Source organism: Erithacus rubecula (assembly GCF_903797595.1).
Source record: "Erithacus rubecula genome assembly, chromosome: 9".
Lineage (NCBI taxonomy): Eukaryota > Metazoa > Chordata > Aves > Passeriformes > Muscicapidae > Erithacus > Erithacus rubecula.
The window spans coordinates 25,469,870-25,746,919 of record NC_136660.1 but is presented as its reverse complement, the minus strand read 5'-3'; the positions used below and the strand labels follow the sequence as shown (position 1 = coordinate 25,746,919).

Genomic DNA, 277,050 nt, shown 5'->3' with positions numbered 1-277,050 from the left:
CTGACCCTCCAGAGCAAAAGCTTCTGCTTGAGGCAAGATGCCTTTGCAATACAAAGAAGGATGCAAAGAAGGGGAACCTCAAAATGTGGTTCTCTGCTGAAGGGCTATGGTACAGTAAGATGTTACTATTTTTACTGTCACTTCCTTTCATATATTCAGAACCAGGTCTGACAATAAGTTATTTTTGCTTTTATCTCCAATTGTTTTTACAAAGCAAAAAGCAAGCAGCCTGATTTAGGACTTCAGAACTACCATGTAAAAACTAATCCTGGGCCTTCCAGCTTCTACTTTCAATTCATTAGCCACCTATCCATGTCTGTTAGCAATTTATAAACAAGCTTCCTAGATCTTACAAGAGCTCTTCCAGGTGGAAAGACAGGACATATCAGCACTGAAGCAGCACATCCAGAATGTCATGCATGAAATTATTTTCTTATTTACCTGTATGCACAGAAACATTTTCCAGAGTGTGCTGTGCTCTAACTGCCCCAAGCCCAGCAGCTCTTCAATTTGTTTAGTGCAAGGGAAAACTGCAAATCCAGCAGGCTATCAAGCAAGCTAATCTTCAATTATACAAACGGAGGGTCAAATTTATTAAACAATTTATCTTTCAAAGTCAACACGACAAACAACAGAAACAAGCAAGAGCTTTCTCATTCACAGACAATAAACTGCATTTTTCTAGACAGGAGAGTAACATCTGTTAGAAACTCTTGGTTTTTTCTTCAGTGAAAGACAGGGCAAATTAAAGGCTTCAGTTGCCTGTACTTTGAAAGGGGAGAAAGGCCAGAATGAAAACCCAGTTAAAATGAAACAGATGCTGAATATTCCAGCCCCAGTCAGGACAACCATGAAGAAACCAACCTTTCTTGATTTAATTTTCTTTTCTGGTACTTGCAAATCCATTTCTGACATCCCAGGATAACTCAAAAAGACAAAGCAGGATCCAACAGGACAATCTATGCTCTGGTAGACAAGTTTCTTTTAGCTTTGGTCTGCAGCACCTGAATTTCAGTAGGTAGTGTGGCTTCCCAGGACTAACAACATCCAGGTCCAGTATAATTCCCACAGTTAAGGGGCAAGAGGGGATGAGTATTCTCAAAAGTGAGTTTAAATCTACAGAGGTTGAGCTTCCTTTGTAGTCAATAAGATAAGCCCTATGCTTAGGCACTCTGAATCATATTCTGAAGAAATCACTTTTTCCATTGACCTCATACAGACCCTGGGGAGTTGAGCTTTCCAAGGGAAAAGCCACTTCCTCCCCAGGAAAGAGCATTCAAGTCTAAAGTGGCCCTGGGTTCACCAGCTTTTCACTTGCCTCACGAGCTGCTCGAGTGCTGTAGGTCTGTGCCTGCAGGTGGTACAAGGCATCTTCTACCATTGTACCTGTTTCCCTTGGCTCTCATGGCAGTCTTCTAAAACTGGCTGGCACCAGAACTGTGGTGTGGTGTGGCTCAGGTTTCATTTGCTCTGCATGTTGTTTCATGCCTTCAGAGATCCGTGGAGATTAGTACCAGGCTGACTGGAATGGCACGGTGGGTAGGAATGCGAGTGCAGCCCAAGTTTTTCTCTGCTGAACTTCATACAAGGGCATATCCTGACTCCATTCCACAGAAAAGAGGGAGCAGGCTCCACTTCCCCATTGTCCTCTCTGATCTTCCCGTTCTCAGCCACAGCACAGTGGCAGTGTAGCCCCTCCTTCTGGGACAGAGCCTGATAAAAGTGTGAAGCCGAAGGAAGGAGGCTCCTGCAGCAGCCAAGAAAGGGGAAAGGTCTCTGGGAGTGGTGGCTCCAGGAAGGCAGAACAGCTTTGTTACAAGTTTTTTTGAGATTGCTGTAAACAACTCACCTGTGTCCTGAAAGCAGGTCCATGCTGAGCTGTGTGAAACAGCTGCCCCTGCCCAGGCACGTATCACTGCCAGCAGGTTAACCCGGGCCACAGGCACAAGCACTTTTCCTTGGGATTACAGCTTGTCACTGCTGCAAGCTCTGCTGCCTGAAATGTGAATAGGAGAGTCTCCAGGAAAACAAACAAACAAACAAACACAACCCTGCTTCGCATCCTCACAATCTGAAAAATATTCTTTAAGAGTGACCCAGGAAGAAGAAGTTGAGTTTGAATAAAATATTTGCTTGTTGGTCTTAATAGCTGTAGCTCTGCTATTTTCTCTTCCTCTTCAGTGTGCCAGCAGGGATTGAGTGCTGGAGCCAGGGATGTATTTCCTGAAGGGTGACAAATAAGAATAAAGCCTAAAGTCAATTCCACACTGAAATTCTTACACAAATTGCTTCTTCCTGAAGAAAACAGATGGATGAAAAAAAAAACTCAGAAAGTAGTATGAAATAAGTAATCCTACAGTTCAGTTACAGAAAGTGAAAAGAACAACTCCAAAAATTGGTCAGGGAGCCAGGCATTATAGGGAGAACACCTATAAAGGGAGGTTTCAGATGAGGAATTCTAAATGAAACCCTGAAAACGAAATCATTCAGGTGCATATAGATCTTCCAAAAGGACATCTTGAAATTCTTTCTGCCCAGAGCCATGAAAACTAGAGCAGAGTGAGTGCCAGCAACTTTAACATTTATTATTATTGTGGTAGTGCACCAGAGCCTTGAGCTTTTTGTGAGGGGCTCTAAAAGAAGAGTGTTCTAATTCAGAGGCTGAAAGCCAAGTGTAAGACCAGAAAAATGACACATATTTGTCACAGGCACAGGGAGCATGACAGAAGAAAAGCAGTCAGAGAGCTGCCAGGTTTTTTATAGGCCATACAGACAAGAAGAGTGTTGGAGAGAGCTCAGAAAGATTATTTTTCAACACACATTATTAAAAGCCTGGTTGCAGGGATGGGAGGAAGCACAGAGATGTTTGAAATATCAGCAGATAGAACTGGTCATCGTAAGCTGATGTTAGGAAAAGAGCTGATATCCCAGTAATATTCTGGAACAGATGAACAGGGATGGGCTAGGGAAAGACAGATCTTGAAGAGGAAGGAGTGACACAGGGCTGAGAACAGTCCTGCATTGTGAGGACAAGGGCTTGGTTATTCAAGAGTTTTCTTTCCCCCTCTTGTTTCTCAGGGGGAGGAGCGGTGTTTCAAGGGAGAATAATACAATCATTTGACTGTGTTGAGAGATTTATGGTTTGACTTTACCATGTGTTAAAATATTGATTCTCTTTCTAACATATGCTTGAGATACTGACAATAGGTTTTTTCTGTAAGGAAGACTGACTCCTGCAAACAAAAGGTGGGACTTCATGGTAGGATGCAGCGAGGATGGGTAAAAACAAAGTGATGTAGGAGAAGCACAAGTCTCGGATTTCTTCCACTCAATTAAATAAAGATAGCAAGAGAGACACTGAGCAGTGTGTGGTGGTGAGAAGCTGGAATAATTAAACAATAATCTGACAGACGGTGCACTTACGGGCAATTACAGCAAGCCTCTGCTGGCACTCCAGGGCAGGAGGCCAAAGGCTTAAGCGATTCAAACCACACAAGAAGAGCAGTAACCTCCCAGAAATGCCAGTGTAGAGCATTTGGCTTAGGAGCCCAGAATGGGACTTACATGAGCCAGGTCTCTGCATTCACCAGGTGTAAGCAGGAGGAGCAGCCTGTCAAAAAGCTGTTTCTGTGTCCCTTGGATAATGCATTTCCAGGCACGTCTCCTTGCCTTTTGCATACAGCTTGAGGATCCCACTGCATCAAACAACAAACTTAAAATAAGTATATTCAGAAAGCTCAACTAAAAAAACCAAAAAAAATCACTTGTCTGTCAACTCCCTTTCAAAAACAAAGACTGGGTTAAACACCAAGCTATCAAGCTTCAGGCTCTGAAGGCATTTGGGATTCCCACAGGGAGCCACGCCAGGCTTTCTGTTCCTTGCCTTACCCCACCCAGTAAACCCAAACCACCTTCCTCCTCTTGTCTCTGAAGCTGGTCTCTGTGTCCCATGGTACCACTCAGCGGCTTCAGGGACAATTGCATGAAATCTGCAGGTGTATTTCTGGAAGCACTGGGATGCACCATTCACCAAATGCTGCCACACTGCATTTCTGATCTCGTCAGCACATAGAGAGGTGAAACAAGTCTAGAAATTTAGAAAGGAAGAAAAAAGAGAGCGATCCAAGTGGAAAGCAAACACAGATCAGGTGCTGTTAAAAGCTTCTTAAACTGTCAACAAAGTATTTACTTAAACTCAGAACAGAAAGTCACCTTCAAGATGGGTAGTTCTCATCAAAGTGGCTTTATTTTTAAACAACTCATGTCTGGAGCTACATGATTATACAGGATTCTGAACCAAATTTTTGCTTTTTAAAGTAAGGACTTGATTCCAGACTTTCTTGTCATATGGAAAACATGAACTTGAAAGGCATAAAAAGCAGAAGGAAAATAAAAAGCATTTAAAATGTATAAAGACAAAAACCAAGCCTCATAAACAAATGGGACTGGCAACATTGCTTCACCTAAATGCTTTTTTCTTCTACTTAGTGGGAGATGTTTCTCAAGACTTGAAATAAGTGTTGTTTTGTATCTGCAGGGCTTTCAGCAAGTGGCTGCCAAATTACGAAACCCTCTGGATTCCAGCAATGCACATCTCTGCTGTCTGCTGCACTCGGAGTATCTGGGAACAGGGGGAGGAAAACAAGCTTATCATTTATAAAATTATTGCTGGTTTTGTGGTTGTGAGGCTCTCTGCAGTGCACAAGAATAACTTGTTTGTGACATCAGTAAAATAAGGATGTGCAACCTAGAGCACGTTGTCCTCTCCATGGATACCACACTTACACTTTCTCAAATAACACTGAGTTTCATCCTGAGGTCGAGTCTCAGGACTTTGGGAAGCTTCATGCCATGGGGACACAACTTGAGACCTGGGCACAAGGACAGTCTTGTTCTGACTGCTTCAGTTCTGTGGAATGACACCCAGATAATGCACTGACTCAGCACAGCCCCAGTGCAAGTGCACGGTGCTTTTCCCAGATGGAAGGGTTTTGGCAAACAGCTTCCTAGATATTCCTGGCAACTGGAAAGGCCTGTGGGAGAAATGAATGGGTATTTGAGCACATGTCGACCCCAGAGGCCAAAAAGATCAAAAAAAGGGGTATAACTATTCTTTCTTTAGCAGAAGAGATTGGATCCCTCATCTGAAACTGGAAAATTTACTTTTTTTCTTGTTGTTTCTCTGCCAAAAAGACAAGGGGAATTAGGTCCTCTATTAAATGTTTTTCCCCTCCTCTTAACTATAGACAACAACGTTCTAATGAATAAGTACCAGCCTTACTCAAAACGAAACCTAGTCCTGTTTTTAAGGCACTTTGAAAAATAGGATATTAAGCTGCATGTCCATGTCTTCCTCCTCTCTCTCATCCAGATCTCCCATGAAGGTGGTAACTATGATTTTTTTCCCCCAGGAAAAGAAAAAAAAGGAAGGAGGTGTCTTAAAAACAGACTTACTAGAAACTGTTGAAAACAACCTCCACAATCACGCCTGTCCCAGTGCTATCAGCTTCCTAGATAGGCTGCCAAGCTGGCATTTGAGTAGCTAAGAAAATGGATCCAGTACAGGATGCCAGACTCCTCAGTCACTAAAATGCTCAAGTAACAAACTGACTTGACCATTGTTTCTTATCACCAAGCAAACAAACGCTGTTGGCAGGAAAACTGCTTTTGGAAAGTGATTCCCTGCATGACTGAGATGGGCTCCAAAGGCAAGTGTTCACATAATGCTGGACTCCAGGTGGCCATTGGCACTGTGAAGGACACTGGCAAAAAACCTGGCCTACAATTTGATTTCAACATCGTGCTTTCAGCTCATTTGTGTTGCTCTGCAGCCATATTTGCTACCACAAGAATAACTCCTGCTTTCACAGTGCAAAATTTCCAGTCACAACTGGGTCATTTATGTTCATTTTTAGCCATAGCCATATCTAAGATGCTGAAACAAACTGACAAACAACTACAAATTACTGATCTGCAAATTGCATGTATCATTTAAAATACCCTGGTCTAAAAACATCCTTCATAAAGCAGTGCCTTGTTCTTTCCCTTCCAGTCAGCACAAAATACAGATTGCCACAAGGAAAAGCACATCAGACAAAGGAGCTTTTCCCACTGAAATCAGTGGGAATGCTTCTGAGCATTCAAAGAGTAGAGAAGGATGTCCCCAGCAAGCATATCCATTTTACAGCCTCATCAACAGCAATCTTCTGACCTGCAAGTAGAATACATGAGTAAGGACAAAAAGGGCCCGTTTCTGTGCTGCCCAGGAGTGTTGTCTTTGGCCAGCTCCACAAAAGTCGGGAAGGAGGAGCCCTGCTCTGACCCTCTAGACTCTGCTGGCCCCCAACCCAGCATCAGGCGAGGCTTCAGTGAGGTGGAACTGGGCTACCTGAGGGATTGGCAGCTTCCTACTCTAGGTTGCTTAGAGGAAAAAGGAAATCGTTCTGGAACAATGCAGACAGAGGCTTTACATAACTATCAGAGAGGTGCCACTTACTGGAAGTTAAAAGTTTTACCATTGCACTCCTAGCAAACCTTGGGTCCCACAGCTGACACCTGAGCCAGCAGAGGGAAGGAAGCACGCAGACAGCCACCACCAAGGCAGAATGGAAAAGAATTATTAGCAAGGATAATTTTCTCCCTCATTTTACTCATCCGCGGCCATCTCTGTGCATAGCAAGAAGCCAGATCTCAGTCCCAGGACACTGAAAGGAGCTGTCCCCAGGTTAGCAGGATTACCAGCCTGGACTGCCAATCCCCAGCACGCAGGGTGTGCAGGGCGCTCAGGCAAGCTCATTAGCAAACTCTAAAATTACAACACATCCCGGAACCGGGGCTCGCTGGGGCACGGCCAAGGCACCGGGCAGGTGAATCCCTGTGCGCCCATCCCGGGGCGCGCCCGCGGGGGTTTCCCAGGGAAGCTGCTCCCGGTGCAAGGATCCTCCAAAAGGCGGACCCTGTGGGGGATCCCGGTGCGCTGGCCCATCAGGTTCGGCGACATTTAAGCTCCCAGTGTTTAGAAAGCGGCTTTTACTGCTGTTTACATGCCAAACAGCAGCATGATTCACATCGCGAATCCCGAGGCGCTGCCTGGAAACGAAAACCGGGACGCGTACGCCCCGGCCACGCCCGTCTGCTGGCCGGTGTCTGTTGGGGATTTTATTTACAGAATCAGAAAATAAACCATAAAAGCGCCTCAAAGCCTGAGTTCCGCGGCGGGCCCCGGCGGGCAGGCAGGCAGCTGCTCGCCGGGGCCGGGCAGGCCCGCGCAGGTGGGACGGCTCCGCCCCAGAGCAGAGCCCGACGCAGCTGAGGCGGGGAGCGGCGTCCCGGAACCCCGGGCCCGGGAGAGCCCCGGGGAGCCGCTCCCGCCGCGCCCGGGGCTGCCCCGCGCAGCGCCACGCTAAGGACTACAATTCCCAATGCGCATTGGGGCAGCCGGAGCCCCGTTAGGCCTACCACTCCCAGCATGCTCTGGGGGACACGCCCGGGTTGCGTGGGCGTGGCACCACGCGGCGCGCGCTGGGAGCTGTAGTTGGCCCCGGGGGCGGTGCCGCGCCGGAGCCGCCATGCCGGAGGGAGCGGGAGCGCTGCGGGAGGTGCTGCCCAAGCAAGGTACCGGCGGCGAGCACCGCCCGGCCCGGCCCGGCCCTGCCCGCCGCTCGCTCACAGCCCTTTTCTCCCATTGCAGGGCAGCTGTCGGTGGAGGACACGGTCGCCCTGGTGCTGTGCAAGCCCAAGATTCTGCCCCTCAAGTCGGTGTCGCTGGAGAAGCTGGAGAAGCTGCAGAGGGCGGCGCTGGAGGCGGCCCAGCCGCCCGAGGCGGCCCCGCCGCCGTCCGCGGGGGCCGCGCCGCCCCGGCAGTAGCGCGGGGAGGGTCGCGCTCGGGCCCCGCGATCGGAGGTACCGCCGTGTAACGGGGCTGCCGTTAAAGCGCGGCCTGACCGAGGCGGTGCTGGGCGGGGAGGCCGCGCGTCGGGCGCTGTTGGTGTAGGAGTTGTGCGGGTCGCTGCCCGGGCCGTGTTTTAAACGCGTCCTTAGAGGTACCGAAGCCCTCGGAAAGCGGGAGGAGGCGAGTTCCAACCCTCCTGCTCCAAGCCGGCCTTACCAGACCCGCTCCAGCACTGAAGCGCTTGGCTCCTAGAGCACAGCGTCTTCATGGCTCTGGAATGGCTATTCCCAGCATTTCAGAACACCTGAAATCTTGACATGAGACTGAAAAACAAAGGAGAGGCTTTACCGTGTTCCTGTAAGCGAGTCTTCCCTTAGAGCCGTCTTGTTCTTGAGCAAGGGCTTGGCGAAGCTCTGCTGCAAAGAGACATCACAGTATCTGTGCCAGCCTGGACACTCCTACGCAAGTCAGTTGTGTTTTCCAAAACAGATCTGGTAAATACTTAGCATGAGCTTAATTATTCTGTGCTCTCCTCCTGATTGCAATACCAAAGGCAGTGCTAGATGTACCGCTTAATTTATTCTGTTTAAAATAAATAAAAAGGAAGCAGAAACAAGAGCTTCACAAAAAATATTTTTAATATGTTTTACCAGAACTTTTCACTTTTCCAGTTACATAGAAAAAAAGACAAGTTTGGTACATGGGGGCTGAAACCAACCAGTGTTCTCCCCTGAAACAGATGAATTAAATCTTGTGACCCACCTGCATTTTCTTGGGCTCTTTAAAACAAAGAAACTGCTATTTGTTTTTAACTCCCAAAGCACAGTATTTCTTTAGCAGCAATGGAAATGGGATCACAGCAGCTTAACCTGACCCTTCTATAATAAAGCTTTGTATAAACCAGTGATTTTATGATGACAGCACTGTCCTGGAAAGAGCGAGCGGCAGTCAGACATCGATGCACACATGGAATGATTAGGTCATAAACATGGCACATACAGAGATAGCTTATTTCAAGGCACCACCACAGCAGAGTGGCCAGTTGTTCTACTATATGCCCAAAGAAAGAACACTTCTTCCTGAAATTTACAAAACTATAAAAAAAAAACCAACAAACAAACAAAAAAACAAAAACAATTTGTACCCAAAACATGTGCTCTTAAAAAAATACGAACTGTGCTAAGCAACTCTTAAATTTGGTATGTCCTAGATGTGTGTACATACACACATACACACACCAGAGGAGCACGCGTGCTGTATATATCGATAGCGAGCTATGTTCCCTTTCAACTTGTAAGGCTTCAGGAGGCAGCTCTCACATTCAGTAGCTTTCTAGCTTCAGACGACCCCCATCTCCTTCACTCACAAAACGCTTCCTGCCCCTGTAAGAAAGGAGAAAGTATCTTTTCAGTAATTTACAGTAGCATTGCTTGTTTTTCTCGCTGAGAGGAATCTCCTCTTGTGTCTTGGTAGTCAAATGTAAAGTGTGAGTTCAGCAGGGTTAGCAGTGATCACAGTGTCAGCTCAGCTGCATAAAAATGCTAGTTTGGAAACCTAGGGATGGTGGTTTTCTACTTAAAACTGAAGTACACAAACCAGAAATGCCTCTCAACATATAACTGGTAACCAAAGTATAATCAAGCTTTTGATGCAATGATGACTCTCAACTCTCCCACACACCCAAACCTGCAAAACATTTGATACCAACACACACACAGTTTTAAGTGTAAAGTCCACAAATGGAGGCTGTTCTTGATAAAGATGCTAACATTCAAAGATCCTAATTTATCACAAGCTGTCGAGATGGTTTGAGAACTCTAACAAAACACCCAAAATAGAAAAGACCTGTCAAATAAACGCATAAAACTGTGAATAATAGTTTTAACGTCCTATTTTAAAACTTACATATATTCCCCAGAGGAAATGAAACTTCCTAACAGTTTTGTGACCAGTAAGGAGATAACAGCATACTGATTACATACAGTTCACATAGCATTATTTATGCTATGAGTAACAAAGCCATAACAAACCAAATTCATTATACGAATCCCAGGATAGCTACAAGGAATGGGGTGTACAGAGCTTATCCCATATTTGTCTCCTGTTCCTTTTTATATAAATATTAGGACTGCTTGTCTCATCTTGGAACTCTACTCACGCTGCTTGGTAAGTTCAAACCATTTTTAAAGGATTTTTTTCTTTTTCATTTCCCCAGGATAGCTGACAGTTTTCCACTGTCGCCTACATGGAACCATTGTGACACCTGGATCTTCCAGCTTGGTTCTGTGCTGATTTCTACTGAGGAGAGGCAGCCTTTATCCTCTGGGAATAAAGCACTGAGGGGTGCTGCCTGGGATTCACAGGAGGCTCAAATATTTATCTCAGCCTCAACAGTGCAGCTTCTTAATGCACATTTTACCAGTCCAACTGTTTGTCCATCCTCCAGCTTCCACTTCCAATCAGTAACACTTTGGTGTAAGATGCTACTCTCTGTAACCTATGATAGGAATGAAGAGCAGTGCCTTTGCCTATCTACAATGAACCAAGTACCTTGAAGGGCAGAGGTCTCTCAGTGGTTTGGAGATGATTCCAGCCTGAAAGCATTCCTCTACAAAGCGCTCGAGCACAGAATAGGAGTGTGGCACATCCAGGTTAATGTCTGGGATTTCACAGTAAACCCGTTCATAGCCCTGCAGTGTAAGGATGCAAATAATCATCAAGTTATTCTGTGATTTTATTGCAATGTTTTTAAATACTCTTTTCATTCCAGAGGATTTTTTTTAATATGGTTTCACTAACCTAAAGCATTGTAGCTGCAAGTCAGTAGAGAAACAAGGTATATAATATCATCCCATACCATGGCAGTATACAAGTATCTATCTACATAAAAACACAACCTGAACTTCTAACTTCATTAGAAGTCAGAAATACAGTATGAAATCTCTATGTTAGCCTGCCTGTTATTACATGGGTACTAACATGGGAAGAAAATTAATAAGTCTTCCATGTAAGTGAACAAAACGTGGCCACAAATGACCAACACAAGTTCATGCAGCAGGGGAGAGACTGGGAGCAACCAGAGATGACTTCATCACTTCCCACCAGCAACACAGCTGGGTCAATTTTTACATAAGTGTTTGTGTGATCCCCAGTCTGCCCTGGGACAGAACTGCTGTCTTATACTCTCACCCTGAGAAGTAAAGTCACAGATGATTCCAACTGTGCAAAATACTGGTTTCTATACTGCTCTACTTGACATTTGTGATTAGTAGGCCTTTATTGTACTACTTCAGTCACAAAGAACTACCGGATAAAAAGAAATTTAAAAGACAAAGCAATATTGCAGCATTTTAGATTATTAGTTTGAACCATTTAATTGCATAAAGGCAGCTGGAAATTTTGGAAGACCTTATGAAAAGTTCTCTAAATGCCATACTTACTCTTTTCATTTGGTCCACAGTAATGACAGAAGATTTCCACAGAGTTTTCAACAAATCCAGTATCATTTTAAAGGTCTTTTCTCCAGTAGACTCCAAAACCAATACAATGGCCTAAAAGAAATTATGCAAGTATTTTGACTAAAATGAAAACACTGCTTCAGGTACAAGATGTGTGACCACATGAAGTACAAAGAAGAGTGAATGTGTTATTATGACTTTTCTGGGGAAAAAAAATCCCACTGTGCTACAAGCACTCACAATTTCAGATTATTATTATTATTATTAATATTATTATTATTATTATTATTATAGAAAAACGGATGAAAAGTTCTTTGGATAAGATAAAAGGTAGGAAAATCCAGAAAGGACTAGACAAGAGTGAAAAGCATTTCCTTTTTCTCTCTGGTTTCAGCACTATGGCTATATCCATATGGCTGCTGCAGTACAGATGGCAATTAATTAATTTTGTGAAATTAATTTTGTATCCATGGGGTTTTAATTTTGTATCCATGGGGGTTTCTTATCTGTGATTTTAGAAGGACTCAAACGCTTAAAATCTACAATATTTCACAATCCCCATCAACTGAAAAGATTCTGTAGTTCTGTTGTGAAGGCATTTTCAATAACAAGTCAATTTACTGAAAATGGAAGTTTGTAGATTGTGGGTGTTCAGCCTTATTGATAAACAACCATTTCCCAATTTGGCAGATAAAAGAGTACAAATGGGAACAGTCTCCCATATAGGCTGGGTCTCAAATATGTAAGCTTTTACAAATAGGCTGGGTGCAACAATCCCACCCTGAAAAAGGAAGCTCTATAAACTTAACAAAAACAGGTAACACCCATTAGAATACCCAGATATCTGAAACTAGGAGGAAATAAACACCAAAACAAAGCATGGGAGGGTTTTTTTTGTTGTTGCTATTCCTCAGCAGAAAACAAACAGAAATCTTAGGAATTTATAATAATCTGAATTCAACTATTCAGCCCCTCAAAATTACTTCTGGATTTTCCCAAAGTCAGCAGCAACTTACTTTTTGCACAATGCACACACAAATGAGCACACAAACCATTAACTTTACATGAAACAATTTAGTTATTCAAATAACAGAGCAAGAAACCTAAGCTTCAGATGCCAGTTATATTATTTGCATGCCCACATCAAAATACCAACAATTATTAAAGTGACTCTGATTTCTCCTTACTTCATATACAAGTTCATGGTGAAAATGGGGTACTTCCAGTTCCTGAAGGCAGCGTTCTGCTTCCAATACATCTCCAGAAAGCAAATACTCTTTCAGCAACATGTCAATCTATAGAATTTTAAAATGAAAACCCAACACTAATTAGATACAAAATTTAAAAGCTGTCAACTATTTCGATAATCCACTGTCAACCCAGCAGTAAGTTAGTTCCTCAAATGTGCTGCCAATGCTTTTATAAATGTAATTAAATTCAGGCATCAATTAAGTGGAGACGTTATCAGTAGCCTGAAACACAGTGTAAGCCAAATACCTATCCACAGTGTTGATACAGAAGCACCAAAATCATGGTTTTATAAGCTGTATCACCATAAAAGGTGCATATGGGTGTCATTAAGTTTATCCTCTCCCTTTAATGCCTCCTCCTATCTATGATCTGTTACACTGCCTACCTAGAAATTATATCATCACCTTTTCCTTTAGGCCTGCTTACTTTATAGCATGGATCTCTAAACATTCCTGTTTCTTCCTCTCTCTTTTTTCAGTAAGTACTGTGGTTTTGATCAGCAATGCCAAAAAAATATTAGTTTATCTAGTTTAGCCAGTTTCATCTTGGCTTTTTTAATTACTTCATCACTTTATACTGCGAGGTCTTAAAAAGCTGAATATACTTGCAATACAGAATGTTGTACTAGCATGCTCCCACCAGTGACAAATACTACAAAACCAACGAAATTATCTTCATCAGTTCTACTACTTTATCTAAATTAATTATATAAAAAAGAAAGTCCAAACAACAAAACAAAACCAACACTCATGACATAAGGCATGATTTTTTTGCCATTACCTCTTTGACCAGGTGTTTGACAGACTGCTGGCCCCCTCCTGCCCCCCAGACGCTGTCGATGCGCTTCCCTCCCTTGCTCATGCTCAGCAGCACCGTCGCTCGGTCCAGCGCAGCTCTAGAGGCAAAGTCAGTGCTTAAAACCTCATGACAGAACTTCACTAAATGCATTCTCACAAAAAACAGCTGAATATTTTCTTATGGAGAAATGGGTTGTATCCAGACTCTTCCAAGAATGCAGCTTGGCAGGTGGATCTCAAACTAAAAAGGCCTGAGTTGCTGCCACACTCAAGAACAGTTTTCTACTGAAATACTATTTTCCATTTGGGTCTGAAAAATTATGAAACCTTTAGAATTTAAGCCAAAGAAAACACTTCAGAAGGTAAATATGTAGTTGGAAAAACAGCACAAGCTAGAGATGCCTGCCAGTTTATTGAAAAGAGAATTAAAAAGGGAAGTAAGGTAAAAAAAAAAAGAAGTTGGGGATACAGTATGTACCATCCGTGTAAAGGCGGAACAGTTCTCCCAGTCCTCATGCTGGGGACAAGCCAATAACAATAACTCTATTCACCAAGATTTAATGAGCAGGAAAGACTGGCCAAGAAATAACAAAGGCAGCAAAGCATCCCAGATGTGCACAATGCAGGCTACAATCCTTCAAATCACAGGAGACATTTATATAAGTGACAGACAGTTTTCTCAATTTGAGCCCCCAAGGTAGAGAGCCAAGAACTGCTCTTCCTTCTGAAAGTGCCCAACTATAATCATTGCCAATGCAACTTCTGGAAGAAACAGGAGTTCAGCACCTCCATATTAAGCCTGAAATGTACACTTGTGGGGGTAAGAAAAATAAAACATGACTCATTATTAAAACATCCCTCTTTGACAGAGATTGCTCCTTCAAACTTCTCACACTGACATGGAAAACAATTGTACTTCTTGACAAACAGAGCATTACAGAGAAAGTCTCAGAAATCACTGCACAAGCTTCAAACCTTTGTAAGGCAAAACAGTTAATCCCTTGTGTATTTCACAACATATTTACAGCAGCTGTCCCGATGCTATATTTACCCATTAATCACATTAAAGCTTTTTCTAAGGCAAAACCTTCCATAACCACTTCTTTCAGCTCATTTTTCACCTTCAAACATAAGCTGGACAACTAACTTGACAAACTGAACTCAAATGTAATACATTTTTCACAACTCACTATTTCTCCTCTGACTTAAGTCATTCTGGATTTTGTTGGTTTTGTTGCAGATTTTGTGGTTTGTTTTTTTTTTCATTTCAAATTGAGAAAAAAAAAAAAGGAAGTTAAAGAACTGCATGATTTATTCTGAAGCTGGAAATTCCTGATCATCATCTTTGGCATAGAAAACTATCTCAATATAGAAAGCAAGGAAATTACCGAGCTTGGACACAATCCACTGTGCCTTTGTAGCCATCTATGTAGGTACTGCTTAGGATCCCATCTCCAACAGCTCTGGCAATGAACTGGCCCACCAACTGCAAAAAAACAGAAGCATTTTTAATTAAATGCTGAATTTCAAAGAAGTTCTAAGTAGATAATTATAATGTGCCTGGTTTTCTGATTTTATTTAAATGAGCTGTTTCAAAGTAAAAACACAGCCTGGGTAATTGAGAGAGGATTACAGACAGTAGGAAAATCAATAGATATTTTTCAAAACACAGAGTCTATTTAGTTTATTTGATCTATTTTAGCCACAAAAAGCTTTTGACTACTGGCATAAAGATTTACAAATAATACCTGTGGTGCCCTGGGAGAATCCAACACCAATTCAGGTAGTTCTTTGAGCAGTCTATCAAAGGATTTTTCCACATCAGTTTTGCTTACTACTGTCCCACAAAGGTCGGAGATAAGCTTAGATGTCATTTCCCTGTGACTAGCCTTCCCCTCTAATGCCAAGGAAACAGCCAGCACTGGCACACTGTATTTCATTTCACCAAGGTTTAAATTCTTCAGCATCTCCTAGATAAGATTTGGAAAACAAAACAATGAGATTTCATAATTTTTATTATTTAAATATATAAATAGACCTCAAATATTTATGTGCTTATACAATTACATATATGCTTCTGCTCCTGTAATTAATATAACTGCTTGTGTATTCTTATAGTACATTTCTTGCCAACTTCTCTATAAACTCATTCATAGCTGGCAATTGCATTACCCTGTATGCTACAGGTTTGACCCCCAAAACAAAGAAATAAAGACACATAACATACCGAAACTTCGTTAGTATCTCCATGTTCAAAATACTCCTGGATGATTGGTGTTAAAGTTTTTTCAAATGCTCTTTCATCGAGAGGTAAAACTACTGTTTCATAGACACAGTTCTCCTGTTTTAAAAGACGGCAAAAGCAGATACCCTTACTATCTTTTCTTGCAACTTATGTAGCACTAATAGTATCAAAATAGTGGTTTTTTTAATCCTTAATGCTCTGTTCTTGGTAGTCAATATTCTGCCAAAACACATTAGACTCTGTCTCTACTATTGAATGTGGACAATGCTGGCTAATTGTCATACTTCTTCATATTTTGAATTTACTGTTAGCTGAATTCAACTGAAAGGCTGAATTTACTGTTAAACAATGGTAAACACACTGAACTCTGTTCCTAGGACTTAACTGATACCACAGGAGCAGAAGTCAAGTGCTTCCATACTGAAGGGAGAGCAAAAGAAGCTCCTGCCCCAGCCCAGCAGAGCTGGCTGTACCACAGCACCTTCCCCTGCAAGTGGCACTCCTGTCCCTGGCAGGAACCTGCCTTGCTCCCTCTTCCCTGGTGACTGTGTGACCAGACAGGTGGTGCCATGCACAAATCACAGAAAAGGCATTTTCACAGTATTTGTGAGCAAAGGCATTCCCTGAGGAAAAAAAGAGGCATGTAGGAACTCCCTATGTATCACCTGTCCTGCAGAGTTCCAGCAGCACCATCTCTCCCTGCTCTAATTCAGTTCCCTGCTCTGCACCTATAGAAGCAACATTCAGAGCAATACTACACAGATGACTAAAAACATCTGATCAAAGATGTTTTTCAACCAATGTTCAATGGAAAGAAACTTTTCATGATCAAGAAGTATAGTAGAAATCAAAAAAACCTATCATTCCATCACACCTAAGTTACACAGAATGTTCATTCTTTATTAAACTTTGTTCTATGCACTTGTCAGCTCCATTTTTAATGGCTATTTCTGTTAATATAAAGTGCCAAATTTTATGGAAAATTGATCCTGGAAGAAGGCTTTGATATTCTCAGATACCATTCTTTCAGCAGCTATGGCTACAGCAAACAGCCTCTACTCAAAGGACACCACCACTGTTCTGCTTATGTCATACAGAATGTACTTCTGGTCAGTCTTGCAATTGTATTGATCTCAGAGACTTTAGCAATCTCTGTTTGTAATCACCATTTCCCTTTCAATTACAGAAAGCCCCTCTGCCCAATAAGCTTTGCTTTCTTTCCCCTTCCCCCAGTAACATGGCTGTAACATACAATCTTCCAAAACATATTTTAAATAAACACATGTCAGAAAAATATCCAAGCTATCAACTTCCTTAAGTGCTTATACCAAGCAGACAAGACATTGGGCAGGCTGGGAATACAGGGAAGAGAAAAATCTATAAAGGATACTGTCCCCACTAAATTCCCAACTTGAGCAAGTCTGTGTTGCATTTTTAACACAGTGTCTGTGTGCAATATAGAGCAGCACTGCAACATCCACCTCTCTGGGAACCAGCAGTGGAGAACATCAGGGAAAGGGATGCTGCTTACTCAGGCAGAGAAAGAGGGCTTGGGGATAAGATTTGTGAGTGTTACACTCTGACTTGTACATTCACTGACTTTTTACTAGCCAATCATCTATTCTTGAGCATTAAAATGAGCATTTCAGTGTAGCCAGGCTGACTTTCATGCTAACTCATAAGGCCACTGAAATCAATAAATGGAAATTTAAACCAACACTGCAAAGAAACTTTGCATACCTGGTCATCGTCATAATTAGGATCCTTAATATCTACTTCTTCCACGTCATACACTTGACCTGGTGTGCCCCAAACTCCTTTACCACCTGCTCCACCTGGCAAAATATGGGAGAGTAAGGACCACCAGTTTACAAACAACACTTCTGATTTCAACACAACATTCTTTCACTCAAAAGTGATCTATCACTGACAAACAATATATGCTGAAGAGGGTGTGTTCGTCTGAAAAGTTCCCACTTCCTCAGCCACTTTTCATCACTTTCCAGTAAGACACTAGAAGTAGTATGGGCTGCACATGAATTACTGCTGAAATTGTGCTTTCAAATACAGCCATGATTTAAACTTGCATTAGTAACAGTCCCATGAACCACCAAGAGTTCAGATTTGTGTATTAAACCTGCTAAGGAAATTAACTTCCCTTGAAGACAGATGTTGATTGATCACAGACATATTATATTTGCTGCTACCTACTAACTAACACAAAGGGCCAAATGCCTGCACAGAGACTGAGATTTATAAAAACAATTCCCAGCAGAAAGAAAATGTACTGTGCTTTGAACAAATCTTTATCTTTCTCATTCTACTCTCTTCACTAAGCTACACCAACCTTTCTTTGGTAGACCTCTTCCCTTTCCAGACCGTGATCGCCTGTCCAGGAGTTTCCCCTTTGGGCTGGTTGGTACAACTCCAATCTTCAGTGTCTCTCCATTCTCACTGACAGAGTCTCCTCTCCCAGAATCTCTAGAAGAATTTTTCCTCAATCGTCTCTTTGCTTTAGCATTTATTTTGGCTTCAGTAATTGAAGTTGCAGGAATCCAATTTCCATTGATTTCAGTTTTTCGTTCCTCAGACCCGCCATTTTCTTCATCACCAGAAAATGGAGCATCATTTAGATTCTCAAGTTCTTAAAAAGAAGATAGAAAAAATTTTTTTTAATTTTAAACCATTTTATGTTAGAATACCAAAACACACTGCATTTAGAAAGGATTATTACATCATACAGAACTCTTGTTTTCAACAGTGTAAAGGCAAACATTGTTTTTAAGGTATGTCTACATATTGCAGTAATAAGGAGTTCCTTATACCCCTGCACAAAATATCCGTAATCTAAACAGAGCAGATGTCAAGAGATGGAAAGCAAATTAATAAAACCATACATAAATATATAAACCACAGAAAACCCCACCCTTGTTAAACAAAAACCATCCAAACTCCTAAGTGCATTAGATCTAAGCGCCTCATTCTCACTCCACCCACTCTTCTCTTGATTTAGAAACAAATGAAACTGCCAATACAGTAAATTCTGTAGGAACTCACCAATGTTACAAGACTCTTTTCCAAAGTGAAATTAACTCCCTAAATCATCAACAAACATTCCCCTTATTCAATTCAAGGCATTTCAAACACAGCTCACTAGCAAGAAAAGCAACAATTTAGGCATAGAAGAATATAAAAACATCACTACTTTTATGTTTCTAAGGTTATGTTGGGGGGGAAATGCTGTTCAATACAAAGCTTGGAGAGCTTGGTAATGAAGACTCCTACAATACACAGTTCTTGGAATCAGTGGGATCTCTCTTCTCTATGGATTATCCCTCACTGTAGCTTCTGTCAAGACTGCTTCTAAACACAACACAATCAAATATAATAGGTTTGTTTTGTACCCAACAAAAAACTCTCATAACTTAAGGATCTGTAACTATCTCAGAGCACTGAGAAGCACAATAACTTCACTCTGTGGAAGCTAATGCACATTCAATGCTTAGGTCTAAAGTCTTGTTGCACAAAGTTAAATTGTCCCCCACTTGAGCTGTGTGGTTCAGCAGAATGCCTGATTTAGAACATTATAAACAAAAACTTTCACAAAGTATTCTTCCCCTTCTTAACTAACCAAGATTGAAAAAAAAAAAAAAAAAAAAAAAAAAAAAAAAAAAAAAAAAAAAAAAAAAAAGCACCTGAGAATCTATTTACTTTCCAGTGAGTACTCCGGGCATCCTTACAAACTAGAAGACACACACAGACAGAGAACAGCCTCACTTCTCTGTTACAAAGTTCTCTGTTCCTTCAGAACTGAGTAGAGTCTTTAGAGAGACAACCCACAGCCCCAGCACTAGGAGGGCATTAAGAGGGCACTCAGAAGAAACTGTTTTTCCAATGCTTTACAGAAAGCCTCACTGCCATAAACCTAGAATATGAAGAGTACTCAAAATTTGCATTTTTTCTTAGCTAGTGCATTAATTCACCCTTCCACTACCTTCTCATCAGAAACATGCATTTTGCAGTATTTCTCAGAATTACGTTTTTTACTTCAAACAAAAAAATTCCATTAAAAATTGTTTTTAAAGAGTGGACTAATAGAATATTTGGCAATCTCCAAGTGTTTACCCATATCAAAGAGTATATTAAACTGAGCAAACTTTGATGGAACTGCCTCTTTTGTGCTCAAAGAATTTAGATACTGGTGTTCATAGATGGGAATGCTACAGTTCAGTAATAATGCCGCCATTCCAGGCTAAGCTTCATCTTTCCACTCATTACTCCCACAAAAGCATTCCTTTTATGCTTGCAGCAAGCTAAAAAAGAAAAGTATGCATCACATCCAGGAAAAGATTTCTCACAAGCAGCTTTCTCTGTTTGTCTAACATTTTAATAAAACAATGAGAGATTTGCATAAAGCTAGCAGAGGGGAAAAAAAGAGCAAACCCAAACAGGTTTCCTTCCTCTCATTGCCCAGGAGACTCCATCAGCAACAACCAGCTCCTCTCAGTCAAATGAACTCAAATTCTTCTTCATGCTCAGTCTCCCATGAATTTCTCCACTTCACACCTGAGACCTGGCTGTCCAGAAACTCCTCTCTTCAACGACCACTTACTTTCTCCAAAGAAAATGGCCAACAATTAACACAAGTCAGTCCTGACTCTGACAGCTTTAAGGGAGGCTACAGTCCAACCTCCCTACACAATCCTCATCTCAGGTTCAAGACTAAAGGAAATCCTCCACAGGAAACACCTAACCCATAAGAATTAATATTTTTCACTGCACTACTACACAGTTTTTTATATAACACTGTCACTTCCAGCTGCAGCCTCTTTCTCCATAATATGTTAACCAACTGGCCCTCCACTATTAGTTACCCAGTTAGGCTTGAAAAAACAGACTGAACACATATACTGCTTTCCAAAAAAACTTAAACTAAAATAAAGTAATATAAAATAAAATAAACCTATGCAACGGTGCAGATCTTCCTTCCAGCTTCTCATTTTCACATCATATAACATATAGGCAGTAACAATTTTCAATCAACTTAGATACTTTGCTTACTATATATTAAGAAGTTATCCAAATAGATCTCATTACCCTGCCACTAAGCCTAGCAGACTCACTTAAAATCTGTGCTTCTATGGGCTACCCTCATTAACAAAGCCTTCTACCAATTTAAACTGCACAAACTCTGTCAAACCAACTCCCCTGCAGCTTTCCACCTATTATCCAAATATAATTCTAAAATGTTGAGTACCAAGGTGTCTTCTGCATTAACCTAATCCTGTTTAAATATCAGAAATCATATGGAGTATATTTCCACCTCAACTGCATTACCCACCACCTTAACATATACATGTGTTATTCTGAAAAAACATTTAAAACCTCTTTGACATGAAAGAGTCAGTGCAGACCATCATAATCTTTGGAAGATACAGAAAACAACAAGAATCTGTGTTACCCTGACTAAGCATCATAAAATAAATGGACAAAGCAGTCCATTTCATGGCAGTCTCTAACATGTACTTCCTAAAGTTTTCCCATGCCAGCCCACTTCCAGTCAAGCCCTTCAACATTCATTTCCCCTAATTTTAAGTTAAATTGTTGCATAAAAGCAGAATTTGTACCTCTTACACACCTCTACACATTTTTAAGTTTATTTTTTTTTCACACCAGCACTACTTGAACACAGATGATAAGGAGACAAGTGCCAACTACTATCCAGTAACCTACAGAAATGCTAACTTTATTATTTTAATAAATTTTAAATAACCACAATAGAGCAGAATTCTATGATATATAATTGAAAGAACTATTTTGTACGTTTTTATTATTTTTTAACCACTATTGTTAAAAAGCTATCAGGTAATACATTTCTTTCTAAAGAGAACACTTCTGGTCAGCTAAATTTTAAGAAAAAAATTTAAGAAATTTTAAGGAAAAACCCCAAAACAACTGAATATATTACTTACCTGTTGGGGTAATATAAATGTGTTCCTTTTCTATTTCCATAGCTGCTTAACAGAGCTGACTGTGAAATGTAAAGTCTTAATGTTTTCCCTCCAAGGCCTAAACAGAAACAGAAAAGCTTAGAGAACAAAAAACACTAGATCAAAGTAAAACGCAAAAGCTTCACTCACAAAATATAAAAATGGGGGGGCTTAAGCTATAAGTAACTATTAGTCACAGCTGAAGGTAAATGGCGTAGCAAGAGAGGAACACCACCCTCCAAGGGATCTAAGCCTGGATGCCTTAGCAGCTGTCAGTTCTGTTGCTTATAAAGGGGACAAAAGCCGTTATTTTAAGGCTAAAAGCTCCATGTACACAGCTTTTTTAGCTGATAAAAGCCACCTCTATCAACCTAGACTGTCCTGTTCTGCCAAGTGCTTATCTGTATGAGTGTACAATATCAATGTTATAATTGCACCCACGAGAGAAACGTTCTTCGTGTGAGTGATGCTGATAAAATGGTACCAATGTATCGAGTTCAGCCCAGCCCTTAGAAAACAAGTTAATTTTTGATCCTCCCCTCAAGGACACAGTCTTTGTTTTACTGTATGTGTACATATAGCTATCAAGCTTTCACATCTGTGCTTCTGCACCCATCAAACACTCCTTGCAACCAGCAATCTGCAAGGGATAAAGTTCTCCTCGTTTTAACACTCCTCTTTCTCCCCCTTTCCTAGTACCTGCTGTTCTCCAAACCACCTCATGTCACTCTGAACATGGCACCATCCATCTTTCCTTTCTGTGTACAAAAAATTAGGCACTCCCAGAATTTCCTTGTACACATTTTCACAAATCCCTTCACAGGCCTGGGAACATTACTGGTATTTGTGTCTGCCCCATAAGAATTCTGTAGTCTTTTTTTCCCCATCTCATCCTTTCCTGCCCTGAAAACTGTTCACCGTTGAGTGGCAAGATTGTGACACCAAACAACTGCATTCCCTTCCCCTTTTCTTCTCTTCCCTGTTTTTCCCCTTTCATGCCCACTTGCCTGCCACAGACCCATTAATGGCAAATGATTCATCATGGACCGTTAGCAATAAAGAAACTCTGGTTTGGGGCACAGCTGTCATGGTCTTGTATTTCCTAATGCCAAACCAAACAGTTGCCAGCCCTGTGGAATAAGAGTCTTCCCTGCCCCACACATTTTTTAAAATAAATATTTTTCATTAGTTACCTCAAGCAATCATTCAGGAGTTCTCAAGTGTTCCCAGTAACTGTTGGTTGAGATACTTTTCCGTGTGGGTCTCAGTCTAATCTGCTCAAACTACCTTGTAAGAACAGTTTTATCCTTCCTAGTGGAATGTTCCATCAGTTGTCCACCTCTTGGGAAAAGACAAACAAGGACAAAACCCGTGTTAAATAATAATCACAGCTTTCATCATTTGTAACCAAGTTCTAAATTTCAAGCAGATAAATACTCTTCCTGTACAGGACCCTCATTGAAAACCCCCATCTCGCACGTGGCAACAAAATAAACAATAACCCATTTTCCAAGTGATACCATTCTGAGATTCAGCACCCTACTTTGCTTATAACAAGGATGATGGAATATCCAAGCCTTACAAGTGCTGCTGTCATACTGATCAGGAGATAGGAGAGACACTCTCAGCTTAGCAATGCACCTTCTCACTGACTCAAACCAGCTGGAGCTTCAGGATACTGGGATTTATCACTGTATCCAAAACCCATCATTTCCTGATTTGCAGATTTACATCACACAGCACTACCGATATAACCACAGAACACAACTTGCAAAACTGCCTTAAAAACATTAGAATCCACGTTGAAAGAGATAATACAGAAACAAAATGGACAGAAGCCACTTAAGGCAGAACACAAATGCCATGGAAATTTTTAAGATGAATCAGTGATATGAACGGTACTTTTAAAGTAGTTCATAAGACAAGGGTATTTTTATAAGCCACTGAAATCCACCAATAAAACACGCTCGGTGCTCTGCACCCACTACCATTTCTTGCACTTCATCTAAACAGGCAATTCTACCTCAGCAGGCACATTAACCTTTAGAAAAACCACACGCAGGAGGACAAAGCTTCCAAAAGTTATCAAGACCTCCTGTAGGTGCAAAGCATCCCTGAATAACTTCCAAATAGCATACGCTTTTTCCCCCTTCTCCCTAACTTTCGACAAACACCCCCCATCACCGAAGCTTTGGAGACGTGCCAAGACCAGCTGCCGTTCTGCAGCCGCACACACAAAAGCCACGGGAAGATTCGGTACTCCTACCAACCCCGTGCCGCCGGCCGGGACCAACGGCGGCGCAGCGCCGGCGATGAGGAGCGGGCGGGACTGACGGCTCAGGCCGCCGGACCGCGGGCTGCAGGCCGCTGGCAGCGGGACCGAGGGCTCAGGCCGCCGGGCGCGGCTGGCGCACAGGCACGGGCCCGACAGTGCTGCCTCGGCCCGGGAGCGCCCGCAGCGCCCGGGATTTGCCCGCAGCTCCGCCGCTCCCTCAGGGCCGCCGGGGCCGGGCCGAGTCCCCCTCAGCCGCCGCCGCGCGCGCTCCCGCTGCCGGCCGTGCGCGCGCGCCCGCCCCCATCCCCGGCCCCGCCCCCGGCCCCACGCGCGTGCCCGCCCCCTGCCTGCCCGTGTTTTCTGCCCCAGCGACACGGCCACCCGCGGCACGGCCATTGGCTGCCTGCCGCCCGCCCCGCAGCCAATCGGCGAGCGGCGCTGGGCGCGCGCTCGGCTCCCAGGGTAGGCCGGCGGAGAGCGGGGAGGGCGAGACCATCGCGGGTGGGGCGGGGGGGTGGGGGGAGCGGGAAGGAGCCATTGGTGGGGGGAGGGGGCGGGGGGTGAGGCGCACCTGAGCTGCGCCCTCCATTTCCCTCTGGGACACCGCCCGGAGCGCCCACACCGGACAGCATCGCCTGAGCCCGTCCGTGGAGGGGCCGGTGTGGAGCGGCACCCCCCGCGATGTGGGAGAGCGGCTCCTCCCATCCTGCCTGGGGGTGCTCGCTGTTAGCACGGGGCAGCCGCGGAAACGCGGCAGCTGTGCCTGGTTACTCCTCCACGTGCTGTCCTACTTCTTTAATTAAAAGTCTGGTTTTTTTCCCTTTTCTGAAGCGAAGCCATCAGTACAAATAATCTATTACGTCTTATCTGTGTGTGTTTGTCTCTGCTAATAAGGGCCTGCCTCTCCACACCAGCCCTTCCCTCAGCACGGGGACAGGGTTGGGCATGTCGGCGGCGCGCTCCGAGCTGCCCAGGGCCGGGATCCGGGCGGGATTCCTGCTGCCCAGGGCCGGGATCCGGGCGGGATTCCTGCTGCCCCAGGGCCGGGATCCAGACTGGATTCCTGCTGCCCCAGGGCCGGGATCCGGGCGGGATTCCTGCTGCCCAGGGCCGGGATCCGGGCGGGATTCCTGCTGCCCAGGGCCGGGATCCGGGCGGGATTCCTGCTGCCCCAGGGCCGGGATCCGGGCGGGATTCCTGCTGCCCAGGGCCGGGATCCGGGCGGGATTCCTGCTGCCCCAGGGCCGGGATCCGGGCGGGATTCCTGCTGCCCCAGGGCCGGGATCCAGACTGGATTCCTGCTGCCCCAGGGCCGGGATCCAGACTGGATTCCTGCTGCCCCAGGGCCGGGATCCGGGCGGGATTCCTGCTGCCCAGGGCCGGGATCCAGACTGGATTCCTGCTGCCCAGCCCAGGGAGGAAGAGCTGCTGCCGCCGCCTTCTTTTCTATTTTCCCCTGCCGAAATGCTGCAGGTTTGGGATGGACAGCCAAACCCTGCATGTCCGTCCACAGCCTTCCGAACTTCCCACCTCGTTTTAGTTTACATTTACCCTGTTTACTCTGTACGAGCTGCCTGAGGGCACACACCTAATTAGAGATGACAGTCTCCTCTCATTGTCATGTGCCTTGCATCCATTCAGGTCTCTCCTCAAAACTCAGCTCACCCTTTGTTTTCTCTCCCTGATTTGTCACTCCAGAGAGCCCAAGCAATGAGGGAAGCAAATACAGATCCTTTCTGCTTTGGTACTTGTGCATTGCAGGACTTTCCAGCTGCTAGCAAGAGAAACTTCCCCACTAACGAGATCATTACTTGACTTTCGTAGTATTAATACATATTTTTTTCCATATAATTCTACTCCAGATTGGTGTACTTCTGATTGAAATAGCCAGATGAGCCGAAGTTCCCTTGTATAAGAGCCTCTGAATTAATTTACTGGCCTAGCTTTGCATGAATCATCCAAAAGAGGTTTAAGATTTAAAACAACATTATCTGTTAAAAGAATGTGCAGCACAATTGCCATGTTTTCATGATACTTTCCTCATCAATCAAACGACAGAAAGAAAGCCTTTCTTGCTCATGAAGACACTAAATTGCAGATTTTTCAAGTCAGAACAGTCCAACGTGTTCACACAAGATTTTTTTCACACACGACCTAGAGGCAGCTTTAAAAGATGTTGTTTCCCTATTAATCAAAAAATAGTTCCTAGTTTGCTCTTTGCACCTCTGCTGACTCGTATGTACCAAGCAAACTACCACAGTGTCATCACCGAAATTTGTAAAATTCATTCTACCTATTAACATTGGTCGTGGAATTCAGCTTCCCCTGCAGGGTTGAGTGGGGCTTTAAAGAGATTTTTCAGTAAAGAGGAAAGAAGTTACAGAAAGACTGAAACAGTAATCAGAGCCTACACAAGAGGAGATGGCACAAAATACTGCATCATGCCTATCACACCTTTTAAAGCACCACAGAAAATTGCTAGAGGATTTTCTGCTAAAATTTAAGACCGGATCACTTCCAAGAGGCCTAAAAGCTGGGTCAGTAGTCAAAAACCCCCAAACCATCCAGCACACCTCCAGACAAGAAAATTGTGTTTTTTCTTCCTTCTGCTGAAAGTCTCTATTAGCAGCTGGGTTATCAAGCACTGAAAACCTCATCTGCACGTATTTTCTGATCTCTAAAGCACTGTGACCTGAAAAAGAGCTGAGGCGCATGAAAGATAATTTGTATTTCTCCATTGTATCAACCAGTCTACTAAAAGACATCACCTCCTTTTCCCTTTCTAACCTCAAAGCTGCCTGCATTAACTACAAAACAGCTGATCACATGCTAACCGCTGAGCTGTAGAGCCCTACTCGCTCCCTCCTGCCCTCCCTCCCCCAGACATATTAACATCAAACACACCACCAAATCCCCATAAAAACAAGACAGCAAAATTTCTCCTCCCATGGCAAAAAAAAAAAAAAAAAAAAAAATTAAAACCCCCAACTCTTTGGGCCTTTTCTGGTGGATTTGCAGCTCGGGGCAGCCAGGGAGGGGTGTTCAGCTGGACCCCGCTGCTCGACACCTGCATCCCGGGTTACCTGTGCCGTGCCCCGGCCCCTCCTGCGCTTCCACCCCTGCAGCCGCCGATCACCTGGAGCAAATGCTCGCACGGAGGCGAGCAGGTCACTTTCTAGCAGCCTTCCTTCCTTAGAGCCTGCTGGGTTGTTTTCAAACTCTCCCCTCCCTTTCTCACAAGCAGGCCAAGCCCTCCCGTAACACCCAGGGGAGGAATCCATTGGCTGGAGCTCCCCAAAACGCGTGGAGCAGCCCTTCCCCCCGTGCGATGTTTGGTCACAACAGCCCCGGTGTGTCCGCGCTGCCCCGGCCGGGCTCTGCCTTCGCTTCTCACCGAGCTCAGCCCGGGCTGGCGCTGGGCTGACTCACGCACGGCTTCCGACCTCCCGCACCGCGCGGCAGTGAAAGGCAGAGAGAAATCGCCTTGGCTTAGAAACACCACCGAGCGTTTCCCCTGCGCTCCCCACTGCGGATTTTTCAAAGTTTTACTTTCTGTTTTAGATATTTTCGATAGGTAGCATCTGTGCTCCTGACACCTCAGCAGCGCTGTTTGATTACAGTCGAGTCTGTTACTGTGTCACTTGGAATAAAAATTTCCACACATAATGCAGACAGCAAAAATGTATCATATCTGTTAAATCAATCTGCTCTGTTCAGTTGCCTGTCTCTTGGCCTTCTGCTTTCTTTCCCTTCAGACTACTTTTATTTTTGCATCTTCGGCTAAGGTGCCTTCATGAAATGAACTGCAAACACAGCAAACCCATTCTTCTTCATCAGGCACCGTCAGCTCCAGGTTGAAAGGGTACTAAAACACGCCTTCGCTTTTTTAATGCTCAGTAATCAGAGCTGCTTTTGAACATCCTGGTGCAGCTCCCTCCGAGAGCTGGGAGCGGGGCCGTGCTGCAGAGCGGGGCGAGCAGCGCCCGCCGGGCCGGGCGCGCTTTGCGGGCCGCGGAGGGATCGCGTTTGCCCGAGCGCGGAGGCTGGAGTGTCACCCACTGCCATGGCTTTGCACAAACACTGCCCCGAGCCACTGCCTTCCTGCCTCTCATGGCTTCCCAGGACTTGCCCCTCACATTGCATAAGAAGCCGCCCCTGTTGAGGGTTCTGAGTACACCCTGCTGGCAGCGGCAGCGCCGGGTTTGCTCCGTAAAACTGTTCCAGGCATGTCTCCTCCGTGCTGCCGTTGTCATCTGTTCATTCTTGCCTTAACAAAGGGCAATCACGCATCTGAAAAGACGCTTGACTGGAAAGGGCTGAACTTGTGAAATGTGCAGAAAAATGGGAGTATTTGATTTAAGAGTTCCAGACAGTGGGTTCATTTAAAAGCTAAGAGTCAGAAACAAAATGCCACCTCAACCTCAAAATAATTGTCCCTTTTTACTGGTTTACTGTGGGAGAAAATCTTAGGGAGCCATTTATTAAAACAAGGTGTGTTATTGCCTTGTAATTATTATTTGACAAGATGAGGTCCTGTGATTAATAAATCATGTGCCTGCTTTTTGTGTGTATATAATCACATGCTCTATATTTATATAGGCAGAGGGTTAGAGAACATTTACCTTTGTGCTTAGGACTGGCAGGAACTTCTGTGCTATCAGGTCTCCTATCAAAGGCAGCATGTGATATAATCCTTATCGTGACCTTGCCAAGTTCCATCCTCAAAGCGATTCAATATTTTGCATGCACGACTGCAGTGGGGAGGCCATTCCATAACCACATTGTCAAATGGTTGGTAACAATCTTCTGATCAAAATGTCTGATACCTCCTTTTGATCATTTATTCTGTACCAGCACTGGCCCTTAGCACCATCAGCTCTTCTCTCTTCCCCTTCCTGGGAGTATTTATGCAGAGAAAGCCTCATGCTCGCAGTATTTGCTTTGCAAAATGAAGTGAGATAGCCTTTCCTCAAGCTCACCCCAGCCCTCAGTGCAGCCTGGGCTGCATCTCCCCTGCTGCCTTCCAGGACTGCATCTCTCACTTTCTATTTCCACTGTTGACAGGTCAGTTCCTTGGTGATCAAAGTGTGAGCTACCAGGGAGCTTATAGGAAAGGCTTTGGTCATTTGTGCCTACGACCACCACTTTCTGCTACCTACCTTTCTCTGTGTAATATTTCAAGCCTCCTTTCTCCTGAGGTTGCTTCATACTTTCTGTCATCAGCAAATTCACCAGTTCTCCAGTAATATTAGTGCCAAGCTCATTTACAAAACACTTTGTCGGATCTGCAGAGTGATGCTTAACACTCTCCTGGTAACTGCCCTCCAGCCTGACAGTCCTGCTGCTCTTACACCAGGGGTGTAAGATGCTCTTACTCTTTAAGGGGTTTACACCTTGTGCAAAACCATCTCTCCCTTTTCTTAAGAGCTTTCCACATGGCGCTGTATGAAATGTGCAATGTAAGTCCAGAGAGGTGAGATTCACCCCATTTCCTTCACTAAGCAAATGGCTTGCAGCTTGCCTTACCCAAGAAAGATAAATGGGTTTGATAAACCCATTTCATCTCATGCCATTTACCTCCCTCTTTTTTGCTAGCCTTTCCTTCACCATTTTTTCTGAACCTGTCCTTATGCTATTAAGCTGAAACCTTCATGCCTCTTCTTGCCCAAAACTGTTCACTTCTGTACAGGTTTGCTGTGCTCCTGTCACTGACTGAGGGACCTGTTAGACATCGGGCCAGTTCTTCCAGAGCTCTGGCATGTGGATTAGCTCGTTCCTCTGCCTTCAGCACAGGAAGAAGCCCTGAGATTTGCTTCTATCCTGGCCACAAACATTTCCATACCCCCATCCTATTATCCCTCACATCTGCAGCCACATGATTAACATCCTCAGCAAAAGTTAAAGCAAGTATGAGTTCAGGTTTTGCACATACCCAATGCATACTAACCTCTATTCCCTATATAATTTCTTCTTCCTCCTGTTTTCTTCAGCCATATGCAATGTGGAAAAAATTTTCCCCATTTTTTATTAATGTTCCTTAAAAGACAAAACTCTGACTCCCTTTTGAGACATAGCTTTTATACCCAATCAGTTATTTTGCTTTTAAAAAACGTATCTTTTGATGACTGTTCATTCTAAGTAGCATTTCTGAGGTATAAATTTATTCAACTGCAGCATCTGTCTACAAGCTTTTCCCCTTGCCTGGGTTTTATCTCCAGTGAAGTAACTAGAGTTTTATCCCCTATCCTGGAGTCTCATTGCAGTGAAATTTAGACATGTAAATCCCCAGGCTCCTAAGGAAAGCTGGCTATATGGATTAGTTCCTGTTACTTATTTAAATATACCCCTTGGAACTCTCTAGCTGTATCAGTCACGCCTGTCTTCATAAATGGAATATAATATTTTGAACAGGGTACTGTTTATGACTAAAAAACCTGCAGCATCTCAAATCTCCAAAAAAAATTGACCAAAGTGGATTTTCCATATAATTCTAGGGTAAAAATAAGTAGCTCAGTGGTGGAACAGAAGTAGTTGGTCCTTAAAGACTTTTTTTTTAACCTTATAAATATAACTGTGCAGTCACCTTTTGTGGTAAACACTAACAAGGTATTTTACCTCACTGGGGCCAAGAGACTCAGCCAAGGTCTTTTCCTGACCACTGAGGTCTAAATGTCTAAATACTTCTCTTCACCCCATTTCACATCTGCTTTTTTCTCCATGTCTCCTCTCCCTCCTTTTGACTTCCCTCCCAGAAAACAGGATACTGTCCGCAAGTCCTGCCACTGGACTGAAGCCAGAGAAGTGTCAGCATACAAGGACTTGACATTTTCAGCTCTGCTGCTGCAAGGCACAAAGGTTTGGCTCCCAGTGCCTCCCACAGCCCAGCCCACTGAGCTGGCCAAAGAGCTTAACATCTCCTGACCTCCTGGCAGGTATCTGAATGTATATCTGAATGTATATCTGAATGTATATCTGAATGTATGTCCAGGCTCCTTGGCAGGCTGCACCACCTGGTCTGGAGGGAGCCAGTGCTTCTGCAGCTTCACTGTAGCCAGAGCTAGTGAAGAGCAGCTGCAGTGGCTGATACAGGGGAAACCACCTCCAGTGCTCAGTAGTGTCCCTTAGGGTGTTGAATTGTCCCCTGTGGAGGAAGGTCCTCGTGGTCTCGCTGTGTGGTACAGCCAGTGGGCTGGAGGGATGTGCTGGAGGTGGGGCTGCAGTGCTGTGCTCAGCCCAGGGCCAGCACACCTTGCCCTCCAGGCACTCACCAGCCCACACCATGCCAAGGCGAGCTGGACTGCAGCCTCAGGCACAGGAGACCCGTGAGACCCTCAGCCATGTGCAGGGGCTCCTGGGGAGTGGAGCAGAGCTTGGCAAAGGTGGGCGCTGCTCCCAGCCAGGTGTCTCCAGGGCGCTGCCCAGGCTGTGCTGATGTTCCGGGTGGGCTGGGTGCTTCCCCATCTCTGCCCACCCCAAGGAGCTGGCCTGGCACTCTCTCTGCAGAAGATGGGGTGTGTCCTCTGGCTGGGGCATGAGCCACAGAGTCAGCACTTCGGGGCTGGGTTCCCACCTCTGACGCCGACTCACTGCATGACCTAAGGCAAGTCACTTAGCTGCTTTCCTGCGTTTCCTGACTCTGCTAAACGCCAGGGATAATAAGTAACTTTGTGTGAGTGCTACGAAGCTTTGAAATCTTTAGATGAAAAGGTGCTGCATAATTGCAAAGCATTTTTAATAATGCTAATCATTCGCTTGGTTCTGCATTGGCAGTCTCAGGCTGCAGGAGCCTGCAGCAGGCAGCCAGGCAGCATCAGGCTTTGCTCAAGCGCGGCGTTTTCCTGACTTTGTTTCCGTTTTTGCCTCATGCTGGTCCAAACAGGAATCTGAGCTCTGCCCAGGACCTGACAGAAATCTGCAAACTCAGAACAGCTCCTGGGCCTTGCAGGCAGAAGCCTTCTGGAAAGCAGGGGTATTTGGGGGAAGGGATTTGAACAGCTGTGTTGACAGCACAGACAATAGGGATCTGACTCAGACTCAGGGGGGCTACGTGAAAGGCGGCACGACGCTGAAATTAGAGCAACAGTCAAGAGCAGTGAGGGGGAAGAAAGGAGGATTACTTGGGTTGAAATGCTCCTGGTTTGGAATCAGCCACAGCCATGTGTCCCAGGAGATGCCTGGCTGGCACCAGCCTTCTCTGCATCCCAGAGAGCCTTTATCCTTTTAAATGCACTCTGCCAGGGATGCAGAGCCTTCTGGGGCAGAGTGCTTGAGTGTGAACATTAATCCAGAGGATTACAAAGGCAGAGCTTTTGTGAAGCACTGCAGATAGAAGAAGATGAGGTTATCTTCTTTAGTTAGGCCTGAAGAGCTCATGTTTAACCACAATATTATTTTTATTTGACTCACTAAAATGACAGTAGCTGGTGATGCCTGCAGCTCACTGCAGTCCAATATCTCCTCTTCCAAACAGGAGACTGCACTGCTGGAAACTCCTGTGATTTTATCACAGTTTATATGCTTTGGAGATTATATCCTAAAATCCCAGCTCCTTGAAACAAGGGAATTTTAGCTTTCATTTATAAACAAAGTATGGCCCTAGCCCTCAAGGTTTTGTGGATGAAAGATCTGAAACCATGAAACTAGTGCAACCTAAAAGCTAAAAAAACCTGGGAGGTGAATTAAGAGATCCTAAAGTTTGTGGGCTAATAAAAAAAAAAAAAAATTAAGAAAAGAAATAGTCAGCAAACAACTTTGTCTTGGGAAACGGGGCAGGGCTTGGGCTGACTCCTGGCTTTTTGGGACTTGGGGTTGCCAATATGCCTTTGAACTTTGCAGCCATTCATAAATCCTTACATAACAACAGCAGCCACAACGCACTGGAGGTCTAGAAATGCTGACATGAGTAAAGTGGTGGGAAAAGATTATTTTAGCAACGTATGACAACTCACCTTGAAGCATTACCTGAAGCCTCAAAAACCCATATCCCCTTGGAAAAGGAGCATCTTTCTGCTCTGGGAACTCATTTTGCACTGTAGTAAACCTTTTGTAGGTAAAGAAGAATTCAAAGGCTCCAGAAGATCACAGAAGGGCATTGAAGGAGGTTGAATTCATGACTCGGTTCTTTCCATTTCAGGAAAGTGATTTTCCTTTGTTTCAGTGGGTGGTCTTTGCTGAAAGCCTCCAGGACCAAACAAGGGCAAATGTGAGCATCACTGTGCTTTATCCTGTCTGCATCTTCAGGCTGTTCACACAATCACAAGCAATCAAGACACCACAGTGGCTCTAGTTCGGGTACCAGCTGACCCACCCCAACTCCCTGCTCCTGCTGAGCCAACATCCACTCTCTTAGACCACCTGCATGGTGCTTTCAGCAAACAGAATTTGCTTCCCACTTTGCCTGGCTGACAAGAAGTGATTAATGAAACTGAGCTCATGCCATTGCTCGCTATGGTCTGAACATGCACCAAGTGCAGAGAGGAGGAGCAGCTCCTGGAAGGAGCATACCCAAACAATATTTCTGAGGGGTTTCTTCTGGTTTTTTTCCTCCATTGACCAGGCTGGCAGAGTTCAGTGCTCCCTCACACTTCTCACATCTGCTACTGTTTTAAACAGGTATTTAACTTACCTTAGTGCTCAAGGAGTTTTAAATTGAACCACACTCTCACTACTGGTTTTAATATCAGATTTAAAACCCCACAGAAGGATTTTGGGAAGAGATGTGTTGATGGCTGAACTGCAGCAGCAGCTTGTGAATCAGCACCTGCCTCTGCAGGAAAAGAAAAGCTGAGGAGCATGTAACTCACAGTCTGTGAACATGCAGTCACAGGGACATCAGCCTGCTGATATTTTGGCAGACTGATATCTAACATATCCATCCTGCCTGCCTGAGTTAATTTTCCCCAATTGGAATCAGGCACTGGAATAGCTCAGCTGGAGTGGTGCTGATCCCCATTAGCATCAAGGCAGAGCTGGGCTGCTCTTGCTGTTTGTCTCAGTGTTCCTTCTTCTCACTCTGCTATTGAGCACACCTGTTTGAATTCTCCTTTCTTTCCAGAGACCCTGCAGATTGTGGCCAGGGCACCGTGGGGAACACTGACACTAATCCCTGTGAAGGTCTCGGTGCAGCCATGTCTTGGCAAGCTCGTCACCACAGCTTCCACCTACAGACAGTGTTGTGGGAGGTGACAGTGAACAGGGTAGATAAGTAGGTTAGAAACTCAACTTGGGCACACCAAAACAACTCTACTTGTGATTGTAGTGGTGAAGCATGTCCTGTTGCCAGCTGCTCAGTGCTAAAGTCCATGCGAGGCAGCTCAAGCCTTGCTCATGCACACACATGCACTCACCCTCCAACGTGTCCATGCCTTGAGAGCCAGAACCTCTACAATGCACTAATAGTACACCTGTGAAACTCCTTTTTACATCTCAGCAGTGACAGGCAAAGTTTTCCTAGTTCTCCATCACAGGTGTGCAAAACACAGTGTGGCTACACCCTGTGAGCTCAAGGTGAAAATGTGCTGCCAAGAACACATTGTTATCTGCCAAAGATAAACCAGCTGCAATGCAAAAGCAGCCCAGGCAGAGAAGAAACCCACAAACAAAACAGGCTTCCTGTGTTCTCTAAAGACACCAAGGCAGTGTTTAAGGAAGGTGGAACTAATATGCTGTCCTCAAACAAGGCCCAGGAACAAGGGGAGGACAGCTTTTAAACAAGAGCCTTTGTTTCTAAGGCACAGGGAAGAAATTAGGCTGAGAAAGCTGCCTCCTGACCCAAGGCTGTGCTGCTGATACTTACTGTGTTACCTTGAGGAATAGTGTCCAAAGCTCTGCCTGGCAATTATTTAAACATTTAATAGGCTGAATTCAGCATGCCCTATGCAGCTCTCTAGTTCACAAAAAGCTTTTGGATGTGCCCACTCATTCAGATGATCCAGTTAATTAAAAATTGATGTATGCTCCTGTTTCAGTTTAAAGAGAGCTAGTTCAGGTAGCTGAGTGCTGCTCCTGACAGACAGCCCTTTAGCCAGAACAGGCCTGATGTGAACTGAGAGAGCTGCTGGCTTTGGGTATCTGATTAGAAATCTCACCCCACAGAAGGCTGATGCAATTGTGTGCAGATCAGCCCTAAGATGGAGAAAACCATCTTCACAGTGTGGAAGATGGATTCTGGTGGCCCTACTGCTCCTCTGCCTGCTTCCACACCCCCCATGACACCAGGACCCTACTGAACCTCACAAAGGCAGTAAAAAGGCACAGGTAGGAAGCAATAAATGGAAACTACTTCTGCATCTGGGGAGTGAGGTTCCCATGGTGCCATGAGTATGTCAGGTTAGTACAAGACTGTTCCATAAAGATAGGGACTGGATTGCCCCATCTTTATCTTTACATTACAGTGCTGTAACGCACTATAGCTCTGCTGAAGGCAAGGAAAGGGGAGGTGGGGCATGGCAAGAGAGCTGGGAAGAATTGCTGACCAGGTCAGTAAGACCAGCTCAGGCTCTGCAATGACAATCACAGAATCACAGAGTATTCTGAGTTGGAAGGGATCCACAAGGATCATTGAGTCCAACTCCAGGATAGTCCCAAAATTCACACCATGTGCCATTTGTCTAAATGCTGCTTGAACTTTTTCAGGCTTGATGCTGTGACCAATTCCCTGGGCAGCTGTTCCAGAGCCCAACCACCCTCTGGATGAAGAATCTTTTTCTAATACCCAACCTAAACTTCCCCTGACACAACTTCAGGGCATTGAATGCTGATCTTTGTGGATATTTCTTTGTGTTTCACTGCTGCATTACCCAGTTCCACTAAGATGTTTTAGGGAGAATCCCTGTCTCTCGTCCCCCACCAGGGGAGTTTTCCCTCCACAGATACATCCCACATGCTCCCAGGGCCTCGTGCTGCAGCATTGCATCAGTGAGCGAAGCACGTGAGGAGAGCCCGACCTATTGACACAGATCCGTGCAGACTGCTGGAGCTGGATGTAGGAAAGTAAGCCAAGGCAAACCTGTTCTCTGGGACTGCCCTCACTGCCACCTGCACAAACACAGCACAGTCCCAGGGCACTGAAAAAGCAGGAGGGGGGAGCTGCTCCACACAGTGCCTGCCAGCCCAGCTGATGTGCCAGGGCACATCCCCAGCCTGGCCCAAAGCAGGAGCACCATCCCCAGCTCCCTGCACGCCCCTGTCCTCCCTCCTGGCCACCTTCCCACAGATGGCTCCTGTTTAGGGACAGCCTTGACCTGCTCTGTGGGGCAGGCTGGACAGCCCTGCTGTTTTACAGCCTGGCTATCCAAGTGAGGTCAGACACAGCCTTGTGTCAAAAGGCCAAGCTGATGTTTGGTTCACCTGTGAAGTTTTCCAGACCTGAGTTCCCTTTTCCACCAAGAATATTAACCATGACTAAACCTGGCCTTGAATCATTGTGTTTGAACACCACAGTTTGGATTTTTTTTCTTTGGTTATGGATGTATGATTTCATTTGCCTGATATCTAGAGTGAGAGATTCACAGTTCCACTGAGAAGGTATCACATGAACAAAGGTTTCAACACAACCAGGACAGAAGAACTGAAACCATTTGTGCTTAAAATATACAACGTGTGCCTCACTTGTGAAACAGTTACTTAAAAGACGTTGATTTAATGAGCTTCAGAGCCAGAAGACTGGCTGCCAGCCTTTCTGCCCATTTCCCCAGCCATTCAGTGGGGCAGACAGGACCCATTTCCCTCCCAGAGATGGGGGTGGGAGGTGTAGCTCGTGCTTTGACAGTGCCCCATGCCCTGCCTTGCACATGGACCAGATACTGCCTTGTGTCAGTTTTCCTCACAGTGTTTTCCACTGTATTAATTCATCAACTCTGATGGTAAAGTCTCCCCTCAGCTTTTGTCTTCATTGCATTCTTTAAATGTTTAGTACAATAATGTCTTTACATCACCCTGGGTGAGGCTGAGTATTTCCTCCCAGGAACTCTGGTTGGTGGCAGTGGTGGTGAGCCAAGGAGAAGGCCAGAGTGGGAAAGGTCCTTGTATAGCTGGGGTGGCACTGGGGAGGACACTGCTGGAAAGAAGAAAAATCAGGAAAGGCAGAGGGAGAGCATAAGGAAAACACAGTAACTGGGCAAACTTAAGGGACTTAGGCTGAGATGGCATGGAGAAAGTTCCTGGTTGGGGAAGATTTTATGTGATGCTTTCAGAAGGCTGAGAAGACAACTTGGATAGAGACAGCAAAAAGGCAGTGGAAACAGACAGGTTGCCCAGTTCATTTGGAAATAAAGAGAAAAAGGGGAGTAAGGACATATCTAGAGGGGACAATATCTAGAGGGACTCTTGGGTTATTTCCCAAGAGTGGGTAATAACAATTAATAATAATTACAGAGTGAACTGCTTGTGATGTGCTTACTCCAACTTCAGCACCAGTTGATGGCAATCTCTCACAGTCTGCACAGCAGGAGCTCCCTGGTAACAACCACGAACCACAGCTTGTAAAAATTATATTCAAAATCAAACCTTTTGTGCCTGCCTCTGCTTCATTCTTACTCCTTAAACTATCTTTCATTCATTTTGATTTTTAATAGATCCCCTGAGAAACTAGAAGCACGTTGCTTCTGGGACAATTGCCCACCAATGTATATGCTTTATAATTCTCTTTATTAAAATCTTTCTTCTTAAGAAACACAAATTGAAACACTTTGCAATCAGTTACACAGATCAGTTAATATTATTGGTGACAGTTCCTACATAATTAAACAAGTACTAACAAATTTCAACTGTTTACAAACCAAAACTTAAATTAACAAGATTATATAAGCTCAATAAATAGTACATCTGGTCCAGTTCAAGTATAATTCAACAAATCACAGCCTTAATCCTTAGAGAATAGAAAAAAAAAACCCCTGAATACAACCAGCCTAACACTAATTTAGTGTTAAAGCCAATGTGAAACTTTGTCTGATCTAATGGGGAAAATATTTAATTCTTTCATTGTTTTTCTTCAAAGAAAGTAGGTTGCAGATTGACATTAAAGACTATTTGAGATCAATACAGATTACACAGAGATGAAAAACATAGTCCCTATTTTAAAAGTGCAATCTTTGGTTGAGATGTATTGAAATGGTTTTGTTATATTAAGGAAGCTCTCTTAAATATCAATATTTGTTTGGCTAGACCTGAGCCTGCTTTGTGCTATATATATATATATATACACATATAAATAAACAGCGTGGATTATAGTGACAAATTTTGCCAACTAAAAAAAGTCAAGATTTTAAATATAATAAACCAAAAGAAACAACATATTTTTACACAAGCTGAGGAAGGTAAGAGGCTGCCTACAGCAGAATTCTTCCTCAGCAGAATAGGTAGTAGAGAGAAGTTGAGGAGTGCCTGTCAGCATTGCATGATGGCCTGTTGCAAAGGGGAGGAGATTATCTCTGAGTTCTCAAAGTGCATTGGGTTGAAAACTGATCATGGGCATCATTAGGAGCTAATTGAGACTTGGGATTGCTTTCAACTGTTGAGGTTTGGGGGAAAAGGACCTTCTCAGAAGGGGAAGTGCCCATTTGGCTGTTACAGGATTTTGCAGATTGCTGTTTTGTCAGGACAGAGCCCAAAGGGATGGGATCCAAACCACTTCTGCAAATGTCTGGCTCTGCTCACATCTGTGGGGCTGGGCTCTGCACCTGCATTGCTCACCTGAGTCATCTCCCTCCAGAAGAGGAAATGCACAGGGCACAGATGCCATCTAGAGCCATCTCCTGCCTCACTGGCAAGCAGGGGCCTGCAACTGTGACCCAAACAAGGTATCTGGAGCAGGACATTTCCTACTGAGCCTCAGTCAAGACTCCATCTCTGGAGACTGAAACTTAAATGGCTGGGGACCAAAGGATGCCAAGACCCGCTGTATCAAGAAGGGATTTTGCATTCCTAATGCAACTGTCTAGAAAAATAAAATAAAAAGGTTAAATGCAAGCTGTGAATAAAGGCAGTGAACCTGGTTCAGAACCAGAGGAGGGGGAAAGTAGTTAGAATCATCTCCCATAAATCCAAAAATAAGCCCCTGGGTAAACACTCATTTTAATTATTTTTCTGCTGCCAGTCAAAATCTCATGGTTACCTGCTGCTTTCCCTGCCTGCCTGTATCCACCTGTTGTCTGTTTTCAGAAAGTGTGATTTAAAGCTCTTTGGCCTGGGAAAGTCTTTGTTGTGGATTTGTGCCTTGCCTATAATAAAGGCAGTGGACCTGTAGCTTCTGCTGCACTACAAATAAAGAATAATAACAGTGATACTTTTCTCATTTGAGGTTACCTGGGGATAAAGTTGCTGGAGGCATATGACTTTGATATACAGTCAGCTATGTCTCACATCCAATTAAGCTTAACCACATGGTCTAACAAGCTCCCATTAGGCTGGTGAGAGCCCCAGTTTGATAGCAGGGTTAGCTTCAAAGATTTGATGCTTGCATTTGTAGTGATTTCCTTCTCTTGTGCTCAGTTTGTGCTGAAGGGCATGAAGGGAACTTCATATTCAGATGATATATGACCAGCTAGAGAGCTGCACTTTAGAAGACAATTGCACAATCTTTACTGCCATTTTCATCATCTTACAGCCTGCAATACAAGCTCTTGTCCTAATAGCCCCGTGCTCAAGTTTCACTGCAATGTGAAAAACAAACAGTCAAAGGAAAACCCAACCCTTGAAGGAAAAATACCTGGTTTTCAATATTGGTGTGTTTTTTTTCTTCTCCCATAGTGGGAAAAAAACCCCACAAAAACAACCAAAAAAAAAAAAAAAAAAGGAAACAAACACAACAAAAACACCAACCAAAAAAAAAAACAACAAAAAAAAAAAACCCAAACAAAAAACTACAAAAAACCCAAAACAAACAAAAAAAATCAACAACAAAAAACCCCACTCAAACAATCAAACAAAACCCCCAAAACTAGCTGTTTTAAATGACAGATGGACACAAGTCTTAACATACTTCAAGCCTGGACAAAGGAGGATTTAGGCTGTAATATTTTCATTTCCCCTTGTTGTTTGGTAGGCTTTGTCTGAATCTGGGATGCAAAGACTCCCTCAGTTTGCAAGAAGGAGGAATTCCAACTATGAAATCTGAACCTACCTCTGGTAAAAATGAGTGTAAAGCACAGGCCATGGAATGGAACAGGGCTTCAGGCAACACCACCAGGCACCTCTGAGAAACACTGCCTGGCTACAGGGTACTTCAGAGAACGAGCACAGCTGCTGGCACAAGATATAATGGAACAAATACTTTGGTGGAAGCAGTTTTGGCAATTTAGCCACTTTGCAATATTGTGCAACATCCCTGTCATTCTTAGGGATAGCTAGAACCTTCTGGGAAACTGTTTCCTCTGCACAACATCTAAACAGGACGTCCAATACCAGTAATTTTTACATAATGTGATAAATATTAGAGTCAGGCAAGAATGGAAATGCCTGCAAATCCCCATCTGCCCAGATTGCACGGGCATTTTATAAACTCTGGGATCAATCCTGGCAATGGTTTGCATGCGTATTCACTTTAGTACACAAAGCCCTATTGAAATGAACCAGAAACTTGTACAGTGCATTTCAAAGGGACTTTGCAAAACACTAAGCAACAACTGTGCAGAAACAATAGGTCATAATAATGCCAGAGCTGCTGGTGCATCCTGTGTTCTCAGTGCAGCACTCCATGAGCCATCAGTTGTTGTATTCACCTTAAAAAATTCAGGGAAATAAAATACAAAAACAATATTAGAAATCTGGCATCTTTCCATAAAAACCAGGAAAATTCAACATTGCCAAGCTGAGGAAAAGCAAGCTTTAAAGAAAACAAAAAGACCCCAAAAGCAAGGATCTTGAATAAAATGTCTAAAAGAGACATGGTCCAAACATGTGGCACTTAAAAAAGCCTCTCATGAGAGTTTCAAGTCTGTAAGACTCAAAGTTGGCACCCTTTAGAATTATCAAAAAGAAGAGTTTCAAACACAACGGTCCCTGGAGAACACCCTGATCACACCATGGAAAATGCTGAAACCAGAGCAGGCTGGCTGTCAGCACGTGCATTTGAGCTGCTCTTGCTGTGCTGGGTTCAGGCTCTGAGGTCCCTGGGACAGACTGTGGCTCCCCCAGAATTCACACAGCACCAGCAGTGTACAGTCAGTGCTTGACAACACAAACATTTTGTCATTTCACCAAGCTCCAAGACACGGAGGTGGGTGCTGATGGGGTTTACATTATGCCATCTACTCACTAGTTCTAGCCAAATGCTTTAGATATCCTATGCAAATCCTACTTCTCACTGGGGCAATGAGTGAAATGGCTGAAGATATTTTAAGCAACATTAAAGTCTATAAATAGTCACATCTCCTTTCCTTCCAGCGTCCACTGGAGGATGCTGAGTGCTTCTAAGTACTCCACCTGACCTGACATGTTACATCAGAACTAAAACTTTAAGAATCCCTGAGAATTCTGATTTAATCTAGGAAACCACTCCCAGCACGCAGAGTGTGAGAAAGAATTGCTCCACTTCTAACAGATATGCCAGCATTGCTTCACCGTGGGAAACAGTTTCAGGCATTTTGGTTTTTAATGGCACTCTGGGCATAGATGCATGGAACATGCTCTTTATTTCCCCTCCTCTGTACAGTGCAAATTGACAGTTATATCATAGAAATTAAAAATTTTAAAAAAAAGTATCAGCATTCACTCATTACAGCTCTTTCAGTTCATCTGCATCATAATTTTTTCTTTGCGAAGTGAGGAACAATGCCAGTGTCATCCTGAGCCAGAGGGCTGCCTTCTTCCTTCATTTTCAGGCTCTCTTCTGCAAGCTGGGATAGGTACTTCTGCAATCACACAAAAAAACCCCAAAAGCATTGTTATCAAACCTGAAAATATACAACACAGAATTTTTTATGCCTCTTCAGAGCTCTAACTCTTCCAACACCTCAAAAGGAAAGAGCACACAGCAGTGCCATTTTGGTGAAGACTCAAGCCAGAAAATATGGCTGTGTCAGGAAAACTACCTGAGTGCATGCAGAGCCTCAGAAGTTCAGAGGTTTACTGTGTGCCACGGGGGGAATTGGTGGAGAACCAGGACTCCACTCTCCATCAGTCTGTGTAACCAGACCTCAGCTTTTCTCTGCTGCCCTGTGCTACAGGGCAGGAACTAACTCCACTCAGGCAACTGAATTCTTCTAGGAAAGTACTGGTGTGCCAGAACATAAATGTGATTTCAGAGTCTCAATTTAAAGTTTATATATTATATTTTCAGCATGTACAGTTCAGAGATATTTCTTTTGCACAGAACATTTTGTTTCAAGGGAATAATCACACTCAGTAATAATTAACACAATTTAGCAGTTTGGCTAGACTATTTACCTTTATTGTGTTCCTCTAAGATAAAGCCTTTCACTGCTTTGGGTACTCAGTGAGATTTAAAAGAACATACATGGCCAGTGAGGCTTTCAGCCTTTTGGCAGTGCTCTTAGTTGGCAGAGCTGCACACAAAATGGATGATGAATGGGTATGGGTCTCAAAATAGTGCTCAAACTATTTATTCAAGGTCAGCAGACATAGAAATGGATGGAAAGAAGCTTTTTCAGCAGCACCAAGTGCAGAGAGACCTGAGAAATTCCAACATAATAATGTAGAGGTATTCTTATTAATGATTTACACGCATCACATACATCACACACAAGAATAACTGACTTACACATTATTAGGATCATAAAACTCCCTTTCTAGCTATTTACTCATTCTGATTTATTTTGAAAAGACCCTTTTCACATCACCGCAAAATTTTCTCTACTTGCAGGATTTCCCCTGTACTCTGGTACAGTTTACTCTTTGACATCCATGGGGAAGAAATTAAATAAGACATGGATGTAAAAATACTAAGGTCTGTAAATTCTCTCAGGTAAGTATAACTTTTCAATATAAGAGGTTCATGTGAAAGGGACTCAGCAGTGGTAATGAATGGACATACCCGTGACAAAGTGACAACTACACACTTGTTACTCTGAATAGAGAATCTGGACTGTAGAAATTACACAACTCTCAGTCTAGATCTCTGGGTGCAAAATTCCATGTGGCAAAAAGCCAGAGTAAATGTTGCAGTAGTATACAGAGATATAGGGACCATAAAGGCTGGGAGACGTGTTCTGTACATTGTGAACTGTAAGAAATCACTAACAGTTGTCCCTGGATCAGACAACCAAAGCTTTTGGGGCTTTTAATGAGCACCGACCAAAATGAGACTTTTATCCACTACCTTTAAATGATGTTGCCAGCTATCATGAGTACCACAAACATCAGATTTGAAGTCTGCAGATTCAGATTAATATATAGCAAAATGGCAGTCAAGCAAAAAATGCGTGTTTTTTCCATTTAAATGCAAGTTTTGACAAATACTGCATAAAGCCAGTGGAAAACAGGATGAAATACTTCACTGAGTTGCCAAAGTAGCTTCCACCAGATGAATGGTGACAGCTTTTTGTAGCTGGAGGAAGTGGAGGAAGGGATGGCAAAAATATAGATTTTTTTGAATGTGTGAATTGCAGTGTATCTGTAAATACAAATATCACCTGGGAAAATAATTTATTATGATGAAGAGAATTAAAAATTACAAAAAGTCTGTGAGGCTGACAAATGAGCTGATTTTTTAAAATCAGTCATTGATGTTATTCGAGGGGCATCATAATTAGATGAAGTTGACTATTTTACTTCAAAACTGTCATTATCTAAACAAGGCTTTTGGGAGAAAATTGGCAAACAAGCTGTTTAGTTTTGCATTCAAATCCAAACACTGAACATATATTTTGGATGTGGCTCAAGGAGATCACATGATAGACTACAAGTAACAAATCAGCTATAAAAGACTCAAAGCCTTGACATAATTTGGGACACTGTTGTTGTCACTGGATGGTGGCATTTAGGAAGGAGAACAGGAGCACTGCAGCAACACTCCCATAGCTCCACTACAGTCAGAGTCCCTGGCTCCTACATTGGTGGACACACTTGTTAACTTTCATCATCACAGAGAAGACTCATATTCCTTGCAGAAAGCATAAATGAGCATTATGGCAACTAAAAGAATTCTAGCAACACAGAACAGTGATTTGAAATTTGCTAAGTTTCCACTTGAACAGGCAAAAGTTGGACGAGACATTTACTTCCTGTATTTAGAAAGATAAGAGGCATAGCTCGACAGAACAGCCTGTTTTTATTGCTGCATTTGGCAGATTTAATTTTAACAGCTTTTATAATCTTTGTTCTTTTATCTCAAGTCAGTGTTAGATATCCACCACAGTACTCATGGGAAATGTCTTAATAGGGAGAAAATTACTTTATTTTCACAATAAGTCAGTTTTAGTTGGGTCTGTTTCTTATGACTTTAACAAAATAATTTAGAAAATGAAAAAAAAAATATATCCCTCTTCTTCCCATGGAACCAGTTTCCAGGGTGAGGGGCAGGAGCTGAAATCTTTCTTTAGTATGAGTTTCTTAGGGACAGACTTGCATGAGGTACACAGCCTATACTGAGCAGTGCCACCTCTGGTGAATCCCTCTGGATTTTTTTGTATGAAGCAAAAAAATGAATGCTAACTGGGCACCTGTTTTTCAAGCTTGTACTTGGAGGGTCCATTATGAGCAAGCATCAGAGTTCTGTAGGAAGCTTTTGGAAGGTAGAGGCCTTTTTATGATTATAGCTATGGAACTTCAGGAATGCCAAAAAGAAAATTCTCGCAGAGAAATTACTTGACTGTGAGTGTCACTAGAAAAATCGATGCCTGCTAGCCAGCTAAGGAAAGAGAGCTATTACTTGAACAGAATCAGAGTTACAGCATTTACAGTGAGCAGAGGGAAAAAACAGAGAAAGGAGGAGGAACTCTGCTTTGTTCTGCCATGACTTTTGCAAAGAGCATGAAAATACCAGCACAAGCGTGTGTGTAGTGTACACACCCTGCTCATGGGCAGGGACTGGGGGTGGGAGCCAAGGCCATCTCCTCTGAGGAGCCCTGAGCATGGGACAGGTAATGCTCAGGCTGTTGTGACTGATTCCATCAGTGGTGCATCTCAAAAGCAACAAAGGCAGGTCTTTGAACTGCAGGCACACGTGGTCTGTGCACTGTTATCAGCTGCTGACATGTTTTTGTTACGTTCTTATGGAGCAACAAGCACTGACATGCTCCTGCATATCCCGATGGAAATTACTCAGCAGTGGAGCTCTGCACACAGGGAGGGGATTTCAGTGGGCCACAGGAAATGCCCGGCAGAGCCTGCCTGTCACAGAGAGCTGGGAGCTGAAACACAGAGAAACCCAAACACAGAAATGGGGCTGGCTACATTATCAGAGAAATGCCATGTTTAATGCTCCTGCCATTAAGATGTACAAAAGTGCTGCTGGGGTCACTCCCAGCGACAGAAACATCTGGGACCCTCTGAAAAAGAGCATCAAAGATCTGAACTGCATGCTGTGCTAGTGACAAGGACCACATGTAGATGAGAAGATCAAATTATCACCTGGCCTCATTTTACCTATGATCCAAAAGTCGATTTCAAGGATCTGAGAGTGAGAAATTAGCATGTTAATGATTTGAACTACTGAAAAGTTTGTTTACCGGAATTTCACCTCATCTGAATTCTGTCCACACAACAAAAAATAATTTTTATTGCATCATCTACCTTAACACAAATCACCCTGTGAGCTTGTTGTTAGGCAGCTTCAGGTGTGTTTTTACCTGGAGATTTTTGTAGTGAACAGTACTCCTGCAGTGACTTGTCTTTGCTGTTTCTTCATTTGTGTAGAAGAGTCCACAGAGCTTGCAGTAAAACCCAGTTCTAGGCACCACGAATTCCACTCCTGTTGAGAAATTCTGAATCACATTAAAATGTCAGTTTAAATCCTACCCCTCCCATAATAAACTTGTTTTCAAAGAAAAAAATGTGCTATTTAGTTTAATATTAGGAATAGAAAGACTGAATCCCTGATTCATTCTCTGATTTCCTTAATTTTGCAATTTTGAACTGCACTTTAAAATCCTTGTGCATTGAAAACACACCTTTTCTCTCTTAGATGTACATGCTTTAAAATCTATCTTCTCATAATATTGACTGGAAACTTCACTCTGTAGCCTCAAGGGCAGGAAAAGCAAAAATACTTTTTAGCAGTAAACTCATGTTTAAGTTGCACAGATTGCTTTTGAGGATGTACTTCTTCCAAGCGTTTTGCTCATCAACAGCATTTTCACAGTAAAGCCAATACTTCTGCTTACACTTTTATGTCAAAGGCTTTTAAATTACTAAGTATTATTTCATATTTATTTTATATATAGTCCAAGGCAACTTATTTCATCTCATCAGCTGCCTTCTGCCATTCATTCAGAATGAATTAGCAATGATCTAGAATCAAAAACCTGTTTGTTTCAACAGCTCCCCGTCTGTCCTACACCCTGCTCCTTCTCTCCACACATCTGTTCTGAAAAATAAATATAGCAAGTAGCCTTAAAGTGACATCTTGCTGTACGGCTGGGTATTGCAGTGGGCGGCCCAACGTACCCAGGGGGATGCTGAGCTCGGTGAAGACGTCCTCCTGTTCCCAGCCTGCTGCAGAGGGCCTTTGTTTAGACTCTACCTCCGGGTACTCCAGAGATCTCATTTCCAAGTACCTAGAATTTGCTTAACAAATGAATAAATGTATTGAATGAAAACAGTTTAATAATGAGGCGTTTGTAAACTTCTTGGGAACACTTTCTGGGCAGATCTATAAATGAAGTAAAATCAGTAAAAAAAAAAAAAAAGCTTTTCTATTCAAATCAGAGGCTTGTTTACTACAGCTTTACTATGGCACAGTCACTTTGATTTCTCTCAGTAGAACATTTTTCTATTTCTAATTTAATATTATGTTTGGAGGGGTTTTTTGTATTTTAATCTCTAAATAGAGTTATAACATTAAGCATCTAGCAGAAGCACACTCTGCAGCTTTGTAACCACATATATTAATTACTGTATGACCAATGGTGCAGCTGGGCTGACACAGGCATTGCTGAGATGGTGGGAGCAGCAGGACCTGATGAATACAACTTCCCAAACCTGCCTTTTGCAGGATCCCTGCAGCACCACTGGCATCTTCTCCCTGGAGCCACTCTTCTCCCATCCTTAGGATAGTTCCTGCTTCCTGACTCCCAGCCACTAAAAGATTTTGGTTTCTGAATAGTAGGGATGGGATGGTTGGTCCCTGCTGGCTGACACTAATGGACACAGCAGGAGAGTCAGGATGTGGAAACACTGGATTGATGTGCTGAAGCAGATATAGCCAGTCAAAAGAATAGCTGTCCCTTCCTGTGATTCCTATAATATTAATTACTTTTATTTAAAAATAGAGAAATTTGCTATCACAGAGCTACAGAATTACAGATAAACTGGTCTGATTCCTCTTCTTCAGTCCCTACATCAAAGAACTACCTCACTTACCCTGACAAAGTTTCTATTGCATTGCAAATTTTGCATAGATAAGGGATATATTTTCTTATAAAAGAAACATATTTTGCCAAACCAAACCCTTCCTGTCTTTCAAGTCTGTAGTTCAAAGATCTGCAGTTTCTGGCTATGAGAATGAATTTTTCTTCATTTTTAAATAATGTCTATTGCATAATTTAAAACAAAATAATATAAAATCCTAACTGGTTGGCTTTCAAATTAACTTTAACCCTACCCCAGCATTTCAATACTCCAGCAGAGAACCTGGAAAACCCCCAGTAAGCTGGTAAGCTTTTCTTAAGACACCCAGGGCCTTTGCAGCAACTTAAGTCCCACTTAAGTAGATTTCTGCACTTCTGAGCTGGCAGCTGCATTAGTAGAGGCCTAGAGCCTTGGACTGCAGATCCCAGATAACAAGGCCATGTCAGAAACCTGGGAAGCATGAGAGGCCCTGGAGCTTCCAGGCTCCCTGCTGACAAGCTGGAAGCTGAGATGCTGGAAACACTAGTAAATATGTTCTTGAGACACCCAACTCTTTCATCAGCTGGCTGCCCAGGAAGCCCAGGAGAGCCAACTTTGCCATGCCCAGTCCCACGGCAATGTTATCTCCAAATATGCAAGTCAGGCAAGGTGTCTTCAGGCCAATCAGCAAAGTATTTAAAACCACTGAGTTTCAAATCTGTCCTGGAAGAAGTTAGCTCAAAATCAGTTGTTCACATGAAATGTTTCCTCAAAAATCTTCCATCAGCTTCTTTTCACAAGCCCTTGTCATAGGCTCTGGCAGCAATTAAAAAAGAGCATTTCTGACCAACATATTCAATGTTGTTTTTCACTTCATCTCACTATGCACAGCCCATTTGCTCAAGTATCATTTTGACAAGGAGCTGAACTGGCTTTCAGACCCTCAAGATCCCTCTTTTCCTGACAGCTAAAATATAAATAGGTAGCTATGGTTACACTTATTGACATTATCTCACAGCATATCCTATCAGTTATTTTAAAGGCAGCATACAGTAGATAACAGGACATGATAAGGCAAGTCCTGGTAAAAGGCATGTATTCACATGAACAGGGACACAGAAGTAACAATCTGTGTGTGATATCCATGTTAATAATGCTTCAGTACAGTGTGTAAGAATACCCACCTTGTCCAGGAGCCAGCCAGACATTACAGATACTTTTCTGTTGACCTTCAGAGACTGTCACTCATTTCATTGACAATTCAAAATAAATTTAGCAAGGCACTGAAAGACTTCAGCTAAACTCATGTGAACCTTGACATGACAATTATAGCAGCTTATGCCTTTCAGAAAGCTTGCAAGCTGCTTATCATATTTCCTTTACACTATTCATCTAAGAGGCTCTAATGGTTTAGCTTGGCCAAAGGCACTGGGGTTCTTTTACTTAGCTGCTCCAAGGACAAGCCTTGATACTATTAACAACACTTATTCTCGTTAGCAATAAATTTCAGCCTATCCTCAGAGAAAACATGCAAGGCTCTCTGCAGGCTGAAAGGGAAAAAAGCAGTAGTTACCCTTGGCCTCTGGACACTCTTGGCTTCCATGTCTTGTTTCTTCACTAGCGTTTTTAATGAGCATTTCCGTAACTTCTCTGCTCTCAGCTCCTTGTGATCCCATCTGTTTGTAATCATCTATAAATGTATCAGGGAGCTGGAGACTCTCTTCTTTCAGATGAACAGAAGGTATATTGTGATCTTCAGGCTCTAAATGAGTGTTAGAGCTCTCATCAATTTTTCCTTCCTTCTGCTGGCAATCAGAATCCTTAGCAGATTGGTCTTCTTTCAATTCCTCTGGCTTCTGTTCAGGGTCCAGATTTAGGCTTGATGCTTCAGTTACAGCATCATCATTATCATCATCCTCATCATCTTCCTGACAGCCACTAGAAGCTGCACTGCCTTTTGCTGTTCTGAAGTTTGTTTCTAAAGCTTTATGGGCAAATTTGTCTTCACTCCTGGTTAAGTGGCTGTGATTGTTTTTCAGTTCTAACACAGTTGATATACAGTGACACATTTCTGAAGCAGCTTTATTTTTTTGATCAACTGGGACTATTTCTTCAAGCTCAGTTATATCAGGCTCCATAATTAAATCATCTTCTCCCACTTCATCTACTGTCACTAATTCCTCCATGTTAGCAGGATACCAGGTCTCACCTTCAATTTCACTTCCACTCTCCCAGTCTCGGTCCTGTTACAAAGATGTGAAACATTTGAGAGATTGGTGATTATAGACCATCACTGTTAAAAGGTGGGCCTTAAAACTGGAAAGAACCTTGGTATGGCCATGCCTAACTCCTCTTGTGTTTTAGTTTCAAAGAGTGATATGCCTTGGTGTTGTAATTTTAAACCTTATGTACAAGGACAAAAAATATCTTTTGAATTATCATATGAATTTCCCTTTGTGAAGATTCTGTAACACCCTTGGGGATTGCAGTCTCACCAGTCCCCTGCTTCTTGCTTTTTGAGCAGTAGTGCAAGGCACAATGTGTTATACTTTGTTATACAATTGATGCTACTATGTGAACCCTTTCCTCTACTTTGATCTCAGTGCAATGAAAATATACTGAACCCCATTCGAGCCATTATGGCTTTCACTTTGCTGGACTAGGTTCTTTAAATTCATGGTGTCTGAGAAAACATAGCTTCCTTCTTCAGTCATTTCCTTCCACCAGCAAGATCCTTCTACCAGGGACTATGCTGGGAGCCACTGGCCTAAACCTTAGGAAAAAGCAGGTTTACAGTTATTCTCCAAGGTACATATTCTGAAATACCTCATACATGCAGTTACAGACTCACAGGACTCAGGCACTAATACTGGACTTGAGAAGTCTTAGAATTAAAAGGCATATCTTACTTTTAAGACACTTGCATCTTAGATTTCAACTCCCAGACTCCTTGTGTACACATAATCTATTAATAATCTGTATTCTCCTCCTGTTTGGCCATTCCCACACTTCCCCTCCTAGAATCCTAAAACAGCATGAAAACTCTGTGAGCTGGCACTGCTCTTGCCAGGAGATCAGTTTTCTGCAGCAACAGATATCAATATCTTCCATATTTGACCATCCACCCATGACCCTACAGATATGAAGCTGGAGGAATTCCAGGGACATTGCTCTCCCCTGTTGCAATGCAGCAGTAGGGGTGCTTTAAAGGCATTATTTAATTAAAACCAGAAACAATCAGTAAACTGCTATCTACAGTTCATAAGACCAGTGTTCTAAAAAGTATTCATCATAGTCCTCACTTTCCCCACAAACTGACCACATCTCCTATTTTTGGGCATGGTTTGTGAAGTTACCCAGCTCACTTGGGCATACATTCCTTACAGCTGCCACTGCCAAGCACTATGTATGTGAAGCAATGGACATGAAAAAGAGTAACTAAAAAAAGAGTTCTGGAGACTTCAGGAAAAGCTGTCCCTTAAAGCAGAGGTCAAGATAAGGCAAGTTAATTTAGATAACCTCCTTCTCCATCCCCTTTATGTGTTTTTTCATGAGGGGGTTAATATTCAATTTGGGAGAACATGCTGCCAAACCTGGGGTTTCAATCATTTTCTCAAAGAAGCTACAACAACAATGTGTCACCAACCTTCTCTTTTCTTGTGTTTTCCAGAATCTCTCCAGATTCTTTTCCTTGTTTATTATTTGAAGGTGAGCTCTTCACTGGAACTTGCTCCTCTTTTTCAAGCTAAAATAAATACATATATACGTATAGCAACACACAGTGGTGCTCTAGTATGTTTCTATTCTGGGTTTAGAGAACCAAAGTCACTCACAAGGTCACATTCTTTATTTCTAAAGTTTTTGCAAGTCAACTAGGCTGTGGGAAAAGACTCAACAATAAATTCCATTTGCAGAACTGCATAAATAAGAATTAAGAAAAAGAATTTTAAACAAAATTAGAGTTGTAATTTATATCATAGAATTGGCTAAAAGACAGGTGGGGGAGAATGTCAATTCATTAAAATTTCCAACCTCCACTCCTCTGTTCTCTACCCACATTTGTTATGTTGGCTCAGCTGTGGTAAGGAGAGCAGCAGTGTTAAAACTCTGCAGAAGACCTCGACTATTTTGTTTATTGACATAGGATCAGTTGAAAATGGAATTGGTCGTAGGGTTCATACTTTGAAAGAACAAAACCACAATTCTACCTGGTATTTAGTAAAAGGGGAACAAAGCAAAAGTGAGTTCAAGACATACAAAACTTTTCTTCCTTTTAAAATAAATTACTAGCAATAGTCTTCAGAGTGGTATGTCTTTAGCAAAGCCACAGTAAAATAACTTGGAAAACATGCAGAGGAGTGTGATTTAGGATGCTGTCTGACATTTCTCTCTGACATCTCCTCCCAAGGAACCATGTATCATAGTAAAATACCAGCCAAAGGAGGAAAATGATAAAAAGTGGTACAAACATGCTTATCTAAGGCATGAGACAGTGTTGCTGCTGGTTACACATTAGTGAGTTACAAATCTAGGAAATTCCACCGACTTAGCCCCAAATGAGAAGGTCTGGAAAGAAGAAGAACTGGAAACAACCAACAATGGCCCCAGCAGCACAAAGGCAGAAGCAAGAGCTGGAGCCCTGATCAGCCAAGCAGCTCTGCAGCCTCCCATGCCAACAGCCCTGGGGGTGGATGGCAGCAGCCATCCCTGGGGGCCTTCAGGGGTGGCAAGGTGGCCAAGAGCCAGTAACCAGATCCCCAAGGGGTGGGGATGTGAGTATGGCCTGTGCTGAGACTGAGCAAATGAGGCACCTAGATGTGTTCCCTCTCCTAGTTTTTCCCAGCGGAGAATCAAACCCACAAACATTGCCACTTTACCACAGGAAGCACTTCTCCAGAGATTGCATAATTTTATAGGTGAGCTGATTCAGTGGCTTCTGTCATGGGAAAGATTTCTGCCAGAACATTGAAGGGAGTGGTGTGTACTATCCCTGCCACAGTTGAGAGTAGGGACACATGATTAATAGAAACAATTGCTCTGTTGAGTTATCCAGAAAGAAATGATTCTCACTCAAAGTTCATTCCCCATTTTAACAGTACAGCAACCACTTCCCCGTATAAATACTGTGTATCTCTGTAAAATTTCACTTTATTTCCAGATAAGCCAATCCTCCTCGCTGGCAGTGGAAGCAGTGATGGATGCAGAAAGAGCAACTATGGGGCATTCTGCACAGAATTAGCAGGGCTATTGCCTCTTCACACACATCCTGCATGCAAATAGCAGACTGCCACTTGGTTTTGTTTTCAGCTGTCTGTCCCCATCCCCATAGCTGTTACCCAAAGGTTCTATGCTAGATACAGGATGATAATGTCTGTAAATCCAACACCACAAGAATGTAATAGATCTGCATGATCTGGACAAAAGTATGGATGACCACATTCCTTGATTTTATAATGGAAAAACATTTCATATTGCTGGCATCACACCCACAACAAAGGCTCTAAGATATTTCAGAAAGTATATTACTTCAGCATTCACACTTCTTCTTACATATACTTCTAGATTTCTATTTACCTCATTCTCAGGAGGTTTGGTTTCCTTCACATCACTGTCTTCAGCAGTAGCCTCTTCTTGGTCTTTTTCAGCTTTCTTCACCTTATTCTTTTCACTTTGTTTTTGCCTGGAGCCCTCAGATGCTTTGCTGTGCTTCTGTTCAGCTGCCTCCTCCTTGGCAGTGTCCTCACTGTAAGAATGCCTGCGTTCCCTTAACTTTGCCTCTTCCTTTCTCTTAGATCTCCCAGGTAAATCCTGCAGTTGCCTCTGAAACTTGTCAGATTTCGACTTGGAGGATTTTCGGTAATAGTCATCTTCCCTGTTCTTGTAGCCAGGGTGAAGGGACCCAGGGGAACCAGTCCTTAAGTATTTTTCTCGGTGTCCTCTGCCTCCTTCAAGCCGTTCATCCAAATCAAACTTGTCCAGTTGTCGTGAATAATGTTTCCTCTCGTGTACCCACGTGTCAGTCCTGTCCCTCTTCTCCTCCCCATTCTCTCGCCATTCTCTGCTATCTCTTTCCTCGTCCCGTCGAGAGTAGGGGGACTGATCCCACGCCTCTCTCCCATTTCCCCAGTCGGTCCTGCTGGTCCCCAGCGGGCTGTGTGGTGAACTGCAGGAGGTGAAGCTGGGCGTGTGGGATCGAGGTGACAGTGAGCGGCTTATGGGGCTGCGGGAGCGGGGCCTCTCAGCGCCATACCTGCTGCAGGGGGAAAGGCAGCTGTAACTGGCTGACCCACTGCTGTCTACCAACTCTTGTACACTGCAAGCTCATGGGGACTGCCCTGGGGACTGCGAACCTGAGACCCCAGGCCTTTCACAGACATGCACTGCACAGCTGCAAACTGTGAACAGGAGAAAAGGCAGTGTCACAGCCACAGAGCTTAACTAAATCCCCACAGAACTGTCAAGAATATATTCATTCATTCTTAAAAGCATCACACAGGGGTTTAGCATTAAAAGCTTATAATATGCTAATACCTTTACAATGACCCTAATGTGTGCACCCTCAATACTCAATCAGCTAAAGCATCTTTGACACAAAAATGACAAAGGCCACCTGCTCAAAAGAAAGTTTTAGGGCTGTGATTCCTGTCCAATTTTGCTGAAAGTTCCAGAAGTCAGAGAGATCAGAAATGTACCCAAATACATTTTAATCTGAACTGCTTCCTTTCCACTTGGTCCCAAAGCACCCCAGCCTTCATGCTTTTCACTTAACAGGGAGGCGAATGGAATAGCTTCATTTTTCTGACCTTCACATACCAGACATATTTTCTGAGACATAATCAGTAGGAAAGAGTTATTTTCATAACATGCACAGTTTCAATTGGATCTCACTATACAGGCCCTGTACCAACTATTGAACTGTGTAAAAATATATATGATTTTATAAGTGAAATCCAAATTAGGAAAGCCAATGAAACAAGAGAGGGAAGCACACAGATAATGCTTCTTCTACCTGTGAGTTTACAGACTTCCAACTCCAAACTTGGGACAAACTTTACCTGTCCACTTCACGCAGCAGGTCCCTCTCCCTCTGTGAGTGGATGTCCTGGATTATAGCAGCCACATTCTTACCTGGTTTCTAATAAAAAAAAAAAAGACACTGTTTAGCAAGCTGCTCTACTCTCCAAACTGATACAGGTGATTTTCCTTCAAGAAACAGTATCCGTGCTTCATTCAATTACACTATAACTAGAAATATTTAGTTTCAGTGTTGTGGTTACACTGTCTTTTGCAGTTGGCTTCTCAACAGCACGATCAAAGCAGTAAAATGATACAAATGGAAAATCTGCTCCATTACGTTGTAGCACTCTCTCCTCACGCTTGGCTGCTCTAACTGGCTTTGAAAACGAGCTTGTTCTCAAACTTTGTTACACAATCACTACAGAGCATTTTCTATGAACTGGATCGAGGAGGAAACAAAACAGACAACTTTTCTGATATAGAATCAAATACATATGGAAGCCTATCTCTGATGCTCTAGGTATGAACAGCCTTCTCTTGATCTCAGTTACTAATTCTGCAGTAGCTCTAAAGGACTATGTTTAGACAAGGAGAGCTTCAGAAAAGCTAAGTGCAAGACATACACTGGGGGTCTGATTACTCCTAGGTAGGATGCCCTACACAGGCATGTGTACAAACACTTGGAGCACACACAGATGAGCAACATAATAATGCAGGAACTCAGAAGTTTGTGGCAGTATATAACTCATTATATTTCCCTCTTTGTCTTTTTCTTTGCTTTCTTTCTTGTGCAAAGAAAGTAATTCCATGACCTGAAAAACTGTCATTGGAAAACCAGAAAAATATTCCCGGAATCTAGGCAAACTATCACATTCTCCTGGGTAACTCCTGCCTCTCTGTCAAGACGCACAATCTTCACCACACAACATCTGAACCCCTCCCTGAACCACGTTAGAAAAGTCTGCCCTGATTTATGAACTTTTGGCAATTCTTTTAAAGTCTCCTTAAATTAGTATGGGCATATGGGAGAGAAAGAGGCTTTTCCAAAGGGCAAGCCAAACCATCCGAGTTCCCTTATTTTTTTTCTCCAACACTCATAAAAGAACCCTTAACATTAAATTGGAACATTACAGAGCTGTTCTATAAAACAACTTTGTGCTGTGTTGAGTAATACAATATGGAGCTTTTAAGCTCTGCATTGCCAGTTCTGGTCCAAGCCACCATGAAATAAAATTACTCTCTTAGCATTACATTGCAGTATATAAGTCTCTATAAACACTTTCACAAGAGCAGTGATTTTTGGACATCACACAAGTGTCTGCAACAGAAGTGTCATACACTTTACAGAAAGTCTAAAGAATATTGCTCTGGTTTGACTCTATGTTAAAAGAAAAAAAAAACAAACAAAACACCTTTACAACTTAGGTCATTCATAAGAAACAAAAAGAAAACATGCTGTTTAGTCCTGTTACCACTGCTTGGTGTCAAGACTGTGCTATGGTTCAAGCACAGAAGCAGTGAAAAAAGCATTGTTCTGGGCTTAATGCCTGGCTAAAAGGATAGAACCATCTTATTTTTGCTGGCATGTATCTTACACATGGCTGTGTGTTAGACCAAGCAATATAGGGAGCCTGCTCACAAAAAAGCTCAAAAGGGATTTTTGAAATAATGGTATGAAGAGATCAGAGAAAATGGGGTCTCTTCCAAGAGCTACAATTTAGAATAAGAGCAAGCAGCTAAGTGTAAAAGATCGATAATATACATTCATTAATTTATCTTTATTTCTTTTTCCATAATATTAAAGCATTAATTAGAAATCAATAATCAGCAAGAATCTTTTAAAATGTATTTTCCAGATGTGCCATGGAAGTTCACATAATTTGATCAGGAATGACCATCTTACCTTCAGCTGCAATTCCTTGTATCTTTTAGACATCCTAATAAGTAACTTGTCGTCATTTATCATAGCAGGTTTTTCTTTGTAGTACTGTACCATGGCTTGGGCTGCTTCACTGTAAGCCATTTCCAGAAAGGCCTAGCACAAATGGAGAGAACTTTACAATCTATTACACAATGAAAAATACGAAGTATAAGAGAGAAAAGGTAGCACAATAAATTTTCTCTGGATTCTTCTCATGTAAAATGTCTTGATAGTATGAAATTGGGTAGCTTTCCAGGCCTGAAGCTGAAATAACACTCAGTCTATTTCTCAGTCTTTCTTTAACTGCTAATAATGGTTTCAAATCAGCTATTAAAGCCAATATGTGATCTTAGAGGCTGGTTCAGTTAAAAACTAAATTATTAAAAACTAAATTTTCCTGACTGGCAGTGTTCAAGGCCAGGCTGGATGGGGCTCTGAGTAACCTGTTCTAGTGGAAGGTGCCCCTGCCCATGGCAGGGGGTTAGAACTAGATGGTCTCTAAGGTCCCTTCCAACCCAAACCATTCCATGATTCTGTGATTTTTGAACATTACAATCTCAAACATTTACCACTGGCATGGATTCTGCATTCTTCATTTTTTCTGCTGCAGGAATGTGAAAGAAGGTATTCTATTATTACCAGCTTACACCACTAATACACTTCAGCAATTTAGGGTAGACTTAAGCTACTATAAAGAACAAGACAAGTCTGAAAGTAACCCTAACAAATGGCTGAGAGAAGGCAGGTAGTAATCAGCTTTTAAAAAATAGTAAAATAGTCTTACTTTTTCGTAGAGATTGCCAGGATTTTTAAATGAGAACTTGTTTAGATGTAGCCAATTTTATATCCTCATCTAATTCAGTGACCACCAACTTTCTTTTTTCACTTTGAGAGCAGGCTTCATACAGTTAAGTTTCTATTGCTAAATAAGAGTTTTCCCCCCTGTCTTCATGTTTATATCTTCGTATCTTTATGTCTTTGTACCTATAGATGCTAACACTGGTAACCTCAAATGTACAGTACCTGATTAGTAGATTTCATGAGGATATAGTTGGTGACCTTTCCAAATGGGAGGCCCAGGTTAATGACATCATTCTCTGTGCAGCTTCCCTCGGGGAGGTTGCAAATATGAACAACTCGACCCAGTGTAGATTTCCTCTGGGGAAACTGGAGAAAAAAACCCAATTCAAACCAATGTTTTCATGTTAGATATTTTCTCTACTACATAACATCTTACATTTCTGCAAAAATGAAATGCTCTGCTCACCTGCTATTAAGAAAAAATATTCTTTAAAAACATCCTGGCTTAGAAGTAAAAATGGAAAGGGAAATATTTAGCTGCAATGCAGGCTGCAATGGAGTCTCTATCCCCGGATTTTCTAAGTCCAGAGAGGATTTGTGGAAGGAAGACTGTCCTTCAAACAGGATCAATAATATTCCTGAAAAAACTAACTGCTCACTGCAGTCCTTGCTGAATTTATGGATATTGGAAATCAATTTAGGTGACTACATTGGTGTTCAGGACAGCAGGGATTAAATTCAAATCCTTCTTTGTGGAACAGACTGGGCCAGGAGTAAAAGTGATACCACTTAACTTGTGAGAGGACACACAGCTGTACCCGGGGTTAGAAAACCTGCTACTTTCCTCTGTCAATGCAACAACACACAGGAGGAGGGACTTCCCCCTGGGAGGACAGTGAGCACTGGCCATGCAGAGAGGCAGAGCTCCTGAACTGGGCTGGCACAGGCACAGAGCACTGGAGTGGTGATTGCTTCCCAAGGATGGAAGTCTATTTTGGAGTGCTGCGGCAGTTCCGAAAGAGCTGCCCATCTCTCTGGCATGGAAAGCAGGCTCTACACTCCCTGCAAAAGGCATCAGGGTACAGCCAGAGAGAAGGTTAATTTACCATAGCAAATGACAAGCAAAACATTACTCACATGGGATTAAATCTTTCCAGACTACCTCCATGTTTATGACCTCTGCATTATGATTTTACTGAAGAAGTAACTCTACCTTCAGTTAAAATTGTGCCATTCAAGGAAAGATGCAAATCATGTAATCTTGTGGGATCAAGTTCACCAGAGCCATCACAAATGTTTGGCTTGTCAGCAAGTTCACAAGTTACAGAGCTAATGTTATCTTATTTACACCTCCATCCTGCTGCCTTCCCTCCAGACTTCACCACTTAACCATTTGTGTATTTTTGCTGCATTAGGACCTGCATTACATAGCGATCTGCCATTTAGCTTGCATCTCCCAGAGCCTACCCAGGTGTATAAGGTAAGTAAAAGAAGTACAAAAGTCCAGAAGTAAGGCACTTTACTAGCAGAAAAATAACAAAGACCTGATCCTGAAAATAAAAACGATGAAGCACTCAACTCCAATTGAATGGAAAATGTAGTGATGCCTGCATACATCTGGCAAGGCAGCATGTAGCACAGAAGAACACTACTACAGCTAGAGGAAAAGGAAAAATTAAATGCAGTCTCAGTGTAAGAATACCCCAGGTCATCAGTCACCTTCTGTTTGTTTTGTTAGATCTGTCAAAAGATGATATGTAAGAGTCTATCGGACTAGAAAGGCTCAGCTCTTCTCTGCCTTGGCTCCAGAGCCCACGTTCCCACACACAACCCTCAGTACTTTAAATCAAACAACTCCAGGATGTTGCCTCTTCCCCACAATTGCCAATGGCTTAAATTAAAATGTTATGCCATAAACCTGCTGTAGTTCTTGATTAAGAAGTGGTCACATACTCATGCCAGAAGTCAACAGGCTGTACCACGCAATAATCTTGTCAGCTGATTGCAGTTAAACTAGATCCATTCATTAAACAGAGCTGTAAATCATGGCCAGAAAAGGAATATACACCTTCCATATCTACAATCAGGAAGTCAGAGGAGCTGTTGCATGCCAGGTGTTGAATGTAATTTTCAGTAAGACTCAAAGTTAACTTTCTTGGCAACTGATGTTGACTACGGGTTACCAATGCAGCTACATGGCTATTACAAAAAAAAAATCTAAAAACTATGCACAGCAGCAAAATGCACTTCATATTATTTACAATATTATTTCACCCATCCAATTTGGTGATTTTTTATTACAGCTGTTTTCTTACATTTTTGTTGTTATAATTGTTTCTTGCTTTTCAAATTCTTGAGCTTCACATGAAATTTTTTCTAAAGAGAGTAAGAAACTGCCAATCTCATCCCTCCAGTGCTAATGGCTCTCCCTGCCCAAGTGAAGACTGGTAGCACTTGCCTTTTAAAGAGGGATAGAGTTATTTGCAGATGGACAGCACAGAGCAGGCTCTCCCAGAAATCTGAACACTTTGTTTATGATTACATGCAGGGTCAAGTGTAATCTCCTACTGCTCAGTTAAATGGCAGCAGCTTAGCTGAAAGTGAATACTACCATGCAAAGGTGTAATAAATTATAAGCCACCTGGGTTGCAGAGTGAATGACAGCTGGCAAACTCAGTCTTAACACCTCTAATATAGCTCCCTGTTCATCCAATGGGATTCTGAAGAGAAAAGGGATTTACAGCGTCCAGGGAAAATCAAAGTTATTGTTTCTTTTATGTCTCAAAATACTGCAGGTCATTCAGAAGGAGGACTTCTTCAGGCAGCTTAAATGATAAATAGTGACAGATTCTAAAGAGAAATGACACTGGTATTAGCAGTGATTTCATTTGTTGCGAAGTTGACAGACATGATGAAAAGGAACATTCCTCTGCACCCACTACTAGTCCACCTCTGACCTTGGAGGCAGCTGTCATGAGCAGCTCTGCTCTTTGCTGGCCTGCACTCACAGTGTCTGTGACAGGCAGAAGTTGAAACCCCTTCAAATAACCTCTTGCACAGTAAAACTGCATGGTAGAAAATTGGTTGGATTAAGGAACTCTGGGTGAACTTTCTGCAAGCAGTGCCTGATATGAACTAGAGTGTCACAGGGGCACAATTCAGCTTGGCTTTTCAGAGTGTCTGAGACTATATCAGGAGAGATATATACATAAAAGTTAACAAGGTGAAAACTTGAACCCCTGGATTACTGCTGCTATTCCATGAACGCCCTAACATAAGTCTTTGGTGTGTCCAGCTCTAGTTGTAGCTTTCTGATATGTGTTGAGTTTCATTTTAACCCCAACAACTTTGTACTTTCATTATTAATATGCTTTGCTTTTATTTGCCTTTTTTCCCTTTTAAAATGTTTCTGCTTTGTCATTGTAAGAGCTCCTTTTAGTGTTGGGTTTTTTTCTGGCATTTTTTGATTATAAAGCTAGGAATTCAAGTGTGCATTAGGGCAAAATAACTGGGGACCTGTCCTGAATGCAGGGCAGGGACTAATAAACCTAAACCATGGAAGGCTGCACACCAAAGCAAACTTGCTGAAAGGCTACCAGTGATGACAACAGAGAATATAAACACTACATTAAAATAAACTAAGGAAGAGTTAATCTAGTATAATGAACAGATCTGGGACCTCTAGCTGAGTAACACTGAAGCTGCAGCCATTGTCTTTGTCTGGGAGAAGGATCTCTGAGTGAGGGAGGCAGAGAGCAATTGCTGCAAATAAATAACCAGAGAAATAGAAGGTTGTTTGATGGAGTCAATATTGAAGGTAACTAAAACTAATCTAAATCTTCATTCCAAGCTGAAGCTGAACCTTCTGGGTCAAAAAGACTCAGACAATGGGGGAAGAAAAGTCAATGGGAAACACACACAAACCAATTTACCTACCTCCCCAAATAACTCTGACAAGCAAATAACTGTTAGCACTGGAAAACAACAAAACAAAACAAAAACTACAATCAAGTTCATATTAGCTCAATAACAAAAGCATGGAAGAACTGCAGGGAAGCTGAAATAACAGTATGAATATTCAGATTACTGTCTAAAAGAAAGCCTTCAGGTTTTTAATTCCAATAAGTAGAAGTGGCTTCTACAAGAATCTCAACACAGGCATCAATTTGTTTAGGTACTCACTCTTACCCCAGATGGAGGAGAAGAAAATGTAGGACCTGGCTGGCCAAAGGGTCTTGCTGGTGTAGCAATAAAAGATGCGCCAACATTTGGTGGATAATCTGAACAATGGATTACACACATTTCATTAAAATCTTGGCTCATATTAATTGCATTAATGTGCTCAGTAAGCAAAGCCCCATTTACACAGTAAATAATTTCATAGTCTCTACAACCAAATTATACACTGTTTTGTTGTACTGTGAAAACAAGTTATTGTTTGAAAGAAAAATAAATTCATATTTCAAAAGGCACAGTATTGACTTTCATTCGTTTTTGTGCACAACTTCTCAAAATTTTTCCTTGCAAGCTTTTATCCCATTTCATTTAAAAAAATACAGTTCTCCTTAGAGACTGATTTCCCTTTCAATTAAAAAAAGTGGTTTTAACTGTTACACATACAACCATTTACCTTCGATACTAGACGGATTGAAAACTGCTGCATTATTTGGTGATAAATGCAATGTTCCATCTGCTGAGCTTAACACACACCGGATACCAGTGCTGGAAAAGAAAGAAAAGAACTTTAGGAACAATCATGATGTGCCAAAAATATTAAAGCTGAATTGTTAGGCAGCAAATTCCCAGTGGAAAACCACTGAAGTAATGGATACTCTGTTAGCAATTCAGTTTGAAGAATGCATTTTAAAATAATACTTACTTATCTGAAAAAGCCATACATTTTTGGATGTGAAGACTTCCTTTAATGTGCTGATCCCAGTCCTATGTTGAAACAAATAGATGATGAACACAGGAAAAATCCTGAGACAAATTTACAGATTTTTACTGAGATTATTCCTCCATTCAGTTTACCTTATTCTAAAAACAATACTGAGATGCTGAAGATCAAACTCTGTGATGTCAGAGCCAAGCACACCTTCTACCAATGATTTTACTGATTTGTTATTTGAATGTTAAATTATCAGTTACTTTACAACAGGAAACCTCTGTATTAGTTTTAAATTGAGCATGTTTCTAGTAATGAAGTTATTTCACTCTTGCTGAGGACCTCATCCTGCAAGGTGCTTAGCACCCTCAACTCCTGCAGCATCCATAAAGGTGTTCAGTATTCAGTGCAGCCAGGACAATGTTTACTATTTCACTAGATCAGCAACATTTATCAAGTGCATTTAGATATTTACATTTCTATGATCCAATTGAGACAGTGCATTAAACACTAACTAACAGATCCCCTGAAACTCACTTCAATGGCATTCCCCCTGCCCTCTTTAAGTGCTTACTGAAAACAAGAAATGCCCAGCATGCCCTAGATGGGTGAGTTCAGCCCAGCCCCGCAAGCTGCAGCAAAACCTTTTGCAAGAAGTTGCTAAAAGTGTAAAAGGTAAACACAAAAGCAAATATATCCCAAATCCCCAGGGTGTGTAGGGATCAGGTACTATTTAATTTGCTGGCTATTTTCCTCCCTGCATACATGCTGCTATAATTTTATTGTCAGGCCACCTTCAGCATGAGAATACATACATGACTTTGTGGCTAGGTGCTGGTCCTGTGAAGTGACAGAAAAGGTCAGGAGAACTTGCTGGCCAGGGCTCACCAGGAGGCCAGAACAACCACGGATGGCTGTGGACCTCAGATGGCCACTTAAGTGGCCTTCTCCAGACCTGACCTATATAACGTGACTTATAACACGCTGCCTGAGAAACTGGGAAGTTGTTTCTTGAGGGTGAGGTTGAATTTGGAGCTCCCTTGGCAGTATGAACAGAGAAGTGAGACAGAGCACAGCCTGTACTACATGTGCTGAGCTGCTTCTTGCTTTCAGGTCAAAGTCCTTGGGGACCTTGAGCCCTAAATTTTCCTGTGAGACACAAGAAAGAAAAAAATCCTACAGAGGAATGGTTAAAATAATTTTATAAACAAAATGAGCTGGTTTTTTAAGCAAGTTGCTTCCATGAGGCTGTTAGGGGGAAGCCTTTGGGATGAGAAAAGGAGAAGCAGATGAAACTACAGATGTGGGGTTGCAACACTGGCTTGAGTATCGGGGGATCAGCTTCAAGCTCCTCCCCGCTTCGCTCCCAGCCCTTGAGGTGAGCTATGACCTCGGCTCAGACCTCACATTTCTCACATCACTGCTGTAATCTCACAATCTTTCAGAGCAGATGTGGAACAAAACTGGATCTCAAAGCCCTGGTAACTGCCATGAAACAGATGTACCATGCCCTCAGAACACTATGGCCCTTTGTTTCTGCATCTCTCAGGTGGTGATGGACACTGCACTGAGGGTTGGCAGGGGCTGGTGGCCAGATCAGTCACCTGGAAGCCTGTTCAAGGGTCTGAACGCTGCCCAGGGACACCCTCAAACCACTCACCTTCAGATCGAAGATCTTCTTGTCGCACAGGGCGCAGATGTGGGGGAAGTGGAGAGGGGCCACGCCGCGGAGGTCGCCAAGCTGGTGTGGTGGCAGGGGGCGGGTGGGCAGTTCGGGCGTGCCGCCGCCGCGCTCCTCCTTCTGCCTCATGCGAGGGCTGCCGAAGCTCTGCGCGCTGTGGTTGAGGCGGCCAAAGGCAGGGGGGGCGGCCGTGCTAAACTTTGTGTCAGGTGTCGGCTCTTCGGGGTTGTACAGCTCGTTTCTTATTTCATACTGCTGCTGACTCGCTGACGGCCACAGGCTGTCGCCGGGCATGAGGTCAGGCTTGTTTTGGCTGGGGAAATTAGGGATATTTTCCCACTGGTTGCTTGTACTGCTGCCATGCAAGACAGGGCCGGGATCTCCTTTGGGATGGGAGCCCGTGTGTGGGTCGCTGGGGAAGGCCCGCGCTGCCCCGTGCTGTGCTGCCGCCCCGTAGGACTCCTTGGGAAATGTCGCTGCCGCCTCGTGCTGCAGCTGGCCGGGAGCCCCAAAGTGACTCTCGTAGCGCGGCCCTGCTGCTGAGGCGGCAGCGTGGCTGCCACCAGCCAGGAAGCCGTGCTGGCTGGACTGCTCCCCCTCCGAGGAGAATGCCTGAGAGGCAGCACTGATGTTTTGCTTGTACTCATAAAAGCCCCCTGCAGCAGTAGATGTGGAAGCACCTGCCTTGTTGAGACCCACCACCACGGGTTGCTGGCCCGAGGTCGGAGCCATGACACTTCCAAAGGGATTCATGACAATTGCGTTGGGGGCCTGGGCCTGCACGGCTCCCAGCGCTCCCCCCGGGGTGGCTAAAGCCGGGCTCTGGGCAGGAAAGGCAATGCTGCCAGAGGGGAACCTCGTGCCGGCGATGCCGGGCCCCTGGGGCGGGCCTGCGGTGTGGCCCTGCGGGGCGCTCATCACCGTGGGGTGCCTCAGCTGGTTGAAGAGTGGCTGGGACATGGCCACTTTGGAGAGCACCTGGTTGAGGACGGTGGCGGCGGCCGGGTTGTTGGTGACGGCGGTCTGAGCCAACTTCAGCCTGTGGAGCGTGAGCTGCGCCTGGAGCTGCGCCAGCTGCAGGCTCGCCGGCGAGGGGAGCAGGGGGCTCGGGGCGCCGACAGAGAACGGACTCTTCTCCAGGAGCTTGGCAGCACTGCAAAGGATCAGCATCTGAGTTAGCCAAATTCACCCCATGCCTCCTATGCTCACCTCCTGTTAAAGCCCAGCATGGGATGCACAGCTGCTTCCAGAGATTTGGTGTATCCAGATCAGGGAGAGCAAAGCGGTGATTGAGAATGCATCCATAACAGGCCATCTTCCCTTCCTCATCTGCTGACATCTCTTTCAATCAAAAAGTTAATTGGTAGGCAACTATGCCAAAGATCTTGCTTTAAAACCCTAATTTCATCCCCCATCAGCCTCTGGATCAGACCTTCAATACTCATTTTAAGCACTCATAGGACTTACACTTCTAATGAAGACCAGGAATGGAGGCCATACAGGCCTTCCCACACCATCCCCAAATCAGCAATTTCTCCCCTTTTCTGCACTTCATGAAACCTCCAGCCTCTCGGCTGAAACATCACTGGTCCTGACTGATTTTGTGATATCACCGTTATTCCCTTTTCCCACAAAGGGGAATGTGAAGAAAAGGACATCAAATGGTATTTTAAAGCCAGCCCCACATGCATTTCCCACCTAGCACTCCTGGCTGCACAAAGCAACATGAAATATTCCAAAATATTTATTTTAATTGTTTACAGTTCTTGTGTCATTAATCTGAACAGTAACAAAGCCTGTAGCTCCCTGTTGGGCAAATGCAAATATAGAGGAGGAAAAAGATCTGAATGAGAAGCAACTACAAACAGGCTGTCCTGAAGAGTTTTCCCTATTCAACTGGAATGTAAGACAAAATTTCTGCAGTGCCAGTTGATGAAAACCAATGTCTTCATACTTCCCAGAAGTAAGAGGTACACTGAGTATTGTCCTTCAAGTCTCATAATGGGATGAATAAATGACTGAATTGCCTGCTTGAATTTCAGAGCTGGGAAAACAGGAGATAAATTTTACAGGTATATGGTGGTTCCTTGCTCTGAGAAACACCTTTGAGACATCTCACCAGCTCACAGCACCACCACCAAATCGTCATTTTCATGCTCCTACTGGAAAAATGTTATCCTTCATTTTCCATCACCTCTGCTCACAGACAGCACAGCTACTCAGTGCATTACAAATGACTGTTCATTCTGACAGCGAGAGCAGAAAGCACTCACACAACAGTGATGTGGTCCAAAGCTCAATTAATTTATATTGTAAAACTGTATTGAGTTTCAATTGAGGCCTTTCAAAATAGCAGGAACCATGCATCAACCACCACACAACCCTCACTGTTAATAATTGGCCAATTTGCTAAACTGCATGGATGAAGCTGTAGTTAATGATAAATGTCTTGTCAGCATGCTACATTTGAAAACCACAAATTAGGAAAACATCTGCTTAAATCCAAAGTATGACTAAGAGAAAATGAATGGGTTTCATATTTAACATTTAACTTCCACTAGCAACTGCAAGGCACATCTGTCTCCTAAAACACAAAACACCGTTTGGATAAATGCATCATTATGTAATGACACGACTCCCTGCCAGCACAGGCTGACACCAGTGCTCAGCTTCAGAGCTGAGGTGCCTTTTGTTTGCCCATGTGGTTTTTATCACTTTCTGATTTGCACTTACAACCCAGTTTGCTGTAAATTTGGTTATGGGTGAGAATCAGGGCACAAGTTCAGACAAAATAACATGGAGGGCCTCACAAACCCCAGCCCAGGAGACTCTGAGGACTCTCAAAAGCTGCTGAGGAGTGGATGTGGTGAGAGGGGCTCAACAAGCAGGGGATACCACAATGACACAAGCATTGTCTTTGCCACTGGGGGACATGGCACAGCCCTGTGCCTAGGTTGATTGTGCCATCAGCATCTGGTGTGTCTTGACTCATGAGTCTTTTCTGTAGTTTACCAGTCCTGACAACTGTTTCATTTTATAGCTAGTTACACCCTTCATTCTTTAAGTAGCTGCAAAACTCTTTTAAAAACTTTTGCAAAGCATGCAAATAAGATCTGCCCAGTGGTCTCAAAAAGAAAAGCCAGCAGCACATAATATTTTCAGCCCAGGAGCCACTGATGACTCCTGTTCCCAGCAATCTAATTCCACTGTGCTGCAAGCCTACGCAGCAGTGTGCTTATCCAACAGCTGCAGCCACTTCCCAGCTCTGGTAGCTACCTGCTGCACACAGGCACGGGCTCCCTCTCCAGAGAAACCATCTCACTTGACACTGCCATAAGCCCTGAAGCTGCCTCAGCCTCCTCATGTTTTGCCCAAGTTTGGAGCACTGTTTCCAAGAACCTGCACCCCCAGTTAGGCATGCCCTGGGTGCTGGCTCTCCCCAGCTCTGTGCTCGCTCATGGGATCTGCTGCTGGGTATGGGGAAGGCGAGCCCAGGAGTGCCCTGTAGAGCTGCACTGGAAATGCTCTGGCCCCTTCAGACCAACAGCCTTTGGCCCTTGCTGTGGAGCAGGGCTGCACCAGCTCCCTGTGCCTGCCTACTTCATCCCTGGATTGCAAGCCAGCAGTCCAAACCAGGGAAAGACTTGGGCTGCGGGAAACCTCACCAAAAATGAATGTCATATGAAGAAGCCACAGCCTCCAATCCAGTTAGAGAGGGACAGGATAAGAGGGAACAGTTGTTCCCATGCACCAATAGGTTTGGGAATGGCCAAGCCTTCAAAATCCATGTCTGTTATGAATTTCCAGATTTCAGGGCGTTTCGGGTTGCAAAGTTTATCCTCCCACAGCAGAAACAGAATATTTTATCATCTAACCAAAGCAAAGAAGGAAGTTGTTGTTCTTGGGTCAGTGGGAAAGCAGATATGCAGATAGAAGGTTGGAGAAGAGCTGTATATAAAGCATTTTTAAGAGACACACACAGATTTAACAACTTCTGTTCTGCTATGAAATACACAGCACAAGAGATACACTAGGCCAGCGTGCACAGCTTCAAAAGTTTCTTTCTTTCTATTCTACTACCACAATGCTTATGTATTTAACAACATAATTGCGTAAATAATCTTGTTACAGATCACTAACCTACTGGAAAGTGCAAACACAAGGTAAGGATCACACTCAGCTAAGGTATTTTGTGGGTGCCATTCTCCATTTGGACACACACACACCTCCCACCCCCATCTCATCCTCACATTACCAAAAGGCAGCCCCCACCTGCTCGTGGGGGGTCTCTGCCACAAGATGATTGAAAGCAGCTGAATGAAGCTCTCATTCTCCATCAAGCACTCAGGGAATTGGCCTACGTCAGACAGAGTTAGCTCTATCCCGTGCAAAACATTCCCGATTATAAGGTCAGCAATGTAAAAAGTAAACAGAAGTTGTCCTGTGCAATTATTTATTTAACACCCGCTGTACAGCTGGCCTACACCAGCACCATTAGGAGCACCAGAAATGGTCATTCTTTGCTGAAATAATGCCAGGCAGGAGTGCTGCAGCACAATTTCAACAAAGAAATCCATAGCCCAGACAAGTTTTCACACAGCTGAGAGATAGGAGTTGAAACTGTACATTGATATCGCAGCATTCACAATAGAATTGCAAGCACTGGCAAGGTCATATCATCATAAATCAATTCAGCCCACCTGCTATCCCTGTAATCTTTATTATGCTTTTAGCATCCAGGAACAGTGTCAGAGGTAAAGCATCTAGATGGCTGGATTATTTGAGCAATCCTGTCTACAAGAGTGATGAAAAGGTTGACCACAAAACATGTCTATTAGAACAGACCAAAACCATGGAGCGTGATTTTCAACTCACAAAACTAAGGGTTTTAAAATGCTGACCAGCACTTTTCAAAAATAAGAAAGAAATAAAAAAATCTGGACTAATAAATTGATGATCTGAGTCACAACTATTTATACACTCACAAGTATCTGAAGTGCTGCATAAGGTGTGAATTTGAATACTTTAACAAAATAAAAAACTAATTCATAGCAGTGCAGAATTTTTTCAATGAATCTTGCATATCTTCTAAGATTTTTGCATTCCCTCCCCTGAGATGTCTTTACATATAATTATACCTACCTGTCAAAATATTTGCATGAAAAATTTATAATAATTTTTAGGTTCCAAAATGTGCCCCTTTTTTCCCAAGCAGTCTGCATTACTGTGTCAAAAATTCAGAATTAAAAAGACAAGGACATTAATGTACCCACGTATCCTAAACATATCATCACTCTGCACTAGTACAGTATTTGAATAGATTTGAATGTGTGCAGTAGCATGCTGGCTTTTCTAAAGCTGCTTCTGCATCAATTTTTCTAACAGTTAGCAAACCTTAAATTTATGATCCAGGATTTTTGAATACATCACAAAGAACCATTTCCTAATTATGCAAGCACAAAATCATTCTGTTATGGAGAAATGTGAACATCCCTTCCCTGTAATGTATAATTTATGCAAAACATATTGGGCTGCCTTCTCTAAGCTCATCCAAAACAATTGCCACTATGCTAAAAAAGCAAATAAAAATGCCTTAAAATATACAAATTAACTGTTCAATGATGAAGTTGGAAAGATATTAGGGTTAGACACAATTTTGAAATTAAAATGCATCATTTGCCAGCACTTCATTAAAATTATCCATTTGTATGTAAGGACAGAATCCAGCATCTTGAACACAAGGGAACTACAATGTTGTATTTCAAACACTGGTAGGAGTAAAGACTAAGTTCAGTGAGCTACACAACATATATTATTTATAATTAAAATTAATTATTATAATTGCATTTAATATAATGCTGTTTTGCTATTCCTATTAAGAATACAGGGTCTATATTCACTTTTGCTTGTTGAATAAATCCAGCATTTATACCAACAAAGACTGGATCACTGGTTAAAAAATGAGCTCTGGAACTTTTAGATTGTTTCTGGCTGATACTAAGTAACTGTTCACTTTCCCTCCGGCTCCGCCAGTAGTTTTTGTTTTGGTTTGTGGTTCTTTTTGTTTTCTTTCTGGTTTTGTTTTAAGTAAAATGAGTTTCTTGATCAGAAAAGCCTGGGAAGACTGCTGAAAGGAGAACACTCTTCACCTTTATAATTTAAGATCTGAAATCATCTATCACCAAACATTTTTCCTGAATTCTGGTTAGAATGATAAAAAAAAAAGATCATGTTTCCCAGCAAGTTTAGCTAATGATGGGGAGCACTAAAAACCTTAAGCTACTTTAATACAAGTATAAGCTGCAAGTAAAACCCTTCTTATCCCAAATAATGATTTCTAAAGCCTTCCATTACACTACTAAGAGAGGAAAATAAAACATCAGCCAATGTATACATGTGCTTTGCCAAGTGAGTTTGGCAATGCTAAACTCTACTATCCAGACAATTATCCAAGCAAACAGTTATCTGGAAGATGAAATGTAAAATGTTATCACAGAGCTGCTAACCCTGACGTTTACAAAGCTAATGGGAGTTAAGTGCTTGCCTCCTACCAAGAGTCCTTCTGTTCGTGTGAAACTTTCAAGCCAAAAGGTTCTCTTGCCAGGCAATTTTCACTGAGAAAGGAACAAGATAAAGGGGAAAAACACAGTAACTTTGTCTTGGATAACAGTTCTTTGTTGTGATTACAGAAATAAATTGAAAGTGATCTTAGGAGGATGGTTACACCATTTCCTGAAGCGGGATCAAGCTGAACTCAAGCACTTGGGACATATTTGTTAATTCTGCTTTTAGGAAGCTTCTTTGGTGAATATTTCATTACCTCCAGGGATAATTAATTGCTCAAATCCCCTTAATTCTATAAAACTCTTCAAAAGCCTATGGTGGCTGTCTGCTGACACCCTAAGCCCTTCTTCCCATGCACACAGAGAAGGGCTTCTCTTCCTTTCCTGTAGCTGCTGCTATCCTATCTTCTCTGCAATAAGGACTAGCTCAGTCCTTGCTTCTTTTGGACTGTCCAGTGGATTAATTGCATTACCATTTCAGTTTATCCTCATCAATATTGCATCCACATTACATCAGACCTGGTTTGTCAGGATTATTCTGAATTCCCATGGTGCCTCCAGAGCACTTGCAAACCTTCTCCTCTTGGCACCACAGATTCAATGGATACCTTGCACACCCAAGTTGTCAATGAAGATGTTGAATAAACTAAGGACTGTTCCAAATAAAGGAACTATGGTGCACTTTCCATTTGCTCTCCAAACACTACTAATTCAAGGACATGTTATCCACTTTGAAGCTCTGCTTTCAATGGTTAGAAGACCATGTTTTTTCCTCCTTGACAGTAACATCTGCTAAAAAAAACCCCCAAACAATTTATATTTCCATTTGCAAGAATAAAAGGGTAGATCACCTCTGGTGAGACTGATTTCTTATTAAGAACTCTTGCTTTACATTTCTGGGGAAGTTGTCTCAGATCGTTGTTTAACATCAACTACTACATGTTCTGCCTTCTTAGCAACAATTGCTTTTATTTCATTCTAGCTGATTTCAGTTGCTGAATCCAGTGCCATAGAAAACAGTTGACACTTACAACACAAGAATAATACCAAGTACCACTGAGGTCTGCCCTGGCCATCACATTTCCTGTATATATTACTCAGTAAATGTTCTATCCTGAAAGTATAGTTAGGTACAGTTCAGTTATTTTCAAGTAAGGCACAGTCTAGCAAAGGTACTACCTAAACCCAAAGCTCTAAGTCATTATTTCCAAAAGCTGGAAAAGTTATCATATTGTTTCATTATATTTAACTTGGTGATGTGCCACAGTACATCAAATATGTCTCTGAGCATTAGTGTGCACACATGAACATTGGTCTATATTTTAAATTTCACTAGGCAGCCATACTTATTCCTCTAGCTATACTGCAAGCATCTAGCTGCAACTGCTTTCCAAGGAAACGTAATCCTTTCTTTACTGAAATTAAAGAACTATATTTTTAAAAGAGAATTTTAAATGTACACTTAAACCTATCAGAAATAGCTATAGCACCTGATCAGTGCCCTCAGTAACATGTTGCAAAGTTCTAAATTAGCAGAGAAATCGTGCCACAGTTTTGTGGAGCTTTCAGGGCTTGCTGTGACAGTCTGGCAGCACCATGCTGCCTGTGCCTGCCTCCCTAGCACCCTTCATGCAACACCTCTTACCACCTAGGCTTCAAATACCCTTTACTGACCCAAAGTCCTGGTTGGTTGGATGATCCCTGCAAACTGGCATCCCAGCCATACCTTCCTGTAAGGAAGGGTGTTGGGGGATCCCAATAGTTTGGGACCCCAACAGCCATGGGCCCTGTGGTGTATTGAGGTGCTACGTGCCCATGTCCCAAAGCCCTCCTGCCCAAGCTGCCACCAAAACAGCCTTGGGGACTTGTCTGGGGCCAAGGAGCACAGAAGGTCTTTTGGGAAAAGCAGGAGAAAAGGTGATATGGACCATAGTGCAAATGCACAGGGTGAGCAAAAAGGCAGGGACAAGGGTTGGCATTGGTGGAGCCAGGTCACTGTGCTGGGATTGGGGCAGGTGCAGCCCTGCTCCAGGGCGCTGCTGCTCCGCCACATGGCTCCTGCTCAACCCTCTGAAAGAACAGAACTCTGGGGGGATAGCATCTGCAAACTCATTGTAATGTAATGAAGAAAACGCAGACTTTAACAAAGAAAACAAAAACAAGTCACAAACCCTTTAAAGGTTTTACATAAGCACATAGAAAAATGCCCAATGAAAAAATAATCCTCTTCATATAGTATTTACTACAAGATATATTGCAGTAATATTTCACCACACCTCCTGCTAATGTGTTCTCTGCATGGCATTGTTAACTACTACAATAATATTAAGTTTGAATATATCAGTATATTGCAGTACCTGGAGGCACAGCTGTTTTCATTTGTATGTTGAAAGTAGGAGCCATGACGTGTTAGGTGAATAACTCCTCATTTGAATACGCCATTTCTATTTCACAGTAGTGTAAGATAATATAAAAGCCCTTTTGCCAAGGTAATATCTTCAGTTTGTCGACAAGAAAATGACATATAACTGTGGAAAGGGTAGAGTACAAAGAAGGAAGTTTATTTCTAAAGTAACTTCATTTGTATTCAAATAAAGGATTGCCATTTGTGCGGGGAAAATATTTAAACTCTCCTTTAAATATTTGTGTCAACAATATATTTGCAAAGTTTAATGAAAAAGCATATTAGTTAACTAAATCTCTGGCAGAACACTACTGACACAGGCTGCAGAAATCACATGCAAACCCAAGCTCTTCTGTTTGTACCCTAGGTCAGCCGAAAAGTGACAACTTGTGACTACAAATCACTCAGGAGTTATCACAATCATTTCAGAATTAATCTAGTATCATCATCTCCCCTAAAAGCTGTTTACATGTTGTGTGCTACTAACCAACATAGCACATAAGTGCATGAGCAGAAATGCTGGAATAGCTCCTATCTGCAGTGGCCGAGATGATTTACTTTCTCTTTACTGCTAATGTTGAAATGTTTGCAATTTAAAGTAATGCACTTTTTAAAAACCCAACCAAAGCCCCCAAAGCTTCAGTTATTTTTCAATCAGATTTATGACTAGAAAACTAGAACTTCTCTGGATTTCCTAAGATAAATATATTACACAACTATATACTTCGGCTTATTTTTTTGTTTTCCTTTTACGCATATTTTAAACAACATAAGTGTTATAAATTCCTATTGTTTAGGTACTCACACACACCACTGGTGTACATAAATTATACATGAACCTTGTGAAGCCCCAGTCTAATTCAGCTGTTACTGAAGCATGCTGCAAAGCCTTTCCTGATTTCACTGTAGCAAGAGCAATGCTCCTGTATCCCCTTTTGGTTATATTTAATTTAAGCATAAAACATCAAAGTTTGCTCTCTTTCCATGATCTCTTTGAAATCAGCCTTTAATACTAAGCCAAAATATTCACACTGTTACACAGAGGTAATAGGCAGTGTATTTTAGCCTAGAAGCTTTCATTATCTGTTGTGCAATGAATGTTGCTCACTGCTTTCTTTAATGCATTACAATTTCTATGCTAAAGAAATTTAATGCGAATCTTAAAAGATATATAGGAGGTTTTCTTTAATTTTCTTATGTTAGAGGGCAACAGTTGTATGAATCAGACCTGAGCATGTTTCTTCTGGCAGAAAACAGCCTGTGCCAGAACTGTTGCAACTCTTTGGCTTTGAGAAGTTTAATTTATTGGCTTGAATAATAAACTGCCATTCAATCAACCTTGTGAAACAAAATATAAAACAGGACTGTGCTTAAATCTTGAACAGGAACCAAAAGAGTTTTCCACAAAGGAAACAAAATTGGAAGAGGCACTTTGTATTAAATAACATCAATTATTTTGTTCTCTCTTTCTGTCTGCCTTCAGTATTAATTAGGAGGAACTGACAGTTAATATGCTCCAAGCTCTGCACGGTAAAATTGATTAGTATACTAATACAGAAAATAAGAATCAGTTTTTGATGAAAAATATCAGATTTCAGAGCACTGCATGTGGCAGCTGTGAGGAAGGAAAAAGTGTGAAGATATAAACCTATCCCCAACACTGAGCTGGGCATTTGCCCAGTCTGACAGAACTGTCAATGGAGACGGCGGGCCACTACTTTTTGATTAAGCACTGCCTTATTTCTTCCTAACTTTTGCTTGGTAGTTTGTCCATTTTTACTGGAATGTGCATGCTCTGCTCAATAGCTACTGCCTACATGTTTAAGAAGCTTACATGACCGAAGAAAAATAAGTTTATACTTATCCCGCTGGCCTGCACAGTGGATGTTACACCTTGTGTTGTTGATTTATCTTTTAACTGCAAAACACCCTAGGATCCAAATTCATCTGTGAAAAGATGTCTAATTTCTGCTAGTGCTTTTAATAAAAATTATTTAGTATTATTGCATTTATTTACCAGGCATTACTTCTGAAAACAAAAAGCTCTCTTGAAGTATAAAGTATAACTTATTAGAAAGACCCCGAACAATCAAATGACAAAACAAACAAAAAATAATAATGCTTTAATTCTTCTTTTTTCTTTCTTTTATTCCAAAGAACTCTATTCATAGCCTAATGAAGGCATTTCCAAAAGTCTTTGAAATATTTTGGTATTCTGAGTTCTTTCCCATTTTGCAAAAAATTCTTTGCCCACTGGTCATAAGAAGCATTCATATAATTCTGCTTTGTGCCTACTAACATACACTATGAGACTTATTACCAGGTGGTTAACCATGGCAAATCAATAGGATACAATTGGGTGTGGAATGTCTTTTAAAGTCTAAAAGCCTTTTATTACAAAAACCTAAGCACGATAAGAAGCTAGTGCCCAAAGCAGATCGTATCTTTAATCTGAAATCCCAGTTAGCTGTTGCCGCCAGAGCTGCACTTCCCTGTCTTTTCCCTTCGTTACGGAAAGAGCCGCACTTCAGAATTAAATTTTAAAGATCGCTAAGATACTCCACTTGGCCTGTTAGTGTCCCTGCTCGCTGAGAGGACAGGGACACAGGCATTTCGGCACGGCGGTGGGTGGACACGGGTGACACGACATGATCTTACCTTCTTGCAACATGAAGGGCTGCCGGGAGCAGCGGGCTGGTGCGGAGGGAGCGCGGCCAGGAGCCGATGTCAGCGGTGCGCACATGCCTCCTGGTAACATCCCACTGACATTCTACCTGCTCTCTGCACCCCGATTATTTACAAGCTTCCTTCCAGAAAGTCACAACTTTAGGAACGAAGAAAACCCACCCCAAATGGAGGACTGGAAGGCGGATCACGTGGCCACCAAGAGCCGGTCCTGTTGCATTACACGCAGCAAGTGTGGATGGCAAACAATATCGGTTGATGTTTATGCCATATGTTCTCGATCTCTTCATGTATCAGCACCAAAATCCTGTTTCTGTACAGTGTAATACCACGGGATCCTACTGGGAAGAGGGTCACAGTCTAATTAGGCAAACTGCGGAAAAAACACGGTTCACTAATGAAGACTGAGAGAGACTGAATTTCACAAAGCAAGCCCTTGCTCTGGAAGGCAACAAGTATTACCCAGCTGAAGCTTTAAGAGTTTCTTAAAGCACTCAAATACATCACATTTTGTCCCCTAAGCAATTTGCCCATGTGTGGGCTGGCTGTTTCCTAAGGACAATTGAGGTGTTGAGGAAAGACACTGCTGATATTTGTTAGCTCGAGCAGGATTATCGCTCAAATCAGCCCTCTGCCCGTTCAGAAACATTCTGCGAAAGGAAAAGTTGTCATCCAGGACTAACCCACTGTTTCACAAGTATACAGCACCCAAGAGCGCTGACCTGTGCCACAGCTTCTGCTGGGACCCAGGAGCGAGAGGTAACGCAGAGCCTGCACACCCGCACGTCGCCTTCGGCAAGTTATCTCAGCAGACATCTTTTCATTGCTGATCCACCTTCTCCTTGAAAACCAAAGCTTTCCAAGAAAAAATTTTGCACTTTCATAAACCCATATACATTAAGCCTTACATCTGGGTGGCAAAATCAAGGAACTTTTACCATATTAAAATTAAAAAATTAACATAGATAGAAAAACTTCCATTTTGCTGCCTCTGCTTCTAACATGACATAGTATATATGTCAATTACTAAATAAATTCTATTTTTAAGAAAAAAATGAGCTGTTCTCTCACATCCAAGGATCAAAATAAGGCAAATATTCCTATTCTGCCACAGGAATGTGAGCCTCTTCAGCCCATCAGACAATGTTCCTTGCAGCAAGAGTTTATTAAGCTTCCTTTTTCCAGCATTAGTCTGGAAACCTTTCGCAATAGCATTGGCACCCTGTATGTGACATGATCCTTCTATGGAAGATGCCATTTCCAAAATTACCATGTAGTAAGGCAAACCACAAATTAAATCAGCCTGCAAGTACACACCTCTTACCTTTAAAAAAATGAAAAAATAATACTGCCATACTTCACACTCACTCAAAGTGGAGACTGGAGGGTTCTCCATCCATATTTTCTAATTTTTCCTTGACTTATTTCTTCCTTCAAGCACTGCATCAGAGAGCTCTCCCCACCCCTCAAAAGGAGAAAACTATTGTTCAAATTTTTGGCTTTTCTCCAAATTACAAAACCCCTCATATTTAAGAGATGGCAAAGACCATGACTGAAAGGGGAAAGGCACCTAACAGGTGGTCCAAGTGGGTTCCTTCACACATACAACTCTCATCAGGAAACAGCGTAAAATTCAGGGGAAGGAGAAGGAATTAGTAAAAGCTACAGGGCTTTTCTACAGCCTGTCACATCTCCCCCCGGCACAGGCACCCTCACGCTCAGCTCTGCATCTGCATTACATTAAACGGGGACAAGAAACACAAACCAACTTTCACTCCGATCTGAACTCTCCACTTCATGTCACCCTCAGGACAATCATGTGAAGCCCATATGGCGAGCTCAGCCTGGGAACGGGCCGGGACCTTTCCGGCCAGGAGCAGCGCTAATCCCAGCGCTGCCCGCGCACGGCTCATGTGACTGAGCGCTGCAGGTTCCCCTGCCCGCAGCTGCCGGCCCTGCTGGGCTGGACAACTGCACCCTGTCAGCAGCCAGACTGGCATTTTTTCCACCGAGTCAGAGCAGGCAATGGTGAAGGAAAGAAGGAGAGCAACATGGGCAGTTTGATTTCAGAAAATACTGCCTAACACACAGGCTGCGTAGCTGCTGATCGCTCCGAGGATGGAAAAAAATTCACTCTCTTGGTTATACAGTTTTCCCCAACCTTCATTTTCATCTGTCATCAGATGCTTGAGTTTCCCTTCACAGCCAGGGAAAGAACGTGCCCCAAAACCACGGTGTTCCAGGCAGTCTGGCAAAGTCTCATCCCTGTGGCATGTCCTCACCTCATCTATCTGCTATGCTAAGAGGAAAGAAGAAAAAGAAAGAAAAGCTAGTCCTTTCCTTACTTGCCCACAAGGAAAGATCTGCCATTCAGAGTAAATTAGTTAACAGTTACTATTATGTGCCTTTTTAGCTTTTCTTGCAACTTTACAAGTGATCAAAAGGGATCAAAAATAAACACTAATTTTGAAGGTGGATGCACTTCAGACAGAGACTGTGAAGTCTCTCAGCTGGTTCAGTTTCAGCTGGGAGCATCTGCATTGTTTTCAGGTAGTGTCAATATCCAACTTTTTGGCCCATGCAAGGTCTCCTGACTGCCTGATGCCCTCTGGTAAGGTAATATGATGCTCTCAGGGGCTGGTGAGATGAGAAAGGCTCACTGGTAGTCTTTAAATACTAGTGGGAGTAAGGAAAAAAAACATTCAGATCACTTGGAACAAAAAATGAAAAAGCATAGATGAAGTAATGCAGCAGAGAACAGAAGAGCAGCTGGCACACAAGGAGATACCAAGTCAAAGGCAAGAATTTATTTGATGAGGAGCTGTAAGTCCTGTGATGTGGCTTTTCAGGAAATTTTGCTCTCTAACATCTAATTTGGGATTTTTTAGGCTTAACTTTGTAATTTAGTGGTCAATCTTTTTATATAAATGACCTAAGCATAATTTCTGGGCTCTGATGTCTCTTCACATGCTTAAAAATCTTTTTATTGCAGCAATCACAAAAAAAAAAAAAAAAAAAAAAAATTCTTTCCCTATCTCCAGAATTTCTGGATCACAGTATTACTGCTATGAAAAACATCAGTACATCATTTGGAAAAAATCCTGAGAAGTCAGATGCATCAATGCAAGCCAAGAAGGAATGTGACGGATCAATTTGAATATTTATACAGCAGAATTTAGAAAAAGAATTGGACCAGAATCTCCAGATGTGGGAGCATCCCCACTCAGAGAAGATTACTGAATAAAGAGCACATCCTGATACTTGGATGGAACATGAGCCTAAAAGTCTCTTGGGATAAACCAACTTCTACAGAGTGGGGTTTGGAAGAAGCCTATCACCATATTCCACAAAATTGCACTTTAGAGTCATGCTTCTATAATGCCCAAGAAATGAGATGCTGGCAGACAGAATTGTGGTTTGATCTTCTGCAAGAATTCCCATATTTCTACAACAATCAAAAAAGTTTTTTTAAGTGGAGTGTATTTCATCCATCTCAACCTCTACAATGTAATGCACAGTAAAACAGAGATCATCTTCTTCACCCAAGAAAAAACTCAAAAAGCTGTCTTCACAGTGCATGCAGAAAATTTACATCTATTTTCTCTGCTTTTACTCACAGCAAGTCACTCCTCCTGAGTTCCCATCCTGCTCCATATAGCAATATTCAAACAAATTATTTTAAAAAGGGAAGCTACAGTTCTTGTAGTAGCCACTACAGCATTACAACCTGACATGACCAGGAGAGGAAACCACCTTCCTTACTAGCACTGGAATCAGACAACTTCATTTACAACTTCTTTATGATAGACAGGAAAACTGAACATAGATCTTGAATGCCTATATCTAAACTAGTAAGTTGAAGATCAGAAACATTTGACACAGCCGTGATTCCAAAATGTTTGAGTATTTGGGAGCTCACATTTTTGAACAACCACTAGTAAGACCATTCAAACTTCATAAATACTTTTAAACACAATATAAAGAAACAACGACAGACCTTAACATAGTCTTCTGGGATTATAAGTGCAACTACTGTAAGATACCAAAACAGCCCCACATCAATATTTCCTTTTTTTTTTTTTTTTTTTGGATGCTCAACTGTCTGTAGAGATTAAGGCTTCGAAGATTGGCAGCATCAAATCTAACTGTCAACATATACTAATGAAATCACAGTGTAGTGTTGCTGCCAGGGTCCAGGTCAATTCTAGTCCCCATTATAATAGGGGATGAGTTGTAAAACTAGGTTTGGGATGATAAAGGAACCTCTGGATCACACAGCATGAAATATCTGTGTTACACCTGAGGTCACACTCAACTGTTAAGTGATCCTTTCTAGCTAAGAAAACCTCTACCAAGCTGAGATTTGATCATGTGTCCAGCATTCATACTTCTTCTGCACCTGGTTCAAGGACTGTGCTAATCAAATACTCTAACACAAGTATGTTTCCTGCACATAAACCACAATTTAGCAGAGGAAATAGTTATACTTTAAGCAGGACCAATAAATCCCCAGTCACACATATGTGTAATGCAGGCTGAAGCCTTCTCACTGCAGGGAAATGCTGGCCTCCTGCTGGCTGCTTCCATCATTACCTGCTTAAATGATGTTTTTCCTACTTTTCTGTTATTCCTACTAGGTTTTGTAATGTACTCCACAGTGAATGGAGTGGTTCATTATCACACAGAGAAATAATCTGGCCAATGGGACAGCAGTTGAAGATAGTGTTCAGTGTTCAGCACCATTATAAAAAGATCCTGAGCAGCTTCCATAGGTGCATTGGTTTTCAGTTACTTAACTGGATTACCCAAAATTGTCCTGCACAACGGATCAGTCTCAAAATCTCTTGTCAGATTTAGTAAGCCCTCAGTCAGGTCTTAACAGCTGTGATCCAGCCTGTGGTCTCTGTGTTGGTAATACTTTCAGACACTTTCACCCTTTGACTTGTCTACCGAAAGCAAAGCCTTTGTTCATCACTGGAGCTTCACAGAGAATAATACACACAATAAGCTTGGCTGCCCACTTCAGCCTTATCATGTAGATAGCTTAGAGGGCTACCTAGATGCCATTGATGAAAACTCAGTAACAAACCATTCAGTTGAGTTTTGTCCCATTTGGCCATACATTTGGATAAGGACATGGTTAGGTAGGCTTTCACCAATACAGGATGGTGTTTCCTGCAAGACATCTGCTACTGCTCCGTTATTTTCACCTAATACAATGCACTGATGTTGTAAAAATTAAAACTATTGCAGAACTTCCATTAATTTCCAGCACAGGAAAGATTCATTAATTTTTTCCTCTAGGAATGAGTGTGGCTCAGTACATGGAGCTAGACATCCCAGTCCTTCAGCAGCTTTGTCAGGAGCATGCAGAGGTACGCAAAAAAGCTCCTTCCCTGTCTTATATGTCGGTCCTGAGGGGTGTGATGGAGACAGCCAGTCCCAAGTGCCATCTGCCACGCTACATGTGAGCATCACACTCTGCTGCCCCTTCACATGCCTGCCTGGATTAACCAGTGTCAACAAGATAGTTACACCCTTCCCTATATGGGCACATGTGGGGCATCCAACTCCATGTGCATCACGGGGGAGGGACTGACACGGGAGAGGACAGACAAAACACAGGCTTGAAGCCTTAGGAAGCAATGCCAATCTACTCCTGACTCTTGAAACAGGATCAGAGACCCTGGGAACAGAGCCCTGGAGCAGAGTCGAACACACTGAGCAGATTTTGTCCTGGAGACAAGTCACCTGATGGCGAGGCATAAGACAACCCAGCACTTTGGTGCTGCCAGCCTTTTTGGTTCCTCAGCTTTCACCCTCTCTGGGTTTTGCACAGCTGGTGTGGTGAGTACAGCAGCCCTTGAGCATCTGGAAGTGATGCTCAAGGGGAAAGGCTCAAAGATCTCACCTGTCTGGAGTATCTCCAGGCAGGGTGCATTTATCACCAGGGCTGCAAAGGCAGGAGGGAACAAACCCAGGTTTTACTGGGTGTTTCCCCTGTCTGTCACATGCTGTGTTTGTTCAGGAGAAGGTTGTTGACCAGGAGCATGAGCAAGGACATGCTAGTGGCCCTTTTGGCTTCCTGGTCTCCAAGGAGGGAAAGAGGACGAGCAACACTGGGTCTATAAACAGATCATGGAAAGGATACACATGTTTAAAACTAAGCCAGAAGTCAGCTTGAAGTTGCCCTAAGGTGGTAAATCTGGGGGTTGAGCAGAAAACAAAATTTTCAGCAAGAACACAAAGAGAGTGGTTAGTTAGAATGTATGTTCTTCCATTTGAGGCATATAACTTAATGAAAAAAAGTATTTTCACATAAATAAGCTGAATATAAATGTGAAATATTGCATGAAAAATCACAGGAATAAGCATGAGATTTAATATCAATACTAACATCTAGGACGAGCCATTTTAATAACATCTCCACTCTGCTTCTACCCAGGAAAACATGCTGATCCAGGCTGGGAAATCTGAGGAGCAGCTCATGTGATGCAGACTCCTGACATTCCCCCAGACATGACTAAGCTTAAACAAGTGGCATTATCTGGTGCATTTGAAAGCAAGATGTGAACAACATGATCATGGGGGCTTTTTTTGGTACCTCTCAAAATGTTCCTGTTCAGGAACAGGATGGGGTTTGTGAAGTGAAGGATATTATGAACAAGTCACAATTTGCTTGCAGCTTTCATAGTCTTGCCAGCCTTGAACTTAGGAGAGAGTGCCAAGAGCTAACAGCATGAATGTATGAAACAGTAATTCTATGAAAATGCTTATAATGGAACTGACATCATAGCCCATGACAAAAATAACTACAACTATTTTCACAGAAAACACAGGCTTAGCCAGAAATAGAGCCTAAAAGCAGAAACTCTTAGTCAGCTTTGCAAGTTTTACATCATCACAAATAAATTGGTATTTTAAGTCTGCTGTTTCCAAATGTAGAATTAAATAGTAGATTACCACAAATGCTATTTTCCAGTCATGAAGCTGAACACACAAGGGAGCTTTGTATTAACAAAAAAATGGAATAAAATGAAAATAAATGTATGATGTGAATCCCAGATGCTATTACCCTGGTGTTTGTGCCCAACTCAGGAACACCAAACTCAAACAGCACCTAAGCCCCTGTGCAGGCACACACCCTAATCCTAAAGGCACACACCCACCAGAAGGCTGGCACATCAGTTTCCCTTATTCTTAGTATGGGATTATTTTTATTCTACATTCATAGCTGCTTCTAAAAAAAAAAAAATATTGATATTAGAAATAGACTTCTGCTTTTGAAGAAAGCAGAGCAAAGGGATTATACTTCATTTTAAAAGGTTTTCAAAACATATATGGTGTGGAGTTAAACACAGCCTCTTCAAATACAAACCAATGTATGTTTTCCATCTTAAACTTGTCATTTCTCATCTTCCCTACCTAGACTTTTGCATTTAGCTCAGCAGCTATTGGAAGTGCTCACTGGCTGATACTGCCACCCAACGGCTCCTTAGTCATAAACAGATTACAAAAAATAAAATTAAAGCAGATGTAATGCAGAACCAGTTCTGCTTCTGCTGTGGGAACAGAAAGCACCTTCAATAGTAGGACATTTCCACTAAAGAGTTCTTCTGAAAAATGACCACAGAAAATACATGTTAAAAATACTCATTAGAAGATGGTGGGAAAGGAGTCAATTTTCAGAATTTCAGCTGAATATTCTCACTACTATCTCCAGCAATAAACATGGGTAAGTTATTCAGCTGACACAGACACCAGCTTCTACAGCCAGTCCTCAGCCAGGCACTTCTGAGGATGTTCCCCCACTGCAGGAGAAGAGATGAACAGCCTCTTTCTCCTTCTCCTTTCTGGCTTTGTAACTCTGGCTACACTTTAGCCCTTCCTGACATAAAGCAAATCCAACTCAAGACTTTTAAATTCAGGGCACGGAGAGGGATCCAACAAATATCTTGTGATCTCTGAATGTATATGTATGTACATAGAAAAAGTAAAAGGGCCTTCAAGAAGAGGAGCAAAATGAATTAAAGATTGAAAAGAAATAGAAAACTGTTTCCATTCCTGCAGTCAAGTCCATAAGAGATTTCTCTGCCCGTAGATGGAGGAGACCCCATGGTGGAGAAAGCAATATGAACCTTCCTGTGAGGAAGAAGAGGGGGGTTTACACCTGGTGCACACCTTGACTTTGCCTGTGAATTACACAGGGATTGCCTTCTTTCTCCCATCCCAAGTGGTGCTGGAAGCATCTGCCCATCCCAGGTTGTGAGAGCCTGACTGTGGGCAGCATTTCCTCACAGCCAAGGAGAGTCAGGCAGCTGCACTACAGCCCCAGCCTGGGCAGCTCTCAGACAAAGAGCAGCCCTGGACCACTCCTGACTCACAGCCACCACCAAACCCATCAGCCACACACAGGGAGTTATGGTGAAGCCTTCAGGAAGCAGGACTCCAACAAATAAACAAGTGATTGTGTTTTTCTCTGAAAGGCTACAAAGGGTTTAATGCAGAGAAATATTATTCTGCAATAATTTATGTGCTACAGGGTCCCAACAATTTTACTTTAATGCAATAATTTGATTCACAAAGCAATGTCCAGTAATTATTTTTTTCATCTTCTTGTTAACAAACAAGACTGATCCTGCTTTACTTTCTTCATACAGTTATGACAACAAATATCTTCATGTGTATTTGCTGTGTCATAAGCAGTAGTAAAATAATTCCCTTCCATATATCAGCAATTTTTTTTTCCCACATGCAAATTATACGTACTAAAAATAATTTCCTTTGGGGAAAAAATAAAGTACTTTGTTCTGGACTCACAGCAGTTTAAGACCCTGCAAGGAAGGCACTGAAGTAACAGAGGGGCTACAGCACAGCTGGTCTTCCTGCTCTGTGTATGTGTGCAGGGCATCCTTCTTCCCAAAGTGGTACTCAGTGAGTGAAGGTGGAATAACCACTAGATGGGGATGTCTGGCTTCAGAATGTTAAAGAGCCAAGAGTTAAAAACAGTGTAACAAATTCTGCAATAAAGCTTTTTCAGAGTATTAAGTGGAAAGGGAAAAAAAGGAAAAAGAGGAACAGAGAACACATGCACTTGCCTTCTCCATGTCTTTTGCTCTATTGAGTGAAGACCATGAACTGATTCATATTATGCAAGGGATAAACAGTACATAAGAAAACAAGTAGAAAACAGTATCAGATCAATGTGCCTATTTTCAAACTGACCTGAAATAGATCCAGCAAATATCCAGACCTGAGCAACCTGCTGGTGTATCTACCTGATCTTCTAGCAGGTTCTCCCACTTCTGATCATCTCTCTTCTGTGGCAAAGGATCTTTTGCAGTTCCACTGGCTTGACTTTTATCCACCCTGCTATCCACATGGATCTTCTCCTCTTCCCTCCAGCATCTGCTGGTGAAATCCTGCCACTCCTCTATCCATGTCTTTTCATCAGGTTACAGCTAGAACTGCAATATGCATCTCCTGTCTAAATTAATGGGACTCACACCTTCATAACATGTGCATGGCCTTCACCCCTTCCACCATGACAAAGTGCTTCAAGTGGTTCTGTATGTCCCAAGGCTTGAAGTGTTTTGTATAAATCCTCACCCTCAAACTCTTCACAGCACTGGTAACGATTTTTCTTTACCCCTTTATCAGTTTGGGCGCCCACATGCTTCACTTGTCCCTCTTTCTCCCTGTGAGTGGAATGCCTTCTGCACTAAAATCCAATCTTTTCATTGACTGCTTTTTCTTGTCCCAAGGTAAAAGACTGCAAACAAAACATCACTGTTTAATGCCTTAAAAGTAGCTAGCCATCTCCTTTTAAAACACTGCTGTATAATAGTGAAAAATGACACAAAACAAATAAAAAAAAAAGTTATTAAAAAAGCTTCCTTTAACTTAAGGTATAAAATCTTGGATTTATTTCAAAAGCTGTGTTTCAGAGATGACACTTATTTAGTCAGGCTTTCAAAATCTTGAGTAAACAAACAAAAGAAATAGTCAATGTCCAGTATGCTTTGCCATAGCTTTCAACTACTAGAAAGCAAAGGTAAATATAAAAAGTACTGCAGGCTATCTACTACCATTCTTTTCACCCAAATATAAAATATTTATTGATCTCAGCAGTACAGACTCAGCCTCCTCTGGGCATTTGCTGTAACATATTTGAGATCTGAGAAGATGCTGTTTATGGTCACATGGGAGCCTCAGTGCATTTACAATGCAATTCTCTGTCACATCACAGTAACAGAATTAGTGACAGAATTAATTTTTTCAGTGTAATTCTACAACTTCCATACCTTTGTACTGATAAACATTCAATCAGGCTCATTACAGACTGTAACACGCTCTGCATCTGACTGTAAAGGAATATTTTTTCATTAGCAAGATAGTATTCCCCAGGCTCTGGTCCTGCTCAGTGCTCTGTGCAGCCAATTAGGCTGTGGAATTCCTTCCCATCAGGCATGAAGAAAGTAATTCTTTGCATTATGCTTGAGCATACCAGTATCTGGGTGGGCAGTTCTATTTACTAAAAGAATAACTATATGTGTGCATCAGAAAAGTCTTTAACTACAGCTCCATGAAAGATCCTGCGCAGAGACCTCTTGAGGAGCTGCAGACAATACTCCCAAAAGGAAACCTGATTCTATCCTCGGAATTACAACATCATCCACTACAGCAAGGAAGCATAAAACAGCTCATTAGCAGCCCTATCGAGTGACAGACCTAAAGCCAGCTCCAAAGTCATCCACACCTGTCTGCCCATAGTGTCTGCCAAAAAGCCAAATTCCTTTGGGATTAGAATCCTTGTCCCTTTTCTACATCTGGGTCTTACAACCCCAATTTGCTCCAGGGAACCACGGGTTTTAGAGCAGCAGGGTGCACAGCAAGGGTGAAAAGATATGCAGATGCTGTAGATCCCTCCCCACAAATTACCAAATTCCACACTGCTGTTTTAAATGTGAAAGCCCAAAATGCCCATCAGTTTTGAGTAGCACAATATTAAGTCATCTAGCAAAAAACACACATTGGCACTTCTAGTACACCTGGTTAATTTCTAGTTATAAATGAAAATGCTCAAGCTCTACCATAATCTTAAGTCTCATTCATAGTAGGCACCCTGAGGTGTTTTTTGATGGAGCAAGAGCAAACAGTGTTAATAATATACTAGCTATTGTGTAGTTTCACACTGAACTCCAACAGCACAGTGAAAAGCCTTAATTATGAAAAAGCTGAGCAGAATTCTCAAAAGCAATCCAGAAAAATCTCTTTTTCTACATCGCAATTCACAATGATCTGAATGTGTCATCAGTCTCCCAGGATCTGTTTTCTTTAAGCAATGGGATGTTTCTAACATACTTTACATACAGGCCTCAGGGGTGATCTACAAAGAAGTTTGATAGTGAGTTCAGAGAAATTAAACCAACAACTGACAGGCAGATGTATCCATCAGAGATTCAGCAACAGGACTACAAATATCACATCTACATCATTCAACTCGCTATAGGAAGATGGGAACAGCCTCAGTTAGAACAGATACTTTTATCCTTCTGGAAATCTTCCCTAATTTAGCAAACTGCTAGAAAACTTACAATTAATAGATAATATAACATGGTAGAAAGGGTGAGAGGAGAGAGATGCAATTTTTTCAGACATTTTAATAAGAAATTTTAGATGATTGTAATGATGCCTTGAAAGTGTGAAAAAGGATTCCTGACTAATGCCAGGCCTGTTTTCTTTCCTGACATAATTAGCATTGTTAATACCAGAATTTACTGCACTGATACAGTGAAGGACATAAAACTAGATGCAATAGTGTTGTGGTTGTACACAGCTGTAATAAGAGCAGCACCACTGATCCTATAGTAGAATAAAATTATACAGCAGAAAATTAAAAATCCTCACACTGCCAAAACACTGCAAGGTACAGCAATGAGGTACAGCTCATTTGCAAGCCCACATGTAAGAATTTCTGAGAAAAAATTGCAATCTTGTAAGAAGCAAAAGGTAGAAGAAGTCTTCTGAGTATTTCCCTAAATGATTCCTTCTACTACAGGAATATAAACGTACATTTTTTTTTCTTCTATGTATTAAATTCAGTGTAAAGTTTTCATCCTAAATAACATTGAATCTAAATAGGTGAAGACATGAAAAGAAGACCTGGGACTTTTCTGCTTGGGAGAGAAAAGGATTTAACAACAGCCTGAGTTTCTTGATCAGCTCACTACAGCTTCCTCATTGTCTAGAACTGCATTAAATTGCAATTCTAATTGTAGGCTTAATTAATTCTTAAAATAAATGGATGGTTTTGATGTAAGGAAAAGATGGACTAATGCTCGAGGACCATTTAATCTCTCTCTCACCTAAAGTCTGAAGTACAATAATGATCCTGAAAGGAAAATCTGAATGGCAGCATCCACATCTAAACATCTAATGGCTTCCCTCCACTGCCAAGCTGGTATGGATTCAGCAGCTGACACAGACACCTAATCAGCATCTTCCAAATTTTGGAACAGGCCTGCATGAACAGAAGGGAGGGCAGAACCTGAAGCAGTTTTAAGGAGGCAGACAGCTGGCCTGAGAGTGGCACAGAAATCCAGTTATCTGAAGGGCTGCATTTGTGGCCCACATGAAGGGACCTACAGCTCCAGCTGAAGGATGCAAGTGCTCAGAAGTCTGTTCAGTTTAGAGATTTACCCTGGAGCAAAAAGTCACATATCATGCCAAAACATTTGTGAGAGAAGCTCAACAACTCCTTATTATAGATGTGAGGACAGTAACTAACAAGAATCTACTTACTAGGTTTCCCCTCCCTACCAGAGCATTGAGACACTTCAACTATTTCTCACTTAGCATTTTGCCTTTTACCTTCACAAAACATGCAGAAATTTTAAGGAATTTAACCACCCACCTGTGGTTTAAAAAAATCCCTGTCTCTGGCTAAGAGTCTGTTTGGTATAGATATGCTAAGAGGCATCACCTTCAGGAGGGTTTTTAGGAATAAGTACCTACCTTATGAAGATTATAAAAGTCAGATCCATTGGAAACAGCTGCAGGTTCTTCTAACACTTGAAGGGCATCTTTAAAGAAATTCCTGGGATTTATACCTGGTGGGAGAGCCCAGGGTTCTGCCTGGCCACTTGGTCACACACACAGTCTGAAAGCTGATGCACTGGATTCTGCTCGGCACCACCGCCCTGCGCCTGCTCAGGCAGAACTTCAAACCCCACAATCTGGGATAATAGCTTAAATCCTAACCCGTGTCCCCCTTCCAAAAATGCACACTAACCAATTCATTCCTTTTGTTTTAGCTGTTACACATAAACGTTGTTCAACTCCACAGTAGATGGCAGTAAATCTTCACTTGCCATGTTAGAAACCCTCTGGCCTCCCCTAAGAATTTAAACAATTTGTGAATACATTTATGACATTTTTCAACATACTGTAAAAGTGAACTCCCATTCAGCTGCACGACTTCAGCTTTCTCACCAACCTCTTCCCTACGTGTACACACATGATTCTATTATTTCACACATGGTTCATTCTCAAGAGTTCTTTTATTTTGGAAAAGCAATGGGATATACATGCAGTTTAGTGCTCTCAGATGAAGACTGGCTTATTTCAGTGTAAGGTAATCCAAAAATTTATGAAACATTAAACAGAGGATTCTTAATCACAGCTGCAAATGTGTTGACACACACAGAGTGAGGAAGGGGAAAAAACATACTTGGTGTTGCTGACAATATGTCAAACAGCATTACCAGAAAGAGACAAGCTGCAGCATGTGATTTGGATAACACTTTGGGACACAGAAACACATCTCTGTTTGGATTTTCTACCATAGAAGAGCATCCTCTTCCTGCAAAGCTCTGAATCTACCTTAAGTTCTCTAATGTTCACCATTTAACCTCTTCTACCAAAGATGGTGTATCAAGTTTTAAAACACTTTATGTCCCAGTTCACAAAAGGCATATTTGCTAAATAATTTTACAGCTACTCGGATATATCTGAGTAATTTATAGGGCATAAAGGCATAAAAATTGAACCAAGAAATGGTTTTCATAAAGGGTTTTACCCAGAACATGAATTGGTAGAGGTATTTCCAGTTCCCTGTCTTGCCTCTTGGATCACCATCAAAATGAATGAAGATTTGCTAGACAAGAATTTAGATCAAGTTCACAGTCAGTTAAGTGGCCATTTTTCCAGTGAAATTGTAAAATTAACACTAGTGAGGAAAGCAGCCCTGTAAGTTCCCTATTTTCCAGTGTAAATTCAGCTCATCTCCAAAACATATTTTTACGCCTTGCTGTGTTTCAGAGATTTCCACAAAAATCAGTGAGAAACCATAAAACAATCTCTCTTTACAAATTAATGGTGATATTAATTCAACCAGATTAATATTGTACTAACTTGTAACAGTGCACAGAAATCTGGTTTATATCACATCTTTCTAACGGACTGCATTCCAAAATAATTTTGGTGCCAGCTCTCACATTCCCAAAAGTGTTTTAAAAAACCACCTTGCAACCATCTGTAGAGGTTTCTTAGCTTGCATCCAGCACTTGAACACTGACTCTCTGGAATTCTGGGACAGTATTCAAGATCAGTACCCTGGCATCTGCACAGGGCAGTGCAGAAGTGTGAAATCTTTGGGACTCTAAACATCACCAGAAATGTCTTCTGATCACGCTTCATTTATATGAAAGTCAGTCAAACAGCTCCTGCAGCTCTGTTTCTCATGAGCAGCAGCTGAATTGCTTGCACAAAGCAATTTGCCTGCTGCACTAAAGCAATTGCCTCTGCATTGCTCCAGTGTGCTGGGGCAGCAAGGACAGAGATGTATGCCAGGACTCACAAACAATACTGCCCTTGTACCCCTCTGTTCCAGCGTGGGACCTCCTTGCAGGGAGTGGGGAGTGCTTACCAACAATACAACTTTTCTTCAACACAATAATGTTATAGATTCATTTCTCTTGTAATTTTGAAGTACTCTGTACACATATTTGATCTTTTCTACTTTTTTTTTAAAGACCCCATCAGGGAAGCCTAGCAACTGTTTGCTGCAGAAACAGAAGGCAAAGAGAAAGCTGCCTATGAACACCAGTCACCATACAGATGAGCTGGATGCAATGCAGTATCTGCTCAGGCTGAAACTGCTTGAACCCAGGAAAACAGTTAAAAGGAAATTTCCCTTTAGATATTCACAGCATTGTTAGAAGAAGAAAGAGAAAGAACCTGCTTTAAATCTACCAATTGACTGAGAAATACGAAAAATCTTAGTGTTTTCAAGAAGCCTAACAAGAACATGGAGGTTGTACCTGTGAAAGGTCTCAAAGCTCTGAATTAAAATTTAAGTCTTTGGTCGATCAACAGCAAATGCTTCATCTCCCAGCCCCAGGGCAAAGCCTACTGGCTTCACACTATTTCACAAAATCTACATCCTCAGCAAAAGCACAGGATCCTCTATAACACCAGAGCAATTTCAGCCCAAGACTCGAATTCAGCTCAATGTAACTTGATTTAGGTGAAGCACAGAGGAACCTTATCAGCTGCAATCTCATGTTTCACAGCTTATGAACATCTCCCGTCTCAAATGCTGAACTGGACACCTAATAGGGCCACAAACTTAAGATTTCCTTGTCAAATTCTTATAAAACCCCCTCATAAGACAATCTAATATCTTCAAAGTGGTATTATCACTCATGATTAGAGCTGAAAGCTTGCTGAATAAAAGGCTGTAATACACTATAATAAATAAAAAAAAGTCACTCTTTTCTTACCCAATAATTATTCCAGGCCACTGAAGGATATGTCTAACTTTCAGTGGCTTATTAAGGGATTTAAGGCAGTGGAATAAATCAATCAACCATTTCTGCTGCTTCCAGTATAAGCAGTACCAGAATTCTTTGGTCAGTTTAGGCCCCAGACACTACCTATCACTGAAGTTCTGTAGTTTAAAATTATATTTACACATCCACTGCAAAGAAACACTTTCTTTACCCTCACCATAGGATAAAGTATCCAGGAAAAGAAAACAAAAGTCCTTGTGGTGACATGTACACACTCACTTTGGAGAAGATAATCTTTCAGTACGAACAAAATGAGCTAGATAAACATCTCGTCACACTCTAGTAAGTTATAAACCTCCTCCATATCAAAGACAACATACAACAGTTGAGTCATACGCAGTATTTACAGGATGTCCACTTGTCCAGTGGACAATGCCCTACAGAGCCTAAATATCTTCAGCCTAAGAGAGAACTATAGACAATCCTCTGACACTGCCACAGTGAACACAGAAGATGCAGACACTCACAGACTTGTCACCTTTATCACAGCCCATCACAGGCTGCTCACCAGCATGTGGACACCCTATTTATGGCACCCTCAAACCACTGCAAGTTATCCCCTGTCTGAGAGCTTGGAGACCAGCATACCTGCACCATGAAAATCTCAGCATTCCTCACATGGTGCTCAGTCTGCTGACAGACAAATCAGGGTTATCCTCAGCCTGAGGATTGGTTTTAGTTCTGGCACAGGTATGGGCAACACAAAAGGAAATTATGCTGTGGTGTGAGGAGCCAGTACTCACAGCTGACTCCTGGTGATCAGATTAAAAAGTATTTTAGCAAAAATGTTTGCTTATGAGCCAGAAATCAAAGTGGAGGAGGGAGCAAAGCAGTTGTGAATGATGAGAGATTTTGCTTTTTGCCAATTCTCCCTTTTTAATCCTTTCATTGTCTTCCTACTGGATAAATGCAACTTGAGTTCCTGTCTTTACCTGAAAATTACTTCTTCAATCTTCCTCTTTCGCAAATTTTGGTACAATACTGACACTGCCTTTTCCACTCCTCCTCTTTTTTTGCTGCATAAAGTCACAGATTTGCAAAATTCAAGTCTGGACATGCCACTGCTCACCCCACATTACCCTCTATGCCACAGCCTGGGAGGCTTCACCTTGTTAATCCAGTAACACGTATTTGCATGGAAGCAAGACTTTCAGCACTCTGATTCAATTTCCCTTATTATTGCAATGGAATTTTATCTCAATATTATTTTTTGAATTTACTACTTTGGATTTGGCTTTAGAACATATTGTGTTAACAAGGGCCCAGCTTGCTGCACAAACTGAGGTTACAATCTTACTGTTATTCAAAACTGGAGGAAATTTTTTGCTTCTAGTGAAAGCATCAAGGTTTCCTCCAAACAGCTGAATAATTCAGCTGAATTGCTGAATAAGATTGTTTCCAAGTCTCTATGAAAAGATCCCTATTTGAAGGAAATTCACTACTGCCAATGGTTGTCAGACATTCCAAAGTTTGGGGCTTTTAATACAGTAAGAAGTTGCTGTATAGATAATATTCTTCCCTAAAACTAAAAGCCCTGGGAGATATGAAGCAAAATAGGTGGCAAACATGAAACCTCACTGTATATACAAACCTTTATAAAACAAAACTAAAAATCTTTGGGGGGAAAAGAAGTCAGCTAACTCCTTTTAACAGAAGATTACACTGACTGAAGCAACTATACTTCTAACCTCCTCAGTCTTTATCAATTGTATTCACCTTAAAAATTCTTGTAATGTTGTTCCTTGCTTGTACCAGACTAACCACACTAGAGCTACACAGATCATTCCAGTCATCATTTTCCAATGCTTATCCCGTCTTCCTCAGTTTGAAATTATTGCCACATTCCATGATTTTTAAATTGAATTCCCAGGGCAAAAATGTCTGGGAATTTCTGGATCCAACTCTTCAGATTCGTTGGTGCTGGTAAGCAGATGGGTTGATTTTTAGTGCAGCTCTACCAGGAAAAACATTACCATATTCTCACTAAATATTGACTTCAGTGTACTGCATCCTTCTGATTTGATACAATGAGGTCATCCTGCTATTTTTCAAAGAGAAATGAAGTATTTATTGGAAAGCAAGATATTTCTGGAACAGTTCTGCTTTTTTGGCATTAATTCTAACTCCTTTACAGTCTTTATCTGGTACTTCATCTCAGTCCTTTTTAGTGTCGTTCTCCTGAAACAACTAAATTCTTCCATCAGCCATAGATTTTATTTCAAACTTCCAGAGAGAAGATCCCTCTTTGATTTTCCTGTGATCTGGTATGAGGAGTACAGTAAATATTCTGCAAGGTTTCTTTACAAAACCACAATTGAATTTATTCGCTTCTAACTTTTTTTCTCTCAATCAAGTTTGCTCAGAAGATTTTTCCCTGGAGTGATGAAATTCAGCATTTCTGAAATGCCACATCAGCATGTTAGCCCTCCAAACCAGCACATGCCTCTTCTCTGGGAAGTAGGTCAGGCTCACTTGTCCCTAGGCAACCACCAAATCTCACTCTCTTGATCAATGCATCTGCATCCCTGTTCATGACGTCTGAAATGGGTTCAGCTGGTATTGTGTGCTGTGGTTTTTGCATTAAAAGATTATTATCTGTTTTTAGCAATGCTAAGTGAGTTATTATTGGCTACATCAGATCTCTAGCACATTGAATGGCCCATTTTTAAATATCCCATATCTGCTTTCCTTCTCCTCCCACATAATGCCTATGGAGCTTCACACTGTCAATGAGTACCAAGGAGCTATGACTAGCTCCTATTGGTCTCTGGGTTTATTTAATGGATTCTTTTCCAGACCTTGATTATCAAATTCATCCTTATGTAGCAAAAACTCAGTGGATATGAGTTACTCATCAATTCTTTAATACTATAACATCCAGCTTCATTTCTTTTTTTCTGTGTTCATCCTTTCTAAGAGTCTGGATGAGTACATGAGCAGAGAGGGAAGTCACAGAGCACACCCCCAGCAAACTGCACTGCAATACCAGTTTTCCATTGCACTACAACAGCACACATGCACTACCAGGGCATTTGAAAATATGATAAGTGAGCAGGAACCATGTAGCAAGGCAGGGACCAGAAAGCACAATGACAGAGCTCTATAAACTGCTTCTACTGAGATCTCTTGCAAAAGTTGCATTGAGTGCTCAAAGCTGCTGCTCCATCACAGTAGCCTGGCCTGGCACTGGTTCAGCCACTGAAGTATCCCATGAGTTTTGTGACCCTCACCACACAAGTAGTTCCCTGAGAGTCTAGCAATACACATTTCTTAAAATCACTGAGAATATCAGTTCCCTCTTGCTGGTCTCCCACAGCCCATCAGAGCTATGTGAACAATTCCTTCTCACATATTTTGTATTAGAGGATCAATCTGTTTTCTGCAAGCTGAGCTCAGTTGGTACATTTGACTTAACAATAACAGCCAATGCAGTAAATTAAATGTTAATTCAATGCCTTTATATGTGCTTCTTGAATGTCAGACATACTTTGCCTTCCAGTTTGTGAGGTACAGGCTGCTGCGTGCAGAGAGCTCTGCAGCTCCCTGGAGCACAGCCCAGGCTTCTGCTTGGGCTCTACTATTAGGAGTTCTATTTGTTTATAAGGAAACACCTCTTAAGGTTGTGCATATTTTTCTTTCTTTCTCCTGACAATTATGTTCTGATTATAGCTCCGAACTAAAACAAAAACCAGGACTGCTTTTCTTAACTACATCTAAAGACATTTTGTACAGGTATGAATAAAAAGCTAAGGAAATCCAAACTGCAAACCTAAAATGATGATGGAGAGACTAAAACCAGCTACCAAAACATGGATATTATTGTGTGAAGGTAATAATTCACAGTATCACACGCTTTCGTACTTACTGCAACTACACCTGTATGATAAAAAAGAAAAAAAGATACAACATAAAGAAATTAAACACATATTTTCTATTGACATACTTGGCATTAAAACTGATGAAAAGGAAACAATAAAAACAAAATATGTGAAATGAAAAGGAAAATGAGAACAATGTATTATTCTAAATGTTCTTGCAGATAAGTGATGGGCATGAAACTATTTTTTTTCTATATTTGGTTGAAAAAATGTGTTACTTCTGGTTACCTGTAATAAAAGATACAGAGAATGAAAAGAAAATTTTTTCATAATGATTAAAACTGGCATTTAGATCCCAGCACCCCAGAAGAGACAACCACAATACAAGACCCAATCCAACCACTGACCAACCTTTTTGCCTGCCCTGGCCCAGCTCATGGATGGAGGGAACAGTCATTCCACACAAGCAATGTCAAGTGACAGCAGTTTTACCTGACATAAACTCAGCAAATGCATCAACAACACAAGTGAAGGAGATGCTGCTTAGAACTTCACTGGGGAAAGCATGAGAAATACACCTAGATTAACTCTTCACCTCCATGGGATTGCTGCACTCATCATGGCTTGTCTTAAACTCAGCATCAGCTCTCCAAAGCAGCAAGCCAAGAAGCTTAACAACAAAAGGCATTTGGGGAAAGCTGTTTTCATTCCTCCATATCACACCAGTTGCAGGGACCAGGGCTTTGGGTTTTTGGCTTTGCTATGTGCCTGGTGTTCACATAGCTGCAGCCTTAAGACTTGCTGGGCATGACAGCCTGCAGACACAGCAGATTTCCATCTGTCTCCATCATCAAGCTGTGGCTGTCAATCCCACCAGCTTCACGGGAAACCTTGGTGTTACCAATCAGCTTAGCCTACTGTACACACGCCACACAGCCACAAACCATAAAATTGTTGTTTTTACAAGGGCAGTGGATTTAAAATTGCATAAGCCCTTCAACTGAAGAAATGGGAGACTATTGCACAGATTTAAATACACATGTAAATGGAAGAAACCATATGCACCAAGGTCTTTGGATGTATTTGAACCTTTTAGCTACAATATATATATTTATGCACAAAAGAGAAAAGGTGTTCTGAATTATTTATGCAGGAACTGTCCTTGGAGCAGCAGCTCACCACATGATCTCTGAAGCCAGCAAGGGCAGCAGCATCTTCTATAGATACAGAAAAATGACAGGTGGGAGAAGCAGACGAGACAAGATTTCTTTTAGGTGTACAAAGTTTGTATTTCATTCATGCTATTTCTGAAATGGAATAACATCAGCAAGTAGTCATGAGGCCACAAGTTAGGAAATTACATCATATATTTGGCAAGGACTGCGGGATATAAATAAACATGAACATCAAACCTTTCACAGAAACAGACGCAAAAATGGATCCATTTGCCCCTGTGCAATTTGCAGTTTGTGACATTTTCGTGTGGATGTGCAAATTGTTTCTTGTATCCCAGGAGTCAAGACAGATCTGGCAGAACTGGGCTGCACATTCCTACATGAAGGGCAGTGTGTGATTGTTACAAGATGCAGAGCATAGCACAGAACCTGAGTACATCAAAAAAGCATAAATCCAAGAATGTATGCAAGTAACCTAATTCTCTCTTTCCATTTCCCCATTCAGAGTAGTTATAGAAAGAGAAAATACTCTGTGTGCCACAATTTAGTTGAGTAATCCTTAAAAAAATTCTCTGTAGCCAACCTCATAATAGAAATGCTCTACTTCCCTTCTTCCCTTTGGGTTATTTTAAACACATTTGTAAGTAGTTCAATACCTAGAGCCAGACCCTGCAAAGATAAAAGGACAGGAATAATTTTATTACCACAACCTGTCTTATAGGTCCTTCCTAGAGCAGATGTGCACACGTGCTTTCAGAAAAAGGCATTGTGAATCATATCTGACTTAAATTAACTCTATATAAACTTCTATTCTTCTTCTGCTTTTCTAAAATAATGACTTAGCTCCCTGGATGAAGGTAGGCACAGATTACTGAGGTCCACAGGACACTGGACCACATTTGTCCAAAACTACTGTCATCCTATGCCATTAATTAAAAGGGACAGCATGGATTCACTTCTACTGGGCACTGGAATGAATGAATGAATGAATAAATAAATAAATAAATAAATAAAATGTCAGTTTAGTAGCTACACAGTTTTCAGAATAAGGCACTGTGAGTAGACAAACCTACCTGTCAGGCCAAACAATTTGATAAATATTAATTCATAATAATGAAATTAAAAAAACCCACAAAAACCAAAACAAAACAAAGCAAAAAACAAAACAAAACAAACAAAAAAAAAAACCAAAAAACCAAAACAACAACAAACCAAAACAAAAAAAACCTCTTTGGAAATACTCTTAGCACTTTTCCATGCTGATCTTTAGTAACTTTCCTTCTTCCTTCCCACTCCCACCAGGGGATAAGCAGCAGCCTCGAGATGTTTCTGAAGAATGATGCAAGTGAATCCCATCCCTTCCACTAACATCCCTGCTTGCATGGGGACAGCACTTTCCAGTGACATTATAAAACAGATTCCAGGCAAAATATTTCATCATATCTTACTGCCTGGCAACAGCAAAATGCAGAGTTTCTGGTATGCACTATGCAAAAGTATACAGAATCAATTCTTGCTATTCAGCTCTCTCCCATCTTGCAACACTGTAAGAGCTTGGGAAATCAACTCAATCTGAATTTGCCACACTGAAGATTTCTATTGCTGGTCTTGCCTCTCTGTAGTTTTCTTAAATAAATCAGATTAGCATGCATGCTTAACTAGCAGGAGGTGTACACACATGACTTCAGTAAGCCTTCCACAAGTTAAATCAATAGTGCTCTCCTGCAGAGAGGTTCATTGCTCCCTGAAGCTTAGGTAACTACTGCTTGAAACAATGCACAGGTTAAAGAACTGCAAATTCCACAAATGTGCCAGGAAAGATAGACAGCCTATCTATTATAAGATTTGTTGCATTTCTTTGTCTTGCAGCTACAAATCATAACTATATGCAGAAGTCCTGATTTCTAATCATTAAATTGGAATAATGATAATATAAAAATCACTATGCTGCGACATAAAATTAATATAAACACAGAGAAACAATTTCAAGCAAATGGCAGTCTTGCTGATTGAGATTTTACAGATGTTGCAAGAATATTGCTTCCTTGCTTCTAGCACTGCCATAATTTTGAAACACAATTCTAAACACATCCTTATAATTTTGGCCTTCAGCCTTCACACATGGCTGCTGTAATCACTCCTCTCCTAAATTTTTCTTATTTTTCCATAAGGATTTTACTTATTTTGACCACAGCCTCTTACTCATTCTCTCTTGCAGTGCAGATAGTAAAACACAAATGTTATTTACGCACAGAAATCCTTAAAGTAGATTTCACTGGGGTTAGGGGCTATTTTTAGCCCAACTAGCACAGAGATGCACTGAAGTGTTTACTAGCTTGAACATAGGTCATAAAGTCTGCATTTGTCGTTACCAAAGACCACCTGCAGTTTGGGATATTTATGATCAGTGACAACTGTGTATTGCTCTCCAACAGGCAAATACATTTAACCCTTCTCTATCAGCCATAAAGCTCCTGAATGCACACTGCTGCAGTGACCTCTGTGGTGTCTCCCAAGTGTGGCTTTCCATCCTCAGGAAACTTACAGGGGACTTGCTGCCCTCAGATTTAACAGGCTTTTCATGCTGCTCAGATCATCAAAAGGGAGCCCCAGTTGGACATGCAGGGCCAAAATCCCTCAGGAAACCTCCCAGAAACATCAGGTAAATTGTCTGGAAAGCAAAACAAGCCCATCTGCAGAAGATAGTGGAAAGAACTTGAGAACTCAGACCTGAGAACTGCACGTTACTGTATATCCACCACTTCATGTTTTCAGCATTATTTCATCTCAAATTAATCTTGCATGTAATTCTAAGTCCATGTGAAATATGCAGATATGAAATGTAAAACCCCTTACTCTGCACAGTATTGTCAATTATCTCCTCTACTGCCTTATTACCTATCATATTTGTATTAGTTTCCTGTTGTCTGCCATTGTCACTTCATGTCCCTATGGCAAATTTATGAAGATGTTTGCAAAAGAGTCTCCTGGCCCACCTCTCCCTTACTGACTGCTCAGGGTAGGAGGCTGAAGGAAGTTGCAAAAGGCAACAAGATCTTAATTGATCAGGTTTGGGCAAATACAAGAATTTGATCAGAGGTAGTGATTTACAGGATCAGGACTCAGCTGCTCTATGGTGGCTCTTTTCTGCTCCAATAAACAGTGACTGCAGAAAAGCTGCTCTACAGTTCAGCTCTGTAATAATACAAAGGATGCAAAAATGAATTAAGGTTTTTTCAAATCAAGGAAGTTCTCCCTGGGAATACTGCATTATTGTATTTGCCAACTGCAATGCAAATATGATAAGCTTAGATTTGTAACACTCCTGGTTTCCTCTACAGTCAACAGATAAAACTGGTGGTCAACAAAGAAAGTCACATGATGCTTATAATTTGGATTGCCTAGATGGGGAACAGTGTAACATTTCTCTATGACTTCTTACCACAAGAAACAAAAAAGAGTTCAGTACTTTTTTTTTTGTAAGCTTAATGAATAGAATAGAGCTTTTGAAGTCACAGCAGATTCCCTTTTTTCTCCTCTTTATAATCAATTAATGAAAAATAATATATAGATCATCTTGCATCTAAACCAGGTGCACAGCATCACCTGGAATCCACTCTCTAAGCACAGAAAACAAATCCAAAATCTGACTTTCAAAACAGAATGATCACTCCATTACTCACAAACTCCAGTTCACCATACAAGTTATTCTGGATGAATTCTCATTTGTTATTTGGGTGAACACAAGTCTTCTTGCAATTAATGTCCATGAGAACTCAAGTTTAGTCTGTGTCACTTGTCATGCCTACATAAATACTAACACTAATAATTTTACACAGTGAATTATTAGCTATCATGTAAATAACTACCATGACCTCCTCAATGTCAGTCCTTAGTACACTCAGAGCAATTAAAAACAACTATCCTGATGTTATTCCAAACGTTGATGAAGCCAAGAGAAAGATTTCTGTTAATTTCCAAAAATAAGAAACTCTTTTAACTATATACTCATGACTTTAAAAATGTTGCCTCTAAGTCCTTAATTTACAATCAAAATATTCTTTGCAAAAGTACTGGGCAAGACAAGCCTGGCAGGTCTCCTGGGGTTTCCTGCCATACCTCTACAGTCTGCAAGGTTGGGCTTCTGCTTCACCACCATCCACCACCAACCTGGCAAGCTCTGGGAGAGCTGGCTGTGGACAGGGCTTTTGGGGGCAGCCTGCTGCATCTTGGTGCTGGGCAGTGCATGACTGTTTGCATTTGTGGAATCAGGAACCTGAAGCACTGGCTCCACTCCTGGCTCCATCCCAGGACAGATCTCAGGCACAAGCTGCTGAAACTGCTAGGAACTCCTGATTCTCTGTAAAGAGCTCCTCCAGCTCAGCCTCCTGAGGAAAAGGCCAAAGCAACTCAAAGACCTCAGTTGCAATGCAGCAACAGATACAGAGCCAGTGCCCTCTCAAAGAGGAAGCTCCTACTTGGTTAATTTGATAATTAAAAAATAACCAGTCAGAAATTTTATATCTTAAATGCTTACAAGAAGCAGCTCATTAGTTAAGATCACAAAATACTTGCTGTGTTTTTTCATAGAGGGACACTGATTAAACAAGCAAGCTGACACATTCTGCACTGGCTTTATTTTCTACATGATTTCACATTCAGTGCCAAAGTCAGCACATTATAATAATCTTGCCCTGGAATGGAATGTGGGAGAAATTATTTATCACAAATATTCACATACATATGTACTTCTCAAAATAATCTGGTGTTTGCTCATAGTAGTAGCTGGAACAATAAATAGATTAACAATTTATCATCTCTCTCTTCTGTGAAGATTATAGCTCTCTGCTCCCTGGCAAACACTTTGGATTTTGTGCAACAACATTACATTTCATTCTGCATCACTGTCACATACTTTGCTGCTATGAAGCTTTTGTGTGGGATGTCAAATTTGTTACAAAAATCTTTAAAGAAAATTAAATTTTAAGCCATTTCATTCAATTGCTTGTTGATGCCATTAAGTATCTTCAAAATCCATATTCCTGACAATGCAGCTTGAACTGTAGATGACTTTGAAAAGTAACATTTTTCAATAATTAATGAATTAGTTTACACTGCTGAGCCATATGCAGCCCAAACTTCAGCCTGGCTGCACAAGCGATTTAGAAAAATACACACAACTGAAATTAAGGATGCCAGATTTACCACTGGGATATTCTGCTGCATTTCCACTGATCTCCATAGCATTGGTTAATAGCAAAGGTCACTTTGCATTCCAGCACGCTCGAGCAATCCCCTGAAGAGTAATGTCTGGGGCTCTGGAGAGCTCCTATAGACTAACAGAGAAGAGGGGAGGTGAACAAGGACAAGATGTCACTGATGTCTTGAGTACACCTCCATAAACAATCAGGGAAACTCTTTGGAAAGAGACTGAATTGTAACTGATTGAGTTTTCAGAGATCTGATTCATCAAGAGAAAAAACAGGGCACTTTGTGCTAATTTTGTTAGAACTTACTGATTGCCACTACTATTTAATCAGCATACTTAATGTCATTCATTACCATGAATATTCACTTACTGATGAACAAACCTCTGTTGCATTTGTCAGCAATAATTTTTCAGTTCTTTAGAGGAAGGCTGAAAGCCTCACAGCCCTCTGATGAACATGCTAAAATACACCAAGATAACCAACAGTAAGAAACTGAAATTGGCTGTTTGAAGATTATGTTCAACTGGCTGATGTACATCTTGGACTCTCATGATATCTGAGAGATTAAAGGCCCTTTTGGGAATGTGACCTTTGCATGTGTAGGGTACTCTATATGTCCTGAACATCAGATCCCTGCCTCTTTTGTCCCCCCAAGCTTATTTTCAAGCTTCCAGTTTTGCTCGGCTAAAGATAAAGGGGGTTTAATGCTATGCAGGTGAACATGCACAGCTCCTGCATCTTTTGGGGTAGGATCAGAAAAATAGTGCTACTCCCACATGTTCTTTTTATTTAATTTTTTTTTTTTTAAAGCACTAAAACTTGAATTAAAACTATAGTAAAGGAATGAGGTGTTTTGGGAAACAAAACAGCAGATGACTCCCAAATTTACAAGGTTTATTCCCTCATGCAATGAGGCCACAATTTTCAGGACAGCCCTAGAAAAGCTGCTACAAGCCCAGGAGAATGGAGCTCTCCAGCTCAAGTGCAGCAGACCTAGGGCTCTGATATAATGTACAGGGATTAAGCAGTGGTTTTACAATACTTTCTGAAGATTAGTGTAAGATTTTTTTTTTTTAGATAGCATAATTATGTCAAGAGTCAGTCCTATTCTTCTAGTCATCAATATCTTTATGCACTGTCATTAATATATTTCTAATTTTCTTATTCCCAGGGAAGAGATCCCATTAGGATTAGCTGTAACGCCTTTTTCTCACACAATCTTATTTCATAACTTGCTGGAAAATGTATCCACCAGGGAACAAAACACAGAATTTGTCTGAGGCTCCTATGTTACTGCCCTGGAACAGATGCTTCAGCACAGATTTTCGGATTATCAAGATGGGGTAAGAGGAATGTCACAGCCTCTGGTAGTCTGTGTAGGGACATGTATCAGAAAGAGGATCATCCTCTGATGCAACAAAAAGTACTTTAAAAATGTTTTAAAGTAATTAAATAGAAAGTTATTTCTAAAATACAACAGACTGAGGAATTTGTTCCCCCAGCTGAGAAGTTTGTTTCCTTGATGCTGAAATAGACTCAGTAACATGGTATAATTCTTCCTTTCAGTCTCCACATATGCCAGTGGATATTTCCATTAGGGGAATGGATGACAAGGAACTCAGACAAGAGGCTGGAAAACACGGTTTACTGCTGAACAAAACATTAGGCTGTTCATCAGTCTGTTTTCCTGAGATCAAGAAAACTTCTTCCCTACTCCAGTAGAATGGAACCATCTGGGATAATTCACATTGACAAGTCACAAAACAATTAAACACTTAAGAAGAAAAGCAATCCGTTAGCTTATGGCATAAAAGAGATTCCCATTTTGTATCTCAAAATCCAACGGTGGCAGAAAGTTGTGCAAACATTAATGAAACTCCAGATTGCAATTCTGTGGTTGTGAACAAAAAACTACCTTTTATCTAACAACAAATAAATGCAACTCGTGCAAGAAAAGAAAGATCTTACATGAGAAAACAAGCAGCAAGGGAAATTAGTCTGTAAAACTTAATTCCTAAGATACTTCTGTGTCTGGCATGGGTCAAGCACTAGAAAAGATGAATGAAGGAGAAAGGTTGTGATGCAGATCTATGTTGCCAGAGCTCTGGAATGCTGCAGCGTATGTTTAAAGAAAGACTCGGTGAGAACTGCAGGATCCACATGACACAGTGCACACATGGTGCATAGTATGGCATTAACTGAGGGGATCTGAACAAGGAAAACATCTGCATCTTCTCCTTTTTACATGGCTACAATGTCTCCTTCACAAGGGAATTAGGTGCCCCATCTGCGTCAGAGCTAGTGCTGGCCAATACAAAATTTTCCTCTGGAAAGGATATTTTTCTAAGGACAAAATCTGCTTGGAGAGTTGAATTTGAAGCTATTCTGCTCACAATGTACTGCATTAAGATTTTTTAAAAATCTTTTTAAAGATTTTAAAAGATTTTTAAAGATTCTTTTTTTGATTTTTAGCTTATGAATGTAATATTTGCATCTTTTCAATGCGCTTTCAGTGTTGAAAAGCCGTAAGTAGGCGAACAAAACTGATCATATAAGTATGAAGAAAGGGTACCAGAGACCTGACAAAAATAACATTTAACCAGTGAGGAGGCGCCCACAGGCCATATGCATGTGGGTTTACCCATTTCACTGTGCATGACTTGGCTGTGTAATACATATTTCACATCAGCTCCTGCCCTGGCGTTGTTCACATCAAACCCTTGTAAGAAGATCGACAAGCTCTTAGGAGGGTATGAAATTACTGACACAACAGAACATACATAAGCCAGGGCTTAATTCAGCAGTGTCCTTAGGTGGCCACCTTTTCCTAGAGTATTTCCAGTTTCCACACATGTTTCTGGAAAGCAAGAGAGCAATATTTAAAAGTCAGCAACAGTTTAACTTAGAGTCTTACACTATTTACATCTATTTATCTTTTTTCCTTGTAAGGTTTCCATGTGACAGGAGAGTAATTTGCAACTGATAGCACTGAAATGCATGACTTTGCATACATTACCCACTATGGTGCAGCATAGAGATATTTCCAGATAGCTTAAAATAAACTGGCTTGAGCACAAGAAATGGGTTGAGATGTAACAACACAGAGCTCTGCCCACAGCTTCATCCATCCCAACAAGGACCAAAAGCAACTGGCACAGCTTGCAGATACATTAGGCTTGGATCAGTGCCCATTTCTGCTGCTCCTACCCCATTTTGAGCAGGCATTTTATTCCATTTCAACAGCATTTCTGCAGAGAAAGCTTAGGCTCCTGCTACCCATGTCCTCAGTGCACAGCCACTTGTCACCAGCCCTTGCAGGAACACCCACATCAACATCAAACAGGCAAACTAGCTGTGCCACATGCCACAACAGCAGCTGTGGCATCTGCAGAGAGCAGAGCCTAAACCCCTCCCTCAGAACCCCACAGAGACACTGGAGACCCTTAACTGGAACAACCACCATGGTATCCTGCACTGCTGCCACACTGGGCAGGAGTCAATGTAAAAGTAAGAAATAAAGATTTCATATCCCTCAAAGGTGATTTACAACAAATGGAGAAGAGGAAATTGGACAGGAAAATATATTTTCCTCCAAATTTGTATGGAACATGAAATTTCCTTCTTGGCATACCAGGTCCTTTCAGGACATAGAAATTGTTATGAGTTAAAAAGTAACAGGATGATGACATAAGAATGAAAACAAATATTAGTCGTCTGAGTCACAAAACTATATTTATACCTTTGCATTAAAAAAAAAAAAAAAAAAAAGCTTTGCAAATTTTCAATATCTTCTCCTTTTTGGCCTGAGCAATTACATGCTAAATGTTCTTAAAACTGCAAATATTAAAGAAAGAGAATCAGATTCACTTTAAGTGAAATTCCTGATTATGTAGGAAGGATGTATCAAAACCCCAAAGAGTTAAAAGACAGAACATTTAGTATGCTTTCAAATATCAAGTTCACACTCGATCATTCATCAAGTTTCTCTCTTCCCAGATTCAGGGATGTGACCTTTTCTGGCTTTAAAGCACTTCCTAAACATCACTTCCACAACACTACCTTAACAAAAAATGCACTTTTCTGCAGAGTGCATGTTTTATGATCTGCTACACCAAGATTTCCTGAAGAGTGTTCAAGAAAAAGGCCACATGGAAGAGGACTTCTTTCCACCAACACAACCTAATTAATTTTCAGTTGCTTCTGGATTTTGGGAGGTTTTTAATGCCTCAGTTCAATTTTTATTCTACTCCCTCCTCCAATCAAGAAAGGAATCTAGAAATGTAAAGGGTAAGTCTCACAATTTATTACAGAGGCTTACATAAAAGCAAAAACAGCCGCAGCGGATTAATGTATTTCCTTTCCCACAGCTTTTTCCCTTAAACCATAACTGTGCGTATTTACTGCAACTCTCCCATCTGCCAGCGGCATTGTGCTGACACATCCGGCACACAGGCTGAGGACTGATGGCAAGGAGACAGGTCCCACCACTGCTCTCAAACTTTGTGATTAACATAGCATGAAAACTGGTGAAAAACCACACTTACAGACATTGCTGACTATCAACAGTGACCCAAATCCTAGTTATTTCAGCTCTTTATCCTTAACGTGAGGCAAGTCTTTAACAATATAAAATGCTTATAAAAAAAACCTAAAATATAAAATAGATTGTCATCAAAAGCTTAAGGGTTATAATCAGACTTGCTTCTTTTTCTTACAAGTCCTGCATAGCTTGTGTACGGGAAGAAGAAATGACTCATGCAGACATTTGATTTTTCTTTTATTAAAAGCATTACAACCAAAGAGGAGGTACTTACCTTCTGACAAGGTCAAATAGAGTCCACATCACTGTCAGTGTTTATCCTTTGAACCCAATCCTTTCAGCAGGCATATATATAAACACAAACACTTGACAATATGGGAAGTGTTACTGATAGATAAGTTATGTAAATGATACAGAGTACTATAATCACCTCTAAACTTATTCTCGGAGTTCAGAGGTTTCTGGAAGAGATCAACCAGCCTCAATGCCACTCCAGTGCTCCAACATGACAAACCCACTAACTGCAGCAATGTCACAGCAATTCTTCCAACAGCTTGGTGACCTCTTTGCAAACCTCTCTCCAGCCTAACACTGGCCTGAAAAAACCTAGCTCCTCCCCAAATCGAAAAGCGAGTATAAAAGCCTATATGTTGCTTCCATGTAGTGAACTTCAATAAAAATTATTTTCTTTTCTTTTTTGTGACAGCAAGTCTATTTTGGGGGGAAGGTAATTTCTGAAGTGTCATTCTTAATTACTAATAAACACATTGATTGCAATTCTGACACCAACTTCAGAGGTCAGTGGTGCTTTGTCCCTCTTTCACATTTTCTTTCTGTCCAACAGTTTCTACATAACCAAGATGGACCACCTCACAGCAAAATGTGGCCATTGTAGCAGCTTGAGAAGGACACCAAAAGCCATATATAATCCCAGTTGTCAAGAAAGCTGAAATCCACAGGTGTTCAGACTACTGGAAAATACAGCCATCCTGACCACCAGCATCCTACTGATGCACCAAGCAACTTCAACAGAGCCAGAACCCATAAAGGCAACCCATGTAGCCCCCACCATTGTAACATTGACTTCTTCCAGAGGTAAAAGTAATGCAGTCTCCCTTTGCTGAGAACTATAGGCAGGCTTGGTGATGTAGATGTTTATTCACTGGGAATACAAATCAGACATATCAGCTTGCCGTGCAGAAGTCAACATCCAACCTCAGATATTTCCAACTGGGCTTTACACTAAAAACCATGATGTGAACACAGACAGTCTTTCCCTGTCCCATGAAGTTTCCTGGCAGGTGCTTTTTCCTTAGAGATGACTATTACCATTGATGACGCACATCAATGCTTTTCATGCCCATTTAAAAGAAAAAGCTGCAAGCTTTCTTAACTCTGCTATAAAACTTAACCATTTACATCTTAGCCCAAATAATAATTCCATGTGCCACACTAGTCTCATCTGATACCAAGCTGTGAAAAAAGAATCACCTACTGATCTTGACAGGCTTAAAGGTAATAAAATGACTTTTGGTCAAGAGTGTCAGTTAAGACAGCAGTCCCATAAAGGAACCTTGTAAGAAATACCACCCATTGCTGGTCATAAACACAAGCCTGGTTTGGCTATATTCAATTACAAGCAAAGAAGAATAATTAAACAGTTCATGATATGGAATGGCTAAAACATGTGCAATCTTATTTATGTTCTCTGCACCTGTGTTTTCTATGGCTTAAATTATAATACTGATCTTTTAAACCGCACTCAGAGAGTATCCCAGTTCATTCACATGGGAATGATATGTACTATTTTTAATTAATATGTAAATTTAAAAGGATGCAGGGTATTGCAGAGCCTTGTCACTAGCCAAATATATACTGGAAAATAACTATTAAGATATTTACTCTTGTGTCAAGGCAATCCAAGTACTTCCAGTAGTCTGTGCGCCCAGTTTATCTGTGTTATTCTTCTCCTTTGTTCTGTCCACCTCTACTTTATTATTTTTGGTGCTTCAATTCACATTATTTAATCCAGAGCATAATGGAGACCTCCTGTAGCTCATTTTCCAAAACGGATTGTAACCTCTACCCGTGTAAGATGCAACTGCATTTTCCAACGCTCGCAGCAATGCAACCACAGAACCCCTGCTAAAGCCCTCTAATCCTCAACAAAGTCTTTGAGGTGGAGGCACCCAGCGCTGTCAGAAGCCGCAGGGGACGGGCACAGGCAGCTCTCGGTGCCTGGTGGCAGCCGGGGGACAGCATAGCATCCCCCTGCTTTTACTCAGTTACTACATTTTTAATTAATTTTTCAATATCATGGTAGATTACTGCGATGTCTGGAATTTCATCTGCCCTATATTCCAGTCATTACTTTTTACAGATTTACAGGCGTTAGAAAATAATTTGCAGGTATTTTAAAATTGCATGTTCCTTGAAAAAAAAAACACTGATAATTGGTTTTGATATAAAAATGGAAAGAAATCTAATATAAACTTTATTTTTTAAAAAAGCAAGCCTCCTAAACTCAAAGAAAAAGAAAGAAGAGACTGTACAATATGAATTCTCTGTCTAGAAACAGGGAATTCATAACATATGTGACAGCTCTTTATTTCCAAGTCGTTTTCAAGTGAGCGGGTAATACACTATGATATTTTTAATTTGTGAACATTTTCCCCTAGGGTAGAAGTACCAAAATGGCTCAATAAGGGAATTACACAACTGAAAGAAAACTAAACTACTTTCAAGATATTTAAACACATGCAAAGGAAAACAAATTTACGTCCTTTAAAATCTTAAAATACAACAGTAAACCCACTGTAATCGTTAAGCATAACCATTAGCTGACTTCTGTATTATAATGTGGACTACTGATAATTAAAAATATTTATGTAATGATCTATTTTATAGATATCTCTGACAAAAAGCTAATGCTAAACACGTCAAATAATTTTCTGACACGAAAAGCTTATATTATTCAATCTTTATAGTACACTGACATTTAACTACAACATTAAAATGTTTTTGCATTTGTTTCCTGTACATTCTGGACAGCACAGAACTTTCTGAGCTCAGTGAGGATTTCAAGAAAATCTTTTCACTGCAGTATTAACAATGCATATATTAACTTCTGAGAAACAGAAGTTATGTAAAATTTTTACTACTCTCACATATTGATGAAATGTCTTGTTCAAAAGATTATTTTTCCCTTATTGCCAATCAACCATCCTTCATATTTCCTATACTTTCTTTATACTGTCCTTCTTAGAAATATACGTAAAATTTACTTTAAAAACCCGTTTGAAAATACTTAACTGAAAAAGATAGCAAACATCAATTCAAGCCAGGTATTACTATTTTTTAAAAACAAATTTCTAACATAAGAAAAATTATTTCTGGAGCATTCACAAAGAATGAGACGTTCTAAATAAGATTTTCGTACTATGACAGCCAACACCTAGAATTATTTTCAATGCACTTTATTTCAACAAGCCAACAGCATAGCAGCCTCTAGCTGTATGTGCAACTCAATCCACTCAGAACAGCAACAGAAAAACAAATTGCCTAAATGTTGAATAGATTGCCAGCAGCATAGTAATGGCAAATTATTCTAAAAGTTATAGCAACTGCAATACTTTCTCCCAAGTAATTAGAAAAACATCTGTTATTTACATTGGAGTTTTTGTTTAAAACTGTTACTCTTTCTTTTCTTTTTACCTCTAGGTGATATTTTATTTCACAGTAAAAGGAAGTACATAGCCAGTTTTAGATTATGAAGGATTACATGGCATTAAGACTGTCAAGAAAAGAGTGAAGGCAAACTGTGAACCAGCGAGATTAACACCAATGCTGTCGCCAGGATTTTCCTTCCAGCACAAAACTTTTTACATGTAACGTATTCCCTATTTTTTTAGATTTAAAACAAATCCTTCAAACATTATCATTACCTTTATTTGAATTTATGATACGTCCAGTGCTATAGTTTCAGTAATTTGCAGACTTCTCTGTGGGGAAGGATGTAAAAACCCATCTGAGACATTAACTCTTGTAATGTGTGGCATCTTAAAGATTTTTTTAAAGATGACAATTATACAGCAGATGAAATTGAACATTCATTTTTAGTAACAAAAGTTGAGTACAAATAAATTTTAATACTCTGAGCACACCACTGAGACTTGTACTCAAGAAAACCTGCAGAAACTCAGATGACTGAAATACTCATGAGTATTCTTAATTTTTGGGATTTACTATAAAAATGAAACAGCAAGAATAAACACGCTCAATTGCCCCTCAACAAGTAGTGCATCACCCCCCTAATTGCAGGGGTTTTCCAACATTAAAAACATCAAAAACAAGTTCATATACATTTAAGATTATATGTTATCATAAACGATGAGAAATGAATACAAAAAGTAGTCATTAACATGCCTACTAGTTTCAATAACACCTCATTTCAATTACGGTTGTTGACCCTTTGCTTTCAAAGCTTTCTGACAAACTTTAAAACTCCAGAAATAATGACTATAACCACATTTATTTATTACAACTGTTTTATAAAATTTACTGCAACATATATTCTGAAACAGATTCTTTATTTTTATATGAAGTAATTCTACACTACTTCGTATGCAGGCAATTAGGCAACTGATTAAAAAACCAAAAAATCTTTGAAATAAAAGGAAAGCTTTTATAAGTTTCCAAACAAGTTTTGCAACCTCTGTTCCTTAAATCTAGTTAAGAGTCAGGTCATAGTAGCTCATTTATGGTTTCCCCACTGCCAATGAAACAAACAAAGTAATACATACCAAACAAATCTTTTTGACATGACACACAAAAACCAAATCCAAATTAAATGAAACTAAACAGCACAACTTTCATAAAATTTTTACAGAATTCTCTGACAGCATATTTAGCTGGAAACAGAGACAGATGAATTAATATGAAAAAGTATAGAAACGCATTGTCTACAAAAATATTTCTTCCTTTTATTAACTACCCGTTTATCTTAGAAACTGTTGAAATACATTCTGCTAAAAGGTGTCTGCTAATATGACATTCTTGAGCCTTTTTCACTGCACATCGTTCAAAGGAAACAATTTCATGCTCTACTGAAAATATATGGGAATTTTTTAGCACTCTTTCAAGCATAGAAAGAACTTCCTTAAACAACCTGATTTGTTGTGTTACGTGTTTGTGATATGTTTAATGTTCTCTGCTTCATTGAACATTCAAACAGATTAAATCAACTAAATCAGAAAACAATCAACAAAAATAAAGGCATAAATTTGATGTGTTTGCTTACAAAATTATAAGTGGACAATGAAATGCAGTAAAAACTAGTAAAAATTTTTGCTCATTTATTATTTTATCAATTGTTTTGGGGTTTGTTTTTTGTTGTTTTGGTTTTTTTAATAAAAGCTAGAACCAGGCTAAACAGCCTCTCAGAAGTTATTTATTGAAATTATTTTAGTTTGTCAAGAGAGGGCTGAGTTCGGAGTTTAGGGTTCAGGAGCTTCAGTGGAAAATCTGCCCAAACTCCAATCTCCCACATAACACAGAAACTTGGCCTCTGAAGGGATTTAATCTATTAGAAACCAGCTCCAGAGCTAAGATTCGAATGCAGGGTCCAGTAATTCCAGGTGTTCTCATAGCCATGTTAGCGTCACGAATGGAGAGGATTTTACTGTTCCTCACATCCTGCTTAAAAAGCAGATGTGGGGGCTCCCTGGACCCTGACAGAAAACCCTTTGTTCCCGTTGACTGGAGGGCATCCAAGTGTTCCCACTAAAGAAAACGGGATTTCTCTGTCCCAGTTGTTTATAAAGGAAACAAAATTGTTAATTCCATTGGCTCTTTAGGGGACACTTCTCAATCAGAGCGATCAAGGTTACCAACACCTCCACAAGTTTGACAGTTGGTTTATTTAAGGTGCTTTTTGCTTTGTTTTTCTATCAAGCTCAAAAATTAAAGTGAACAAGTTTTCATGAATAACATTTGTAGGATTGAAAATCTATTGATGAAAATTAATTTGGCTTGGGCACTAAATTGTCTCATGTCCTCTCCTCATAAAGGAGTATTTGAAATCCCTAACTGAAGGCAATAAGATAATTTTTCTATGCAACAAAGCAAACATTCCCCATTCTTTCTTTAGCCATTTTATTGAGAAATACAGCACTTACTCCTTCTGCTGGTTCTTTAATAAATCTTAATCCTGAATATTAACACCTATTTTGCTTAGATACAAGAGAGCATGCAGAGGACTCTCTGGGAGGTTTTCTGAATCTTTGATTCAGGAAAAGAATTGCTATTTCTAAAATAAAAATTTTCAAGCTCCAGAGGGACTAATGAACAGAAGACCTCAAGCCAACTGATTTTGGAAACTTTGCATGAAATTAAAATTCTGAGAGAGTTGAACAAGAGTCTCTAAAATATTAATTTTTTTAACAATCTTACTGAGAGATATGCTGAAGATACTACAAGGAATAAAAAATGTATTTTCATGTTCCTGAAATGGAAAGGTTCATGTTACTTCCTGCTCTTTGAGGGTAATAAGACAGGATATATTTATTGGTATAACTTATAAAATAATTTGGTAATTTATTTGAGTTCTTAACCAGCATGATTTTATTAGTTATATGCCTATAATATTTATGCATTGAGTAAAAAGGCATATGTAAAGAACTGTTATAGAACTAATTATTCCTAAGGAATGCAATTCCATTCTGGTTTTATTAAGTATACTTTAACAATGGCTTTGGAGTATTTTTAAAAGATAAACAAATCTCATGTCCTATCAACGTGGTATTTGATATATTGTGCAAATGAATAATTTGAGATATATTATATATATTATATAATTTGATATATTGTGCAAATGAGAATTCCTTCACAGGTTTGCTCTCAGTGCTGTACACAGCAGGTCACTGCCAGTACTGGAAAGTTTTGCTGCAGTTTAGCAACTCCAGTTTTCAGTCACACATCGCTGCAACAGCGACAAGATTATGAGTTTTCTTTGCTATTCCATTTACCGGGAAACATTTTACTCAAACCATATTGAAGACCAGCAGTAAAAACTGATAAAAAATGTAACCTCTTTAGCTTTCACTCCAGCTAAAATGAAAACACACGGGTCATTGCTTTAGAAAGCAAACTCTAAGTGAAGGACTGCAAAACACCACAGAAGGAATCTGCTACATTCAGCATGGTTCTTATACTCTGCTGACTTGTATTACCTGTTTGATACACCAAGAGCCTGAAAGCTGGGGTTTAGAAAATTTAAAAAGTCACCATGACAAATTTTAACACAAAAAACATGAATGTGTTGCAGATGTTAAGCCATTTCTACTGCTCAAGCAGAATATTTTAGCTGTTTAAATCCTTCAAGATAGGTGGCTTAAAGAAATAACTCCAATTCTCCAACTGCAGAGGTGGAAAGGACCTGGCTGGGACCAGAATAGCTTATTCTTTACCACAGTTTCTTTTTTCTGTTTTTTTTTGTTGTTTTTTTTTTCTTCTAAGCTTTTTGTTTTTTGTTTTTTTTCCTTTTTTGACAGTTGCAAAACGGGTGAATGACACTAAAGAACATTGACACTTTCATTCGGAAACTCCACAGATCTCTAACCAGGAACCACGTACAATCCACTGAAAAAACCAACAGTACACTTTTCAACAGGTAAATACTTTTTTTATCTACTCATCTAATCCTAGGAGTCACTGGGGATTAATCTAAATTTACAACCCATAGGAAGTGCTTCAGAGCAGCCTACGCTGCTAAATTTGTAATTTTTATAAGGGCATTTCACAATTAGTCAGAATTATCAACTCCCAGGACAAGGAGTGACCACATTGTCTAATTTGGATTTTTTAGTTAATAACTAGGACTGTTAGTAGTTAATACACAAGTATCATTTGAGGGGATGACTGCAACAGAAACCATTTATTTTAATAGTAATTAATAAGAAACACCAACAAATTTCTCCTGAAGGATATGAAGATGTTTGCTGCTTCAGGAAAAACAGGGCATAATTAGACTACGATTTATTTTGTGGTTTTTCACGTGACATTGAGAAATATCTATAGCGATATAAGTAAGAAGTATGATATCAAGGAAATACCTGTTCAGCTCTTCTAATTACTTTTTAAACTTAATACCAGCTTTTAGCACTTTTGTTTTCCATTTGGTACAAAAATACTCTGAGTTAGACTTCATAAAACTCATTCTAACCATTTAAAAACAGTTTGCCCAGTTCCATGAGATTAATATTGCAGATAAATAACATTTAGACATAAAGCAGTTAATACACTGAAGCTGTTCAGAGAAGACCTTATACATGCACTACTGGAATGTGTAAACTGCCTCTATGATAATTATGTTTTTTCATATTAAAAACTCGTTTAGAAAGAATTTCAGCTTTCCTTTCACAGCAATACTTTTCCCCCCATACAAAAATTTTCACCCATTGCCTAAAAAAATTACATAGATGCGGGTGTCATATAGTAGTTTCTGCATGAATTCACTAACAAAAGGTTAAATATATTATCACCTTAATTTTCTTTTTCAGGTATAATTTACCACTACTGCCAATCACACAATTGCTCATATTGGTAGGCATGTCAACAACTGGCATAAAATAACCTCCATAACCCCTGAAAAGAGTATTCGGAATTTACCATGAGGAAAATATTCCTGTAATGTATTTTCCATGGTATGATTAAGTTGAAGAGGCAGAGGCAACTTAGTGATTACTAATAATTACATTTTTAAATAGTCTCACACACAAAGAACATTTCATTTTTTCTATTAACACCGAAGTTCATGAATTGTCACTTCTGCCTTCAAAATTCTGCTAAAATTTTGCAAATGTATCTTTAGATAGGGAACAACTTGCCAATTAAATGCCTGTATTAATAAATTGTTTCTTCTCTTTGCCTCATCCCTTCCAGTAAAGGAAGGTGCTATAATATGCCAGAGGCTGAAAACAGAGGAAAAACTCCCACTTTGCCAAAACCATTTATCAGTCTCTTATAGAATTTTCTTCTTGTGCATTATAACTAGAAAAAATAAATTCACCATTACAGTTTATTTACATTATTTTATTCTATTTTTAAAATGCCAACATAAATAAAGCCAATCAAAACACAGTTTCTCAGTTATATAGTTCTTTATTATTAACCCACAAATAGAAACAGAGTAACTGCAGTTAAACTGCTTTGCTCTTTAAACACTGCAGGGTCAAAGAATTTGGGGCAGGGGGCAGTGTCAAGCCAAAACACTTAATGGTTAAACAAAATCCATCATTTAACAATGTGAGTGAATCGCCCCACTGCCATACTACAGCACAGAAAAAACACTTTTTTATGCATTCTAGCAGTTTGCACAGAACTTGATGTGTTCCTTCTAAAGCTTCTTTCACTGCCTTACCTTTATGAGGGGCTATATCAAGATTTTACCACTTCTCTAACAAAAAAATCTTTTAAATAATGCACATAAAATAACTTTTCCTAATCAAAACATTATGTAATTGCAGTGGCCCTTCTTAAAAAAGAATTAAGATGAATTAACTGCTTAATTTTAAAAAATCTCAAATGCATCAGAAAAATACAATTTGAAAGTACACCTCTTGAACAAAATCAATTAATAAAGAAGTAAAGATGCCTATAAATTTTTTGTTTACTTCCAAATTGTTTATTGTATTCATGCTTTTAGCAGATTTGTTTAAGGAAGCCTGATTTCCTATCTCTTCCTGGTCTCACCAGCAGTGTTCTCCCACAGCCCTGTAGCTCACTGAGCCTTGCTAGAGACTTTAATGAGAACCCTTAAAAATAGAAAAAAGTTTGTGACTTCTCCTATCTGAGTCTTTTAAATGCCAGCACTATCAAGCAGTCACCCCAGGACCCAGGAAGGATAAGGGTATGTTGTCAACAAAGGAAAAGAGAGATAAGGCCTTCAGTGCCCACCCCCCTGACCTAACAAAAACCCAAGACTTGATATTGGTCTCCAGGTCAAAAATAGACTGTCTGCATCTGAAAGCAGCAGAGAACATTTCCACAGTTATCTTATTCTCAGTCGTTTTGCAAATCACATTAAGCACTTCAGAAAAACAGCACCCATATCTGCTGTGGAATCATTGGGGAACAACAATTCTGAATGATATTTGAGAAAATGAGTATTTTATAAGAGCAATAGAAGCAATAAAGAAAAATAAATCCTACCCTGAAGTCCTTTCTCTTGTACATTATGCTTTCAAGAAACGTCTTCACAAAACCACCAATAACCTGTTCCACTGAAAATTAAAACCAAAACACATAGACCTCCCTCTGCCTTTTTCACTGAACACATCCCACACTGAAGGCACAAATACGTAACAAAGATCGGATGGCCACACACAGCAGTGAGATACACTGTGTTCTCCTTCTCCTTATCTATCCAGGAAAAAACAGCATTAACTACCAAATGTTATTATAAGCAATTTTAACAAACCAATAGCATCAAGTCAAATGAATACGCTACCTTTTCTGATTCATTATCTTTGTTTTTGTGTTTCTCCTCTTATAAAATTTTGTCTGCTTTCCTCTGACAAAACTCAGTAATTCCCCATGCTCTTGCTGAGCACTCATGTGAGTTCAAATGGTTCAACTGCTTGTGTTGTCCAAGCCAGTATAGCTTAAATCCCAGTCAGCCAGGAAGCCAGGCAGATAAGCACTGGCCTATGGAAAATCTATCTTTTGAAAGGGAACAGGGTGCTTGAAACAGAACTTAAGGTCAGGACAATCTGTAAGTTAATGTAAATGAGAGTTTGTAGATCAAGGACCTAGTAAATGCATTGAACAAGATTATCTGCCACGTTCTACTAGGTGTTTCCAAATTACAAATCAATTCATTTTATCTAATTTGAATAGGCAGGTTTTGGATCCATACTTTTGCCACTACAGAATATCATAATTTAATAAAACAATTAAATAAACCAGATTCTGAGATATGCAGTTTGATTCATAAAAATGTGGTTTTAGCTGAGACACGCAGATTTCCTTGCAAACCAACAGAACAAAAATATTTTCCAGTGGAAGGCTCTCTTGCATAAGAATCTTTTATTCTTTTTTAAGGGAAATCTTTGCTTTTATTTTAAAATCATATATTCTAAAATCATCCGTTCTATAAACTGAGCACTGGCGGGAGGTTTTCCAAGACTACATATAAACATAAATTTCATAATGTGTTTTAAATTCAAGATCAGAAAGCTTTAGAAAATAATTACTATTTGCCTTTCAAAATCTTCAGGTATAATGGGATTCTAAGGCATTGAATAGCTGCAGAGAGAACAAAAATTTCATTAAGTCAAGGGGGAAAATCACATGCAAATAGTAAGCGAAAGCACAGGTATTATTAAGTAGTATTTTCCTAATCACATTTGACAAACTATAGCGTATAGAACAGAACAAAAATACCCACTAAACCAATGAAATTCACGTTATTCAATTACATTTTTTTCTTGAATGTGACTTCCTCTTATTTAAAATATTTGTACTCACAAATTTGAACTAAATTAAATTAATGAGTTATATCCAAGCCTAAGCTAAATAAAGTAGTTGTTTAATTAAAAAAATTTCAAGGTTTTTCCTCTATATGCTCTGAAAAATAATTCAAATTACCACTGAAGATATTCAGACATGCCTAAATAGCTTTCATTATATAAATTAAACTAAATTCTAACCTAAATATTATATATGTTCAGTTTAGAAGTGATAAAGAATTTGACCTGCCTGTCTCCAATCTGAGATTTTAACCTGACAAGGAATTTCTTTAGTCAGAAAAATTAATTCCTGCTTTTGGAAGAGGTTTTTTTTAGTGACATGCCATCTTCTTGATGGGAGACAAATAAATAGCATGTGTTCTCCTTCTGCACTACATACATATCCAATAATGGGAAACAATTTCAAATTTACTCCAAGTATCAGCTTCTTAAGATAACGATTTCACCTTCTGAGCTCAATGTATCTAGAGAGCAAGCATAAAAACAGGACATTTCTGCAGCTGTCTTGGAGGGAAGAAATACACTGAGAGCAAGCAAGAATTAAGTGCAATATGAACAAATGTAAGATATTATTTTGCTAAATCTATCTAAATAGAAAATACTCAATTACAGTCAAATTGTCTGATGTGCCACAGTGTGTTACTGTTGACGGATGGATAAACTTAAGTGATTTTCCATTTTGCGTCTCCCATTCACACGGCAGTTCCACATCACTTCCCACTAACCTACTCAAAAGAGTCCCTTTACAGGACAAGACTTCTGGATGGTTATGGGTTTGATGTCATCTATTATCAATGGGAAATAAACAATAACGTTTGATATCCTGTCCTATGATTTCTGCAAATAAAAAAAAATTCTGTAAGTAGAACGAAAGATCATGTACTGTGACTGCTTCATAAAAGCCACCTCCTTTAAACAGAAAAAGGGAACAGTTAATATGCACAACCTGATGTTTTATGACTCAAGTGGCTTATGTAGTAGAAATTATTTATAGTTTGCTCTCTAGCTTTTTTTTACAAGTTACAAGTTTGACATGGCGGATTTAGATAAACATCTCCTAAGAAACAACAACAAAATATGGTACCACACTAATGATTAACAAAAATTGCCTAATTGGGATTAAATAGAAATTGAGAGCTGAGGTGGGGAGAAGAATGTAGTTAAGAATGTTAAAGGAACACTTGCATCATTTAAAAAAAAAATTCCCTCTTGTATCTGAATAAATTTTTAACCTATTTATACTAAAATGATCCTGTATTACTGCTGCAACTGAATAGATGCATGAAAGCATTTTAACCATATTTCATCTAAATAATTTACTTCTAGATAGACAGCTTTTACACTTTTTTCTTTTAAAATTAGAAGATGATGATAAATTCCCAAAAAGCAGAAGAGAAGTAAAATATTTTAAAAACACTGTCTTTCGATCAACTGATTTTTCTACTGGCAGTACCACTTTAAGCTGCGATGGAATTTTAAAAACTGTCCTGAGATATCTAAATCAAACTCAGGGTATCTAACAAATTTCTCAAGTTTCTATGACTAATAGTGGATCACAGAGTTGGTAGTTATGAGCTAAATGCGATCCTGACCTTTTGCGCTTACGGCTGCGAGCCCGGCAGTCTGTGCGCTGAGCCAACACAAAATCTGTGCTTACAGAGCACTCTGCACACCAGCCATCCTCCCAGGCAGGATCCACACTCGGTTTATAGCCTCTTTAAAATACAGGAAAGGCTTCTTAGAATAGCAGAAGGTTCCCTACTCCTCCTCAGGAAGGTAATGTCGTTTACAGTTGCTCCCTCCTTGATCAAGAAAGCAGATTTTTTCTTGAGGTGAGATCCTGTAATGCTAGAGAGCCACTGTTAATAGAGCATTTTCAGGCTTTAGATAAATATTACACTTCCAGAACATAAAGTTTTCTCTTTCTACCAAGTCTGAAAATCTCTGGTCTCTCTCAGTCAAACAAATGTTGAATTTCTATTTCTACCATCTAAAACCAAGTCAGTGGGCTGGATTTCTGAGCAAAAACCCTTCCAGGTGTCCAATCTGGTGTGATTCTTTATGGCATTTCTTACAAACAGGAAGAAGAAATGGATATTTCTACTTTGTGCTTTACACACAAGTTTCAGCTGTTGAGAAAGAAGCAGCCAATTATTACACACACCCAAAAAAAAAAAAAATCAATCAAAAATCAAAAAAGGCTTGGTAAAGGAGAAGAAACTAGGAATATTGAAGACCCAAACATGAAAGGACATCAGGAAGACTAAAAAGATTTCATGTGGGAGTAAATCTGATTAAAAAGTTGCTGAGGGGCAGAGGAGGAAAGGGAGAAGATATGTAGGAGAAGGGCATGAAAACAGCACCCTTTCAGGACTGTTTCTCCATCTCTGTCCCCTTTCTCAGCCCTTAAATCACTGGTGAGCCCATTCTCCACAAACTTTTTGCAAAAAGAAGTAAAGAGTTTACACGAAACTGAGCATCACAGCTCTTACCCTGGGCTCAAAGGAATATTTAATGAAAAATGTAATTAGGTCACTGCTACTCTTCAATTTCCAAAAGCCATTGTCATTAATTTTGTTTCAGATGACAAGTCGTAGCAATCAGAATGGCAAAGCACTTCAATCACCAGCAGCACTGCAGTAAGCAAAGACAACCTAAGTCAATAAACAAGCCTGGCTGAGTGACTATGAACAACAAATGCTTCTGACAAGCAGCCAAACTGAAGAACATCAGGAAACTGTAAAATGAGACATGTACATCATGCAAACATCTCCTCTTTCTATCCTTCCCTACAAGGGGTTGATCTGACACTGAACTGTGGAATTCCCCAGAGACGTGATAAAGGAAAAATAAAAACAGCTACCAGTTAAGCAATGCCATGCATGATAAAAAACAGATGAGAGAGTCACTGGATAAAACAATCACAGAACCATTAAAAAAAAACCCCAAAAACTGTGTTGAAAACTGCTCTTCTTTCCAGTGTTTCTCAGCTCCTGTTCCAACCCTCCTTGCCTAAAAGCCTACAGACAGGGTGGAAAGCACTATGCCAGATCAACCAACCCGATGATCTGAACCTGCCAACGGCAACCTATGGCAGATGGTCCATGGATAATTAGACAACCACAAGATACTAAACCATGTATTTATGTCTCTTTTGCTATTCTTCTCTCCATCACATTTTTCTGGATTTAACCAAAGGCTAGGATAGCCTAGAGAAGTGCCTACAAAATCCACTCTAAAGGATAACTACCAGCAGGCTGAAACCTCCCACCCCAGCCCTAATCTCCCTTGAACACTTCTTGTATGTAGGTTCAAGTGAGAAACTCTACACAGACGAATGTCAGGATGCACAGTGAGTTTTTCTTCCCCATGTACTCCTCAAATCCTCCCTCTTCACAGCAAAACTGCACCTGTCCCAACACAGTACCCCTGGCGCCTTCAATTAATGCTGAGAAAATCCTGAGTTAAGTGCCTACTTAAATTTGATGGGTTTGCCATTCAAATGATGCTCTGTCAGCCTAATAAAAGCACCAGTTAGTAAACAACATTACTGCACGAACACGGGCAGAATTATGAGCAACTGCAAGCTGCAATTAATTTGACCTTAGCCACCATGCCCACACAACCAGTGATGCTAATGCTGTGATTTTATTTCAGATCAATGTAAACAGCAACAAATCAACATTCCTGCCATATCTCCAAAGACGAATCAAAACTACCCAGCGCAGCTAGGGGAATTTGCAATTGAACAGATGTAAACTACTTCATAGCCCTGAGGAAAATGGAATTCATTCACCAATGTGTAGCTTGAGCTAAGCTAATCCGAGTTGCATATCCAGTTCTCGAAGAGCTTTGAGTAGCAATCAATCTTCCTGCATTCACCAAGTGATTTGTTAAGCTGCAGTTTTCATAACGTAATAAAGAACATATGGATTAACCAGCTATTGTTCATAACAGCCTGATGAGCTTCTTAGAGTCTCTTGGTTACTTACTGAGTATAACAGTATCCAGTGCAGTGAAACAAACTGGGCAATATGGATTACATCATGTTCTACCATCTGGAAAGCATTACAATATAATCACTAATACTGTGAAGCCTCCTGAATCCGTTCTTCATTTATAACGCGACTGTTTGAGCTCCAGAAAGAGCATCTGAAGAGTGATTTGTAAAATATGTTACTGAAATCCTAAGTAGGATATTGTTCTTAATAGAAACCATACCTAAGTACAAACTCGATTTTCAGCTTATATCCTTAACCAATTAGGTACCAATGCAAATCTCCACTGCTAAGTTTTCTTGCTAAATCCATTCTTGCAGTAGATTAGTTAGCTCAGAGAAACCATACTGGGATAGAGCTTTCCAGGACTAGCAAGGTGATTTGAACATTCCCCAGTGCCTGGTTAGCACCCTCTATGAGGTGTACAGAGAGACTCAAAAGAGTGATGGCATTAAACAATAACACAGAAAGCTGTGTCACAGCTCAGGGAGTGGGTGGGACAGGCTTGCAGTGGGCAGAGCCACTGCAGGCACAGGGGCTATAGCTTATTCCTGGTCTATCCACTACTCCTGCGCTGATGAGTAGAAAAAACTGCTCATGGTCAGCTGCTGAAAAGAAATGCTGCCCTAAGAATGCACCACAGAGCAACTCGGCAGACAAACATTGTGTTTCATATAGTCACAGTTGTCTTAGTGTCACCTCTTTCCCCACAATGAATGTCCAGCATCCCAGCTTATTTCTGGCCCAGGACACACGTGCTGCAGGGCTCGCTCTCACTATAAGAGAAGCCAGCCTTGGTCCTTGCCAGCAAGGGACTAGCACGACTTCTGACATGTGAAGCAAAGTCTGTACAACAGCCTTAGATCCATTTCTGTGAAACTTGTTCCACGGCTGAAAGCCAACAAGGGTCACAAACACACAGCAGTTTAGTTTCACAGTGAATCCCCTTTACAAATAGCCCTGGGCTGACAAATGCCACCATGCTCCTTAAGATATTTTTTCCAGTAAGACAAAGCCAAGCCCTTAATAGGGCAACCTGCAGAGAGCTCAGTAAATGAAACCTCTGGATTGGCTTTCCCAGGCAGCCATTCCCATTTTAATTCCAAGACTTCAGTATCCCTAAGGAGATATGCAACAGTGTGATTATCCACAGTTCAAGAAAATATATCTACATCTGTGTGTATATATAAACACACACATCCTCCATACAAAGCCACATTGATACAATAATCTCAACTCCTCCACGATCTCCAGCTCTCCGAACAATCAGGTCATGCTAACCTTGTCACAAATTTATACAAATATAAATTTATAAATATAGGTAAAACCTATTAAAGGAGTACTTTCTAGACATTTCTGTAAAAGTTAGGTCATGTCACAGGACATGCAATAATCTGAAATCTCTACTGGAGAAAAAGGCAAAGCATTTGTTTCTAAAATTGTGCCCTGAAAATATAAAGTCAGTTTCCACCATATCAATGCTTTGACCCAGGCAGTCCCAGAAATGGGGTAAGAAAACAAGACACATTTTGGACAATACAGCTTATCATATACATCATTGTTCCAACACTGATTTTACACAATTTCCTGGTGGAAGGAGCACAGGCCTTTTTGGATGACACAGCAGCTGTGTGGGAGACCAGATTGGAGTATTTATACATTGGGAAAGGTTACTGATATTAATAGCTAAAATTGTGCATAATCTCTAAAACAGAAGCCCCCTGCATAAATAAAACTGTATATAAGTGCACAAACACACACACCCCAAAAAACACACACACACAAAAATGTAGATGTATTATACACATCTCTATTACTAACACTGAGATAGACGTTTTCTATTTCCACCTGCACAATATACTACACAAAAAAGTTATTTTGTCTGCTTTCATAATCAGATCACATTACAGGAATTTTGCCATTATTTTTACTCATTTCAGTGAAAAGCACTTTATGACCTGGCTCTTTAGTTTTACTACCTACCTAAACAAATACATTCCATGTGTCATTTTTGTAATAAAATGGAGGATGCTCCAGGGTCTTCAAATAAAGTCAACTACTGCAACTATTTAAAGCCCAAATATGAAGAAAATAATTTTTAGAATCTTTTTAAAACCACATGCTTAGCTCAGCTAATAAATCCATTCATGTAAACTCTGCAGCATTCAAACCAATGGGTAAATGCTCAAGCTGCTAAAAAGCCAATTCAGTTTCCAATTCTCCAGTTATTTAACCCCATCTATAGAAAATGACATTAGAGAACTCAGTGTCTGCTTTAAAATAAGATAAAGCTGGTAAGATATTTTTAAACAGGTGTAGACATTACAAAAATAGTTCTTTTTACCACCTTGAGAAGTACACTTTTAAGATTATTTAGAAGGACAATCAGCAATTTTTCTAGACTTGCATGCACAATATTCTTCTTTCCCTTTCAGTAGTCTTCAACCAGTATGGAGGGTAATTGCTGTCCTGATAGCCAGCTCATATTGAACAGATGAGCACTAGTAAATCAAAAGCTGTCCAGATCTCCCACTGTGGATCAACATATACATAATGGCTGCTTGCCCATGACTGGAAATCCTTCTGATAGCTTAATGCTGTCAGGTGCTCATTCCCAGTGGCCAAAACATAATGTAACATTCCAGAGGACAATTTTTTTCGGGCTTCATTTCAAGCACAGAAATATGTGAACACCATTAAAACCCACTAATTTTGCCAAGATGCTTTTGTCAAGCATGTGTTTCACTAATTCATTTACTAATATAAACACACAAAAATAACCAGTTTAGAAAGCTAAACAGCAGCAGAAGATGCAGACAAAGATGACAGAAGCAGAAATTCTGCAGGTACTCTCAGTTTGGCATTTTTAACATTGGACTACAGTCTCAGTTGAAGGAAAGAACGTATTAATGTAATTAGCTTTTTTTTAAAAAATTGTCTAGGTGAACATCGTATCTGTATTTAAGTCTGAAAATCAAATTTTACATTTTTGAAGAATAAGAGGCCAGTGCATTTCTTTTCAGGATGTAATACACTCACATAAATTTTTATGCTGATGAATTTTCAATCTGAAGTAAAAAATGGGCAGCAGTACAGGAGAGCATAAACACAGAGACAGCAGCCAGCCAAGGCAGGACGATTTGCAGAAGAGATGGTTTGCCAAGGGTTTTCTGGAGAGGGCAGGGAGGGGGTGGAAGCTTGGAACAAATTAATGGGCAAACTGTTCCAGGCACCAAGATTGGCATGGGAAGACATATCCAAAAGACTGTGACTCCTGGTTTGTGTTACTTAACATCACTGTCTGGCTATCTAACTATATTGACACTAACCACTGTGAATAGCAACATGTTTCTCACCATTGATACAAATGCACTGTCATCCAATACCCAAATCTATGAAATCTCTGGTATTTCTGGTAAGCAGAAGATGTGTGAAAGTCCAGCAGTCATAACAGCATGTGGGATTTGCCTGGGCAGATGCAATCACACTTACTGCCATGCCCAGGTACCAGTTTGTAGCAGGCCATTTATGCATTTAGCTGTCAAGGGTAGGAGTGCAGACAGACTCCCATAGGCACACTGCAGGAGTATGTGGATGTGCCTTTCAAAACTGATCACCTCACCCAGCTTCATCTACCTGACACCTCACAAAGGACCCTGCATAGTGGAGCCTCATCACCACTTAGCCAGCCATGAGAAACTGCAGGGAAAACTTCCCAAAATCTCTATTGCCACAGCTACTCCCCACCAACAAAAGCAAAGGAACCAGGAAAACACTGGGGAGGTTTTTCCCATCTTGCACTATGGTTAGGCTCAAGAGCCAGTCACACGAGTATGCAAAAAAGTGCTGTACTCTCTTAGGAGTGTCCTTTCCAGTGACAGGGGTCAGTTGGGAATAAGTTGCACAGCCTGTGCTTCAAACAGCTGAAAGTCAAAGAAGTCAAGGGACAAATGCCACAGGGAACAGAGACACCCTTTTCCCTTGGTACCTCTGGGTTCCAAACACGGCGTTCATGGACGGGGTGTTATGAGCTGGGAGAGGAGGCTCTGCAGGAGGAAGCACACCCTCTGCAGGCTGAGCCTGTGCCTCTGGAAAACAGCAGAGCTCTAGGCAAGCAAAGGCACCTCAGCTTGAAAGGAAGTTGCATGATTTTTTCTCAGACTCACTGAAGTGCAGGATGAATAATTCAGTTCAAATAAGTCAGCAGCAAAATGGTACAAATCTATGGTATATAAGCAGTTCCATTGTGTCTCCTGTTCTGGGATCACATCACCTCTTTCACACAAACAAAAGAAAATACATAAACCCAAAATAAAATAGGAATAACCCTGCACAAAACGAAAGATGTGAAGAAATTAAGGAATAAAAAGACATTTACTTTAATTTAATTTGAATACCTATTTTTAAAGTGCATTTTCTCATTGTATTTTCCAGAAGAACACATGAAACAGATATACAAAAACCTTATCTACTTGCTAATTTTTTAACACATCAAAACAGATTTTAAACATTCACCATGAGGTTTCCATCACTGTAAATAATAACAGAACTGCAGATTAAGCATAAAACTACTTAAACAAACATCAAGTAGCTACAGTTGTATCTACAGAAAAGATTAATATAATTATAGCTCAGCAATTTGAGAAGAGAATATTTTGAATAAGTAGGTAATTAAGTTAAGAGAGGCCTAAAGAAAGATTTCACACTCACATTCATATGCTGAAGCAGTTTAAAAATAGAGAGCAAGAACTGCCTGACTTCATGTTTTAATTTTAGCTGGGTGATGAGCTGGTCCCAAAGACAGAAAGGGACAGCAGGATTTTTTCTCAGCAAAGTGCCCTTCGTATTTTTATGTGAAGGAAATGCAGCATGTTCTATTAATATCCTGTTGTGGCCCTACATAAGCCTAGGCACCCTTTCAATGAGGAAAAAGTTCTGGTTTACTTCTTCAGATCACTTCACTTTCAAAGACATACACAGAAGTTAGAGAGTGCCCCAACTGCTCTGGCCACTTCACAGGTAAATAACATCCACACTGGAATAGACACTTTGTTTTCCCATCAATCATCTACTGCAACTACTAAAGCTGTAGTTTTCTATCATGAGGAGGGAAAAGCAAATAATAGAGACTGCACCTTAACTTCAAGCTTATTTTAATTAAGAGTTGGGGGAAAAATGTCAAAACCAACCAGAAAGGTGGGTGGGTGCAGGAGTGAAGAAATGTTGCTTATCTTGATGCTGGCATGATGCCTAGGCTCTCCCAAAGAAGCTGGGAAAATACACACACCTTTCCCACATAAAGAGTCTTCCTCTGAGTATGGCTCCCTCATACACTTCACCTTTCTGACATCTTTCTGATTAACCTAATCCAAGCAAAACTCCCCCACAGCAGGTCCCTGCCTATTCAACACTGTTTCAGGCTGGCAGATTTTGACAGTGGGGCAGGACTGAAGTTCTTATTCAAGAGCACCACATCGAAAATTTTTCTGTCCTTCAGGGAATGGTGGAAATGAAGGCTAACCAGCTTGTAGACTATTTTTCAGTCATACTCTTCCCAAAGTGCCAGCTATGCAATTGATGGTCTGATTCTCTCCCAAATCCTCAGGTATCACAAAAGCACATTTTTAACTAAGACTAATTTTCTTGATAGATGACAATGGTTAAAACCTAGGCAAGAGTCCAAGTTAATCCTGCAGTGAAAACAAGCCTGCTAAAGTCCCCTGTCCTCTTCCACAGCTACATTCCCTTTCTTGTATTCTACAGCAACAACTAGCAGTAAGACTTCAGAAACATCTCCATTCTTACATTTGGCATTTATTGACAGATTCATCTGAGGCTTCACCTGTAAAATTCCACATGCATTAATACTGGTAATTGAACCACTCCAGCTCCTTCTGTGAATAAGCATTTGCAAACTTTATTTGCCAGGGAAGTGAAATGCAAGTGAGTCAAAGTTCACTTTAACACCCTTCTGGTCAGCACTTCCTAGGTGAGGATGCCCTGCCATCACAATCTTTAGTGCACTTAGTGAACTGTGTGTCCAAAAGCACAGAAGGACCATGCCATCCCTTTCAGGGAGCTACTTCCCATCCATTCAGCTCTTGAGGAAATAAAGCAGAGCACAACACTCAGGCAGGTCAGCCTAGGAAGATGCATGTAGTTTGTTTACACCCATATAACTGATACAAATTGGTTTTAATCTCAACACAGTTTTGCATTTTTAATTACCACAGTATGCTTTTTCCCACAATCCCATCTAACCCAATCCCAATATATGTCAGAAGTTCCATACAGTTCTGAAAACTTTTTCCATTATGCTATTCAGCAGAAGGTCACTGTCTTTTCTCCCAGCAGGAGCATGCTCTGTGTTTCATTTCTACACATGAAATGAGCTCATTTACTCTTATCACTCCTAGCATTTCTAGTTTTAAGTGTCAGATATCAAAACAGGCCCAGGCATCAAGAGCACTCTATCCCCACCTTTGGAATGACAACTTCCACTTGACTTTTTGCATCAAATGAAGTTAGAGTACTTGTAACTAAAGACTGGAAAGATCACCAAGCCCTTTTGTTTCACTGAAAACCCCTCTATTTTAGAGATGCTCCCTTGCAAGAAGGTTGCTGGCTGATATTTTTACTTTCTCCTGCTTAAGTTCAACACAAAGTTTATAGGAAGAGATCATCACTCACCATATCACTATTTATAGTGACTTACTCTATCGCTATCCTAACAAGACCCTAATCAACAAAGCTTCTGATCCTCCCAAATTAAAATTGTAAAATTAAGGCATTTTTGTTTGAAAGAGCTTTTAATATAAATGAAATTTCTGTTTCTCTTGCTCTAAATTAAAAAAAAAAATTGAAAATTCAAGGACCAATTCTTCATTTCTATTCCTAAATCATTCAGACAATGCTTCTCTTTCACCCTCCTCTGTAAACAAATTGTTCATGGGTTCTATGTATGAGTGGTTGGTTTTCTGTGGCAGGAGACATTCAATTTATTTTTCTATCTTCTGAAAAAGGAAAAATACCCTTTGAAAAAGTTTACCATGCAGACACACCCTCCTTCTACACAGCCCTCTTGCCCTTTCAGTAAGATGATACACCAGACTCCAACAAGGGGTAAGTGCATCTTTGGCAAAACATTTTCAATTTCAGAAGGAAACATACAAAATAATCATTGCTTGCTCAAAGAAGCTGTCAAGGCTGAGTTTGTCTCAGAGCCTGCCCAGTAGGATCTAAAAGCAGGGGAATGATAGGAACCTCTCTGGCTTTATTAGGCTGTCTGGCAGTACTATATAAGAAGCATTCTCCAGGACATACTGAAGATGCAATGCAGTCCCTACAGCACTGGCTTTCCTGCATGTCAGAGGGATGTGGGGATGCAGGCCAGGCTTCCAGGTGATGCAGCAATACTCTCACCATCACCGCCTGCTGCCCCCGCCGCTGCCACCCCTGCGGTCGTGCTGACTCCTAAAAGCTGGTCACCCTGCCAGCTTCACTACAGATAAATAAGTACAATTACCTCAGGGAACTTAAATTAAGAGCTGCCTCTCTGTCTCACACAGTTAGATACAACTCTGTCATGTTCAAGCTTAAAGATGCATTTTTCCTGCTCCCTTGATGATTTTACTATTTCTTAAGAACAGGAGCTGGAGAGGTAAAAATGATGTACTCTAAGTGTCCTCAAATTCCTGAAATGTCTAGCTCCAGATCTGGGGTCCATTTGTCATGAGTCACACTCTTGGTCAGTCTCTGCTTTGTCCACCAGGAACCAACCAGCAAGCCCTCCTCCCACGCTGTGCTATTTGTGCAAACTGCTAGCTTGGAGAAAAAAAGTAGATACAGAGCTGGTTTACTTCTAGTGAGGTCCCCCTGCTATCCAGCTAAGAGGTGAGAAAACTAAATATAACAAACTTAAAACTACAATTATTGTAGGGGAGTTTGCCAGAGCCGCTCTGAAGCTCCTAATGGTCTGTTGGGGATTTATGGATCAGCTGTGAAAATTTACTCACAGCTAAAACTTGCCAATCAAGTCCTTGGCTTTGAACACTGCTACCAACTTCTACATAATACAGTTTGAAATTACAGAAATGTCAAAACAGAACAGTAGGTTTTAATGTTTCAGAGAAGGATACAAGAAAAATCCATCATACTAAACAGACCAATGAGACAAGCGTGCGGAGGCTCCCTTCTGTGTGTTTGTATCTTTGTATAAAAGGCTCTTACATTTTTACAGAGCAAGAGGAGATTACAAGTGCTGCCAAAATACACAGTAAGAGACAGCATGTTGTACAGAAAAAACTACAAACTGCTGTCTTGCAGTTTAAGAGCAGATTCCCTCCATAAATTTTGCCAGTGATCCAGAAAATAATATTATTTGCTGATATTTTATGGTCTTTCCACACAGATGGGGATATAAAATTTATAAAAGCTTCTCTGAAATTGTATCTGTTATTTCCATCTAAAAAGGGCAGAAAAAATAACAAACAAAAAAAATTGTGAGATTTTACACAAAAGCAAAGATTAGATTAGAGATACAAGACCATGCTTTATTTCTCCCAAATCATCAGCACAAATGGGAAGGGCAGGGCTGTGCAGAGGAGCTGATGGGCTCTTTGCACACCCCACTCCACCTCCAACTCTACAAATCCCTGCAGCTGGTGAGGCTTCAACACTCCAGAGTACTGGTTTGAAAACATGTCAGACCTCTAATACGCTATTAAGCACCACAAAGGAGCATGGATCCATACTCCTCCCTGAACAGATCCATACTCTTTTTTAAAAGGGAAGTCTTAATGCTGCAACATAAGGCAACTTTCTATTATTTACTTTGGCTTCTATTACATTAGCTCTCTTCCATCAGTAATCACCCAAAAAACAAACAGTAAAAAGTCATGAAGCCTTGCAAACTTAATGATAGGATCTGATCCTTTAAAGCCTTATACAAATAAATAATCCTCATATGCATGAATAAGGCTTTACAAGATCATAGCATATAAACTACATCCATAGAGGAATTCAAGTCTTATTTACCACTGACAAGCAAGCTTTCAGCCACCTAACATTATTTATGTTATGCTACAAATTATGTTATATATTTATAAAATAAAGACATATTGCTTTACTCTGCACAGATATACTTTAACCATCTGCACAAAGCCATTCTAGCCCTTGCAAATTTTGATTTAACTCTTTCTTTTTTATTTGGAAGGACATTCAATCTTTTAGTGCTTTGCAATGCACAAACTCCAGGTTGAATAATAATGATCCCATGTCTTTTAGAAGTCTGACCCACCAAAGATAATGTGATTAATTTAAATTTCATTGTCAAATTTGGAGTATTTAATTAGCACTTTTTTATTTGCTGGAAGCTGGGAAAGAGGAGGTATGCTCAAGTGCAGAAAATTAGTTAGCTTGGATTCAAGTACCACAGAACCTCAATTATTTTATTACAACACTTGACCCATGAACCTGCTTGCCCATGCCACCCACAGATGTACCTATATCACCATCCCAGTCACTATTCTTCTGTAGTTCTTACAAACATGTTCCCCTCTAAATGCAGCAATGACACTTTGCTAAGTGCAATGCATGTCAGGGTACCCTGAGGGAGACCTCTTGGTTCATCTCAGAGTCAACAGAAGATGCCAACAAAAGGGTCAGCCCTGTCTGCACCATGAGAAGGTGCTGCTACACAACACAACAGTGACCTTGAATGAAGCAGTAAATAAAGAGAACAAGCCAATGTTTGGTTGTGAGTTGGCAGGATGGTGGAATATTGTAGATGACCTTGAAAGAATGTGCCATGAGAGGAACACAAATGGATGGTGCAGAGTACATGGATAGCAAGGGTGTGAACGTTAAGACGTGTTAATGGAAGACTTTGGAAGATAAGAGGAGCCTAGGGCTGAAAAAAAAAAAAAAATCTCATCCTAGTTTGTTACTATTTCTCTCTATGGTTTCAGGAGATGATATCTGTCTTTTCTCCAAATGCCATCCTTAGTCTGAATTGTGCATAATCTTTGACAGAATTTTATGTGGAGGAGGAGAGGAAACCTCTGACAATCACTGGAAAGAATCCAAACTGCAAACCACGCAAATAGCCATAGCTGTGCCCAGCTCTGCAGGGACTGGAGCATCTTTCTCTGTACCAGATGTTATTCTGCTCTCACACTGTTTCCAAGAAGAACAGAAAGAAGGGTGAGAAAGACATTATTAAAATTATTTTTTTTTAAATGAGGCCAAAAATAGAACAGTAAAAGTTGGTTAGTGTAAGGAAATGTGTCACCAACTTAACAAAACTACTTAGCACATCTTCCCTTAGGGAAAAACATGTTAATCAGCAGACACAGAAATAAGATTTCTTTCTGCAGAAACAGACTGTATTTGCTATCTCACTAAAGACAATGCCAGCCATCCACCCACTTATTGAAGAGGTACTTAGAGTCTGTTTCCTATTTGTATTTAATACAAATATTAAAATATAAGTAAAAATGCACAGCAATTCCTGCACATTTCCAAAGAAGTGGCCCTAACTCACCATCACACCATCAACTCACACACCTCTGCACATCCAGGAAAAAAGCAAAGCCATGACACATAAAACTGTAGATTTTGACACTACCATATTCAAGACATTTACATTGCTTGAATTCTAAAATTCTGCATCCTAATCTACAGAAAATCACAAATTTATGGCAAGTTAAAGATGGTTAAAACTAGATAACACCAGATGCTTTTGTCATCTCAAAAGCTGGTAAGTCAGAGAAGGTGATCAGGGAGCTTGCTCATAACCTGCCCAATATGCCATTTTCTCTGTTCATCCTTGCCAGCAGAAGACATTACTCAAGGGAATGTGAGTTAAAGACTTCCTTATCCCATCCCTGTCTTTTCTTTGGAAGAAGTAATCCAGAAGTGGAATCTCTCTCCAAGGAGTGATCGTCATTAAGATTTCACCTATCACAGACTTTAAAGTTAAAACCACAGAGGAGTTAGACTGCTCCTCACAACCAGCATAGCTACAGATCCCTGTCACCCCCAAAGTCAGGCAGTGCTCATGGCACCTTTGGAGCACTCTGCAAAGGCTGGTGGCACAGCTGCACATGTTTAAACAACAGAGACGACAAAGAACCAATCTGAACTGCATCATTGATGCAACAGCCACAAAGAACAACAACCTGGTCCTGCTCATTGCTTGTTCAGCTCATCTCCCAATACACACATGGAAAAAACCAACAAATACATCCTACTTGTAGTACTTAAGTTCACAAGATAATTATACCACAAGCTGCATATTCAATATCAGTTAAATTCCCATTTCACAAGTTTGCAACCCAGAAATGCAGTTAGCCTGATACAAACTAACTGCTTGTGCACTCATACCTACTGATCCTTTAAGAAAACAAGCCCTTGCCTCCTTCCTGCAACAGAATACCCAATGCTTTTATTCAGCATTTCTTCTAAATAGGCAAGAGGCATTTGTAAAACGGGCTAGGCTTGAGCTGTCAGAACAGGACAGATATTAAATGTTTCTAAAGCCCAAAGGGAGATGTTTTCTGGCTTCCCCCTCTGTGTCAAGTGACAGCTCCACTGTGATGGGTCATTAGCGTGACAAAGGGAAAGCAGCTGGACACAGAGAGGGGCAGAGGCTAACAGAGCGATTACATCCTTAAATCAACTATAAAATGTTACAAAGGATGAAGAGGAGGAAAAAAGGGAGGAATATATTCAGGGGAATAAAGTCAGTTTGATAAAGTGTCCAGCTGCAAATCATGTGAAATTAATTCATTTAAATAAAAGAAAAATCAAGACAACTTATTCTTCTGAAAAAGCAGATTCTATTTGAAGTATTTTAAAGTGATTGAAATTATTATTTCAGGCAAATAAACAATTTTTCCTTCCTAAATAAATTTCTACAACCTCTATGAAGTAAAAATATATCTTTGATGATCTAGCTCCTCCTCCCATTTTGATAGCCACCAGAAAGGATTAGAACTGGTTAGTGGGGTTTTCCCATCTCCATTTTCCTTTCCTCTAAAGAGATCAGAAAGATTTTAGCATCACAACACAGCACTATCTCAGCAGGTTACACAACTCTTACTGTTAAATGCACACAGCTCTGAAAGGACAAGTGGTGAATTAAGATGAAAATTGAAGGAGCATATTTTCCAGTCTTCCCATTGATGGGAACAGTATATTAAATTTCCAGTAAAAAGCAACATCCAGGCAACTGAGTTTTACTAAAGAGGACTCCATTGCCATGTGTTGTACTCCAGAAGTCACTTCATATATTGCTTCTTATAAATTGCACATTATTTAAGTTTTCGCTAAAGTTGCCATCACAGCTGTTACGTCTTTCTCCACTAAAATTTGACATTTCTAGGCAACTAAGAATTGATTGATAACTGATAATAAAAGTCAGATTATTTGGAAATGTTTGCATGCAACACATTCCTTCTAAATTCTTTTGTTCTGACCCCTTTCTGCTTTTGTACCTCTGTGCTCTCTCTTCAATCTGTTTATTTTGTCTTTCTGCCAGTAAGTTGTTGTGTTTCAAATCAGATATTAAAGAAAAAAAAACAACCAAACAGAAGAAACCTAAGTCTCAAACTCCACACTTTCAATCATTTTTAAAACAGAGAACATCCCTATGATTAAGTCATCTTTAGCGTTTGGATCACAGCTGATATAGAGGAGAGGTCATTGTTTTCTATCAAAAAAAGAAAATAATTTTTAAAATACATTTTAAAAATTTAATAATGTGACTTGAAGATAATTATAATCATTGATGCTACTTTTGGAAAACAACTAAACTTAAAAGTGAATACCAGCCATTTGTCCCTGACCCCTCCACGCACACACACATTTGGTATTTTAAGTCCTGATTCTAATCTCAGGTGAGGTGTAAGAACAATCTCAATAATTACATAACAAGAAGACAGATGATTCCAGAAAAACTGCATTTTACCTCCACTTTGTGTTTCATAATATACAGAGACAATAAATGGCAAACACAAGGAGGAGCTGAACAATGTGGATTTACTTCCCACATTCCCTGGCAGGTCCCACACCATGCTGCTTTTGCTCCTGTCCCTTGTTTTGGTAAAGCTGCTCAGCTAAGACAACTACAGCCCCCTCTGTTTTGTTTTCATCTCCAGTCAGGGCTATTAGATTTGTTTCAACACAAACTCCATGAGTTTTTAGACCCCTATCAGATAGAGAAGAAACTCAGATTTCGGAGATGTACTTTAACAAAGGCAAATAAGTATGGAAAGCCTGTATCAGTAACAGTAAGAAGAGAAACAGTAAAACCAGTGTTTCTCCTTGTTAAGTATCAGCTTAGCCTTTGCCATATATGCCAAAATATTTGCCATGACTAATGTATATAATGGGAGTACATTTCATATTTTATCTCTCCTGAGAGACTTTGAGTTGGGAAGGGGAAAAAAAAGAAAGGAAAAGGAAAAAGAAAATATCACACTACACAAAATGAACAGATAATTAAGCAAATAAAAACTCCACATGTTTAACATAATGGGTTTAAAAGAAAAATAAACTGGAGGTAATTTTTCCCAATAAGTTTTCTCATTGCTCCTATAGGAAATAGAGGACTCAAAGCACTCAGCACCAGCCTGCTTCCTCCTCTGCCCCCAGAACTGGCACAAACTGATGACAACTTGGGCACAGATGTTGGAAATTCCATCTTCCTTCCAGAGGAGCTCAAAACCTCCAGGGCACAATCCCTTAGAAAAAAAAAAATAGTAACTTTGTTTTTCCCCCCATTGTTTTTAGGTGCCTTTTATTCAATTTCAACAAACCAAAAACCAAATTCAAAACCAAACATATATTTTTATATCAACACACTGAGTTAAAAACTGCTCCATTTCCACTGCACAGATATGACCCATGACAAATCATTAGAACCAAAAGCAAACAAAGAGATGGATTTCAATACAATGAGGTCTCCTATAATCACAGAGTTTACTTGTGGCAAATGTTTCAGCAAGAACTCTCACTGAAAGCACTCTTCATGCAAAATCTCTATAGTTAGCCCACAGCCATCACTCAGTCCTTTCTCTCAGTTATTCCCAGATATTGCTCTGTCAGACTGCAATGAATCACACACCTGGAATTATTAATAGGAGTCTCCACTCCCTCATGCTGCTGCTTAGCCCCTCCAGTTGGTACTAAACAGCAGGTACTAAAATTTGTCAGACAGTAACCTGCCATCTAAAAATTACATTTTGCAATGCAACTGCAAATTATAAACAAAACTTTCACAACATGTAAATTTTCTCATAAGAGCAGACTTACCAAGAGAGGGGGGAAAAAACCCAAGCCAACAGTTCCAAACACACATTGGTCTTTTCAGAGACATTCAATACGTGTTTCACTTGCTGACACTACAGACCCTACCCTGCATTTCCACTCCTTCCACACAACTGCAGCAGAAACCAGTTATGAACACTGGACAACACCATCACAACTGTTCTTCTCAGTCTTCTGCTTCATTTCGTACAGAAGGGTATGTTTTTGTAAGTCATCCTCTGAAGCACGTAAATTCAGATTTCTCTTTCCCAGAAAGTTCTCTACAGCTTGAGGGGTTTGACTGCAATAAGGCTTTTAGTTTGGAAAATAAGGAGTATTTTTCCACCAAATATCACAACCTGCATAGATAGAATGCTTTAACTCTGTAAATCTTATCATTGGACCCTTACTATCAACGCAATTGACGCTGTCACTCAGGGGGAAAAAGTACAACATGTAGAGAGCATATTTCAATTTATATCTTATTGCAATTGGATACTATCAGCAGGGAATTTCAAACTAGAGGTTTAATAATACTTCCCCTTCAAAATAACATTATAAATGTTAAAACAGAAGGACATTCAAAGAATATAGTACATGCTACCTGTTGCATGAGTTCAGCCAATGTAGCTGCTAAGACATTTCAGATCTCCAGTTTCACTAAATTTCAATCCTTATTCAAAGCTTGGCACTCGAAGCTTTATCAGCTGCCCATGTAGGAAGCCATTTTTTAAAATTATGTTGCTCTTCACCTAACATCTGTAAACCCTCCCAAGAAAATTATTGAGGGGGGAGAAAGAAGGAATCCAGAGAGCTTTCAAAGTTTAAATGGCATAATGATAAGGTATATTTTATATTATATTATAATGAAAGACTTGAAACAGGGAGGAGTTTTGTTAAACAGCACAGAATATTCTGAACTACTTGACTCTGAATTAACATTCTGCAACTGCACATTTGTTTACTGCAGCTTGCAAAGCAAAAAGATGGCAGTTGTTGAAAAAAAGTCAAGAAAAACAAAATGCTTAGAAAACAAGATCAGTGCTTCTTTCCTATAATGAAACCATGACTTTATTTTGTAGAAGAATCGCTGCTTTCCTTTCCATTTTATTTTACCAGTTGTGATATCTGTTCTAGAGTGTTAGAAATTAATTTGGAAGAGCAATTTTGGATATTCCCTCACATTTTTCTTCTAATCATTCACTAAACATTTAGTTTACATTATAAAATATCAAGTTATTATCAGCAAAACAAAGTGTAATTTTCCTGCATTTCCAATTCAGTGCATTTTTAATTGCCAGGTAAACAGGCGCACACCAAATTGCGCCACGCGGTTACAAAACTGCACGATCAAGTTGCAGGACCTTAGATGGAGATGTTCAATGTTTGCTCCCTGCGTCACATTAACATGACAAAGAACACTCAGAACATGGCAGCTCTCTCAAATCTTTCCATAAAAGGTAGGGTCAAAAGGAAACCATTTCAAATTTCCTTACCTATAATTTGCTAGGAAGCATGACTAGCAAGAATGTGACGCCCTCGTATGTAACACACACCACATCAGAAATCCGATCGTGAAGTATTCTCAACAGATCTACCTATCTGACTTGCAATACGCAGCCACAAAGTCTTGGTGATTGTGGGGAAATAAGGGTCATCTTTAGAGACCGTAGTTTAAATTTTAAGACTGATTTTGAGTAAGTGTAAATTACTCCGTGATTGCACAATAATTCACATGTACCACAGCAACAGCCCAGTGGACTTAGGAAGAGACCGTTAGTGGTTTTGTTTCAGTGCAAATCTCCAAGTCTATACCTCCAATGAGGAAAAAAAAAGGAAGGTAACAAGAACCTTGAACGTTTTCACTATTAAGCTACAAACCATGACTTAAAAGCAAACAGATCAAAAGAAAATCAAGCATCCAATTTACGGACCACATTCTGCAGGAAGTTTGAAAGTCCAGCTATGTACATATTTATAAAAGCTGATGTGACTCCCAACTTAAAACAACGTTCATACTTCAAATTTGCGGTAACATCAAAACATACATTGCACATAAGCATTTCTATGCACGTGTGTATTTTGCAAATGTGACAAAATTGAAAGCATTTCCTCCATTAGCTACATAGTTGGGTTTTGTTAACAACGTGACAATGGAGATGCCTAAGGCAGCGCCTTTTTCTGAAGGGGTTGTTGCAGGAGCGCAGCTCAAGCCCAGCGAAAAGGCCGTGGCAGCTCCTCAGTGCTTTGTCACACTCGCGATTTGCTTGAGGGCCGCACACGGGCTCAGTCCCTTGGGCAGTCTGGGACATGATATCGAAAGCGGTTCTCAGCCTTCACCACTGCGCAGCACCCAGTGTCCTGCTCGTCAACTCAAGCAGCAAATCTTAAAGTAATAGAAGGCGATTCTAATAGCTCCATAGCCGGGGATTTGTTAGCAGATTAAAAGCCACTACCTCTTTAATACGTTATGACTTGGGGAAAAACCAGATATCGTGCACGCAACTACCTTGAATCAGCACAGATCATCAGCTTAGGCCTTGCTCATGCTTCATCTATTAACTACAGAGCATTTGGTTTGTCTTCAAGCTTCTCATTTAGCCTGGTAAGTATCAATGGCACCACTGCATCTGTGTAGCAGAAGTGCTTTTTCCCCTTTTTCTAGGTGGGAAACGAAACAGCAAAATGCCATTCGCATCACTGCATTCGTTAGCAAGAACTTTCACACACGCACAGGTTACTTTCTCCGCAATTTTGCAGAGATGCGATCGCCTCTGGCACCCCAGGAGCCCCTCGCTGCAGGCCTGCCCGGGGAGACCGCAGCAGCGGAACGGCGGCCGGGCAGGCGGCACACACCGCCGCGGGCAAGCGACGGAAACTTCCCGGCCCAGCTCCCGGGCGCGGAAGGCGCGGTGCCGGGGCGAATCCTCGGGAAACTGACACGAGCGGCTTTTCGGGCAGAAAACTTCTGAGGGCAGCGAGGCTACTGCCGGTCTTTAGGGGAGTCGGTGCCCCTAACAGCGGGGACGGGCCCGCCGCCACCCGCAGGGCGAAGCGAGGCTCAGCCCCGCGGGGCACCGCTTGGGCACGGCCAGGGCCGGTGCCGGGCCGACCCTCCGCCCGCCCGGCTGTCAGTCTGGGCGCGGGGGGAGGGAAGGGGGGCACCGCCACCGGGGAGGGAGAACGACCCGCGCCTGCCCGCCCGCCCTCCCGGCGCGGCGGAACGCGGGGCGGCTCTTACTTGTGAAGGAGCTGGGGCAGGCTGGGCGGCGGCGGCGGCATCCCTCGGCTGGGGGCCCCGCTGCGGGCATCGCTCTCCGGCGGGTCAGCGCCGCGGGGAGCCGGGGCCTGGCTCATGGCAGCGGCGGGGACCATACGGGGCGGCCCCTGCGGCGGGAGGCGCGGGTGGCCGCGCAGCCCTCGGCCGCGGCGGCAGGAGGGAGGGTGGCAGAGAGAAGGGAGGGAGGGGGCAGAGGACCGGCCCTGGAGACAACCGCGTTCCCCCCGCCGCCCCCCCGCCGGGCTGGCGACGGCGGGACAGGCAACCCCCTGCGACTGAGCCCGCCCTGCCGGAGGGCTGCGGCCACCGGCGGGGGCGGCCGGCGCTGCGCGGAGCCCCAGAGGCGCTGGCGGGGCCGGAGGGAGGGGCGGGCGGAGCCCCCGGCCCGGCCCCACCTGGGCGCCGGGCCCGTTCCCTCCCTCCTCCGCCCGCACCTGCCCGACGGGAGGGACCCACGCCCGGCGGCTCTGCCCTGTGTCCTGGCCGGAGCAGGGTGGCTCGGGTGCACCTGTTGGAGCAGGGTGGTTGGGGCGCACCTGGCCCTGCCCGGGATGGTCCCGGGTACCGCGCGTGGCAAAGGACCGGCTGTAGAGCAAAGAGTGAGCAGCGCCGAGCCTCTTCACACCCCGGCAATAGTTTACAATCATCAAACGCCGAGGGCAAGAGGAAAAGCGTGTGTACTGTTCTAATCCCTCGCTGGTAGCACCTCTGAAGAAATGTTATCAGTCATTTATCATACATAGGCTCTGTCGCCTATTATAAAACGGGAGAGGAGAGTGTATCCCAGTCAATTAATAAACCTTCTCGGGTAACAAGTCATCTCTATAGCAGCCCTCTCCCCCCGTCTAGGCCCAACCACGATGGGCTTTTAGTGAAGGATGTCGATCCTGGGCTCCCCGCTTCCAAACACGTACGTTAGCGTGATCAAGACCTACTTAGGAAGGCTTTACCTGCAGCTGCTATAGCCCAGGACTAAGGAGAGGAATTGCTTCCTGATTATACAATGTGACGAAAAATGTTTTACCTGCACACGTTTTGGGAGAAAAGTTTAGATGACTGATGGATCAGAAGCTGCACTCTTCCATTATACAAGTAACACTGAAAATGTTTCTTCTAGCTCTTGCTCCCTTTGTAATGTGCTGTTTTTATTGGAGCGAGACAGGTCAAAGACCATTTCAATACTTGCTCTTGCACTACCTCTGCTTGCCACACACCCTCCCCCAGCACACACACACAAACAGCCCGAGGAAAGCAGAAACATCCTGCTTCCTTTGAAAAATTAATCCTAATTCAGGATAGAGACGAATTTTGAAGGGGTCAGGTTCTCCTCCCCTGCACCTGGCACAGTCATTTACAAGTATGTTGCCTTCTAAATGGGAACAAAATATGCCACCTCCGGTGACTGGAAAATTTTAAGTTAGTTGCATTAATCACGTACTTTACACTCTGCAGATGGAGAGCACCAACCAGGTTCAGGGCAGTGGAGAATTGGGCTGGATTTCAGTTGCACAGTGACTTAATGGTAATGTAACACCAAAAGCACCTTCTGAAAACAAGCAGCCATCAATACTTGTTCAGACACATTGACTTACACTATATTCTGAGAAATAAAAAAAAAATGGAGCTTCACATCCTTTTCCACAATGAAAAAAAAATGCAAATTATGTGTTTTCTGGTTCAGCGAGGGTCAAGGGGTGGTCAGCACTGTGTAGCTACAAGATGCCTGATCTTCCAGCAAAGGAAGAGTAAGGTCTGGCAGACAGGTGAGGCAACTCATGAGGAAAAAAAGTTAACATGTGGGACCATCTCTGCCCAAAGTTTAATGCAAATCCCAGGTGTTCACTGATCATCCACAGAAAATTGGCTTTGTGTGAATTTTTTGAGTAGCAGTGAAAGCCCTTGAGACCAAGCAACAGCCACTGCTGCCTGTAATTATTTGAGGAAGTGAAAGATGGTGACTCATGGCTCAGAGGGCAGCAGGAGCACAGCTATGACACTAATGCATGGCCCTGGATTAGGAGGTGGATAGTCACAAGAATGTGTTACTTCACACAGACATATTACATCACTTGTAATAATGGATCAAGTGTGTTTTACTAGGCACTACTATTTCTGCACTTGATATATCCACTGTACAACTTGGCATTCAATCTCAGCATGGGGTCCTAAAACTCTGCAAAGATTTTCTCCATTCATTTTAACCGGTCTCATCCCTATGTCTGCTTCTTGTCAAGGGGGTTTTTTTTCTGTCATATCCCAGTGTTTGGTTTGGCATGATCTGGTGAGGCAAAAGCACTGACCCCTCAGCACCAGCTGGTCCTTGCCTTACCACAAGGCACTAGCAAAGGTTCACTCAGAGGCTGTTCTACAGAGAAATTAGTGGGTGGGTGTGAGCAATCACAGACTGACCGATGTTCCTGGACTCTCTTTTGCAAGTACTCAATATAAGCACTTTTCTGGCCAACCTTTCAGCATTTCTGGAGCACTGCCATAAGAGAGAAACAACAGTGGCTGGTCCAAAAACCACAGTTCTGGGTCTGTGTTTGGCAGGAGAACTGAACAGTGCTAACAGCAAGTTATACAAGTTCCTATTCTCCTAATATGGAACATAGTTATGCACATGGAGAAATCAGAGCTGGAGGTTTTTTCCCCTTGGATAGAGACATACTCTGTGTTTGTGTAACTGTCAGCTAATAGAGATTTTGTTAAAAATATTAATAAAACACTGACTTTCCTCTTGCTGACTTCAAATATCTATGATTTTAGATTTAAAATGTTGATGGTTTTTTTTTAAGTATCTATACTATGGGTATTAAGGAAAGCTCATGCAAATAACATTTCTGGCTAGCAATTTCAGCTGAGATTAATATGCTCACTGCATCTCTCAGTACAGTTAAACGATCCCCACCTCTTTACAATGCCTTTTTGGAATTTCCAGTTGTAGCAGTCTGCATCCTAAAACTGAAATCCTGATCTAACTGCTGTTCCAACTTGCATGAGGATAAATCAGAAGCATCTCTCTGATGTAAAAGAACTCACACCAAAACATTCCATTTTTAGGAGCAGATCAAGAAAGTCAGAACCTGGAAAAAAAACAAAGTGATCATAAAGTAGGAAAAAGAGCAAGGCACACACAGCATACTGTGTTCCCAAATACTTCAACATCAAATAACAAAAACAATAATTTCATTGCTTTAAGAGCTTATTTAACCATAGAGTTTCACAGTAGCAAGGAAACACATCTAGGAATAAAAGACGTCAATCCGCCTATTAGTCTGACTAAGGCCTTTCATTGGTTTGTGCCTGAACCTGTTATTCTGTGACCTGAAATTTAAACCTTGGAGAATTAATTGCCTTAATTGTAATCTTCTGAAAATTAATATACAATCAACTCTTCATTAGCAGGGAAAAGAAGCAGTTGGAAAAAAAATGAAAGATGGAAAACCTAGATAACACAAGTACCTCAGGGCCAGGGCTGGCCCAGCCCTACATGTTGTGTCCAGGTATAAATGTCCTGCTCACTTAAGCTGCAATGAGCAGCACCAGTTTAGGTACCACTGTGTGTCTAAAATGGTTTATTCCTGAAGTGGGTAAGGCACCCAGACACAATGGAGAATAAACTCTGCTTTTTACTGTTACCACTGGCACAGGTACTTTAATTCATATTTATAAAGAGTGATCTAGATAGCATTGTGATGGTTCTGCAGCAGCAATAGTCATTAAAATACAAACATGATTTCATGTAGAATGAGATGTCATCTCTGAAATAGGACTGAAGTAACATAAGTATCCAGTTGCAGGAATAAAAGACTTCATCTAGGAAGAATGGCAACATCGTCCTCCTTAACAGACTGCGGAGAGAGGCAGGAAAGAACTCTCTTACTCAACTTCTAAAACGAATGAAGGAAAATTCAGGGGAAAAAAAATGCAAAACACTTCAATCCAGTCAGTTTATGGTTATCAAAATATTAGGTTTTCCCAGGTTGCACTGAACCCAGTTTCTGGAGCTTGCTGTACACGTTTTCTTCCTCTCTCTGATCATTGTTTGGATAGAGAAGCTGAAGACTGAAGCTGAAATTTCCAGTGCCTGGGTATGGTAAATCTGCCTTTTGGGTAAGTCTCTATTTGCTTCTATCAGCTTCTCCTAAAAAAATATTTCATCAGCACTACTTTTGACTTTTTCCTTTTCAGTGATTTTCTTTTCACTGGATGTGAAAGGCAACAGGTGGCCACAACTGGTAGGTTCTTTTGCAGTTACTCTGGCTTTGCATTTTCCTGCACCTGTGTGGGATCTGCTGCTCATGACTACATGCCATTGAAATGGTGGTGTTCAGAAATATTCAGGGTACATTTACAAAGGACCAGGTAAAATTCAGCTCAAGCCTGCAAGTTGCTTTATAAGTGAACAAAATTTTCTGACATTTGAAAGCAGAAAGTTTCCCAATAGTTTGAAAGGAAAATACAGGGGAGATCTAGTCCTTTAGAATTAGTTGATTATAGAGCAGATGTTTTTATAGGAGAACAGAATCACCTGAAGAATTTAACTAAACACATTAGGTTAGAAGCAAAATAATCACCCCATGAATAACCAGAAAATGAAGCTTATGAGTGATTCAACAAGAGATACAGTCTGGTTCCAGACCTCTGAAAGGTGAAAACCAAAACTCAGTTGGACTGACTGCTTCAATGTGCAGATCATGTGCTTTCAAGAGTCAAGCAGATCAAAATGCAAAAGGATAACTTTTGGTTATAAGCTATCAGACACTCAACCATGGATAGCTGAGACTTTCAAACATGCTGGGACAGCCAGCTAATGAGAGACAAACACTACAGAATTTTAAGCCTGATGCAGAACAGTGTGGAAGAAACTAATGATGTCTTTTTGCAGGTACTGTGAGAAGATGTGTACTCCCTCAGCACCTTGAGCCAGTGACAATATAATCCTCAATTCACATATTATAAATTTAGAAAATATTGGAATGTGCAACTGATCCTGCCTAGGAGGTATACATACTCTTTGATCTCAGAATACTGGCTGGCTTATGTCATTAATGGTTTGTATCATGCTCTTTTCTAGCTGCAGAAATGGCAAATATTTACCATTTCAACTATATTACCCAACTTCTTAAAGAACAGCAGACTGTAATTAAAGAAAACATAATGGCAACAGTAAAAAATGAATGTTAAACTACTCTGAGAAAAAAACAGGCTTTAAAAAAATCCTTGATGTTACTCTCAGCTCTTTAGATAACTGAAATATGCATGTTAATAACCTGAATTATCTTTCCATGCCTTCACTATTACATACTTCCATTCATATCATGGTGTAACTGGTCTGCTTCCAGTCATCCTCACTTCTGTTTCTCATCCTTCATGGCCCCATAAGCACAAGAGAATTAACAATATCTGCTTATTTAATGTTTACACCACTCCTTTCTAATGTATGAGTGGGGAGGCTTTCCTCTCATCGCCCAAATGGTAGGTAATAACTACTATATTTTCACTATTAATAAAAATAGACATAATTAATATATTTAGCACTGATTTTACTTCAGTAATCTTTAATTTTAAAGATACTATATTAGAAGTAATATCTAGCCTTCAAAAAGCTTAATTTGTCAAACCTTTAAATACTAATTCTTCTTTATGTGCATGCAAGCTCTAAGGATATATGCATAGCTGAAGGCAAAGTCTAAACTTAATGGTTTCTTCACCAATGGTAAAACACTGATTTTTGCATAAATGCTGAGCGTTTGATAAATACTACAGACACCAAGGACAAACTGGGCATAAATTAGATTACAAAGTAGGGTCTTTTAATATTTTATATGAAGACAAGCAATTTCTGGAAGTCTGCCTAAGTAGAACAGCACCAAAGACTGCACAATTATGCCCCTATAAATGATGTTTGGTTATACCGACGACACAGTGATGTGGTCTGGGGCAAACAGATCCATTCCCGGATCCATTCCTCTCCCTTGGGAAGATGTTGTGCCGGGCTGGGTTTTTGGCAGGCACTTGTGCGAGCCCCGTGTGCTGGCTGAGCCGCCGAGGTGCCCGGCTGGGGCAGGCTGGAGCCAAGGCCGGAGCTGCAGTGCCTCCTGACGGAGCCAGGCAGGGCTCCTTCCCCTCGCCCGCTGACAAATTGCACAGCTGTGGTGTTACATGTCAGCACTTGCAGCGCGGATCTCCGGAGACAAACCAGGAATGTTCTGCATGCCAGACAGTGGCACTGAGCCATTACATTGAGACAACCTTCTTGAGGGAACCGTGGGCCCTGAGTGAACAGGAGTGGGGAATCCACTGGCATTCTGACCTGCAGCCATGTAACCAGAGGCAGTCTAGTGCAGCAAGGTCAGCTCTGCAGTTGAAAGAAAAGAAGTCTTGCAAAAGTGTGCCAAATCCATGTAGCATTTGCTGCATAGATACTACAGTGATTTCAAACAACTCTCATGGCATTTAGATAAGGTAGGTGAGACTATGTGTCCCTGAAGTCCGAGATATGCTTTCATCAACCTTCATGGTGAGCCCAAAGTTATTTGATGATGTTTATCATCATCTGGAATACTTCCAGTGGAAAACATGATCTTGCCGATCTGGAATCTAACTCAGCTCCTGCAATCTATATATTTGGGGCAACAGTCAACAGAGAAATGCACACTGATACTAAATGCAGAGAAGCAAAGGACTCTGAAGTTACCTGAAATGTTCTGCTCACCTGTTGATGTCATCTTCTAAAATTAGCCTTTCTGTTTAGAACCTACAGTTTTTGCTTGTTTCACCAAACAACCACAGCAGCTAACCTTTCACCTGCTCCTTCCCCTTAGAAAATCTACAAGTACTTTTAAAGTAATTTCCCTATTGGGAAGCTGAAGAATATACAATATATAGGATTATAAAATAAATTTTGTAAATAATTATTCTAGGAAATGAAAAATGAATCATCAGTATTGAAAGACATTTATGGAGGGACAAAACCCAAAAATGTTATTGTAACCATGGAGGAAAAAATGTAATTGTTATTACTGTGATGTCAAATTAGTTTATTTAAATGTGTCACCTAGGATAGAAAATTAATAAGAATAAAAAACATTTTGACTTGAGCTCTGGAGGGCTTCTCCTTTGTTATTTCCCACTTTAATAGTTTACCTCTTTATCAGCATCTTGTGAGGAAGGGCATAGAAATAGAAAACAAACAGCAAAGATAAATATTGGTGTAAAAAGAAACATTAATTAAAGAGCAATAACTCATGGTCACAGGAAACACAGCAAAAGCTCCACCATCACAGAAAATAATCTTAAAAGAGGACTAGTAGCATACTGTAGATGAAGCTACGAAAAGATGAATTCATAGCTTCTTGGAAACCTTCCCTCACAGCTGGTATGAGTAGTCTGCTGTCAAACTAGAAAGGCGTATAATTTGGAAATCTGGAAGGGTTAATTCCTTTTCCTATACTGTTATTCAGTGATCTGGGTAACAGAACAGATCACACGTCTGAAATGTGCATGTGGGGTAAAGTGCTATAGGCAAATTGGAGCAGAGAAAGAGTTTTCAGAACGATTTGGAGAGATCAGAGAAACTGTGAAAAACACAGGATTCAGCTGAGGAAGGACAGGTGTTAAGTCCTGTATTTAGGAAGGGAAAATATTGTCTGGAAGAAGTACAGGATGGGGAATGACTAGACAGAAAACAGTTGTTCTGAATAGAACTTGGGGAGTATTACAGAGGATCACAGCTGAACATGAGTCAACAATATCATGCAAGGAAGGCATCCATCCACCTAAGCTATATAAATAGGAGTTTTGTCTGACGTAATTCCCTTATTTTTCTTGGTGGTGATAAGGCCTCAGTAAGAACACTACATCCACTCTGGCAGTGGTACTTTCACTAGAAAATGGATTGAAAAATTCAGAAGAAAGGATAGGACTAAGCAAAAGCCTACAAAAGAAGAACCACCAAAAAAAAAAAAAAAAAAGGATGATGGAAAGAGCATTGTCCAGTCTAGAAATTAAAAGACTGAAAGCAGAAAATAACCTTTAAAGAGAATAGAATAAGTTGGTTTTGATCTCCAGGGTGAAGAAGATAGAGGAAAGTGGACTTTAATCGCAGCAAGAGAAGTTCAGATTAAACCTGCTAATCTCAAAGGAGAGAAAACATCAAATTATGAACCCCCTGCCACAGCAGTTTTAAAAATAGGTTGCACAAAACATCTGACAGGAATGGGTTAAACATGATCCAACTTTGGGGCAAGAGGAAGGATTAGATATTCCTAGATGTCCCATTATCCATGATTATTGGAGCAAGCAAACTCTGGAATGCAATGAAAAATCAAAAACCCATTGGAAAGAAAGAAGCACAAAAGGTTATATAATTTATGTAGTTTGCAGGTCCAGTAAGTCTTCACAGTCCTTACAGCTCCATGTTTCAGGTGGCTTGAAGATGGCCAACAATTCATATTAATAAAAGGCATGACCATGCATCTAAGGAGGATCTTGAGAGTGATACAGTCAAAGTAGGGAAGAAGAAAAGGCTGTTTACTTTGGGAAAGAGACAGAAGCAGAGATCACACAAACATTTTGAATGTTTGTATTTGTACCTAGTAAGAAGGGAAGTCATACAGTGTCTCTAAGGAATGCATCACTCTCCCAGACACAGAAGCCATTGCAAACACATGCCCTGAACAGAAAATAAGGTTTCACACATGGAGTGTGCCTTAAATTCAGCCCCATCCAGGAAACTTTGAACCAGAGCCTAAGGAAATCTTAGTTTAACTGATGCTTGTTTAAATCCAAGTTATTAACTATTTTGGCTGGCTAATAGGCAGATCAAGTAAGAGTCTTGAAGAAGACATGTCTCTATATACAAAATATAAAATAAATATGATCATATCAGGATACTTTGCACTTAAAAAATCCTGTCTGAAAAGTCAGATGCTTTAACCCACACATAAACGCCGCTCGTTTTTCCTCCACTGTCAAAAAAAGCTGTGTGATCAGTCTGTGGCTAGCAATCCCAGGGTGAAAGAGTGGCATAAACCCTACCCATCAGTCACAGTCCACATAGCTCTTACTTGGACAGCCCTTGGCTGTGATAACACATCATTACTAATCTTCTGAACATTACACACACACAAGCTGGAATGCAAGGATTACCATGCAGCCTGCAAACAGACCAAAGCAAAGCCATTTGATTACTTCATGCCCAGGATACAAGGAAAAACAAAAACAGCCTTCAGCCAGGAAAAGGCTAAAGCCTGAATCTGCCTAAAATCCCATATGAAATGCATTCTGATTTCTGGAAATGCTTCTTTCTGGAAACCTCACAGTGGTGCCCTTGAACCAAAGAACACGTAATCCACCTTAGGCAATGAAAGGTCCCTTACCTTTCATAGTTCACAGAGAAATCAATTAGGTTGTAGTTACAACATATGGACTATTCAATTTATTTTTTTCTTTAACAGGGCACTTTCAGAACAAAAAACTATAAAAAGAAAAAGAAGCTTTTAAAATCACACCTTTCCTCTTCCATTTTTTTCCCTTTCCACTTGCTTTTTTCATAAGAACTTGACATGTCATCATTTTTTCCAGTAAGCTGATCAATTGCCAAAAGATATGTAGCCTCAGGAAAACTTTATCAATCAGCTCATGCTGAATTCAGCCCACAAGAAATGTAATACTCCTGAAAGAATTATATCATTTGTCTCAATTTTTCTCACAAGCACAGTTGTATCCTTACCCTTTCAGGTTCAAGAGACACTAAAATTGTAAGCAGAGTCACAGACATTACAAGTGAGGTCACACGCCTAAAAGAAGCAAGAAAACTTCTCAGGACACTCATGATTAAAAAACAAAACTAAACCAAAACAAAACAACAACAAAAACACAAAAAAACCAAAAGAAAAAACAAAACAAGAAAAAAGCCCATTCTTAAGGACAGGCAGCAGGAAGGTAAGACAGAATTCAAAGGGAGAAATTAAACCTAAATAGTTCTAATTCAATACAATTCTAAGTAATTGAAAATAAATTTTTAGTAAAGAGAAATGTCAGGAAAGTTCAAATTCCTGTGCCTTCCTCAGAGAGTGAGGTTGAACTGCATGTTCCCATCTCTCCAAAGTTACCTTAATTTCCAGTCTTCTGAGTTTCTGGGACTGGTCTCTTCCTTCTGTATTGAAGCTACTTTAGCTAATAAAAATATATAAGCAGCAAAGCAGCAGGAATTCATTTCAAATGCAAATTACCTCTCCTAACTCTGGTGAAGCTTTCACAAGATCAGTGATTATTTTTCTCTCTTTTTTTTTTTTTTTGCAGTGAACATGCAAACATAATACAAGTTCCTTCAATTCTCAAAATACTCATAAAAAAGTTTGTTTGGGTTAAGCTCAAACAAAATGGAAAGCAGTTATTTAGCTGAAATGTTTGCTTCAGATAGCTTTTACAGCATCTCCAGAAAAACTGTTTGTCCTTTCCCAGGACGTGATTAGAGGGCACAGTATTAAAGTCCAACTCTTAAGTGAATGGTCCATACAGGGATTGAATCCACAACATTGGTGTTATTAACAACAAGCTGTGACCATCTGAACTGACCTCATTTCAGATGGCTAAGGCTCCATCCCACAAAGTACTGCCCAGCCTCTCTTTCAGAGATTTCTTGACTGCACCAAAAACATTGCTAGAGCTTGAGAGGGGCTAGAGCAGCCAGAAGAACCCAGCCCATTGGGTTTGAAGGGTGCAGCACTCACCAGGACTCTCCATCACCTCAAGGGAATGGCCCCAGTTACACAAGTTACACACAACTCTGCCATTCCATCCACATAAAGGCTGGATAACAAAATACATAAAAGATATAATAAATTACTTAACAGTAACATATTCTTCCTTTGAGGTATCTGCTTCGTTATTCTAGCTGGTGGTGAATTTATGCTGGGAAACATGAGGATTGGTGGCCTGTCACATTTTATCAAAACTAATATGACTACAGATGCTGGTTTTTAAATCCTAAATGCCTAATCCTAATATTTTAAATGTTTTTAAATTGTCTTGGCAGCATCCTACAACTGTAAGTACCACAGGTTAAATACAAATCACTATTTGTTTTACATTAGAAGCTCCTATCACATTTCTGAAGAGTGTGAGGCTAGTGTGAGGCTGCACAGAGAACCTTTCATACTTTCTTCTGTTGGAGCAACCCCATTACAATATCTGGCCCTCTTTCTGGATAAGGGTCTGAATGACTTGAGCCATTCAAAAAAATTGTGGAAGACCTGGGTGTTGAAAGTAGCTCTCACAAGGTCTGAACCAGAGCTTATTTAAGTCAACAGAAGTCTTTCCAATTGATTTCAATTAACTTCTGAGCAGGTTCCGAGTCTCAGGGCACTGCTCTTGCTGTGGCAGCATGCTTTTTATACTGCTCATTTTATACACCTATCATATTTCTTCCAACAATTCTTTCCAAATTAAATTGCCTTAGGGTGCAAGGGAACATTTCAGAGAGATGAGGGGTTGTAAGCTATCTTATTCCCATTGAAATCAATGTGACTTGGATACCTATCTGCAATGTGTGCCATTTAAAATTTTCCACTTATTCAAGCCAGACCTTCATGCAATGCCTTTTCCCATTTTTATGTCTTTTCTTTTCTGTGTCTTTTCAGATGCATAATGGGAAGATGACAGGAGATCTTAGCACAGATAGACATTAGACATCCCTGAGAGATTGAAACATGAGAAATGTATCTGAAAAAGAACAGTTACCAAAAAAAAAAAAAATTAAAAATTAATGAAATTGATTATTAGTTCAGTTAAGATGTGATCCTCCAGTTTTATCCTCTGATTCCAGTAGCTCACCAAACAAAAAAAGGCTGGCCTGGTGCCATGATAAAAGAGGCCTATCATTTTACAGTGGTTTAAATATGGGTCAAAACATTTAATCAGACAATATTAATTTATTTTAGTATTCCCTGGGGAAACCCAGGGTGACTTTAACAGAGAATTTCTTCTAGCTCTTGAAACAAAAAAGAAATGGAAGGACATCCACTGTGATTTATTTTCTCTGGATGATCAGTAGAGAAATTGGATATGCATGACACATTCATTTAGTCCTCACTTCCCTTTGATGATTAGGGCTGAATTTTCATTCTGGTATATGGGGATTTGTGTGTGTCACTCCAAACAACAAGTGTCATACATCTAAGTCCAAATGTAACTTTCTAAGAGTGAAGTTAAGAGACAAGAATCTCCAGTGGCCAAAATAGAATATTGCAATAGCATGCAAGTAATACTTATGCTCTAACATTGGAGCTTGAGCCTCACAGAGGCTTGACTGAATTTGTAATTAAGATCCTTTCCCTAGCTTTGGTGAAAAAGCACATTTGAAATACATGCAGCCATCAACCTAATTAAATCTATAAAAATTGATTAGCCATTTCAAAACATCTGTTATTTGGTCCTTTGCACACTATTGCAAATAACCTCAATAATGAGGTGTGACCAATTGCTTTATAGTGAGAGCATTGCAGCCTCAGGCAAGGGAGACTGAAGAGCCCTTGCTGTAGCTCCAACTGACTGCAGTGAAATTGCAGTGAAATGTCTGTGTACTTAGGTGCTGGAATTTCATTTATTTATAGCAATCATTTGTTTATTAATATAACACTTTTACAGAACATCAGAATTAGGTAGAAATGTGAGCAAGAGTTTTTCCAACAAAATCCTTTACCCTTTTGGATTACTTGACATTCACCAAAAGAAAGAAATTCTATGGAACTAAGCTAGTGGAATGAAGAAAAGAAAGCTACATAATAGATTATAAAGGTTTGTTAATTGCTTCTTGCAAATCCAGAGGCAATTTGAAAGGCTACTGCCGTGGCATAATACTTTCCAGTTTTCATTCAGTCCCAATGCCAAGTGATACAAGCAATAAAACTCTCCCTTACCTTCTCCTGTAAGACTATTCCATACATCACATTGTGAGCAAGTTTTATTTTTGGACTGTGATGAACACCTCACAAGACCATGCCAGTAGCAAGGCACCAAGCACGTGGTGGTGATGCATCACATGGATTCAAGAACACTGCCTTCCACCACTGCAGCACCAGCTGCACTCACTGAAATGAACACATAATTAAAAATACAGCACAATCGCATTACTGCTTACAACTTAAAGAAATATAATCCTCACTAAATAATCACACTGTACTACTGGTATATACTAAACATCCAGTGGATCTATTTTAAGATTAGAGATGTAACACCCCTGGACAGGTCTCAGCACTAGAGGAATCAGATGCAAGTGCTCACAAGCACACATGAGCACCATGAGAATGAGAAAGGCTGACCTTGAATGTGCCAAGCTGTACCTAGCAAAAGAGAAGTGACAACAGAAACTCCACTTTGAGGATGCAGCAGCTGTGCAGCTGCCTCAGTGTCATTTGCAGGTAACCATCCCTGACTCAGCTCAGGAGAGGAAGCTGATACACTCAGTACCTGAAACACCTCAAGTCTTCTGTGTACATATATTTTATGTGTAAAGCTGGAGAAGGGAAAATAAAAACAGCATTAAAAAAATATAACTTTTTGGTATCCAAGGCTTATGTCTTTATATTTAAGAAAGCAGAGCAATTTTACTCAGGTGGAGAAATGCCATGGCTTTGTTTCATCTAGGAAGCTTAAAAGAAATTGCTTGAGAGAAGTGAGAGAAGGGCAAAAGTTTTTAATAGTCATTGTCATGCCAAAGGAGTGAAACAGAGAAAATATTCTCTTCTGTTATTCCTCCTTTTGTAATTCCAGGCATTAATGTTTGAAAACCTTGGCAGTGGAAGCTCCTGTGCCAGCAGAAAGCCCAGACTGCAGTACACTGAGAAAACTTAAGTCAGATAATCTTCACACAAAATTTCTGTGCTGGGCATTTAATGTTGTAATTTCCAGGCCACACAGATAAACCTTTGCTGGAAGAATGACATAAAACAAACCCATTCCCACTGAATGGGCTGTTTCAGCTCTAATTCTGCATAACAGATTGCATAATACACTCAGAGAATCTGTTTTTCTCAGCATCTTCACCATGTATTCCACTACAGTGGAAACTGCAGTACTAGCAACAGCCTATGCTCAACAGCAAGGGATGGGCTGACCTGCAAACTGATGACAAACACATTGTGTGGCTGCAGGCCTTCCCCCAGGCTGCTCTCAATCTGTATTTATCCTCTCACAACCCAGACTATTTTCCTGACAGCCTTAGCAGTGGGTGAGTAATCTTCTCCTCTAACCAGTCCAGTTCAAGGCTACAGGCAGAACTTTTGCTGCTATAAATGGGACTCCTTTAAATGACCAACAAATAACTGGCCTTAATTTTTTTTAATGATCCTGATAAGATTTTTCATAAGGGCATAGTTTGTGGTGCTGTTATAAGGATGTCAATTTTGGTGGAAGGAAGGTTAAAGCAAACAGAACCTGCAAGTCCCAAACCCAGAAAAGCCATCTTAGAAGCTGCAATTTGGATCCCATCAATGAATATGATTAATAGCCCATGGGTATTGTTAAACTCTTGATGCAGGAATTGTTAGCCCCCTTAAGTTTTATTTGGCTTTAACTATGTTTTTTTTAAGGAATTGGGTTTTTAGGTCAGAGCACATATGCAAATTTGGAAATAATTTTGCTTTTCACACCTGCTATTAATACACTCTACAGAGTTTTATTTTGCATTTTATTAATTTCCCTGAAAATTCTGCAGTTAGATGGTAAAATGTCACATTTTGTATAAATTATTACACTGATAGTGGCTGAAAGCACTTGGTCCACAGGCCTGTATCTCACTATATACCCAAGGCCTCTGATAATCCTTCAGATGTATACTGTGCATCAAATGTTGCTTCATTAGAAACATACTTTCTCAGTCTGCCTACCAAAAATCTTTCAAGGCAGCCAATAGCTGTGTGGTAAGCCACACCAATCAGAGGTGGCAGAGGACCAATAAACCACTCTGAAGTAGACTTCATTGGCCAAACTCATTCATGTTTGCCTGCTGATTTTTACTGCAACTACCTTCCCTCTTTGGTTCCTTCCCTAAAAATATATAACCCAGACCAATGTGTAAGAAATTACAGAAGGGTTGAGCTCCCCATAGAGGTATTTTCATCATCTTATAAAAACAATGAAAAACTAGATATTTTTCCAACTCCTTTTTAGGACAGGATTGTTTTTTGTATATTCCATTTGATTGGTTTTGAAGTAAAATTATTTATCTAAATTTAAGAATTAATTTAATTCATTTTAACATTTAACTAATAAAAAACCTCCAAAACAAACAAAAGAAAACTTAACAAAACACTTAACAGGTGCAGGACAGACAGCAGTTACCTGACTGTGCATCCCAGAAAGTTCAACTTATATCTTTATCACAGTTCATACTTCATCTTCTATATCCTTATCCAGGCATAATCCAGGCTGCTCTCTTTTTACAGTAAAGTGACATAAAAACAGCTGTTAGCATTACAACCACATATGACAATTTCCAATTAATTTTGAAATTAAATAAATTCTTTTCCAGTAATTCTTTGATGTCATCTAATTTTCTGCCAGTTAGTAGAGTCAGAGAGAGACAGAAGTCCCAAAGTAATCTGAATTTTATGGTCCTGAAATTTTTTCCCTTACAAGGAGCAAACCATTTTTTGCTTTGGTGTTTGAGGGATTATTAGTGCAGAGGAAATATTATAACAACAATGAAGGGAATGTTTGATTTGTGTTTCAATTCGTAAGTCCAGCTCTATTCATGAAACTATGATCCCTTATGTGTAGACACTGAGAAGTGATCAAAAATTGTCTCATTTACATTTAAACACTAAAAAAAAGCACGAGGAAAAGACATTAAACTTTTTATCAGTCACACCACCATCAAATCCCCATTTCCTCACACTGAGGTTACACACAGTGGATTAATTTTCTCTTCCTCTAGGTCACTCCATAATAACTCCCAGTAAAGTCATAGAGAGGCTTAAGGGGTTCCTTTTAAGCTAAATTCCAGCAGAAAAACCAAGGCTATGTCTGTGCTGCCTGTTACAGAAGGTTCAAGGCTCCCTCATGGCAGATCTACTAATTCTCTATAGCGTGGTCCAACAAGTGCCTGTGAATGTACACTCTGGGCCATGTGTGAGGGGGTGGCACAGCATCCCCCTCTGTGTGCCAGGGCAGGCAGTCATGTGCCTTCACATACCTGTGACTGCTCTAAGACCAACCTTTTAGTGCAGCATAAGCAGGACCTCATCTCAGAGCAGCAATCTCATCTATTAATAGACAACCACAGCTGAGTCTGGGCAGGCTCTGATATTTAGAAGAGGCTGGACTCTTCTCAAGGGGTGAGAACACCTATTTGCATTTGAAATTATCAGCCTTCAGCATCAACCTCTTCAGCTGCCTCACATCCAGACAGGACTACTTGGACACACAAGACAAATCTCTGAACAACGCAGTCAAAACAGATGCAAAAACATGTAGTCAAGTTAACAAACAAAACAAAACAAAACAAAAAAATTAAAAAAAGAGAGCTGAAAATTAACAACTCTTTGGAGTTACTGGGTTAAATTATATTGTGCATAGAATTGGCATAGCACTACACATAATTATTCCTTGTCAGAGGTAATCCTGATCTAGAACATCACAAGAGTTACTTGTTTTCCAGGCATGCTACGTCTGTTCTATCATCTACTTTCTACATGTAGGAATTTTCTCCTCTTCCTCATTGCTGGTCAACTTCATTAAATCTCATTCCACCAATCCCTCTGCTAGCTCAGTATCACCTCTTCCCAAGGTGTTCATGTAAATCCATGTACCATCTGTAAATCTGTACCATCTTTTAGTCATATTACAGCATGGCAATTCCAGGTTCTGATTGGGAAGTTGTTCCTGGCTCTTTTGGATACATACAACTGCTCTGAAATATGGTTTGCAGGCACCTTTAAAGGTCAAAGGGGAAGCATCAAACAAAAAAGAACTTACAGCCTTCTATTTAAAAACAAAGCCCCATCATTTCCATACACTCTCGCTTTTTTTTTGAATACTTGACTCATCATCTTATAACAGCACTGGCAATACTACAAAAGTCACTTCCCTGAGGAGCTGCCCAGGCACTTGTATATCCCAGCGATGGCTGCCAACAGCAGTAAATAAACTTTCCAGTCTTACACTCATGCTAAAGAACTAGCTATTTACAGGAAAGCTTCCAAAAGATTCCCCAAGTGCTTGCAGATATTTTACTGTTACGTAAAGTGTTTTGCATCTATACACTTAATCTAAAGCACAATTAAACTCCATAGAAAAATTCCCATTAATCTCAGAAATCTTCGGATCAAGTTCTAGGGTTACTAGTGCTAGCCCACCATATAAGGGTTGAACATCCTACCACCTATTTGGCTGCTGATACTTATGTCACTATCACATATTTTTATTTCATAAAATTGAGCACAATGGAATAAACAAAGACAATTTTACTTAGCTTTATATCTTTATTTCATCAAAGCTTTCCACTGTCTCAGCAGTGTCTAAGTGCATCTGTATTTAACGTTTTCAGACCTATGTTCAGTTCATTTGGTCAAGTGTCCTCTACTGTTTTAGGTGCAAACCAGGAAGAGTCTCATTTATGATTTGAAAAACTAGTCCTCTTGTTAACTTTGGGCTTAAAGTAGTCTGCAAGCACTGGCTCTGAGCATGAAGGAAGTTCCTATTATCGCATTCTTAATGTTACTGTAAACAGATCCCTTCTCCTTGCATGGCATCTCAGGCTAGTGGGTGCATAACATACTGGAGAATTACCCTGGGAAACTGAGGCCTGAGCCCTCGAGGGCTCAGCAGCGAAGGTCACAGACCCAGCCTCCAGACCTTGACCTTGGCTGACTGTGTGACACTGCCAACATACCAGGCAAGAGGAGAGTGGGGGAGAAGGGTCAGCAGACATTGGAGACAGATGGCCTAATTCATCATACACCAGAAATAAATAAATAAAAAAAAGCTGTAAGCTTTACACGCACAGCAATGGTTGTAAATTCCACGACTGTGGAGAACTGCCAAGCCATTATACACATACCCATACTGCAGTCACTGGGTATAGCTCCTGAAAGGTGAGCACAGGAGAAACTACAAAGCATGAAGGGTGCTGCAATCTCAGGAAATTGGTTCATAAAATGATCATCGAAGCCCTAGTGGAAAAACAGCATGCAGAAGTTAAGGACTGATGTGATATTACAGGTTATTTATAAACAATGCACTTACACAATGCATAAGCTGTCAGTGGATGTGATATAAGGTATTTTATACCTAATAAGCTTCTTTCAATATTTTTTTTTTCTCTTAATAGTTTCCTAGTTAGAGCTATTTGATGGCATGTCCTGCTAAATAAAGTTCACTTGTCACTAAGCAGAGTACCTCAGAAAGAACTGGCAAGGCTAGTGATGCCACTTGGGGAGTATGAAATGCAAACCAAACAGAGCTTCTTCCAGACCATGTATTTTGGTTTCCCTGCAGAAAGAGCAATAGAGCATCCTGGATGCTGTATTTCAGTTTTTGGCATCTAGAAATCCACAGAGAAGGAAACAGAGTGACATCAGTAATAGTGTTTGTTGCACAGGCTGAGTGCTCAAAGTGGTTTTGTGAGCACAGCTTCCCTACAAGGACAACAGCAGCCATTGAGTTACTGAATGTCACAAAGCAAGTGTCAGAGATTAATCATGGCCTTCATTCAGCCCTTTTGCTCTCCTTCTACACAGGTCAACATCTATGTTCTACATAACAGAGTTATTAATACAACCTCCACAATCAGCCAGTGTAAAAACCCACACATACATGTAAGGGGTCCATTCAGTAGTTCCTTAGGAACACATGGTATGGATAACTCTGGAAATTCTTGTCACTAATCTGAAACTGCAACCCACAGAGCAGCCTTTCCTTTTGCTGCCAGGTGACCTTGGAGGGATCAGACAGGAGAAGGAACTCCTTCCTTTACATGTAGGTTCAACAAGCAAATGCATTTGACAATTCAAGTATCCTATCTGACAGCCAGTCTCCAAGTTTGTGATTCTGGTTGGTCTCCTAGAATCTGGTGCTGTGTCAGAGAACCAGCACAACATACCCCTCACTACCTCAGAGCCACCACACTTCTGAACTGTCACATAGACAAGATAAAAATCACCCTGAAAACCTGACTGTCCTCCTTGTATCACAACAGCTGTATGCATCCATGCTTTTCCCTTGTCTTATTGCACGTTCCAGAAACAAGCCTCAAGCTGCATCACTCAGCAACTCAGAGGAATTAGACAATGAAGCCCAAGTCTACTATGTTGAACATCACCAGCTGATCCCATTCTGACACATTTTATTCACTGAAGTTCACTGAAGAACTGCTCTACATCCACAAAGCACCCCAGCCTCCTGAGGAAGAGCAAGGAGAAACTACAAGACACAAAGCAGGTAAATATTCTCCATTTTCCCTCTTACTCTAGCTATCCACAAGATTATTTATTCGTGAAAACAAATCCTCCTCCTCCATTCACTTTGTGGTCTCTGTTTTAGCATTCAGATCAACCTTGACATTTAATTTAGGAATGGATCTCTCATAGCTTGGACCCTTGATGTCTTATGTAGCAGATGCAGCTGTCTTCATAGGAGACAACACCAAATGGGCCATTTTGGATTCATGTGCCTCACACTAATACAACTCCAGTTGTTTTATTTCCCCCCCCCTCTTTTGAAGGAGCACAATTGCAGGGGGTCCCTTCTCTTTTTCACCCTCAGATTTGCAAGACATCTCTCACCTAGATACATGAACCATTGTGCTTGAAAGCTTTGAGATATATTCTGAAAGTACAGATGTGAACACACCATTTAGAGTGTTCCTTATTAAACAAGGGATTAAAATGTTGCCACCCTTCCAAGTTGTGCATGCATGTACCCAGGTACCCATCTGAATCCTTGAGCATCAGAGACATCTTACAGAATTCAGCATAAATATCTGTGGGGTAAGAGAGGATTCATGAAGGCAACTAGACTGAGTAATTTAAAAGTTAGCCTCAAACACTGCCTGGCCCTCCAGAGTATTTTTCTGCTGGAAATTTGTTCTCTGAATGAACCAGAGAACAAATCCAACAATGCCCAGAATCCTGCACCAATCACAGATGATCAGCTTGAGACTCATCCTCAGCCTGCGTTTGGTATGGCTCATGCAAAATTACTGGGGACCAAAAATACTGGAGCACTGACTGAAAGGTGGTTAAGGAATTGTCATGCATAAAAGAACCAGACTTGACAAAAGACTGTTTGAAAGGGGCTGTAGCCATAACAATTATGAGTTTCTTGGTATCCTTTAAAGATGAATAATCCACACTATAACTCATCAAATATCCCCAAAGTTGTTATTTATAATCAAATATACATGATAGTATTGTAGACAAGCACAACTGGGAAAGAGATGTTCAAACCCAGGACTGATATGGCACATGTCTTTTTGAGCCTTCTTAAATAAAATGTGGTTTTTAAAGTAGGTCATAGATATCACCACTGTGCATTGCAAGAACTGTGTGAATGCCTCCTCTGCATTACAGTGCTTTTATCATCTAAGCAAGAAAATCCTATGCTGTCCAGTCCCAATTCAGACAAAAATTTGAATATGGTTATTTCCTTAATATGTCTTTATATGTTCTAGATGTTTTTATATATATTACATATTTATACCATTTAATATTACATTTTTATAATATATATATTCTAAAATTTAGAAATCCCTCTTATCTGTCTTTGAACCAACACAGAGTAACCCCAGCACAGTTTTTGGTATCTGTACTGTCAGATTGAATGCAATTACAAAGCAGTGGGAAATGCAATTTATTCCCAAGTAACCAGTGCTGCAAAATACAGCTGTACTTGAGAGATCCCAGCTACTCAGTATTTACAAGTGTGAATTCTAAAACTGGCCAGAAATTCATTCACAAGCTGACTTCCCCCAGTTTAAGCAAGGGGGTATTTTCCTCTGCACTATGAGGGCCTGCATCCAGCTGGCCAGATGCTATTTGAGTGATCTGAACACTGAAGGTCACAGATGCATTTTTATCCTTCAAAATTAAGCAGAAAAACCTGTGAAGGAACAGAGGCTGATTTTCATTGTGCTCAAAGCTCCAGCAGCATATGCCTACAACCTTTAATGATACCAACAGCAATTAGATGTACTTCTGACTCAAACACATGCTCTGTCTGGAATGCCTCCTATTTAAAGCCCAGTACACGCAGATTCTATATCATTGACATCCCGTAACCCAACAAACATCTAATAGGCATAGCTGCAGAAGTGAGGTCTAAATGCTCATCCCACCCGATGTAAATCTCATTTCTAGAATGGTGGGAACTGTCAGGCATTAGAACCTGAGAACCTGCATGTCATTTCTCATCATTACTTTTCCCCACAGAGGAATTAAGCCATCCCAAATGCATGCCATGACTACAGTAAGAAATTATAAGCTCTTATCTGCATTAGCAAACAGAAGTTTGAGGAACTTAATAAATACGTAAAAATAATGTCAGGAATGACTGAACAATGATTTTTGTTCATCACTTTTGCTGCATTATATAAGAAACGTTTGCCTGAGACAAAGTATATAGGCAGAAAACTAAAATCAAAGAGCTGAACTCTAGGGAAGCAAGGTGACCAAACCCAAGAAGTGTCCTCTTGTGGCCACAGCCAAAAGATGGGGAACTAAAGAGATTGAGAAGGAAAGAGTAAAAATGACACTAAAGGAGGAGAAAAACAGGGTAACCAGAAATAAGGATCTCAGCCTAACTGGTTTCTCTCTACACTTCAGCTGACTGTAAGAGGGAGAAGAGGGATGCAATGCCAGGACCGAGGTGAGAAATACTTCCAACTAAAATAGTCTCCAAATATATTTATATATTTATAATTGCTGTAGAAGGAAGTGGCTACATATTCGCTTTTCTGTAAAACCAAACTCCCTCCTTCATAACCCTCCTGGAAGTTAAAATGCTATCACAGTGAAATGAACTTTAGCACACATATGAAAAGATTTTCATTTTGTTACTGGAAATGCTTTTATTGGCTATTAGGAACACTGTAAAAGCATCCATTGTGTCCAAGGAATAAAGAAAGCAGATGCTGGAAATAAGGATCAATGTCTGAAGACTCTCAGCTTGCAAAATCAGCAGCTATTTCCCCCCAGATGAACTGTTGATCCATCAGAACCTGGTGCTCCAAGCAAAGAGCAGCTGTTCTTTGGCAATGCTCGTGTGCCTATGGAAAAATACACTCAAATAGGAGCAGTTGAGAAGATCCCAGCAGTTACTGACTTCAACAGTCAGGGAAACTCACTTCATACCTCCAATTTGACAGGAAGAACTTCAACAGGAGCAGCCCATCCCCTCTGATTATCACTGCCTTGAGAATCATCACCTCCCACACCCACAAGTTCATCTGCACAAAGAGAACAAGGATCTCATTCACTAGAAAGAATTATTAGTAATTTCTCATAGAGGAACCAGAATCATGTATCTTTGTGATTTTTTTTCTTTACAATTTTTACTTTATTTGAACAATCTTTATTTTTACATAAATTTATACATTTTTCTAGATTGGCAAAGTTCTATTCAATAGGAACATTTTAGCAAATTATTAAAATCTTAAAGGCTTTTATAAATTTTTAAAACAAAAACTGTGAATTATATCCATTTACTTACATTCACATCCATGTCAAACTATCTATAACTAGTATTTCTCCATTTGTTCAGGATCCTCACAACAAATGTAAGAGTCTCTGGAACCCCAAAAAATCTCACAGAAAAGCTTTGATTTAATCCTCAACTTTAACAATAAAGCAAACCATTTAGTCCAGTTTGGCTCCATCTCCTGCTCAAAGTGACAAATTACATATGGTAACATTTAGATAAGCTTAAAAATATGAACCTCAAAGGTGTTAATCTTACAAAGTACTTGAAGAATGTTTGCTAGAGATGAAAACTATCCTAAGATATTAGAAGTGATCAGTGACTCAGGTGTGAAGTTTTGCATATTGATAATTAAGAGAAAGAACAACTGAACACCTATATTGGTGAAAGCAGTGGCATTCTGGATATCTACAACTTCTGGGATGTCCTACATTTCAAAACAAGTGTGCAGTTTCACTGAATTCTGCCTTAAAAATTACAGGTAGAAAAAACAGGATACTGAAGAAACTCAAGGACACAGTACCTCTCAACAAAGCTTATTTTTAAGACTCTAGGAAGAATTTAAAGCACAGACAGAATGAAAGGGCAACTTCTAAATTCTGATGTTGTATGGAGCAGATATGAACCATCACAAAGAGAACAAAAGATCATCTACCTTGGAAACACTACTTCAATCACTGCATTCTGTAGCAATCTGAAGCATCAGCAAGAAAAACTTCCTTGCTACTCCTGACCTCAACAACAGACTAGGGTGAAAAACCTCCTTTGTTATAAATACTGGTATTTTTTTTACAACAATATTTTCACCTCTGTGTAAGGACTTTCCTTAAAAAAAAAATCAGCAACAAATGAGGTTCTATGTTTCCTGCTTTCATGCAGTTCTCTCCCACGGAAATAATTTTTCAATACAGTGGGCTGGTATAGATTTTGCTACATAATCTGCCTGACTTCATCCCTGTTTGAAGCCCTCTTTAATTCTAACCATAGCTTTTAATTTAGCAACCCAAGCTCACGGCAGGGCATCCATAGCACTTTAGAGGCTGTACTTTGACATCTTGAAGAGGTGCTGTTATTTCAGCCTTTCCCATCCCAGTCCCATGTGTACCAACATTACTACAACACACTCAGTACACCAGATAACTGGTGCCATTATGTTTTTTAACACTGGCTACACAACAGAGAGACAGCACAGCATTAAGGAGGAGCATGTAGGAAGGAATATCTTCACAGGGCAACAAAATATCAACTTAGTAAGTAACTTGTCTAAAAATGCCTTTTCAAGGACAGCATCAAGTTTAGCAGCAAGTAAGCAAAACAAAAAAAAATCACCACCCCCTCTAAACTTACCTTAAAGAGAGATTATGAAAGTTTTGATAAATCTCCATCTCCAAATGTTGTGCAAGTTTTCTAAACCTCATTCTTTAGCAGATGAAAAAGCAAAAGGCCTGCCTACTCTTCCTCTGCATTGTTACCAACAGAGTGGTCAGTTGTTTCCACCCAATTGCTGGTTACCCACTTTCCTACTGTGCTTAACCCAGCTTAATGCTACTCAACCCAGAAATTTCCTAACACAGCTGCAGTTGTGTTCAGATGTATTTAGGCTTCCAAAAATCACCAAACAAAACCCCTTGCTCTAATCTATTTCCACTTTCATGACATTGTGATAAAATTTATGATCAGTGTTAGATGGATTTAGTATGACACTTCTTAAAAAGTACAGTAATTAGCTTCATGGCCTGTGAACTACTGCTCTCTTCCAGAATTCAAACTAACAACTAGCACGATGATATCCTAGCACTAGCAAGCCTAATGAGTTAGCTGAGAGCAGAGCCTGCTAATACCACAAGTTATATATCTGGTGGTCCTAACACACACTGGACCAAATTGCACCAAATCAGTAACCTAAGGTGTCAACCTGTGGCCACATTCTTTGGGTCCTTCTCTGAACTGACTGGTTTCACCTGTAATTCAGAACACACTGGTCTGCAGCAGCCACTCTAAGCACATATTCACAGCTGTGCATGAAGAGGACACATTTCAAATTCTTCAGATACAAATATAGTGTATTTCCATGCTAGAAATTTTGGGGGCTTTTGGGACACTTTGTTTCACATTTTGTGCTCCTCTCTTCACTGTGAGGAATCTTCTCTGCAGCTAGTGAGTCCCTGGAACCATAGAAAGCTTTATGTCACAACATCCTCCTCCTTCTGGCTTAGTGCAGACTTAGTGCAGGCAGTCATTTCCCACATGTCTATCACTACCTGGGAAAGCTGCTCCATATCAGCTTCAGCACTCTTCTCTCATCCTGCCTTGTGATGCAAGGATAAGCACTCCTGAGCCCAGATATGAGTTCATGCTCTCCTTTCCTGCACTTCTGAAGTTCTCAGTAGGGAAGAAAGGTGTGTGCAGAACAAAACCTATCAGAGAGCTTTACTCTTCTGCTTTGCTGAACGTACCCTACACAGAATAAATGCAACATACAAATTCACTGTTTCTCACTGTACTACTGAAAGTCACATAAGGTATTCTTTAAGATTATTATGTTTTTATAAATGCACTATTTTAACACCAGTGGATTCTCCTTCTACAATGGCTTTGCTACTTATGGAATTTATGGTTTGTGGTAAATCCTTAAGTGTTCCAGAAGAACACATCAAACTATTCAATATCCCTTTGCCAAAATCCTAGACAGCAGGAAAATATTTAACCTTTTGACTTGGCTCAAGTTTTGCTAGTCTTTCAGGCTGAAGGGATGTAATGGAGGAGTTGTTACACAGGACAATGTGCAGGAAAAAGAAGGGGCTGTGATTTATTTTGACACAGTTTTAGGGTCTTTCTCGGACTTTTCAAGATTCTCTGATACTTACCTTTTTTCAATTCAATAACCAGAACACTATGGATTTGGACAAGCATAGATTCGGGGCAATTTTTTTCTGGCACTGGCAATGTGCAGGAGAGGGAAAAAAGAAGAGGGGTTTGGGAGAATTGCTTTGTCTCATATTCTGGAATATGCCACTCCAGTATGACCAAAGTGTTTACTTCATCTCAGTGGATTCCTCTTCAGAAAGACAATATAACCCAAAAACTTAATATGTACAAGTTACAGCCATAAAACCAACCATTTTAATTGAAGCCATTAAAAAAAACATATGAGGCAATATAAATGATAAAACTATACTTAAGAAGAAATAGCTAGCACTTTCTGAAAAGCTTTAAAACAGCAACAAACACTTTACAAAAGATTTAAAGGAAGAGAATAAAATTTCCAAACTACAGGTTTTGTATAAAGGTAACATTAACAATTATCTTATAAAATACAGCAACGGAGACAAAATGGATACTCAAGCTCATTTGAAACTAAGCCTTCTGGGGTCTTGGTTAAAACGTGTGTTCAAAAACTATTTTAAACAAGGACTAAATACTTCATTTTTTAAATGTACAGGTCCCTGGCATAAACAGCACTATACACATCTTCCAAAAAAGCAGTAATTACAAGCTCCTTTAACCATGCGTGGTGTCATCTTCTACGAAGTCTTTGGCCATTTCTGCTGTGATCACATCAATATGACTGACCTGGTGGAACAAAAAAACATTCAGTTATTACAGTACCTCCTGCAGAATAAGAGACATTTCTGAAGGCTCCAGGAATCAGCAACAGTCTGTGATCGATTTCTAATTTCCTTTAAAGAATGTGACATAGGATATCTGCAGATATTTAAATTCTCTTTCAAGAATGAGAGAACTCTTTATAGAAGACTGTGACATAACTAGAAATTTATCAGCTGAAGTGAGTCTGATTCACTCTGAACTCCTGTTAAGTCTCAAATGCAGAAGTTACCTTAATTACGTGTTTACCCAGAAGCCTATCATACTACTTACCTTGTTTCTGAATTTTACACCATAGAACTTGTCAGCTGACTCAAGCAGTTCCGGCCTAAAAGTTGTTGTAATAAACTGAGCATGTTCAGCTAGTTCCATAATCATATCTAAATAAGAACACAAAAATTCTTTATTAATATAATATTTTCAATAAAGTGAGGCAGACAAGAATAGTAAACTCTTTGCCTTATTCAAAATGAGATCTTGGTTAATGAAGCAAAAACCCCACAAATCAAGAAAGTATCTGTATCAGTTTCATTTTCCACATAATACATACAAATATTCTCATTAATTCCAGTATGAACTGTGACAAGTCCAGCCACCCAACAAACCTAATATGGTATTAAACTTCTGTGATGAAAAACAGCACAAGCACTTTTCCATTAATTTTAAAAATCAAACTAGACTTCAAAACAGGACTGTTTTTCAACACAATGAAGTGCAGTAAGGAAACCCTTTAGATGCAGTAACAGAACAGAGCTTCTACATAAAACCAAGTTCATGAAACTGCCCCAAACACACATTGGGCTTCTCAGAAATGTGCTTTCATGATTAAAAGCTTTATTCTTAAACATCAGGGATGAGAAGATAAACTATTGCCTTCAACCCCAATGAAGATTATAAAAGGAAGACAAGCACCTGACACAGCTTTTCTATGCTGGGCATCCAAGGCCTGGTCGATTTCATCAAACAAATAAAATGGAGCTGGATCACATTTCTGGATGGCAAATATTAGGGCCAGGGCCACTAAAGATTTCTGTCCACCTGAAAGCTGCTGCATTTCTCTCATTTCACCCTGCTTCCCCGTGAACGATACCTAAGAAAACAATGCAACAGCAAGATTATTTCAAAACACTAAACCACAGCATTACTTGTTATTAAACCAATAGGATCAACTAAATACTGCCTTTAAAAATAAGAGTTAAAAAGACAATCTAAGCAAACATTCAAAGGACTAAAAGACAAATATTTTTCTTTACCCTTATTCCAACTCCAGTGAACTGATCCACAGATGGAACACTGCTCTGAGATCCAGATCCCCTTTCGCTCTCAGTGCTGCCTTCACCTTCATCCTGGGACTGACTGCCCTCCACATCTCCTTTCTTCATCACTAATGTGGCCTTGCCACCAGGCACTAACTTTTGAAATACTTCACTGAAATTTTTTGACACCTGAAAAAGAAACAGTCAATAAATCTACTCATTTTTATAGATGGAAATAAAAAAATCAAATGCAGACAAGTATTTTTTAATGAAGACAAAAATTATCTGCTTCAAAGAAGAGCTCCACATTCTTAAGTAGAAGTGAGAAATATATGCTGCACAAAGCTTGGCTTAAAACAAGAGTCAAAACAACTGTTTTTGTAGTATGAGAATTTTCAAATTTTTTTTCAAGAAAATGGTACAATTAAAACTGTACAATTAGAACTGCAGTAAAAAAACCCCCAAAGATTTATTTAGTAATCTTCAGTTAAGCAAAAAAACTTTAAAGAGAACAATTCACACATTTTGTAGTTAAGATTCTTTGTTAACATTGGAATTGCTTTCACTAAATCTGGAGAATGAATTTGGTGCAGTTTTCTGCCACAGTTCCCAGAAAGTGTTGTACATAGCACATAGGAACTCACTTGATAGGAACTATTTAAAAAGTTTAAAACAAAGCTAGAATCGTATTGGAGACGAGCACGTATTAAAAATGGTAGCCTTGTTTATTTTCCAATATCTAAAAAACCCACAAGCCTCAAGTTACATGACACTGCCTTCTATTAGTACAGATTTATTTAGTATCCTCTTCTGATATTGCTGCTACACCACGATACAACTTGATTGATTTCAGTACCAGTGTCTTTACAATTGTTCCTGTTTTGTTACCTGTTTGAAAGTCAGCTGAATAGCCTCATATTTCCTGAGCTCAAGGACATTCATCAGCTCCATGATGGATTTGTAGCCCCTGTCCAGTTCCTCTTGTCTTTTTATCAATTTTTCCTTCTGCTCTGAGAAATTCACAAACTGATCTAAAGCTTTTTTATTAACATGACTGTATTTCTTCAATTCAGTATTGCACTGCTCCAGCTTGCGGAATAACTGTAAACAGAAAACAGTAACACAAAGTGACTTGCAATTCTAGCCACATTTGACACTCAAGATTCAAGTGCCACTAATGTTTTAGGTCATAAAACAGGAAACCAAGCATACTATTTACCTGCTTTAAACTTAAAGTCTGATACTTTTCAAAAGCCTCCTGTGGAAGCGAACCCAACTCTCGTATTTTCTTCATGCACTCCTCTTTCTTCTTGAGGAGCATCCCTTGCCTGTTTGTCATTTTTTCAAGTTCTTTCGTATCATGGTTAATGGCATCCATGTGCTCCTTTTCCATGTTCTTCCAGCGTTCCATGCTTTTCTGAAGTTCTTTAATTCCTGCTTCTGTTTTGTCAATAGAGTTATCCAGATCTGCAATATTGAGCAAGAGTATAAAACTCAAAGCTGTAAGTTTTACACACCTGCATAAGATCAGCAATCATCCAAAAATGTATTTATGAATCAAAAAGATAGACTAAAGAAGATCTATTAAGGAGCAAAAGGTTAAATTTCAGGCAGAAGTTTAAAAATCCCTCTCTTTTCTTCCCCATGAGTATATGGCTTAAAAAACAAATGCACTACAGTCATATTGTTCAAGTCTAGAAAGAGAAGCAAAGGAAGTTTCAAGCCAAAGAGATGTGATAGCCTATTTGACAGTAGCTGAGTTTTAAACGGGTCAGACAAAATTCAGGAACAATTATACAGGATCTTGCTTGTAGGACAGTTGCCTCACAAGTACTATGCCCTCAATCCGGAAGCTCATTACCACTAACACAAGTTAATTACATTATGGTCTATTTCTAAATCAAATATGGTATGTGTGAACTTTCAAAACCCTGAAGTGTTTTCTTCCCAAAACATGATGTTACCAACCATCTGACCGTGCCAGTGTATCCTTCACCCGTTTGTTGATAGCCTCAAGTTCTGATGTTGTGGCAGTAAGAACTGTGCCACCTTCTGTTTCTCGAAGCTCATTCAGTTCCTATGGGATAAATAAATGCCACTGAGCTACAGCATGAATGGGAACATAAGCCAGACAAACAAGTTATCTTCTGCTACTCTACATGTAACTTCATATAACTACATACATATACTATTCAACATTTCTGTGAAGTTCTAGAGAATAGTTAGATTTTCAAACAAATCTGTCATTATGACAGTCCTACTGATACACAGGCTGTGTATTCACAGTAGTTTTCTGTCAAAAACTTACTGTGCTGAAATTCAAATGAACACTAAACTCAACTCATAAATAGGGAAGCAAACCCCACCACAGACAATGCAGCGTAACGAATGAGTATTTATGATTTAATGCACGTTAGCCCTAGAAATAAACCAAACCCAGACTGCAAAAGCAGATTTAAAAGAAAATCCATACTTGTTCCACTTGGTCTAAGCGTTTTCTCAGATTCTCATTGAGATATGTTTCAACTCTTGTGATAATGCCTTCCAATTTAATCCTTTCATTCAAAAGCTGTCTGTTTTCCTGAAAAATGTAGAGAAGTACATTAGTTGCCTTACCTGACCAGGACTATTTTCCCCTCATTATTAAAAAAAATTTAATACAACAAAAACAAAAAAAAAAACCTTCTTCACAAAATTCTGTGTATTAAAATATCATAATTCTCTGGACTGTTCCTCTAATTTTAACTGACAGAAGAAAAAAGGTGTCTAGTGTAAAAGTCAACTGTACAGATCAGTGAGTTTATTAATCTTTATTTGTACCTAAACCCAATTTTTAAAGCCAGAAAAGCTTTAGAGAATATATTTAAGTTGCAGTATTTTTCCAGCAATATGTGTGTGTCAATCAAAATCTTAGTTTTGCCTCACCTACCATGTGCTTAAAATAATTGCTTTTTCCTTTCTCATACTGTGCATCCTCCCTTCAGGTGATATCTATTTGTATTTATTGTTGAAATGTCAATAGCAAGAGTAAGAAAATTGTGATGATTCCAACACAAATAGCCTTAATTTTCACACAATTAACTAGCAAAATTCACCCAATGTTTGAAAGTAACTTGCAAATACCCTTTGCAAATGAAAGAACCTACCTCCTACTGATGAAGCATTAATTTAGTGACTCATAAGTACTCATAAGTGACTTTTCATACAAAAGGATAAAAGGTATCAAATTTTTTTGGTACCTAACAAAGGTACCAAATTTAATGGCAAGATATTTTCATTTCCTTACTTGCTGTAGTTGTCGAATTTCATCATTAAGAGCATCCACACGTTTCTGATCTTCAAGACTGAGCTGAGACAACAAATCTGTCCCCAGTTCTGCTTTTAATGATTCTCTAGTTGACTCCATAGCATGTAAACTTGCCTCCAGGCTCTGCAAGCTACGTTGCTGTGGGACAGATATTAGAATTACTCCTCAAAGCAAAGATTTATATTAATTTCACCTGTTTATATAAAAATATTTTTGTGACATATCTCTAGTTATCTCTTTGTATTTAATATTATGATGTTAACTAGAAAGGAATGCAATTTTATCAGTAACATTAATGAAAAAATTAAAATAAGCCAAGTAACAGCTTTCAATATCCCCATACCAACCTTAGGCATAAATGTCTTTTCAGACTGCTGCCTTTTCTCCTTCAGCATTTTCATCTCTGACAAAATACTGTCTCGAGAGGCCTTGAACTTTCTCTGCTGTGTTTCAATTTGCTGCATTTGGTTCATTAGCTGGTCAATCTCATTATTAATCCATACTGTGGGCTAAGGAAAATTCTGTCCTTGTTTTAAAAACCATTTTATTCCTACTAGTACCTTCAATTATTTCTGTTTGATATACTCATCTTTCATCAAATTAGGAAACAAACCAAAACTCCACTAAACCATAATAACCACTTATAGAGGGAAAAAAAAATCAAGAATCAACAACAAAAATAACTTGAGCAGCTTATCAACTAATCAAGTAACTTATGAGTACCGGGAACTAAGCTAAATGAAGCTTTCCTTGCTTATTTTACAACAATGCATGCAGAAGAACACAGGGATACATTTGAACATGTGAGGAAAGCTCAGACCTTACAAAATACAGAACCGATATCTCCAATACACTGACACGAGTCAAAAGGAAAGGAACTCAGTTTGAAGGACAGAATGACCTGGGTGATGCGTAAGAAAAACATATAAACCTCCCTTACCCCTAAATTGTAGATATTGGATCTCAAAAGGACACTGTGCAGAGACTGGAAAGACCAAACTGTCAAGCAACTCAGAGCTTATCACAACACAATGCTGTCCCACCTCCCCTCCACAGCATAAGTGGACTATGTAACACATCAATTCAGGACACAAGTACTAAAAATTACAGCCTGAGTCAGAAGAAGCAGTGAAGATTAACACAGAAAACAAGAATATCTGGTTACGGCAGTTATTACAACACTCTAAAAGGAACAGAAAGGCTCACAATCTAGAGTTTAACCTCACCTCTAAGCCGTAAAGATCAATATCAAATTGAAACAGTAACACAGAGAACCAGTCTGCACACAAAACAGTCAAAACAAGTGCCACAGATAATATGTAACAAATTAGTCTCTTGCTTTCCACCTATTTTGTAACCACAAAACAAAAGCTATGTCAACACACAACCTTCCCCATTAACAACAAAAGGATATTTTCAATGTTTCTACGTAAGTTTTCATTGAGCTTGGCTTCGAGTTCACCAAGTTCTTCTTCTGCTTTTCTAACATCTTTTTGCAATTCAAGCCGAGACTTCCTGGTGTCATAATAACCTCCAGTCAAAGCACCTCGGTGGCTGACTTGATCACCTAAGGGCAGAACAGAATGAGATATAAATGCACACTACACACTTGCCATAAAGTCCCACACAGTTTCTACAGTGCAACTTAGCAGGTTAACCAGAAATTTTAACTAAGTTACAAAAGCACTGAATGTATCAGTAATCACATATGTTTACAGTAATTAGGGAAATGTTTATTTCTGTATTCAAGTGCTATTCCCTTTCTTAAGATCATCACACACTGCTAGGATGTCCTTTAAGCATTGGCTTATTTTTGTTTGTTTTTAATGAACTTCCGAAACCATGCAGCTTGAAAGAATAAAAATACTTATATTAAAGGGGAAAATGCAAATGCCTAGCACTACCAGTTTGAAAAAAAATCTCAAGTCTTCTATGAGGAAATAAAAAGATTAAGCAATTAGCAGCATCTGTGGCTTGTAGAGTATGCTGATACTGAAAGATTAGTAATTTCCTCCTCAGACACCCTTAGGAATTTTTTAGATTGACTTTAAGACAGAAAAAGAGAGTAATAAGCCTGCAGCGAATCTGCCCTCCTTAAAACAGGCAATTAACAAGAGAGATAGATTATTTCAGAGAACATAAGATGTAAACATATCTGTTGCACAGAAGAATTTACATTGCCTTTATAAGGAATTAAGGCCATTCATTCACACCCTAAACACTGGTTTGAGCTTGGGGAAAACACCATAAACACTCTAGTAAAACAAATGCCTGTTAAATTGGATAAAAATCCGGGATGAACGCAAACCTAATCTGCTTTGTAATTTTCGGGATGGAGATACATTGCCACTAACATTTAGATCATAAGAAAATCCCATACTTTGTCAAGAAATCCTGTATTTTTAAGCATTGTACTTAACCAAGTGCAACCTTGTACATATATCTCAGTCAAGTAGACTAGTTATTTTTAACCATCTTATTTCAACAACACTAAAAAAAACATGCTTATGAGCCCCATGTTCCCAGAAATTCTATTTTTACAATAAATAACTTATAAAATTGCAGTATTTACCTTCCAGAGTGATACAATCCATTGTGAAAGCTCTGGCCAGCTGGGTAGACACTTCCATGCTACGACAAATTAAAGTCTTCCCGAAAACATGTTTGAAAGCTTTATCAAATCTTGGATTGTACCTCAGTTTACTGATCATAGGAATAGCATCCTGAAGTGACAGAATTACAACTCAGCAATTAAAATAATTCTTGAGTATCACGTTACAATAAAACTCTCCTTATTAGTATTGTCTTTTCACTTGTAAAGTGCAGTTAATAAAGAGCAGATACCTCATAGGAAAGTGTTTTTCTAGAACAGTTTTTTATGTTCAGAAGTGTATCTCAGAAGCAGTATTTATCCCCAGACAAACAGAAAAGCAACTGGTGGGCAATAAGCAATATACACAGTTCAAAACATGAGACTCTGTAGTTATGAAGCAGAGGTAGGTTCAAAAGTAATTCTAACTCACATTAGTCTCAGGATAAGCAGTGTCTCTAACATCCAGCTTGTTCAGAGGGAGGAAAGTAACTTCTCCAGGAAGGTTCATTTTGTTAAATTCCATTAGGATCTTTGTACTGACCTCATCAGAATCCACAATGTGATAAAACAACCTGTTTAACAAGCCAAACAAGTAGGCAAAAATTTACCATGCTAAAAGGACAAACATATTTGTATATAGAAAGTATTCACGCAGATAGCATTAAATAACACATCACTATAAAGCTGCATTGCATTTCCAATTCCATGGCTTAGAAAAAGCAAGGGGATAATCTCTTCACTTCGGTTAAAAAAGGATTAGCCAACTTTATGTTCCACTGTCCAGCCAGGATTAATACTTAAATAGGCAGAATTCTCAGTTCCTTCACAAAGGAATAGCAGTTTGACCATGCTATGTAGAATGCACTTTGACAAAAAAGGCAAGACTTCAAAAGAATAAAATTACAATAGCAGCTTCCAACTAAATTGTGACACTTCCACTAAAATAGCACATAATTACCTGTTCCCTGCAGTGACTTCAACACAGGTGTAGAAGGCTGGTTCACATTCGAAGTTATTCATCACGATTCCATGATAGCCATTTAGAACATGCTGGTTTATGCCTTTTCGACGGAAGTGCTCCAAAACTTTGTTTATGCTGTCTATACCATTCAAAATGGCCTGTTAAATACAGTTTATTATTGCATTGCAGTTAAAATGTGTGGGCATAATACTCATTCTAGCTTTTAACTTTTGAAGGTGTAACCTCCTTTTTTGCCAAATTCCTGTTAACGAACCTATAGTTCTAACAGAAGATACCTAAATGAGAGTCCATCACTCTTCAGTTTTGTTTGGGTTTTTTTCTAATCAAAAAGATATCAGAGGAAATTTTTTAAATATTCAATTTCTGCCTAGTCTCCTCACATCAACTACCTAGAGCTTACAGAACTCATTTTCAAGTAGTTCTAGAGCTATAAACATTTGAAAAATTCAGCCCAGAATATAATTTGTCCATCTTAACTATGACAGAAAGACCATAATTTAAAAAATAACCATCATATCTTCCACATAAAGCTGATTTGTCCTTTAAGAATGAGATTCCACTAGGAATTACCAAGAGCGTGGTTATCTTACCTTTCCTGTTGCTGCTCTGAGAAGCTGCTGCTTCTTTTCTAGATCCTCCCTCTTTGCTGCAAGAGCTTGTTGCTCTGCATTCTCTTCTCTCCATAGATAACTACAGAGCAAAACCAAAAAAAAAAATTTTAAGTGTGAATGCAATCTGAAGGTTTTATTATTATTTTCTTAAAGACTGCTAATCTAATAGGAAGACAAAGTGCAGAAGTTCATACATGGCCATATTTAAAAAACATACCTACATGCCATGTTAACAACTACACAGTTGGGGTCCTTCACATTAAGTGAGATTGAGACATATTTCAATTAATTACTAACTTTCTTTCACTCTGTAGCTCATCCTTTTTATTTTTCACTTCATAGTATTTTCTGTCCAATTCTTCAACACGAGCCTTCACTTCATTAAGATCCTGGTCCAGTTTCTAACACAAAGAAAAGAACAGTATGAAACTACAGCTCTCTGTATAAAAAAAAAAACAAAAACCCTTTATTTTATTCAATACTGAGATACTAAAAATTCAGAAAACTCCTACATTTTAACTGTAAAAGCACTAAGAATAAAGACAGCTTTGTAAAGAAGCAGTAACAAGGTGTAGGTGCCACACAGATGGCAAGGCAGGCACTGAGTTCAACTGTGCCTCTGGGCATTAAAGTGAAATGGATCCCTGTAAGTCACAGTAAGAACTGGAATCAAAACAGTAACTAACATAACTTCTGTGCAATCATGCTCTGAAATGACATTTGTGATAAGTACAACTAATCTTGTGTGCCATGTCAACCTGCTATTAGTCAAAAGCCTTAGCCTGCTCTCCAGCAGTACTAGACTGTTCAAGACAGCTGCTGTCAACAGTGTGCTGTTTAAGCCAATGCACAGACATCCCCCCTTTGCTCACTTAACACCTGCCATTTTCAAAGCAGTTCAGGGCTAGCACTCCATAGTGTTTACATATTTATATGTGTACAAGAAGTAACTGTGTTCTAAAAACACAGCCAGCTGGTCCCAAACTAACCTGCAAGCTCTCAATCACATTCATCCAAGATGCTTTCCCTTTGAACAACAAAAAGCTATGTAACTCTTTATCTATGCATAAATCAACCTTCCCTGAGGAGGAAAAGGAAACCAAGACACATTCATAGAAAGGAATCAAAATCCACAACAAATTTAACTCCTTCAATTCTACAGAATTACCATTAAGCAGCAGTCAGCCAGGTGTAAATGCTATTTTCTTCATTCACCAACACAGAGAATCACAACTTTGCTAGTAAGGGTCCCAATCAAGCAGTATTTTAGCAGAACACTATCATCTTTATACAACTGCACTCCTGCATGGTGTCAGACTGACCCTCAATTTCAGCAGGTACATTACACAGAGACCAAGAAGACCATCAGCATTGGCACTGTATGCTCTCTCAATATAAAGGCAGGGTTTTCACAGCTTGAGCTCCGAGCAGGAATGATATCTTTGGATTATTCTGCTGTATTTGCCCTGTAAGAGCTGTTTCTGAATGGTAATTAAAATCTAAGTTATGCAGGAAACAGATTAATTCTCTATATGCCTAGGGATCTAACATCTAGCCAACTGCAACCATAGTACAAGGATGCAGTGCCTGCTTCATAGTCAAAAAGACCCTGTTGCTTGTGAAAAATGAGAAAAGTGAAAGGACCAATACCGACTTCTTTAAGAATGTAACAAATTGTTTTCTATGACATGGTTATGTTCAAGGTAGACAAGAGCAAGGAAGATGGAAGCTTCTTGCAGATAAATCATGCCAGACACATTGGGGAAAGTACCAGAAGGCAAAGTCAACATATATAGTGCAATACTAAAGGAGTTTAAAGTATATCTGAGGATGTTTTCAAAAAGCACATGTGGTTTCAGAGACTACATCCAATCAGAAAGTCACATCTTCCTTATAAACAGGCATTGAAGTCTGACTGTTCAAGATTGAATATTTAATCTTTTTCTCAAAAAGAATAAGCTGAAAACTTACACTGTACTGTTCCAAGTTTTTCTCCTTGTTTGCCTCTGTATCCTCTAAATCCTTGTGTATAGCTGCAATCTGCCGCTTCTTGTCATTGATGGCTTGATCTAAAGACTTCAGTTCTTTCTTTATCCACTTATCCCTTTCCTCTTTGGAAGTAAACTGGCTCCCTCGACCTTGCTTTGCATAAAGATCTGTTCTTTCTTGTGTAGCCTGTGCAAGTCTGTTTTGAAAAGAGAAAGACATGCTGTACTACAAAGAAATCTTGAATTTATTAAGAGCAAGCACTAAGAATTATTATTAGAATTTTCAAGAAGTGTCAAACCAGGCTCTAAAATTCAAGCACCAAACCAGTAACAAAAAGAAAAGGATCACATTATAAAAAATAAAATCATCCACAAGAAGTAGTTAAGCTTAGAAAATCATTTTGCCAAGTTGCCACCCCAACAATAAAGCAGGCTTTTTACAGACCATCTCCAAGTGCATGTAGTTACCCCACTGTCAAGCAACAAGTGCAAGTTTTTGCTAACTGCAGATGAACAGCATTGATAAAATTTGCACAGAATGCCACAGACCTAGCAATTCCTCTCTCTTCTTTTTCTTTTACGCTGTTAAATTTTGGTTCTGTTTCTGCCAACTCTTTCTGCTTCTCCTCTATTTTCTCAAGAAGTTTTTGCCTCTCTTTAAGCAGTCTTTTCTGAAAGTCAAACAAAGCAGTATTTAAAGTTAGTATTTAAACTAATCTAACCTTACAAAATAGTGACAGGCTCCAGTCCAAAACCAAAACTTCAATGTACAGGAACATTTCCTTGTGCCAATGACATTTTAAGACTTCACTGGTGTTACGTACCCTTTGCTCACTGTTGCCAGCTAATTCATCCTGCAGATCTTTAGCCTTCAGCTCCAATTTAGTCCTCTGTTTAATCTGCTCCTGTCTTTCAGCACTAAGTTGCTCCTTCTCTTCTTTCATTGCAGAAATCTTTGTCTTCAGTTCTCGAACTTGCCGTTCTATTTCCTATGCAAATGTAAGCATGCAGTGTCTTAAAGACTGAATGAACATTTCACTATTCATCAAAACTCACAAGATCATTATTCTGTAGATCTCAATACACCAGATGTATGAAAAACCCCAAGTTTCCAAACAGGATGAAAGCATGCAACAGAATTTAATATATTAAATATTAATCTCCCCACCTCCTCCAAAAGATCCCCAAAACTGCAAAGCAAAACACACCTCTGGAGAGCTCTTTTAAAAGTATTTTTACCTCCATTTTATCTCTAGCATCTTGCTGTGCATCTCTCAGCTGCCTCGATTTCTCTCCACTTGTCTCTCGTTTAGCAGAAAGCTGTATGGAAATATCATAAATAGCTTATGTAGCCAGAATCTGCTTTAATAGTGGTTCCAGAAATAAAATAATTTATTTAGTGAAGAACAGTGATGCTGAGGAATATATACAGTGCTGTAGTTCGGTGTGCAACTGCAGATTAAGCTCTTCGTGGTGGAAGCCACAGGCAAAAGAATTAATGTTGCTTTGCATAATAAAGGGCACAGGAACCTGTGGCATTCAGAGACACAGCAGGAACCCCATGCTTCTATTTCAATGGGATAAAAAACCAATTTCCTCTGCTGGGGATCCCTCCTCCTCGGCACCATATTGAGCTGTTCCTTTGTTATTTAGTTATTGCACCAAGATTAAGCTGTTTTAATGATCAGAGACTCTGCTATGGGAAACCTGGTCTGACTGTGAGTGTGGTGCAGGGAGCTGGGCAAGGTATCTCTGCTGGAAAAGTGTTTCAGTCCTAGCTCAGGTTGTGCAGTTCTGGCTGCCAGAGTAGCTGCTGAATGGCTAGACAGGAAAGGTTCCTTAACACTCAGCATTCTATCAAGGATCACAAGGAGATAGTAGCAAAACCAAACCAACAGCTCATTACATTTTATACTAGTCAAGATATTTTACCTCATCAAGTTTAGCTCGGGTTTCATTAAGTTCCTGATTATAAATGGTGTATTCTAATGCTCTTCTCATTTTATCCCATTTCTGGTACTGTGCCAGCTCTTCTTTCTCCTCTTCCAGAGTATGCAGTCGCTCCTCAATGTATTTCAACAACTCATTGATCTTCTCTCGCTTCCCCTCTTTAGAAAACATGACAAGATTGAGATTCAGTTAAACACGGTAATGTAATTCTCCATCTCTACAGCCACTGAATCTACTCCAGTTATTCACAATTTGTCAACATACATGAAATGTAAAAACATCCTGTGTCCAGAAGTTCTCCAAAAAACCATCCCAACAGCAGAACTGTTGATACTTGTTATGTAAGGAAACACAAACATGCACTCTTGGCTCACACACTTAATATAGATTGTACATGAACTTTAGTGTTTGCACAGCAGTAAGTATCCTGATTTTTGGATCACTGCCAGCTGACATAGGTCAAGTGTTTTGAACAGTAAATTTATCCATATTAGCTTAGCTAGGTTTTATTACTAAAAACACATAGAACTATTGGAAATTGAGATATTGGAAATTCAAGGAAGAAATATGACAAGCTCTGCATTGTTTAACATACCAGAATTAACATCTAACTTTATTGAAAAGGCCTGAAGTTTTAGAGCTAATTGAATTACTGTGGCATAAAGTAATAATTTCTTAAAGTTTTACCTGTTTCTTTCATTAGTGAAATACTCTCCTCTTTACGTTCATCATACACTCTGGTACCAGCTACTTCTCTTAGTAACTTCAATCTTTGAGAGTCAGGAGCTGTGGCCATCTGGTTGATCTGAAAATTCAAGATCTATGATTTCAATAACTTGCTCTGGATGTATGGCTAACCACAACAGAGCAAAGATTGCACTCTTTTGCTCTGCCTGCTTGCCTGAGGTTTTGGCAGGAAGATTCAGATACATAGCATATACCACACTGCTTTCCTTTTGAGACAATTACTTCAGGACAGCAAGTATTCTGCTTGTAATGAAATCTGCTTTTCAAATTTGTTACTAAAACTCAGGACAGAACTACTATGTACACTGAAGAAATCATAACCTGCTCAAAATTATGTTCAGAGAAACTCAAGCTTGGCCTTTTAAGTCCTGGTGCTAAATCATATAGTTTAAATGCTTCCATAAAACCACACTAAAATGCAGGGGTTATAAATCTTAGAGTAATTCACATCATGAAACACTCATTAATATGACATCAAATCAGTTCTGCAATTACACCCAACATAAAACTCACTTCCTTTCAATAGAATTTCAGTGGCTGCACGCTTTCCTACGAAGGTAACTGTTTCTAATTTGCCTTATATTAAAACCACTATGTGTATTTTGGCTGCTAAGTAGCATGCACGAATCCCCACTACGAGTTACTTTCCAGCTCAAGCTGCTTCTTTCAAATACACACAATCAACTGTACAGGAAATCTATTCTGATAAACATCTGGCAGACTGTACTAGGGGTTAGCATTCCCAATATCAAGTGCTTCTCGAGTCTTCTTCTCCTGCATTCCTCTCCAAGCATGCCTTCCATAACCTTTGGAGGTGACAGTTCCCAGCCTCCTTGAGGATCCATCCTGTGAGCCATTACAAGTAGTCTGTGCTTTGTCTGCAGATGTGGGTGTCCTTTGAAAGCTCTACAAAGCTGCTCGAGTCTTGAAGACAGCCCATGCCATGGGCTCTTTTCCTGGACTGTGTTCACTTCTAGTACTTCTGCATTTCTTACTCATTCTCCATTGAGAGTATTTTCAACCTCTTAAAATTCTCTACCACTACTCTGCTGCTTCACCTATAGGTCCAGAAATCTCTGAATTTACACTGAAACAGTCACCGTAATCAAGTTTGATTTGTATTTAAGTAAATAGAAAAAAATCTGATTATAAAGATCACCATGATAAAACCCCTCTGCTAAATACCAACATTTACAGACGTGATTTTTTTTTCCTTAAAATCAACATAAACTACTAAAACAATAATATCTGCCAAAGCAGCATCTACATACAAGAACTATTTCAAACTGAGAAAGATTTAGGTTTTGGTTTACTTCTGAAATAATTGAACTAAGTTTGGCATCCAGGAAACATGACACACTTGACAGTGATTCCTTCTACTTTGTGAAAAAGAATCTTACCTTTCCTTGTTTGACAATATAGTAGGGATTACTGCGAGAAAATCCAGCACTTTCAAGAAGATTCATGACATCATTTTTCCTGAAATGTCATTATGAATCCATTAAAACTTAGAGTAAAAGAGACAGCTGTAAAAATGCAGTAAAAGTATCACAACTATACACCACGTATTATAATCACTGTGTGCACATTCATCATGGTCTGCTTGAACAAGCTTCTTTATTTGAAAAATTCTAAATCCAATGAAAGAGTAAAAAATGGAAAATATCTAAAATACTATAGAATTGGAAAGTGATTAAGAAATAAGCATCTCAAAGCATAGAGGAGGGAAATATAGGTAAACATATCACAAAGGATATAAAACCACTGACAGTGTGGTAACTCTTCTATTTCAAAAAAACCCTGAAAGAAATACTATGTAAGCAGTTAAAACACTATATCAGTGGATGGATTAAACTGCAAATTCAAAGTCTGTCTATTGCATAAGGACTAATGTTCCAGCTGTCAAAGTACTGGCACACAGTATTACACAACTGAAATAAATTATTTCATGCTAGGGATATAAGTGTTGGGCTCGCCTATAGTATTTTACAGAAATTTTACTGTTCTCATTCAGATAAGGAAAAGAAGTACCTACGTCACCATTTTCTTGTCCAAGAAATATTGGTCCTTCTTGGCTCCAATGACTCTGCGAAGCGAGACTTCCTCTTTATCAATCTTAAGAAAACAAAACCCAGTAAATACACATACCTACTGCAAGCAGCTGTAACTAACCCAGAAAGTTTACAGCATTTTTTACCAGAAATGATTCAAAAGCAGGTATAATGCTGAAGCCTTCCATAAGGCTGAGACCACTTGAATCTGAAATGATAATCTGTGTTCAAAGCAATTCACTGAACTTACCGGTAACCTGTTGTCAGAATTGTCAAATATAATCTCCACAAATGCCGAAATAACACGAGGACCGGTACCTTCCTACGAAAGGAGATGCTTTGGTTAGACAGCTGCCACCTTAGAAAAGATTTTGAACTTGTTCTTCTCCTCTTTTTCTGAATGACCCCACTTCCCCTTTCCTTTAAAGGACTTGAGATGCAAGAGCATCTGCATAAGATCCGGCACATATATTTTTATTTCTCATAATCCTGGCTACTTATTCACTGGTGTGCATTATTAACATAATATACTACTGTATAATAAATTCCCCTTTGCCAATAGGAACTAAGAAAGTCACTTTCAAAATAATTGGCTTAAAATATCCACAGCCCAGCAATTTAACATTTTTGTTGTACCATTCAAATGCATTAGCTTACTCTTTAGTTTTGTTGCTATCCACCTTCACTTACATGCAACAAAGCCAGTCTCTGCTCTGGGCGAAGATGACTAAACTCATCACTGAGGACAAACTGAATTGCTGTAACAAAATAGTAAAGAAACAGAAAATTTATTCTTTCCTCCAGGGAGCTATGAAACGGTTTCATTAACTCAACACACTGGTTTACTGTTGCATAATACAATCATGCTGTTGCTAAATCTCACAATATTTCTTCATTAAAAACCTTAATCTGCTGGATCTTTATCACTCAACCTGTTGTACAGCAGGATTTATCTGAAGAAGTCATTGTTGCCACATTACTGGTTCACTGCATAATCATTAACAATGCTGAACAATTAGGGATTCATGAGCTTCCTTCTACATATACACAGCACACAGGCTAGGCTAAAAATATTGCTGAAATATTTAGCATTAGACAACTTATTAACACAACTGTCACAAAGCCTACTAACACCTTTAATTAGCATTTCTGCTCCTCTATTAATGCTCCCACCCCACAAAATTCCCCTCATAACCTTATTTTAAAAGAATGTCTAAAGCTGTGCCAAACTGCTGTTTAGTAGAATCTAACCATTAAGGATGTTTAAAACAACTGCAAATATCATAATCAGCTTTCATGGAGGGCAACTTTTAGAACCAGTTTCCTCCTTTAAATACTTTTACCAGCTAAAAGCCTTAGAAGGCCCTTAGTAAGAGAAGCTGAATTCTATGGAAAAATCTGGACAAAAATTAAACAAGTGTATTGAGATCTGCCTTTCATTACTGCCAAGTAATTTCCAATCTGCCACTCCCTATTGAGGAGGAACATTTGTTAAATCAAGTTCTAGCAAAAACAAGCAAAGAAACCTGGTATCCTGAGCATCCCTTGGCTAACAAGAAATCCATGCTTACCATAAAAGAAGTTGCTTTTTCCAGATCCATTTCTTCCCACTGAAAACACAAAGTATGACGTAAGTTACAGCTGACCTAGGTCAACAGCAAAATGTACTTTAAACACTACACAAAAATACTCAAGAGCAGAACCCAAATATAACACAGCCAAGGAAATCGCAAGGAAACGAGGTGAACTTGGTAGATGGATCACTTAGTCACTGAGTACAAGACAGTAGCTCTTTGCCCACTCAAACATATTATCTTGACTTACAAACATCAAAACTATTCCACAAAGAGAATAATAGTTAGACCAATCCTATTTATTGCCATCTTTCTGGTTCTTATACTGCTATTCTGATGGATAAGAACAGTAAACCCAAGTAAAATTCCCCTGGCTCCAGAACATTTATCCAGAGGAAACCACTTGCCTACACATTCAGGCTGACTGTATGAACTTCATGTAGTACATTAACTTCTTAAGACTCCATGTACTAATCATAAAAGACTGGAATAAGTACTACTTCTCCATAGAAAAATAAAGGTGTAAGAACAGAGCACTACACCAACATAATCTCAATGTTTACAGTGCAGTATTTAAGCAAGGCCCAGTGTCTTCTCTTTAAGATCAATAGCTACTGTATCAGTTTGAAACCCAGTTGTCTTCCAGCATCAATGAACATCCCAGGCTTTTCATCCCTGCCTGCCTACACAGCATCCAGATACACCTCATTCCAAAAACTACTTGAGATTACTATGAAGTCTTTAAAAAAAGAAAAAAAAATCTCAGTGAAAAGAGATTTCTTAGTGTGTTTTAAAAGCATTCATACCTGGATAAAGTTTTAGCTCCTGCAGAAATAACTACTAAGCAAGACATCTATCCATGTCATAGGTACGGTATTTTTTCTAGTGCCAGAGTTAAATAATGGCTACTAAGATTTTATGTCCACAATTGACTGTTTGCTGTTAGGTCAGCACACTCAAAAGTTGCTGCACAATCACTAAAATCAATGTGAAACAAAAAGGCAGGGCCAGGCATCCACAGGCAGAAATAGAAGAGGTGTGAGAACAGTGGACAACAACATGCTATTAAAATGGGTATTATTCATGCAACTGCACTTTAAAACTTACATTTTTTGACAGTCTACAGTCCAAAAATTCATTCCTTTAAAACTGGAAAAAAGAAGACCTCCTTTCTCTGCAGTTTATAATTTCTGGTATGCTTATTTATAAAAATAATGACACTTGCACAAAAAAAAGAAATACGAATCCCATACAAATTCTCTGCTGCTGTTCCTGCAAGGACAACCTTTAAAGGAGGTCTGGCTGATACAGAGATGTGCACCTAGGAAGGAGTTTATGAACCCACTCAGCTTCTAAAGACTCGGCTCTTGTCCCAACAAAACTGAATGCTAATAGTTGTTTGCTGTAAGTGGATCACAGCCTGGGGTACATTACAGACAGCTGTACAGAAGTTTCCAAAACAGAAAATATAATCATCAGTGTAACCAGAATATTAAAAACTATGAAGGAGACTAAAATGAATATCATCTGAAATAAAAGTGCAATTTTAACTAGTGATAAAAAGCAAGTATCAGAACTTACCAATGACATTGTGTTTGGAGCTGAATGGGTCCACAATGGTTTGGTCTCTGTAGCTTCGAAAGCCCTGAATGATTACCTGGTGAGAAGAGAGAGTTACTTTGACAAAGTTCTCCCTGTTCTTGCATAGTTTTTCTTCTATAAAGTTTGCCAATTACAATATCAATTACAATTTAATTCACCTTCCTGCATACACTCAACTTTCCAGCTCAAGTTCAGAAACTTATATCAAACTTGCCCCCCACCGAAGTAAGCATCAATTTAGGGACAGATTTCTCCCCTAGCAAGAGATGCTAGAGCTTGTGTAGACCAAAGCATGGCAAGCAAGAGAGTTCCAAGAGGTTTTTTTGTAACAAACTAGACAAAAACATGTATCTGCCTAAAGTATCATATACCGGAAAGAAGAGTCAGTATAACAAGCACTTACATTTAATTTTTATAATGCAATCTACTTACAGCACGAGAATTTTAGTAGCAAATTCTCCAAGCAGTGTAACTGCAGGCTGCAAAAACTGTATTAGACTGCCTAGTTCACATGCAATAGTCTAATTTTACTGTGCAATCTAAAGGGAAACATAAAAAAAGCAAGCTTGTCTTGGCTCCAAATCTCAGCCTAACAAGACAAAAACGTACAAAATAACTTCAAGAGTTATGCAGCAAACAGTTATCTGGAAGAAGCACATCAAACTTCAACTATTTAATTTCAGCAGCATTTTGAGGTTTGCCAGGACTAGCAATACACAATGTACAGTTACAATACCCTAAAACTTCAGCTGTGCATAGCAACAAAACTGACCCAACTTCAGCACCAAGCAACCTGCTCCATACATCAAAGCACAGCAGCTTTGCTCTGCTCAGTAGCACCACAAAGGCAGCAGTCACCTGAAGGCTGGACATTCACAGATCCTTCAGCAACAGCACTTGAAACAGGACTACAGTGACCATTTAATAGCTGTGTTCTTTGCCCAGCTCTTCCCCAACAGGAACAGGAGAGAGTTAAAACAGAGGCAGTGTTTCTCTACGACAGCTACAATACACTAAAAATTGCTTCTTAAGACACAAACACAGCTTACAAGATACTTCTTAATATTATCTCAATACTATCTCAATATTATTTGCTGAAGCTTAAAATATGAAATTACTTAGATTTTTTGTTTGTAAGGTCTATGGTCCCATCATCATTTTCTGCTTCTCTGAACATGTCATTCTTCTCCCACACCTTCAAGTATTAAATTAGCCCATATTCCAGAAAATGAACATAATACCTTTTATTCAAGAAGCACATACAAAACTTCAGCAAAAAGCCTAGAAGTAGTATTTCAAACATTTAAGCAAGCCTTTCCTCACTACTATGAAAGCCTCTTATATTAAGAGTACACCCCAGCACCTCAAGAAACAACTACCTTGAGAACTGCATTCATATTCTGTCATATTCTGGTAGTGTTAAGCAAACAGTGGGGAAAAGAATTCTGTCCATGAAAAGAACTGGACATAAGACTGGGAGAAGAATATGCCCATATTTATTCGTGTCAAGTTTGATCTTTAGTCTTTCTCCCATTATGTGACAGGCCACTACCAAGTACTGCTGTGGGAAACTCCTCTTGTCACCTGTTTGTACTAATGGATTAACAGCATCTCACTAATATTGAATGAAAATGCCATGTCAGACAGCAAATCAAACACTGAAATTTATAAAAATAGAAATGAAATATAAATTTAAAGCATTAACTAACTTCCAGTCAGAACTAAAGACTCCTTCTCTTCCCAGGCACTAAGGCTTTTTTGTAATATACTCTTGCAAAATTATTTCATTACTGGAATCTGAAACTAAGAATACAGGTAGGCAGCAAATTACTAATCCTTTGCCATCAAGCACCAGACCAATGCAGAATATATTTTGGAAAAGGAATAACATTCCAAATCAGCCTCCTTCAATACTCTGCCTACCCAAACCTCTTCTGAACTGCAATTTTCTGTGCTCCCTCTCCTTAGGACAGATCCAGTTTTCATTAACCAGCTGTACTGCATGCAGATCAACTGCTCTTGAAGCAATCAGGGATTTCAGAATTTAACAGACCACACCACAGAAAGCAAGTTTAAGACAATGTATGGACTGAAGATGACCCAGGCACAGTGACTGTGAACATAAATACCCAACCTCCCCTATATATACCTCTTCTGCCAGATGGAGACTTTTGCAGCAAGCTCAGTGCCAGCAGCTTTCAAAGGAAAAGCAGGAACAGAGTATCTTAATCACTTACCCTAGGCCACAGCAACTATGATCATTTGATTTAACATATTTAATTAAAAATATTTTTAAAACCCCCAAAATTTTGAGACAGTGTTGCTTCCAAGCTTGTTAGATTTCAAGGGGAAGGGGAAAAATTAAAAAATGGGCAACAAAGTTTGTATCTACTACCTTTTTTCACATAATATGTAAAGAATGTCTGAATTGGAATAATTCATTTACTTCATACTCATAAGAACCTGAAAGTCTCAACAAAATAATAAAACTAACCAATTATTATTTCCTGAATATTGCTATAGAAGCACAAACTTTTATCACATACATGGGCACCACAGGAGTGTGATGCACGCAGACTCTGAACACCATCATCTTCTCCCCAAATCTTTTCTCTAGATGACTTATCACTTCATCCAACCTACAGATTCTGAAACCTCATGCCTTCTTCCTTGCCTTGCATCAACTCAAACATTTTTAATGTTCGAACTCCAGGAATAACTTCTGGAAAGCAACAAAATAGGAGATACTGATGGAATCAAATTAAGTTGTGTTCAATTTATTCTCACATCCACACATTGTTACACTTCTATAGCTCCTATTAACAGTATTAGTTATTGATCACCCAAATTTCCTTCTTGTTGTTTTCCTCAAAATGAAACATCTTCCCTGTTCTGAGTTAATTTGGACTTCTATAGATCTTCAATACTGTTTGCTTTTGAGCAATTGAAACCTGGAGAACAAAAACTTCTATTTAAAAGTCTTTAAAGCAATGTGCCCACCTATGATGATTAAGAGTGATTTACAAAAGCACGATAAAAAGGTTTGAAACGCTGCTCAATCAGACAAACAGTAGATGAAAAACTGGTATTTATGCAGAACATGCACTTTCACAGCCAATAAAGTATTCTTCTTAAGAAATACACCCGCAGGGTGTCAAAAACAGGTCAACTTGGAGTCCACCAGGAAATGAGAATCCTGATAGGCTTTGTATGAACACTCATGAGCAGCAACACCAAAGCAGTAATAAAAATCTGCTGCTAAAGCGGCCATAGGGAAACTGCAGAAGTAATATAATGATGATCTCAAAAACTGTTTGAAAAAGGTGTATACCAGGATCTATTAACTGAGCACCAGCCATAGATCATTTGGCAAGGGTGAAGCATAACAGGTGAAATGGTTCATGCCTGGGGGTCTGAGACAGCACCCCAAAGCAAAGCAGAGACCCCACAAGCTGAACAGCTGAAAGGTGCCTCTGACAGCTGAGCAGAGCCCTTTGTTTGGGTCCGAGCCTTCCGCGGCCCGGACACCGGGGCTGGTGTATAAAGGAGCCCGTGAACAAGTCCCGGGTCCGTGAAAGAGCCCTCAGCGCCACTTCACACCTGCAATGAATGAAAGGGGAGCAGAAAAAGAGAGAAAGAGCCGCCAGCCCAACAGGGGGTAGAATCTGACCCGTGGCTGGGCAGGGGGCGCCTCCCTCAGCCTGAACCTCGATTCCCCCCCGGAACAGAAAAAAAAAGAAAGAGGCAGAGGCCTGCGAGCCCGCCGCAAGTCCGCGGGCCCCCTGCTGCGGGCGGCACAGATGTGAAGGTGCAGAGCCCCGAGCCCCGAGCCCCCAGCCCCGGGGCGGGGCGGGCTGGGCCAACCCCCTCGGTCAGGCCCAGGCCGCACCACACACTGCGGGCAGCACGAATCCCGCCGGCTCACCTGCTTGATGTACATGTTTGCCGGGGATGGGGTAGGCCCGCCACGCTGTCGTTGAGCCCGCCCTCGCCGTCTCTTTCCGGTTCGAGCGCTCGGCTTGACCGCGGGTCTCCGCCGCGGCTTCCCGCCCCCTCAGCCGCCCCCCGCTTCCCGCTCAGGGCCCGCTCACCCCTCACGCAAACAAAATGGCGGCGGACCCTCCCCGTCCCGTCCTGGCGCGAACCATTCAGCGCCATCTGGAGGGAGAACTGCGGAGCAGAGAGCGCGTTCCTGTCCGCCGAAAAAATGACACCGTGTGGAAAAGCGGGAATTTCCTTTTTCCGATCTTTGAAAGTGCCTCGGTTGCTCTTTTGGAGGGCGCTGCTTAGCAGGGAAGGCAGGTCGCTCTGCCTCCCGGGCGCTAGGGTCCCCCCGGGGAATTGGGAGAACTGGTTTCGCCCGTCGAGGGGCGGATTGGGCGCCAAAGGCAAGTTGAGGCGAGCGGAGCGAGCGGCGGGGCGCGCCTCTAGGGGGCGCTGTCGGGGCCGCGCTGAGGGGCCGCTTGCGCGGGAGGTCAAATAAAGGCTCGGTCTCAAGTCCCAGCTTCCGTTCGAGGATCTAAAAATATTTTTTTTTTAATAAAAATAAAATATAGGCATCAGCAGCCTTAAGGCTTGCGTTGACGCGCCCCAAGCCTCAGCGCAGCCGCTCCATCAGCCACCTCCTCCTGGCTGTGTAGGGCTGGGAGCCGAGCTCCGCATCCACAGGGAAAACGTCCGGGTAAAGCCACACGTGTGCTCAGGGTGGTCTGGACAAACAGCGATGGTGCGAGACATTCTCAGAACATCAGCTCGGCTGGAGCCCGTGCCCGTTCCTTTACCCCGCTAAGCCACCAAGAGCTCCCCGGGAGAGCTGTCAAACACACAAAAATAACCAAAACCGTGGGAGAGAAATATTAATTTTCACCTCATCTCTTCCGCTTATGGGGATTTCAGGTGTTGTGACAACAGTCCGGGTAGGACATCTCAAGAAAATGCAATTTTCAATTTGACAGTGCTCCTTCAAAACTGCAGCTGTAGCCAGCACTTCTAGACATGTGATAGAATTCTTCCACTGAGCCACTTAACACTAATAAAAATTGGATTTAAACAGAAAGGTCTAGTTTCTACCACTCCTAGAATAATAGATGGATGAAATACTTCTCTTCCCTAATGGGAAAATCTCCCCAGTCACAGACATTCTTAAGTGCCATGTAATTAAATGGTTTTACTAACAGCCCTTCAAGAGGCTATTGTAACAGATTTTACCAGCACCTATAAAGAAATGGTCCATTGTTTCTTCAGAATACATGAAGTTTTAAAAAACTAAAGCATTTAATGGTTGCTCCATAAACAAATTCAAAATGAAAATTTCCTGCCTGTCTTACTTGGCTTTTAAATAGCTTAGGTCAATGAGACTGAGGGAAAAATTATTTTCTCTATTTGCATTTTCAAAATCCTTCTCATCTTAGAATTTCAGGGAATAAAGTCTCACAGCATCTTTCTGGGATTAGTTTGTGATACTAAATTTACTCTTTGCTTTTTCTGGGGTGGTGTTAGAGATGCCAGTAGTTTGGGTCTCCCATCCAAGGAGACTCCTGGCAGGGGGGAGAAGAGAGTTTAAGAAAAGAAACAAAAGTCAGATTCCCCACTTTTCCTTACAAAAGAATTGAACAATCCTGTACCTAGTTAAAATAGTTATTTACATATATTTTTGTGTTAACATTTTAATATGAATTAATTATACACAACCTAGGTTACACAGATTTGCACTTTCTAAATAAAACGGGAATTTTCAGGTGAAAGTTCCTGAAAGCACACAGTGAGAGGAAAAAAAAAACATTTTGCACATGCATTTGAGACTTTGTTGGGACTCCACAACAAACAGTGCAGTCCAACCTCTGCTGAGACACAGCAGTGAGGCTTTTGTCCCAACAAACAGCCAGGATATCTCCTCACTAACAATCTTCTCATGCTAAAGACACAGGTGGATGTGGATGGACCATCCCTGTTTCTCAGGGCAGTAACAGGCATAGAAATGTTCTTAAATTGGCAGGTTCTAAAGTTCATTCCTCTTTGTCTTATACTTTTAGAGGTACAGGATGCCTTGAGTCACATTTTAGAAATTTCCTTTGTAGTTCAGAAGCTTATTTTCACTTAATCATAGACTCCCAGAGCTAGGAATTAATCTTCCTGCCCTGAAGAAGGGGGTTCAAAGAAACCAGCTGAGGAAAATTTGCCTTTTCTCTTGACTGCTGCGATGACATTGTTGTGCCTGAATGCACCAAGGCTTCTTGAAAACCTTGTCTCAAGCCAAACAACCCACATCTGGTGCTCCTGACAGTTTCTTCTTGTTGAGGTGCACCAAGAAGTGCATCACTCTATTATGAGCAAGCACTAACAAGGACCTGGGGTCTCTTTTATCCCCAGGTGCTCATTCTCTCTCGAGGACCTTGGATATACAACACACTCCAGCAGGTTGGAGAGGGCTCGTGTGCATACAAATGTGCACAGACACCACATTCTATTTATTCATAGGAATAAAATCACATCCCACTTCATTCCATCATCAAATACTCTCACCAGTGTGACGTGCTTGCAAAAATAGCAACTGTATTCATTAAGGATTAAGTGGCAAATGATTGTCTGGTTCAAAGAGTGTTTCAAGTACTCAAATAAGGCCCTTGCACACAGGTTTTGCCACATAGCTTTTAGAGATTGTACTTGAGGGAGTGGAGTGGTGAGGTAGGTATTATATTCTCTGTTATTCTTTCAGTTTTGTAGTACTTGCTGAAAATATGCTTCCAACCCAAGTGTGATGCATGTCATTTTTATTCTGTCAAGCTGCTGTGGCTGTAGGAGAGCAGAAAGCTGGCAGCTCATATAACAATGCTCTATATTCAGAACCTCCAAAAGTATAATCAGTGCCTGCTACACGAGGAGTTCACCTTGCTTCAGTAGGTGCTGCAGAGATTTTTTTTCCATGGCCCTGCTTTATAAGCAATGTTTTTGTATAAATATGCTAGAATTAGACATTAGCATCAGAAATGAGGAAGTGGGAACACTGCTGTAATTCATCTAGGCTTCATCAGCATAAAAATACATCAGGCATTTCTTTCACGAAACTTAATGGGAACATAGTTGAGATTTCAGTTCTGCAGAATTTTTTTCTCTCTTCCTAAATAGTAGAATTTCTCTCAGAAAAAGAATGTTAAACCTTTTGTGGGGAGGAACAAAGCACTTTTAAGTGTTATTAACCTCTTCTATTATCACTTTCAGTTGTGAACCAACACATGTATAGACTACTTTCATTCATGAATGGCTGCAATCACCGAGGTATTTACTGCCTTTTTCAAATGCCTGTACAAATCAGTAGGTTCACTGCAACATCAATCCCCTGTGCTCCATCTTGAAATCATTAGGGGAGGCAGAACTTCTCGAGACAGTCCTTAGTGCTGGTGTTGCAGCAGAACCCCAGGATCAAACCAGGGAACTTGGATTTTGGTTGACACTTTGATTAGACGAAACCAGTGTCCAAGGGCACTTTGAAATCACAAACAGATATTCTAAAGTTCTACTTCCAGGCTGGGAAACAAAGGCAGTGAGAAAATATCTTGCCCAAGGTCAAGCAGGGTAACAGTGGGACAGCCAAGAATACCTCTGCTCCTAGACCACCCAAGCCTGAATCCTAAGGCACAGGGCTGCAATACATCTTCCTCTAACCTTTGAACTCACTGGAGATTCTAGCAGCCAGAGTGAGAGAAACCAATGCTTTCTTGACAGACCCTGGCACGTGCATCTATCTCAGTGCAGACAAGCCACCAAGCTTTTAAGGGACAAGGAGCATTTACAGTGAAAAAAATTCAAACCACACGTGGGCTTCTTTTCCAACAACTAATTTTTGTCTTGAACAAATTACTGAGCTCTGTTGCTCTCAAACCCTGTAGTGACCAATGCCTTGCAATGCACAGTCTGACCCCTCACCAGAACCTGCAGAAACATCTGTAATTTTCACAGTGAGCAACTGTCTTGCTACAAAACTTAGAAGGGGGAGCCCTAAGCCTGCAAGAGCCATAAAAGAATCTCAGTTTGATAAGGGGTGGATGTAATTACAGGTTCAGATGCAGGCTGAAGAGCATTAGCCAGTGACATCTCTGTTCCATGGTGGGTACCTATTTCCATCACCTACAAATCCTTCTCTTGCTCTTTTTTGTCTCCTGCTCCCTTCCCCTACCACAGTGTGCCCTGAGGGTTGCCAGGGTGGTGTGCTGTATGGGGGAATTGGCTGGGAGGCATCTATATAAAAAATATTCATGAAAAGCAGCAGAGAGTGTTGTTTTTTTTTTTTTGCTTCTGCTTTTCTGACTCAGTTTCTAGTCACTTTAAACAACTCAAAACAGTCAGACAGCTTCTTTTCAAAAATAAAAAAAAATGTTTCTCTTGATCACTATGATCCTTTGAATGTGTAAAGTTAAATAATTTTTGTTGACTGTTAAGTATTCATCCATAAACCCTTTAATCCAACAACATTTTAAGAAAGCTAAGATATTTGTCAAGAAGAGAGTGAGGGATAAAACATCTCCATAAAATAAGCAACAGAGAAAGGCTCCTTTTTGAAAAGAGCGTAGGTTATTGCAAATTAATCTGCCACACTAAGGAAAACAGTTGTTTTGCTCATCATCTTTCAGACGAGCCTCTGTGAATGGAGTGTGTCTGTGGCTGAATGAGTTTCCCCCGCCTCAGCAGTCCGTAGGTGGAGCGCTGTGAGCCGGGCCGGCTCCGGAACCGGCACCGGGACCGGCTCCGGAACCGGCACCGGGACCGGCACCGGAACCGGCACCGGGACCGGCACCCGGACCGGGACCGGGACCGCCCGGGTCACATCCTCCCGACGGGACACCAGCCGTGCTTCCCTTCGCTGCCGTGCAGCAACAAGCTTTGTCGTGTTTGGAAAATTTTGTGAAAGAAGATATTGCTCTCTGGTTTTTCTATTTCAAACTCCGGAGAAGGGAAAGGACCTGCACTGGGCTGTTTATGGGGTCACCTGTGCTGGGTGCAGCTCCGGACCTGTGTTTGGGTGGATCAAACACGAAGGAGAAGCGAATCAGGGACGCTGGATCCCACAGGTCTGCTGCAACCAGAGCTTGCCTTACAGTGGGGGTGGCAGCCCACAGCATCCCTTGGCTTCAGGGATGCTCTGAAGGGAGCCAGGATCAGCACCAGCTCACAGGCATCAGGGGTGGCACCAGCTCACAGGCATCAGAGGGTGGCTTCTTTTGGGGGCTGTATGACAGTCCAGAGGCCAGTACCTGTCCATCCATCAGTAGGGCTCAGGAACAGCCCACGGAGGACAGGATCAACTGGTTCCTATCAAAATAAATCATAAACAAAGGTAGAAATCTGACTACCTGTTTAATCCCCAAGCTCCAGGTGAAAGATCTCCAGTTCAGACAACAGTGCAGGACTAGGATATCAGGAGATGAATTAAAAGCAGTCAATTTTACTTCCAAAAAAATATCCTAATGTTAAAGTGAGCAGTGAAGGCAATCCCGACAGTAGGAGACCCACACATAAATACATGTCCTTCATCTGCAGGACAGCTTGCTCTGAAGGTGTGTCTGCAGGAAGAGTGATTCTTGCTCTTACACAAGAGGGAGTGAGGAACCAAGGGGAAGAAACCCTGCCTGCCTTGGCCCCGGAGATGTTGCTGGTTTGATGACATAATTGACCAAAGGGATATTTTGCAATCTGTTCACAACAGTGGCAGGACACAGACTGACTGAGGGCCATGGAGACTCCTTGGAGAAATTGGCAGAGGGATGCAGAGAAATCTCTGAATGTCTGCACTCAGCACATGTGATGAGCCACACAGTGGACAGAGGCAGAAAGAGCCTCTGTAGGTCTGTGACCCAGACTGCCTCATTTTGGGGCAGCTTTTTCAGTCTTTGTGGTCAGTACAAACAAAATTATATTTTACAGGGATGCCAGACTGGATATCTGACTTCCACAGAGCATCCTAAAATTCTGAAACAAAACCCTTTCCCCTTGCTTCTGCTCTTAGTTAGCACCCTGGAAGGAGGCGGCTGCAGTAAATTTTTAATTAGATTAGAAGAAAAATAGTTCTTTAGGCTGACCACATCTACTCAACAAAGTAATACATATCTAAACAGATCAGAATCACACTGCCTGAACAACCCTCTTTAAGCTGTCTACAGCCTCGGGATCCACAAATAAATGTGATTTTTTAGCCAGAGTACCAAAACAAGCCCCAGGAAAAGGCAGCCTTCTTTCTACAAGGCATTTTCACATGGAGGCAGGTGAGCTGCTGACCTTACGGCATCTGACTCATTTTAACAAGCTGCAGCAACTTCACCTGACACCGGGTGGCCTCCCCTAAGTGTGAAATCTCCCCCTGTGCTTTGAAGATCAAAGGAAAGCAAAGATAACCTCCAGTTTTGTCATGGAAGCTGAAAGCACTGCCCCAGGGACTATCCTGGGCCTCGTTCCCCATTAGCGCTCAGCATTTCTCAGGCTCTTCCCAGGCGGAGCCCAGGGCAGCAGGACATTGTCCTGTCACACCCAAGCTGGCTGGCTTCGGTGCAATTTTCACCCTACGGATAGCAGGCATCTGTATTATCTTTTCCAGCCCTCCTCGGAAGCGTCTTGCTGTCTATTCTACACTCTCCTAGCCCTGCCTGCTGTGCTGGCTGCCTCTTCTTGCACCCCCAGCTCCCTCACAGAGGGAGGATGGAGAAGGAAATGAGAAACCAAGACGGGAACACTGAAGCCTCTCGGCAGCCTCCCCTGCTGTCTGCAGACATTTCCCACGTGTCCTGACAACCTTTCCCCAGGATCCCACAAGCCACAGCACTGAGTATGGCAGTACTGGCTGTGCAGAAATCTTCTGCTTCCCCCTTCTTCATGGCTGCAGCATATTCCCATCAGATCTCACAGACAAGTCCAGAAAAACTCCTCACAGCTGGGCTTAGTAATCAGAACTGCCAGGAGCCACTTCAACACTTAGTAGCTCAGGAAACAGCTTACCCTCCCCTTCTCTCCACTGGTGGTCCCTGATCAATTCTCTCGAGCATATCCTCCTGCGTCTGTCATGCTGACTGCCAGAAAACCAGCTGCTCTTCACAGCTGGATTCAGTAAACTGAACCATGTCAATGCTTTAGCACTCAGTAGCACACAGTTTTCTTGCCACCCACCCAGGGCTCCCATCGCCTGGCAGAGTGGCTGGGTGGCTGTCTGAAAATGCTCCACAATTGGTTTTGTTTTTAACTAAGTAATACATTATATCCTGAGGGAAAATAAAAAAAAAAACCACCCCCCCCCCCCCCCCCCCCCCACCAAATCAAAACCCCGCAACAATCTCTTCTCTCTCTTCTAATAAGGAACATATGGACTCACAAGCACAGTACAATAAATTCATCATGGTACAAGATTTTGTGCTTAGGATAGTCTTTGTCATGGGTCTAATATGCATTGCAAACATATAAAAGAAGCTTTATGCCTTTCTCAGAATGAGATTGATATCATTATCCCTGATGCAAGACAGCATGCAAAGACATACAGATAAGCCTGTGAGAAACAATCAGAAAGAAATTCAGATTCACTCTAGCACCAAAATGCTTCTCCTATGAGCAAAGCCACATCAGCAAATCTCTGTTTTACCAAGAGAGCAGAAATATCCTCTGCAGAAGTGAGCTGTCCCATGAAAAACACAGTTTTGCTGCTATAGTCCTTTTCTATATACTCAAGAGACCCATCTGGTCAGCTTGGTCAGTCCAGGTCTCACTCACTTCCTTTATGCTCTTGACAAATGTGGCTGTGCCAGCAGGAGCAGCTGCATCACTTGCCCTGGAAATCCACAGGCAGAGCCACAATTGATCCCAGGCTGCCTGACTCCCGGGCTCTCTGTTAGCCACAGTAATTACTGGGGGCAATGTGGGCATTGCTGGGGAGAGCTCAGGCTGAAAGCACATCTAGGAGATGAGCACAGTTGTGCTGCATCCCTGTTAGGAGCCTGCTTCAGCCTGGCCAGCCACTGGGACCCAGCCGGATGGAAGTTAATGGTCATGCTGGGATTCGTGTCAATTGATTTTCCAGTTAACTTGACTTAACATGATTGGAGGCATTAGAGCAGAGAGGATATGCCCGTTGTTCCAGTTGAATCCTGTACACCTCAAATGTCATTTCAATGCAGAAGAAAGTTTTAGTTCCAATTAGAACAAATGGTTCCTTAAAATAAAGATTTAATGGAAAGATTCATCCAGGGCTGGGCAGAATCCCATTGTTTTCAGGGGCCCTTCTCCCCACCCAGGCAATAGGCTTTGGTTCAGGCCCTGGAGGCAGCTCACAATGTATGGGCAATTTAATAACGAGAGATGACTCACCCACTATCTGCTTTACAAAGGAATCTCAGAAATGGAGTATCACTGTGACAGAAATAAACCGCTATTCACACACAGACAACCCCCTCGCCCTCTCTCCCCCATTAAAAAAAAAAAAAAAAAAAAAATAGAGAAGCCATGAAAACTACATTGTCATTACACTTGGGAGACTTAAAACTGGTCCTATTAACACTTACTCAAATGTTTAACTTTACTAACATGATTAGATCAGAAAACCAAATCTGGAAAAATGGTTATGTCAAGGGGGTTTGAAGTTTGAATTGAGGACTTTATCAGTTTGCCTTTCATTTCTGAGCCTCTAACAGTCCCAGCAGAGGAGAAATCTCTACATGGTGTCTGTTCTGAAGTCCTAGTTGGGACTGCAGCAAGCATGGGCAGAGGCTGGGACAGGATTTATACTGAAGGTCTTTCTCACTTCTCTTCATGCATAGTGTGTCTCATGATCTCCCCAGCACAGGTCATATTCTGGGATATGGAGCAATCCCTGGCAGAAATGAGGGAGTCCTCAGGCAATGCTGTCCCTGAGGCTCTTTAAAGTTCTTTCCCCCTTTCTATCTACCATGTTCACTCCTGATCTTGAGTTACTGCCTTTATGGGTTTGTTTGGTGTCCTGCTGGGATTCTCAGAAGCTACAAATAAAAACCAATTACTTCAATGGGAAGACTAGTATGTGAAAGGGATATCTAGGGGCCTACTCCTCAATAGCTAGATAAGGATGGAAGAAGTGCTGAGCATTTCAGCTATTACTGCAGAAGCCATTTGTCTTGGTAACCTTCACATTCCCTGCAAGTGTTCACAGGCAAGACACATAGGGATGCATCACTGCTGCTGATGGAAAACATGAATGGACTTGGTAAGCTTTACTAAGATATCAGAGTACCTTGAATTTTGAAGCTGAAATAAAAAGATTGAAATTACCCCAAAGTTTCTAATGCAGTGGTAAAATAAAGTAGGACTTTACAACTGAGGCCCTGGTGTCAGAACTCTATTTGATTTTCTCTGATGACTCAACCTATTTCACAAGCTATTTTCATATTCCTTATTTAGCAAACTTACTCACGTCTCAGTAAAAGCCTACAATGTGATAAAGCCAAGAAACCGTAATGTGTGGTACTGGTAACACCTCCCACGTAAAAAAAAATCCTACTTCCATATTTATGTGGCTCTGCAAATTGGTTCCTGCCTTTTTCTCCCCAGAGAGTGAGCTGGCAGTGTGTCTACTCTCCAATTAACATGAAGCTGTGAAAAGTGGAGATGGAGGGTCAAACTCACCATACCTAGGGCCTCACACGTTTTTTTTTCCATGTTACAGACACATTTGGACTTTGGCTTCCCTGCAAGGCAAGTGTTATTTTTAGCATAGAAATGACAATGCCTGCAGAATACCTTCTTCATTCATGCTTTGTCTCCTAAAATAAGAAGCTCCCACCAGGAGGCAAGCAGCTAAGAAGAGCTGCCTATCTTGTGGTGCTCAGGGACTGGGGATGGGCACCTCAGGACCAGCTCACCATGGAGCAGGTTATTTTTACTTGGGTTTTATTGGTAAGGATTTCCAATTTCTACCTATTGGAAAGCTCTTTAGGCAGAAAGAAGAAGCTGGAGAAAGCCTGTGCTTTGTAACCAGAGTAGACTGCAAATCACACCAGCAAATGTATGGACTAAAAAGACACTTGGGGACACTTAAGGATAACGCCCACTCATCCAACTCCACTCTAGATTTCTTCACAATCTGATTTGCAATGATGTAAAGATAATTTTTTTTTTTTGGTGGCAGTTTCTTGAATGCTTTTTTCTCTTGGAGACAGAAAGGAAAGACAGCGTGTGCAAAGCAGAGGCTGAGCAACTGCTCTCATGCTTGCAACATAACTGCTCCTTGCAAGCCTAAAAGCAAGGGGCCAAAAGCTACATGGCACAAGCCCTGTCCAGTCCCCCAGGATCTGAAACAGACCCCAAGAGGCTCCAAGCTGTCCAGGACACAAGGGTGTGAATGGAGAGACAACACATCCCAGCACAACTCTGAACTAGCACTTCCACAGGCGACAGAATTTGCAAAATCCCCTTTTCTCTGACATTTCCTCTTATCTTCTGTGGATTCTGGTATCATAATGGATAAGCTCTAATTAAAGCTTTGTCTCAGAGTATATCAGTCCTGCCATCTTTCCCTCATTTCCCTCTTCTGAAGTCTGAAAGCATCCTGATAACAGCCTTCCCCTTGCTGTTATAGCTACACAAGGGTTTCTACTTTCCCTCAGAATTTTGTTTCTGAGGCCCCTATTCCTCTGCAAAGCTTAGCTGGCAGATGGACACAGGCACATTGAACCAGCCTGCCACCCTTCAGTTTTGACATTCCCCACACACCTGCCAGACTTGAACTTCCATCCTTGGTGATGAGCCACTCAAACCCAAGCTCATTTGGGCTATAAAAGCCTCCTAAACCCTCCATCCTACCAAATCTGGTGAATTTCTCAGTGCACAAACCACAAAGCATGGATGGAACTGTTCCTTTCCCTAAGGATGAAGGTACCTATTGGGTGCTGCTGTCTGGAAGCAGAGAACCAGGGCTCTGCCCTGCACATGTGAGCTCAAACACATTGTCTTTTCCCAGGTAGGTGCTATCCCAATTTGACACACTCACCTTCATCTATGAGTGCTCAGATCCTCAGCTCCTTCTTTCCCATGGGAGCAGTATGGCCAGGAAGGGAGGAGGACACATACTCAGCCCAGATTCCTGTAGTCAGATTGTTGTGATGTCCCACAGAGAGGTGGGGTCTGCCAAACTGGCCAAGGGACCCAGCTGGGGCCAGAGGTCTCACACCAGCACTGCAGTAGCAGAGCAGGCACCAGCATGGCAACACAACCCTCTGGGAGGCAGCATTTGCATCCCACTCTGACTTGGATGCTGGGACTTCCTTCTACCAGAAGTAGAGGTGGATTGAGACCAGCCAAGAAGAGGGGCCTCATGCCCTGAGCAGAAGCACAAGTGTTGGTCTCCTGTGTCCAGGCATGACAATAACTCTTCTTTAGACTCCCACAGGGCTGTGGTCTTCCACCCTTGCTGAATTCCAGCCCAGCTAACACTATACACCCACACACTGTGCTTAAAGCCCAGGGTAAGAGCTCCCTTCCCTCTCTATCTGGCTCCTTCACCTGGTCTTGATCTTTTCCAGCTGCTTTGATCAAACCTGTCAAGGTCAGCAGTCCCTCTGTTAACCTCTTCAGCCCACTCCCTTGCTCTGCAAATATTCCATCATTGACTCTGCAGAGGGTTTCAGCTTTCTTATCCTTAAAAACCAGCTGATTGTCCACCTGGAAGAGTTTGGTGCAGTTTTAATGACAACTGTTGACTGCTCTGTTTCTGTCCAGATTGTAGGTCTCAGTACACAGTGGACATGGCCACTCTCACTAAGCTCAGCCTTTCTGCTTGGGTGCTTATGTGGGCAGAGAGGGAGAAAGCCCTTTCCAGAGTTCCCCAAGAGGACCAATCAGGTCTTCCAGAAAATTAATTGATCTGCTCTTACTAGATCATCTGCCTTACCTCCCTGGCTGCTGGTTCCCATGTTCAGGTTACCCAGAGCTCAGGCAGGGCAGCTGACACATCCCTCTGACACTGGGGAAGAAATCCAAGGCACATCTCCAATAAGACCTTCTCATCTGTCAGATATGCTTCCCTTGGGGTAAGTTACAAAGGGATGGGTATGTGCACACATGCTGTGTAACCCAGATATTTGCCTTAGATTTTAACTTGATAATTTGGAATTGCAGATCATAAATGTGCTGCAGTGATGAGCCAGAAAAAGCCTAGAAAATTCACGATGAAAAGGGGTATGAAACACATCAGACATGCTGCTACTTCTAACTTAATCTTTTTTTCATTTAAAGAAAAGATGAGTATTACCCACATGCACCCAGAGGTGCTGTGTGTCACAGCAAGATTCACTCTAAGGACCAGGGCATGTAGCATCCCTTGTTATGTGTTGGAAGGAAGTGGGGGCTGTGCCTAGTTCAGATTTTCATCTTCAGCAAGATGGTAAATCTTATATAAAACAAGTATGAATCAAAACAGAAGTGCCTGCCTGGCTGCTGGGAAGTGACGCCACCGTGACTCATGTCATTCTGTTTAAAACAATCCTCCCCCTCACCTTCTCCCCTCTCTAGTGATGTACCTTGGTGGCTTTTCAGCACACAGCACAGTGATACTTTCCCATCTCTTCTACCTTCTTACACCTCTTTTACACCACAGTGCTTTTCTCAGGTGGCCTCTCCTGTCACCAGGCTGTCCCAAAGCACTCTCGCAGATCACTCCAAGTACAACAAGCAGCTTTATTTTCCTGGCATTTTGTCCTTTATTATTTTTACACAACATAAAAATGATTGCAGGTTTTCTTTCACATTCACGAGATCTCCTGGAAATTATTGCCATTTCCCATACATATTACATATTAAAAAATAATGAAAAGATCAACAGATAGAGACACTCATTCTGAACTCCCTATGGACACAAAAGCCAATGAGAGCAAGACAGAAATTTTTTCTGGACAAAGGCTGACTAGAGGTGACCACACACACTAAGCGAGTCACGTAACACTGAAAAAGACCACTTGACCACATACAAATACACAAATGGGAACACTTGGGAAAGGATGGAGAAAAAGTTGTCTTGGAGCTGAAAGTTTGTCAGGTTTTTTGGTGTGAAGTCCAGCAGTTACAGTGTTTTACAGTGTTTTCTGATGGGATGTGGATGTGATGAGGATTGTGGACACATTCAAGTATTCTAGGGCTGTTCTTAAATAACAGATGGGAGGATAATAGCTCAGCAGGGTAGCTGATAGATGTTAAGTCCCTGCTTTACTTAAAAGCACATCCAGTACAAAGGCAAATACAGAAGTACAGGAAATGCCACACCTGAATGGACCCACTGGTCAGGGTTGGTATCTAGTTACACTGTGGACAATACCTGACACTTCAGAGGCTGGAGCAGAGAAGGGATTTTGACCTGGTTGTGCAACAGTGTCCTGGGAAAGGCACTCCCTCTCCCCACTCCAGCCCTTTGCTACCTGAAACATAACACAGGAGAGGGGAGGAGGAAAGCCAGAGAAAGATTTGGGCAAATATTCACTCCCACCACCTCTGGTTGCAAAGGTAGTGCTTTTTGTTTTGCTTGCTTCCCTGCTGCTGCTGTTTATTGCTTGAAACCTTAAATAAGGGTCTTTTCAAAAATAAGATTGGAAGGAGATGGGAACTGAGAACATACTAAATGGATTTCTCATCTTTCCCCAGGAATCTGTAAATACAGTAGTGGGTGCACGTTGTGTGGTTAAAACCCTAAAAAAAGCACTTTGTATTTTCTTTTAAAAAAGGACAATAAAAGTTCAGAAAACTTGCCATGCTTAGACCACTCGCATCTTACAGCATATGGGAAGTATGACCCATGACAACCACTCCATCTCAGAGTAAGTGGACCAAGTTTCTCTATTGCACATTCATGAAATGTTCTTGTTGGGGATCACAGTTTGGATCAGGACCACCCCAGCTCCGGGCTCCCCACGGTGTTCAGCAGGACGAAGATGCTGTCATTGGGCTGAGCTTCAGCTGGTGCACAGGAGAGTGGATGGGCACAGAACTCAACACTGAGGTAGGAAAGGCAAAGCACGAGCCCTCAAAGTTTTTACCTAAAGTCAGCTCCTCTGCAAAGAAGGACGCAGCTTCTGTTTTGCAGGAGGCGACGGGGGGGCTGGGGGTGGAAGACAAGATCTCTGACTCGTACTGTAGCAACTGGCCCATGAAACCAAAGTTTGGGGAGATGAGGCTGCGGCGCTGCTTGATGTAATCGAAGGCTTCGTCCAGGCGCAGCCTCTTGGTCTTGATGAGATAGGCCATGCAGATGGTGGGCGAGCGCGAGATCCCCGCCTCGCAGTGCACCAGGATCCTGCCGCCCGCCCGCCTGACCTGCTCTGGGGAAAAGCCAAGGCAGACATCAGCTGGTGTGGGGATGGAGAGCATGCTGTGACACACCCAGTGCTGGGGGCACAGCCACTCTGACAGCAGGGACAGGCACTAAGGGTGACACGGGCATTGAAAGACAAGAAGGACAAAAACCAGCTCGTGACAGACCTGAGCTTGGTTTCAGAATCTGTGGATCTTGATTTGGTTCTTTTTGCATTTTTTAAGAAAATCCATCCGTGTCTCCCTCCTTGTGCCTACTCCTCTTTTGGAACAACATGGTGATGATGCAGGCAATGCTGTACATGCATTTCTCTGCCTGCAGCTCAAAATGTTGTGTAAAGCTCAGCCTGACCAGCCCTCCCACCATCTGGTCACTCAAAAACTGCAGGGGCTCTCATCATTTTTGCTAGAAAATCAGTATTCTCCTTCAAAATCCTGACTCCCTGCTTGGCCAGTTGGCAGCAAACAGCAGTACCAGGAGGTACCCTTGGGTGGAGAGGCTGAGCTCAGTCCCTGGGGCCTCACCACAAAGCACACAAGCACTGGCAGGCAGTTGCTAATTACAGCCTGGTTAAAGGATGCTTGGCCTTAAGTCAGGATATAAATGGCTTATGCAAAGCACTCATTTTACACAACAGGAGCCACTGTGGTTACTCACACAACACAATGATTGTTATTAGATTAAAGAGAATGTGCTTAAAATAAGCCCTTTCCACACAAAAAAACTGTTCAAAAAATAGACTTTTCTCTGCTCTATTGCCTTGAGCAACATGTTCAAGCTCCAATTTATGGATAACTGTGAGTGTAGTGCTCAGGGAAGCACACAGAGCTGAGGAGGTTATCATTTGCCTGCCTCCAATTGTCTGCCAGGGGACTGCCACCACGACCAGGTATATTTAGCTACTGCACAAAATAAGAAAGACTTGGATTTGAGTCATCCCCAGCATCTACACCACACACCCAATTTTAAAAGAAAGTGAAAATTGAAGTCATCTTCAAAATCTGGGAAATTTCCAGGTGGCTCGATATCTACCAGAAAGGGTTGAGGATAGGACAGAAAGGTGACATAAATTATTATTTCCCTGAAAGGTGTGACATGTCCCTTGCACCTGGGAAGGACACAGAGAGCATCCTCAGCTCAGATTTTTGTAACTCTGCCTGAACTCTTGAAGGACTCAAACTCAGCTGAGCAATGAGCCCAGTGAGTCTGTAACTGTGTTTTATTCTCTTTCACTCTTGAATATTCCTTGAGAGCACCAATTTCAACATGATCTCCACACAGGCTTAGGATTTTCCACCCAACCAAACCATCTTGTGTTTCTCAGGGAGAATCCTCTCTCCTGCAGTCTCTGGCACAGTTCATGTTCACTCAGCCAAGGCAGGAAGATTTGAAACTGAATAGCACAAACTTTTCTAAAGGCTGCCTCCTTTGTTTGCATTGGTGTATTTGATTAAAGGGTGAGATACCAATATGATCAAAAGGAGGAATGGAAAGAGCTCTGTGATAAGGGGGAACAATGGATTTCTAAGACCCCACCTTTGGTATATCTCAACACAGTAAGGCAATGAGATGACTCTGCTTCACCTGGTTGTTACTGACTCTGACATGCAAGTCCAAGTAACTAGATGTTTTTTCCTTCACAAAATTCAGTAGATTTCAATGGGTATTTTATTTTAAAATTAAATTAGTTCTTAATTGATTTTACATTTTAAATTAGTTTAAAAAAACATGAAAATCTGAAAAATTTGTTCATTTGTACCTACCAATGAAGTCTATGGCTTCCTGGAAGTGAGAGCTGATGTCTGCTGTGTGACTGTCCTCCACTGGGATCCACTTGTAGCAATATTGGTCTTTGAAGGACTCTGAGCTTTTCCTGGAGACATTTAGCAGGGCTGTGATGTGCAGGTTGGCGAGAAACTCGCACTTGGAAGCATGGTAGGCACTACCAAGGTAGAGAAAAGGTAGGATTTCGACTGGGCCACCCTGGAAGAGAAGGAGCAGAAACATGTAATTCTTTTTTCAAAAATCCTGAGACCCGAGAGTGACCAAGGAGCCCATGGGGGTGCCTGCTCCCTTCCTCCCTCCGTGGCTTTTTTGGACCCCAGTGCTGCTGGCCACTGAATCAGTCCCATGGCAAAACCCACACAGGAAAAATGTTTTAATTTTTTTGTCCACATCTGCAAGGTGAAAAGTCAGACCCAAGCCACTGGTGTGGAGGATGTTTGTGGCTTTCTTTAAAGTGCTGCCCCTTGCAGTGCACACAAAGTTCTTTCATATGTGGTTGCCCATTCCCACTGAGGCTTTACTGAAATAGGGGCAAGGCAAGGCAGGGAGGAAGATGAGGACAGAGGAAGAGGCTGCTTTGGCTCAGCCAGGGTTTAGCCCCTCTGGTCACATCTCCAGAAGTGAAACAAAGCAAAAAAACTCTACACAGGCTCCCCACTGCCTTCACCCCACACCTCTCTGGAGCACAGCACCTGCTGCGTCACCCACCCCAAGACGTCATCTCAGTTCCTCTTTCCTCAGCACAAGCAAGGGCTGGATGACGAGACAGTGACAGAAAAGCCACTGTCTGACAGAGCTTTCTGAGCTGGCAGGTAACTTTCCATGATGCACAGGAGCTGCTGCCACCCCCCAGCTGCAAGAAACTGCCTTTCCACTGCCCCTGAACCGCCCACATGGTGGGTTCCCATGCATGGGGGACAGCTGGCAGCCAGCCAGGGTGGCAGGAGGATGCCTGGTGTGGGAGGCACCCCCAGGAGAGCAGAGAGGCATCACAGGGGGACTCCCCTGAGCAGCAGGAAATGCACGCCCTGGCGGAAGCGTCCCGACCGCAGGGTGACATCTCGGAGAGCACAGAGTCCCCAGGCTGGGTGGGCACACCATGACTTCCTCTGTGGAAACCCCATTTCCCAGCCCAATGGTGGGTCTTGCTGCTTAGAGACACTGGCCTTTTACCAGCCTCAAATTCCTCTTGGGATCTCACAGGAGTCATGGGCAAAATGTGCTCCTTTGTCTGCTGGGAAAGCGACACTCATGGCAGCCTCTCCCCTGCCCAGTCTCGGTCTCCTGTGGAGGTGTGAGCTGCTGACAGCTTATGCTGTCTGGGTGTGTGATAAGAGAGTTCATAAATACAGTTTTGGGGTGAGATACAGTGTTTCACCTCCTTCTGTCACCTAATTTTGAAGCCAGTCGTAGGTGATGCTAACCAGCAGTACACAAGGGCCACTAATTCAGCACACAGGCTGCCAGCCTAGGCTGTGACAACTTACTGACAGCCCACGGCAGCACCAGGGCCACCAACACCCTGCCAGTCTCCAACAGAGCCTGGTGGCAGCAGGGAGAAAGCCCAGGGGAGGGTCACCCACCAGAGCCATGACACACACCTGGTCGTACGCAGGTTTGTGGTTGGCACTCTGCTTCTCACAGTGGCTGGCGAGGTTTCTCTCTGCCTCCGTCCTCTCTGGGGAAATGAGTTTTCCGTTCACACAGCACTCAGGATATTGAGAGTTAAAGGTTTCATATCCCCCTGGGGAAACAATAAAAAGAAGAAGATATGAATATTTACCCTCCCAAGGTTTAATTCAAGTGACAGACAAATGAAGCTCCAGCTCCTGCAATGCAGTGGGGAAGCAGTGCCCAGCAATGAGCTCCAGAGGAGGGTCATGACAGATAGTGCTCCTCTGGGAAAATGGGCTTGCTTAAAAGACTTTGGGCACCCAAGGAAAACCTGATACCACTGACAATTATTAACCTGCCAAAACCCGGTGAATATATAAAGCTGTTAGCAAATGTAATTCTGTTAAGTCTAGTAACCATTAACTCCTAGTACAGTGGGGACTAAATTCCCTACCCATAGGTTTGATACATGGGCATTAATTCCAGTATTTGAGGCAGAGATTTCTGCACTCACTAGTCATCTTTTCTAAACTTGTCATTAATATATACACGGTGACAACACACAAAATATTTTATTTGCATTTTTAAATTGACATAAACACAAGAGGGGGATGCTTGTATCTGTCTCATTAATCACTACAATGCACGAGACAGTGAAGTAATGAAGATGGTCCCACTGAAACTAATCTATTAAATAACAGCTATAAAACTTAATGAAATCCTGTGACAGCATTTGACAACTGAATAGCCCCACATGAGCTATTCTGCACGGTTTAAGTACCGCGTTCATTTCATTCAGCGCGCTGCTAATGAAAAGGAATTAATCCTATTATTACATTGTTACTCAAAGTTTGTCGTCAGCTAAATTGTTGCTTGTTTCTAGGCTGGGAATATTCTGTCTGGAAGCACATCATCTCCAAAATGATTGTGGATAAATCAGGTAGCAGAAGCAGCCTGGAAACATCAGTGGTGTGCCACATGTCTGCCACCTGTGCTTTTTCAGAGCAGAAATGAATGGCTCATGAACAGCTACATTCAATAATCCCTCAGTGTGGCCCTCAAGTAAACAAGGCTTGGAAGGCAAAGGCTCCCGTTGTGATTCATTCACCTGCGACTGTTTCAGCCTGATAAGCTGTGTCAGTGTGGGTGCCGGGGTGCAAGGACGGATTTTGAAACAGGGGAAGTGCTGAAGATCAGAGCAGCCACAGGACTCCCACCAGCCTGGCTGCCAGGGCTGGGTGATACAGCCACCTCTGACAGTTCAGCCCCACAGTGCTGGTGTCTCATCTGTTTGCAATGTTAGAGCAGATGTGTGCTCGAATTCATGACATGCTACTGTCACCTACTCATTCCTGCCGTGGGGTCCTCGTGTTGCAAGCAGCCAGTGTGATCCAAAGCCCACTGAATGTGATGGAAGTCTGTTTTCCATGACAGAGGGCAGGAGAGCAGCTTTACAGTAAATGGGCACTCAGCACCTGCACTTTTCCTCCTACCCCAGCCACATTCTGCCAGCCCATCCCAGAGCTCACAGCATGAGGCAGTGGTCAAAGCAGTCAAGTGACCGTGGAGACCATGGTGCTGGTGGGAGGTGTTTGATAAAATGATATCCACACCAACTGGGTTGAAAAAATGATATCCCTAGCAACTCACAGTGTGAAATAACAACAAACACAAGAAGCTCTACAGAGTTCCCTGATCTCCAACTGCCCTTCATGGGGTGAACTTTTAAATCCTCTTGTTTTGCATAGCTGACCTTATCCTCCCCCAACCCCTCAGCCACTGCCATGACATAGGAAAAATATGTCCAGTTTATATAAATAGCCATGATCCCCATTTACACCCTTTGTTGTTGTTTTTACTCTTGAATGAACACAGATATCTGCTCGAGCCAAACAAGCATGCATGTCTCGTGTCTCTTGGGGCAGCTAACACATGCAGCTGCTGAATGGTTAATTACAAGCCTTGGGGATCAGGATATTTGCAGGCCATTCTTACAGTGAGTCATCTGCTCATCCCATCCTCCAGCAATCTCTTCTCTTCCCCCTCCCCACTCAACCTACCTTCCCTGAGGTCATTTCTGCAAATACTCAGTTGCTCATCATGGAGAGCTGAGCTGCACTTCCGTTTTAATCAATAAGTAATAGAATCGTTATCAGCACCAAGGGAGGATCCGTTATTTTATCTTTCTTTTTCCCTGACACACAACCACTCTCACCGAGCTGGGGCTGAGCTCACCCAGAGTGAAACTGCACCTACACAGATGAAAGATGTGACCCTGCAAGCCAGAAAGAAATGGAGGGAACAGGGCCTGGTATGTAATGACTCAGTTACAGCTGCTCTCTCTGGGACCAGATCCTCAGGATCTTGATGATCTGGTGGTCTTGATGACCTCCTTATATCTTAATGCCGTGAGACCCTCTTAGCACTTAAGTAGCCAATACCTCTTCCCAGCTCTCCATGTCTAAGGAGAATGGGAAAAAGAGGGGAAACCTCAAGAAGGATTTTTCCTGGTGGTTTTGGCGCCTATTATTTGCAAAGTCGGCAGCCAAATCTTGCAAAGGACCCTTTCTCCTGATCAGAACCCAGTGATCCAGGGTGATTTATATCCCCACTGTGCCAAGGATCTTCCCCCAGGCCACAACAGCTTCCTGGGGGTCTGTGGCCCCAGTGAATCACCAGTGCTGCCACTGAGTCATGGGCCTGAACCTGCAGCCCCAAGCACTTCCAGCAAAGCAAAAGGAAACTGCAGCAGGAAAAGCAGGAAACTTTCTCATACACTGAGAGGAAATGTCTTTAGCCTCAAATCGGCAGGCTTTCAAGATAAAGACACTTCACAACTCACAAGATGTACAAAGCAGAGTCTGGATAAAATGCCCACAGCCACAGTCCCCAGTTCAAAGTGTGGGGCTGGTACAGGAGGAAAGGACGATCGTATGGTGAAACAAGCAGTTTGAGAGTCAGCAGAGTTTAATTCGGTGCCCAGTTTACCACAGACTTCCCACCGTGACCCTGAAGATATTTCCTCATCTCTAGTTTAGTGTGGTCCCTAAGGATTTGAATGACACAGTGCCAGTATTTGTACCCTCCAGAAGCAGAATTTATGCTTTTGTGGTGACTGTCAGATCCAGCAAAGGCTGACAGTGACTGGACAGAACCAGGGTGGTGGCACACATCCCCCTATCTCGGTACCACGCAATGCACAGCCCGAAATTATCTGCCCCAGCAGGAGTTCGTTACAAAAGGCAAAAACTGGGTACACCAGGACAAAAACTAGTGATAAAAGGCTTATTAAAAGCGAATTAACTCTGGCTCATTAGAACACAGAGGCAGGCTTTATTCAAGAAACATCGCCTTGTTTTCCCCTCCCTTTCATGGCCTCACGGTATGGCAAGGGGTTTTAGGGAACTCCTGTCTCGGCGTGGAGCCGCCGCGTGTGCGGGGCTTCGGGCGGGAGCGATGGGAGCTGGGCTGAGCACACCGAGAGGGCAGAAGGACAAAGGCGCTGCCAGCAGTGGCGGGGGGAGGCAGAGGCGAGAGGACAGGCAAAGGGCGGGCTGCTATGCTCGCTGTGCTATTTATCGTTTTATTAGCCCGGGTTACACGGGAGGAAAACAAAGAACCGCAATCGAAGGGCTGTGATACACGTGAGGGGAGGAGGTATTTCTGCCCCCGACGAGCCCTGGAGTTTCGACTCTAGGTTTCCCATGCCAGCGTCCATGTGCTCGACGGAGCGAAACCTCTCCGCCCTCGGTGGAGTGTGGGCATCGATCTCAGAGTTTGGTGCGCCCGACACGGGTGTCCCTGTGTCACCGGGCGGAGAGCGAGTAGCGGTGGCCTCGTCTCTCCTCGTATCCGCAGGGCTGATTTTGTTTCCCAAGCAGCGCCGATATCTCTCCCCCTTTAATAATCTACAACTTTTACTGTTCTTTACTGATATTCTGGGCTTTCCCCTCAGCCTCTTAAACGCGTGGTGGGGGTGAGCGGAAAGGCATTTCGGCTCAGCCCGCAGAGTCTATCCGGGATTTATTTCCAGTAGGTGGAAAAGAAACAAAATCCCGGTGTTACCTCCCTGCCCTCCACCAATAATCAGGTTCACTGCAGGGCGAAGGAGAGGGAACGGGAGCGCCTCGGGGCCGCCGCCAACCAAGGCAGCTTTGAGGGTCGATCCCGCCGCTGTCCCCCATCCCCCGTCCCTCGGGTCCCCGCGATCCCTCTCACCTTTCAGGAAGCAGACCCTGGCCCCGGCCTCCGGCAGGCTGGAGAGCAGGGCGTTGAGGACGATCTGGGCTGTGCTGTCCTTCTTCAGTTTCTGCCAGTGGCCCGTGTCCTGGTCCAGCACCACCACGGCCGCCAGGCGGGCGGGCCCCGCCGCCCCCTCGCCGGCCAGCAGCAGCCGCGCTCGGGCGGCCGCGTCGGGCACCACGAAGTGCAGCGGCACGGCCCCGCCGCGGGCCCGCCGCATCACCACCGAGTTGAGGTTGACGTTGAGCGAGCCGCGGAGGCAGGAGGCCGAGTAGGACAGGTAGGGCCGGCAGTCCAGCACCAGGCAGCGGGAGGGCTCCTTCCGCAGCAGCTTCCGCAGCTGCCGGCAGTCGAGGGACGTGACTTTCATGCCGGACGAGGGTCGCGCCCCGCCGCAGCCGGGGCAGGAGCGGAGAAAGCGGCGGGAGAGTGCCCGGCGCTAGCGCGGAGCCGGCGGCGATGGGACGGGACGGGAGGGACGGAGGCACCGCGCCGAGCCCGGGCAGGGAATCCCGGCCGGCGCCGCCGGGCATTTATATGAATGGGAGGCCGGGCCGTGACGACACTGCCCAAATAAGGGGAGTGACGCGCCCGCCTCCCAAACATGGACATCCCCCGCCCCGCGCGCCGCCCCCTGGCGGGGATCCCCTCCCTCCCTACCGGCGGTAGGTCAGCATCCGAGGCAGAGGAAGCTGAAAAACGCTGCAAAAATTCTCCACTCATCGGCTAAGGCTCATCCCGACATCACCCCCGCCCCCTCCCCAGCGCGTCAGGAGAGCAGGGAAGCGTGCCGGGGTGGTGGAGGGGAAGGGAGGAAGGAAGGAAGGCAGGCAGGCCAGCGCTGGGGCAGCCTTCTCGCACCAGGTTGTGAATGGAGTTTCAGTTCCCTTTATTCCTCCCTCTCTGTGTATCCTCACCCCCAGAAAGGCCTGAGCCCAGGCAGGCCTGAGTGGAGAGCTCTGCTGCTCGCGGGATGGGAGTTGCCATCTCCTACATCCCTTAGGGAAGTGTTGGGTCCCCCGATTAGGACACGGTTTGCATTAAAGCAGCTTTGGCAACTGAGTGATCAGCGAGAACTGCCCAGGGAACAACCCCGAGGATGCCCTTACTTAGCCCAAGGTTTACAGCCTAAGGAACAAACAAAGAGTAACGGACTGGGATACAGTAAGGTGTGCCATTTCTGCAAAATTAGAGAATGCTCTAAAGCAATGGGGACAATGGATGAGAGGGCCACCTTCAACATGAAAATTGCTGGTATGGCTGTTTGAAGGGAGGGTTCCTTTCCCTGTGGCTTCCAGACTGTGTCTCAAGGACTTGCAAGACTTACACCACAGATCGCTGTCTGTGCCTGAGTCCAGAAGTCATGACACTAAGATACACAGGAATTAGGAAATTTGGCACTTGCCCTTTCGTTGTAGATAGTTTTGTAAAGAGACCAAAACGATGAGTGGAAATTCCTAGAAGTTAAGCAAAAGGATGAACTCCAGTCAAGCTCATTACAGCCCGGGCAGATGACAGTGGATCTATCTAAGAGCAGGGTGTCATTTATTCTGATGGTGCCCTGAAAGAATGCTCACCTCAACAGCAGGCAGGAAGTGCCATCCCTGCCTCAAATTGCCTGCAGCTGAAACAGAAGCGTGAAAGACACTGTGCAAAGAAAACTAAGAAAAAGTGCAAGCTGATTGAAAGAATGGCAACTACTGGTTTTGAAGCAACTCCTCTTCCTCTTTCAATCCCCTTACAGTCCTCCCATCTGGCTCCTTCTAACCTGACCCCCCCCCACTCCCCCTCTCTGAGTCAGCCAGGGTATGAGATAGACTAAAAATAGAAGAAGCTTGTGGGTAGGGGCAGATGTTCGCAGCACATCTCAGCGTGGGTGTTGTCTTCACCTGGCCACTGCCATCACTGCAGCCTGGCTCCTTCCTTTTCCCTGCACCCACCCTGGGGGGCAGCTGGCCATTCATTATCAGAGCCACATGGCTGGGTAAGACCCACGTGCCAGCATGGTTCCTGTCAGAACTGGATCACCACATCTGTGCCAAAAACCTTCACAAGGACTAGATGAGAAATCTGGCATAGGCAGGGGTGCTGTGACCTAGTCCCTAGCTCACACAGGAAACCTCCACACCACCTGAACTCAACCTGCCTTTTCTGCCTCTCAGCCCCGGCTCCAGGGGCCACCTCTTCCTCTCTGAGGAGCAGCCTGCTTCCCTTGGGACTCAGACCCCAGCTCAGCTGGCAAGCTGGTCCCAGTGGGGCATAGGGAGGGGAAGAGGTGCTGTGAGCAGATGCTGGTGTGCTCCTCCCTCCCGAGAGGAAGGAGGGGGCCAGCACAGTCACAGTATCATTTCCTCTCAGGAAACCCAACTGAAATGTGGAGGGGTGAGAAAGAGAGCTTTGTCTCCTTCCACACTCCTGCCTGAAGTGATACCTCTGAAGCCGGGGCAAATTACAGCCCAGAAAATCAATTCTCTGGGGAGTACCTGAAGTTTGGCCCGTGTGGCAGGGTGTATATCACCAGACCTGACCTGCAGCTGACCTTCCTCCTTTTACACGCCTAATGCTGAGCATCCAAACAACTGCCTTTCAGTAGATTACAGCTCTGCTTTTGTTTCTTAATGGAGTGAGTCATGACCACCTTTTTATTAGGAGAAAATAACAAGGCTAACAACAGCAGTACTAATGCTTCCTTCGCTGCAGGGTGCTGGATGCAGTGTCCCTGACTTCTCTGCCCACCAGCAAAATGTCTCAGTTGTACTTGGAAACAGATGAGCAATCGGGGCTGATGCTCTCAGGGCTGTGGGATGGACATGGATACTCTTTCCTGCTGGAGCAGCTCCTTCCTTTTTCGGCTGCTCCCAGCCAGAAGAAAGAAAGGGCCACGATTCCTGTAAATGGAAGGGGTTGAGTAAATCAAACCACTCTCCGCTTTAGGTAGGAAACTCCCCTCCTCCCTGCAGCATTTTACATCATTCCCACTTAGGTTCTGCTGCATCTCTCTGCTCCTCCTCCCGCTTCCCCCGATAATCTCCCAGACTCTTTCGGCCTTTGTCCTGGGCTTTTATCTGGACTTTCAGATCAGCTGGTCCTTTCCTTTTCTTCCAGGCTGTGTTTCCCCTAACCTAGCTCATTCTTCCCTTCTCCCCTCCCCACCTCCTCTGGGCTCTTTGTTTCTGCCTGTTCTCAGTGCTGCGAAGGGAAACTTTCTCACTGCAGCTGGGGAGTGGCCACCCCATCTCCCGAGGGGTGCAGCTGGACCTCCACTCCAGGGAACAGCATCCAGCAGGTATTGCCCAAGAGTAAAATCCTGCCTTTTGGAGAGAATAAAACTCAAAACCAGCTTGAAAGTGAGGCTTACATTTATTCATTATGAATAAATGAATACCATATCTTGAGAAGCAGAAGACACAGGCTCGACCAAGTTTCTAAGGTTTGACTTTCCTCAGCTGAGACATGGGATGCCCTGTCCTGGACGTTACAAATGTGCTTGTTGCTCCAAAGAGTTAAGACCAAACCTCAGCAAGATCAAAGGTGAGAGTAAGCCAGCGAGCTCCTGGAAAGGAGCCTTAGGAAAAGGCAGACCAAAGATCATACAGGTGATAGGTCAGGGAGCTGATATAGAGAGTAACCTGGATGCCATGGAGTCCTAGTCTGGGGCTTGAGCTGCATCATATCCCTGCTGAGGAGCAACCCTGAGCCCATATCCTCCTGTTGGTTGTGAAATGCAAGAAATTCCTCAGATGAATGAAGAGCATAGCACAAGGCAGCAGAGAAGATGGGTTGGCATTTCTTTAATGTTATTAAGTTTTCTATATCATCAGATTCTAATTTTGGAATGGCTGATGTCAGAACACAGGACAAGCAGTGAGATAGGTTTGTGTCAGTAAATGGAAAGCCACAAGACACTTAAATTTATACTCAGGGCTAAGATCAGCAGTGACAATAGGAGATTGTCAGACTGAGACCTCACTGGTGTCATGACTTGGTCACTCATGAGATGAAGTCTAGGATCTAAGAACGAATCATGATCATTCATCTTGTTATGAATTTCTCTCAGTCTCAACAGAACACCTGTTGCCAAAAGCTGACTCCACAGGGTGAAAAGCACTGTCAGACACAGACAGGAGTTGCCTGCACTCGGCGTTCTAAAAATCAGGCTGAAAGGGAATCTCAGGCTTAGTCTGAATTTTACCTGACTCATGCCTATGTGACTGTGACTGCACTGACTGCTGTAAGCTGCTGTCAACAGCTACAGTCAGGAGTGAAAGAGGAATCAACCAAACCTCCTGCCACCTTTTGGAAGCCTCTGTTCTTTCTGTTCCACTAGCTGGTGGTTTAACCCTGCATACAGATGGAAGAAAATTTTTAAAACAGACAATCCATTGCTCTGCACAATCAAGTCTCAATTTTTCTGCTTGCCTGATACAGCCCACAGCATTGTGAGCCATATTGATAGAATACTTGCCAGACCCATGAATGTAAAGGACCCATCTTTCCATTTTCAACCACTTACTATCCCTGGGGTAGCTGCAGTAATTGCTTACATGGGAAAATGATTTCTGTAGTTAGCTGCCTTTAATATCAGACAAAGCCCTTTTGTTCTTTTATCAACTTGCCTGTTCTCATTTGTTCTTTTCTCTTCCTGCCACTGCTTCCCCACATGCATTTCTTGCCTTCTCATCCTGTCTCTTCCCTTTTCCTGGATGTATTTCCCAGGAACCTGCTCCTATTCTGCATTGGCAGATCTCCCAGCACTAACAAAGCTATCACCAGCCTGGCTGGGCTTTCACTTACATCTCCCAGCTATTCACGCCTCTCTGTAACCAACTAACCTGTCATACTGCAAGTCCTTGTGTGTGCTTATTGCTTCTTTAGACTGCTGTGAGACACCAAGTGACATAAAATATTCCTACATATGCTGATTAATTGGCTATTGGGACAAGCATATCTTGAAGGAATGTTGTATACTTCAGTCCAGATCTTTTGGAAGCAAATCTTATCGTTGCTGAATCTGATTCCCTCTGCCTTGGTCTTTCTGACTGACTCATTCCTTAAGCACCAGGTTGTTGCCTAGAGGCTATAATCACATAAGTATAATCCACTGCACAGTGTGTGTTACTATGCCCACTCCACTGAGAATGAGTACAGCTCCTGGGTACACAAATGACTTTTTAAGCTCAAAATGGAACAGCTCATGCTTTTAGCTGAGAATGTTTTGGAGCCATTTCAGTAGGCTACACAGATATAAGCAAACAAACACATTCAGCAAAACCCCATATGCCTTTTACCTATAGCACTGCCAGTGACAAGAAAAATTCCCACCCACAGCCCCTGACTGTTTTCAGGGATCCCCAGGCATGACAGAGTCAGGACAGGGCAGCCAGTGGGTCATGGTGCAGACTACAAACCACCTCACTTACTCCTGCACAGGCATGGCATTGCACACCCTGTGCCTGAAAAGCTCTTTATCCCACCTTTGCAAACAGAGAACAGACAAAAAGTAGATCTTGGCTTTGGTCTGCCCTCTGGACATCAGCCTAGATAGTGTTTCTGGGTGCTGTTTGGGCCTGCTCAGGGTGTCTAGAAGGCAGCTGTGGGGAAAGAGGAAGCAGCTGGAGCCAGTGGGCTGGGGGAGGCTGGGGTCACCTGGAGCTGTGGAGGGGAAGCAGATAAAGCAGAGCTTGCTTTTCCCAGCAGTATCACAGGTAATGGGCTTACAGGGAAGCCAGCACAGTGCTGGAGGAGCAGGGAAACTGAGTGCTGGTGCTGGGGTCACTCCCTGCAGCTGTGGCTCTCCATGGCTGAGGGCTCCAGGGACAGGCTCAACAAAACCCTGTCCAGAAAATCTTACACAGAATTGATCCTGCCTCGGGGTACAGGTGGGCTGGATGACCTTTCAAGGAATCTTCCTACAAATCCCTCTTTTACAGGATTATGTGTGTCACATTTAGGCACACCTGCCTGTGATTTGGTAACTGTCTTAAAATTAAATGGCAAAGTAACCTGAATTAACAACTTGATAAATTTATCTCTTTTTGCTGAGTGTCCTCTCTGCTCAAGTATTGTCTCCATCCCCTGACACTGAATCATCCAGGAAACAAAAAAATAATTTGAATGAAATAACTTTTTCCCAAAATAAACCCAGTGAAATAAACTTGTAAAGAGAGGAAATAATTTATGTCTTTTATGTTCCTTTCTCCTAGGTTTCTACTTACTTAACCCCATTTAAACTTTGTATCAGCTTATTACATCCGGAGAAAGTACACTACAGCTTATTAAAATTTAAAGCTGTTACTCCAAGGGAAAACACTGAAAGCTCTTTTATGGATTAGCCAAGCTGGCAGGATGTGGCTTCAACTTTGTATCCTTTTGATGGCATAGCTCACTTGAACATCTTTATAAAATAAACCTCCTCCATCACTTTGGGCCCATTATAGTTTTCTTTGCACCAAAGTGTTTTGTGCAAGTAGAACTACATTCCACACCTGTATTTCACAGGCAGAGTGAGAGGGTATCCTATTTAAGGCAAGGTAAAATGGAAGTAAATACCAGCAACAAAGGTCTTCATTTAAAACCAGAGTTGAAAATAATAGATAATACCTGCCATGTTTTGTTCACCTCTGTCCTGTAGGAAGAGCAGGATCTGAGACCAGCAGGATGTGAGCAATAATTTGTGTTGGTATTATCAAACACACAGTTGTACCACTGCAGCACCTTGGTTTCTTTGAAGTCAACTTTGTATTGGAAACTGCCTTGCCAATACAATGCTGCTGTTTCTAATATGAGCCTTCACCACAGTTTCCTACTGACAGAAAAGAGCCTGTGGGTGACACAGCTGATTTCCTCTGCAGCAATGGCAAACGGCTCTCTGCACAGGAGCTCTTGCACCACAAACTGCCCTGCCCATCAAACTGGGGTGCAAACTGCACCCCAGCAGCAGGGCTTGGGTCCTCATCTTCAAGACCACTTAATCTCATTTCCTATTAGTTCCTCCCTGAAGCTTGAGTGTCTAGAAGAGGCCAGTGTATCAAATTTAAATGGAGGATTTCCAGGTTTATTAAGAGCCTCTTTTTATTAAAGGGGGAAAAAAAAAAAGTCAAAAAAAAAAGAAAAGAAAGAAAAGGAAAAAAGTTAAGCCCTTCCCATTGTCCTTCTAAGGTTTCTCCTGGGAAAGGTTTCTCCTTCTGACAGAGACTGCTCACAGTGAAGGATCTCTAGGGCTACCTTATAGCATACAGCTAGCAGAGAGTCCTATCTTCAATCCTGAGAAAGGAAATAACAGCCAGTCCTTCAGAGCATGAGGAAATGCTCCCCCTATAAACTGTCACTTGCCCCATTTCCTTTTGCACCCAGCAGATTCAGCTTTGTTTTCCTTTGCCAAGATATCAGCAGAAAGGTCCCAGCAGAGCCAGTGGTTGCCATGCTGGAGGGGTTGGACCATCCATCACTATCCCTAACTCCAGCTCTGGGATGAGGATTGTAACCTCTGCCTGAAGATGAGCACAAAGCCATCACATTTCATAGCACTACAGCTGTTTGCTGCCTGACTGTGAGCTGAAGGTCCCATGAAACGTGGCTTTGGGGCTGCAAGCTTTGGCAGTCTTTATTATTCATGAACTGTGAACAGGGACTCCAGTCACTCAGCATATCTTGCTGCTCTCTGCCCACATGCAGGAAAATCTAGAAATCCAGGGATAGAAAATGTGCCTCAGTGCAAACTCACCATCCCATCAGCACACAATGAAGAGGGCATTCAGGCTGCTCTGGAAGCATCTGTGTAGGCAGAAGTTGACTCACAGGGAAAAAAAAGTGGGAAGAGAGCAGGGCTGAGCTGGGAAACAATTTGTCACTTGCCAGAACATTTGTCCAGCATTGCTTACAGTGATACTGGAAGTCCAGTTTAGGAGTGGGTGGCAAAGTGAGCCTCCATGGCAGTTGCTCATCCCTCTTCCCACCAACCTCCTCCCCCAGGAACGTGGCACAGACATGAATGTTCTTTTCCTGTACCCTGTGATCTCTCAGGAGTCCATTAAGAGGTAGTGCTCTGGGAAGCAGTGGTGTGGATTAAGGGGCAGTGTCCTAGATGGGAAGGCTGGTTACTGGGACCACCAAGACCTCAGCAGTGCTGCTTTGGAAATAGGGACATCTGACACAGCTTCCACTGGCTGAATCACTGACAGTTTCCGTTGTTTACAACACAACTTTTCTCTTCCAGAAAGGTGAAAAATATATATTTGGACTGATTTGGAAAGATCTTGGGCACCTGAACCCAAGGGGCTTAAAGATAAAAAACCCAGGTTTTCCTTTAGAAACCTTTCCACCGCAGGAGGTCAGTCCTAGAGAAACTGTTCACTGTGCAGACATGGCACTCCTGTTGTATTGTACTACTCAAACCTACAGAAAACAGGCTGCTCAAGCTGCTGCTCCTTTTTTTTATCCTAACAACCCCAGAAGTGCCTACCCATAAGGAACGGGTAGCTCCGTATGGAACGGATAAAGCTTTTCCAAGAATAAAGCACATTTGTGATATTGCAAGCCTGCTCCTGGGACCGTGCCTGGCACCACATTGAGCTGTGAATCTATGGTGACTGGGACTCTTTTCCACACCTATTCCACATGGATCAGAGCAGCAGCCTCTGTGCCTTCTAGCTAGCCAGAAACACCATCAGCCCATATGGGGGTCCCACCAAGAAGCACACGCATGGTGTGGCACCTCCGAGCACAAAACTCCAGATGCAGAGAGGGAAAGCAGAGAGAGATGTGGAAACAATGGAGCTTCTTAGGGCTTGCCTCTGCCTGTTCCCTTCTGGTGGTGTGGCAGTAAAGGGTCCACAGAAGGGCAGTAACAAGCTGAGATAGGCCTGGAGAATCTCAGCTCAGCATGGTTTTCCTGTATGGTGACTCTACTTCATCACAAGGTTAGCGTGACGAGACTGCCCGTGCATATTCTGCTGATGTCTTAAAAGAGGGGAGCAATCACCCTCACTGCAGCAGGAAAAGCACAGAGCTGTTTGCACATTTTGGCAATTCCCCAATGTCATTCCTAAAGGCATGGTTAAGTATCTGCTCCCCTGACCCACTGTGGACTGAGCCCTCTCCTCAGGATGTCGTGGAGCAATACAGAGCTCCTGGCAGGGACCATGAGCAGAGGTGTGATGAGTCTTCCCCGCCAAGCACAGACCTACAGTAGGTTTGGGACAAGCCTGTGGAATTTCTCTCTAATAGATTCTGCTGACATTTCCAGAGGCCTCATCTTGACCAGCTCACACTTTGGCTCTCCTTTGCCCTTTCTGTGCTGCAGCTTTAAGCCCAATGATGAATTTGCGTGTCTGCTTTGTGCTGGCCGTTCACCTCAGTGTGGTGTAGGTGGCTCTATTTTAAGATAATTCCCAGGTTTAAAACAAAACCCCACACCAGGTGAGAGGTAGATGTGTCTACCTCTGCTGCCCTTGCTGTGAGGTCAGAAATCTGCAAGAGGGAGATGGTGCAGATGGGTACTGGGGCACTCCCTTCCCAGAAGGAGCAGCAGGTTGGCATCCCTCCCTCACCTTGGCACCATTTACATCAGAGGCTGGTGCTGGAAGGTGCTGCTCTGCTCAGAGCCCTCCCTACAGCCTGATTCCTCAACAAGAGGGCATTGTCCCTGCCAGCAGGAGCCTGGCCTCATGATGCTGAGTAGGACAAAGGCTCAATTTACCCTGTGAAAGAGCTGAAAACCAGGAAGGGGCCAGAGGCAGCCAAAGCCCATTCTCCCTATCTGAGGCACTGTGGATTTTGGTGCAGTGGGCTGGTCAGCTGCAGGCACAAGTGCTCAGGGCTTAGAGCTGCCTGCCTTCAGCAGGAAGTGCTCTGGGACAGTGTGGAAGTGGGAGGTGTTGGAGCCTTATTCAACAAGAGGAGCACTTCAGATGCCTCAGACATGAATATACTCATTTTGTGTTCCACTTGGCATTTAAGTAAAAGTCTCCTGTGTTGCATATCCACCCTCATGCAACAGAGGAAAAGCAGGGCCTGATGTTTGGAAAAGCCACTTAATGATTCTCCAGCTTTTTGCTGCTGGCAGTGCTCTGCCTGTTTCAGAGGACAATGTACAGTGTGTTGTTCTTTACCAATGGTTTCTGCACTCCAAAAATACAGAAACTCCTGCCTCCTGTCATGCATCAAAATAATCAAAACAAGAATTATAGGGAAGATTCAAACATCTCTCTGAACACAGATCTGCAGAGAGGAGGAGGAACACCATGTACCAAGCCAAATACAGAACCATTTTTTCCAGGACAAGTCACACATGTCAATCAGTGACAGAAGAAAGACTCTTTGAGTGCCTTCCTGGAGGGTGGAAAGGACCCTTTTTTCCCCCACCACCTCCGGTTAAAAAATACAAAATTGGTTGAAATTAAGAGAAGGGGAAAATTGTGGCATTGTCTAAAGTTAGGCAAGAATGTTAAACCACAGATGACTTACTTCATCCTGGAGAGGGAGGAGCTCAGGGAGCTACACAGGCTTCTGGTGTGGAGAGAGTCTTGAAACTGTTGAGAGAAATGCCTTCCTCCAGCCAGAAATGAAGCAATTTTGTATCACACCAAACAATGGCTAGGACAGGTTGATCCTGATATCCTCTGGGGGCTGTACCTGGACAGAGGTGCACAGAAAAGCTTTCCACAACCAAAAGAAAAAAAAAAAATTCCCAACCCAAACCCAGCCCCAAAGCATTTAATTGGGGCCAGGATTTAGGACCATTTAGCACCTACCACTTTTCACAGCAGGCAATTCTATCCATTTGTTCAGCTCCAATTCTTTCTCTGCAAATTCAGCACTTAAGCAGAAGCTGTTTCTCCAGTCCAGTCACAACGGGCAGGATCATCACAATACATATTTATTCTTGTGTGTTGTAGCTGTCAGCCTAAATTGGATCATTTTGGACTCCCCAGGAGAAGGCACAGTGCAGCCTGTCACATTGGTTGCCATGCAGATGCTGTCTGGGGAGGCTGGAGGTGATGTGACATGCTGAGCTCAGTGCAGGAGGTGGCCACACAGCCACAAGTAAACCCTGTCTGGTGGGGGATGCTCATTAAATACTTGGCTGCAAATATTCCCAGTCCTCTCAGGCACCCATGTCAGCTGGACACATTAGAAGAAAAACCAGAGGAGTGACTGACAAGAGTTTTGACTGGCATTTGGGATTAGGACACACTATGAGAGTGGTGCTGTCACATTAAGTATCATCCCATCAATTCTCCAGTGAGCACAGGTCAGTGGGAGATGCAGCCCATCAACAGGCAACAATTGTGGTGATATTTCCTTGCTGTTGAATGCTAATAGCTCAGGCTTGTAGGACTGAACTGCAAAAACATCCAGATACAGAAATTCTCTCTTTTGGCTCCTTAAAGTTTTTTTCTTCTCTTTATAGATTAGAGTTCAAGAAGGGATGTAGAAGTAGAGATGGATTTTATATCAGATTTTGGTTACATCAGGCTTTTGTCTAGAAGATTAATTGCAAGGTTGTTTTAGCTGAAATGTGCATTGCAAAGGATTTATAAAAACAACTGTAATTAAACTTATATTGAAGTATTTTTCTTTTGCTTCCAAACACAAGAACTGGATTGCATCTCTATATAAAGCTACCAGCCAGCTTATTCTGCAGATCTTAAAAATATTCTCTTGCTGTGGGCCTGATTTTTGAAAGGTTCCTCCTAACAATGCAATCTCAGCTTGATTAGCCACAGAGTGCCCATTCCTGAAAAGAGATTTTTCTATTTCAGTTTCTTCTTCCAGCAGGGGATTCCCTCAATCAGCTGCAGAAAAAGATTGAAGAACAGAGTTGGAGGCAGAGAGAGAAGAAAGTGTGGGGGTCAATTCTTTAAAGTCAGAAGGGTTATTTCTCACCAGTTGCTGAATATTTTGTCCAATATTTCCCTGAAGAAAATAAATTGCAGTACTCCAGAAAATTTAACAGGATTACTAGAATTTGAACTTGAGATGCTCTCAAGCCTACTTCTCACACTGGATGAGACCAGCACAAAAGACAGCAATGGGAAGCAAAAGTCAACCAGAGTCATGTGAGAAATGAGACTCACATTTTTAGCAGCAAGAATTATTAACCACTGGAACAAACTACCAAAGGAAGTGGAGGAGTTTCCCTATCCTGGAGTCTTCAAAGCAAAAAATGCTCTTGTCAAATAGGAGTTAGGGGTTTGGACAAAGAATTGCTGGATTAGTTCATCACAGCTTCAAAACCATGAACTGCTTGTGCTGTGCAGACCCAGGAATCACAGGGCTGTCCCGTGATCAGACACACTGGCTGGAACTATTAGCAGCTGGCTGTAGTGTAGCTCAAACGAGGTGTTTGTAACAATTCAGGCTGGCCCCGCTATCCCTGCCCAGGGAGCAGGCAGGACAGCACATCCCGGCATGGGTGTGCTCTGCTGGTTTTCAGCTACAAGTGTTTAAAAGCTGACCAGGGCTCTTTCCTGCCTGCTTGCAACACCAGTCTTCAACTAAATCAATACTTTTAAGGCAAATTTGCAACAGGTCATCAAAGTAACTGATAACTTGCAACATCAAGCGATTAAAAAGTGTCTGAGAACAGAACACCTGGCTTTGACACTGAATCCACCCAGAGATCAAAGCACTTAGAGAAAGGAAAAAGATAAGGAAAAGGACACCATCCCGCAGAGAGGAGGGATTGGAGCCGGCAGGTGTGATCCTGTGTGGGGCTGGAGTCAGGGATCCTGCAGCTCCTGATGCTGCTCTCTGCACCAAGCAGAGCTGGCAGACAGTGCCACTAGCAATATTCTCAGAAGGAACTGAGCTCTCCAGCCCTTACAGTGGGAATGGGGGCCCCTAAAGACACAACAAAGTCAGGATTTCATCTCAGAATGGCCACTGCTATCTAAAAGGATGAGGTTCATATACAGCTGACACAATATACTAGAAAAATTCTTCCAGCCTCAACACGTCTGAATGACAGAGAATTGGTCCCTGGCAGGATCCCATCAGCACAATTCCCCATGGTTCCCCTACCTGCCCCTCTGTAGCTCCAGGGCCCAAACACAAGGAATGCAGCTCAGATCCTCAGACACAGAAAAATGGGGAGAAATTTGCATATTTATATCTCTTAGGATTACAGCCCACTTGAGACCAACAGCTGTCTAAACAGTCTCTGAAGTACAGCTCTGCTTCCACCCAAACTAAGGACTACCTCGTCCTGACAGGGACATGCTCTCAGCTTCCCTTCTCTTGCATCTGGTGTGAAGAGCACTCAAATGTGAGAGCTCACAAGTCTCTTGCTTGTCCATGGGCAGAACGATCACCAGTGCACAAACTATTAACTGAATCTATATTAATTTCCCATGTCTAAGAATTTGAGTGGGTGCAATGCAAAAGTCCTTCAGCAGGTTCTCCTCTATCAAGTAGGAGAAATCCCCTACTGCCATACTAGAAACAAACAAAACCCAGCTGGGTTATGGTTGTACTTCCAACCAAGCCTCAGCCTTTGACTAACACTCTCCTAAAGGTCTGGCCACATTTGTGCCCCTGCACTTACATCAAGACACCTCTGCAGTTCAGCTTTCCTCTGTCCCTCGTCCATGGCAAACCTCCACACAGGAAAAGAGATCCCTAAGCACAGCAGCCTGCAGGTCCTCTACTGCAGCAGCTCTAAGGACACGTATTCCAGTTTAGGCAGGCCATGACTGAAATCTCAGTTACCTTTGATATCACTCAAGCAAATTTGGGAGGGCTTCATTGTTCATCTAGAGCTCAGTGTCACTTACAGAGCTGTGTCAGTCTCCCAGATCGTGTTGTTTTGGTAAGGATTTTTGCAAACACCAACCCTTTTCACTTTAATTCAGAGTGCCTTCCAGCAGGGCTGACATGCTCTCCTGGGCAGGGGAAATATTTCATTTTCTCCAAGGCTTCAGCTTGCAGGATTGCTGGAGTTTGAACAGTGTGTATAACTCATACTTCCCATGGTTCTTTCAGATTCTCAAATGACACAAATTCACTTTGCCTTCGTCCTCTGGGAAGGAGCCAGAGAAGCTCAGCCTGCAGAGATCCAGGGCACCATGGAAAGTCCTGCCAGGGCAAGGGAGCAGAGACAGCAGCAACCATACAAACATTTCAATCTGTTTATCATGCCTGATAAGATTTCTTCAGCCATGTAAACTGTCAAGAGTGGAATCTCAAAAGCAATGATGAAAGGGGTCTGCAAGCACAGGTAATCTCCAGGACACCTTACTGCACCCAGGTGCTGCTGCCCACCCACCTCCTCAGCTGCTCCTCACTATAGATTACCCAGCAATTGCTTGCCCAGGGCAACAGCAGCTAGACATTACATGGTTTTGTGAATCTTCTGATGCAACTTAATTGCTGGAAACAAAGAAGAGTCTTCTCCCTAAAAGTTTGTGGAGTTTCCAGGGATCATATGCATATTGGGGCTCTCCTTACAGTTTGTGAGCATAGAATGAAAGCATCACTAGTGGAAAGAGACATGGAGAGAGGCAGTGCCAGAGATGAAGTGATAAGAAAAGCAGGGTGTCATCATCCACCTGATCCTGCAATCATTATCTTGGATAGCAATTCCCACTGCTTTCATCAGGTACTCAGGCAAAAGGAGGAATGTGGGATCTGGCCCAGCATGTGTGATGATATCAGTGGCTCATTGTCACGGAGCTGGGAATTACTGCCAGCATGTTAACAACCCCTGCCACCCACACTTTAATTCTGTAACATCACATTCTCTAGAGAGTCGCGCTGCTACACCCTGCTCAAAACACCAAAAAAGGTTCAGTGGAGAGTCCCCAACTTGGGGGCTCCTCCTGCCAGTCAAACCCCTTTGAGCTCCTAGCCAACCAAGCCAACCAAGCCATAGGGTTCCTGTGTGCCAAAGCCCACGGCAGGGCTCAGCAGCCAGAGGCGTGGGGAGGAAAGATTAGTCAGCAGGCAGAGTGGCTGGGCTCCCCAGCCCCTTGATTTGTTTGTCTGATTGCAAATATGATGCAACCTGACAGCAGCACAAGGGTGCAGGGGTTTCATTATACACCCACACACCACCTACATTTTGTGCCCCTGACCCACTGAGGTCCAGCACACCTGCAGCACAGACAAACATCAGCAGGTTTGGGAGCATTGAGCCCACAGCTGTATTTCTTGGCACTACACAGATCATAGTCAGACAGCCTGACTGCCTTCCTTAAAAAAAAAAACCCTGAATTACATAAGAAAGAGGAAAGAGCTTTCATCATCTTTCACCATTCATACCTGAGCTTTCTCACTCTCAAGGCAGAGGAGCAATGGTTCTTGCTGAGAATCAGCCTGGGAGGTTGTGGACATATGCAGGACACTCACACAGAGAACAAACTCATGCATCACCAGTTTTGCTATTGTTGCTGCAGTTCTGGGCCTAGAAACATTCCTCATCCCTGTTTATTAATAGGCACTGACAGCCCCTCAGCTCGCAGAGCTTCACTCTTTCCAGTGAGGAGAGAAGCAGCCACACCACTGGTGCAGATGCAGCATTCCCAGTGAATGCCACCCTCCCCACTTCTCAGTAATGTTCCCAATGACTCTGCAGTGAGCAAACAGCTCTCAACATGAAAGCAAAGAGGAAAGGACACAGTCTGAATTTGCTTGTGGTCAACAGCAATCTTTACCTCTCACTACTACTCTTCATATGTTAATCAACCCTCCATTTTCTCCCCCACTCTTCCCAGGTGGACTCTCTCATGGGTTTGTAAGAGCCTCACCCTCATTAGGGCAATTAATTAGATGGAGAAACATACCAATAAAGAACCCCAAACCCAAATAAGCTTTGTATTCTCTTCCAGTATTTACTGTACCAGGCTTTGTTGAGATTTGTGTTTTTCTGTTGTGTGTACAACTCTCTCTGGCTGGTTTCACCCCCTGCCCACTGATTCTTGATGGATACATCCAAACACAAGGGCAAGAAGTGACATTGCTTTAGGCCAGGTTGTTTGTCAAGGCTTTCTGAGTGCTCTTCCAGTCAAGGCCCTCTGAAGCCCCACCTGGCAAGAGGCTGTTTATTCCTCAGGCACTGGGGCCTTGGCTGAGGAACAGCCCTGGTGTCTAGCATGACATATCTACCACTGGACCTCCCTTCTGCTGGCCCATGACCAGACTGCCCAGAGTGTTTGAGCTCAGACACAAGCAATTTCCTAACTCACCAAAACTACACTGCCACCTGACCAGCACCCAGGCACTGTAAAGTTCAGCACACATCTGCTGTCTCTTTGGTACCTCAGCACCTTCTCAGATCTGTAGGATCTCTCCCTGGTTGCCCTTCCTCAGTGAAGCACATTGGGAAGAACAGAGTAACAGCCCATAAAATCTGTGTCCCTCTCCTTCAAAGAGCTCTCCTTTACAAAACTGCCTGAAGAAATGAGGTATTTTAGACCCTTTGCACTGCACTGACAGCTCACCAGGGTAGCACTTAAACCAGCATGTCCATCTCCTGGGTGGTCTAGCCTTCTGCATGCTCCAATTGTGTAAAGAATTAAACCAGGGGAGTGAAACCACAGACGAAAGAATACTTACTAGCCAAAAAAGATGTGGGGGAGGTAAATTAGAGACTGGACTCTGAAAGCAAATGAGACAGGGCAAATGAGTGGCTGCAGAGAAAGGGCTGCCTTGGCAGAGAGAGGAGCACTCTGGAAGGGGACAAGTCTGTCACCTGGAGACTTGCAGATCAAGGTGAATGAAACACAGGCTCTCAGACCTGAAAGAACGTGGTAGGTAAACAGAAGCTGGAAATAAGCACAAAGCCACAGGTTGCCTTTCAAACCTGGTATTCAAAATGAACAACACAGCAAAGTCAACAAGCTCCTGAGAGTACCTGGTTTCCAGGCAGTTGTGTCTACAAACTCATAATGCACTCAGGCACTGTGGGAGAGCTGAACCCAGGCTGAGGTCACTGCTGTGCAAACACTGCAGGGCTCAGGCAGTGGAAAGCTCCAGAAACCAGCCCCCACCATTTGCATTGCACTGGAACAATGCAAACCCACAGCTATGACCCTGCTCTGTCATGTGTGGGGCTTTATAGGGGCACCCCATACTGCACCCTCCCTGCTCATGTGACAGAGTGCCTGGGCAGGGTGTGTGGGGGACAGAGCTCTCAACCCTGCATGCAAGGGAAGCCCTAATTCATGCCATTGTTACTGGTGCCTGTCCAGATTTCTCCATGGCTGCTGGTGGGGTTTGGCAGCTTCTCCTTGTGGCTGGGGTCTCCTCCTCCCTGTGCCACTGCATCAGCCTCACAGAGCCCTGAAGGTGGGCAGCAGGGTGGAGAGCTTCAAACACTCACCCCAGGCCTGCACACACCCCCCATGGCTCTAATTGGCAACAGATGAATCCAGACTGTTTCCTGAGAGACAAGAGTTTCAACAATCCCTAAAGCCTCTTAGGCAGCAGCAATATCCTAAATGGGAGCTTTATTCCCCTGAACTGCTCAACAGAGCCTGTATTCAGACATGAAATGCTGGAACACTCACTCAGGAGCCCCCTTGGGACAGGAAATCTTCCCTGTATGTGTCCTGGATCGTACCTGGGGAGCTGCAGAAAAGTCTCCCACTGTAAAGGCCAGAGGGAATGAGATGCCCCAAACCAGAAAGATCCTTCTTGGGTTCAGAGGCTCCCCTTGAGCTCTGGACTTTCAAACCTCACTTATTCTCCCTGTTGATGGGGGCTACATTTATGTCCTGTGTCCTCTGCACAGGGGGCAGTGGCACATGAACATGTCCAGGGCTGGTAATAAAATCCAGGAGTGACCCTTGGTGCTTTCTAGGAAGCCAGAGGCTTCTCTACACCTGCAAACAGGGAAGAGGAAAGGCAAAGCACACTCTGCCCCTGTCTTGCACAAAGGGCTTATTGCTGATGGAGGGGCAGGAATGAATCTGTGTTTGCTGCAGCCACCTCCTCTGAGTTTCACACACCTCATGACCCTGTTCCTGGCCTCCTCTGGCCAGGGATGCACAGTCCCTGCTGGGAAGAGTGAAGAAGCCAGTAGCTGACAAGGATTCACGTGAGCTTGCAGCATTCCTGCAGAAGCTCTTCTAATCTCTGTGACCTCAGTGGGTGGATGGCAGCCAATTGCCATCACTACATCCTTAGCAGACTTCAGCTGCAAAGCCAAGGTGGTGTTACCACTGAGAGAGTTAAAAAGGGAAAAAAAAAAAAAAAAGAAAAAGGAAAGAGAATAAAAAACCCCAACTCACCTGGCCAGTCTAACTGCATTTGGTTGATCTGATTTCAGGCGTCTGCTAAGACACAGCATGCCTATTTATCATAATCAGCTTAGGGCACAAGGACAGTGTTAACTAGGCTTTACTGGATTAAAACCTGCCAACTAATTCATAGCACCTACCCAACCAGTACAAGTGGGCTTGTACACAGTCTTTGTGCTTTGTCTTAAACATTTTAACTGGCATTAAATAAAAGCACCTGCATAAGGTGGAAGGTTACAATGGCCCTATTGATCCATCAGCATTAGGAGCAAGAAAAGGGCTTGGCAAATAGAGTCTCATGGTCCAAGTGCAGGCAGGTTAACATAGAGCAGAGCTATAAAAGCTCTGAGCACTAAGGCTGTGTCTTGATGTATTCCTGCCCATTCAAACTGCTCAAGACTCACTCTGAAATCATCAGCCATATACCTTAGAATCAGCTGTAGGATTTAAACTAGACTGGAATTTGCAGATAAAACTTGGTTAAGTTAGCCTGGAAGTGTAATATAAATGGATACTTTGAGGGTCTAGGTATAAAGTAATGCAATATCTATTTTAAGTCCCAAAGAGCAGAATCACATCAGATAGTACTAGAGTGAGCAAAAAAGGGAATTTCACTGTTCATAAGAAAGGAAATGTAAAAATAGAAATAATGCTTAGAAAAATCCATAAGAGAAATCCCCACAGTAGAGCATGGCTGGAAACCCTTAATGCCCATGACAACACCCCTGAGCAAACCCAAGTCTCCCTGCCTTCTGGGCTGTGGAGCCTTACACATATTATACCTGCCACCTGAGACTGTTTGCAGTGCCTGTAAAGCAGAAGAGAGTCAATGGAAATAATTAAGGTGCTTCCCGAGAAGGTGATTACACTATGGAGAATTACTGCATTTTACAGTAAACTTCTGCTGGTCCTTGGATCAACTGAGATAAGTTTGACAAGAACCAGCCATTCCTAAATGCTAGGAATCCTGGTTAAGAAAAAAACCCAACACCCCCAAATCCAAATGCCTTCCTGCCATGGATATTATCTCATCCATTTTTCTCAAGGAAGCAGTGTCCAGACCATGAAGTGGAAAGGGCTGCTGCTTTACCAGTGGGTTACTGAGCTGTACTGAACCCCCTACCCAACCCTCTAATCACACCTCCACTTGTACACAGGTTCCTTACTGCTGCAGGGTTCTGTGTATTTGACCACAACACCCCATGTGGCAGGACCTGACAAGCTTTTGACTGGCTGGTGAGATGCTCTGCAAGCCCAGCTCCTGTGGTCCTACAGGTTACCTCAAGACTGCTGCTTTGATTAAAGACAAATGCAAACCATGTCCCCTGAAGGCTTCAACATAAAAAGGAAGTAGGAGCCCCAGTGTACTCTCTTTGCATGGAAAACACACACTGAGGGACAAGGGGAAGTGGGTTGACTCGGGAATTTTACATGTTTGAGGTCAGCAGAGCTTGTATTTGTGCATTGACACATTAGATAATTAAATGCAGGCAGAGTCAGGTGTTTGCTGTAAGCTTCTCCTTCCTCCATTTAAGCCTCCACCTCCTAAAACAGGAGATGACCTTTGATTTCTCAGCAACACCCATATCCTTATTCAAAGGCAGGAGCTGCTCCTCACTGGAGTGGTCAGGGGGTTACTGCAGCTCCTACCCACATCCTGTAACACAATGACTGTGACTTCCCTCCAGTGGGCCCTGCTCCTTCAGCCACAGAAATCCCTGGATCCTGGAACAGAGAAATGAATGTAGATGAGTCAAAGTAAAATGGTACAAAATGGCAAAACAAACAAAAAAAGGCCCAGGAATACATTAAGCCATTCTGAGGATCTACAGGATGACCAAAGACTTCATGCATTAACATCCCTCTTTAGCCAGCTGAGTCCTTAGAGTTGTCAGTGCTGTTTGTCTTCATCCAGTTACATCCCAGCAGGAAGATTAGGAAATGGTAAAGGGGAGGATCATAACAAGGCACTAAGCCTGGTATTACTGACTCCATGAATTCAATCTGCATGTTCCAGAGTGAGTCCCTTGGCAAGACTTACCAGAAGCCAACTCAAGGACTGAGCCCTATCACTTGGCTCTCTTTCTTTTCAGTGGGATAAGATCTTCTCTGCAGTGGCAGATCAATCATATTTACTGCCCTGTTTATGCTGCTGCTTAATTTGCACATATGCAATGTAATGAGTTAAGTGTCCAGCTGCTGCCCCTGAGCAGCAGTCAAGCAGCCTTTGCTGCAGCTGGAACTGGAGGGATGCAGGCCAGAGCAGGAGGTGGATGGCATCACCCCAAATACCTTTTCTTTCCCACATATTCATGCTGCTACTGGCACATTTACTCCTGCAATCACTGTTCCCTTGTGACTCAAGCAACACAAAGCAGACCTGGCTCCTCTGCAACACCCATATCCAACAAGAAGTTGGTCCCTGTGTTAGGCACCTTTCCAACAAGAAGCCTTCTCCCCCATTCCTTAACTCCTCACATTCCCACTGACACCCCTGTTGCCAGTGTGCCCAGTGTGGCATCATCAGCTAGGGCAGTGCAGCTGCAGAGTCAGGGATGCTGACATGGCCAGGAGGACACATCCTGCTCTCAGCAGAGGTCAGAGCCCTGTTACAGCTCAAGGCAGCTTGCTAAACCTTACCTGGGAGGCCTCAGAACACTGTAATGGGGAGCTGCAGGGTAGTCAGCAAGATCTGAATAAGCATAAAGGTCTGAACAGTGGATTTTTTTCCTCTCTTGCTTTCTGAATTTCTCCCCACCCTGCATTTCAGTTTCCTCAGACGTACTAAGGGGTCAGTGGTGCTCAGAGCACAAGCTACTCTAAGCTGACAAAGTGCTTCTTCTGGAAAGCTTGAGCACAGCACAGGAGATATTTATTGAACCTCAAAAGCAGCACATGGTATGTGATGTTTAATATTCATGAAAAATGTCTGGACTTTCTGAACTGGGGCACTGTAAAGTCACACCCTGCCAATGGATCTCCTGTATGCACTGGTACTGCAGGAGTGTGGGAGGACTCATCACTCAGTCATGCAAGAGGCTGAGGATTGTTATGATTAATCTTTCTCCATGATGTGGAGGTATAAGGGACTCCAGCCTCTGACCAGACTGGCAGAAAGCCAGATCCTGGATAAACAGAGACCCAAAAGACCATTTTTGTCTCAAGGCATTTATAACCTAAGATGGTCAACAGGAATCATGTATGCAGCAGTGGAGAATCCAAAAGGAAAGGTGTACTAATTACATATTGAATGTGGAAAATACCCATGGCTACTGCCAAGTCAACTTTGCATACCACAGTGAAGAGCTTTGGGGCAATAGAGCTAATGGTAATTTGTAATGCCCATATAAAATGGATCCAACCTCCTTCCCAGGCTGGGGCTATGCACTCCAGCATTCCCAGGGTTAGGAATAGAAAGCACTAGTTAGCCCTTCTGTAAACCCTGCCCAACACCTGCCTCTGGCAGAACATGCTCAGCCAGGCAACCTGCCCTCCCACCACCTCCTCCAGCCTTGAGCTGAGCACAGAGCCATCCTTCCCACCCAAGAGGCTGCTGGTGGAGGACATGGACACTTCAGGGGAACATTTTACAGATCCACTGATTTAGCAGCCAGTGGCTTTCCCCCAGCCTCAGCACAGCATGAGCTTAGTGGCAACTTCTGTGCAGCAGAGCAGTGTGAACTGAGCTCCTCTCAGCTCACAGACTGAAGCAGATGGAAAAAGATGTGCCCCAAGTGCCCTCGACAGCTCCTGTTCACACCAGCAGCACGTGAGCCATACTGGCAAACCAGGCAGCCACCTACCAGAAATAAATACAATTTCACAGCAGTGAAACTGTACAGATGGAAAGTTCCTGTTTTATCTGTGGCACTGTCTGGGATTGTTCCAACACTAGACAGATCACTTGTTGTTGGGTTCTTTTTGATGTACTTTCTTTAAAAAAAATCCCTTAATAGCAGCCTAAATTAGACTACAGAGAGGAAGACTTCAAAATAGGAAAATCCAAACCACTTCTGTTTCTGAGTTGCAGAGGAACTCTTGAAAAAAAATAAATCAGACTTAAAAAAAATTCCAACCCAAAACCAGTGTACTGTTCACCTTTCATACTCTGTTTCAGGTGCTCAGGTACCAATTTCCTCTCCTAAATAGGCTTTCCCAGGACTGAGTAGGCAAGCTCAAAACCCAGTCAATGACTCCATCACTGTTGTGAGCTTCCTAAAATCTCTTACAAGGCAGTGATTCATGGAATAATTCTTTCACCTGACAAATAATATTTGCAGAGAGGGTGGACAGGCTGTCAGATGACCAGTGCTTTGTTCCTGAATCTGTTTGTGACTTTGTATAATTTTTATGTACCTGTCAGTAACCCAATTTTCACCTCTCCATTTCTGTCACTTTACCCCAGTTTTCCTTTCTAATGGGTTAAATTGTCTCGTGCCATCTTCTCCATAATGGGGCTGAGCTGTGGTTCCTGGAAGCTGCTATCCTGCTTTCCCTTTCCAAATGAAAGGTGGAACACAATTTAATTTCCCTCTCTTTAAAATGTCATAAAGCCTCTTAATTCTCCTCCTTTGAGAGCTGGGTGCTATTTTTATGTCATTAAATAGGTACAGTGAGAGAATAAGTCCTTAAAAGTCATTACTTAAATCAGAGGGATGTGGGTTTGCAATGGCTTAGAAAGGCTGGGACCAAAACCTCTCCTAAGCAGAGATTTGAGCAATGCTCCAAACATCCTTTGTTTAGAGGAAAACCCTTTCATTAATATCTTATACAATACAAAGCCTTTTGCTGTTTTTTGGTGGTGGGGAGAACAAAAGTTATTACAGTTATATAAGCAAGATACCAAAATAACTTTTTTTTTTTTTTTTTAATAAGGAAACATGAGAATTGGAGGCTTTTATTTTTAATACAGAAAGAGCCTCAAACTAAAAGAATTCAGCATGAAAACAACCACCCTGAGACAGACCAAAGACCCTTCTAACCCATCAGTATCCTGTCTCCAGCAGTTGCCTAAAGGAAAAGTGTGAGGTGGAACAGGCAGCAAAGCTTCCCCAGCACGCTCTCCCCTTGATGCCCAAGGGTTTCCTGAGTCAGACACTGTGCTGATGTCTAACCACCCATGAGAGACTTGTTTTGCTCTGACCCATCTCCCTGCAGACCCAGGGTTGGTGAAATGTGAGATTCCTGCAGAAGGGCAGGAGCATGAGAGCCAAGCCTTTGTACCAGTGCAGGAACACTCCTGCTGCCCTTGAGATGCTGCAAAGTCTCTGCTGTGATGAAACCCCTCTCATACCTGCCCACCACCTCCTGACATGAGCCAAACCCCCACAAATCATCTGGGATTTTCCTTCCTGAGGACCTCCCTCCTCAGCCACTACCTTCAGCAGGAACAGAAACAGGTCAATACAGAGAAACTACTGAAAATTCCACCCTTCATTAGCAGTTGCTTATAATATTGGCTCATCCTGAGTCAGGACATAGCTCTACCCAGTAACCCACATATTGTACACAGGATATGTTTGCACTGCAATCAAAGAAATAATTATTGAGATGGTTGCTACAACCAGACGTTATATAATAGTTGTGGCTAGTCTTACTGGCTACATTGGTCACATTCAGTATTTCCATGCTGATAACTTAAGAGTAACAGGAAACAAACAAGCAAAACCCCCACAGAAATCCAGTCAATAAAAACCTCTCCAAACATGCTTGTTTCAATGCTGCTGTTCAGCCTCCCAGCTTCCTCCTGTATATCTCACTAGAGCATCTGGAGCACTTGCTGGGACCATCTCTGACCAGATTTTGAAAACATTTCAATGCAGAGAACCAGAACAGGATATCAAGTCAGGGTTTCTAAAGCATTGGACTTTTTAAGATCAATAAATTAATACAGTAATTTTAAGCCTGGGTTGAGCTCCCAGAGGAGCTGTGCCATTAGGGTGAGATCTCTCTTCTGCCTATTCCTGGCACTTTGGAGTTTCATCTTTCCCTGTTGTGTAAGTTTCTAAACAAAGGAATCTCTAGAGAATGACTTACTCCTTTTTAAGATGGCAGCTAAGAAGAAAATGGAACAGATTTTTTGCAGGTGGTTCTCTCCTTTAACTACAGCAGGATTTGTATAACTGGTTTAAACCTCATGTTTGGGTGATTAACAGTAGCTAAGAAGAATTCATTACTAGGTGCCCACAGTTGTGTTTTAGATGTGATTGCAGTACTGACAACTTCAGGTCTGCTTTTACATAACAGGACTTTGATTTTGAGATGTTTTTGGAAACAGCCTTCTAAATATCTATCAGCTATGAGTGGAGTGAGGGATGGGATGCAGTCTTCTTGTTCCATCTTTTGCCCATCAAAGCATCCTATGAGAACACCTACCTGCTAATTATGGGTATGTACACAGGCCCACTGTATTTGGTTTTACCATGTTATTACAATGTTGTACCTGACAGGGTGAGCTGGGAGGTCAGGGCTGCAGATTTGTAAACAGGAACAAAACTGGGAAATCTTGAAGACAACTATAAAGCAGAGTTTTTCCACTCAAAGTTTGATCTATTATTGTAATGAATGTTGCATCCTGCAACAGGAAGATAGAAAAATAACAGGAAGGATTCCAAGGAGAAGAGGACAAACCTGCACTCAGAGGGAGCTGGGCAAGGAAAGTCTTTGCAAGCTCATCAGCTTGGACTGAAAAATGGGTTTCAGCTCACCCTGCATAATGTGATTTGTATCCTGTCCAGAGCAATCATTAGGTGAGGTAGTTATCTGGCTCTGCTATGTATCATGCTACAGGTGCAAGGTCTGGAGCCCCATATAATTGCATAGATCTGCATAGATCTAGGTTTAGCTTATCACCATTTTTTCCGTTAGCTCTCAAAAGAGCAAAGAGTGCTTTGCAGCTGCACTGGGCTGAGCTGTGCAGCCAGCATTGCTCTCTCAGCAATCCCCCTGTCAGGGTAAGGAAGCACTATGGGCTAGTGAGTCCTGAGAAAGGGATGCCCAGCACCCAGCTGCAAAGACTAAGACAGATCCAGTACTTTGAAGAAAAAACAAGCAGTAGATAAGGAGCACTCACTAGCTAACCTTCATTCATGGGGCACCTTGTCCTTGACAACACCTTTATACAACAATAGCTCTCTGGCCTCCAGCCCCATGTGGGGACTGATGCGTGGAGAGGACATGGGGTTTGCCCAAGGTCTCACAGAGCAGTGGCAGTGCTGGTACTGCACCTACATGATGTGAACCCCTGTCCCAGGCTTTAGCCACAAAAACATCACTGTTACGTACTTAGGCTGCCTTGGCAAGGGGAGATGAGTTTGTTTAAAAGCTGCTGCCAAAGCCATGCCCTCGAGGCTTGTTTTGGCAAGCCCATCCCAGGGAGGTTCGCAGCAGCCCGTGCGAGGGGCACACGCTCCCGACGCTCAGCCAGGCTCTGTGGCTGTGCCCCGGCACAGCTCAGCACCCGCAGCCCTGCCAAACCCTGCCGGATACTGCTTGGGGCAGTGTGTCACTGCGTCCCACTAACCACGGCTCACCTGCCCTGGCAGAGTGACCCACACTGCTCTAATCTGCAAATCGTTCAGCCTAACGCAATCCCCACTGGGATGGCCAGTAATTAACCGTGCTAACCATGGGTGGAGTGCAGGGTGGAACCTCTGGGCGAGCAAATAAAACCAGGACACTGAAACCAGGCTGGCACCCTTCTAGCAATGTCACCTCTGCAGCCAGCAGCCCGATTTCCCCATCAGGATCCATGGACACCCTGAGCTTGCAGCTGTGACAGAGGTGACTCATGTAGCTGGGCATGCTGACGTGAGGAAGGGCTGGCACTGTGCAATTCAAAGAGCACATAAATCACAGAATCATAGAATGGTTTGGGTTGCAAGCAACCCTAAAGTTCATCTCGTTCCTTCTTGTCCTGTGCTTTACTAGAGGCGTCTTGTGAAAATTCTCTCCCCAGCCTCCTCGCAGCCCGTTTAGGTCCTGGAATGTGATAAAAGTCCTCCCCTGAAGCCTTTTCTTCTCCAGGCTGAACCACTCCAACTCTCTCAGCCTGTCTTTAGAGAAGAGGTGCTCCAGCCATCCAAGCTTTTATATGGCTTCCTCTGGATCTGCTTTAAGAGGTCCATGCCCTTATTATGTTGTGGTGCTGCAGCCTTAGCCAGGGGCGGCATAGCCAGCCAAAAATGTGGACTAGGAGAAAGGAACAGTTTATACTCAGAGCTGCTGTTCAGTATAGCAATTATGTCAAGACAGACACAACTGGCACCAATACCAGTCTTTTACTAAAAATTTCTCATGCTTTCTCTCAATGGACTTCTTTCAGGGAACTCTGACTCCTTTCCTCATAGGCAGCTCCACACATCACTGACTTCTTTCCTCATATGCTGCTTCACACAGCACTGACTCCTTCTCTCCTCTCTGCGAGTTTCCTTCTGCATGACTGGCTAAACCCAAACCCATCCCTTACCCAGGCAATTAACCCTGTCTGTTCCTCACACAGCATTATCTCACCTTGGCTGTCCCTTGCATGACCACATGTCCCTCCCTGCTCACAGCACAGCCAGCAGCCTCCATCCCAAACTGCAGCAGACTCTCAGTATCAAGCTCTAATTGCAACTTACTCTCAATTAGCTAGCCCACTCTTTTATAACACCCATCCTCATTGGGCAGGCAAGGCTGTCTCCACTTCTGGGCAATCAGTACAGCCATAATTCATTGGGAAAGATTGCCTTCTGCACTATCCTTACAAACTATTCTCCTACACTTCAGTAGCAAATCAGACAGAAGTTTCTGTTGTCGATGGAGCAGCTTGTTTCCTCTTCAGAAGCCCATATTTTGGGTGTCACAATATGCAGGGGCTTGGTGAGGGAGGTTGGGAGTGTCAATTCAATCTTAAGAGTCTGTGAAGAACAGAGATGTCAGTGAAGTCCAGGAGAAATTATGACTTTAGAAGGGTTGGGGTACTGATGCCAGATTAGTGTTTGCATGCACCAAAGTGTCCCCTCTGAATCCAAACCCATGATGGTGTAGGAAAGTTTGGATTTATACCATAGGGCACAGTTTCCAAAGTGACTGAGTCCTTCTTGGTTGCACTTTGTCTTCTTGCAAAAGAAAGAAAATCTAACAAATCTCCCAAGAATGTCCTGGAGACTCTTATGCAGCAAAACAAAACAGGCAGAGCCTTTCTCTTACATTGTCTGAAGAGCTATGGGAACATATGAAAATTGACACATTAGCAAAACATCTCTCCATTCACACATGAGAGGTCAGGCTAGTTGGCTGCCACCTACTCAGGACCAAGCCATGCAGAAATAGCCCACACTGTCATCCAGCAAGATTTTCCCAGCCCTCAAGTATCCCACTACAATAGCATGAAGATTTCAGGGGGGGGATGAACTTCCTTGCCACCACTGAGCAAAACTCTGCACTGAAAGCTTCCTCCCAAGCAGGGGACTCCAAATGAGCTATGGGAAGATGGTGATTTTTGAAGTGGGGTGTTGTACCTGTGCCAGGGACAGACTGTTCCTGGGGCAGCCAACCTGTCTGGTCATTGAAGACAGGCGTCCTGTCCCTGACAGCAGCCTGTGACAGATGCCTAGGGAAGATGCAAATGACAGGAAAGCCTTCAGTGACACTTCCCCAGAAATACCAGATTTCCTGAACCAAAGATACTATCTCCATATTTAAAAGGCATTTTTCACTCACCACAGTGTGCAAGACAAATTGTGTGAAAAAGCATACTCTATTGTTCTACAAACTGCTTTGATATTTTTTTCTGATTCTCCCTAGTATAATGACTGCTCCCTCATCACCACTCCTCTGCCACCCCAGATGTCACAAGGCCTGGAGACCCCTCCTAGCTGTTTGGAGCTTGTCTACTTGGTGATTTGTAAAGAAACTGCTCTGTTTCTTCACCCTTCTGTGTCTGAAGTGTGGTACCCTGTGGAAGAGATCCCCCAAGCAAGTCAAGGGAAGATCCTTGACATGGCTGATAATGTTTTGGACTAGGTCACAAAGAGGATACAGCATAGCCCAATGCTTCTCAAACATCTTTATACTATGGCCAAGCACAGTGAATTCTGTGTTAGCACCTGAGAATGTTTTTCTATGATGACTACTTGTGAGGTGTCTGATAGTGATGCTCATGAAGGTCAGGCTCCAAAAAGACCTACCAATTTTCTACCATTATGACTGAAAGTTGGATCAAGTCACAAATTATCTGTCTGAAATGATGAAGCATTCCCCACAAGAGAAGAGCCCTGACTGTTGCAACCACAGCACTACATGATTCAGATGCAGGTAACCATCTTTAGTTTCTTTTGACTTTACTCAGGCCTTAAAAACATTGAGTCAGCATAACCTCTTACCATCTTTTTTTAGTGCATGAAGATACAATCGTTCAGCACCAGAATGATGACACAGAAATCTGCAGCAGAGGATCAAATGTGCAATAATAAATTGATACTGGAACTACCTCCTACAGCTCCATTTCTCTGTCCATCTCCTCTGTTCACTCCCAACAATGCTACCCCTTCCACAACTCCTGGGACATCCCTAACATGATCTAAAAACCTCCAGCTGTGCTCTCAGGAAACTGGAGAAACAGGGAAAACATTGTCTTGCTGCTGAGCTTGCTCTGTCCAAGTATTTTAAAATCATCATGCAGAAGGATGAAGTTCCCATCAGCCAGGGCATGTTTGAGATTCTGTAAGACAGGGCAAGGCAGAAAATGTGGCATGTGCTACTGCTGTTGCTGTGGCAATACCCATGGGCAGTGAATGCTGTAGCCTAAAGTCACATGTTAAATAAACACACAGCTAAACACAAATTAAACTAGCCCAGAGCAGCTATTATTTAGATTGTGGACATCTTTTAAAATTAAATGTTTTCTTTGCAATATTTCTATGAGGAGGTGGAGTATGCAAAGTCAATCTCAGCTCAACAGAGACTGATTTATCTGCTCTCCCCTGCTCTGCACAGCTGGGGAACACATCATCAGCTGATTCACTGAGACCCAGAAAAGTGGGGCTGGGGCTGGCACTGGCACAAAGGATCTCACCTGCTGCCTATCTTGTACTGCTGGGGCAGTAAATAAAGTTGGGGCACACACAGGTACATGGTTGAGTTTTATGTCTGGGGAGGAAAAGGATGACAGAAGGTGAGACAGGCACAGAAGATAGAATGCAGAGCAATGCTGGATTGGTCTCCAGCCCCAGGTAATCCCACACTGTGGATCTCCAGAAAGTGATGATGTCCATCTCATGGCAAAGGCTCCCAGAGCAGGACACTGGTGTCTCCTCTCTACCCTCTCTGGCAGCAACCTACATGTGAGCTCCCATTTAATTTTACCATGAAGCGTCTGGGTTTGCAGGAGATGTGAAACCTCAACATGGCCAGCAAGCTCCTGACCTTTAGGATATGTTTCACTCTTGCTTTGCACAGAAAAGATGAAGTCATCTATAATTCTCCCTGCAAAGGTCACTCAGTTGCACAGGCACTGCCTGAAGTCTGTGCACTAGGTGGATAAGAGGGAAGTGTTGTACCACTAAAGAAGGGAAATTCTCTTTCACAAGGAAAAAGCATTGGGCTCAAGACCTTACACCCCTAACCCTCACCCTAACCCTTACACTTCCTTCTCCAAGCTCACAGATAGCACTGGCTTCCTGTCACAGCACTACTAGTCTGTCAGCAGCTCTGCTTTCCATCTCCTGGCATACTCCCATGGGGCCCCTATCCAGCCATCTTATCTTGAATGGCATCCAAAAGCTCTTCCCTTCCCCTTCCCTTCTTCCCCTTCCCTTTCCTCTTCCTCTTCCCCTGTACCTTCCGTTCCCCTTGGCCTGTTCATTTCCAACACCACCCACTCTCTAGCTTTTCATTTACTCTGCTTAGCACAGGGATTTTTGAAAATGCCAAACAGCACAAACAATGCCTTTGCAGTTCATGAAATCCCAAAGGCACCTCAGGTGTCACAGCTATGCAAGCAGGTGCCTGGGATAAGTCTCTAAGAGCCAACAAGTCAATCTTGTGGGTATGTTTGCGTGTGTGTGTCTGTGTGTGTGTGAGAGCAAGAGAGAAAGAGAGTTGGTTTGTAGCTTTACTTTGTGTTTTATAGAGAAAAAGGCAAACACTGCTAAGAGTTCCTAAAAAAAGGCCAAATCAAACCTCAGTTTCTTTTCTTCATGCCAGCATAGGCATAGGGTCATCACCCTGTCCTGCCAATAATTGCTGACTGCCCATGAACCCCTGCTGAAACAGGTTGAGGAGCTTGAGGAGCTAAATCCTCCTCCAGGGTTTTGAACAAGTTTCACAAGACAGTTCAAAGCCTCAGCAGCTGGAATAGTGATACATTGCCATGTTCTACAGATGAAATGCTAATACTTGTCCAAAATGCATTTGCCAGGATGTATTCCATGTTTGCTCCACCTGTTGCCCCTCTCTCTTGGCATCTTCTCTTCCCTGGGTTTTTGTCTTTATAACTTAAGATGTCTGTTTGTGGGGAACTGGAGCTTGGTTGGCCTTACATTTTTCACCTTACCTTCTTGTTTCACGCTGATACAAGAGCACAACATTTCAAAGGATCAGGGTACATGGTCTGGGAGAAGGAAAGCAGGCACAGCCTTCTCTGAGGTACTTGGTACTTAGATTGACTTGATGAGAGTCTGGAACCTTAAACCATCAGTAGTCACTTAAAACCAGATTAAAAACCAAAGGCGCACAGGTGAGGTAACAAAGATTGTCCACGACCAAGAAAGGATCTAAACCCAGGGCCTTAGCTGATCATAGAATCCTAGAAAGGTTTGGATTGAAAGGGACCTTAGAGATTCTCTAGTTCCAAGTCTCCTGCCATGGTAAGGAATGCCTTCCACTAGACTAGGCTGCTCAAAGACCCCCCCTCCAATTTGGCCTTGAGCAATTCCAGAGACAGGGCATCCACACCAGGGATGGGGGGCATGACAAACTGACTTTGAAAGTAGTTGGTCTGAGCCTTTATTTCCCAAGCTATGGGGAGAAAGGGACTCCCCTCTCTTACAGGCATGAGGCAAAACTGTTTTTAGATATTGCAATGATATATAAAGCATCATGGGCTGGGAGCAGTAACAAGAATCATCAATAAGAAATTGAAATGACATTAATAAGTGCAAGGAGTGGTGGAACTGTGCTCTGGAGCTGATCCAGGTTCGTGCACACTGAAATCCACCCAAGCCCAAACCACAGCCTGGTTTATTTCAGCAGGGCTGTTTTCAACCCCAATGGCACAACAGAGGGTGAAATGACACGTCATGGTGGAGCTGCTGCGGCCAAAGTGTGAAATGCTCTTCCTCGTCATGGTGGAGCTGCTGCGGCCAAAGTGTGAAATGCTCTTCCTCCTCCCATCCCTGCTTGTCCCTGTTCCCATTCTCGCTCCTGGGAGAAGTTCCCATTGCCTTCTTTGTGTTGGTTTTGGGCCCACAAGACCTGCTTCAGCTCATTAATCTAGCAGAAAATGGTCTGTTTTAGCTTGCTGGGTTATTTCTCTCACTGGAGGGCCATGTGAACTCAGGTTAAGCCACTCTTTGTAACTTCCTAAAAACCCTCTCTGGTGGTTTCAGCAGTTGGGGTCACAGCAAAGGCCACCCACGTCTGCCCTGTGTGGGGGGAACAGCACACAGAAGTGCATGGGCATGGCTAGAGCAGGGATGGGGAGGGGAAACCTCTCAAATCAGTCTGAAAATCTTAAACACTGGGAGCAGACTTAAATAATTTGAGATGATCCTCAGGGAGGTTTGCAATGCTGTGAGAAAAGGGGACCTACATTTTTCACAATTCCCAATGCAACAGAAAGTTTTTCAGAAAGGTCAAGGTTCATGGCTGACAGTAAAATAATTGATCAGGTGCTGAAGAATGTCGAGTGCTTCTTTCTCCTTCTTCCTAATTATGCAACTCGCTGATAAGATCATTAGGAACCATTTAACATCTGAATGTTATGTTTGTTGTTGCTATTGCTCTAATATTTTTGCCTTTTAAAATTCCAGAACATGGCTTTTCATGAGTGACTGAGGTGTGTGGGAGAGAAGTCTGCATCCTTGCCAGGGGCACAAGGATATGCTTTGGATCTGGACTGCTTAAAATCTCCCTCAGCATCAAGGCTCCTGTTACAGCCACTGTAATTTCTGTGTTGTTATTGTGTAGGGCCTTCTTAGTCTAGAAATGCCCCACTAAGACAGAGTTGTACTTCTTGCTTTCTTTTCCTGCTGGAAAACATTGCTGAGTAACTTTAATTCTTCTGCACTTGAGATGTATAACTGGGACCAAATTTCCTACATAACTCAGAACAGAGATTTTACCAAGCAGTTAACAGCAAAAAATAAGAGATGGTATAGGATAAAAATTACTGTGGCTTTGATGAACTTTAGTTTGCTCTTTCTTCTAAACACTAGGATACAGATTTCCAAGTGCCTGGACAGGGCCCTGGCAGCATGCTTATCCCCCTACTGAAGGGCAGTGGTGCACATGGGTTGCTGTTCTGCAAGTGCTTTGATACAAAAAAAGAACATGTTGAGAACCAACATCTGTAAGTGCCAGACATCAACAGCAAGCACAACTGTCCAGGCAGGACCCTGTTTGAATTCTGTTGATGCCCATTTGTCAGAGTCATGCTTTGATCAACTGTTGTCTCAGTAACATTTTCTTCATACACCAATACTAATTATCTTTAAGCTCTGCAATGGCCTTTGCTGACCCAGCTACTGCCCAGATGTCTTGGTGAGAGACTGCATCACATAAAATTCCACAAAGCCCCCTCAAAAATCTCATTAAAAGTCGTCTAAAAGCCTGGTGCAAGCATGAAGCCTTCCCAGGAATCCCTTCAGGACAGCAATCCTCAGGAGGATTACACTAACCCACTTACTCAGCTATGCTGGACCCTGGTACAGTGCTGTGCTAATCCTCATCCAGAGATAAACAACTCATACCATGGGAATGATGTTATGCAAATGCTCTGTCAAAATGCAATAAAAAAAAAATGCTGCCAATGAATTAGTAAGCCCAGTTATAGATCAGTCCTACAGATGGTCTCAGGCAGAGCTGCTAACTACAGTGATTGACTTAGAGTTGAGCAAGCTGCAGTCAGGCACCCACAGAAGACCAGCTCAGGAGCTCTCTGATTTCTCTATGTTCATGGCCAGCATTCCCAGCATGTCTTCTGCTGCTGCCCCTTCTCAGCCTGTGACAAACTAAGTCCCAGGTATGATGTCCCAAGCAGAGCTGTCCAGGAACTGTAGCAATACAGTCTATTCTCATCATAGTGGGGATGAGTCATTCTGATCTCCCAGACAAACATGAAAAATCTCACCCTTAGTTTATTATTCAAACATTTTCAGCTTTGTAGAGGAGGGTTTGCTGATATTTCAGAAATGTGAACTGCTTTGTGATTTTGTAACTAGGGAGCAGACAAGAGCATTAGAAAATGGGAAAGGATTGCAAGGGAGTTGCACTAACTACTGTGGGCTTTTACATTAAAATTCAGGAGCTTAAATGAGGCTTCTACCACAGATCTTGTCATATAAGGTATCTTCCAGAAAGCCTATCTTCTCAGGAGTTGAAGCAAGAGCTGACACCCTTAGGAATTAATACCAAAAGTAAAAGCACAGGTTTCTACTCCACAGACTGAAAATGTGGGCAGTAAAAAGCCCCGAAATTCAGAACAGGCCACCTATCAAAAACAACCACCCTGAAATCTCAGCTTTTGTTGTTGGTTTAGAAGGGTGTAGCTCAAAGCTTTTTATTGCTTTAACTTTGACCTCCAAGTACAGTGACTACAAATCAACTTCCCTGAATGCTGCCTTGGGAAAGAAAAAATAAATTATTTTCTCATGAGGATAATTTTAGCATGTACATCTGAAGATAATTCTTCCTGGCCTATATACTGGAAGCCCAGGAGCAGCCATAGAATTAATGTAGCTTTTCTGGTCAAGCTGTGGTTGAGATACACAGCTCATAGCAGACCAGAGAGTCTGTCTCCTTCTTCTCACACTAACATCAGCATTTTGCCTGAGCAAGAGTAACAGAGCTCTTTCTTAGGCAGTGGCATCTCTTCTGGGGAAATCCCATCCATCTGTATCTTGTTCTTTGTGTCATGCTGAGTTTTGCTTTACAGTCTTCCCATCAGTTGGGAGCCAACATTTCTTTCGGACCCAGGTTGGTCCCTTTCAGCTAGATGTCAGGCAGATTAACAAATAAATAAATACGCAGTTGGTGTTTTGTGAATTCTGTAGCAGAATTCACAGTCCCCTTTCTTCCTCTTGTCTCAGCACTTTGTATGGAAAAAAAAAAAAAGCTGTCCAAGATCTGGTCACTCTATCCAGCATGTGCAGATCTTTTCTGTTGCAATATTGCTACATTTCATCCACTCAGAGGCTTTGAAAGAACATGACGCCTAAAATATTTTTACTTGGAGCAATAGAAATAAAATAAATACCCCAGTTCTAGACGGTTCATTTTCAAGTTCACTATCAGTTGGATGTGCTTTTTCCTAGGGATGTTTTTTCTAAGGGAACTATAAGGGAAGGAGCAAAAGGCCTGTTAAATAAACCTTTTCTATCCAACTGTTAAATTGTCTGTGATTTCGCCTGGTGACAAAGCCACAGTGGGCTGGTTACAAACTCCATTATAAAGAGACAATTGTAAAGAGTCACCTTGGAAGTAATTAATCTTATCTAGGTCCTTAATTGTTAATTCATGAAATGATAATATGCTAAGCTTGATGGTGCTTCCTTTGCTGTTGAGTACTGGTAATAGGATAGGATTTGTGACACCTTACTGATCTGTGTTTACAGAACACCACCGAGCAGACAAGCTTAAGGGAAGGACCACATTTCCTTTAATAAGGGATATGCCAACTACCTTCTGATGGCCTGACAACAGGGAGGAAGGGAAAGAGCTTGCTCCCTTTGATTCAGAGATATGGGCCCGCACAAGTCTCCATTTCATTAAAGACCGAAGATTTGCAGTCAATATCCGCCTCTTTGATATTCTTCCTCAAGAATTTCTGGAGGGGGCAGAGCAGACTAAAGTGCCACCTCCCCCCTAGCTCTAGCCACACCTAGCTGTATTCTTCCAGAAGGGAAGTCGACAGGGAATTAATTACTTTTTTCCTCACAGCATTAATTCTCTCCCAGCTCAGTTTCCCAAAGTGACTAATTTTCCAGCCACAACAATGCTAGTGCTGGCTCGAAGGAGGGAATGAGACCACAGCAGCTCTGACTTGCAGCTGCACAAGGATGCTGCGGGTGCACTGCTGTGTCAGTGAAGGCTGCGCCTGTTTCAGATGTGCCACCACAGAGGTGAGGAGCTCTTCGGGAGGAAGAGGAATTGCCTCGCACGCACGGGTGAACCAAGCACACTGAGAGCAGCCCCAAAATACAAATCAGAAGCCACTGTTACTCTGACTACAACGTGGAGAGAGGCTGGCAATCATTTCCAGCTGAAGAGTGGGGAGACTTGCAGTGCAAGTCTGTTCATACACACACATTCTCCCTCTCTCCCCCTCCCTCTCCCAAGAAAGTAAATGCCACATCTTTTGTATTTCTTAAAATATCCTTTGTTAACATAATGAGGCCATTGACAGTAATCTCAAGTCAGCATCCTACCATGATTCTGACAATTCAGCAGCATCCTCAGTGCTCCGAGGAATTGGAAAACACAAGCAGTGCGGAAAACATAAACATCAATGTGCAAAACAAACACACTCGATGTATCAGAACAGCAACAAAGAGCCTCCAGAGACTGCAGGGAAAGCACCTATTTGCTGGGGAGAGCAAACCCAGGGGACATAATGAGCTGGTGAGGCACGGTTCAGCTTCTTGGGATTCAGAAGGTAATTAAACAAGGCAAAAGTCAGCAGAATAGCATATTACACTGTGACTTTGTTAGAGTAATCAACACTCACCCCCACTGAGGAATCTTCTTTTTCCCTCTAGCCACAATCCCGGAACACTTTATTACCAAAATCCAGGGTCACCTTATATAAATGGAGAAGTTAATCTTAAAACTTGCTCAAAATGCAACTCGGAATCTTTGACTTTCTGTGTGGGAAGCATATAGAGGAAATAAGAGAAAATCAAGTAAGAAGAAGGTTAGTCAGACAGGGAAATGAAATGAAACTACGGCTGCAAACTTCATGGATTTTTATGTCTGGGGGAACACAAAGCAACATTCTGGTCTCCTGCCAGCACAGGCAGCACAAAACCCCACCACCATATGTTCAATCAGAAAATATCTGCCACAGGCTCTGCTGAAACTGGGCCTGATACCTGATGCCAACACAACTCAAAACAAGTGTTTATTTTAACAATCAATAAAAGAAAAGCCTACATTTGATTGCCATAATCTACTGATTGGATTAGGATGTGTCTGACACTGGAGAGTATGCAGTGCTAAAGGGTTGCTTTGCAGTCCCATACAGTTATACACTTCCACATTTTAAGGTCCATGGAGATAGAGTTTTGATAGGAGACTTTGTTCCCTCTTATTTGCTTTTTTTGTTTTCATTCATTGCTAAATATCATCTGTGGGACTGGAAGTGGACAAAACCTGCTGTTAATGAGAAGAAGTGGTGTCATGGCATTTGCAGGCAGGGAGGGCACCTGGGCAGACCAGCAGCACGTTGCCTTTAGTGCAGTAACCAGGGGGTTGGAGATCTTTCCAGAATGACGCAGGACAGGGAACAGCAGGCATGCCCACGCTGCTCTGCAAGGCCAGCACCACATGGCCCAATGCATCATCCCAGATGAGACCAGACCCTCTTTGCAAGCTTACATTTCCAGAAAATGGAAAAGATCAAAGCCGTGGGAGTACTGTTAAATATAGAGAGGACTGCCTCACTCTGTTCTGCTGCATGAGAGAGGGACTTTGTTGGAAAATTAATTGTTTTTATGTCAAGAGAGTAACTTCCACTGCCTCCACCCCATTCCCAGCTATGCTGACCTTCATTACACCTTGACTCCTTCAGCCCATCTGGCTATAAATTAGGACAGACATGTTACACCCTTTCCTTCTCCTGTAATGAACATGAACATCTAAGCAGTGCTATTGGCACATAAAAGCTTTTGCCCTCTCTGTTTCCCTCCCTAGATAATGAGCCATCCATTAAGCAGGCAGATGCAGTTCTAGCTGGTGATATATTATGTAATTTTGTGAGTGAATAACAGACAGATAGAACAGAAGACAGCAGAAAAGAAAAGCCAAACAGGCAGAATCTCCAGAGTCCAAGAGCTGTAATGTCAACAGTGCTCTTCCCTTTGGTACATCCTCACTGCTGGAGCATGCAAGGGAAGGTTTGATCTCCGCAACTCCCAAGCACCTGTACTGTATTGCACTAACTTTAAATAAGCCTCAAAGTCCAGCCTATCCCACCAGTGTCAAGTTCCCACATCAACCAGTCCAGTCATAGGACTTTCCTCTGAGAGTCCACACAGAGGAACAGGATTTTGTCTGAGATTTGTGTCTCATCAATCCCTCACTCTAAACTGCCAGCCAATTAATATATTTCCACTTACTTGATTTCTTTGGTGTTGTGTACTTTTCCTTAGCTTGTGCCTATATCCACTAACAGACATTCTACATGCAAAATTCATGCAACTAAGGCTGCAAACAATTCTTTTTCAGGCATTAAATACTGCAGAGACAGTCTTCTGAACAGGAAAACAGAAATCTTGGTGTCAGATGGGGAACAAGAGTATAAAAAAAGGCAAGAAGTTAAAGCATCTTTCAGACGTAAAGAAGTGTGGATAGAACAGTCCCAGGTTTGTGATCCCAAACATTGTTTTGTCTCAGTGCAGCTCTGTGATTTGTTCTATATGTGGGTAAAAATCGACCTTGAGTCTTCCCAGCCATCTGATCTGAAAGGCAAGTATGGCCTTGAGATGAAAAGAAAAGGTTTTGGCTTAAGTTTTGGGCAAACTGCTCCTGATCTTCTAGTTTTGTTATTTTTACACCAGTTACTCATTCATCCTTGCCCTAAAGCTGACATAAGCTTGGCTCACACACCTCTCCTGTGGGATCCACTGGTAGCTGCCAGTGCACGCACACATTAAATCTTACCTAATGAATAATTACCAGGGGACTGGGACATTTCATTCTCCTGATAACAGCATTCACCTCAGGGAATGAAATAACGTTTTGAGGCTGGACACAAATGCACATAATACAAAGATGTCATGGTTTACCCCACACAACAGTTATTGCAAAGCCCAGACACAGCATAATGAAACAGGTAGGAGAAAAGGTGCCCTATGGGCTAGATTCTGTATATTAACCTTAGAAAATGCAGGAGAACTTGGTGGCAGAGCTACAGACACTTTTCTTCCTTGCACCTAATTTTTAATGCTTTAACTACAGTATCTTTCTTTTTACTAGCGGTGTGTAAACCAAAGTTCAGGGTGGGGAGCTCTGTTTGCTCAGGCATTGCTGGAGCAGTAAGGGTCACCCAGATTTTCAAACAGAAACTGGAAATCCAGTATGGATGTCCTCTCTCCAGCCAGGGGCTACATCTCAGCTGCCAGCCCCAAGAAAATAGGTGTTCTCCTGGTCTACTCACTCCAGAGAGCTGTTACACTGCTTACTCTTCTGCAGCAAATAGGAATGTTTGCCCATTACATAGCCACAGGCATCCTTTACATCAAATGTGCCTGTGTCTCCCTAGTCTCACTTTTTATTTCATGCTGGTGACAAAACACTTGGCTGATTGCACTGGACTCTGCTTACCCACATGCCAGAGCTTTGAAATATCTCTTTTCCCCCACCCAGCCAATCAGCCAGTGCATGTGCTCTGGGATGTGCTGGGCCCAGCTTGAGGCTGGAGGGGCAGTTTGGTTCCCATTGTTCACTCCCACATTAGCCTCTCAGACAAAAATGCAGAGAGGAGACTGCCAAGTGGAAGAGGTCAGGGAGGCAGGAGCACACTTGTCTAACCGGATTTGCAGTGACACTTCTCACCCACAGGCCAGCATGCTGCTGCTGGTGGTGCAGGGTTGGTTTCCCTCCTGCCAAACAAACCCAGATTTGCATTCAGTAACATACTGTACTCTTTGCTTCTAATTTCTTGCATGGCTGACTCCTTTGCCCACTGTGTTACAAGGGAATTTGAGTCCAAAATGTGAAAGGACTCTCATGCAGGAGGCAGAATGACACTGGGGAAAATAATACAGGATCCTGTAAATAGACTACATGAGAGGAAGCATTCAGAAAGGTGCCAAATTAATGTTATGGAAAACTTTAAATTTGGATGCAATTTAAATAGTAGAATTTAGAACATAGAATACAGAAGTGAATACATTTTCCAACCTCTAAAAGGGATAGTCTATAAATAGATTTCTAAATCTATTAAAGGATCTTTTACAACCCACTGAAACATTCAGCAAATACATAAAATTATGTTAATTCCTCAAACTCACCACCAAATGGCTACAGCCTTACCCCAATTTTTTCCTCGTTGAAAAACAATAGGAAACAAACTGGTTTATCTACTGTACCTGCTGCAAATACCTTTATGGCAAGGTAATTGCTAAGAGCATTGTGTTGAACAACACATTACTTTGTTACAGGGACATTTGTCATGCCCGTTGGAGATAGCAGAAGAGAATTCTCCCGTGACCTTTGAAAAATGAAATCAGTGGCATTACTCAGAAGTTAAATTCAAAGTTTAAAAACAGATTTAAGAAGGGTTTCCCATGCCTCCTGAAAAAGAGACAATCTGCACTTTCACCGGGAGCCTAGCTAGATTATTCCAGTCCTTTTAGACCATTAATGATTTGTGCCTAATGTGCACTTGGAGCAGTGATTCACTGATGAAAGCGCTGCAGGGCTCCCTGTCCTGTGCACAACTCTGTTCTCATCATCACAGCAGTACAGGACATAACACCGTGGGCTGCCTGCACTGGAGAGAAGATCATGAGCTCGATTGTGTGCTACAAACAAAGGGAGAGCTATTACCAGACGCTGCCTTGCCAGGCTGCATGAAAAACCGCCTCTGCAAATTGCATAATGCCCCTGGATATTCCCAGCAGTGCTAGGCAGGCCCACGGGGCTGGCGCTTGGACAGGAGGAAGCCGGATCTCCTCCCTCCCACCTTCCCTCCCAGCATGGGAAAGCTCAGGAGAGCTCTTGTGTAGTCAAAAAACCCCTCACTTATCTCCTGGGAAAGAGCAGTGCTGCTCTGGGGTGACATCTGACGCACAGCGTTGTGGTCATGGATCAGAGGGAAGCCGGCATGGTGGAAGCCTTGGGAAGCACCTAGAGAGGGAAACAGGAGAGGTGTCACACTGCTTCTCCTTGTGTGCATCACATATCTGTTCCTCATCCTGTGCTAGTCTTGCTCATGAGGCAGTGCATCCCGGTTTTGATCAGTCCCATGCATTACAGCAGAAAGCATCTAAAGGACAGGAGAATGCTGTAAACACACAGCCTGTGCTTGCTGCAGAGCAACAAGAGTGTGGAATAGCTTCAGTTTAACAGCACAGAGATGCTGGTGTGATACCTTGGTCCTTGCTGCTGGTGGCACCTGTGCCTGCACCAAGGAGGGACTGCAAGGACAGCACAGCTGGGGCAGAGGGAGGGGGTTGCTCAATTGCCTGAGAGCTACTGTGAAAATGCAGCATGAGGGTGAACTCTCCAAGGAGCATAAAATTCCCACTGGAACAGTAAATGGTGAGAATCCCAGCCGTGGTTCAGTGGGAAAGATTTCACGATGAGTGAATGTGACCATGATAAGCAGCATGTGTGACGTACCCAGCTTCATTTCCCTTGCTTGAGAATCCATATGCTTGGAATGCCACCCCCTCCTCCTCCTCCTCCTCTGCCTCCTCCTCCTCAGCCTCCTCCTCCACTCTTGCTGGTAGCACCAGGGATTTACAGGGCAGGAGGGAGCATTTCCTAATATTAGTTGGGTGTAACTTTCCAGCGTGACTGATTGTGCTATTAACTGTGGCAAGGGGAAGAGCACCAGTGAGCAGCATGGGAGAGCTCTTCAAAACCCAGAGATGAGTGATAAGTGATAGCAAATAGTTCTATGTATGCAAAATAAATGTTTGAAGTTTGCAAGACTATTGTAATAAACATTGTTGGGTTTATTAGAAAAGGGGAAAGTTATAGAGAAAAGTGAAGCAAATGTTGAAAAAAAAGATATCTAGGTAAATAAGACAGAAAGGATTTGTGACTTAATTGAGTCAGAGTTTAAAAAGGTTTTTAAACTAAAGACAGGATAAGGGAGAAGTGGAAAAATGCACAGTTTGGTTGAAACTTTCAAACCTCTCTGGTAAGAAAACGGATAGGACAGAAGATAATGAAGTTAAGTGGAAGCAGAAAAAACAGACCTCTGTAAATGAAGCCCTAATTAAGTAATATCCATGTGCACACACACACAAAGCACACAAAAATAGTAGCTAGTCTGCAGCCACTCTTAAAACCATTTTGGTACGAATGGCAATGATCTGAAAATAAGGGATGATGAGCTAGAATGTTGGGATCCAAATAAGGATATGGGCAATTTATGTATCTGGGAAGCTTTCTAGAAAAAAACTAATTAGTAAAATACTATCATACCAGGTTTAAACAGTATAAATGTCAGAACAGTTAATGCCAGAGAGAGATAGATAAAAGTGACTCAAGTTCTCAGAACTACATAGATTGAATATCTAGCTAAATGTTTGGCTTTAAAAAGGGAAATCACATAAAAGTGTTGAATTCATTGAAATCAGTAGCTATAAGCAGTAAAGCACTTTTAGATGACATCAGAATGTTTAGACACACTATACAGCAGACTTGTCATCAAATAAAAAATATTCAGAGCAGAAAGAAAAAGTAAGCCAACATGATTAAACCATGTAACACTTCTGAGATATAAAAATAATTTGTTTAAAAGATAGGTAGTTAAGGAAGATTCAAAAGAACACAATCTGACAAAGTGGATGTGAAAGAACAATAAAGTACAAGAAGACAAAAAGTAACTCTCTAAAGGCGTAATATGGAATGATGGGACATTTTCAACCACACCAGAAGCAGGAAGCTGACAGAGATTTAATGGGGTCCATGGATGAATGAGAGAGAGGACATAGTAGAAAATCAACTTAAATTTGTTGTTTAACTGCTCCCTCTGGAATGCTGATTTACTCTTTAAGGAGGATCAGTCTTACAGGGCAGTTTCATGACACCTTTAATAGGACCAGGCTGAGGCCTCTGTGACTTGGTGAGGATCTCCTGCCCCATTCCTTGTGTTAGTGCTGGTCCTTCCCTGATCCCATGGCTCAGGCACTGAGGGCAGACCCAAGCAAGTCACCAAGGGCAAGGGCCATACTGCACACAGCCTGGGATTCCTGGGATTCCAGAGGCTCCCCACCTCAGGGCTATGAACTACCATCTTCCCCAGGAGGAAGTCTGATGAGGGTCTTCCAAGATCAAGGGGTGTGGAGAGCAAAACCACCATCTGGAATCTCAGCCCAGCTCACAATATCAGCGAACTTTGGACTGAGTTGTCTTGCCAGGAAATGGTCAGGCATTGGAGGCACCCCAGAACTCTGCTCCAGCCACAGATGAGTGCACACAACAGGCACACAACAGGCAGAACATCTCACCCTGCTGAGCACAGAGACAGCACAACCCACCAGGTGTCCTTGCCGTGCTGTGTCTGGGTGGCACTCAGCAGGCAAGGAGGATGTGGATGTGCCATTTCTGAGCTGTGTGATTCAGACAAAACAGGTGGATGTCAGTCGGCCACTGAGGTGGTTCCTGGAGGCTGCTAAGGGCTGGTAGCTTTACAGAGATGACACAAAGCTGTGTTTGCTATACAAAGGAAAAAGAGAGATTTTGTACCTCATCCAGACCTAAGAATAAGATTCTCTGAAATCAATTACAAAAATACAAATAGATGACTGTCATAATATCTGACATGTTAATACTAAATAAAAAATAAATTAAGATAATGAGCCTTTGATGATTGCCTCCTTTCTGGAAATTTGGTTACTTGGAATTTCTGATCACCTGAATGTCCCAAACTGAAAAGTCAAGTGGTCGATTTCTTTCCCAAATGTCAGCATGCTCCATCTTAGGCACTGCAGACTTTTCAGCGAGGTGTGGTTGGAAACATTGTCACCTTTCCACCCCAGTAAATCTTCTGAGCCATACTGATACAGACGGCAGGCAAGATCAGTGTTCAGATTCTTCTGAATAAAGGTAAAAATCTTGGCAAATGCTTGGGATGCACTGGTGCTTTATTCTTAGCACATCTCCCTGAAACATTGCATGGTCCAGTCCTGCCATATGGTCTAACAAGCTTAAGGTTTAGGGTGTTGTTGCTTTTTCAGTCAGACCTTTGGTCACCATCCATTAGGCCTTAGGCACTTTGAAGCTCATGCATGTAATTAAATCAGTTAAATAAAGGCTAAAATCCATCTTGGTTTTATACCGTGTTGAGTGCTGACCTGAAACAAGCTAATGTTGTGTTTGCATTTTTCAATGATCTCCATAGCAGAGATCAAACACATCCCATTTCTCACGCTGGGATTAAAAAGTGACTCTCGGCTCATAAAACCTTACAAATTCCATGATGCCAATACATCCAACACTTGATTTGCAAATATTTTAGCCACCTGTATGTCTGCCATTACCACAGTGTCTGATCAGTCTGTCTTGAATGTCTATACCCATCACACCTCTGTGTCTGACAGCTGCTCTTTTGCCAAGAGTACAGACAGACAATTCTGGGCAAGAGAAGGGAGCACGTATCCCACACCATGGCAGATCCCTCCAGCTCCTTGGAGTCCTTGGCTGCTGGAACAATCACTGCATCAACTTTTTTTTCCCATTTCCCCTCTAGCAAAAGACATGGGCTAAATCCTACTGGCATCTATGAGCATCTTACCATGGACGTCACAAACCTTCTACTGACTTCAGCAAACTTGGCTCCAACCTAATTGCTTCTGCTAGCCTTCCTGTGTTCCTGGACTTCACAGGGTAACTGTTAAGGACAGAAATAAATCCTTTGTTTACTCTGGTAACTGGAGAGCTGCTTTAACCTCTGGCTAAAAACAGGTGCATTTTCCTATCAGGTTCATGAGTCACTTGTCCCAGGAAAGACTGGTGAACTTGGAAAGCCCAATGCTCATGCAACAACAGGAAAGGATAAGTTTTTAATTAAATGGTGCCAAATCTCATAATCTGGTTTTCCTGGGTGTCTTTTTCTTTTTAAGTCATGTTAAGCCATTGGTTTAACACAGCTCAGGCCTGTTCCTTTCAAATTCCTGGCATTTTAGCATCATATCCAGTTTGAGATGGAAAACACTACTGGTGTTTGACTCCTACAGGAAACAGCAGGTGTAATGTGTGACTACATAAATGTACAAGCAATTAATATCTTCGTAATAGATTTTGTGCTTGGTCCAACATAATCAGGTCTTTCAGCACAGGAACTTGTATCTTTTCTCTTCTCTTCTCTTCTCTTCTCTTCTCTTCTCTTCTCTTCTCTTCTCTTCTCTTCTCTTCTCTTCTCTTCACAGAAATCAGTATTGCTTCTCACATGTCATCTGGTCAGGAGCAGCCAAGGAATTCTTAAAAGGTGACTTTCAAGGTGACTTACTTTTGATGAATTAAGAAACCAAACAAAACCAAACCTACAATATCATTCCTCTCCAATTTTAACACCAGAAATTCAAGTCTTACCACCCTGTTTCCCACAGCTGTAGACTTATGATGACATCCTGAGAAGCTGCTCAGGGGATATTTCTCCACTGTACAGTTAACTCATGTTTTGACCCAAAACCAGTGGCTCTTGCCATACACAGAAGAGAAACTTCTGGCAGGCCAGAGTGTGCTCCCAGTTCAGACCAGATTACATGGCTGGCTGTAGAGTGCAGAACCTGGGACTGGATCTTACCTTTTTTACCCTGTGACTGTGGACAGGAAAATGAAATAAAAGTAATTTGAATTCTGATGATTCTCCAGTGCACCTCCTGTAGCTCCTCTGTGGCAGCCAAATGGCTGTAAAATAAGCACACAGCCTCTGAGCACCACAGAAGTCTGGCTGTGTGGCCAGACACACATAGATTAGCACAGCATCATCAAGGTCACAGAAATTCGGGCAGGTGTCTGCTTGAGATGGGGCCAGGTTAACTGTGCAGTAAAATGAAAGGATGGTGGGGGAACCGATTTTTGTGCTACATCTCTGAAAGTTTTGCTAGAGATGCCTCACTGCAATAAGCATTTTTGAAAAAATAAGTCACCTGGTCCCTGCATGGCAGGGATGTTCAAAAGACTCCCCTCTTCATGTCTTTGTCCTTTGAGGACCTTCAGTGCATGAATGGTAAAGAGAAGAATCAACATTCTTGGCATTTTAAATTAAGTATATCTGTGGTGTAATGGAGGAAAACATACATAAAACCCTCTCAAGAGAGACATGCAGAGGAGCATGACCAAAGCATCTCTCCCTTTACAAAAATCAAAGGCTTTCTTTGTTTGATATAATAAGCCACAATTATTTCCAGTTCCTGCCCATCCCCGCCCCATTCCTCCGTCTCCCCCTGCCCTTTCCCACTTCAGGTCTCTTGGAATGACACTGGCACTACTTACAAAACTAGCAGAAAGTCAATTAGTCATACTATTACTCCTATCATATTATTTCAGGGCTAATTTTTAACCTCTTTCAGCTGCACTGTCAGCTGGCTCAGTAAGACCTGTTCCTCCAGGCAGCTATCAAGTGACATCTTTCCACTCCTGTCGATTTGGAGGATCCTGCACCAAGCAGTCTCACAGAGCTGCACAATGTGCTCACCTCCCCATCCTGACACTATACTAGGAAAAAAGAAAAAGGCCAGAGGACTACAGAAGCCACATGTGCCCAGAGAGCTGCAGGGATGGATGTCAGAGGGAAGGTGAGAGCAGCACAAGCATCTGGGAACAGTGGCATTAACTTAGTGTCACTGTGAGTCTTAGATGTCTACAGGAAAGGTGCTAATGTCACAGTCAGTGCTTATTCACCATGAACAAAGACAGAGTGAACAGGTTCTTGGAGAGCAGAGCATGGCCAGCATCCATCCTTGAGGTCTCCAAGGAGCAGAGCATTGCCCAGTGTAAGCCCGTGAGTTCTTCGGGGCCCAAATTTGGAGAAGCAGGCACCAGCACCCACTGAACTTGCTCCTTGCTGTCAGAGAGGATCTGCAAAGCAGAACCAAACCCTGCTGGGACACTCACCTCAGTTGTTGCTTGGGACATGCAAAGACCCACAGCCTTGCAGTAACATCATCTGACACCCAAGGCATAGGGACAGTATGGGGTGAGTCCAAACAGGGCAGATCCTGCTTCTTTCTCAGTGCCCAGCCATTTGCTCTAGCTGATCCAGCTTGCTAGCCCTACAAGCTCAGAAAAATGTGAAATGAAATAAAATTTATAAAAAGGGAATAGCAAATACTTTGTAGCATAACAATTTAACCAGCTCATTCAATGCATTCAAGGAGCACCATTCAGGGAGCCGTTGTAAATGGTGGGAGAAGGTGACAAAGACCAGGCTTGTGGAGGGAAAAAGATTTTTTGTCTGGTCATGGGTAGCTGCTAAAATGCCTTGCATTATGACAAGGGCCACACACCTCTGAGCAAGACAGGCAGTGACTGCCCTGTCTCTGCTCCCTCCTTCAGCTTTCCCTGCAGTGGTACCCTGTGTCCCCACAGCCACAGGGCTGCACCAGGACTAATGCTGGCACGGGGAAAACTGATTAACACCGGATCCAAGTGTCTGTGTGCCATATGGCTGTGGCAGGAGTCTAACACCAACAAGGAAGAAAGATTTATATCTTGCTGAGAAACATTTTATGAAGTGTATGAAGGTTGACAGGCCTCTTTCTGGTAGTATATACTGTGGACTTTTCATTTGAAATGCAATTTTCTCCTTTTCAGTTGAAGAAGAGGTATTACCAGACATATGACCAGCTCTGAAAAACACCCCTAAATGAGGAAAGCACCGAGTGTAAATATTTTTCTCATTGGTGTATTTTAGAACAGAACAGGATTTGAAAAGCATAAGAAAAGAAAATCAAAACAACCAGGTTGGTAATGCCTGTGAAGATGGTGAAGTCAGCCTCCAGCCCCTGCTTCCAGCAGCCAAGCTCATGCATGAGAGAAACTTTTCCAGCTAGGTAAGTCTAGAAGGGCAGATTTTAATAATTAACCTGACTAAATAACAGCCCTAGCACTGCTAGAGCAAAGTGTTTGAGAAGTCAAGAGAAAAATTCAGTAGAGTGGATGAAACAGAAGAGGCAATGGAGCCATGCTTAGACATAAAAATGACCATATGTTCTACTTAAAAATAATTACTCTGATCTCAGCTATCCTCAATACCACTAGTAAGGAAGCTGGCTATGTTATGATGTGTGCCTTTTCTAAGAAAAGAAATACAACTACTACTTCAGCAACCAAGTAATAAAGGTTTCTCAGTCTCTCTCCACATTCCTGAGCTCTGGGGTAAGATTAGCCCACCTTTAGGGCAGTCAGCTTAAGATACCCTGCAAGAACAAACACATTTATTTCTACTTGTCAGCTTTGGGACCAGTGCACTCCATGCCCAGCTCAGTCTGTTTGGAGTCCATGTACCCCAGGCACCACAAACCAGGTGTGATTTACTTCTGCTTCCATCATGCTCTTTGTTAAGCCATCATCATCTCTCCTCATAGCAGGGAAAGGGGGCTGGTCAAAACAGGATGGAAGATTCTGCCTTACCAACATTACAGACTGAAAGTGCCAGAGAATAGGAAGGTGATATTTTCACAGTAGAGAGAATGATGTCAATAACACAGAAAAATTCACCCTGCAGCTCTTGTGGTACGAGTGCTATAACATGCATTTCTAGGCCAGCTAATAATAGCAGAATATTGATAAACAGAGGGCTGGGACTAGGCTGGACAGGGAGTGGGGAATGTGATGACGGCAAAGGAAAAGCTGATGTGGGAGGAAGCAGGAATTTATTAATATGAGAAAATTAGGAGCACATAGTTAACTCCACTATCAGCTGTCCACTTGCAAGTGAAGGACATAAGTGGGCAGACCAGCCAAGGTGACAGCCTGGCTGCAGGAGATTTGCAGAGTTCATCACCACAGAGATCAAATGTCAGGTATGGGACTATGGTTTGATGGAAATAAATGGTTTTTGTTTCTACAAGGCTCAGTTTAACTCAAAGCAGCTTGAAACAGCACAGCCCCACACACCCATCAGTCCACTGCTGGACTGCAGAGCAGACCAGCTGGATGCCCTGCAGTCCAGACCCCAAGGAGAAAAGGGAAAGCTTTCTCACTGCTGCACTCCCAACCCTGCATGATGCCCAGGGCCAGGCTTTTACACAAGTGCTGATTTAACAGGATTCTCCACCTTTTGCAGAATCTGGGCCTTCAAAGGTTTCTCAGAGTGAGGCCATGGCAAAAAGAAGAGAAAAAAATCAGCAATAGGGAATCTCATCCCCAGCCAGGAAAAGTGTCACAGTCTCTCTGCATGCCTGTTAAGTGCCCTTCCTGGGAAGTAAATTGCCAGTAAATAAAGGCTTGATTTGTTTTTTCCCAATCTTTTCAAGCCCTTGGTAGCTATGAAGAGGGATGGGCTAATTTTGTTTTTGTAAGGAATTAGTGAAATCTTGTAGTTCTTGTTTACATGTCAGGCTCTGAGGAGCCAGTGCTGAGCTCAGACTGTGCTCAGCCATCAGGGGCCTCAAGCAGGTTGTGACTTAACCATTGGAGGGGACAGAGAGTCGGAAAAAATCCCTTGTGGATTCCCAAAATGGCCACTGGCTGATCTGATCCTGAGGTGACTAATAATGATTTGGACTTATTTGACTCTCTGTGGCTTTACTGGAAAGTTAACTCCCCCATTGCCAGTATAAAGAGGCTCCTTCCCCTTGCTGGGTTCCAAGGAAATACAGAAGCAGCTCAAAATAACAAATTACTTCAATGATGCAAATGTCACAGCAAGGAGATCATGGGAGGGGAAGTAAGGAATTTAATTTGATCTGTGCTGAAGTGTTCTAACTAGATTGTGTTCAGATCTGGCAGCTCAACCATGCCCCACAATACATAGGCCAAGGCAAGAGAACAGAAACAGTGAAGGGGAGAAATTTAAGCCAGTCTCTGCCAAAGCATAATGCAAGTTGGGCCTTAGTGCACCTTACACTTGCTAATTATCCTTCCTGGGTCAGTCAGTTGTTTGCTTGGCTTTAAAATATTATTTCCCTGGTCTCTGGTCGAAACCTATTATGCTTGTTCTCCAGACTTCAAGGAAGGCATTATCAGCCTTCAAAACCTCCTGCATTCCTCCTTCATGTTCCTGTTTCTGCACCACATCATCTGCTGCCAGCCCAGAGGCATCAATTAAAGGATAATCCCAGGGCACTCACACAGGGAGCTGCCGTGTCACCTCCTCACACCACTTCCTCAGCACTCATTCCTGTGATGCCCATTTTGCTGGAAGGGAAGATGGAAAACAGGAAAACAAATGTGACCTGTGCTTCTCCAGGACCTGCTGCAACTATTTGAAGCAGCTCTTTCTGTCAAATTAGTAAAAGGAACTGGCAGAAAGGAGCCTGTTATTCCAGTTGTGCCAGTCACATGGTGACAGGAGCAATTGATCCCAAATGCAAATACAAGTGTTACAAAATAAGCAAGAGTCAGTTGTCCTTAAAAGAAGTTTGCAACCAAATAATTGCATTTTTTTCCTTTCACAGTAACAAGTTTGAAAACGGAAATAAATTTGTCAGCTGAATCATCCAAAGGTGCTTAGTCTGCAAAATTCTCAAAACAATACTGGGATATTTTTAAAAGCTGGAGGAGAGAAATACAACCAAGCTGTCTCCTTCTACACCTTTTCTAAGCATCCTTACTTGCATTATCAGCAGAGGTATGGAAAACATAACAGAGGAATTCAGTAAGCTTAGAAATATTACACTTTTTCTATCAAGTTCTTAATTTTCAAATGTGAATTTTTTCAAGTGGGATAAAGAAAAAAATTCTTATTTTTTTTTCCTTAAGGAACAAATACACAAAGAAGCTCCCCACAAAGCATAACATGACAAGTCATCCAAACCATGGTTCCAAAGCCAGCGTTTCACATAAACCTAATATTTAGTTTTGTGAAATTGCTCCTGAGAAAAGCTCTAAGCCACAATCAAGTCAATTATAACACTTTTGGACCTGAAGTTCTCAGGATTCATACTGTTTTGGGACTTTTGCATTTTCTCCCCCCCCCTTATTTCCTACTTTGCTACAGCAAATATTTCAGGGAAGCATTTAAATGCAAATAAAAATCTACTTTCAGAGCTGACTGTATTTTTCAAGTATACAGTAATGAGTAGGGAGAGGAGAAGGGTCTGTCTTGATTTTTTTGTAGTTTTGTCCTGGATCACAGAGAGCAGATGGGCAATTTCAAGCAGAATGATTTTTATGTCTGATTGAGAAACACACAGAACAAATGAGACCAAAAGCCAAGTCTCCTGCATAGCAAGTCCCTCCTATTGCAGTCCTCAAAATGGACCATGAAAAGCATCCCTGGCCTTGCTGACCCCTCACAGATTCCAGACTTCAGAGCACTGCAATGACACTTCATAGCAAAATTTATAGACCTGTCCTTTCCTTCGTGGGCAATCAAGGATGGATGAACAGTGAAAAGCAAAGCTCTTTTTCACTCTATTAATATAAATGTAGCCAATTCTTTTTTTTTTTTTTTTTTTTTTTCTTGTGCAGACACTCTGTGTTCCTGTATTCAGTGTGCAAATAAGACAGTGCAATGTTATTCTGACTTGCACTTTATCTCTTTCCAAGTGGCTCTTATAGGGAATAAACATTTCTATGACTACATCTTGCTTTATCCTCCAGTATTTCCTCCAATCCTTTTGCTATGACTTACTTAAACAATTATTTCTACACTTATACAATCCTGATGCTAACTGACTCACCTCTGCCAATTAAACCATTGTAAAGAGATTATCTCCATTTAATCCTTGTTGTCCTATAGATACAAATTAGAGCAGCATTTCAATTGCACACAAACCAACTCAACCTTTGTGTTTAACTTACAGTTTTCTTGCTTGTTGCTCTTTGACCTCTCTTGCTTTAATGAATATATTCCTACTGTTTCCAATTCCAAAATCCAAAACAAATACATCTGCAATGATAAATTAATCAGTTCTTATCCTGTGCCTACCCATATTCCCTTCTCCACCTGTGTCTGCTTTTTTACCAGCTACCCAGACTGCACCATCCTTTTACTGTGCAAATACCTCAGAGCAACTCAGACACAGAATCACAGGTGGGTTTGTACCTACCCACTCAGAATAATCAGAGGCTCCATGAGCTGCTGCTCTGCTGACACCCATTCCAACCAGGGCATGGAGAGGAAGTAATTAGTCAACAATGGCAAGACTTATTTTGACTATTAATATTTCTTTTAAATTTTCATATTTAGGAAATAAAGACAATGACCCCAGCCTCTCTTCTGTAGCTTTTCCTCTTTTATCTGTTACATCATACTTTAGACTGCAAACTTTTTGCTCTGTGCAGTGTTCTCTGTTGCCAGTTTAACATGGTGAACTTCCAACCTTGATTTCAGCCTTAGTGACAGGGTAATAAATAACCAATAACAAATAAATCATAGTAATTTTCCCTCATTTACTGAACATATCTGAAACAAACAGGCTGCACAACAAGCAACTCTTGTGATTATGTGAAACTGGTGGATCTGATAGTCCAAGATTTCTTTGAATCTCTCCAAGGCAACGCTTCTGCTCCACCCACCAACCCTTTCAGAAAATAATGGACAGTGAGTGAAAATGAAAGGGTTAATTTCTCTCTGTCTCTGGCTAACCTTTCCAGGCTATTGAGTTTCCTCTCAGACTCCAGCCCATCGGAGGCATGCGAGGTGAAGGATAGAATTACACACTGGGCATGTTTCCTGTACTTAGTGGGTGGATAGAGCACAACTTCCGCACTAATAATGTCAAGGTAATTAGGACATCCTGCAAAACCTGTAACAGGCAAGAAATAACCACTGTTTATTGTCATTTCTATTGCTGAGGTGGTGGGCTCCCCTCACAACTCTTCTTGCCTTTTATTTTCACCCCATCTCTGCTTCAGAAGATACACAACTGATCCAAATACAAAACCCGCAGCATTAACAATATGGACTTGGGATAAAATCTGGTATCTTTTCCCAGTACCATCATTTCTCTCAGCCCTCTATAAGGGCCTGAAGCAGTCACTGAAACTGGCACTTCTGTCCCTCATAAAGTCTCTGGGCCACGGGACTGCAGAAACATATCTCTGGCTCACTGGTGAATTAATTGATGCAGTGTGGATCAAGAACAAATCTTGCACATCCCCTTCTTCCACAAAGCAGACTCTAGTCTAGTGGTCAGGACAGCTCTTGGGCAGATAAGTCAGGGTTCTAGAAAGGCATCTTTCCTCTTGAGAAGGGTCCAGTGTGCAACAGTTTGTTACTGGTGTCCTGTCTCCTGAATTCTGTGGAAAGAAAAGTTTTTTTGCTTGACTCTTGAAAGAAGTGGCACCAACACTGACCTTCAACTGTTGCAAAACCCAGCAGGCCTCACATAGCCCACAGGATGGGGTAAATTTAAATTACTCTTCTCAGTTTCCTACTGAATCCCTTTAAAAGCTCCTCTCTTCAATGTGGGCTTTTGGTAGATGCTCTTTAGAGGAGTAGAGATCTTCGTTTGCCCTTTAGGAAGGCTGACTTTGGAGAGAAGTAACAAACTTTCCTTGAGGCTATAGCTGGGAAAAAAGGAGGGAATTTTTGGTAACTGAACCTTTTTTTAGATCTCTGTTTCACAACAGTTCTATCATCAGACTACTGACCCTGTGGCTTTTCTATGAACTGCCTCTCACTAAAAAAATGCCAGGGGTGAGATGGTTGCATAAGGGGTTGTGCAGCCCAGGCTCCCTGTTAGGGCTCCACAGTGACCAAGAGGAATAGATGGGAAATGAGACAACTGTGAGACAATGCATAAGTCTTTGCTTCTAAAAGAGAAGGATCCTTTGCTTGACTTTTCTGGCTGCATTTATCACAGGCTGTGCTGTACACAGATGCCAGCACAGCCCGTCCCATACCACAGGAAGCTTCTCCATGGTCAGACACAGACAGTCATATGGTACCTCTGCCTTGCCAGAGGGCTGGGGGCTGCTGGGCTCCTGAAGCCACTTGGATGCATCAGCAGGGACCATCTCAGGATCACTTGAGCCTGGGCAGGGCTATGTGACCGTGCAGATGTACCCTGGCCCAGAGCTGCTGGGCATTAATTTGCACACACACTGCCCAGCTAAACTGCCCTTCTGTCCATCCTGGAATACAGATAATGGTCCGTTAAATCATTGCCCTTCCCTTTCACAAGGTTTCCTGGCTGCTGGGTGCTGATGTTCGTAAGCACTTTAAGGAAAGCAGCATTGATTTTTCCTCAGGTGGAGAGTGTCAGGATGCCGCGTGTCTCTTGTTTGCTTCACCAAACCTATTTCCAAGAGTCGTGGTTTTGCACACATTGCAAGCACAGCCTGCATCAATATCCTGGGGTGAATTGTGATTCTAATTAATGACAGAGTCCTTCTAAAGGTGTCTCTATTAAGCTTGTTGTACATAAGGACACTCTGCTAGGAAATGTCCCTTCCCTCTCACATGGCACAAAGCCGTTGCCATCTGCAAAATATATTGACAATAATGCTGAGCCTAAATTATTAAGTGTGGTGCTGCTGGGCTTGTGGGGACAGCCACATGTTGTATATCCTGTCTGAAGGGCCTTGTGTGTAATGAAATTCTGCACTTGTTTTTCAGAACTGCCACATTTTCAGATTGCACTTATGATTGTCAAAAACTTCAGTCTGTAAAAGAAAGCTGTGTATTTCAGATGTGAGACAAGGAAAATGGCTCTTGGGACCTCAAATAATTAAAGATAACTCTGGAAGAGTCTGAAAAAGTGATACTGTGAAAAAGCAACCAGAAGATAATGGTTGTCGGTAACAATGTTTTTCACTCTACAAAATAACCCTGGTTAACCCTAAAAGCTGATCTTCATTTAGAACTTACTAACTTAATTATAATGCTAAAAATACCAAGATAGCTCTGTTTGAATATGCTTATTTCAAAATAAGAAAATTCATATTATATATTATATATATATATAATATATTAAATATATATTATTAATATATAACATTAATATATTAATATATTAATATATTAATTATTAATTAAATATTAATATATTGATTAATTAATATTAATATATTAATATATAATTAATATTATATATTATATATTATATATTGGGTGGAAATACATGTGTAACATGAAGTATAATTATTCTGGTAAAATTCCTTTGCCTCATTAATAAAAACCTCTCAACTTGTCTGGTTCATTATGTGCACTGATTTTAGAAGTGGTTTCTGACCAGATAAAAGAAAGAGCACATCCACACAAAAAGGCAGGTCCCACATCCAGTGAGCTTCTCTCAGATGAGAACCAAAAATCTGAGACTTCCAGAAAAATCCACCTTTCCACAAAAATCTGGAAGGAGGAGTTTGGTGGCTGAAGTGACTAAGTAGCAGCAATGCCTTTGGTCTAGCTCACTGTTTCCTCTCTGCTGCTACAACGTGGGAACAAAGCTGTGGGATAACTGGGGGTGGGAGAACTGCAATGGTTGGTGGGCAGTGCCTTTTCCTCAGAGACTGAGCATTTCATATACACAGCAGCCTGTGCCTCTCAGCAGTGCAGGCCAGCAGAGGTTAACAACTGACCCTAAAACCCTTCTGCCTGGGAGTGGGCTGAACTGAGGCAGAGACGGCAGAAATCCCTGCTGACAACTGCAGAAGGATCACCTAGAGAGAGACTCCAGTTGTACCAAAACTCCGAAGAATGTCCCCCCTGCTTGCCAGGCCACTAAAAGGTGAGGATTTCATGGGGCTCTAGGATTTTCCATCCAGCCACTGGACCTGGGGGTCATCTGTGGGCAGTCCATGACCATTCCCTGCCGCAGTGCTTTGCTCAACTCAGCCTGCCATGACACAACTTTCATGGCTCTCAACCACTTCCTTCACAATGCTGTCTCATGGATATCCCAATGAGGAATGCCATATCCTTTACTAAGCTTTTCATGCTATTTCTAGTCATCCCCAATTAGCTATTCTCCTGTCTGACTTACTCAGCCTTTGAAGACACAGCTCCTAAGAGAGGTAGGTGCCAGAAAGCACTCTTATGAGGCCAGCATTAAGACAATTGCTGCAGGACTTCAAATCCCAAGCAACTATTAATAGCCATGAAATAAATGATATCTTTTGCCCTAGAGACTCTCCATTACTTGTTTGTAAGAGAGGCCTTTTGGAAAAAGGCAGAGCAGTCATGGCCTGGACACAGACCAGGGTCAGTTCTGCTCATTGACTGCCTTCAGTTCCTCCCCCAGACAAGTTTCTAAGAGAGAGAAGCAGCTGCTGAAGACTTGAGATGTTGATTTAATCTGTGCTTAGAGGTGTGTCTTGCCACAGGAACTTGGAGATTTTGAATAGATATAAAGAAGAGTTTCTGGTGGAAGTAGTTTGGATCAACCCTGCTATCTGCTCACAGTTGCTGGAAGAGAGCAGGACAGGACGTAGCCAGTGAAAGAAACCTACCAAATAATGCTGGTCATACGCCCTTTGACCAAATGTTGTGAATTACCAGTGGAAATCCTTCAGGAGAGAAATAAATCACAGATGGAGAGTCTCAAAGCAGGCTACACTCATGCTCCAGCTGTCAGGCAGGAAAAAAATGCCCTTCATTGTGCAGTGCCATGCAACCAACACATCTTCATCTGGGGACAAGCATCATGTCAGGAAAGGATGTCCAGAAAGGATGACTGGTGACAAGCAAAAAAAACTGATAACACCTTATAAGAACCTTCTTTGGAGGTCCTCTCCCATTTTCCAGCTCAAGCACTCAGAACCTGCACAGGCGCTCATTGAGTGGCTGAAATCATCATAGATAACCTGTGCAAGAGCTCAACCCAGATGCATTGGGAATTTTATCACATAATGGAAGGTCACACAAAACATGTGCAATCTTCTAACACCCTCAGAACAGAGGTGTTTTCTATTCACAGTAAGTACAGCTTGCATTGACGAGAAAACCTTAAAAGTGCTCTTCTCATAAAAGCAACCACAGAAGAGATATTTCCCATTTCAGTTCTCAGTCTGCAAACAACACAGTGCCCAGACTTTGCTTATGAGACAGCCTGGATATCAGGAATGAGGTAAGTTTGCTAATTCCCCTAAACCATGCCTCCCAGCTCTTTAAAGAAAACAGCAGTCTCACTAAAGACATTTTGCTCACACTATTTTCTCATGCAGAAGAGAAGCAGAGCCATTCCCCACCAGGTGACCCTCTCGGGGACATCCTGTGCAGACTTGCTGACAGACCCCCACCCCACCTCCACAGACACCTTGAATGGTCCTGCACTTCATCACTGCCTTGTCCCAAATAAAAAGGCTTGGGGGATACACGAAATAGCAGAGATTGCCTTTCAGCCCTGCATGGGATACTCATGAAGTCATGTCTGCAGTGAAAAACAGTGTCGATGTGGTTTGTTCACCCTGAAACAATCCTTTGACTTGATCCCAAGCCAGCCCCACTCCTGCCAGGACACAAGTGTGTCCCAGCGCCATCTAGCCAATGTGCCTTAGAAACACACAGCAGCACCTGGAGAGCAAAGCCCAGTGCAGAAATTATCCCTAAAACCACAAACCCCTCACCTCTGAACCCTACACCCACAGCTGCATTGGTAGCTCTGGACCCAACCTACACCTTGGCTCACTAAGTTTGCTAAAGGCCTCTTGAATTAAGTTTAACATGATGCTCAGCACCATTCAGAGACTGAGTTTCCATGCCTTTGCTACCAAAAGCAAAAAGATAGCAAGGGAACTACTGTGGCTTCAACAAATTTTTGTTTCAAGTTTTGTATTTCCTCTGAATGAAAAGCAAGAAGTGAAACCTTGGGGTGAGAATGCAGTGTAAATCCCCAGACAGATCAAATCAGATGAAAATTGGAGTCTCCATTGGCTCCATAATGTGGCCTGACCTGCCTTAAAGTTGGACCTTGATGAGAGGAGAGAATTTGCAATCAACTCCAAGCAGGAAATCCAGAAATAACTTGAAGGTAGGATGGCTATAACAGAGATGGAAGGAGAACCAGCAGTAACACAAGCTAGCAGCTTTCATCAGGGATTTGTTTCCATTACCAGTTTAAACCTCTCTGAGCCTGCTTCCTCCCTGCCATACACTGCCATCACTCTCTTGTGTGGGTACTGGTCATCACAGGCTTAGGTGGAGTGCCAAACCGTCCTGCTGATCCAGCTGGAAACCAAAATCCTGGAAAGAGAAAATCTTGGGACAGGTAGTAACTAATCCTTCTCCCCATTCCAAGTGCCAGCACCAAGAATGGTAGTGGCAGGAAGACTTAGCCAGATGTTCAGGGGAGGACAGGACTGCTTCTTTTGGCTACAGTGCAAACCTAAAGCATAAATCCACACTCCAAGCACACTAGAGAATCCATTTTAATTTGGAACAGCTTGTTAGAGTACATGCTCAGCATCCCCACTGAGCATGCTCACCTCTGAGCTGGACTTTCATCTGAAACTGAAGATGACGTAGAGGAAACCAGAAATTGAACAGCAGTAGCAATATAATAGCACCACCTGCAAGGTGACATGGCTGAATGCTGACCTTTTTTACTGTAAGTTCATTCTGCATCTGTTAGACATAATAATAAAAAAAGATATTTGCTTCATCAGCTGCAAACCAACCTGCTTTGCATTTACTGAGGGTCCTTAACATTGATAGGATACAAATAAAAATAAACTCCAAGGTAGAGTGGTTTACTTATATTAACTGAGCCAATAACATTTCAGGATTAATTACACACATAATTATACATTAAAATATGAGAATCAGTACATTGCACGATTTCTTCTGGCCTCATGTGGGTACAGGTCATTGAATTTTAGTGGAGGAAGCTCTGTGACAGCAGATTTTTCCTTTTTAGCAAACACTGTGCTGGATATCTGTGCTGTAAAGCTGGCTGATGTGAAGCATTGAACATCCCAGTAATGCGTTTCTGAGATTGTGATTTGTGAGCATTTAGAGAATGTGGGAGTAACAACTCTATTCCACTCACCTGAGCAAAGTCAAATAATCTCAAGAATGTTCTGCACTTCTGAAAACAGTATCAGCCTCAAATTGGTCCACCTTGGTTCACTAGCCAGGAAAGACTGTAGCTAAATCTGCATGTAGAAATGAGATATCCTTCCCAAATGAAAATTTTCCTTCTTTAGTAGGAAAAGCTGCAAGGGAAACAACAAAAAACATAAGGAAATACTGTAAACATCAGTTTGGAGACTTGAGCTTGATGCCCTCTACCTGTGGGGCTCCCCTGCAGCAGCTGAACGTGGGTGTTCTTTTAGCAAATATCTCAACCCTGAGGGGATGGTCTCTCCCAGCAGAGACTTAGGGGCCATTCAGACATTTCCCTGCAGTCCCCTAACACAGATGCCAGGCAGTGCAAAGGGCACGGGCAGCTCCTGGCAGTGTGGAAACAGCTCTCAACTGCCAAGTCATGGGAGAGTGATTTGAAATGTCCAGATTTGCTTGTCCCTGGGGCCACGATTTCCTCACTGCAGCATGTGGACAAGACTGATTTTTCCAAACCTCTCTCCAGAGAGACAAGGTAACAGCTCAACTTTCACCCCTTGACTGACTCACCCAGTCTAGAAGATTCATTGGACTGGCAAAAAGCAAAGGCATAATATTTATATGGGTTGTAAACCATCACCCATTAAAGAATTTGGCCTTTTGATTTGTAAATGTACCTTAGCTTAATTTGTAAAGATATTAGTCCAAACTGGGATCTGTGCTTTCACAAACACTGAAAAAGCAAAAGGCTAAAATCTTCCATCCAGGCCCATCTCCAAGTCAGAACTTGGTGAAGAAACCACTGACAGGACCCAATATTTCTTCAGATTTTTTTCAGGTCTTAACGCTGATAACAACCTTCTACAATGTTACATAAACTGTGATACAACTGCTCAGTGGCACAAAGAAGGTGACAGCAAATTTGCAGATCTTTGTTTCACTCTTGCATCACGTGTGCCTGCATTAACCATGGCAGAGTTGGACTCTTCTGTGGATTTTCAAATAGAAAACAAGGATAAATAGCTGAGGAATGTGCTTTAAAAAACCCCAAACAAACCCACAGAAAGAAACAAACCCAAAAGTTACTGAGCTCAGCAGCAGGATGAACTTCTTTAGAAAAACATGTTTCAAGTCTGAATGGCAGCAGTTAATTTCTGTGCTGTAAACCAGGGGAAAGGGAACACAAATTGGGTTGATTCTGAGAGTGATCCAAGTTCATGCCATTGGAGGAGAAGGAGATGTGCTGTATCCTGAATTCTGCCATGAATACTGAGTCAATCTGGTCTGCAACACCATGAGAGCCTGGAAATCTCTCCTGGACACCTATTTAGTTATCAGACTGCCCAAACTAACACTGCAGGTAGCAAAACTACAAATGAAGGAGTGATTTGGTGTCACACCATGAACCAGGTGGAAATTTATGTAGGAAGCACCTATTGACATGTTGGCTATACGAGAGCAAGCTTGTTAGGGCCAGTTATTCACAAGTTACTGAGAAGATCACAGCAGATGCAGAGAGGGGCTGATATTTGGGTAGATTCTCTCTATTTATCAAAGGGACACACAGAAGAGCTGGCCTGGAAGCAGCCTTTTCTATATAATAACATCACAGTGACAGGAAATGCATGCTGTTTTCCAGCATTGAATTTCTAATTCTGGTATCTTGCTTCCCTCAAACAATTTTTGTCCTGTGTGTAGCTGCACTAAAGCATTATTATCTTTTGAAAGCCTGGTTTGCAGCTTTTTGTGCTATAGTCAGGAAGGTTTTTTGGCTTTGTAAAGAGTAGCACATTATTGCTTCATCAATGGGAAATGTCAAGAAATTTCTTTTGAGGCAGAGAGGAGTTGTGAAGGGAGAGAGGGATAAAAATGTCTGCAGCTTGTTATGGGCTTGATGGACATACTCTGCTGTTTTCGTCACTAGCTGTACAACCCTTATATAATATTTTTGGGCAATGGCCAGCTCAGCCCCACAGAATTGTTTTGATCAATGTTTTTGGAAAGCAGGAAATGAATTGAATATATCTGATATCTGTGGGTAATGGAACAAAATCCAAAGATTATGCAGTCAAAGCTGCAGGCCACATACATGGCTTTTAAACACAATCTTTGAGAAAGGGATTTTATCAGCTCTTCCCTGGCTACGTGAGGCAAAAGTACAACTGATTGCTGCGAAGACTAAGAATCCCAGGAGTACCCATGGCACCCCTATAAAGGGAGATTATATTATGCATTAGCCAGTCCTCCAGTGCTGCTGGTGGAGTCCCATCTATACTTAGCAGAGGTGCAGTTTGCAGAGAAGGAAGGGAATAAGTTGTGTTATATAAAGAAATTCATCTTAGAAAGCAGCATAGTCACAAGCAGCTTTGTAACTCTCCTGTGAAAACCAAAACAGAAGTAACCACACACCTGATCAGCACAGTAACACCAGTACCACGTTCCCCTGACACCTACAACAGGACAGCAGGCTGGGTCAGATGAGCACCTGTGATCTGGCAAGCCAAATAAAGCACTTGGAAATTACTAGATAGCAGGAATCCTGAGCTGGCTACCAGAGACAAAAGTATCCCTGCATCACATAATACCTATAACATTATTATGGAGTACATATTTACCTGAGGGTAAAAGGGAATCAATTCCATTGTGAAATATTTTTCCTTCTCCAAAATGGCCACTGTTCCAGTAAATGCTGAAAAGCTGCTGGGGATGTCCCTGATGATGCCCTACTCCATTAAAGCTGCTCTGGTGCAGTAATTGACTGTCACTGTGATTACTCCCTTTGCTTGTCCATTCAGGCAAACTAAGCACATGGCACTGTAATTTTGGGCTTGCTGAGCAGATGACTGGTTTGAATAGCCTGAAGTTAGTCTCAGAACTACAGCATCAATATCAAATTATATTATTCCAGTGATTCCAGGATATACCTAAAGCAACCAGCTGCTTTCTTGGACAGTCCCCTTCAACTCTGCCCAGTGCACTTGCCATTGTTCCAGCTCCCACTTTGAAGCCACAGTGGGATATGAGTGTGCAGGGTGCAGCGTCATCAGAGACTTCTGAGTCCCCAGAAGTACCAGCTGACACCAGGAAGGTGAAAGGAAATGGTGAAAAGTCATTACTCCTGATGGCATTGAACTGTGAGATTGCATCATGTGTACAAGAATAGCCTCATAAACCCCTCTGTGCCTGCCTGGGGATTTTTGATTTCAATTTTTAATTATGAGCTGTGGCCAGATTTAGTTTCAACCTATGACATTCCTTTGTCATGTTTGTTCCCATCTATATTCTTGGTTCATCCTAAATTAGACCATGGCCCAATCTAGACTATAACAGTCAAGGACTCAATTACAACTTGTGTTGCAATCAGGTCTGGGAACAAATGATTTCCGTTTTGTGGTGTTGATGGGAACTGTGCCCATGAAAACTTGAACCCAGAGAAAGCCAGATGGTCACATCAACTCCCTTAATAGGGGAGAGGAGCAGTGCTGGCAGAGCTGCTTTTGCACTGTTGTGGTGGACTATAATGAGAGCAAATGTCTTTCTCTGTTCTTTAACCTAATCTCACATACCCTTTTTTGGTGGGTAGCACATCTGGCTCTCAAACTTATTGTTTCTCTGACTGACAGTTGGCAGAGGTTGGTGGGTGATTTTCATGACAAAAGGGCCTTTGTTTGCCACTCCTTTCCAGCAAGTAGATGAGAAGCAAAGACACACAGCAATATTCAACGAACACAGCACAGCTTTCCAGGGATATTTTCCTTTTGAGCCTTTCCTGTAATAAAAATAGCTCCTCCACTGAAGTCTACACATTTCTGGAGAATTTTTATGTCTATCTATATATATAGATACATATACACTATTGGTGTTACTCCTCCAGAATAAACATAGATATTTTAGTCAATCTGCTGGGAAGATTTTTCAGTTTGAGCAGCCTCCCCAAGAGAATCTCAAAAATTAACTGAACAGATTGAACTGAAGTCTCAACCTCAGATTCCCCTAACCAGTCTAAGCAAATTCAGCTCAGGTCTGGATCCTATAAATGTGAACCAACTTCCTCATAATACTCTGAAATAGGGAATTACTGCCCGCATTATATAAAAGATTATTTCAGTCTTGCACAGAAATCTACTTGCCCAAGGTCACAAGAATATTATGGCAGAGGTAAGAATAAAAATCTTGATTCCTTGTCTCCCAGTCTGCCCCTTAGGCAACTAAAACCAAACAAGTACCCTTGGGAAGGAGATATGCAAGCACCATGCCAAATTGGGAAGAGGAGGGGAAAAGAATTTGACATTGTGACAGGACGAATATTCTCTTCCTCATGGGAACATGTATCTCTGAGGCCCCTTCCAGCGGATGCTGGAGCTCAAAGAAAAGGCTGATCTTTATTCTTGTACCTCACAAGCACTGGGAACCCATAGACAAGCAGTAAAACCAGAGCACCAGCTTTTCCCATCCCTTTCCTGACATCCCAGGAGAGTTCACATCCGACACCAATCATACCATTCACTCCAGATGGTTTTCAAATATGTATCAGCAAATATTTAAGGTGGGTTTTTTCTTTTATGCCCATGAATGAAAGAATAAGGGGAGAAAATGAAGAGTCAGAGAAGCATGTGATTTTTCTCCTGTACCTCAGTTCTCAACTAATTTAAAGATTTTAACTGTGAAATAATTCTTCAACACATTAGAACACATTAAGTCAAAGCTCAGTTCAATACTTCAGATGCCCAGTGGTGCCCCTTTGGATATCTCAGCCCATGGCCCCTAGCAGCTGGCACCCATCACCCCATGTTCACCATCTCTGGCTGGTGGCATTGCACTGACACCCTGTGCCACCTTCTTTTCACTGCTGTCCCCTGGCTAGTGCTAAAAAGAGCAGGCTGCCTTCATGAGAAGGGCCAGACAAACAGAAGAGAAGCTTCTGACACCCTGGAAGGCATGCTGTCCCCACAGCACAGCCACCTCTGCATGCCTGTCACAACCCAGCCATCCACCAGCCCATGAATCCCACTGTGCAGCAGAGCCCTTGTGTGGCAGCAGGCTGACTCCACTGCTGTGACAGTCTGTAATATATACATTTTTCTACCTCCCTCTGAGAAAACCTCCACAAAATGACAATGTAGTTCCTGGCTGCTGAGAGGAAGAGTGGATGGTAAAGTTTCATAATGCTGTGCTCCTTCAGAAGCACCCTTTGACAAATGGACTAATGGGCTCTGTTTCTCTAAGTCTGAATTTGGAAGGGGATAAGGGTATGCAGTGAGAGGAAACAAATGTCTGAATGTGGAAAAGGCAAATGAACTCTAAGGCACCGGGCTGTCAGGAAGGTAAGCAGGACTGGCTGCCTGGATTGCCACTGTTGCAGCAATGCCTAGGGACTGGTCCAGCTGAGCCAGCTCAGGCTCCTTCACAGGGTGCAAACATAGAACAAAGTCCATCCTTATGCAAAGAACTCAGCACAGGATACACCAGCAGCAGAGCACCATCAAAGCCACTCACCTCCAGCCACTGTCACTACAATGATTCCTTCAGGTTAGGGAAAAAAATAAAACTGTAAAAGCCTGTTGGGATCATTGGAAAAAACCCAGAGCTCCTCCTACATGACATCTGTAAGAAAAAATAGGTTATATTGCATTGGCCTCTGAGGATAAGTCCTCATAATAAAGCCTGGGCCTGCTTAACTTAGCAGGCATTAATACTGACAAGAGTTCAGGGTTCATCAGTCAAGCTAATTTGTTCAACATTACCCTGCTCTTGCTTATCTGGGATAATCTTTCCTGCTGGAGGAGGGTAGCTGCAGGCTAATGTATTTGGTCTCGCTTTGCATGAACTAGTTTTATCTTTCAGCCAGTGTTCCTGCTCTGTTATAGCATTTCTGTTTAAAAGAGACCACAAGGAGGAAAGAAATACATATAGGTGTTTTTTTTCTTTCTATTTCACCATGTGCCCAATGGACAAAGAAGGATTACTCATTACAATCTTTACAGTTTCAGTGGCAGCACTAGAGGACTGCTAACATGAGGAGGTGAAAAAAAGGATGTATGAACAAACTGCTTTTGAAATTGCTGGGTTGAGTTTTGAAACTGCTGATTTTAATTTATTTTCCCAATACACAATTGGGAGAAAAAATTGTGGAGGAGATATGCCTGACTCTCATCAGGAGCTGAGAAAACTTTTACTCATCAATTCACTTGTGAAATTCCCCAGCAAAAACAACTGCCTGAAACCTTGCAAAACACAGAATGTGCAATACTAGAAGGAATCTGAAAATAACTTTTGTCTTCACAAAGACTTCAATGAAGGCAGAATAAATTGTGACACCAGAGCACTTTAGCAGGGAACCATCAATGGAATGAAGCAGGGGAAGGGCTGAGAGAGCATGTGTTCACTGAGGCATATGGTTACCAATTTGCTGGACATATGTTGTATTCCCCACAGGGCACGGGAGGACTTTTGGATTAAAGGGTGTAAATCACTGGTTATCACCATAGAATTAAGTTCTATTCTAAATGTACAGAGGCTAAATATATACCTTTTTCTCCCCAGAGATTTCTTTCCCTAGACACAGCTCGAAAAAATCTACCAATCACACTGTGCAGTGCTTTTAAGAAAGAAAATGAAAATAGCAGTTCAAACAGAATTTCTTCCCTTTATTATAATACTTTTGGGGGCCCAGGAGGGGCAGAGAAAGGCAGAGAGAAAGTAGAAAAACAGAAAAATATCTTAGGACATTTCATCCCATAATTTCCAGAGGAAGCCATTGAACACAGATATGTCTTTACATTACAGCAGCACCTAATTATTTTTCAGGACAGTTGCAATACATGTTGAGGAATCTCTGAATAATAGAACCATATGGTAACATTGTCAGTAGGAGAAAAAAAGAACCCAGTAGGCTGGGGGAGGGAGAAGGCATTAAAATGTGCTGGCTGTAAATAGAAAACAATTTGTCAAACAAAGAATGAGGAAAAAGCAGACATGTGAATTGTTGAAGATAAAAATTTTCTTCACATTCTCTGGAGAAGATTCCAAGATCCTCATTCTTTGTCATTCCCAGAGCATCTGTCCTCTGAGACTGGGTACAGAGCTGTCACAAAACTGTTGGAAGATTGCAGGGGAGCTTGGACAGTAGCTGTACACCAAGGCAGGAGACCTGGACATGACATGTAGTTCTGGATGTGCCATTAGTTATGTGAGGACAGGTGCTCCTCTGAAAGCTTTTCCTGGTGTTCTGAAAGGTGTTGAAGTAGTTACAGAAATACAAGAAGCTTTGCCATGGAACCTTTTTCTTGGGAACATCTCTAGCTTCACAACCATACACAGACTCGAAGCACCACTCTTTTTCCTAAGAAGCTAAGCCAGGAACCACTAAGAGTATGGCTCTCACAGGCACACAGAAATAGTTTGTTATAGGCCCCAGAATATCCACTATTTCACCTCAGAAGGAGACAGATATCTATGAAAGAGATTACACAAGGAGTGGGCAGTCTGATATGTCCATGATGGTGTCAACTCCATTTTATATACACTGTAGTTACAGTTCACCCAGAGCCCTGGATCTTGTCATGCTTTGCACTTGCACATGGGCTGTGAGATATCCTAAAACCCCAAACCATGCAAAATTCTCAAAATCCTCCTGGTCAAAATGCTGACTTAGAAGAGAGCTCCCCAGTAACAGGTAGGAGCATGCTGGAACATTACAACTGATCCCCTGACTTAATCTACAGCCTCCTGCAGTGTGGGCAGCTCAGAGCTCACCTTCAAACACAGCCTGGGCTTTAATCTGCCTCACCAGATGGACAAGAACACACAGCCCAGCAGTGTGTGTGCAGTGGCACAAGGACTCCTGGCCTAAGCTTTCCAGCATCTGGAGCTAGGCTAAGTTTCCAGGATAAACCTTGAGGCAGGACTGTACACAGAAGGGATGTGCACATGTGTAGGAGGAGCCTTTTCCACCACACACCTTGAGTGGAGTGACTCCACATGCTGCTCATCCTCGTGGGTGACTGGCAGTGCAGGAAACCCTTCCATCTGAAATCAAGGCATCAGAAGGTGCCTGGGGCTGTGCACGGTGCTGGGAGGAACCTCTCCTGAACAAAAGGATTCCACTGCAGTGATCACAATGTCCCCACTTGAGGCAGGGGTAGCTGCAATTGTGCAAAGTGCTTTTTATCCATTAACCCTCACTGAAGATGTGTTCTTGACTGAAACTCTTGAAAAAATTCAGGGCTGTTTCTTTCATGTCCTCAGCAAGATTCAATTTTCTTTCTCCTCCTGGAGAGTACATTTAATCATCCTGCAAGGGACCAACAAGTTTAATTGTCCTGATTAACTAATTTTAGGTCTTCAATCCTGACTTCAGATTCACTTCAAATACACTTTAAGAATGAGAAATAGAAATGCTATCAATTTTGGGATCTCATTTTTCCAAGAGCCCCAGAAATCCTCATCACAGCTATATTCTCTTGCATATATAAATAACTAAATTCACAAATGGTAATTGTCAATTATCTGCCTAATGTGCAGAAAGCATCAGGTAGCCAGATCTCCTGAGGGCTTTCACTGCAACCACAGCTGATTGCAGGAACAAAACTGGAAGCTGCTTCCCATGCACAGGCCTAAAACGTCACGGAAGGATTGCAAAGGGGAAGGAAATATTAAAACCT

At 42.1% G+C, this 277,050-nt stretch overlaps 5 protein-coding genes and 4 long non-coding RNA genes across 17 annotated transcripts; 3 read left to right on the top strand and 6 right to left on the bottom strand.

Annotated features, from left to right (window-relative positions):
- Positions 1-7,456: 7,456 nt before the first annotated feature.
- On the top strand, positions 7,457-9,031 carry BBIP1 (BBSome interacting protein 1). Its single transcript, XM_079313243.1, has 2 exons — positions 7,457-7,614; positions 7,691-9,031. Exons 1-2 carry the CDS (start codon positions 7,569-7,571, stop codon positions 7,864-7,866), a joined length of 222 nt encoding a protein of 73 aa, XP_079169369.1. The 5' UTR covers positions 7,457-7,568; the 3' UTR covers positions 7,867-9,031.
- On the bottom strand, positions 8,512-27,141 carry PDCD4 (programmed cell death 4). Of its 2 annotated transcripts, none has more exons than XM_079313236.1 (13): positions 26,991-27,141; positions 22,826-22,973; positions 21,615-21,711; positions 17,990-18,286; positions 17,383-17,477; positions 15,625-15,738; positions 15,146-15,367; positions 14,786-14,883; positions 13,381-13,495; positions 12,537-12,644; positions 11,332-11,442; positions 10,442-10,581; positions 8,512-9,273 (listed from the first exon to the last, which is right to left on the bottom strand). In XM_079313236.1, exons 3-13 carry the CDS (start codon positions 21,652-21,654, stop codon positions 9,213-9,215), a joined length of 1,401 nt encoding a protein of 466 aa, XP_079169362.1. In that variant the 5' UTR covers positions 21,655-21,711; positions 22,826-22,973; positions 26,991-27,141; the 3' UTR covers positions 8,512-9,212. The 2 variants fall into 2 exon arrangements, with proteins under 2 accessions (XP_079169362.1, XP_079169361.1); XM_079313235.1 differs by lacking the exon at positions 26,991-27,141 and adding an exon at positions 23,899-24,207.
- A 14,377-nt stretch (positions 27,142-41,518) lies between these two features.
- On the bottom strand, positions 41,519-139,684 carry RBM20 (RNA binding motif protein 20). Of its 8 annotated transcripts, none has more exons than XM_079312607.1 (15): positions 135,851-136,049; positions 134,957-135,177; positions 63,637-64,810; positions 61,971-62,032; positions 61,722-61,813; positions 61,274-61,371; positions 57,314-57,457; positions 56,273-56,404; positions 54,408-54,487; positions 52,927-53,605; positions 50,999-51,097; positions 48,926-49,595; positions 46,471-46,590; positions 45,654-45,775; positions 41,519-41,756 (listed from the first exon to the last, which is right to left on the bottom strand). In XM_079312607.1, the coding sequence occupies exons 2-15, from the start codon at positions 134,965-134,967 to the stop codon at positions 41,646-41,648; spliced, it is 3,594 nt and encodes a 1,197-aa protein (XP_079168733.1). In that variant the 5' UTR covers positions 134,968-135,177; positions 135,851-136,049; the 3' UTR covers positions 41,519-41,645. The 8 variants fall into 8 exon arrangements, with proteins under 8 accessions (XP_079168733.1, XP_079168734.1, XP_079168727.1 ...); XM_079312608.1 differs by having other exon boundaries at positions 135,749-135,878; XM_079312601.1 differs by lacking the exons at positions 134,957-135,177; positions 135,851-136,049 and adding an exon at positions 138,984-139,684.
- LOC306805202 lies at positions 80,448-82,373 on the top strand. The gene is made up of 2 exons (XR_013775144.1): positions 80,448-81,156; positions 81,755-82,373. It is a non-coding gene; the product is annotated as an uncharacterized lncRNA (long non-coding RNA).
- On the top strand, positions 112,215-120,565 carry LOC306805162. The gene is made up of 3 exons (XR_013775131.1): positions 112,215-112,448; positions 113,457-113,575; positions 119,516-120,565. It is a non-coding gene; the product is annotated as an uncharacterized lncRNA (long non-coding RNA).
- Positions 139,685-147,405: 7,721 nt separating the features above from the next.
- Positions 147,406-154,709, bottom strand: LOC306805486. The gene is made up of 3 exons (XR_013775223.1): positions 154,371-154,709; positions 152,351-152,544; positions 147,406-147,553 (listed from the first exon to the last, which is right to left on the bottom strand). It is a non-coding gene; the product is annotated as an uncharacterized lncRNA (long non-coding RNA).
- Positions 154,710-164,809: 10,100 nt separating this feature from the next.
- Positions 164,810-188,092, bottom strand: SMC3 (structural maintenance of chromosomes 3). The gene is made up of 29 exons (XM_079312120.1): positions 187,916-188,092; positions 183,970-184,045; positions 182,386-182,424; positions 181,505-181,572; positions 181,065-181,136; positions 180,799-180,878; positions 180,164-180,242; positions 178,704-178,821; positions 177,999-178,174; positions 177,306-177,386; positions 176,891-177,055; positions 176,616-176,737; positions 176,050-176,263; positions 174,376-174,479; positions 174,058-174,157; positions 173,444-173,604; positions 172,916-173,057; positions 172,465-172,615; positions 171,307-171,459; positions 170,240-170,391; positions 169,872-170,030; positions 169,059-169,166; positions 168,554-168,662; positions 167,805-168,052; positions 167,474-167,686; positions 166,583-166,774; positions 166,242-166,419; positions 165,603-165,709; positions 164,810-165,296 (listed from the first exon to the last, which is right to left on the bottom strand). Exons 1-29 carry the CDS (start codon positions 187,928-187,930, stop codon positions 165,225-165,227), a joined length of 3,654 nt encoding a protein of 1,217 aa, XP_079168246.1. The 5' UTR covers positions 187,931-188,092; the 3' UTR covers positions 164,810-165,224.
- Positions 188,093-200,648: 12,556 nt separating this feature from the next.
- DUSP5 (dual specificity phosphatase 5) lies at positions 200,649-210,443 on the bottom strand. Its single transcript, XM_079313292.1, has 4 exons — positions 209,909-210,443; positions 205,678-205,820; positions 204,055-204,274; positions 200,649-202,298 (listed from the first exon to the last, which is right to left on the bottom strand). Exons 1-4 carry the CDS (start codon positions 210,300-210,302, stop codon positions 201,898-201,900), a joined length of 1,158 nt encoding a protein of 385 aa, XP_079169418.1. The 5' UTR covers positions 210,303-210,443; the 3' UTR covers positions 200,649-201,897.
- Positions 210,444-220,529: 10,086 nt separating this feature from the next.
- Positions 220,530-236,759, bottom strand: LOC306805025. Its single transcript, XR_013775090.1, has 3 exons — positions 236,683-236,759; positions 220,684-221,053; positions 220,530-220,564 (listed from the first exon to the last, which is right to left on the bottom strand). It is a non-coding gene; the product is annotated as an uncharacterized lncRNA (long non-coding RNA).
- Positions 236,760-277,050: the final 40,291 nt, after the last annotated feature.

Excerpts from the sequence above, each read along its gene's own strand:
- BBIP1 (XM_079313243.1), top strand. The coding sequence starts at position 7,569 with ATGCCGGAGGGAGCGGGAGCGCTGCGGGAGGTGCTGCCCAAGCAAG. Across the intron at positions 7,615-7,690 it reads GGAGGTGCTGCCCAAGCAAG|GGCAGCTGTCGGTGGAGGAC; the intron begins GTACCGGCGGCG and ends CTCCCATTGCAG.
- PDCD4 (XM_079313236.1), bottom strand. The coding sequence starts at position 21,654 with ATGGAAATAGAAAAGGAACACATTTATATTACCCCAACAG. Across the intron at positions 17,478-17,989 it reads AAGAGGTCTACCAAAGAAAG|GTGGAGCAGGTGGTAAAGGA; the intron begins GTTGGTGTAGCT and ends ATATTTTGCCAG. Across the intron at positions 15,739-17,382 it reads CTAATTATGACGATGACCAG|GAGAACTGTGTCTATGAAAC; the intron begins GTATGCAAAGTT and ends CTTTTAAAACAG.
- RBM20 (XM_079312601.1), bottom strand. The coding sequence starts at position 139,669 with ATGATTGTAAACTATTGCCGGGGTGTGAAGAGGCTCGGCGCTGCTCAC. Across the intron at positions 62,033-63,636 it reads AGAAGATCTTCGATCTGAAG|GACTGGGATCAGCACATTAA; the intron begins GTGAGTGGTTTG and ends GTTTCAACATAG. Across the intron at positions 61,814-61,970 it reads TGTATGGCTTTTTCAGATAA|CACTGGTATCCGGTGTGTGT; the intron begins GTAAGTATTATT and ends TTTCTTTTCCAG.
- SMC3 (XM_079312120.1), bottom strand. Across the intron at positions 180,879-181,064 it reads ATTCTGACAACAGGTTACCG|ATTGATAAAGAGGAAGTCTC; the intron begins GTAAGTTCAGTG and ends TGTTTTCTTAAG. Across the intron at positions 178,822-180,163 it reads ATATTGTCAAACAAGGAAAG|ATCAACCAGATGGCCACAGC; the intron begins GTAAGATTCTTT and ends TTGAATTTTCAG.
- DUSP5 (XM_079313292.1), bottom strand. The coding sequence starts at position 210,302 with ATGAAAGTCACGTCCCTCGACTGCCGGCAGCTGCGGAAGCTGCTGCGG. Across the intron at positions 204,275-205,677 it reads ACAAACCTGCGTACGACCAG|GGTGGCCCAGTCGAAATCCT; the intron begins GTGTGTGTCATG and ends CTTCTCTTCCAG. Across the intron at positions 202,299-204,054 it reads GGAAGCCATAGACTTCATTG|AGCAGGTCAGGCGGGCGGGC; the intron begins GTAGGTACAAAT and ends GCTTTTCCCCAG.